Raw genomic sequence first — 288358 nt, forward strand, 5'->3', positions numbered from 1 at the left:
GACTTTCTTGTTCTATAAGTAGTAAAGTATCTTCTAATTATTTCCACAAAGGAACATGTCCATGTACCCATCCATAATCACTCAGACTTGACTTAAAATAAATTATCTCTTACCCTCTTCAAGGTGACAGCTGTCTCTGCATTCACAACACTATGACCCAAGTCAGGATGTAAGACTCCGATACAAGCCTATCTGTTGGCCATATTTGGCTGCTGCTGAAATATTCTCAGTTTCTGGTGTAGAATTCTCCAATAGAACTCTAAGGCTGAGAGGTTTCCTCCAATCTGGAAATTTGGAGTCTCCATCAATCTGAGGCTTTTTTTTTTTAAAGAACCAGAACTCTTTAAGAGTCATCTAGAATAAGGGTTTTTGATGGCCCTATGCAATATTGGTCACTGCTGAGATGTATGTGCAAGACCATCACCTTTGCTCCTGATGATGGATCCAAATCAATTGGGTCAGCACTTGGGAAGGAAAATGATATGAATTTGGCAGAATAAAGACATAATTGAATTTTACAAAGGCAAATGAGAACCTTCTGTCTTTTGTTGACTATGATGATTGACCTGCTGGAGAATACAGGCCCTCGTATATGGTCTAGAATTCACAGAAGGCAGTGGAAGGTTTACAATAGGTCCTGGAACATCTGGGGCTGGGTTTCTCACTCTTGCAAGATGAACTTACAGTGACAGGGGTGTGAACTGCTGCAGTGTCACTTGGACTGTATCAACTTTCCCAGTATGAAGATAGTCATGTCCTTCTTTCCAAAGCCCCTGTTTCTCTTATGTCTGCTATTATATAGACCCACATAGGGCAAAGAACTCTGCAGCATAGTTGTACTTCTCTTAAGTTGGCATAGAATAAAGTCATGACACATGATGGAATGCTAGTACTCAGGAGGTGGCTCTTGACTCAGGATATTGTAGGAAGAGACCAAGATATCCCAGTTTTATCTACAATAGTTTGGTCCTCATGTTTTTTGCAGTAGTTCCTTGTTTTTTAAACAAGTAAAGCATCTATTTATTACTTATTATTGGGTGTGTGTGCATGTGTCTGCATGTGCTGCTCAAGTGCACACATGCTGTGACGTCCATCTGAAGGTTAGAGGACAACTTGTGGGAGTCAGTTCTTTTCTTCCATCATGTGGATTCCAAGAATTGAATTTAGGTTAGCAGAAAGTGCCTTCATGTATTGAGCCATCTCACAGTCTTATTTCTGGTTCATATATACATGTGGAATCCCTTCTATTAAATATTCTATTGGCTAGGTTTTTGTGTATAGGGCTTTATTGGCAAGGCTGTAGTGTTACCATTTAAAAAATAAATCACATCCAAGAATGAGGTTAACATGAAAGGTCATTCTGTGACCACGGTGGATGAAGATACAAGCAATATCACTCTGCATCTCCTGTCATTACAAACATTGGCATTGGCTATTTTCTTCCATTATGATCTTTTTCTTTCCAAGACATTTCTGAAACTAGTTCTATAGATTAACCTGGCCTCAGACCCAGAGAGATCCTTCTACCTCTGTCTCTGGAATGCTGGGTTAGAAGCATGTGCCATCATTCCCAACTCCTTCATCTTGTATTTTGATACAGTTTCTGACTAAATCTGGAGATCACACTGCAGCAAGAATAGCTGGCCTGTGAGCTCCAGGGATCCTTCTGTCTCAGCCTCCCCAGCATACAACACTGGGCTCAGCTCTTAAGGTGGGCTCTGCTATCTGAACTCAGGTCCCTGTACTTCCAAGGCAAGCACTTCAGTCACAGGGCCGTCTCCCCCAGCAATGTGCTTCTTGTACCTTATATGCAGTCATTTCCTTTGTTAGAGGAGGAAAAAGACAAAGGCTATGTTCTAGAAAGGCATTTATGAACTGGAAGACCCAGCCTGAGCTCAAGTTCCAGCTCTGTCATTTACATGATGAGACCCCGAGTAAGACACAGTCTCTGTGTAGCCCACACTAGCATCTCATCTGCAATGGGACTGACATGATTTTAAGTGAGTGAGACAATGCTTCCAAGGGCTAAGGATGTGACCAGTACCCGGCCTACTGCACTCTAAAAATATTATCTGCTATTAAAGCAGTGGTTGTTTTGTTTCTATTCCCCAGGAGGAAAAGACTGGAATTCAAGAAGCCATTTATGAGAAGTGTAAAAAGGATGTGTGTGTTTGTGTGTGTGTGTGTGCGTTGGGGGGTGGGGGAGTGGCTGTTCAGAGGAAAGGAAATTTTAGAATGCAGTTGAGGTCTGAACATATGGAAGTAAGCTTAGAGTAGGGTCAATCATGAGAAAGGATGACAAACCCAAGAGGTCAAGGGTCAAAGAGTCTTAGGAGGTAAGAGTCATCTGGACAAATTCCTGAGACAAAGAGCCAGGGCTTACAGAGATTCTAAAAACACATTCCTCTCTGTGAAGAAGTAGGGTGGGACAAGAGTGGTGTATGCTGGACTTATTAAAAGGGACTCACCTCAGATGAATCAGTCAGAGTTCACAGTCGTCAAACCTTCTTTACAGTACAGGAGCCACTGTGGTAGTTTGAATAGAAATGGTCCCCATAGGCCCATAGGGAGTGGCACTATTAGAAGGTGTGGCTTTCTTGGAGTAGGTGTAGATTTGTGGGAGGAGGTGTACTTCTATGGGATGGGCTTTGACGCCTTAGGTGCTCAGGCCACGCCAGTCACACGACAGTGTGACAGTCTTCCTTCTGCTGCCTGTGTATCAAGAGGAAGTTCAAACTGGACAAAAATTCCAGCCCAGAGAAGGGAAAGTGGGCATAAATTCCCACCCCTAACAAGAAGCTATCTACAGTTGGTACTTGTTGGTAGAAGAAAATCAGTTTTCTCCAATGTAACAACACTGGGTATATCAGCCATATCCCAGGGCAGGCCAAATGCCCATGTGTGGTTAGCCAACACAAAATGGACTCCATATTTTTGTGTGATTTATGTTTGTTTGTTTGTTTGGTTTGGTTTGGTCTAATGTTTTTGTCTTGGTTTTGTTTTTTGTTTGTTTTTGTTTTTGAAAAAAACAAAACATGACATTTTTGTTTGCTTTTGAAAAAAATAAAACGTGGAGATTGGATGATTGGGGGAGTTGGGAGAGAAAAAAGAACATGATCAAAATATGATTTATGAAAAAAATGTAATCAGAGAGTGAGCAAGAGAGAGAGTGCACACTGTCAGTACTAAGGAAGAAAAGGCAGCATGCTTTAAAGATCTATAGTTCGGGTTTGAAGGAATTTATGTAATCTGAAGAACTGTGGAAAGTAGTCCTGCCTTCCTGAAACTGAGTTGAGGATGAAAGTACCAGAATGAGGAATGGAAGCAAGGAAGAACATTCCAGAAGAAAAGAAGAACATGGGCAGAGATCTTCAGGCAGACTCCTGACTTATTTGCAGAGCAGAATATTTGGAAAATCAGTAAGGCTTGGGAGGAAAAAACAGCAGGCAGAGTGGTGGGGTGTAAGGCTGGAGACAGAGTCACAGGACATGGAGCCATACTGGAAAGAGCAGATCCCGAAGCTGGAGCAGAGCAAGGAGCACTGCGCAGGCGCGCGCGCATTGGGGTTGGGGTAGGAGGTGCTGTACCCATTGAATCCTATTAGCTCCTAGAATGTGCTCTAGGGGTTAGAAATGAGGCCTTAAGTCAGGCATATCTCCTGACTTTGGATTTTTCTGTTGTTCAGTCTGGGTGTAAACTAAGACCTTAAGACTCAGCACTGCACAGCACTGTCCTGTTGTAACACAAAACTGTCTTACACGAGAGAGATGAGTTCAAGGGGCAAGCTGACAACTATGGTAGGTGAGAGGAGGGAGGCCACCAGTCACTCCCGCCAGATTCACCTTCCTTGGGATCCTGATTGAAATACTTTGCCTCTCTGGGGCTTGGGGAAGTTTATGTTTTCTGCACTATTGGAGAGAGAACATTTGGTTTGGTAGCAATTTGTGGCCTGCCTCTGCTTTTCTTGGCAGCCACCCTCACTTTCCCTGGCAGGGCTCTGCCCGGATGTGCAGTTGAGGCCTGGCATTTTAAGAAGACTGTCTCAATGGCTGTGTTTTTAAGAGCTCACTTCACGTTTGTAACCCAATTCACTCAGTGTTTATCCAGAGGCTTGGTCTAGGCTTTGGAGAGAGGTTGTTGTTAACCAAGTAAACAAAACAAGGACATCGAGTTGGGGAACAATATTCTCAGATGAAGAAAAAAAAAATTCCAGATTGAATTCTTTGAGGAAAATAAAAAACACAGCTGGTTATGTCCTTGTACTTATGGCTTCTAGGAATGTAATTTAACACAAGAGGGAAGAAGGCAAGCAAGCTACTAATTGGACTCAGGAAGTTTATTTGAAGTTGAAGGGGACACAGTGTCAGAAACAAAACAGTGTCCAGGTGTGAATGACAGACCTTTGAAGCAGACTGAGGTGAGCAAGTTCCAGCTCACTCGAGTACGCCAAGGCACAATGTAGGTCTTTAGCCTTCAGTTCATGGTATCTTTAGCCTGCAAACATGATATCTGAGTCTAGGATCTTGCTCTCTCTTACTAGTGGAGGTCATCTTTGAAGAAAAAAATGTTTCGGGAGTTTGCTACATAGCTTCTGTCATAATTAAGGAATTTTGTAAGAAGTAAATAGAGCAAAAAGAATATCTTTGGGTGTTCTGGAGGCATCAGCACCAGGTCTAGGTTCTTGGTCCATTCCTTTTCCTGGTTCACACAGCATTTAGCCACAAGGAATTGGTGTTAAGCAAGTCACCCAGAAGACAATACAGTTCTCTTTTCTCCGTTTACTATTTGGGAGGACATCATTGTGGAAGATTATACCTTTGCTAAGAATGGAGAGAAACTGGGTGTAGAAATTCAAATACCACCACTCGCTTTCCAAACGTCTCCCCATTTCATATAACATCAGCCTATCAAGAGACAGACACTCAAACTCAAAGAACTGTGATTTTTATGGTTCTCATAAATGAATCTGAGCTAACCTTGACCCTGGGCCCCAAGGGATCTTGTACTAGAGATGCTGATTTGGGAATGACAGCCAGAGACCTCACAGTTCATCATTTGCATTATCTTCTCTCCCACATCCTCTATCTAGGCAAGAATGAATTCACTGTTTCTATTAGAATTCATTAGGCAATAAGTGTAGCTGTGGAATGTTGCAACCTTCTGGGTATTTAATGAGAGGGTTTATGCCTGTAGAGATTATATTTAGACCAAGCTTTCAGTCTGAATTGAAGCTACGCTGAAGTAACATCTCTTTTCTCATTAGCTTGGAGAATGAGACGAAAATAGAATGTCTTCATTTGTCGTTTGCTAATGTGTGCTCACAAGGAAAAGAAAAATGAATGAACTCAAACTGTATCTTGAAGCTCCACACACTCACGGCAGAATAACCTCCTTTCTTTACTGCTCAGTGGCTGCAGTGGAAAGACAAGGTTGCTGGATGGCTCACTGTTCGTGTGGCTGGATTCAAAGCTCTACAATCGACTTTCTGAATGAAGAACCAGTGACATCCGGGACATGGCATAATAGAGGTGATAATTGTTACTGCCATGTGCCTGAGACTGTGCCAAGAGCTTTGTGTGACAGATCCAATTCAGTACTACTCTCATGGATGACCATAGGACTCAGTGACTTATCCCTGGTCATTCAAAATAGAAAGAGAAGATGATTAAAGCAGCTTGAGGCTCAGGGCTCCAAACATGCTCAGGAGGGATGGCTCCTGGGCTACTTTAATTCTAAAGATCGCATTACAGCGCCAGGGCTCATTCTTTCCAATCTCCATCTTGGAGTGAGCAGGTGCTGTGAGTGGAACTCCCCCTCTTGCTTTTTACCACATTAGACACCCTTCTCTAAGACCTTTAGTTTTTAGGAATTTCTAGTTCCTATTTTGACTGTTCTGGGTTTCTGAGCCAATGTTGTAGAGAACAGTTTAACATATCCGTCCTCAAAAATAGAAATCCTACACTGATCTTTATTACTTCTATTCATTTATGAAAGGAACTTATGTTTTATTAATTTCTAGAAAACTTCAAATGTCTAGACTTACAGATGTAGTTACTGTTTGGCAGTTCTGTTTTTATTTTTTAGTCCATTGAAATAAGGATTTCATTACATGACACAGGGTGGCAATCCTCCCGCCTCAGCCTTCTGAATGTTGAGGTTACAGGGGTGTGCCTCCCTGCTCAGCTTTCGTCAAAGTCTTAAGGAAAACACTGACACAGCTAATAATTCCTCAAGTATATATGGAGGTCAGAGCACAGACATTTAGACATTTAATGGGTTCATTGTGTGTGTGTGTGTGTGTGTGTGTGTGTGTGTGTGTGTGAGAGAGAGAGAGAGAGAGAGAGAGAGAGAGAGAGAGCTGTTTTATAAGTATAATTTTAGAGTTACAAGAATAACTTCTATTTTACAAAGGCCAGAGCTTAGAATCAAAGGAGTCGGGTGATACATTCAGTGCCATGCTTGGTGTTACATGTGGAGGTGTTGGGATTCAAGCACAGGATGGTTTGCCTCCACACACAGTCTTGCTTTCTAACAACACCTGCCTAGACACTTGAGAAAGAATCGATTTATTCTTTGGGTAGTCCTGACTTTGCAAAGAACTGAAAACTCTGTTGTTTTATCTAATGAGCTGCTGGTGGGCGGTTTTCTAGTTGCTAAGTTTTGGAGAGCATAAATCATCAGCAAGGACAGGACAGATGAAACAGTAATTGCATTAGGGGGGAGAATTGAATGCATATTTCTCACACATTACAAAGGACAGTCCCACTGAGAGGGTGTGTCAGTTATATTTCTCATGTAGCTGAATACCTAACAGAAGCTATGTAGGAAAAGGAGAGTTTATCTGAACTGTTCGTTCATGATAGTAGAGTTCATTGCAGGGGCAATACCTTGAGAAGCTCTGTCCATGGTAGAAAGAGGGTGCTACTTCATATTACAAGGTGGCACTGCCCGAAAGCAGAAAGAGCAATAACCCTGAAAGCCAACCCTTAGTGACCAGCTTCCTCCAGTTCTGCCTCCCTCCCTAAAAAGGTTCTACAACTTCCCTAGAGACCAAGTGTGCAAATACGTAAGTCTACCGGAGAGCAGACTACCTTCTTTCTATAATGAGTAATCTTAGGGTCACTTGGCATTTACTTCTCTCTTTAGGTTGTTTTATTTTGATAAGCTTTGAGGTTTAAAACATTTCTCCTCTGCTGTGACCATGAGGGAGAAATGGTGTAATTCACCAGTCTTTTATGGGAAAGCCACACAGGATGTTCTTCTTTCCTGTATTAGGAGATCCAACCTATCTGGTCTCCATATGGAGATGCAAGAACTAGCCTTCAAACACGTAGGAAGAAAAGCAAGATAGAAATAGAATCTTCAAAAGATACAATGGGAAGAAGATGAGTCTTTGTCTCTTCTTGGTTCAACTAAGCTCCCAAAGTCATTGGAGAAGACCTTAGAGAATTGTGGAATTTAGGACCAGATCCTCTGGGGCCATTGGTGACTCCTCCAATGATACAAATGTGCTTTTTTCTGATCTCCAGCAAAGGATGTGACAAAATCAGTTTCTCTGCCAGAAATGTAGGATGCCCTTGCATGTTAGAGGAGCAACCTGTGCCAATGTGAATGGTTTTGTTGCCACAATAAGTATTCCACAATATCAAGGCTCTACAAGAAGATAGCTTGTGCTCCAACTTCAGCCTCTTTTGCTGCCCCAGAGATCTCTCTGTCTGTGCTCTTTTTCTCTTGTTTTCTGGGAGGAGGAAATACAGGATGTTTCATGAGCTGTTGCTGGGCCTCACCCACCAATTTCCAGCCACTGAGAAGCCCTGTGGGGAGAAAAGGATGGAAAGAAACGAAATGGGGTAGAAGTGTTCAGCTGTATGTCTCTCCTTATGAACTGCGATAGTCCCTAGGCCTCAGACCCTCTCAGGTGGCATTTTCCACACTGGATGTTCTTTTGGGTTCTATAACTAGTAAGTAATGTCCTTTCCAGCTCTGCATAGATAAGTGTGTCACATTGTTATTAGCACAGACCTGTCCTAGCTCTAAGAGTTTCTCCAACACTCTCCCTGTACTCTTCAAAACAGTCTCTTAATGAAACTCAACATCATTTGTTTAATTTGAATCTCCTAGCTAGGATTCAGACTGAGACAACTAACAATTGTATAACCTTTTTTTTTAATTTAACAATACTTTTTATTTAGCCCAATTATTCAAATTGCTATCATTTCAACATTAACCAGTAAAAATTATAAGATTTCTCTCCCTTTCTTTTCTCTCTTTCTTTCTTTCTTTCTTTCTTTCTTTCTTTCTTTCTTTCTTTCTTTCTTTCTTTCTTTCTTTCTTTCTTTCTTTCTTTCTTTCTTTCCCCCCTCTCTCTCTCCCTCCCTCCCTCCCTCCCTCCCTCCCTCCCTCCCTCCCTTCCTTCCTTCCTCAGATTGTGGAAACAGAAACTAAACAGGGACACAGTGAAAATAACAGAAGTGATGAAACAAATGGATCTAACAGATATCTACAGAACATTTTATCCTAAAACAAAGGGATATACCTTCTTCTCAGCACCTCATGGTATCTTCTCCAAAATTGACCATATAATTGTATAATCTTAAGAACTCCATTAATCTTTTGGGCCTCAATTTTCTCCTCTGTGGATTAGGGACAATTTTAATGTCTTCTGTAGAAGGTCATCTTGAGACTAAAACACAGCTTTGAATATGAGGGTCGTCTCATACATTGTAAGTCCTTGATAAATGTTACAGTAATGCTCCGACTAGCAGGAAGATGTTCAAACACTACCTTAATGCAACTCTAAGTCTCTTCTTACAACTTGGGTTAGGTTTTAAGTCACAAGTCAATGAAACAAGAAGAAAAAAATCTCTTTACTTAAAAAAAATTCCTCTAAGTTACCGTTCAGAGGGCATATAGTTGATTTTTTATTCAGTTCTGAGAATAGTTTTTACACCGATATTGGAGAATACATGAGCATGACTTAAGAAGATAAGTCAGTGTGCAAATGTCAGAGCATTCTACCACCTGGGCAGTGTGGAATCCCAAGGAGACAGACACTAAAAAATGACCCCAGTACCTGCAAGAGTGGCCTTGTTCTCAGAATCAAGGATCCACCCACTTAATTCTTGGGATTGCCATTTGAGTTAAAGGAGACAGCGGTCATAAATTGGGATGGGGAGACTGGATTCACAAGTGAGCTAAATAGTAAAGACAATTCATTGTGTGTACCTGTGTGCACGTGTCTGAGAGACCTCTGGCTGTGTAAGGCTGAGATCATCCTACATGTTGTCCTCAGGACAATCTGAGACGGCCATTGTTGCTGCTTAATTCTAGAGTGTTTGTCATAAGCTTGTTTTGTCAGTACAGAGTCCCTCACTTTGGAGACTATGGGGCACTCACACGGTAGAGCCTGTCTGGTAAAAGTGGGCTGAAGAGAGGTTATCACCACTTTTAGGTTCACATATATATTCTAGAAGCTGTATAGGAAAGAAATCATGCAATGTTGGTCTTTCTGAGTCTGGCTTATGTTGCTTAATGTGATGATCCCCAGTTACATCATTTTCCTGACAGCTATGTGACTTCATTCTTTTTCATGGCTGAATAAAATTTCATTGTGAATATATGCCACATTTCCATTACCCATTCATCTGTTGATTGACATCTTTGTTGTTTTTATATCTTGGCTATTTTGAGTAGTGCATCAATACACATGTGTATGTATGTATGTATGTATGTATGTATGTATGTATGTATGTATATATGTATGTATGTGTGTATATATATGTGTGCATGCATGAGTATATATGTATGTATGTGTGTGTATGTATGTATGTATATATATATATATATATATATATATATGTATATGTGTGTGTATGTGTGTGTATATGTATGTATATGTTTCCAGAACTGATACAGTGGAATTGTATGGCTGTTCTATTTTTACATTTTTGAGGAGCCTCCATGCCAGTCTCTATAGTGATTACACTAATCTGCATTCATTGTAATAGTGCATAAATGTTTCTCTCCTCCCATATCCCCAACAGCATTGATATTCATTTGTTTTCTTCACAAAAGCCATTTGAAGTAGTTTTGACCTCTCCAAATGGCTCAGACATCAACTATCTTTTCACATACTTGTTGGCTATGTGAGCTTCTTTAGAAAACTACCCAATTCATTTGTCCATTTGTTCATTGCATGACTTTTTAGTGTTTTAAGTTTTTAGTCCTTTATGGTGTTTTAAGTTCTTTATAGATTCTAGACATTCCCCTGCCAGATGTGTTGCTGGCAAAAAGTTTCTTCCGCTATGTCAGCTTTTCTTCCCTATGTGAAGCTTTTTAACTTCATGCAATCTTATCTGCCAGGTCTTCTTGCTACTTCCTGAGATGTTGGGGTCTTTCAGAAGCACATACATATGCCAAGATGTTGAAGTGTTTTCCCACTGGCAGTTTCCCATTTTCATCTTCTGCACTAAATGTCTTTGGTCCATTTTGAGTGAATTTGATGAGGTAGGAGATAGAGATATGGCTTATTCTTTTATATGTGAACATTCAGTTTTTACCTGGGGAAGGTGGGGGCGGAGATACCAAACAGATCTTCTAGACTGAGAATCAAATCTCAAGAAAGCAACCTGAATATTCTAGTTTAAACCAAACCAAACCAAATTAAATCTTTACCAAAATATCGTAGTTCACACTCAGTGCTGGAATCATGCTGAATGTTCACAGGCCCGTGGGGTGGGCTGGGAGGTCAACGGAGAACCAGTTTCTTCTGCGCCAGAACCATCTGTGGCATAGTCCACATGATTAATAGACACGATTTCCCAGACAACCGAATGCAAATGTTTCTCTAACACAGCAGGTGGTGTCAGGACACCCAGATACAACCATTTACATGGAAGGTTGCAAGGCAGAATGACTATACCTATCTAATCCCAAGTATTTAATGAGTCAATCACCTGAATCCTCCAAGGTTCTCACCATGGAAAACATAATTAAGAATAATTTTCAATGCAATGAGTTTGTTTTTAATAGAAACCCTTTTATTGCCTTCCTTCCCCCATCCTTTAACTTGTTTTGCATTGGGGCATAAGGATCCTGCTGCTAGCTGGTGAATGGCGCAGCTGAGCCCTCTGGGGCTCTGTGGATGCTGAGGGGTTGCTATTATATAGCAGTTCATTTAGGCTCTGCGTAAAGGAGATGCTGGCAACAGAGGAGCTCCTGGGGTTCTTAGTACCCAGCCTATGAGAGAGTCTTGTGGCTTTGTTCTCCAGCTGCCACTTCCCAAGAAAAGCAAGGAAAACCCCTAAATAGTCAGTGACAATCTTAGGTACAAAGTCACAATCTACAGGGTTGTGATGTCAAGGCCACTACCAAATTTCAAAACACCAGTTTTATTCACACACATTTTTTTCTTTTCTTTTAGGGAAAGTTAAAAGCCCAAGCATGAAGGGATAATTAAAGATTTTATTTCTGATTTATCAAAACCCTTTTTAATTTTAATTTTTGTATTTCGTGTCTGTGCACTGGGAGCAATGCACATGCAGGAACCTGTGGAGGTCAGAAGAAGGTGTCAGATAGCCTGGAAAGGGGGTGGCAGAGACAGGTATGAGCTGCCAAGTGGGTGCTAAGAATCTAACCAAGAGCCTCTTCAAGGGCCATCTCTCCAAATCAGAGTCAGGTTCCTTAAGCTGAAGGGAACACAGAGCTGGTCAACGTAATTGGCAGACAAGAACAAACAAACAAACAAACAAACAGACAAACAAAAAACAAAAAACACAAAAATCTCCAAAACAAAAATAAAAACAAAAAACAAAACAAGCAAACAAAAACAGGACAGGAGAGCTAACCTTGGCTAACCCCACCCCACATTCTTCTCCTCGTTTCTTTCATGTGCCTAGTCTTCCTTTGCCCAGGAAACAACCCTCCAAAGATCCCCTAAAGTTAACGGAACTTTCTTTTTCTTCTTTTGGTTTCTGAAGCATGAGCTTACTCTGTAGCCCACACCTGTCTCAAACATGAGAACATCCTACCCCAGCCTGCTAGGCACCGGCATTCCAAGCATACAGCACCACAGCTGGTTTAACAGAACAGGTTTTGAATGCAGTTCATTCAGTTACTTATTGAGAACGAAGGTGACCCCTCCAGTTTGCCACGCATGCAAAGAAGCGAAGATGTGGAGCATGGATGAGAAAGCCTCTGGGCTAGAATCCTGGAGGGGAAAAGAAGGAGAAAAGAAACTAGAATGCTGGAGTTCTGAGATGCTGCTCAGAGGAGCCTAGCAGGTCCCAAGTGACCTGCTCACACCTTTTGACATCTTTGTTTACACTTTTAAACCTCTCAGTAGAGTCTGTTTAATTCTTATCTGGGCCCTGCAGAGGTGATAGGTTTGAGTCCCAATGTCCAGCAGAGGAAAAGAAGGTTTTGCCTTTTAGGTGGCCACGGGGTCAGCAGGTGGAGGACCTGTAGGTGTCTGGTGTGTCCCAGTCCTCGAGATAATAAAAGCTGAGCAGAACTTGTCATTATTATGCAAAGCTGGGCAGGAGGCTTGGACTCTCCCTCGCAGAAGGCAGAAGCCCATCTGTCTTTGCACGCCTCCCCCCACGCTCAGAGGCCTGCTGAGAACTGAGCCCTGGGTGGGTGAAGGAGATGCGTCTCCAGCCCTTGGCCCTGGCGTGTGTGTGTGTGTGTGTGTGTGTGTGTGTGTGTGTGTGTGTGTGTGAGAGAGAGAGAGAGAGAGAGAGAGAGAGAGAGAGAGAGAGAGAGAGAGGGAGAGAGAGAGAGAGAAATTATGGCATCCCTCACACCCTGCTCGCCCTCGGGGAACCACATTAATATTAATCTAGACGAATGATTGAATGTCCGGGATTTATTCGGGCCCGGGTAAAGAAGGACCCGCAGCTGGGTCGCGTTTCCTTCCGGTCACCTGAGTGTTTCTGCAGCTCAGATTCAGTGGGACTTCTACTCTCAGAAGTGGTAGGATGTGGGTGGGTGTGCCGGCCTGTGTGATGTGAGCCCGAGCAGATGTCCAGGGAGTGATGGGGAGTGCCAAGGCTTCTCCAAGGATTGGGGACGGAGGGGCATCCCGGGTCTCAGCGCTTGGCCCAGCACAGGGTGACCCAGGGCCACTCAGACTCGAGAGGAAACAATAGCGACTCCTTAGACCCTGGGATCCTGCCACTGGCTTTCCAAAGCCTTCCCGGACTACCGGCGGTGCCTTTTTTTTTTTTTTTTTTTTTTTCTAATTTATGACTGGAGGCTGGTGGGGGAGGGACAACAGAAAAGGGACAACGTCTAAAGATGGGGGGCAGGGGCGACAGTTAAAGAAGTCGCCCCAGGCTGCGGCGCGGGTGATGTCAGCTCTGGACAAAAATAGAGAGGGATCGCCTGCAAATCCCCAGCTCCGGCTGGGCTAAACCTTGCAATCCCTCTTCGGCCGGCGCCGAGCCAGGGCGCAGCGGCCTCTACCGCCTCCCCCGGCGCGCACACACCAGCACACGCGCACGCACGCACACACTCCCCCGCACTCGCACTCCCGGTCTTCCCCATCCCGCTCGGTGCCGGCCACTCCTGGTACCGGTCTGCCCCGCGGCGAAGCACACAGACACGCACACACACAGGTGGCTGCTGGGAAGCGGGGAGTGTGTTCCTGCAGCCCTGCGGCCAGCGCGACCTCGCAGCAGCCGGTGCAGGATCCCCGCAGCGCCCCTCGGAGCGCTGGCCGCGAGCCGCTCACGGGACCGCGCGCGGTGGAAAGCCGGGACGTGGATTAGCGCCCGCAGCAGCCTCCCGCGCGCGCCGAGGCGCTAAAGGGCTTACCCAGGAGGGGGGTGCGAGGGCGGAGAGAGGCTGCCCGTTAAATACCGCTCTCCGCCGCACTCCGGGCTCACCCAGCTCGCCGCCACCGTCTCCAGACCGTGCCCGGGAGGAGGGGGCGTTCCCCACGCCATGGCATCAACAGAGGGGTGAGAGCTTTTCTGGGTGCCCATGGGGAAGAGGGAGCCGCGCGCGGGGTGGTGCTGCCCTATCCCAGATGGGGACAGAGAACTGTGACCCTGGACCCCTGAAACCCTAGCAGAGCGCTGGAGGTGGTGGGAAAGGGGTCTGGTTTCTTTGGTAGACTAGCTGTCTTTTGAGGACCGGGAGGATTTAACGGAAAGGGGTGAAAAAGTGTGAAAAGAAACCGTGGAGGTTACTTCAGAGATTTAAAGACAATAAAGAATTGTCCACGGAGCCTGCAGGAAACACTGCCTGGGCTGCAAGGAGGGGACCAGTTGGAATGAATGAGCCAGGATCAGAGCCGGGGCGGGGCGAAGAGAAGCGCACAGCCTTGAATGCTAGCTTTGGGCGCGCACGGGTGTGTGTGTGTGTGTGTGTGTGTGTGTGTGTGTGTGTGTGTGTGGGGTGATGATGGCAAGACCCCAGCCCAAGAGGTCTTTGCCTTTGGATATTAGAATTTCCCTGGCGAGCTGCAAGGAAGAGTGGAAGAGATTTGGGTGCTTCCCGAGAGGAGGGAAGGAAACCTGTAGCTTGGAGCAAGAGTTTCCAAACTATCTGGACTATCACTGGCATTTTTATTTTGCCTGTGGCCTTGGAGGCGCCCCTCGCCTCTTGAGGCTGCAGTTGGCATGATGATCATTTCTGTGGTAGGACAACTGTATTTAGCAAGGGGAGAGTATGGGGGATGCACAAGTCCCTTGAATACTCATTCCAAGGTATCCTGGTCCTGTCTCCCAAATGCACTTCTCAGGCTTCCCGGAGCCTAGAACAGAATAAAAATAATAACTAGGGACCCCAGCTTTTGGGCTACTTCACAAATGGCACTAGCTGCTTTGGAGAGATCGGTGAACCTACATGTGACCTCAAAAGCAAGTATGAGGGTCTTCTCGGGACTGTATACTCGAGTCCTTGGTTCTGGCATTTTCTGGGGGCATGTTTAATAGAAATCAAACTCCGCCAACTTTCGGTGAGGTGGTGGGTGGTGAGTGGAAAGATGGTGTTTAAAGCCAGACATCGAGATTCCAACCTCAGACAAAGAAAATACGTCTAAATCTGCCCATCTTCATCCAAGAGAAAGAACCTATTCATCTATTTCTCTCATCCCACGAATCTTTCCAAACATGCCTCGCATCTTGTCTGACATAAAATTTCTTCACATTGCTTATTTACCAGTGTGGACCTTTGGAGTGGTTACTTATCAGAAAAGGTGCTCTACTTTGGTGCTTGTGTGCAAGGAAGGCAGTATCATGTGCTCAAACATATCTCTAGAATTACATATTAGGAGCCCACATGACTTAACATCAGCACACTTCTGTGTTTGGTTTTAAAGGCTTTCATCTTAGAATGGGTATAAAGGTATTTCAGGCTATCTACAGGACCCTTCCTGAATTATTTCTGCCTTTAGAGTCTCAGTTGGAAAACATCTTTGAAAAATATTGTCTTCCAAATGCTGCAACCAACTTATTGTCGATTCTGGTGGCCAGAGGGGAAAAGAGAGGACAACAAACACCCCCAAACTCCATCCATGGCTGCCAAATGGTTTGACATTCAGAGTAAAGCAGGTGCGATTTTCAGGACTGAAACCATTACTAGTCCAGCTAGTGCCACCTTTGTGCATTGTGCAAGGTTAGGAAATGATTGTCAAAGGAACTTGTATTTAAGAGATGAAAGAATTGGAAAAAAAAATCTAAAAACCGGAAACAAATGTAGAAAAATATATTATTTAGGGGCAGTCATCAGTCAGCTGGAAACATTCTGGAAACCCTTCTTTTCTCCCAGAAGCCTTTGCAGAGTCTCTGTTCAGTAGAATGGACCTGCTGGGCTCTCTGGTCGAGATAAAGAGGCAGAAATAGCCTTGGAGAGGGCTTTCTGAAGGCTGTCTCAGTGGAGACTTTTAGTACTAAATTGTTCTCCTGAGTTGGTGAGATCTGTTGGCCCCTTCTGATATCTTTGGGTAATGCACCTTGTAACAGAAACCCAGGAAGCATCTCCAGGATGGTCTCTTTTGTCAGCCTTTGTCTTCTAACAATATTAAAGCTGTTTTTTTTTTTCTGAAATATACATTGCTTATAAGGATACAGAAATAGCAATGTAATTACATGCTTTCGGTTTATAGACATTCAGCTCAGCTCAGCTCCGGGATGCTGGGGTAATGGGGTGGTATATTAAACCAATCGATCTGGGGACTGTTCATCTGGTGTTCACGTTGCCACCAACAGCATATGCTAATTACTCCTTTTTTTGTCGAATTATTAGAGGCAACGGATACAGTTCTTTAGCACTCTTTTCAAAGCTCATTTGTATATTTTTACATTCACTTCTTTCAATAGCTGCATGAAGTAAGCGAGCCAGTGAAATAGACTTGAAAGCTCAAAACTGTGTACAACAAAATGTTATCTTTCCAGGATGATTCTGGGATTTGGCATAGCTTTGGGGTATCATCTGGAAATGTCAGTTGTCAGTAATGAAAGTGTGAGCCCTGGATGGTGCCTATTGTTGGCTTTTTTGGAAATCTTTATATATATATATCCAGCAAGTGGCCTTTTTAGAATACTTTCATAGCTTCTGCGTTTGATCTTTGCCATCTTACAGAGCATTACTGTCCGGTTATTTGAAGTTTCTGATTGTGTTTCACTGGGAACATCAGCATGGCTTTTGTAAAACTCAGCAGTGGCTCTCATAGTTTTCAGGTTCTGAGAAGTGTTTTCCTATAGAAGCAAGGTTCAATTTGACAGCTGAATGTCTTTTGTTTGTTGTTGCTGCTGCTGCTGTTGCTGCTGAGTCCTGGGTGTGACTGGAATCACTGAGATGGTGGCTTTTAGGTTCCTGACCCAAATTGGAAAGAGATTACAAGTCGCTGGTGACAGGCAGGGTTTTGTCTGTTATTGACTGGGTCACAGTAGAGTGACCAGATGCTGAAGAGACAACCATTTTAGAAATATGTTTTTAAGGGATAGGGATAGCCCGGTCTCCACATTCATCAGAGACTCCTGGCAATCTATCTTCTGATCAGCTCCCAGGAGCCAAGGGGTCAGGGCTGCTCCAATCAGGAAGGCTTGGGTTTCAGTCTGACTTAGAGAACAAGTGAAACTGAAAACTGCTGACAGCAAAAAATACCCTGCCAAGGGAGACCCCTGAATTTATGATTCCCAGTGCATAAAAATAAACACAGCACTTGCCTCCCCCCCCCCCCTGCCCAGAATGAAATTGAAGGGAGGAGGGGGATGGGCTCATAGAGTAGGCTTATTACAGGGTGAGTGGAGGGCACGGGAGATGGGGGTCTAGAAGGGCCTGCATATTGCATGCCTCAGGCTCCACTGGAGTTCATTTCCCATTCTCAAGAATAAATTGTCTTCCTTGGGTAAAATGGACATGAGTGGAGCTATATGATAAAGCCAGTCCTTGTTTACCAAGGCAATCTCTTGTGGGCAGTTGAAAGCTTAATTCTCCAGAAATAATTTCTAAATCCAAATGAGACTTGCAAAGTAGAAATGGCAGCTCATTACAAACCAAATGGTGGGTCTGAGCACCTTGTTTTCCCCTCCCATTGGAGGGTGAGGTGCCCTCTCCTTTGGCTTCGCACTTAGTGATATGTCAGACCTGGCAGAGATGAGACCCTGGCCACACAAGCAAGCAGTACTCCAGCAGTGCTCTGGGTCAGTATGCCTTAGAGCCTCCAGTTTCAGATATGCTTGGCTTCTTCACTGTTCAAGGCTCAGCACAGGCTAATTTCTTGACAATTCCCTATGCGGGTCCCCCTCCCCCAGGCTGTATCAGTGTAAAGACGTCTGAGTTTCCTCCCTTTAAAGGCAAACTAAATTGGTTTCTGGAGTGAATTGTTTCTCTCCCTGGATTGCCTCGCCTCTTGGAATGAATCGAATCGCCATTTCAATCAACTGCTATCGTTATTTTAATCGAATGAAACATAGAGAACCTGAAATCTTCTAGCCTTCGTAGGTAGGAACACAGTTCTCTCAAGATTAAAAAATCGCTTTTAGGTTTGCATTTCAAGAACTTGTCTTCATGGTCTGAACAATATGCCTGACCAATGTCAGGCAATGCCTGCCTGCTTACAGTTGTCCCTTCCCTGCCCTTAACAGCTTGTTGAAGGGGGTGGGGGTTGGTGGGGCGAGGGCAGGAGGCATGCTTCACAGAAAGGGTTTGGAATCCAGATTACAGCAAATCTCTTTATTTACCAGGGTTGTGAGATTGCTCTCCCCTCCCTCTGCCCGCCCTTTACCCTGCAGCTTTCTGAGCGCCAAGTTCTTGGAATGAATTAATTAGGGGGAGTGTTTAAAAATATCTCATGGCTCCGTCTCCACGTGCTTTGTTATTGATCGGAGGCAGATGGGCTGCATATTTGTCAGCAGAAGAGAAAAGGACTGATATCTCACTATCAACCTGTCTGGTTGGCTTCATATAACATCGGAGAAGACAACGGGCCCCAGCCAATTCGAGGGAGAGTTTAAATCTTTTAAATGATGTGTCTTTTTTTTTTTTTTACATAGTGTTTTGTTATATTTTCAAGATTATTTCTCAAAGGCATCGATGTTTTCTTATTTTCTTTCTTTCATTTGTTTACTTAATGCCTCACTTAGACAAGCAGATGCAGTGACTGTCTGCTGAACTGTCATCTGGAGTTCTCAGTGATGCCGCCAGCTGCCTTGGATTATAGACTCATTGAGCAAGGACTGGCCTTTGAAAAGAGAAGGGAATGAACTCTACTTGGGCAGCTGGACTTGATCTGTGTCAAGCCCTGTCCTCTCTAGGATGGATGGTGGCAAAGATCTTACAGGAAGTCCTCAGGGACAAAGATGTAGATATTGTCTCTGTGCATCATGTATATTAAAGGATTCATTTAAATGGCTGGCTGGACTTTCTTTTGTTCCATTGGTCAGGATGGCCATCTGTCGTTCACTGTCCCTAATCTGGCATGAGACTTTGAATCCCGAGCTCCTGTTCCTGGTCCCTGGCCTCTGCTTTCTCCCAGGATCACAGAACTGGAGCCAGAGTCAGAACCTCTGTCTGTCTTGGCTTAGCTTTATGTGTAGCCTTGAAAGTGACATGCTGGACACTACAGACCAAGTGTGTTCTTATTTCGAATCTCAGAGGATTTTGAAAATGTTCGAATTATTTGCCTCCTTGCAAAGCAATTCCCAGGGCTGAATTTTTCTTTTATTTTTCTTTTGTTTTATTTTATGTGTCTGGGTGTTTTGCCTGCAGTTATATCTGTGTGTTACAAGCACGCGTGGCACCCTTGGAGGCCAGAAGAAGGTGTCAGAAGCCCTGCAATTGTAGTTACAGGTGGTTGTGAGTGTCCATGTGGGTGCTTGGAATCGAACCTGGGTCTTCTGGAGGGGCAGCTAGCAATGGTTGAACCACTTGCAGTCCCAAATTCCTGACTTTCGCTTCCCTAGCAAATTGGATTTTAAGGCAAACTTTTCTGCCTTGATACATTTATCGTGTGATAACAAGTCAGTAGAACTAACTTTTCTGACAATTCATTTATCATGTGACTACAACCCAGTGTCTTGTGTGTGGGCACATGTAGGTATGCATCCATACATGTATGAGTGTGTACTTGTATGTGGGCACGTGTAGGTATGCATTCACACGTGTATGAGTGTGTACTTGTGTGTGGGCACGTGTAGGTATGCATTCACACGTGTATGAGTGTGTACTTGTGTGTGGGCATGTGTAGGTATGCATTCACACATGTATGAATGTGGGCATGTGTAGGTATGCATTCACACATGTATGAATGTGTACTTGTGTGTGGGCATGTGTAGGTATGCATTCACATGTGTATGAGTGTGTACTTGTGTGTGGGCATGTGTAGGTATGCATTCACACATGTATGTGTGTGGGCATGTATAGGTATGCATTCACACATGTATGAATGTGTACTTGTGTGTGGGCATGTGTAGGTATGCATTCACACATGTATGAATGTGTACTTGTGTGTGGGCATGTGTAGGTATGCATTCACATGTGTATGAGTGTGTACTTGTGTGTGGGCATGTGTAGGTATGCATTCACACATGTATGAATGTGGGCATGTGTAGGTATGCATTCACACATGTATGAATGTGTACTTGTGTGTGGGCATGTGTAGGTATGCATTCACACGTGTATGTGTGTGGGCATGTGTAGGTATGCATTCACACATGTATGTGTGTGGGCATGTGTAGGTATGCATTCACACATGTATGAGTGCGTATTTGGTGCTACAGATTTCACCCGACGGGCAGGGATTTTACCTTTGAGCTATATCTCATTCTTTTCATGTCTGCTCCACCTCACCCCACCCCGTGCCCCAGAGTTCAGACAAGATTTCTGTAAGGTGTTCAGGCTGGCCTAGAACTCGCTCTCAGCCCAGGCATGCCTTGGACTTGCTATCCCTCCTGTCTTAGCTTCTTAAGAAGCTGGGATTACAGGCCTGTGCCATTCACCAGGCCCAACAGCTTTACCAACTTTAAAAGTACTTTGCAGCCACAAAGTAACTTAATTCTTTTAGTATATGATATAGCATTGCTATTAGTCCTGTTTTTCTAGAAATAGCAACTGTGGCATAAAATAATTTAGCAACTGGCCCCAAATGTCTTAGATCTTAAATTCAGGGGTCGTGGAGCCACGCCCTTAGCTAGTGGGCCATGCTCCTTTGTCTCTGTGGCACCGGTGAGCTGGAGATGAGGACTGGCAGAACCCTGAGACAGAACATGTGCATTCATGTTGGGCACAGTTGTTGGGAGGCCATGGCACTCATAACCTATAAACACCCCCTTACCCCAACCTCTGGGGCAGCAACCGAGAGTGCAAGCTTGCTACTGCATTGTTACTATAGTCTACTGCTTAAGTGCTTCTACCGTTCGAGCTTGCAAGACTTTGTCAGCATGTTATGTAGTTCGAGAAACTTTAAATAATGTATTTATTCTTATTTAATGTATAAAATTCCTGCCTGTGTACATGTGTGTGTCACACATGTGCTTGGTGCTCACAGAAGTCAGAAGAGGTCTTTTGTCCCCCTGCAACTGGAACTGGAGATGATGTGTGTGATCATGCAAATGCAGGCTACAGAGCTCAGGTTCACTGTGAGAGCAGAAACTTCTAAGCCAGTGGTTCTCAACCCCATAGGTCACAACCCATTTGGTGAACCTTTATCTCCAAAAACATACTTACATTATGATTTAGGACAGTAGCACAAGTACAGTTATGAAGTTGCAACAAAAACAATTTTATAGTTGAGGGCCACCGTAACATAAAGGAACAGCATTAGAAAGATTGAGGACCACTGAGCCATCTCTGCAGCCCCCGTTTTTCTTTTTAACCCATAACCACTCCTTCCCCTAACCACTTCTTTTTTCCTTTAACTTTGCCCCCAGTTGCACTTAATAGGGCTCCTCCATAATTATTGATTTCTACAAAGCTAATGGCTTTGCCTCATCACTACACAGTGACTTAGAGCAGCCCTGGGAAGACCACATGGGCTGATTGCTGAGCTATGCTTCTGTGCTTCTTTGTGGCAAATGTAGCTGAGCCTTCAGCAGTCATCAGTTGTGGTGAACTCAGGGCAGTGACTTGCTATAGTGCAGACAGTGATGACCTCAGGACACCTTCTGAATTGGCGAGATCTGGATCTGTGTGCTGTAGTTTTAAGATTTGTTTCCATTTGTCTATTTTTGTGTGTGTTTGGGTATCTTCCCATGCTGAAGAGGGCTCTGGGTTCCCTGGAGATGGAGTTACAATCTGTTATAACTAGGTACTAGGATCTGAATTCTGGTCCTTGGAAAGAACAAGTGCTGTACTCACAATGCCATCCCTCTAGCCTCCTGTTTTCTGATCACCCAACAGGGAACAGTAAATGTCCATGGAAATGTAACTCCCTTAGGAAGCCCTTCCATCCTTAGGAAATCCCAGGTCACACAGCACAACACAACACAGCACAGCACAGCACAGCACAGCACAGCACAGCACAGCACAGCACAGCATCCCATTCGCTTTTAGTTAAACAGAGTTTCTCCACCACACACACACACACACACACACACACACACACACACACACACACACACAGTCTGATAGTAATGGGATAATTGTCATATACTGAAGTGTTGGAAGATGTCAACCTCACATGACTGCATGTCTATGACTTAACTTAATCTTTGGAAAGTTCATAATATTATGCTCATTTTATATATAGAGAGAGACACTGAAACTTAGAAGTTTTGATTAAATGCTGTTACTGGGTTCCTAGCCCCTGCCCCTCCTCCCCTTGTCATCTAACTGTAGAAGTTTCTATATTTTACAATTATGCTATATTTCCTTCAACTTTAATAAGCCTTCCTTCCTTTTCTTTTTTCATTTCTGTGAGTGCCCGTCCCTGGTCATTTTGATAAGAGAAAGCAAGGGCCCCTGGAGAAACAGGCTTATGACAAATGTCACAGGCTATGCCCAAGAAGGAAAGAAATTAGCTTATCTTCAAATGAGGATGCTTCAGAGAAAATGGCACTGTAAAACAACGTCAGAGGAAGTTTAGGTAATGGCAAGCTATTGTCATGTCCCAGTTTGTAGACATCAAACCGGAGGAATTTGAAACAGGAGTAGCCGTGCTGAGGGGAGATAAGGAAGAAGGACACATGAAGGAAGGGCAGCATCCCCTATTAAGTACCAGGGGAAGTCAGCCTTCTAAACCTTAGTGATCGTTTGTTTGCTTGTTTTTATCTCAGTCTTCACTTAAATGGCCAGTTGGGATTTGATGGCCAGATTATATAGAAAAGCGGGTGGGAGCCATTCTAAATGAAGTGCTTGCTTAGGGCTGAAATGGATGGGTATCAGTTGACAGCATACAGTTCAGATGGTCCATAGTGACGGACGGCTCTGGCGAAGGCTGCAGCTCTAGTTTATATTTATATGCAACATGGGTTCTAGAAAACAAATGTCAAGCATAAACATTGGACCAACTTCTAAGAATGGATTTGAGAGTGATGGAATTATAGACCGGATCTAATTCCCAGTGTTTTCTTGGAATTCAAAGTCATCCATTAGCCAACATTTTTTAAACCATTGTGGAGTCATAAAACTGAGCTAACCATCGATTTTAAGATCATGACCATAATAAGCATTTCAGATGAGGCCGGGTGTGTTCAGGGTGTTATGCTCATAGATCAAATGCAAACATTTCAAATAGAGGACTGATCACTGCTGGAGTTTACCTGAACTAAACCATAAGTTTGGATTTTTCCCCACAGGCCATGACGTGTTTGGTTAAGAACTTTGGTGCTGGTGGGGTGCGGGGAGTTTATTCTGAGCTGGAGGCAGACTTGTGTGAGGCTTATTGGAAGTCTGTGGGGTTGAAGTAAAGGAAGCGTGAATGGACAGAGGGAGTGGGGAAACTCAGCCAAGACCTCAACCCACCTCAGGATGAGCTGGGGTGAGGAAGGCACTTCCAGGTGCCCCCTGACTGAGGAAAGATAAACCTTTGTGTTTTCTATTCCTGCATTAACCAGCCATTCATCTGAGACAGGGACACAGTTCTAGATGGATAAAATGCAACGTTTCAGAAGAAGACATATCCAAGAGCTGTTAGTTTGGTTCTCCTAACATGGAAGCTAGTGAATCCTTCTTTTCTGAAGTTGAAGGCCTGGGCATCTGGATAATGAGCCTCAGTGGCCATTTTCTTCCTCATGCAAGTGTTTGAGAAACAGCCATATGACCATCACAGCTGCTTTCAGCCTGGGTATTGAGATGGACGACAGCCTCCCCAATGCTGTCCTCTGTAGCAAAAGGGTGTGCTATGCCAGTTATTGCATATAGAATTCCCAGAACTTCAGACACACAAGGTGAATACATTTAAAGGTGTGTGTGTGTGTGTGTGTGTGTGTGTGTGTGTGAGAGAGAGAGAGAGAGAGAGGGGGGGGGGGGAGAGAGAGAGAGAGAGAGAGAGAGAGAGAGCATATGTGAGTGTTTCATGGGTGTGCTGCTCCGAAGTTGATGTTGGGTGTGTTTCATGATTGCTCTCCACCTTATATATTAAAACAGGGTCTTTTCACCTGAACCCAGAACTCACATCTTTGACCAGTTGATTCCAAGGATCCCCTGGCTAAGCCCACTGAGTGTTGGGTTCACAAATAGCTGTCACACCTGATCTGCTCTCCATTTATATGTGTGCTGGGAGTCCAGACTCCTGTCCCCATGCTTGTATGGCAAGCATTTCATCTGCTATGCTCCCTTGCTCAAGTTCCCAGATCACATCACAGGGACCACAGCTAATAGCACTGTATTGTATATTTAAAAATTGCTGGGACTATAGTCTAAGTGTTGTTACTACAAAACAAGCAAGCAAAAACATGAAAGTTAATAGATGAGCTAATTAACTCTGGTTACATTTGTCTGTCTCCTGTCTGGTGTGGTGAGTTTAATGAGGTGAGCCAGAAACAATGCATCGTGAGGCCAGAGTATAACTGCTATTGATACTTGCAAGGCTTGACAGCAGCCGTTTCTCTATTCCTACTGATGTTGTCCCTTGATCCTTTATCTGGGGAAAGTGAGCAATAAACCGGATGAGCCCTCTCTGGAGCGTCTGCTGTGCTCTGGTGACCTAGGTCGGGCACTTTATCAGCATCTGCAAAGCCCCCTTGTGAATCGTTACCTCTGCTCCACTGGTGGAGAGGAAGATGTGTTCCGAGATGGAAGGACGTCCACTTTTGTACACAGTTCAAGTTCTTGAGATGACACCTCGGTGGGTGTCACTTAGTTTTCTCGTGTCCCTCAGCTCTGTTCTGAGTCCATGACACTAGTGGTCACCATGCTTGTGGTTTTAGCAGTACAGCTCAGTTCAAGGGGCTCAACTGCAGGGTAACAGAAAGTAAAGCAAGCTAGCCTTCTTTAACACCTACTATTTGTCATGGAAGACAGTATAATGCCTGTTTCCAGTATTTGGGTAAAGAGGTCATGGGTTAGATTTAATATACATGGGTTAGATTTAAATATAATTTAGTATATTTTGATTATAGAAATAAAATGTAGATCTGAAGGACTTGGTAGCCACTGTCAAACATTGTTTTTAACAAATATTTTACCATTCCCTCCCCATAAGACAAAATATGAGTATTCTTAAAAACAAACATATTTTACAGAAGGGCATAAAGGCAAAGCATACCTCCTTCTTTGATTCTGTCCCCTTGAAACCCTCTTTGTGTTTGAAATCTTAATCTTAATATGCAAATTGGGCTATTCTATAGTCTTTTGTAGTTTATTGTTTATTTACCCCAATACTTCAAGTGTCTAAGTTTGTGCTATGTATGTATATATCGGCTTACTTATGTATAATATATACTACATATAAAACATGTATTTCAATTCCTAATAATAAATCACAGTATGTTATCTAGTAATCAGTTTAGCCAGCCGTTTTTAGACATGCAGGTTATTGCCGAGTCTCTATTTATTATAATAATGTTGGTGGGATCTGAGTGAACGGAAGCATGTGGCAGGGTCACTGAGACCAGTGAGAAGACAAGAGCGATAACTTGGGTGGACACACTGAGAAGATCTCGGGAAGAATCAGGACACGAGGTGAACGGTCTAGGGTTGCTAGGAGTACTCGATGACCAAGTGTCTGTGGACGCAAACAGAGCAGAAAGGCAGCTCTCGTGTTTCTGGGTTAAGCAAACATGGGAAAGGGCAACTGCAGAGAAGAAATTCAGGGGAGGAATGACCCCTTAAAGGAAGAAGATAAAGAATTTATCTCATTGCTAGGCTAAAATGTGGGACACCAGGCAGAGATGCTCACGTGAGCATCCGAGTCTTTATGGAGTGAAACTGTAATGGTGGAGGTAACAAACTCATTCTCACTGGCCATGAAACAAGGAAAGAATGGGGCCAAGGAAGGATCCCAGGGAGTGGTCATGTCTGCAGAGGTGGCAGATGAATATAATTAAAATGGTGACATGCAGAGAAGTAAGGAAAGGGATCAGAAGGGACCGGGTGTCCCAGAGTGGCTGACAGTGTTGCCTGTTAGAGACATACTGAAATGCAAATTCTGCCAAGTGGTCATTAGATGAATCAGTCTTGAGACTACCATGGCCAGACCAGAACCACTGAAGTGATGCTGCTGGTGTTGTGAGTAGGTAGAGCAAAAATGAATGAAAGGGGTTTTTTTTCTTAGGGTTTGTTTTTATTTATGTGCATATATGTGTTCTGGGGGTATGCACAAGTGTGTTCAGGTGCCCCCAGAAGAGGTCATTGGGTCCTCTGGAGCTCAAGTTACATGTGGTTGTGCGCTGCCAGACACTGGGTGCTGGGCACTGAACTTGGGGCCTCTGCAAGTTCATCCAATGCTCTTAACCCATCCCTCCACCTTGAAGTTATTATTACTATCATTATTTTGAGCAGCAATCAGGAAGAGGTGTGAGTAGGGAATTTGATACATGAAGCACCTTAGATTCTTTGAGCTTGAGTGTGTGTGAGTTCAGCATGTTGATATGCTGAGGGAAATGCTGGGTCAGTGAAGGCATTCAGATTAACTCTCATGGAAGATTATGTTGAAGCAAAGAATTAGAACCTAAATCAGTTCTTTGCTTGCTTTGGGCTTTCTGTAGGGGAGAGAAGAGTGCCTTGCATCTTAGTCAGGGCAGCTATTGCTGTGACAAAACACCATGACCAAAACCAAGTTGGGGAGGAAAGGGTTTATTTGGCTTACACTTCCATATCACTGTTAGTCACCAAAGGAAGTTAGGATAGGAACTTAGACAAAGCAGGAACCTGGAAGCAAGAGCTGATGCAGAGGGCATGAAGGAGCCCTGCTTACTGGCTTACTCCTGGTAGCTTAGTCAGCTTGCTTTCTGATATAACCCAGGACCACCAGCCCAGGGATGTCACCACCCATATTGGGCTGGGACTTCCTCCATTCATCACTTATTAAGACAGTGACTTATTGAGTGATCTTATGGAGGCATTTTCTCAATTGAGGTTCCCTCTTTTCAGATAACTCAAGCTTGTGTCAAGTTGGCATAAGACTAGCCAGTACACATAGGAAGATGGCTCACAGTGGAGAAGAAGGGAAACACGACCTGCCTAAGTGGCCAAATTCATGTAGTCAATCAATCATCTGAAGATGGAGCCGGTTTATCCTGCCTCTGTAGCATCATTGTCAGAAGGCTGAATATGATATCCTTATTGGCCAGTGGTTGACATTTTCTTCTATCCTCTCCCTTATAAGTCTTCACATATCTCCTTAGCTGGAATTGTCCTTTTTCTCCCTTTAGACCCAGGTCATTATGTAACATCTGTGTAGAAGACGTTCTTGGACTTAGTGGTGTGTTTGTCTGTCTATGTGTGTGTGTGTGTGTGTGTGTGTGTGTGAGAGAGAGAGAGAGAGAGAGAGAGAGAGAGAGAGAGAGAGGGAGAAAGAGAGAGAGAGAGAGGGTGTGTGTGTGTGTGTGTGTGTGTGTGTGTGGTATATGCACATGTGAATACTCGCATCCATTTATGTGCATGTGGAGACCGGAGGTTAACAGCAGACATCTTCCTCTACTACTACTCTCGACTTTAGTTTTTGAGGCAGAGTCTCTCAACTGAACCCGGAACTCACCAATTAGCTAGATTGCTTGATCCGCAAGTCTCAGGATCCTCCTGTCTCTTCCCTTCTGTGCATCTGAGTGCCAGAGTACTAAGTGCTGGTTGGGTCTTTATGTGGGTGCTGGGGCTCTGTGCTCTGGTCTTCATGCTTCTATAACAAGATGTTTAACCACTGAGCTATCTCCCCACCTCCTGGCTGCAATCTATTTCTGTTGCCTTTTGGGCTCTAAATTCTCTTTGGATTCTTTCTGGAACATTTCCATATCACTGTTCCCTTGAAACCTTCTGAAGAATGACTCAGGTCTTTTTCTAACCCTAGACTAACAGATTACATGACCTTGTTGGTGTTCCTATTTGCTTAACACATAGGTACATGGGGATGAATGTACCACAGTGGAACTGTTGATATTTTTCCCTGTAGATTCACCCCTACTTCCTTTCAAGCTCCACGCTCCCCCACTCCCCACCCCCATCTCAGCCAACAGTGCTGCCATAGTACTGAAGTCAGAAATAAAGCTTTGTCCCTGAACTTTTCTCTCCTCTCAGCTCTGATCTGCCAGCTTACCAGGTAAGCCCCTCTCTCCAAATGGTTCCTTAAGCCTTGCCCATTCTCTGCATTGCCACAGGTATGGCTTTAGCCCAGGCAGCAGCTGTTGCTTTCTTGGAGACTGCATAGCTTCCAACCTTTCAGATTTTCCCAAGCCATGCCTGCATCTTGCTTACCCATTTTCCTTCTAAGACCATTTATTTCCATTGTTCTCCTACCATCGACAGCTAGTTAGTGCCTTCTAGAGCATTCTCTGATGATCAGCTTCAATGCCACTCCCTAGAAGGGGCTTTCTGGTCTCCCTTTCTCAATTCTACCCCAGTCTTCTTATTTTCTTCCTTCGTGGCAGCAATTACAGCTTTCAAATATCTTGATTATTTATTCTCTTCTTTCTATGGCTCTCACGGGTGGTAAGAATATTTGAGGACTAGTTGATTTTTGCAAAGTCCTCTGTTAGGATTAACACGGTGCACTTAACATTCACCCATAACTGAATAGATGGTCCTATCCGTGTGAGGGAAGCCGGGGTAGATTCTTAAGAGGGTGACTACTGCGATGGGCTTCTTCCTGGGGGGCTGTTCTGATGTGCTTTGTTCAGGCCTCTCTCAGCACATCATTAGATCAGATAGTGCTAAGTGTTTTCTAGTCTGCCTGCTTACTGTCTTTCAGATCTCTCCGAGGATCGGGACTAGCTTAATTTATTTTCACTTCCTCTTATTATCTCCATCCCAGGGAATGCTGGTGTAATTGAATTGTCTACTTTGGGAAAGAAACTCAGAAGGGCGTGGAGTGGGGGAGAAGAAATAGGCTTAAGCCAGTGAAAAGGCCAGGATTGGGAAAATGTGTCTTTTTGCTCCTTAGGAGGTGATCATCTTCATATGGTGCTGGTGGTCAATGATATATCCCTGCCCAGCAGTCAATAACCAGCCTTCTTATTGCTAAGAGTTAGCAGGGTTCAAGTAGGTTACAAAGCCACCCTTTGGGCAACAGCTCATCTCCTGAAGCCAAAAATAGATTTGCCATGTTCACCTGTGTCCCTGCTCTACTGCCTGGGAAAGACTACAAATTCCTCTCTCTGCACTTCTTTCAGAACACAGTGGATTCTGGTCAGATGAACATCACTGAGCCCTCGCCTTTCCTGAGACTGTCTGTCTCCCTTCAGAACTGTGTCTTTTCTTTTTCCTTGTTCTTTGCAAAGGGAAGCAAGAAGCTGGAATGAATTAGGCATTCAGATACAAAGAAGGGCTCTGAGTCAAAGTTGGTATTTAAATTGCATCAGTGAATAAAACCTGGGGCTTGACAGTTTAACTGCTTATAAAACTGATTTAGAAGAAGAACAGTTACCAGAAGCTGCCGGTTCTGTGGCTAAATTGTTGCTTTTGATTACTACAGAGCTTCTTAGAACATTTAATCATTCCCAGTGGAGTCCCCTTACTGTGACTTCCTGCAGGTAGAGAAATGACATCTTTAAGTATGTGTGTTTGCTGCTAATCCAAAGGAGAATGCTTTACACACACACACACACACACACACACACACACACACACACACATTTCCCCTCTGACATGGACTTCTTTACTTTCCTGGTGCTTGGCTGTGTTTGGGGGTATTTGTTTCGTTCTCTTGGGATAAGAGGGTGAAAACCATTCCAGGAACCGTCGGCAGGACAAACAGCCAGCATCTGAGCCTCCTAGGGAAGTCCTTAGCTGCGGCTTCCCTCATGGCTAGTAGGGTGCACGAATACTAAAAGCCTGCCAGATTCAAATCCAAGTCTGCAGGTTCTGAAATGAAAATAAAATCAAAGTATAAATTCTACATTTTGTAGTTTCCTCTGACACAGAGGCCATTGTAAGTCCCGAGAACCAGGCATGCACCCACGTACTATCTTCCTCCTTCGGGAGACTCATCATGCATTTCTAGTCAAACCACTGTCCAGGCCATCCACCAAACCACTGTCCAGGCCATCCACCATTGTTTGACAAACAGGCCCAACCATTTCTCCCAGCAGGGGGCGCTGTGGGGCTGATGACCACAGGCCGGGCAATGGGATTTTCCTGCCACTCTAAAGCAAGAGCCAGAGGGTGAATGGCTCTTTCCCAGTCCAGCACCAGCTGACCCCTGGATTTTAAAGAAGGAAAGGCCTGATACTTTGATTTTCAAACATTCCAAGTTACCCTGAGTTGTCAAATCAGCCAGAGATCCAGAGTTCTTCGGGGACTACCTTTTGCTGGGAGGAATTTGGCAGTCTTGGTTCTTGTTACCCATTTTGGCCCTAGATCCTCTCTCTCACGTTGTGCTCCTGGATTCTCCTCAGCCAAGTGCAAGAAGGAGCCTTGATTCCAGATTCAGGTACGTGTAAAATGTTTCTGTCTGGGTTATTGACAAACTGGTTTAAGGCGAAGGGGCGATTGTATGATAGATCTGGAGTTGGCTCTAAGGCTGAACGGAAAGGTACTTGAGGAAATAAAGAGAACATTTGAAAGCTTGGAGGCGCCCCAGAATAAATAGTTCAAGAATGAAGGCACAAAAACAGATATTCTTTTCAAAATGACTAACTAGGCACCCCAGAGGGCTAACTTGTGTTTCAAGCCAGTTGGCAACAAGATTAAAGTAGGCATGGAAACCCTGTTTTAGTTAAAGGATACTCTCCCTTAGGAGTCAGCGTCCATATGTCCTCTAAAGGGCTTTCCCCTCTGCCTGTGGCTAAGCTACGGAGGCAAACCAGTGAGGGGGGTGACTTGCTCACATTCTGAAAGCAGGAAAGTCACTGTTCTGCCCCCAGATGTAGTTTTAATGTCTCACTGGAGGCATTTTAAGTGAAGGCTTGGGATCCTTTTGCTACTGGCTCACAGGGTGTTTGTTGAATGGGTAAATGAGCGAGAGCCTCCGGAGAGAAAGCTTGTTAGAGGAGTCTTTATCATAAGAACTTCAGATTTCTCCATCAAGAGCATCTCAGATTACTTGGGAACAAACAGAAAGGACCAGAGAAGGAGAGCCAGCCAGCTTCACCGGCATGTGCTGTAGTGTTTGGCTGGGCCTTTGAATAACAAGTGGCTCCCAACTTGTTATTTTGCTCTGTATCCCACAGTTCATGGCTCCATTTCAGGGAGCCTTGCAGGACCAAGCTTATACGCAGTCCCCCTCATGGTGACCGTAAACAAGCTAAAAGATGAGAAGAGACCCCGAGAACGCCTGCTGCTTAACTGTATGCTAGAGTAGTCGAAGATGAAATACTTTGCATAAAAGAGCTCCTAGGAGCCAGCATTGCACACAGTTATGAGGAAGTTTGAATCCCTACTTAAACCCAAGAAAAACTTCCTGTCTCTTCACTCATTAGCTTAAGACTTCAGGAAAATTAATGAGCCTCTTTAAGGCTGGGTGTCATTTTTAGTTTTAAGTAGGAGCAATGCCACCTACTCAGCAGGGTTTGGCATAGAAGGTATATGTGAAGGACTCTAGGCCCAGTGCCCGGGAGGTGGACATCTCCCAGTAATGGTAACTGTCATTGTTCTTGGAACCATAACTCTCTGGTTACCTGTAGCCTTCTGTGCTTAGCTTGAGCCTTTCACCAGCCTCCTGACTTTCCAGGTTACTTGGTAACATGTAGTCTGCACCCACACGTATGTTTGCTAGGTCTTTTCCATAAAGCTATTGGCGATAAGATTAGAAAGCCGGCCCAGGTGTCTTTGATGGTGTGAGTGGTGTGTTTGCACCTGCGGCTGCCAGGATAGTTTCCCCCTCCGCTGTGCTTTCTACTCCTTACTTGTTAGAATTATTACACACGGTATTCCAAATCTCTGTCTCCTGTGATGGCTGCCCGGATTTTGTACCACAGTCTCGGGTAGAGACATCTACATAACATAGTCAGGTGAAGACGTGAAAAGACAAATCTTCAGGATAAACAGAGGAAAGAGGTCAGTTTGGATAGGTCAAAAGCAAGAAGTTGGGCTGAATAACTGAAGGCACTTGCTGCATTTTCCCAGGTGATTTAGGAAGTGTCTGTAGGAAGCCCGAGTCTGTTAAAGGGCGACTGTTGACTTTCTTAGGGATAAAAGGAGACTAAACTGGTCAGATGGCAGGATGAGGGGTAGGAGAAGGAGGGGAGGAAACATAAGGACACGCTAAAGGCGAATGTGGGTGGGTCTGCCCTTTCCACACGGTAGGAACAGATTGCAAGCCAAACATTTTTATTTTGGAAGCAACTTCTAGGTTGATGGAAATGCACTTGCATAAATCATGTGTCTCCAAGAACAACAAGGTGGCCCAGCTACAGGCAGATGCTGCCGGCCTAGGGAGATGCCCCTTCTAGCTATGAGGTCTCTGGGTGACTCTTCTGAAAGACCCTCTTACACTCCCAGGGCTGAGAGTTGAGTAGATAAAGCGGCTTCTGCCTCTTGCTGGGTAAGAGAATACTTTGCTTCAATGCAGCACTCCTGAGGTGAGATGGAGCTGGGGAGATGACTCAGTGGACTGTCTGCCTTGCCCAAGGACCAGCATCCTGGTCAAGAGCTGGGAGTTGTTGTGTATCCTTGTAATCCTGGAGTTAGAGAGGCAGAGACATGCAGATCTCTGCTTCAACCAGCTTAACCTATTTGATGGGTTCCAGGCCAGTGAGAGACATACCCTTTTAATAATTAAGGTGGATCGTGTCTAAGGGATGACACTGGAGGTTGTTCTCTGGCCTGCATGCACCCACGTACCCACATACATACATGCACACACAGAGGGGATTAGATGATTCACATCACATCCCAGATACAGTCAGACAGTGGGCTGATTTACTAATACAAGTTAAACTGGAGATCTCCAAACACCCATTGGAACAGCCTTGGTTAGCAGAATGTGGTGATGCTGTTGACTAAGAGGTAGGCCTTTGGAAGTGGAATGCTTGCTGTGGCTGACACTTTGAGTTTAGGTTATGCTTCCTTGGACCGGCACGTCATCTTCTAGTGTCAACCTTACCAAAGTGTTCAGTGGGTATGAAAGTAGGAAGTGGATGCGAAATTGACTTATATACTGTTAGAGATAACGCAGTGCTTCTAATGGTTGTCAACATGGTACTCAGAATGTTCCAGAACACTTGGCCTGCCTCTTTGCCAATCTGAAGTTCCAGGTCAAAAACTAATGTTTTGATCCCCAATCTCCCTGGCTGCTGGACCAAACAGCTTTCACAATATGCCTTCTGAGTTCTGAAGACTGGGGAAAAGAAAAAAATGAGGTTCTTCCATGTCTGAATTTATTTGGGCCACTTTCACAAGTTTCCATAAACTGATGGCTAATGAATAATTGAAGTTTTCTGTGCTTCTGGAGGCTGGGAAGTGCAAGGTCAAGGTGGTGGCAGAGTTAGGGTCTGATAAGGCAGATGACATTTTTTACCTGTGTCCTCAGGGAAATGAGGATGCTTTTTTTTTTTTTTTTATAATTAGGGTGCTGATCCTACTCCTGAGGGCTTCATCCTTGTGACTTCATCACTGCTCAGTGACAAGTGATAGTACCTAATACTATCTCTTTGGAGATTGGGATTTCAACATGTGGACTTTGGAAGGATGCACACACAGAATCACAGTATCGTGGCCAAAGCTTCCAGCAGTGGTTCAGAAAGGCCATAAGCCTCCCCTCTGTCCGTCTGTGTGATGGAGCAATAACTGACCACTTTCTCAGGTCCCTTACCTGGTCAGTTTGTGCTCTTGCTTCTCCTTTCTCGTGAGGGTGAAGCTGGGCCTCTCCCTAGGCTGGATGTCGGCTCCTTCTGCGCATCTTGCCCTAGTCACAGAGTGAGATGGAAGAGTTAGGTTCCCTTTGCTTCCCAGCCTCACACATACAGGTATGATGCCAATGTACAGATTCTATTAAAGACAAATAAAATAACATAATAATGGTAACTATAAACCTAGCTGGTTTCAGTGTTTAAAACAAAACAACTTGGAAGCTTTTTTTTTTATGGGCGGTCTCCTGAGAGATAACTCAATATGAGTGCCTGGCTTGAGCCCTGTCTTCGTCACAGGTCAGAGGCCTCTCCTCTGGTCTTTCCAAGAGGAGCTGCCATGACATGTGACATGATCCCAGTGTCCTAACTGCTCAGGAACAGTCCATACTTGTTCAGATCGGGTTGCTCTTGAAGTCAGGGCTAATCGCTGTGCGGGATGCAGCCAGAGGCACAGGCTGACTTTGCTCCCCGTGAGAGCGTCCCTCTCACTTGCTCTCTGGAACTGTCACTTCCCACAAGATGCCAGGTTCAGAGGGAAGTGAGTGGTCATTAGGGGCAGGGTACCCTCTAAGCCCACAAAGGGGAGGAATACTTTCCACAGACAATGTAACTTCCATCTGAGTTACTTGGGCTTCATAAAGAGTTGCCACGCCTTTGGGCAAAGCCCTTTCCTCCTTTACCAATGGCTTCTTATGTAACAAAATTGAAACACAGTATTGGGGTTCTCCAAGCCCAGGGACAAATGGCAGTGGTCACTCCTAAGAGACTGACCCAATCTCTGGCTTTCAATTTACTTGGTTTTCCATCTGCTCTTGGCCAGTGGATTGACAACCTTGCAGCATCCATGGAATCAAGGGAAGGTAAGACTATAGGATGCACTCTTCAGGGACAAGCAGGCATCTGCCCATCTGGTCAGTTATTGCTAGATCACACAGGCATTTTAAATAGGACAAAGTTCACAGTCTTCGAGCTGAAGTTAGGTTTTATTGTTGTTGTTTTCAACCAGGAGAATTCAGTTAGCTATTTGAACTTTCAGGTATTTGGTGTATTTTTAAGGTACCTCTGCACATCTGCATGTTCAAGTTCAAGCATTCCTCTCTGCATATTCACCATCCATAGGAACGAGGGTGTGGATGCTGAAAGCAAGCAGCCTGTTCCTGTGATGCCTGCACAGCACACAGAGGCTTCGGAGACCTGAATGTGACTTTGGTCACTCTATGTCAGCTGACATTACATCAGGGACAGGGTATCTATAAAATGTGTGCTGCAAATGTCCTAAGAAAGCCAGGACAATGGGGCTACCTGAGCAGGGGGAAGTAAAATAGTCTGCCTTTTGAGGAAAAAAGAAAAGGTTGATCTTGGAATGGAAGTGACTCTTTTTCAGTGGGTCAAGAAGAAGTATTGGAAAGAGAGTTAGAATGAAGCCAAGGGAGGGAACACTCACAGAAGGTTCACGGTCAAGTGAATGGGAGGGTGCTTGGTCCATTTCAAGTAACCAGATGGTCTCCGACTTAAGATGTCTTGACTTGCGAGTATTGTCTTCATGATGGTAAGAGTACACTCATGCTGATTTTGCTATTCCCTTTTAGTACAGTAGACAATAAGTTATATAAGACATTCAACACGATTTTAGAATAGGCCTTATTTCGGATGAGTTCCCCCAAGTGTAGGCCACTGTAAAAGGTCTCAGCACATTCACAATAGTCTTGTGTAAGCTGTGATGTGCATTTATCAGGCATATTGACTGAATGGTCAGATGCCAGTGTTACTTCACTGAGGGCAAACTGGGCATCAATCTCACTCTACTTCAAAGGGCATCTCCATTTCCCTTTTTGGTTTATTCCTAAATTTGGTTATTTTTCTAGGGAAGATAAAAAAATCTAGGAGCATGTATTCAGGTTGGAAGGGGAAGTGGTGGGTGACTGTTCTTTTTGTGTGTAAAATGTCCTTTCACTTGTTGTCTGGATGTCCTCTGCTCATTGCCAAAGTCCAGTCTGATTCAAGGCTTAATTATGAACTCAGGTTTGGGAGTTGGCTTCCCTTCCCTGTCTGGAACAGTGAATCTGTAGAAAGGACTGAGGAGCTGGGCTATCAGAGTCCTTTAGATGGGCTGTGCACGCTGGGGACCACATCTTCAGCCATCTGCCTTTAAAGTGATCAGGGAAGGACCCCAATTATTAATTAGCATTGGAGGGAGATCAGAAACTGCGGATGCCTTGCATGTGGGGGCTGTAAACACAGAGAACCCTCCTGGAGTGTAACATGCATCACTCAGGTGGCAATAAAATGTGGCACCCGCTATTCACTTCACAGATGCTTGCAGATCGGCTGGCCCTCTGCTAGGTGTTAGAGATGGGGCTTCTGGATGACAGTCGGCTACTCACCATCTGGCAGCCACACAGCGTCACAGCCTGTGTGCCCAGAGAATGCAGCCTGGGTTTTCTGCTCCATGACATGTTACTCTGACCTAAGCCTTAGTGTAAGACAGCTGCCGCCAATGACAAACCTCAAGATGTTCGAATACAGGGCAAGGTACTTCCTGGACACATGATTTGGCCTTATGGAAATGCAGGCTCCTCATATAAGGTTACTATACATTAGGAGTAATGGCGGCTGCCTTGGGGCATGAAATACTAGCTACCTGTCATTTTGACCTGTGCTGGAACACAAAAGTGCTTAGAAAAGGTGGCTGATTTAACTTATCGCTTATTACTGCTTAAACCCAATGATGCTTCTATTGTCCCAAAACACGCACAATTGAGCCCTCCAGAAGTAAACAGCTTTCAACCCTTGTCAATGATATATTTATTACCCTCTCCCTCCAAGCAAATATGTGTGCACCTCACTGATTCTGAATCTTCTCGAGAAGGAGGTTCTGCAGACGCCAAGGCTGTCCCGACACTGAAGGGACCAGGGGAGCCCCTCAGTAGGCTTTCCCAAGACCCTCTGCTCTCTTGGGGAAAAAGTGAGTGTGAGAACATTGGGCCCTTTCTGTGAGCCGCCAAAGGACAGGACATGGGCTTTTCAGATGTCGTATCTGGCAAGAAGAAATATGAACAACAAACTCAAGAAGGCTTTAACTGCTCCTTGGCACTGGGAACCTAGTTTGTTCCACGGGGCTGCCCACAGGGCCTGCTCTCCTGAGATGCGCAGAATCCTGCTTCTTCTGCCTGTGCCTGGGACTTCCACTGCCCTGACACCGGGGGGCGCTGCAGACTCTCTTTTGCTCAGAGCTGGCTAGCTAACCTCTGCAACTGACCCTCAACCCATCACAGTTTTACTTTTATACTAGCCTGAAGTCATGTCATGTGTCTTCCTATAGAAGTCAGTGGGAGCCTGGCAATGGACTCAACACCTCCCCCTACCCCCAGACTCTCTTCACAGAGCTCTTTCCAACCAGGAACAGAAAAATTATACAAGCAAATGACTTTTCACAATAGAAAAAAATTAAAGTAGATGTAAGCAAAAATAATCCTATTCACCCTTTGAGAACTGTGTTTAATGTGTACATGTATAGGTACACACACACACACACACACACACACACACACACAGGGTTATGAGTAATTGTTACTTGATAAGATATTGTTATCTTATCAAGTCTCTCTTTTTAAAACAGCCCAGAAAACCTTTCCCATACACTGTTTCCAAAGTCACTTTGAATAATTGAGATATCTGAGATTGAAGCCCTAAGATTTGAGGGTTGAATACAGAAACCAAGACCTCTCAAGGAAAATCCTTGATGTGACTCTGGACGGGTGTAGACATCTTCTACTTTGACCAAGGAGGGTGAAAGAGGGAGAGAATGTGCTCCAAAGGGCAGCATTTACTGGCATGCTGAGGAGAAGGCATGCTGAAGTTTTACCTGAAGTGGAAGAACAATTTACGCCCTTCAGTTCTCTGGAAGATCTGATTCTCTTTTAGGGGAATCCACACCTGTCCCCCTTTCTTTCTGGGGTAGCTGGTGCTTATGTGGGTGGTAGTTAGAGGCATGCACTTTTTTTGCACCAATATCTAGATAGGGTGAGTGAGTAGAGTTTTGGGAAAGTGTGCTTGAGGTAGAAATGGTGTCTCAGGCCTTGCTGAGACTGACTAATGTTTTATTTGTGTATGTAACCCAGTAACCGTGTGTGTCTATGTGTGTGTCTGTGTATGTACCTGAACATGTATGTGTTGAACAGATGTTCATGTATGTATTGAACACATGTTCATGTATGTATTGAAACAGACTCTGATTCTGTTTTCTGGTGACCAGATGAGTAATCTCAGATAAGTTGATTTCTGGGAACTTCATTTACATAAACAGTTGACAGGCCATATTGGACCATGGTAGGCTGATGCTGTGGATACAACTGGATCTAACCTTGCTAAGTAAAGGAATTCAGTCTCAGAAAGACAGATAGAGTATTTGTTCTCAAGTGTAGTGTCCAGATTTTATATAGAGACATCTTTGTATGCATAACATAAAAGTGGAAATAAAACTACCTCAGGGAATAAAGGAATGTAACAGGAGGTGGGGGTGAGAAGGGGGAGAGAGGTGCTATGAAGGGAATCTACCAAACAATAAAATAGACTTGCATGAAATGTCATTATGTAATCCAGTACTGTGTACACAGAATATAAAACTGACAATTAAAAACATCATTTCTTTCTCATAGATATACAGTTGGGTCACATGCATAATATTGATTTTTCTCATAACCATAGTAGTAAAGATAAAAGAAAGAAGAGATGAATTTAGTTCCGAGAGTGTATTTTGTCTACCTCAGGGCATTTTTATTTGCTTTATCTCCGGGGGACGTATATGTATGTGTACGAGTGCTTGCTTGTGTGTCGGCACATGTCTGTGCAGCTGTGTATGCCCATGTGGAGAGGCTTGAGGCTCTTCCTCTACTCCATCTTATATATCGAGGCAGGGTCTCTCTCTGAACACAGAGCTTGCTGTCTTGGACAGTCTGGCCAGCCTGAATGCCCCCCCCCCCAGGTGGTTCCTTGTCTCTCCCTCCGGAGCTGGGATTACAGAATGGCTACCACACTCTCCTGGCTTTTCTGTGGATTCTAGGGATCCACAGGCTGGTCCCCGTGCTTGCTCAGTGAGTGCTCTACCCACCATGATGGACGCCTCCCCAGCCCCTGACCTATTTTTGGTATTATTTTCAAAATCTTCTGTGTGCTTTCAACCTCTAGCATGTTTCCTCTCCTTACACAGTGTTTGAGAGCATGCTCCAGCTAGTGCGTCTCAAAGTGCAGGTCCCCAGACTGTGGAAGAGAGTGGTGCTAGGATGGATCTCCTTGCAAAAGCAAGAACAAAACAAAACCGTTAACAAACTATCAGAGTACAGTTGTTCCTCAGATTGAGGGTGAGGGAAGAGCCCTTTATTAGAGTATGTTCTTCTGATTGCTCTGTATTGTTGTAGTTATTGCTGTGGATCTTATAGTGTGCATTACTGAGAAATTAAATTTTATCAGTGATATGCTGTACAGACAGTATATCTAAACAGGCAGCATGCGCTTTTGGATGAGGGAAAAGGAAGCACCAGTGTACCCCATATGTGGAAAGGGAGGGGCTGCTTCCTTCACATCCAAGGGTACATGTACGTGTGTGTGTGTGTGTGTGTGTGTGTGTGTGTGTGTTGTGTGTGTGTGTGTGTGCTCGAGTGTGTGCTCGAGGTCACAGTAAGAAAGAGATCACATGTTTTCCTCCTGGTGGCAAAAGTGTGAAATTCCTTAAGAAGTTATTTCTGTGTTGTTTACTGAGTTTTAAGAGAGGCTCAGTTGCTCTCTCCCCCCAACCCCATACTCCAGGCTCTGCTGGGGTAGGGGCAGTGTTACCCACTGTCCAAATGAATGTGTATAACTAAACCAGTTACCGAGTGTCACAGTGGCCATTTAAAAATACAAATCAACATCTCAAGCTGTGAATGTCACTCTTGACAGAACACAAACTGACACCTGGAGTGCTGAAGGCAGCCGGAATAGCCCCTTCCTATACACTTCACTGTCCTCCTAGACACCCTAATGGAAAACTGAGTCAACCAGTGACTTAGGTTCATGAGCCTAAAGGTGTGGCCTGAAAGATTTGATCCTAGGGAACCAAGGCTGTAGAGATCCTGATTTCTGAGCATCTTGGGAGCATCACGTGCTGAGAAACATGTGGAGCGTCAGGCATGTCCTGTGCTGGGAAACACAGTCCCTATCCTGTCAGCTCACCACGAAGAAGGCATCTGTCTTCCTATGGGGGGAGGCCAGCGGGACCCAGAATGGTGCAAAGAAGAGCCTCTAATGTCATCTTGTAGTTCCATAAACAATAAGGTCAGAAATGGCTAGAACACAGGCAGTTCAGGTCCCAGCACCCCCTCAGGAGGGTCCCAGCCTCCTGCCCCAGGACTTACGATGCCTCTGGCTCCCACGGACATCGACACCCATGTGCACACACCCACACAAAGACACACACGACACACAAGCACTTATAGAACTGGAAATAAATATTAAGTAAATGAAGGAAAACATTACGCATGCTTTATATGTGATTTCTTTATATGGTTAAAGTTTCATAAAAAACATAGCTAATTTCATCCAGTAATAGGATGCATTTCTGTTACTTCCTTTTCCTTCCAGAAGGGTGCAGTGTGAAGCTGAGAAAGACACTTGCCTTCCCTGTTATAATGTCCTGCCCTTTAGTAGTTCCTAGACTACAGTTTAAAGATATATCTTCTCCATCTATCACTATCACACTCACTCACACACATGCACAGTCTCTTCAGGAACTCAACATTCATGAAAAAAAAAAAAAAGAATCCCAGATGCTCTACATAGTTGTTTTAAAGCAAGCAAACAGCTCTTCTTGCTGTTGTTACCATGGCAGCCAAACACTCTCCTGTCAATCATCCTAAAGTGAATTATTAATGAGCTTTGTCCAGCACACAGTTAATAAGCACACTTGGTGTTTTCAGGAGGAGGTAAAATGTCGTTACTGTGCTGAGCAGTGCTCCTTGCTGTTCCGTCTTATGGGGAACGGGTCTGCAGGGACCAGCCGTTCACCTTGGCTCCTCTTCGCTGGCTAAGGGCCTTGTTCCCCTGGCATTTAGGAGTTGCATAAAAGGTAGGTCTGAATCATGATTTCAGAAGTAGGTCGTTTAAACCGGCCCCCTGCATACTGCTGGCTGCTTTTCGATGTCCCTCTGACGATTTGACTCACCCCTGCTTAGATAACCCTCTCCCACAGATTAAGGCCATCATCTCCAGTAATTGGCTGACCAGGAACAAGTTCATGTTCTAATTCTGAAAGACGATAGAAGAGGAAAGCCACTGTGTTTGTGTGGCAGATTGAGTAATAAATTCCTGCCCCTCGTTTCTATTTAACAATAAAAGAGATTGAAGTTTAGTAAGGGTTTAAGTTTCCCAGACAAGAGAATTTTACTACAATTTACGTAAGCATTCCAAGCCTCAGTTTTCACATGTATAAGATGGGTTTAAGTTAAAACATTTATTAGTGGCAAGGAACTTGAAGGATCACACCCATAAGTCCCTCCGTGTGCCAGCAATCGCTATTCAGATGATTTCCCCCTCATACTCCTCTGGCATTGGGCTCATGAAATCTCTTAGGATGTATCTGTCTTTTGAGGTAAGGCTTTGACACAGAGTCTCTGTGTATCCAGGCTGGCTTGTAACTCCCTACGTAGCCCAGGCTGGCTGTGGACTCATGGCAATCCTACTTCAGGAACGTTTGTGCAGAGATTACAGGCATAAGCCCCCATTCCCAGCTTCTGTTGACATTCAAAATATAGAGTACAACTTTGGTTTCATTTCATGTGTGTGTTTGTGTGTGTGTGTGTATAGGCAGGTGTAAGTACATGGGTGTGCATGTGTATTTGGAGGGCATAGGCCCATATCAGATATCTTTCTCAACTCTTTTCTGCCCTGTTTTGTTTGTTTTTGGAAGCAGTGTCTCTCACTGAGCCTGTAGTTCACCCTTGGGGTCAGCTGTCTTTGCTCCCTCGAGTCTGTTTCTTTATATCATTTTTTTACTGTGTGCTGGGCATCACAGTCAGGTGTTCATCAGAGATACACAGAAAGTGCTTTAGATACGGACCCAGCTCCTCATCCCACAGCTTCCATTTTTAAAAATAAATATTAAATTTTCTTCTCCATTCTTGCAAAAGAGCATGCTTGAAGCCATCAACAGCTTTTGCTTGTCTTTTCATGGATAATTTCTTCAAAGTTGAATTCTGGTTTGTACTGAACTTCATTGGTAAAAATGTCTGAAGGTATCTAGAATAAATATCTAGTTTAAAAAGCAAAATCTATTATTTCACAGAATGAGTCTATGCTAATATATGCACATTTTTATCTATTTAGCTTTTTTTTTATGTGCATTGGTATTTCCCCTGCTTTTATGTCTATGTGAGAGTGTCAGATCTTGGAGTTACAAATAGTTGTGAGCTGCCACATGGGTGTTGGGATTTGAACCCGGGTCCTTTGCAAGAACAGTCAGTGCCCCCAACCACTGAGCCATCTCTCTAACCCCTAATAGAAAAGGCATGTTTTTTCTTTCCTTATTTCGGATGCAGCATGAGAGTGAAGGATGAGAGATGAGACAGCAGCCTTAGACTGAAGGCCCTCTATTGAAGAAGCAAACCTTGTTGTCAGAAAGAATTAAAAAAAGGAAAACGCTTGTGAGCTAGAGCAAATAAAATTGTTATTTTAAGGCTTAAGTGTGTTCCTTGCTTTTTATTGCTTTTTAAAAATATTATGCTAAGACCAGTTCCACATAGAGATTTAACCACAGAGCCTGCAGGCTCAAGATTTTAAAAATCCTTGAGTATGGTGGTGCAAAGCTGTGATCCCATCACTTGTGGGGTGGAGGCAGGAGGATCACAAGTTCATGGTCGTCTTCAGCCACTTAGTGAGTCTGAGGTCAGCCTGCTGTTACAGGCTTGCCCTCCCAGGGATTCAGAAGCCAAAGCAAGGAGATAGAAAATTCAAAGTCTGCTATGGCAGCAGAGTGAGTTTAGGACCAACCCAGGCCACGTGTGGACCCCATGTTGAAAGAGAAAACTATAAAAAGAGGCTTGTGGCTAATTCTTAGGAGAACATTTGTCTGCTCTGTACTGAGGAATTGCCGGGTAATCTAGGAAACTCCAGAAAAAGAAGACACAGCTTTGAAGAACAACTGTGGGGAAAAGAAAGCGGCACAGGACTTGGCTGCCCTGGCTTCCTGGGGACCTGGTATTCTGACCGTAGTGGGTCATAGACCTGCTGCTCAGGATCCTCTCTGCAGAATCGTCTGCCCAAGGGAGAGCAGGCAGCAGAGCAGTGCAGGGCACGTTTGCTTTAGAGCTGGATGCCCAGGAGCTGGGAACTTGGGCACATGGCTCAACCTCTCAACCTTTCTGAGCCTCCGTTTGGCCAATTGGAAGAGGCAAACAATGAGTTTTTTCCTTGCAGGGAGAACTCATGTGACACGAGCCTGTCGTGATAGGGAATCTGAGCACCTGCTGTCTTCATTCTGCGTTCTGGAAAAGCTGCCCATTTTCTTAACTTGGCAGGGAGACTGACTGGTATTAGAAAGACTCTCAATTTTGAAAGGAAGGAGGGGATTTGCATTTCATTTTCTCCCTCTCTCCCTGTGGGGTCCCTATGGGTCATGTTGTTCAAATGGAGTAGGAGCTTACCATGACCTTACCATGGGTGAATCATCAGCACCACCCCGCTTGGCCTTATTTTTGCATAAACTACATATTTCTGAAATCTCTACGCTAATGCCTCCAACCTAGCAGATAACTGCCGCCTGTGGTATGGGGAAAACCATTGACTGGAACTTTAAAACGGTCAACTCCTCATTCTTAAGACCACCACCATCATCACCACCAACCGCCTCCTCTTCTCTAGTCTTCTAGTGGGAGAGTGAACCTTAATTGTCTAAAATCATCTTAAGTTCCCAATGACTGTAAGTCTCTGTATAGCTAGCTGTCCAGTGGGACAAACATACAAGGGTCCAAACTTCTATGATGGAGACTTGGAAATGAGGGTGCTGATAAATGTCCCACCCTGGCATGTAGGTAGGCATCTCCAGCCAGCTGACAAGTGTTTTCAATGGCTTGATGAGCTGATATCCTTAATCTACAGGCCAGAAAGCAGAAGCCCTCTGAGACTCTTTTAGGATTCTTGGATCCAATGTGTGCTTGCTGGTTTGATTTAAGGCAATGTGTTGTGCAGATGTCCTGTAAGTGGGTCCTTTTTATCCAGGAGGGTGGAGGCACATTTACATTATCTATACATTCCTTCTCAGAGCCTCTTGGAACTCAAGGATGAGATCAGACCAGGTTGGCTATTTTCCATGTCCCCTGTGACATCCAAGCTCATCCTAAATTTGGCACATGAATGACTTTCTTCTACTTTGCAGTTCAAATATCTATAAAATTATGGTATCATCAAAAATACATTCCCAGCTCTAACTGTTAATTAGAACCCAACCACAGATGCAAATCACATTTAACAAGACAGATTCTGTTATCATTCTGTTTCATGTCCTTGAATCCCATGAGATAGCTTATGCTTAGCAATACCATACTCTTCTTTATACCCGTGAATGTTCATTCTTCAAGCAACTGAAGAGAGTATTGACTAGAAGAGAAAAGTTCAGGTCTTTGCTGAACTCTACTGTGTTGTGACAATAGAGTTTGTCAGTGGCCCCTTTCATCTGATAGACTGCCAAGGCCCCACACATATCAGTAGGACATTGTTGTCCTGGAGACCCTACTGGCAGGATCTGGCAGGAGATGGTGTACAGTGCGTATAACAAAGAATTGGTTTCATGGTCCCTGTTCTTCAGAACATAATCATTACCCTGTAGACCTGGCATCGAACCTTAGACATTGATTAGACCCCTACTGTTAGTCAAATCTGTTGGTACCTGATAGAACTTCAGAGACAAGTGATTGACTGAGCTAATTTTGAGTAGTTTGTTGCATGGTGATAGGAGTGATTTAAGCAGTATTTAAAATACATCAAATATGTTAGCTCACATGATTTTCCAGAACACCAGTGGATAGTACTGTACCATCCCTCACCTGTCCCTGACTGTGTGTGGGGGTACTGTGTTCCAAAATACCACCACCAGTGATACCTGAAATGGTGAACAGTATCAAACCCTAAATAAACTGAGTTTCTCCTAAACATGCTTACCTGTGAGAATACTTAATCTCTCAATGAGGCTTGTAAGATACTCATAATCTCTAATGATAGACCTTAACAATACATAGCAATACAGCATCCAACATCAGTACCCTGACCTTGGGTCCATTATTAAGTAGACTAAGCATTATTTGAACAACGTGTATGGGGTTACATGACTATACTCTGCTGTTGTCTGAATTGCTACTGTGTGACCAAAAGTGGGTAGCACCCACAACATACCCTCACAGGATGAAGGATGACTTTGTCCTGGTGGGCTGGGGCTGGCAGCCACAAGATGCAGTCATTATACTCAGAATGGCAGCTTAAAATGTATGAGCTGCTTATTTCTGGAATGAACAGCTAGCTCCCTGTTTTCACGCCTTGGTGGTTATGGGCAGTGAATTATGGGAAGCCCAACCACAGTAAGCAGAGACACCACACTGACATCCTAGTTTCGTGGACAGGGGAAGACGAACTCAGAGACACCATGCTCACACTCCATAGCTGGTGAGCAGAGAACCAAGCCACACCCAGCATCCACCTTCACCAGCTATGTGTGCCCTCCATCTTCAGCGTGGCCATCCCTTCTCTTCCAAGTCCTAGCATCAGTTTCATCTATTCAAGCCTTACAACACCTTGAGGCTTTTTCCTTTTGCAATGCCACTGTGAAAATAATCTTCCTAGAGTAAAACAAAAATAAATTTTAACCAAACAACCATACAAAGTAACAAACCCAAACAATATCAACCCTAATCCTTCTGCTCTCAGTTTATGGTCTTTAAGTCTGTGTGGTTGTTATTTGAATAAAGCCGTGTAACAGGGCATGGGGACTCACCCTCGTTGTCACTTCAGTACTTTGGAGGATGGCTGGGAGTTGGAGGCTGGCCTGGGTGTTGTCCCATCTTGCTTTCCTCTGGCTGTGATAAAACACTGACAAAAAGCAATATAGGGAGGAAAGAGTTTATTTGACTTAAACATCTGGGCCACGGTCTATCACCGTGGGAAGTCAAGACAGTATCTCAGAGCAGGAACCTGGAAGCAGGAACTGGAGGAGAGCCATGGAGGAGTGCTGTTCACTGGCTTGCTCACTCAGGACCACCTGCTCAGACATGTCTCTCTCCATACTGGGCTAGGCCCTCCTACATTGATCATCAATCAAGAGAATGCTCCATAGACTTGCCTATAGGCCAATCTGATGGAGACATTTGTTCAATTGCACTTTCCTATTTTTTTTAGATGACTCTGGCTTATGTTATGTTGATGAAAAAAACTAACCATCAGTACTATAATAGCAAGTTCCAAGCAAACCCGAGCCTCACAGTAAAACCCTGTGTCAAGTATATATATAAAACCTCACCCCAAACCAAACCAAACCAAACCAAACCAAACCAAACCAAACTAAACCTTGCAAAACCAAACCAAGCTTAACCAAACGAAACCAAACCAAACCTAATGAAAGCAAACCAAATCAAATAAAAATAAAACAACAAAAACGAATGCATGCTGTTTGAAGTGTGCTATTTTATTTAGGAATCTATCAGATACATTCCTCCTATATTCTTTCTTAATGTATCGTCAACGATCCAGGCAGTGTACATGTATTTTAAGTCACAGATAGCTCAAGTAACTGACTCAGTAAGTACTCTACTGTTGCACAATTCTGTAATTTCTAAGACCTCATTATCTGCTCGACACACGGATGAATCTCTTCTGTATGTGCACTCTCCTCTGTGTGTTTAACTCAGCTGGTTGTAGATTTTTAGCTTTTGTAGTGTCCTGGCAGTCAAAGCTGAGTTAGATGGAAGGCTAAGGTTCAGAGGGAATATTTAAGGACTGGGGATATAGCTGGGTGGAAGAGTGCTTGAATTCAATCCCCTGTACCAAACCTGTTAAGTTCCTCTCAGTACTGTATCACAGGAAATAGATATCTCAAATGTTTGAAACAGAATCGTAGGTGTCTATGTTTTAGGATAAATGTGAAGGCATGATTTGTACTTTCACAAATAGTAGGTACATTTTTCATGAGAAGTTGACTCTCTGTTGTGGTGAAAACTTTCAAGGTTGCTCAGGGCCACAACGAGCAGGTGAATCCATAGAAAGGTCAACCCGGTGGCTGAACACATCCTCTGTGGCACAAATGTTTTCCTTTTAAGTCTGGTTCACATCCCACTTGCTGTGCAGTCTTGGGCATGTTGGCTAATGCACTGTCTCCACCCATCAAATGGGCCCATTGTGGTGAGCATTTAACCTTAAGAGAATGTGAGTCGGTTGGAGGATGCGTGCAGGCCACTGTCATCTGTCATATTGTTCTGCTCATCATCATAGCCATCTCCCCTCCCTGAAGGGTCTGTGTGCAAAATCCCATTCTCACCCTCTGTGTGCAGCTCCTGAAGGCCACCAGGGATACATAGCTTTTCTTGGAAAGGCAGCCAATGAAATGGTGCCGTGGAGCCTGTTATTTTCTGGAAGTGCCAAAGGGAGCTTATGGTCTCCCACTTTCTGTAGGAGAGAAAGGCAATCTGGGTGCCTCTGAACCAGCACAGTGGAAATCAGTGGACAGATTTGTGGGTTACTTATTGTCTCTCTGCTTTAAAGTTTTTAAAAATTAAAACATTTAACGACAGCCCTATATCCAGATTTCTTCAAGTATTCTTGGTGCCACGCCAAAGGGAAAGAGGAAGGAGTCTTACTGGCTGATGTAACTGAGTCTCACTGAGGTGTTCAGGAATTCCAGGGATTTAGATGCAGCAGGACTGGGGGGCCAATCTGTTACTCAGTCTCTTAGCTGAGCTTGGTTCTGAGTTATCTTTGTTCCAGGCAATGATGGGTCAAGCTCAAGGCATACGGTGCCTTCATAGTTAATAATTACAGCAATGAAAACTGCCTCTTTTTTTTTTCTGACGATCCAGAAAGGCCCCCAGGGAAGATTCTAGTTGGGTGAACTCCAGTTCCATTCATTCCTGGTGTAACCAGTGAGGAAACGTTCACTCCGATTGGCTAAATATGGATTATTGTTTGTACTTTCATGGAGCGTGTAGAGATGGGTGGTTCTCCAAAGAGATGCTGAGAAGACAATAGGGAAGGGAAGCAGAAGGAAAGGAATGGAAAGAAAACAAAAGAGAGAAAGAGGAGGAATACATGTAACTACTACTCAGAAATTCCCACAGTTAGGTAACTTATACCAGAGCTATGTAATACCTCGTGGAAGCTTAATTCATGAACTTTTCTTTCCCCCACCCCCACAAGGGTGTGATTTTTCAGTGAAGTGTTGTTTTCTTGCACCTGAAGCGTCAGTATTTGCCGTGACTGCTGCTTCTTGGAGCTCAGGGTGTCATTAGTAGCATAACAGCCACGCGGTGTGGCTTAGCCTTTTCCCTATAGACAGATGCTAAAAATACCCAGAGCACTGCAAACAAGCAGGGCGTGCCCACCTGGGATGGACTCTCAGCCACTAAGCCGCCTTAGCCCTGGCTCTGCAGGGAGAGGCACTGGCTCTGCTAGGACTCTGTTGATAGAGGAGACGAGGGGGCTGCTGGTGGAGGAGAACTGTGTGGAGGAGAGGAAATGGGGGAACCTGATAACACTTTTTTGTTTGCACTGACTTTGCTGTTCTCTGTAGACTTGAACTAAGATGTGTCAAGAGATCAGAGCAGTCCCCGCAGCAGCGCAGATTAGCTGGGATTTAAACTAAAACTCCTTAACCAAGAGGTCACCTAGACTTAAGCCTCCCGAATGTGTCCATGAAGAGGCCCAAGGAGCACAGCATTCAGAGAAGGTTAGTGTGCATGCTGATCAGGGCCAAAGCTATGCCTCAAGAACCAAGGAAAATTCCAGAGCCTTTCTGTGGAACCTTTAGGTGGAGTTGAACCATACAGAGAGCCAGGGTCATCTTAATTCAAGTGTGCGCCTCTCTTCTGTGTCTGAAGAGGTCAAGAGTATTGGCATCTTATGTTGAACAGCTATAGTAGAGAGCCTGCTTGCTTGCTAACTGGGTTGTCTTATCATGCCAGTGAGCTCTTGGGGTTTTCAAAAGCTAGCCAAGGGATTACATGATATGCTTAGACAGGTTATGGAAATATGTGACTCATAGCAGATCTGACCTTTCATACACTGTTTGGAATCATCTTGTGCCTATTTAACAATATAATGAACCCTACTTAGCGAGAACATGCAGGCCACGGTGTTGGCTGATTGAGTGGGACTGACTTGATGTTTCTAGAGAGATGGTCATAGAAAGGAAAAACAGAGGCGATCAATGGCCCTTTGGTCTTAACAATTTTATTTAAACAATTCCGTGGACACCTGGACTTGTCCCAACTTTTATGTTTCCCACTGGCAACTGCCACTCGGATGATCGATTGCCCAGAAGTTGTTCTCAGAACCATCTTTCCATTGGCCTGGGATTTAAGTGAAAAAGTTAGTCCTCAAAGGATAAGTATGAATCAGTTCTTGGGACAAAATGTACTTCACATTGTTTCTTTCCATACATGTGTGTGTGTGTGTGTGTGTGTGTGTGTACCCTGGACATATGCTTCTCATTGGAAAAACTCGATCGAATGTCTGTCTCTCTGGGCTGGCTCTCACGGAGAGCCTTTGGCATCTTCTCAAGCCTCAAGTGAAGTCATCTGAGCTCCCAGATTGCTAGGTGGTCGCTCCCAGGGAGTGTGGCAGAGGCAGGGGTGCCTGGCTCTGGGAGTTTGCTTTCTTAGAGGTTTATGACTGAAAAAACAAAGAAAGAAAAGAAGCAGTATATTGTCTATTTAATCTGCATTGTCTAAATGTGGCAAAGTATTTAGAGGTTTTGAGTCAGAACAGCCTCCTAATAACAGTGATAGCAACAGCAAAAGGTCTACTCTTTACAAAGCACTTCTTGTGTGCCAGGTTACTTTTCTGTGTGGCATACATTTTAGTGAATTTAATCCACAGACAGTTGGTTTCAGATTCACTCTTCAAGTTCTCTTTCTCCCAGTTAAGTTGGCTATGTGGGCTGAGTACTCTTTCCAACTTTAACTACATCCTTATAGACTTGACTTTTCATAGAATTTAACTGAAAACAGTCATGGGCTGTATGTTCTTTCGATCTTACTGCTTTTCGGAGCCTTAACTATGAGGCCTGAGATTGAATCCATTTGAGAAATTCAGTTAAAGGTCAAAGGTCCATTCTATTCCTCTTGCCCTCGCTCCAGTGCATTAGAAACATTTTAATTTTGTGATGATTGTTCTCAGTTTCCATGAAAAAGAGGAGGACCTGGGTGCTTAGAGTTTGTTGTAAATGCAAAGGGTACACTCTTTGGGAGATGTAGATAGTAGTGAATCAAGCCCAGGTTGCTGCAGGTTTGAATCCACAGCAGCCACATCCTCTTGGCCTTTCCTCTGTCTCTGGTGGAGCAGCAGTAAGTTGTTTGAGTGAATGGCTTTCCCAGGAGGCAAGGTCCCCTGCTGTCCTGAGAGCCATCACCCAAACAACATTGCAGAGTAATGGGTCCCTAAGGGAAAGTCTTGCTGAGGCATCCAGCCACAGGCATGAGCCTGCTTTATAGGACCTGCCCTTTCCTAGACTTTTTTATGCCTTATGTTACATTTTTTAGAATTTGGAGTTCTGAAATGGGAATAGGCACTTAAGAACAGGAGGCAGTGGTGTTGGTGATCATATCTCAAACATAAAATCAACTGAAGGCTTGAATTTGAATTGATGGACACTTTCCTGGTTCTATGTGACTTTATTCTGTCTAAAACTTACAAAGGGGCCTCCACATCCTTTACGATGTTTGCTCTGTTTACCTGCCACGTATGTATGCACATCTTTCCACATTTTGCAATGGCCATTTATAGAAATGGATTGGAGATCTCTTTCCTTAAAGAAAACTCACACTTGAATGAAAACAATGGGTGTTTACATTTTTTTCAGGGCCTAAGCAGAACAAACAAACAAACAAAAAAGATCTTCTGCTTGATTAGGGCGTAAACCCTTTGAATTTAACAAATTGGATAGGGCACATTACAATGGCCAAATCCATACATCTGTGTGTCCACAAGGCCTTCCTTGGAGTGTTTTCCCTCAGGGTCTGTGTGATGATCTTTTCAGCGTGTGAGTCTGTACTTGGTGAGGAAGGCTCACAGATAGTTGTCATCAGGAGCTTGGCAGTGTTAGGTTCTGGCCTGTCACATAGCAGTGAGTGTGGTGCTGGAGGAACAGCTGGCTTTTCTGAGCCTTGGTACTTCACGCTCATCTATCCACTCCCTCTGTGATGACTGGTGCAGCAATGGATGCTGGCATCTGGCACCACTGTGTGCTCGAGGGTTTCAGCCTGTTTGACTCTCTAACCCACTTGCAGCCTTGAAGACAACTCAGAGAATGAGTGACAGAGGGATTGAGTCTAATGTTGATTGAAAGACAAACAAACACACAAACAAAATGTTAAAGAAGAAAGACCCTACTTCTGTGCTGTATCCCAGCTCTCCTGCCAACTTGTTGAGTGGTCTGACGTGTGACATGGAGTGATGAAGACTTGTGTGGCCAGATGTATGACATGGCGTGATGAAGACTTGTGTGGCCAGATGTATGACATGGCATGATGAAGACTTGTGGGGCCTGCTGCGTGACATAGAGTGGTGAAGAGTTGTTGTGGGGCCTGATGTATGACTTGGAGTGATGGAGACCTGTTGTGGGTCCTGATGTGTGACACGGGTGAAGGAGATGGTCCCTTTCTCTCAGGGCTGTGGTGAATGAGCGAATGGCAGTAGCACATCTTATGTTGGATCAGTGCAGGTGCTGATGCCACCTTTACTCCCTTAGCCTTCTGCCTCTCACCTTTCCCGGCCCCCATGAGGATTCTTACATCTCCTCTCCTACCCTTGCCCACCCCAGTGTTTATGCCACTACTGCATTTCTTGAAGCCTCTTTCTGCTTAGGAGTGACCTTTCTCATGCCATCCACCCATATGAGTTACAAAGAATTGCTAAAAATGTGAGTCAAAAAGAGGGACAGACATAGAACCATGCCATAAAGCATTGAGGGGAACCTGTCCTTCTGAGGCAGACCCAGCTCTCTCAGTCTATGCATCGCTAGCTTCTAGAAAGTACTATTTACAAACTGAAACAGACTTAAAGTTAAATCAAGATGAGTACTTATGTAAGTGGAAGCAATGCAATTTGATTATAATTCCAAAGATAAACATGATAATTCATAAACGGAAGAGTGGTGGTTTTGGTTCTATCTGTCATACCAAAGAATTGCCATTTTCTCCTAATTTGGAGTTCTCTCTCTGTCTTCTCTCTCTCTCTCTCTCTCTCTCTCTCTCTCTCTCTCTCTCTCTCTCTCTCTCTCTCTCTCTCTCTCTCTCCCTCTCTCTCTCTCTCTGTGTGTGTCTTCTCTCTGTCTGTCTTCTCTCTGTCTTCTCTCTCTCTGCCTTCTCTCTCTGTCTTCTCTCTTTTTGTCTGTTCTCTCTCTCTCCCTCTCTCTCTCTTGTGGTGTTCTCTAGTAATGATTTTAGAGCTTTGGTTTCTTGTGAAAAAAGAAAGAAAAACTAAAGAACTATAAGAATATGTTTTTGATTTAGTCCCAGCTGTGGGTTATGGGACTGCTTCAGATGGTCCACCACAGCTGATTATGATTTTCCTCGAGTTCTAGCAGGGGTGTGATTTTGCCAGCTGCAGATAGTTTTTGTGATTGTGTGACATTTGAGATTCTGGGAACTTTTTATATGGTCTATAAATGCTCATGCCCAGGAAGGCATGGGGAGTTATTTTTCGGTTGTTGGTTGTTGTTGTTCTTGGGTCTTTTTGTTTGTTTGTTTTGTTTTGTTTTGTTTTGGTTATGTACAAAGAAGATATAACAAGAAGAAATTAAATATCCTGACAGCTAAGATCAAACTTGTCCCAAGGAAATCCATGCCCCTAATCAGCAGGAAGTAGTCTAATGATAATGTCATATCCTTTCCCCTCTATCCCTTTTCCCTCTCCTGTCTACTGTGAGGGGGTTGAAAGGGTGGAAAGGGGGTAGACAAGGCTGTAAGAAAGAAGAACCCATGTAGTGCCACAGCAGCCAAAGTCCAGCTACAGTGTCTCGCCTCTTGTTTTCTTTCTCTTTTCTTTTGTGTGCATGTCTGTCATTTTTGATAAGATCTCCCACTAAACCTGAAGCTCACTGCTTAGGTTATGTCAGATTGCTTGTAGGATCCACCTATCTCTTTGCCTCTTAACCCCCTGGTGCTGGAGTTACAGACAGTTACTGCCATACCTAACTTTCACATGGGTTCTGAACTCATTTCTCTTCTCTTCTCTTCTCTTCTCTTCTCTTCTCTTCTCTTCTCTTCTCTTCTCTTCTCTTCTCTTCTCTTCTCTTCTCTTCTCTTCCCCCTCCCCCTCCCCCCTCCCCTTCCCTTCCCTTCCCCCCTCCCTCCCTCCCTCCTTTCCTTCCTTCCTTCCTTCCTTCCTTCCTTCCTTCCTTCCTTCCTTCCTTCCTTTCTTCCCCCCTCTCTTTCTTAAGATATTTTCTTTATTTACATTTCAAATGTTATCCCCTTTCCTGGTTTCCCCTCCAAAAACCCCCTATCCCATCCCCCCTTCCCTTGCTCACCAACCCACCCACTCCTGCTTCCCTGTCTTGGCATTCACCTACACTGGGGCATTGAGCCTTTACAGGATGAAGAGCCTCCCCTCCCATTGATGTTCAACAAGGTCATCCTCTGCTACATATGTGGCTGGAGCCATGAGTCCCTCCATGTATACTCTTTGGTTGGTGGTTTAGTCCCTGGGAGCCCTGGGGGTACTGACTGGTTCATATTGTTGTTCCTCCTATGGAGCTGCAAACCCGTTCAGCACTTTGGGTCCTTTCTCTAATTCATCCATTGGGGATCCCGTGCTCAGTCCAATGGTTGGCTGCGGGCATCCACCTCTGTATTTGTCAGGCACTGGGAGAGCTCTCAGGAGGATGCTATATCAGGCTCCTGTCAGCAAGCACTTTTTGGCATCCACAATGTGTAACAAGTACTTTTCCCAAACAGAGCCATCTTCCCATCCCCCTGATCCAGCTTTCTCTGATGGTATCTTCAATAGATAAAGAAATGCCTTGAGCTGGCCCTGTGGCTACCCACTGAGCAAGACTAAGAAGCAAACATTATACTAACATTTCGGATCAAGCACTTCCATCCCAGAGCAGACCTTCTGGTTGGGTTAGTGTGCCCCATCTATAGCCTGCTTGCCACATGCACCCCAGCTCTGAATGCAACACAATATAAAATGGTAATTGGACTTAAAATATGAGGCTTTTTAAAGCCATTTCTTTCTTTTTGTCAGTCAATTGCATGGCTCCCAAGTGTGAACTTTATATATAGTGGCATCATGGAATAATGTCAAAAGATTGCTCCCCAACCTCAGAAGGTCACTAGAAAGAACATGAGCAGTAGATATAGTGTTCTGTGCTATGATTTTTAAAATGTATTTGCTGCAGCTGGTAAGCCACAGTGGCACTTAATTAAAGTGGGAAAGGTATAGCTGGAACATTTAAAATAAAAGCGTGCAGCACTGCACTGTTTACATGCAGTCCAGCATGAGAGGCACAGCTCAGCTCTGATCCTCCTCCAAGTGTTCAGGAGCCACTGCCTTCTCTCACTTAGGCCCTTAATTTACAGAGCAAGCCCTACAAGCCGGGACCAAAGGCAGAGCACACTCAGCCCAACTGTGCCTGAACCTGCCCAGATAGAGGGCTTGCCTGCAGCCATGCGCCATCTTTTGTGTTGTAGTGTGACACAGTGAAGCAAGCCCAAAGAGTTAGGAAAGACAAAGGACTGGCATAAAAATGCTCAACTTAAAACGTAGGTGACAACCTTTGCTGCTCCTTAAGGGCATTGCACAGTGGACTGGGAGAAGTCAGACGATTTGGGTAGATTGCTCAAGTCGGGTTTTCATCGGTCAGCTGGTGAATGGGTATCAGGATACCTGGCATGGAACTAATGAGATGGTTCAGCGGATGAAGCACTGCTACACAAGCATAAGTATCCGAGTCTGGAGTTTCAGCACTCACAAAAAAAGCCCTAGTAAGGCACTGAACCCTTGGAATCCCGGTGCTAGTCAGGTGGAGGCAGAAGGATCCCTGAGGCTCACCAGTCAGCTAGTCTAGCAAATCAGCAAGCTTCATGTTCAGGGAGAGCCCCTGGCTCAAAAAAAATGAGGTGGAGAGTAATAGAAGACACATTGATTTCTGGCTCCCCGTAGGCATGAGTGCGTGTGTGCACATGCATGATTGGAAACACATATACAAACAAAAACATGTACTTGATGATAGTAAATAGTAATGGCAGGCATGACTGACTGAACATTATTGAACAAGGATTTTCTGAAGGCCTTCACATTGTAACCAGGGACCACCGTTCTTCCTACTTTGCAGCTGAGGGAAGCACTCAGAGAGGTTTAGTAGCTTTGCCAGTGTCACACAGGTGGAGGTAGGAGAACAGGGCAATGTTCTGCAGAGGAAGGCTGTACAGCTGGTGCTGTCGCTAACTCAGCCATACTTGCATAAGGACCCAGGGAAGTGATATTACCATCATGAGTGGGAAATGGCCCTGGTGAGTGGCAGATGATGCCAGAAGATCACAAGAAGGCTGGGTGTCCTAGTGAGGAACTTTAAAGACTTACAACATGCTGAGAACCCTTGCTTTCTGTTCCTCTTGATCTTTCTGATCATGGCAAAGATTAAATCCTGCTAACAGGCTGTCTTGTCCTTGTACTGTCCCAGTCTGTTTCAGCCTCCCCTTTTAAACAGAGAGAGCAGGTGTCAGAGACTCCAGGAAGTAATAACATCTAGCCAGTCTTTATAAAGCCATTTCATGCTATCTTTATTGTCATGCTGAGGAGATGCTGGCTTTTCATGATATAGGCCATGCAAATATTTCTCTTCAAATGCAGTTTGTGCTAACCCCTTTAGAGGAAACAAGAACAAGGTGTCACTGAGACATTTCAAAGCTAACAAAAGTTGGGGAAAGGAAGGTTGATTGCTGAGTGAATGGTGGCCTTTTGCAGGTTTTCGGTTCATATACAACCCATGGTTCACACTCAACACATGCCAAGGTCACTGGGGAGAGAAGAATGCCATTCTCGCTTCTAGTTTGTTAAGAAGTGAAGCAAGCCTTTTGTGGGCTGGATAACACTAATCTTTGCACCGAAACTATGGGTGTTAACCAAGCTTGTTCTGAGAGCTGATGGCTAAAATGGGAGGATGAGAAAGACATTCATTTCTGTCTTCATTGAACCATAAAAAGTGAGTCATGCAGGATAGGCTCTGGGGTCAGAGCGTGCATCAGAACTGTGAGGAAGCAGGGCCTTCCCCATAATGGCTATGCTCAGGGCAGCTTCTGGGTGGCTTCTTTTGCTACTTCCCACCCTACCCCCAGCATGGTGAGTCTCTTCCCATAGCAGCAACTGGACTCTGTGGCAATCCCTGAAGTATGAACTGAGTCATGGTAGAACTCAGTAACTCAAAGTTTGCAGACATTTCCCCAATGTACCACCATTAGACGGAACACCATGAATTGCAGAGAGACTCCACAAAGGGAAAGGCAGAGATGATTGTCTCCAAGCTCCAGTATGTAACATGATTGTGTGGTGCAATTTTCCCTGGAAAGAGTATCACTAGGAAGGTAAGCAGCCCAGGTCTACTGTAACAGTCAGCTAGAAACGTTCTGGAAGAGGAAGAAGTCCCGAATCAGTTCAGTCAGCTTTCACCAGGCCGTGCTTCAGGAGCAAACAGTCCTTAATTTCAGAGGCTCCCAACAACTAAAGCGTGGACTTCAGGGTTTGACTGAGTTTTCTCAGTATGAGCTCCATACCAAGAAGCAAAGGTGCATCTTATAGCAAAGGGACAAAGAGCGATGACAGGACCATGGGAAAGCTCTTCATGCTTCTGCTTGGAAGGTGACAGGTGTGACTTCTACTCTGTACTTATTCAAGTTCTCAGGGGAAGGTTCTAAGACAAGAGTCTGAGTTCATTTATATCATTTGCAGGAAATGCTAGTATCGAAGTGGAAAGTGAGCCAAGGAAGGATCAGTAGCTGGGGCAGATGGGTCATGGAGCTCCAGACCACCCCAGGCTAATGTGTTGACCCTTTTAAGCTTGTTGATCATCGCTGCTTCGTAGAGGTCAGCTCCCCAGAGCTCCAGGCTGTGTGAACACAGGCAGACTGACCTTCTCATTTCTGATGGGCTGTAGGTAAAGTCAGAGACACTAGCAGGTGGCTGCTTGCCTGATGTCACTGGAGTGATATGGCATGAGATATGAGGGCATGAGATTGTGGACATTTCATTGGCAACACATGTTTTGGGGATGTGTGCTGTCTTTCTATGAAGAAATAGAAAACATTGAAAATGAAGGCACAGTTTCTGCAGGAAGTATGAACTCTGAGGTATTAAATGCTGGGAAATCTTTAGTGGTAGAAAGTGGACATGTAGATACAGGGGTGGGGTTCATCTATGCTTTGCAGGATCCCTCCCTCACCTGCACAAAGCTACTTCTGAATCCTTCCTTCTACAATGACTAAAATGATCAGATATTGCCAATTGCCCCTAGGTGGAAAATTTACCCTCTAACAAACCAGTGCTGCACACTGCTATTTCTCAAGGAGTTGCCTGCTGAAAGATGTCATGGCTTAATAGGAGAAACAAGACAATTGATATAGGAGCTACAGTGGTAGCCACCCAGAGGTGCTCGAGTCTGTTCAGATAACTTCACAGTGAAACAGAAATTCTTTGAGAATGGGAATATCAGCTATCTTAAGGGCGGGATGTCCAGGGGAGACTCTAGAGATAATAACATCTGTAGATCTTGAAGGCGATGGGGCATTTTCCAGATGAGCATGGGCCTTTGTGTAGCTTGTGATGAGAAGGGATAAGAAAATGACAGGTGGGGGCATTTGTTCAACAGTATGCAGGTTTTCTCCCTACTTTAGCTCCAACCCTGGCTTGAAACCCTACCAAAAAAGCATGTTGGCAGCAAGTCACTTTCTTTCTGTGCATTGTAAGAAGTTCCTATAAAGCACCTTCTTTCAGGGTCAGTCTTGTCCATCATTCCCAGATGACCAGATTAGTTAGCAGCATTCCTGAGCAACCTGTATCCTAGAATTCCATCACTTGGGGGAATCCCTCATCTGTCTCCCAATCTCAAGAGTATCTCTGACAAACTATGCATATTAGAAAGTATAGCCCCCTTGATTGTGAGTGGGTCACTCTCATCAACGTGTTCCAGGTGTTTCCTGTCCACAGTCCCTTCCTTTCTCATAATCAGGCTTCTGGCTGCTGGCTGCCTGCTGCTGGCTGCCACCTACTCAAGCCTGCATGATGGGGAGCAGGGCGAGTCTGTCTTACAGGGTGGAATCTGAATTTTCTGCCTGGGCGATGCCTGACTAATCCATTAACCAGCTGTCTCCTCTGCACATTCCCAGAAGATGGCTTTCTTTCCATTCCTAGTCTACCCTACTCCCACCTCCACCATGTTCCATCCTTTCTCCTTACTCATGCCCCACCTGTACCCTTCTGTAGGGAGGCAGCACTCCTTCCCAATAAGAGATCATGTAGGACAGCTCACCATTGGCCTACTGTTCAAACTGAGGAATGTTACCCAGCCTCTCTGGACATTTTCCTTCTCTTTTTCTATGAATGGGACTATAGCAGTACCCACTTACAGGGGTGGGAAGATTTAAAGAAGTCAGATACCTGGGAAGTATTTCCGATGTGGCTAGCACATGGAAAGCCTTCCATGACAGCCAGCTAGCGTCAGTGGTCCAAAGTGATAAATGTCAGCTAAAGAGAACCTAGAGTCTGTGACTAGATGTGGATGTAGTCAAGCTACTAGGAAGCTGGGTGCAGGAAATCCAGTCCATCGTGCCTCTGCTGTGATTCCAATATCAATCTGCAGCAGCAAAATGGCCTCTGAGGGAATTAAGGGCTCAGAAAGGAATGGCAATATTCTTGCCCAAGAAGTATTTATGAAACGATCAGATAAATGCCAATGATGGTGATAATAGTCACACTGTAGCCCATGTTCTCTTCCAGGCTTTTCTGCACCTGACAACTGATTACATTTTTACCACAGTCCCATGCATTGTTATTACTGTCAGAAATTCTCCTTGTGTGAATGATGTGTTTGGGATTCAGTGTGGTTAAAACAATTTGCCTAAGGTCATGCAGGTCGTAATTGTCAGAAGGAGAACTGAATGTGTCTTGGGCTGTGCTCCGGCAGATGTCATCATGTGCACTAATTCAGATTATCCAGCTATGTCCATTTATAGCTGTGATTAGGACCAAGCTAGGTACATGTCTTTCTCAGATGCAATAATGCCTGTGAAATTTTGGATTGGGACGGAAGTGGCCCACAGTGAGGCTAGACATACTCTATGAAACAGCCACACATTAAGAGGACTAGTTGGGAGATCTAAAACTTAAGGAACTCTGCACAGTCACATCAATTCATCTGTGAAATGTTCATGGTTTCCATATTCTGGGGCAGATAGCCCCAGTTTGGGTATCCCTAGATGAAAATAGAGGCTCTGCTCTTCACACCACACAGATGATTCACACAGATGGTCACCAGGCAGATGATTCTATGTGGCAGGTGGACAGACTCCCACCACCTTCTGACAAAAGCCTTTCCATAGCTTCTACAGCATAAGACAACATCCAACTGTGTAGCTCACTGCAGTTGCTCCTCTTTGAACCTGAAACCAACACCCAGTTTGGAGTGCCTGCCACAGCTGTGTGAGCATTGCTCAGGAGCCACCCACGTGCATGATAGTGAGTATGCTCCCTGGACTCCTTAAACATAGGATGCATGCAGTGTTCACAAAAGGAAAGTAGACAGGTTCTTTGTGACCTTGGGAGTTGCTTGACTAAATGAAGTGATGTTGAATCTCTCTCTCTCTCTCTCTCTCTCTCTCTCTCTCTCTCTCTCTCTCTCTCTCTCTCTCTTTTCCCTTATTCCCTCTCTCTTACCCCCTTTCTCCATCTCTACATTCCTTCCTTCCATCTCTCTAAATCTATTGTTATGTATGAATATTGGCACTATTATGCCACAATGCCCATATGGAGGCCCTTCCTCCTTGTTTGAGGCACAGTCTCTTGTTTGCTGCTTCGTACACTGGTCCTAGAGCTTCTGGGGCCTTTACTGTCTCTACCTCCCAAATCAGCATAGGAACCCTAAGACAAGCACCACTGCACCTAGGTTTGCATGGGTGCAGGAGAGCTAACCCCAGACCCATGCACTCCTGTGACAAGCACTATACCCACAGAGCCATCACCATCCAGGTCCTTGATGAGATTCTTCACAGTGGATCTTTTCAGAACGTTTGGTCCCCAGATTCACATTGTCACCAAGAGCATCTCTGCTCATTCACGTTATCACCAAGAGCATGCATCTCTTTCCAGTCCTTGGCCCCTTTACCTTTAGAATGAGGAGTGCTTGAAGGTGTTAGTAATATTCAGAGAGACACAGCCTGGGGAAAGATGTTCCTATCAGAGGAGGCCATGAAGGTGCTTAGGTGCCAAAGCTGAGTTCCTTGGGTAGACTCCATTGAGTTAAATAAACCACAGACCATTGAGACTGTGCATGTAGAGGGAGTCTCAGATGCTGAACTAATCCTGGGTATTGATACCGAGATAAGTCCGAGGCAAACTTCAAATGAGCATGGCTTTAAGGAGTTAAGTGGTTGGTTCATGATGATGCTTGGAAGAAGAATGTTTAGAAAATGAAACCAGGGAGGAGCACGTGATGAATGGCTAGGGGCCAGGCAACTTTGCTAGGCTCAGGAGCTGGCTGCTGACCTGTGGGCTAGCTCTTGGAAATTCACTGGGTCTATGAAGAAGATAGATCTGGCTCTTGTTCACAGAGAGAAGAGGGACATCAAAGGCCCCAAATGGTCCCGATGAGGCTTCTTTCAATTCCTGTAAGTTATGCAATGTACAAACAAACACCTAGCAACCTTGGGGGTTGGAGCCAAATGACAGCCCTCAATAGGACAGCATGTGACTTCTTTGACATCAAAACACTGGATAGGTAAGCTTTAAAATACCCAACTTCATGCTGGGGATGGACAGTTGAGCTCATTCCAGAACTTGGAAGCCAGTGCACTTCTACAGCTGAGAGAATGGTCAGGTCAGACATTTGGGTTGGGGCATGATATGGGTGGGCTGTGAATGGTAATGTGTAGGGACAAAGAATTTTATACCCGGAAAAGTGAAGACATGTCAAGAAGGAGGGATGAATGGGAAGGAACACGGAAGGGAAGCAAGGTGGATGGGAGGGAGGGTAGGTTATTAAAGATGTGTGAGAACCAATGTTGGCAGTTGGCAACATCTGCCTACTATGGCTAAGCTGACCTTGCTTAAAAATGGAGAGACTCTGTGAGCAAAAGGGTGAAAAGTGGCTGTATAGTATGTGCTTAGGAAATGTCTCTGGATAGTGTGTTATATGTGGAGGTCTCTGAACCTTTGTGTACAATGAGAATCCAGGCATCTCACGGCACACTTCTCAATGTCCATGTGCCTTTTGGGTTTGAATCTCTTTTACTGATGCTCATCTTTCTACCTGAAGTTTTTTTTTTCTCCTTGAATGACTCCTAAGTCACATGTCTGTGAGATGCTCAGTGGTGTGTTGGGAAAGCTGGATCGTCAACCAAACCATCATCCATGACTTTCTCATATAACGCGTCAGCATACAGAGGGGAGGTGATGTGTGCTGAGTTGACCCACGGGTTCTATTTTGTAGAGGTTCAAAGGCGAGCATCATCAGCAATCACTGCTGAAGAACTGCTGAAGAACAGGTTCAGATGAAACTCCACACATCACAGCGCTGCTGTCTTATCTGTCTGTCATGTGACAGCTCTCACTGTACTTGCAGAGACAGGGCAGAACAAGAGATGCTACTGAAATTTTATTTTCAGTTATCCTTGCTGAAAGCACTGCAGGCCAAAGATTGATGCCCAAGTTAAGAGACTCTCTGGTCTTGGTGTGCTGGGAAAGAGCAGCTGGCTTAGTGTTGATGGTGAAAAGGTAGTTTTCTAGCATTGCAAAATCCACGAACTATCTGCTCTTATGTTATCTTTGGAACCTTGTAGAATATGCTTCTTCCCTTCTTACAACAAACACAGTGTGGGAGTTACACCAGCCCACCTCACTCCCTCAGCTAACTTCCTCTTCAAGTTACTCTTCCCTTTCCAGATGTGGAAAGAAAATGGTGGGGCAACCCCAGTTCTTCCACACACCTTTGCTAGGCTCTTGGCATAGTTTTAGGGGGACACTGTAATTAGACAACCTTCTAATACTTCATTCTTTTACATGCTGGTTCCTAGCTTCAGAAGTCCAAGAAAGTGATTTAAAAAAAATCAAACAAACAAAAAACAGAAGCTACTGGTAGCAGTGGTTCAGGAAACCAAAAAGAACCACATAGATTTTGAGCGAGGACTGTCTTGTTGCATGGAGGTAATACACATCAAAACCTCCAAGTATGTCCCCTTCCACTCATTACGTAGGAGGAAACATCTGGAACTGTCTTTTGCAGTTTTGCTCTTAAGCCTGTCTTTAAGGTTGTCTCTCTCACTTTTTGTTTTAAGGAAAATGGACTTAGACCATTTTACTGTAGAATCTTATTTAACTCACTTCTAGCCTTGGACATTGTAGATAATGACCACTCTTAGGTCGAGAGGACAAGGCACTAGATGTACTTCATACTCGAATTTTTAAACACACTGGAGTCGACGCATGGGAACGTAGATATGGAATTCTGTTTTTTCTGGTTCTTACTTCACTCTTGCTGGGCCACTTGCTTAGCCTTTTCTTGATTTAACTGGGCTGTTTCTAGTCCTCTTGATTCATAACTAGCATGGAAAAGACTTGTCTTTGTTGGTATGACATTTTATCTTCTTAGAGATAACTCCATGAACCATATTTGAAAAACATGGTTACTAGGCCCATGAATGCAATTTAAAATACTCCCTACCAATTTCCAGCAAGAGCAAGCCTGGATTGAATGGCTACCTATGGTGTCACGTGTGCTTCTCTGCATGAAGCTACACTCTCGAATGGTTTAAGTCACTCTCCTCTGATTTACTGTCATACTAGGAACCTGAAAGTAAAGTTAATTAGGTATGCTTAAGTAAACAGTTTAAGTTTGCTAAGAAAATAAGTTAAGTAATGCTTACTAGTTTTTAGTAAAAAAATACTATTTTATATATACATATATGTATACATATAAACACACACATATAAACAAACATATATGTGTAAACAAAGCTCCATAATGGGCAGTGTTTCCACTTTCTACATAAGACAGCAACTGCCCATTGTGACCTAATTTGTCCAAGGTGCAAGTTCATAGCCAGCCTCACTCTGAAATTGAGTCTCAACCCTTGCTGTTTTCAGTACAAGAAAAGACTGGCAGAGAGACATGGATGCATCTCTCCCAGGAGCTGATTGCCTGGATTGGTGTTAGTTATGGAAGAAAATAGACAAAGGAGTGTTGGGATGGCTAGAGTGGAGATGTCGGAAGAGGGAGACCAGGGCTTCACAGTGCTGCAACTCTGACAGTAAACCTGTCTTGGCTGGTGTCATCTGCAGAATTCTGGCCATAGGTCTTTTATCCTGAAGGCAAATTCTACCCTTTAGACCTTTCTACAACCGAATGGAAGAAAGTGAGCTCACACTGGCCAAGGCACCAATAGAAGGAAAATGTTCTTTGAAGAAGCCTTATTTTTGTTTGATTCTTGGAAATTTTATGTCACACTCCATCACTGATTTATATTTATTTCTACATGAGTGTCTGACACTACCAATTTCTTGGCTTCTAATGTGTAATCATTTATAAATTTCATAATAGAAATTCTTTTTAGGAAAATCAAATTCATTATAAGACATTTTCAGTTTTCAGAAATGTTTAAATGGGAGAAAGTATGTATCTTAGAATAAAACCAAAACCAAAAACATTCCTTGGAGATGTGTGGTGTTTCTAGTGGGCCCAGAGCTGTCTTCTGGCACACAGCTGTGAGCATGCTGTGGATGGCAAGTCCTCAGTAGACGGTGCACATCTGTAAATGTTATTGGGGCGTCAGTGGTGAGATAGGTAGAGTGGGGAGTGTGAGGGGTTCTGAGGCTCTCCTTATGTTTTTTAGCTCTCCTTGTTTCCACCCAGTAGGATATTTCTACTTGTCATTAATTGCCTTTGGGCCCAGATAGTCTCTGTTGTAGGACAGCTATGGTTAGCAACACTCCTGGCTGGTAACCACTATAGCATCTCTTCCTTTAGATGGGACAACCCATGCCTCCACAAAACTGCCAGTGTCAGGGCAGAAGATAGACTTCTGGAAAGGTATCTGATAAAACCCTCTTGAACTTAGGCTCTGCTCTTCATTCTAGGAGGTTTCTTTTCTAGGATGTCACCCACAAGACACAGTTATGTCACCTACTAATGGGTTTGTATCTTGGTCCCCCTCTATTTGATGTTTGCCGAGGCTTACTGAGAGAAATATCTGGTCATTTAAGGTAGGAATCAAACACTTGTTTCCTAACTTAGTGTGACAATGGGGGGAGATCTGAGTTTATCCTCATAGGAAGTACCGTCTAGCAGGGACGGTGGGAGTCTGACACACAGAGGATTAGACCCAGGCGGTTGAGTTGGGAAGGCTTCTAAGAGAAGGTAGTGCTGCACCTTGGTGAGAAGGATGAGCAGGAGCCGCCAGGAGAAGGGAGGGTGTGGAGCCTTGCTCGCCAGCATTTGTATGGATGTCTCTAGTAGTCATAGCCAAATCATCAGGATGACAGGACAGGAGAGGGTCAAGGAGGACAGCCTCACCCGCCCATCTCAGAGGTTCTTCAACAGCTGCACTTACTGTGTGCTTTATTTCTGTGCATGTAAGCTGCACTTGAAACTGAATATGTCTTTGTGTAATAGAGTCACCATTGTAGATGATTATAGTGTATGAAACTATATGCACCAACGTTTCAGAAGTGTTAAGTGTTAAACAAGCCAGAGACAGAATTCTGAGTTACTGTATACAGTGGTCCCTGGTTGTAAACCTTTTCACCTGCCTGGGTTTTCTAGCCCTTTAAGCTTCTTTCCATAAGGCATATTCAACTTTCTCTTTTTTGTCTATTGAATGCACACTTAACATACTCCCGAAGGCACTTTATCTTGTAAATTCACTAAATATTATTTGCATACCACACAACATTTAGCTTAACATTTTCTTGGGACTATTGCTAAGTAAGTTGCTGGGAGAACACAAGTTTATATTGTTATCAAAATCCTATGGCCTGGGATGTCCTCCGAATAGACCTACTCCACAGTCTCAGCAGAAACTGAAGTCCCACCAGGGACAGTAAGAGCACTCTGGCCACTCCAGGAAGTGGAGAAGGGATCAAAATGTCCCATGACCTCTCTGGAGATGGCATCGTGTAGACAGTGGAGCACCAGCTTCCAACTAGGGTCTCTAGAACAGATTCTGTTTCTGCCCCTCCCTAGGTACCTGATCATTAATATCCCACTTAATTTTCTGAGCCCCCCATGGTCTCCTCTGTGAAGTAGTACTATGATAGGAACTGTTTTAATGAGCTATTTGGACCGTGATGCCAGACTCACGTAAGTATTAACTGTCATTAATATGCTGTTGCTATTCATCTCTCAGATGAACCTGGGTCAGTGAATTGTTGTTGGTTGGATTAGACCACTGGAGAGGTCAGATACACACAAAAAGGATATAAGATGTTATCTGGACGAGAAAAAGGGACTCACAAACCCTAAGAAGAAGAGCTATTGACGGTTGATGACTTCTGGGGGCGGGGGGAGTCAGTTTTACTGAAAGTCCGGTCTCTCACACTCCAGTGGATAGCCCCACACCAATGAATATATAGGCAGTATTAGTTGGACTTGGTGGTTTATTTTTAAAAGAACATGAAATTTGGTGTGGGGGAACGAAGTGGATAGATCTGGGAAGAGTTAGGGGAAGAGTTAAAGGGTGATTACAATTAAAATACATTGCATACATGTGTGGAAATGTAAAAGAATTAATTAAATGTCATTAGAATTATTCTTTGAATTCTAAAGAAAAAAAAAAACCTATAACAAAACCCTGTTCTCAGAGGGATGGCATGTTTAAGATTAGTGTGGCTGAAATAACAGAATCTTCAATTCCTTGTACAACATTTTCTGGCTGAGAGTTGAGGGGGCTTCAGTGGCTCACGAGAAGTTTCAAGCATCTTCTAATCAGGTTTGATCAGTCATCCAGGTCTATTGGAGTCAATCATCAAAGGACTTGTTGCCTAAGCCAAGCTCTTTGAGTTGTGAAATCTTATCAGTGTGCATCTCTGCCAAGATCCCCAGGTGCTTCAGGCCCAGGTCGAGCTCAAATCAAAAGCCAGGACCTAGCGCAGGACAGCCTTGGGATTCCAACCTAGCTCTGTGATTTATTAGTCATATGACGTCGAACAAGTTTCACAACCCCAGCCTCTCTGTCTTCTCAATTAACCTGGAGTAAATTGTTTGTGTCTTTGGGGTAACTGAGAATTTATAGAAACAGAGGTTGCAAAGCACACGGCATCTCACTGCACTTGGGGCAGACAGTCAATAAAGGTGACAACGCCTGTGCCTGCCTCCCACACCTACATGATAAAGCAAGGCAGGACCAGAGAGTCTCTGAGGCTCTTCATTTGTCAAAAGCAAACTAAAGAAAGAATCAAATGCAGAGGCTGGCTCAGCCTCTAGGGACTGGGCTATGTTCTCTGCAGATTTGACCATCAGTCTCCCTCGATGAAAAACAGGACATCAGAATTTCCTGGTTCACGTCAGACAGTGGTTATGAGACATGCAGCTTTGTACTCAGCCCTTGGCATAGGCGACCCCATCCAGTGTTCTCACTTTAGGGTCAGAGATGCTGACAGCTTATTTACAGTTCTAGTCAGTGGTAGAGCTAGGATGTGTATGATAAGGACATTTCTGGTGTCCATGTTTGTAACCACCCCAAACAACCTAGACTTCTGACACTGGCTGGAAAGAAATGTAGAAAATGGATGGGAATGACTTTTTCATGCGCACAGTTCTAAAGCTTTCTGAGACCCCAAACTATCTTCTCATCTCTATGTCCTCTCCAAGCCCATAGCACTTAGACTACAGAGACATCTGGTGAAAGCAGAAACATCTAACCAGATGTCTGATGAGGATTCTGAGTAGGCACACATGTATATGTCTGTGTGTGCAAGTACATGCGTGAGCACGTGTATGAACATGCATGTGGAGACCAGAGGACAGCTGCTGTTATTGTTCCTCAAGTAATGGTCCTCAGAACTCACCAGGATGACCAGTAAATGTCTGCCTTCCTCCACAAAGCAACCTTGGCCAAGATGGGCACACTTGTGGATGTGTATTGAGATTGTGTCTTTGGCAAGCTTGGCTAATCAATCATAGAACACATTCTCAGTGACTCTGAAATCCACCTCAGAACACTTTGTTCCAGGCATCCATCCACTGTAAGTGAGCTGGATGCTGGCCCTGGGGTAAAATCTCAGTCACATCCAGTTTTGTCTCTAAAGTGATATAAACACCACTGAGATAGGTTGTGGAGACTGCTCAAGAGATTGTGTGCACTGAGTTCCTCCGTCTGGCCAGGGTTAATGAGGAAAATCCCTCAGTAGTGTCCAGAAGCTAGAGACAGCTGATCTGTGAGACACTTGCCTGCCTTAGGTCTTATGGCTCCTTTATGCTTGGCTGCTGTGGGTTTTCCTCTCAGGCATAGCTGTCTCTAAGACTCAAGTTTCGCCTGTCTTAAGATCTTTTTTTTTTTTTCTTCATGCCTTCTCTCTGTTGGAGAGCTGGATAGCTCAAACTCCCCAGTCCAGACTCTGGCACGGGATCTCTTCCACTGTCTAACCCCACTTTACCCTCACAACTCTCTCCTCAGCCTGTTTAAAGTGCATGACCTTATTCTACTTGGGGACAAGTTGCATGGTGTCAGTTAAGGGCCCTGGAGAAATCTTGTCACCACCTTTTCTCCATTTTGTCTGGTCTCATCTGGCCCATGAGTCTCATTTTCACTCACCGAGAAAGTCACTTCTATCTCCTTTATGCTTTTTGAAGGGAACACGTGCCACTAGCCATAGTTCTTATGAGTAACTGAGTCACTCGAGTCACTTGATGGTTAGGAAGTGCATCTTATAAGCCCCTTGTGACAATGAGGCAATCGGGCCCTAATGGAGCCTAGAGTCTGACCACATCTGTTATTCTCTTGGTCAAGTGCCTGCCTCTGCCACCACATCAGACCTGCTGTGGTCAGGGGATCCACACTATCAGACCTCCTCAACTCGGTGCATTTGCCCAATGTTGGCTGAAATGTGGCTTCTCCTTCTGTCTGGGCAGCTATCCATTCTATAATATGCCATTCTTAGAAAGGTTCACTTGAGGATGGAGGGTTGTCAGTAGGAACAATGCAAGGAGCTTATGTTAGGTGTGCTTTGCAATGCTGCATTCTTGGTATCAGGCGCTTGCTGGCATGGGTGCCTCAGGGGGAGAGCAGGGAGCTAAGATGTGAGAAGAACATTACATGGACTTAAGTGTCAGCCCCTCTGCTGGGAGCCTTCTATTATCTATGTCTCAGTGGTCTCTGTTGAAAAACAGGTCTTAAAACAACCCCAGCCTGATAAAATGGTTGTGAGATTTAAAGGAATAAAGGATTTTTGACTACAGAATATTGTACCTCATTGGTACAAACATTGATGATTATTTAAATTTTCCTGGCAACAGGAATGAATATTGGATTTTACTTTTACTTTCACAACTTTCTGTAGAAAAAAATGCACATTATTCATATAATTTGAAAACAATACAATGAAACATTATTTTTTGCAATAGGAACAGAGTTTCGTTGGTAAAGGGTGTATTGTTGTTAATCCTACTAGCTTCTATCTTTGCCCATTGTGGGTACTTCAGGATTTACTTAGTTTAAGGAGGAAGTCTTTACTCTCGGTCCTCTGCATCCCTCCCTCTGTCTGTCTTGCTTGCCAACCAGTGGAGGCTCCAACCCTCCTGGGTAATGTTGGGATTGGCTTAGGGGAGTAGGGAGGGAAATATGGCTGTGTGTGCAAGAACAGAAGCAAGGAAGGAACTGTTTATGGGGTGTTTTACAGTGAGACTGTAATTGGAGCTCTGGAACTTAGCAAGAGTTATAAGGTGGGATAGGCTTAACACCAAGCATCCTGAGGTAGTGTAGATGGCCCTGGCATGGAGAATAACTGTGTGTCACGGTGTGTGTGTGTGCATGTGTGTGTGTGTGTGTGTGTGTGTGTGTGTGTGTGTGTGTGTGTGTAGAAGTGGAGGGCCAGGTCCTGAAGACATGGTGGGTTTAGTAACTTGTCTGAGACTCTGTATGTGCACAGAGCAGGACATATAGGAGTCCCAGTTGTGAACTCCAGTCACACTCTAGGGACATTGTCATTCTGTTCAGAAGTGTGCCATGACTGAACATGGATGCACAGGCCAAGCCTGGGGCTAGTGTCTTCTGATACTGGAATGCCAGCATCAACAGGTGTCTCACCTCTGCTATTGAATAAGGGGCAGTGGGATTAAGGTGAGGGAAGGATTCCACAGTTTCTAAAATTTAAAGGGATTAATTTTTTCCTGAGCATACTTTTTTATAAGATATTTTCTTTATTTACATATCAAATGTTATCCCCTTTCCTGGTTTCCCCTCCGAAAACCCCCTATTGAATCACCCTTTCCCTACTCACCAAACCACCCACTCCCACTTCCTGGCCCTAGCATTCCCCTACACTGTGACATAGAGCCTTCACGGGACCAAGGGTCTCTCCCCCATTGATGATCAACAAGGCTACATATGCAGCTAGAGCCATGGGTCCCTCCATGTATACTCTTTGGTTGGTGGTTTAGTCCCTGGGAGCTCTGAGGGTACTAATTGGTTTATATTGTTGTACCTCCTATGGGGCTGCAAACCCTCTTCAACTCCTTGGGTCCTTTCTCTAGATCCCCCATTGGGGATTTGGTGCTCAGTCCAATGGGTTGCTGTGAGCATCCACCTCTGTAGTTGTCAGGCACTGGTAGAGCCTCTCAGGAGACAGCTATATCAGGCTTCTGTCAGCAAGCACTTGTTGGCATCCACAATAGTGCCTGGGTTTGGTGACTGTATATGGGATGGATCCCCAGGTGGGGCAGTCTCTGGATGGCCTTTCCTTCAATCTCTGCTCCACACTTTATCTCTGTAACTCCTTCTTCTATGGGTATTTTATTCCCCCTTCTAAGAAGGATTGAAGTATCCACACTTTGGTCTTCCTTCTTCTTGAGTTTCATGTGGTTTGTGAATTGTATCTTGGGTATTCTGAGCTTCTGGGCTAATATCCACTTATCTGTGAGTGCATATCATGTGTGTTCTTTTATGATTGGGTTACCTCACTCAGGATGGTATTTTCTAAAGGGATTCAATAAAAGGGATTAGCATGCTATGTTTCCTGCTGGAAGTGGAGAATCCAGAGATTGCATACTCTGCTGAGAGGTACCTTCTGCCAGAGAACATCCTCCATCTCTCCAAGGCAGATTGTGTGCTTTGATTCTCAAACACATAAACTCTGCAGTGCTGGGGCAGAAGGTTATCTTTTGTCAATATATGTACCACGTGAGCTGGGGAAGGGAGGAGGCCACCCATCAGCCAGGCTTTGCCAGCCTCTGCCTTTGTACAGGCAGCTTCTTAGATTCATTGTTTTAAAAGTTTAAGAGCTCTCTTCCATTAGAGGTGACCAATTCTCAATCTCTTGACAGAAGTCTTAACTCTGCAGCACAATACAGAAGCATAAAAACAAAACCCTCAGATGAGTGTTTGTGCTGAACACCTGCCATGCCAGCCCTAAGGAGGCAGAGGGGGTGGCTGCAAGCTGGAAGCCAGACAGGTCTACATAGTGAGTTCTAGGCCATGCAGTGGTACAGAGCAAGGCCCTGTCGCAAAAGTAAGCAAAGAAAAACACAATACACCTGTCCCTAAAACTCCAGAAAATGTGTAATAATTCTCTTCACCTATTCTCCCAAGACTTTCTTCCACTCTCTCCACTCTCAGAGGCAACCCATGCAAATAGGTTTTTTGTTTGTTTGTTTGTTTTTTGTTTGTTTGTTTTTACTTTGCAAAAGTTCTTCCATATATACAGTTGTTCACATGCAGGTACAGTTTTCAGTCTCCATGCAGAGTGCATCTCCATACTTTTGTATATCAGCCCACTGGTTATCTTTTAAAGAGGTTTTTAGTCTTTACTGCATCAGCAATGTAGAGAATGTATTCAACATACGTACTGTCCAACTCTAGCTTATTACACAGTTTTGGCCACAGAAGCATTTTTCAAAGAGTAGACATCTTTATGAATGAATACATTTCTCTAAAACAGTAAGGAGATATTGTGGTGTGCCAAATGCATACTTTATGTTGACGGAAAGCCTGAAAACGCTCCACCCACGGTACCTGCTTGGCCTTTCACATTAAGCATCTTGGTGTTTGCTCATAATAGAAGTTCTCATCTGTGTGCATGCACTCATGTATTTGTGCGTTGTACGAACTTGTTAGTAAAGGTGTGTGTGCACATGTGCATGTACGTGTATGCTGATGTGTGGACCCCAGATGTCTCCCTTCCGTGTCTGCCCTCTGCCTTTATTTTATTTTTTTATCTTTTGGAGGCGAGGGTCTCATACTGAACTTGAAGTTCATCCTTGGCTAGGCTGGGTGGCCGGCGAGCTTCCGGAGACTGCCTGCTCTCCCATGACAGTATTGGAGTTACAGGTACATGACGCCATGCCTAGATTTTCAGTCTGTGAATCCAAATCCGGGTCCTCATGCTTACATCACGTGCCGCTAATCTGCTGAGCTATTTCCCCAGCTCTGACATTATCGCCTCTTTTTCTTTTTCTTTTCTTTTACTTTTCCTTTGTCTCTTTGTGGTGTGTGTGTGTGTGTGTGTTATCTATGTGTGTGTGTATGGTGTGTGGATATGACTGTGTACATGCATGGTGTGTGTTTGTATGATGTGGTGTGTGTGTGTGTGTGTGTATGTGTCTGTGTGTGTGCATGGTGCGTACATATGATTGTGTGAGTATACAGGCACATGCAGACATTGCTCCCTCTATCACCCTCTTATTGCCTTGAGACAGGGTCTCTCAGGAAAGCTAGAGTTCACTGGGTTGGGCTGGATTGTCAGCAGCCTCCCTGGATCGGTCTGTCCCTGCCCTGACCAATGTGGGTGTTGCAGGCACCACAGGCAAAGGAAGCTTTGGCTATGGGTGCTAGGGATTCGAACTCGTATCCTCATGCTTACATAACAAGAACTCTCACCCACTCCTTTTCATCTTATCTCCTCATTTCCCCTTATCAGCTTTTGAAAATGTTTTGTCAGCTGAACATGCAAAGGTCGGTGCTTGTGTTTGCTTGGCCCTGAGTTGTAACGTGACAGAAGTTTCTGCATGTTGTTTGTGATACTCTGTACTGGTAGACTTTTCAATGTAATTCCAAACACTAATAGGGCAATTCCAGAAGCACCTCTCCTTCAGGGCTGATGTTTGCCACAGCATACTTTCATTTGTTGGGGTTGGTAGTTATAGACACCCACCCTGTAGATGAAATCCCACAGCCCAAGGCTTCCTCTGGCCCCCTTGTCAATTCCAAGCCTCAGTACCTCTATCCCATCCCCTGCCTCTGTGGCCTGGCTCACAGACCTCCCCTGAACAGCCATTGAAGGCCAATATAGCACTACAGAGGACTTGGAAGACCCTGCTCTAAAACAAGCCCAGCCTCCATCTAGATAGCTTGGCATCTTGATGTCCTTCATTTTCAAATTTCCCACAATCCTCTCTTCCCTCCCCATCAGGTACTCAATGCACATCTCTCCTAATAGTTCTAAGACGTTCACCGAAGCCTCTCCTCATTGGTTGCTTGAATGGCTTTCTCTTTGCTCATGCTGGCTGGTGTTCTAGGATTGTACTTATATAATTTCCTTCTGATCTTAGGTGCTACACTGTAATTCAAGAAGGCACAGATACTGAGGTGACCCTCATGTCACTTGTTATGTAAGAGTCTAGAAAGCCACTTTGGAGTCGGTAGAGTTTTTGAGGAAGTCTGTGCATTCCCTTGAACTGATTTTTATGTTGTTTCTCGGTCAGTGACTGTTCAAGGAGCATCCCCTTAATTCAGAGATGGCCATGGGGACAGAGAAGAGAAAAAATGATGGTGCTGATGGATGGCTATTGTGCAGCACACACTTACTAACTAATAGCCTACCCTCCTCAATGGACTCCCTCCACACTTAGAGTGGATAAGGAAACAAGCTCTTGGGGGTTAGAGTGATTTACTAAGAACTATATAGCTATCGAGTGGTAAAACAATCTCATAAGGTTGTGTGTGTGTGTGAAGTTGGTGTGCATGGTATATGTATGCATGTGTACAGTTGTGTATGAGGTATTTGTGTGTGGATGGTATGTGTATAGGCATGTGTGTGTGTGTGTGTGTGTTTATATGTGTTTGCATGCATACCTCCTCTGTGTGTGTGTGTGTGTGTGTGTGCGCGCGCGCACGCGTGTGCACAGGCATGTGTGTGTATGTAGGATGGGAGAGTGGTGCCCAGTTGGACCAGTCATCTGTTTCACGTCCCATTCTCTTGAAGTCCAAACTTTGTCCACTGACTTCAGCAAAGCAGATATGGACAAGGCTCAGGCCTTTCTAAGGACATCATGTACACCCAGAGGCCAGACTGAGGCCAGAACTTTGATCTCTGTGCCAAGGATGCTCTGCGTTGGACCTGCTGTGCTGTGATGATCAGAGGTGGGGTCTTGGTGGCTGGACTTTTGGACTCTCTTAGGTCATTTTTTTCTCATTTGCTGCAGCTTTGCACTGAGCTAGGATATTTTTCCCAAAGAGCAGGTCACATGTAACATGTGCCTGGCGTGAGCTGGGTCCCGTGACTCCTTCTCTCTGTTTAGGGAATGATATGTAAACAGAAAGCGTGCATCAACTATTGAGCATCCACAATAGTGGGTATCACCAAACATGAAAGGCACAAAAGGACACCTACCCAGATAATCTGAGGCAATGTATTCTGGTTATGTAACATTCTGGACCATCGAGAATGAGAGTGATGGCTAACCCCCAAAAAAGGTATGCCATTAAACATACGTGTGATAACTTCCTCTAAAATTTTAATCATAACACTGCAACATAATAAACTTAGATGGTAAAATAGTAGAAGCATGTGAAAGTGTAGGTAGTGACCGGTGAGACCCTCTCCTCACATGCAATGGCCCTGGAGTTCTCCCGGAGAGTCAACTATCATATGTTCCACTGTCCCGGAAAGAATGATTGTAATCTTTGTGGATGTACAATAAATGTACCCATTATTTATTTCTTTTGAATCCAGTCAGCCATCCATTCCTCATAAGCCTAATTCTTTGGGAGAAAAAAATAATGCAAAAAATGCTTAAATTTAATAATCTCTTGTTTGGGGCTGTGTGAGAACCAGTACACTCCGAATAGAGGGTCTTGGGTTCCTGGGTCCTTGGGTCCTGAGACCCAGGCTTCATTATAAAGTCCCTCAGCTATGGAAGAAGTAACATGGACCCCTACGCCAAAAATGTCCTTGATGGCTTTTGTTTACATAAACTACACTATTCATCTTCTGGGTCCTATCTTGTTCAAAGTAGCATATAAGAAGTTATCCTTTGTCAGTGATAGTTCCAGTTGGGTTCGAGTCCATGGAACCTGGGCTTCAGGAAGTCTTCCCTAGCTCATTCATTACCATAGAAGAATGTCAACTTATAATGTTGGTCTCCATAGGAATACAGCCTGATTGCATATGATAACTTGCTGGATAACCAAACACTCTACCAACAAGGTAATCAGTTTTGTCTGCACCAATGTTTTCCCCAGTTAAGTGGGAAGAGCAAAGGGCCAGGGCTGAAAGATATCTCACCCCATTCTTCATAATTTACTCCAAATTGCCCACAGGAGAAGCCAATAAGCTGCTGAGCATGATCCCCAAAGAATGTTCTCTAGAGAGTAATTCAGTGTTTCTGAAAGGCATTAAACAAACCTGTTGAATCTGTTCCTGATCCTATCCAGCTATTCTGGAGAGCTCTGGTCTGACCCCTTTAGTAGGTTCTAGCTTCTATACTCGCTGTGATTTTTAACAGTTAAGTCTTAATGGGGACATAATTAAATAATTATATTTCTCTCGAATGATTGTTTTACTTTAGTTGTGGCAGATGCCTAACCTTACCTGGTTTAAATGAAGGAGACTACCTTAGGTTACTAGCTGAATATTCTAGAGGTAACTTCAGGCTCCATTATGTACAGAGGCTAAATCTTATCGTCAGAACGCTTTCTCTTCCATGTCTCTCTAGCTTCAAAAAAGAGGCAGATGTCTCCCATGTGGGCTATAGATGTTCTGAATAATCTGGTTTTAATTTATAACAGTTCAGAAACCTTATCAAACAATGTTTTTATCCCCCACTACTTATATAAAAAAGTTTTAGGACTGAATCTCACAGGATCAGCCTAATTCCAGTACTCACCTCACACATCAAGTTTTATGTCAACTTGACACAAGCTAGATTCATCAGAGAGAATGGAGTCTCAGTTGAGGAAATGTCTTTATAAGCTCCATCTGTGAGGCATTTTCTTAGTTAGTGATCAATGGATGAGGGCCCAGCCCATTGCAGGTGATGCCATCCCTGGGCTGGTGGTTTGGATTTTATAAGAAAGCAGGCTGAGCAAGTCATGATGAGCAAGCCAGTAAGCAGCACTCCTCCATGGCCTCTGCATCAGCTCCTGCCTCTAGGTTCCTGTCATGCTTGAGTTTCTGCCTTCACTGTTTTCATGATGAACTATTACATGGAAATGTGGGTGAAATAAACCATTGCCTCCCCCATGTTAATTTTGGTCAGAGTGTTTCAGCAATAATATTCCTAACTGAGACACTAGCTTTTCATCCTTGTGGTTGTGGGTGGAGCATCCTGATATTCCAGGGCTGAGATGGACAGGGCCTCAGATCCTCCCAAACCACAAGAACAGGAGTGAAAGAAGGAGAATCAAGAAGCTAGAAACAAAAAAGTAGCATCAGGCTCCAGGCAGGTTCAAGCAATAGGTTTGTAATGTGAAGTCCAAGTATTTTTTTCCATAAAGGGCCAGTTAGCATTTATATTAATATTTCTGTTTAAACTACACAGTTTCTGCTCATGGGGAAAAAATCCTCGTGCAGTAGCTAAACTTTGAACTAAGATGTGTTTTCATGAAACCTTGTTTATGGGAACAATCAGTGGGCTGGGCATTGTCTGTGACTGTAGTTTATTGAGTCTGGCCTGTCAAGTGTATAAAATCTTTTTCTTCTATATAATCTAGAAAGTTCAACAAATCCTACACAATATGTAGAAAGTATTCAATGGATATTGGTTATCAACATTATACAGAAGTAAGGGTAACAACAATGATAGCATTGGTGGTAATTCCGACAGCACTAACTTAGCAACAAGATACGATAAAGTGTGAGTCATATGTCAGTAATGTATGCTAGGATGCTTTCTTTCTGCTGGTTGAGCTTCCCCTCCATGAACACATAGAACTAAGAGGCAGTGCCCAGGTAGGTTACACAAATACTGTAATTTATAGTTGAGCCCTAAAATCTGGGGAGGTGGCTCAGTGTGGTAAGAGCACTTGCTGTGCAAACATGAGATCCAAGTTCAGATTCCAAATAGCCAGCTGTCCATCTGTAATCACAGCACAGAGCACGAGGGGAGACAGAAAAATCACTAGAGATCACTAACCAGCCAGCTTGGTTGAACAAAAATGATGAAATTCAAGTTCAATGAGAAACCTTGTCTCATGAGACTCAGATGAAGAATGGTAGATCAGTATGCTCCGATTCCTCCCCTGGTCGGCACATAAGCACATACAGGCACATGCCCCCAACTTCACCCCTAAAAATAGATGAGCCCAAGGCTCAGATAAAAAAATGTCACATGCACAAGTTCACATAACAAGTTTGGGTGACTGTGGAATTTGTGTGTTTTCTCCAGCCCCCCTTGCAGTCTTGAAGAACTCTGTTTTCCAGGTATTTGGTATGCATAGTGTATCAGAACACAAATATACACAAATGGATATTCTTTAATGTCTGGATCCAAGCAGGGAAATGTGGAAGTATTGTTAAGATTCTTGCCGTGACCTTGAGCTAGTAGAAAGAACTGATTTGGGTTTGGCGGTTGTTGCATGAGTCTGGGAAACTCCTTGCTGCTAACATGACTCAGATGTTCATCTCACACAAAGCTTATGAAATGTCCCTTAGCACATTTGAAAGCAAAGAACTGATAGATGCTTGGTCACTCGCTGCATTACTGACCACCCACTTTGCTATTGTTTGAATTGGCTTAGCAGGCAGGAATTGCTTAAGCCACTAGTCCTCAGGTTGGCTGGTGTAAGGATTCCCCTCAAATTCCCCATGGCTAGAGAGAGGCCTGTGGGAACTTCTTCGTGCCCTGAAATTTACTCATCAAATTCTCTACAACTCTGGAAATCTCTCCCTGGCTTTTGGTTAAGCAGGCACTCTGCAGTGATCACAGGAAGTGGCTAACTCTCCAGCCCCTGTTTCCCACCTTTTAGGTTTATCCTTACTCTCATCACCCAGATCCACTTACAAAACCCATTACAAAAATGATTTTCATGAATCAAGAAACAAACCCTAGAACCTTTGGCCCTCGAGTGCTTTAGAGAACTAGGCAGGGTTGGGAATTTGGTTTACCATTTCTCTAAGCCAGGGGCCAGCAAACATTTCCATGATGAGCCATGGTCTGCAACTTCCACTGAGGTGATGGTAGGACCAGAGGACAGAGGAGTATTTGACTAGGCTACCCAGTTACTTGAGTATAGTAGCAAAACCTGAGCTTTTGATGTTGGAGTGACATGAGTTTCTCCTGTGGTTGTGTTGTTTGGTACATGATTTCAGGCAAGCTAAATGTTCTCAATATCTTCATTTAAATGTGAGAGTTATAATAACATGACACAGTCCTGCCCTTCTAGCCCTTAGAGCGGCTCTTAGGAGGATGAAGCAGAAAATAGTCACTGTCCCCCAAAGCTCTTAGATGTTAATGGTATCACCAGGACCACTTAACCTGCTGAGTGAGTGTATGAGTGTAGAGGTAATCTGCTAAATCTTGCCACCCACAAGAGTTCTCTGGATTAGCAAATGAAAACACACACACACACACACACACACACACACACACACACACACACACCCTTTATACTTTGATAAGCTTTAACTAGCTCAATAACTGGGCCACTCCTGAACCTTCAAGTGGCTAATGCACTCCCCTCCAATACTCCTGATAATATTTGCTAAATATATATTTCCTCTCTGCTACCCCAGACCAAAGTGGCCCCTGGGTCTGCTTCCCTGACCTTTATGTGGCTGGATGCTTTCTCTCCTGCAGCTCTTAAATCCAATCTCTCTGCTTCCCCATCATGGCAATTCTGCTCCTTCTTCTTCCCCTCATCCCTTGTCTGGGAATCCTAAAAGTCCTACTCCTGTCTCCCTGTCTAGCCATTGGCTCTTAGTGACTTTATTGACCAATCAAAAATCAATTGGGGACAGGGATCCTCAGCGTCTGGCCGTGTAGATTCCCATGTGATTATCTGTATTAAGACAAAACATTAGAACTAATCCCTAACAACTAAGAACAACTACTCAAGAGAGAAAAATAATCATGTGCAATACATTTTAAAAAGCTGTAGGATTCTTTTTAATGCTTTCCCTCCAAAAGAAACGACAAATACTTGAGGAGATATGTATGTTTAATTCAATCTATACATTTCACAGTATGTTTAGGTATTCAAGTGTCACATGGTAATTTGTATATTTTTACATGTTTATGTATCTTATGTTAAAATAGGTTTAAATAAAAGATCACGGTTTACTGACCGAATCTATCTGGGTCTCCTTCAGAGAGAGTTGTGCTGAGAGTGTCAAGAAATATTTCATCAGCATCTTCTTTGGGGAAGGGCTGAAGGGCCCAGATGCTCTTTTGCTTTGCATGGCCATAGAGTACTGGGACTAAGTTATGGAAAATTGTCATTCTTTCTCCAAAACCTAGTATCTTGACCACTCAGAGGAAAACAGTACTTTCAAACTGGTCTGAACATTACTCTTAGCCAGAGTGAATTAATGTCAAGCTTGGGATGAAGATCTTCGGAGAACCTAAGGTAAGGGGTGATGACAGGTTAGAGTGGCCTTGGTGGGCCAATCCTGGTGACTTCATCCTATTACCCCTGCTTATGCAAACACCATTGCCATCCCTAGGTCTCAAGCACATGCCCTGATGCCACCCAAGTGGCTGTCATGTTAGGAGGAAGTTGTCTTGCTTTTCATAAGTGAGTTTTGTGGGTGAATCAGCAGCTGTGAGCTTGACACGGGTGTCTTAGTAAGGCTGGAGAATGAGAAGTTTGCTTGAGAGCAGTAAGATAAAACAAAGCAATCCTTATTTACACACACGCTTGCAAGCACACACACACACACACACACACACACACACACACACACACACACACGGATAATTGAGATCAGTTCTGTGACCCATTAAGGAAACAACACATGTGGACATTATTCTCATCTTAAAGATCTAGGCTCTTCTAGTCACCATGCACAGTGAAGAGAACCGGGCTTTGATGGAGACAGACAAGAGCTGTGATTCCCAGGCCTACCCTTTCTCAGCTACTTGACAACAAGCAAGTTAGTCAACATTGTCCAAACACTGACTAAAGGCATTCCTCACAGTGTACAAAACATCTCCCGTAAAAGATGCTGTAAAGCCCTGCTGTCAAGCCAGCTCTTATAGGCTGTGAGCACAGCACACAGTCTATAGCACCTACCCCCACGGTAGACTTGTAAAGAAAAGGCTGAAGTCATAGCTGGGTGTCTGAGCACACACTGAGTCATTACTCTTGAGAGATCTACTTTTAGACCATTGATAATAAGGAGACAGCAGAGAAGAACACGAAGGCCCCTCCAGCCCCTATAACTTGCCAGTCACATGTTGGTCTTTCTTTCTGCATTGCCTCAGAAGTGAGATCAATATTGTTTTCACATTTGTCCCTAGGGAATCTACTCAGAGTTATAAATTATGTGACATCCTTGGTAAAATAAAAGAGATTCACTGTTAAACTACCCGATGCTTACGTTTGAGGATGGTTTCATCTGTACAGAGAGGGAATCCAATTTTAGAGGAGCCAGGCAAGAGAAAATTTATATTCCACTAGAAAAGCATCACAGAGTTCTTGATGAAGAATGTTAATTGATACTTGGTGTTTTTATCAGGAAGGCAATAGAGACTGGTGGAGACTGTTGTAGTGGAGTCTTGTTGAAAGTTTTTTTTTTTCTCATTTCTAACTGACAGCTACCACTCAGAGGTGAATTACTTAATGGTTATGTTTTTCATATTTTAAGAGATGTAAAATATGGATTTTGAAATGAAACCAATCTGCCTTTATGTGTGGTTAGTTCAAACATAAAAGCAACAGCCTTGAGCCAACCAGGTAAGCCACTGATTCAAGACAAAACCTTGCCAAACTTCAAATTGAAGGGTTTGTAAGTTGAGCAGGAACAAAGCTTTCTTCAGAGACTCTTGGAAAGAAAGGCCTTTAACCTGGGTACTCAGGAGTAAATGTTAATGATGCAGTGGCCAGCACGGTGCCCTTACCTCTTCCAGATAGAGAGTTATGATTTGTTAGCATCTTGGACTAAGGGAAGAACAAAAGTTCTTTAAACAAAAATGTACCACATAATTTTTCTGGGTAGGTTATGATGTAAACCTCTTCTCTTTCTCTCCATAAAGTACAGTATCTGTCTCTTACTAATGAACTGCAGAGTTGGGTCTGGTCTCAAGTAAGGTACAAAAGGCTCAGTGTACGCTGAACGTAGCCTCAGAAAAACTGGGAGATCGTGGGTGGAGGAAGAAGGCAAGACTGTGCAGGACACAAAAAGCCTGACATTTCTGTCTTCACTCAAAGCCCCTCTCTGTATGTGAGTCCAGAGGTCTTTTTCAGGAAACACTGTAGACCTCATCTAACCCCATTACTGCATTTTGTCCTAATGTTTAATTCAATCTTCCAGTTTTACTCAATACCCAATAAATGGCTGCCACTGTGCATGCCATATTATAGAGGATCCAACAAAGACAGATGTGATCTTTGTTTGCGTGTCATAATTCTGAGTTGACCATGTAAGTATTGATGCAGGAAAAACATTTGCCACGCCCCAAATTGAAGTTTTTACAAATTGAGTGTGAGTGAAACTTTTTTTCCAGTACACTTGGAATAAGAGCCTTTTAACTGAGATGCTCAGGAGTCAAGCGTTGATGATCCAGTGGCCAATATGGTGACTTTTTACCACTTCCAGGGCTGTCTGTGTGTGGATCTGTTAGAATGACTCCATGATGTTCATAAAAAGTGGTACCACGACTTCCTGCTACATGTAAAAGACCTAGATGCCTTTGGCAGCAGCATCCTTAGGTGCTACCTGGGAATCCTGTTGACTTGTAGGCCAAGAGACTTAAGACATCCTTTCTCGTGATTCCTTTATGCATCATTCTGAAGGCTTGTATATCCATAGGATAAACTACTTACTCCATGTTTGACTGCAGAAGGCTCCTTCCCTTGCTTCTATAGGTGTCTCGTAGATTCCGTAGACGTGGATCACTCTAAGACCCTCAAATCATTCCTCCCTCGCCCCTTTGTACCTTACTTGAGACCAGACCCAACTCTGCAGTCCATTAGTAAGAGACAGATACTGTACTTTATGGGGAGAAAGAGAAGAGGTTTACATCATAACCTACCCAGAAAAATTATGTGGTACATTTTCGTTTGAAGAACTTTTGTTCTTCCCTTAGTCCAAGGTGCTAACAAATCATAAACCATAAATCCCTCACCCTAACTCTGCACCTCATATGCAATACTGATTCAATATCTGTCAATTCAGCCAGTCAAAAATATGTTAAACAAACAAAGTTATGCCTGCAGTGAATATATATGGACCTCACTGGTGTCCTTGTCAATATTTCTCAACCTCAGAGATTAACAATTCACAGGACAGTCACATTACATGATTCAGGAGTTTCGTGTAAAAACTAGGCCATTTTCTCTAAGGGACTTTTTTGAGTCCTGAAATTTTGGCATCGTCAGGAGTTCCAACACCCATCCACAGATATCTGGTTCGGAATAACAAGTATGTTCTTTCCATCAAGTCTAGTGGAACCTGCACTGAGGCATGAAGCAAGACATGTGACTGGGACAAATTGTGTAATATAAGATTGGAGAGACATAAAAAGCAGATTAGGGGCTCTGGAAGGAACTACTCCAAGCACAACTTCAAAGAGTTGATGAGAACTCTGGTCTAAATAGGGACTAACTCCTAAAACTCCATGAACTGCCTATGTAGATTAAAAAGTGGGGATTGAAGCCTTCGAGACAGTTCCACAGCTAAAAGGTTCTTGCTGCCATGCCTGACAACTTGAGTTTGATCCCTGGACTCAACATGGTGGGAAGAGGGAACTGATTTCCACAAGCCACTCCTTGCACGGGTGCTGTGACGCACACATGCGCACTGACATCTCCACCCCACCCAAGCCCGAGTGTGTGTGTACACACAAACACTTTAAGAATATTAGTGGAGATGGTTGAAGAAGGAAGTTGTATTCTTCCTCATTAATATTGAGCACCATGAACCAAGCTCTCCCCACAAGCTCTGGGTATGAGAAATGACCTTTTCCTCTGTAGAAAGAAATGTCTTGGTATAACTTCATTCACTGAAACCTTACATATCAAATTAGTTGAGACTTGAACACTCAGGCAGTAAGCTGGTGGAATCAGGAGGGACTGAACTTTTAGCAACCAATCAAAAGCTGCTGCTGTAATGGCTTGTAAGAAAGAAACAAAGTAAGGAATGGTACAAATCCTGTGGGAGGAGTGAAATGCTTGCTTGGATGATGGGAGGTATTTAGAGGCAGCCTATTACCCAGCATACAGAGGAAGCTGTACTTTTAGTCTGTATTCATCCAGGTGATCAAAGGGGGAAGTAAGTTACAGATCTAAGTTTCTGCTGGCATCTCAGTAAGGGATGCTGGCACGTCACAGTTTGGCGGACACACTACCTCTGAACAGGGTTCTAGAAGTTGCAGATGAGTAGGGATTGACAGGGGACTCTCAAAGGAGAGGAATGTGTGCTGACCTGGCCTTGCCCGCTCTCTGCTGGTTTTCCGAATGCAGATGGTTCTGGCTTCTTGTAGGATAGGACTTTACTGTTTGCCATTTTCGTTCCCTCTTCTCTAATTGTGTTGTTCCATTCTCAGACTTCTGGATTAGTCTATTTCTCAAAACAGAGTATTGCACAGAACTTGTGACAAGATTATATACTTTATCTATCCATCTGTCCAACATATAGTTATCAAACATATAATTTCCACATAAATCATGCTAACTGTGGGGAGAAAATATGAGCGTCTTATTCCAGCATTTGCCTTCTGATGGGGGAAAACAAGCCATAAACTGCGAGTGAGGCCTTGAAAACAGAAGATATGGTAACCTGGGTAGGGAGGATCTAACTCTTGAACTTGAGACTCGGTGGATGCCTTTGGATGAAAGCATGCCTGAGTTTTGAAGGTGATGTAGATATCAGTTAAGAAGGCTGGGCTGGATAGAGGGATGAAAAGGGTACTTTGGGCAGAGGAGACAATTTGCCGGAAGTCACATGGCCTTTACTCATCTGGAAATGGGTCCATGTTCCCTGTGGCTCAGGACATACTGCAGGGTCTCCCTATTTTGTTGGAGCTGTGTGAGGACTTCAGATAACAGTCCCATGTACCATGAACGAGAGGTGGGTAGCAATGATGCTGGAAGTGTACCTTCAAGAACTGGGCTGGCCAGCATGCTAGTCCATGTCTAGGCCATGTGTCATCTTTATTTTTAGAAGCGACTCCCAATTTGGAATGGACAAACATTTAACCCAGCCCTACCCTGACCCTAGGAACTAACTATACCTTGGTGTGTAGGTCGTTATGGAAGTGTCAGGTGTGTGAGGTCAAGACAACCTGAAGTGTCTCTTCAGGAGGGTTTCCCTAAAATACAGAGGGGTCATGATTGTGCTGGCTAGTTTTATGTCACTTGACACAAGGTAGGATCATTTGGGAAAAAGGACTCTGAGTTGAAAAAATATATTTAGAGAATTGACCTGTATGCAAATCTGTAAGGCAGTTTCTCTTGATGGTTGATAAAGGAAGATCTAGATTACTATGGGTGGTACCACCCCCAGGCAGGTGGTCCTTTGTGGTATAGGAAAGCAGGCTGAGCATCATAGGGAGCAAGTCAGTAAGCAGTGTTCCTCACTGGTCTCTGCATCAGCTTCTGCCTCCAGGTTCCTGCCTGAGTTCCTGCCCTGACTTCTCTCAGTGGTGGAGTGTGGCCTGCAAGTGTAAATGAAATAAACCCTTTCCTTCCCGTGTTCCCTTAAGTTGAAGTTTTCACAGTAACAGAAAGCTAACTAAGACACTGAATAATGGTTCGCCTGATGTTCCATATGAGACTGTCTGGTTATTCTACCTTAAAGAGGGCCAAAGGCTGTGGGAATTTCTTGGGTCCATCTTACTTGGTTAAAGTATTGTAAGGTCACTTTGTAGCTAAGTGGGCTTACTAAGACTTAAACGTGGCTGGCTAGCCTGTCATCACAGTTGTCTCACCCCATTGGAAGCATTTGAGTGAAAGGGAAGAAATCAAATCCAGTGCCAACTGTGTATCAAATACTCTATTGGTGCCTTTGCAAATATTATCTCCCAGAAAGTCTCAGCCTCCTGACTTGGGACAGCTTAGGCCATGCTCTAGGTATCCCCTCACCATTCAGATACAAAGCCTGGAGGAGCTAGTGGAATATGTAGCAACCGTGGTCATTAGGACCTTGCCAGAAAGCATTTCTGTGGCTTAATGAATAGGCACTGGGTCTGAAAACGGATCAGATAAAGGAACCCGGGGAGACTTTGGAGTCTGTAATGATGTGTGTAGGATTTGTGAAGACATGGTGACTGTCAGAGAGAGGCTTCATGGCTTAGCCAAGCCTTACGGGATACAGCAAGCAGAGGGACTTTTTGCATGCTGTCTAAATTTCAGTCTGTCTTAGAGTGCCAAGCCCTTTACAGCAATAATGAAGGGTCTCTTGGGGGAGCTGGGGAAATCTTTGTTGAGGGATAATGTTAGCCATTCTCACCACCACGTGATGTATGTGCTCAGAAGGAGTACCACTAGCAGAAACACAAAGGGGGAAGCCAGCAATCGTAATTTTTGTTCTTAAGGGTCGGCCTCCCAGGAAGGTGATCTGGTGATATCTGTGCCCCATTGTGTTTTCCAGACCCATAGAACTGGGGCTGGACTGGGGCAATGGAGGGACAGAGAAAAAAATGTGTTGTAGACTTCACAAACTCAGGGCAAAATATGCAGGCTTCCTGGGGAATGTTCTCTTGCCACCTCACTGAGAGAGTGAGGGAGGAAAAAGAAGGATTGGTGCCACATGAGGCGACATGCAAGTGTGCCGCAGGACATCGGAACCCAGCACCACATCTAATGAGCCTGTTATTAGAGGCTCTTGGCAGAGCGAGGAGAATCGAGTGCTAATGAAAAGCAGATACGGCACAAACTTAGCATCTCTCCACCACGAGCTCTCTTTGAGTCCTGGAGCATAATTTACACAATAAGCTGGATTTGCCATTGAAACAGGACTTGCGTGCATGTTTGTGAGAGGGGGCTGGGTAACAGTTGCAACATTAGCAGCTGTTTAACTAATGCAGTGGAGAAGCTAAGGTTAAAAGAACTTGTACGTTCATGGTAAAGGTTTAGTTATCCCCCACCCCTGGGTGTCTTGTCATTACCCTTACTTTGTTGGGCAATGGAGACCAAGAGAGAGGGTCTGGCTGAGCCAGCTTCCAGTGTTAAGAATTCAGTGCCTGCTCCTTGATCCAGGATGTACCCAAGTAGGAACAGAGGTGACTAGCATTCTCTGGGGTGCAGCTTGGGAGTTGCAGTAAGAGTGGGGAAGAACACGGCGCTGTGGGGTTGCTGTACCCCAATTCCCTGCCTTGGTGTTGGAACTCCTTTTCACCCTGTTCTATGTGCACAGTGAGTGGACATTAACTAAAGGATGCACACACACACTTGAAGTGACCGTGTTGATGCAAGGGAACTCCGTAGATCAGGTTCTGCCCTTTCTGTTCATTAATCAGGATGCAAACGATTACAGTATTGAGAACTTAGGCCCTCCATCTGTCCATCTTCCTTCCTTCCAGTAGCAGGCAGGATCTGGGACAATCATCAAAACTCTGCCACATTCATGATGGCACTAGGCCCCAGCATTACTTATTTGTCAGCCATCTCAATCAGAACACATGCTAAAATCCAACATTTAGATGTAAGGGGTTATATCTGGTGGGAGTTTTTGGTTCTAGGATAGCTGAACAGGTGGCCATATCATATTTAGTTTACTGACTTGCTAAGCTAAGAACAGATTTCAGAACTCAAAGAGGCTCTGCATTTTCTCCAGGCTGATGCTCACCTATGCCCTAGTCATGAAAGCTGCCCTGACCACTTGATATAGAAGCATATACCCACACTGTCTTTACTTCTGTCCAGTGCCATCACCACTGCAGTAAGCCTATCCACTTGCTCTTTCTCCCAACTACACGAGAGCAAGAGCTTTTGTTCTGGGTTTATTTTGTTTACTGTACTGCTTTCAGTAGCTCTTAGAGAGTGGGAACTGCACTGTGATCCCAGATGAAATCCGAGGCCTGGAGGCCAAATGGTGCAGGAGTACTCAAACAGTATGTTGCCAACATCTGGAGAAAGGAGGGCATCCTGGAGAAAGCCGGGTATCTCTCAGGAATGCATTTCAATTCCCAGTTTGTGCTTATGTGGAAGGTCACAGGCTTGCTCTCTCAGGGCTCATAGACTGGTAAAGGATGCAGGGGTTTAAGCTAAGAAAGAGCTTTGAGATCCAGGTCAGGAATGTATCCCTCCAAGAGACCTTTCCTAAACACCCGCTATGCCTTCCCTAACCTGAATTAGCATAATTCTTGAGATTCCTAGTAGCAACCCATTCAGGACTTTATCACAGCCCAGATGTGAAGCAGATAATTACAGTTCACCACACTTTCTCCCCTTTTCTAAGCAGAGGCTCTTATTACAGAGTATAATGTCTGACCAGTGGAGAATAGTCAATAAATCTATACATGTTGTTCATCATTGCTGCTGTTTGTTTAGTAACCAGCACATGTGTATGTTCTAAAGTGATGTAGGCTCAGAAGCAGCTCTACACTGTGCTATGTAATCATCTTTGGTATTAATGTTTCACATTAATATTCTGGAATCTTCTCCTTAGGCTCCCCTTGTGACCCAAGAGATGCAGCAAATGGCCAGACTTATACATTTTTGCGTATAGATTGGTGAGCTCCTTGCATCCCTGGCTGAAACCGAGTCTCTGATTTAGTTTAAAATGTACTCACTGTGTTGTCAAGATGGCTCACTGGGTAAAAGAGTCGTTGTTTAAGCCCAGCAATCTGAAATTAATCCCCAAAGCCTGTGGTGGAAGACAAGAACTGACTCCTGACTGGTGTCCTCTCCTTTCCACAGGAGTACGGTGGAGCCCCCCAATAATGATAATAAATAAAGTTAGATGTTCAAGCTTACTTTTCACACGTATATTTCAGGAACTCAGAAGCCGTGAACATCTGCTTAGTTCTAAGCAAGCAAGTGGGAGACCTTCTAAGTAAGCGCTGTGGATGCAGGACATCTTGATGCTGCCACTTTGATGTGGCTGTTTTGACTCAGGGTTTCCGGGACATTTTTGACACAGCCTAAAAAGCAAATGATTAAGCAAGCTGCAATTTTGTATAGCAAAAGAAATGTGTGCAACAGGCACGCAAACCCTTCTGGGGTGCAGATGTGAGCCTAATGTCTCTGTGTTTCCACTTTACCATGACTGTTTTGATGTCTAACACTTTCATGACATCATGTGGGACTTGCCAGAATGTTTGCTGTCAATACTTGCTAGACTCAATTTAATGGCAAGAGTAGACAGGATTCTGATGTCAATGGCAGCAGGGTACAAATGAAACTGAAGGCAAGAGGGATGATGATCTGGGTGGGAGAGAGGGGAGGAGGTGCCAGAGTTTGGGGAGGGGCTGGCTAAGAAAGTATGCTCACTGTTTCAGCACATGGACTGCCTCTGTTCCTCATGGGCCATTTTCTAGTTTTGAGCTTAATTTTACTGCACAGTTCTGTCTGGAGAATTGTTTAAAGATGGAAAAAGATCCCAGTGCAAAACTAGAAATGGGATCTGTCTGTGCTCTAGAGATGGTTCTGGTCATTGCCTCCTGCTTGCTGCACGGAACACTTTGTGTGTGTTTCATTTGGCAGTGAAGGAGGTGGCCTGGGCTGCTCGCTGATCCCTGTGAACATGCAGCCACACTGCTTTCTTTTTATAGGTGGTCTGAGAGATCCTCAGTACCCGCCTGTGGCTTGAAGTCAGAAGTTGTCTGCAACGGCAATTTAGTAAGGAGAACATAGGGGACACTAAGAGCTTTTAAGTTTTGACTACTTACTTTCACCTTAGTTTCCTGGCAGACCATGAAGTACTAGTCCTAAGTTTTAGGGAATTTTGATAGTAAACACATTAAAACAGCTTGCTATGAATAAGTAAGCCATTGTGTTTAGGTCCAGAAATTTAGCTCTGAGTTAAATTCTCAATGTCTTGTTGGAATGCTGGGGCCACTAGATAGGTCCTTTAACTTATTGTCATCTCTGCAAGGACCTTGATAAGCCTGTCCTCTTCTTCCTGTTCTCTAGAGAAAGATACTGCCTGTGGCAGGCACCACACCACTGTATTTTTTTGAGCATTTTGTCTACGTGTATATGTGTGTTGTGCAGGCAGATGGGTGCACATGTGTGTGTGCAGCTGTGTGTGTACATGTCTGCATGTGCACGTGGAGGTGAAAGGTTATTCTTCAAGTGCCATCAAACTTTCTTTTCGGAAGCAAGGCCTTTCATTTAGTCTCTCACTAGTAGACTAGGCTAGCCAACAAGCCCCAGGGATCTACGTGTCTGTGCCTCCCCATTGCTGGCATTATAAATGTCTGTCACCACAACCAGATTTGTGATGTAATTTCTAAGAACCTTGCTCATGGCTCCCTGCTGGCAGGGCAAGCATCTTCCTTATTGAGCCATTTTTCGTCTCCGCCTTTACTAAATTTTCATGAAGGAGTAGCAGACCCTTCCCTTCCCCATATTGTAATCTGGGGATTATAATATAATCTGGCTCCTCCAAGATGAGATGTCTTTAGAGCCCTGTTCTATGACTCTGGCTTCCAGTTAAAAAGGAAGACACACATTAAACACTGTGTCACACAGCTAGCAAGCAAAGAGTGAGGACTTAGATGCTTGAAGCCCACACTCCTCCCATTATCATTAGTGATGCTGCCAGGCCATTGCTTTGCAGGAAGATGTTACTTCTGTGAAGGTTTGTCTAGTCTGGTCAGAATACCTGAGCAAGTGTGCCACCCTCCTTCCTTGGAAGGCACTGTCATGCTATCTATCAATGACGTGTCCCTCCAGGTGTTGCTGTCTTCCCATCTGTTTTTGTTTTTTTCATCCATCAAATGATTATATTGGTAAATAAATACTACCAAAGTATCCTCATTTTATCAAAGTGAAGATGTATAAGCTTCGTTCTAAAAACCTTACTGGCCTGGAGGTGATATGGTGGGGGAGGGGAAAACACGGTCCTCTCTTCCCCAACAGGGGTTCTACTGGGCAGACTCCCAAGACAGCTTGCACTTATTTGGGACCTGTCATCTGGAAAATGGCTGAGTGACATTCAAACATGATAGTGATCCAAAGGCTGCCTGCAGCCACACTCCTTTGATTGAGTGGCTTTTACCTGTGGGCAGTTTACCAGAGTTCTGGTTATACAAGTGACATTTTAAAACCACAATTGACTGACCTTTCTTTTAGCTGTATACAGTGGCTTTTTCAGAACAGAGGGAAAGTTTGAGTTACCAGCAGATGTGAGTGACTTTCACCTGTGTGGGATGTGGAAGATTTGAACTTGGGGGCATCCTAATTTTGGTGCAATTCAGGCCATGACTTTCCTGAAAAATATTACACACCCCAGCCCCTTGTTATTAAGAGAATGAAAGAGCGCAAAATTCGGAACTTGATATATCTAGATTTGAAACCTTAATGTCCTGTTGATTTTAAAGCCTACCCCAGTAAAATGGAATAGAGACAGTTTTCTTTCAGAGTCAGCAAGGGAATGACTCCTGGGAAGCCCGACTATTTTTAGTGGTGCTCTTTTTCTTACCGTGGGAATCAAGGGTAATGGGGGTAAATGTATGCATCTGCCCTATGGTCAACTGAAATGCAGTGTGACCTCAGCATTCCACTTTCATCTTCCTACTTTGCTTAAAGGAGACCCCGATTATCTCAGCTCAGGGAGTCGCTAACCAGGAGCTTCATTTCTGTTGCAGTGCCAACAATATGCCCAAGCAGGTAGAAGTGCGCATGCATGACAGCCACCTCAGCTCCGATGAGCCAAAGCACCGAAACCTGGGCATGCGCATGTGCGACAAGCTGGGGAAAAATCTCCTGCTCTCACTGACTGTGTTTGGTAAGTGCCCGAGGTCTCTATACTCCCTTCTCCAAGATCACGCCACCTTTTTTTCCATTGCTCTCTTGATTTGTATGGGAGCTAGCCTCTCAGAGTGGACTTCCTGAAGAAAGGAAGACAGGTGACTGCCTCAATGGCAAAAATCTACCCCTAAACCAACTCTAGCCATCTCTTCTCCTCTGCAGTCTGTGAGTTCCCTCTAATGTCCATAGACAGTTGCTGTGAGGGTGAACATGCAGCTTCCCAGCCATACTTGTGAAGACTGTGTTGAGCTGTTGGGAGACAGGCCAGGGAATCCGCAATGCAGCCAACCTTCTGAACGACCCCAGAAGCAGGCAATCAGTATACCTCATTCGGAGATATCCTTGCATCAAGATAAGGACAACAGGGCCAGAAAACCCCACTAAGAAGATTAGGCCTTTGCCAGAAGCATCGTTAACGTTGATTGATTGATCGAGTTGTGGAGGGGACCATGGAAGAGGCCCACTCTGATGCTCAGATATGTTCCAAGTCATCTTGGAGGAGTGCCCCCTGCTTCAAGCCACTCTGGGGATGTTTCCTTTGTCTGAGCTGTCATTGCAGTCTTGGTGTTGGGTTTTCTATGGGGTGTATTGAGAGCAGAGGAAATGGCAGTTTCTTGTAATGACAGCTGCACAGTTTCTCTTCCCAATTCTCTCCTTGTTCTTCAGCTCTCACTTAGACTACACAGAGAAACAGCTAAAGTTCATCTCCGTCCCCCACCCCACCCCACACACCTCCTCACCATCATCGGCACACTCTCAATCTCCCCCATACCCTGGACCACCTGTAGCATCTCAGCTGCCAGTGGACCACAATCAAAACTGAGGATTGCCTCAGTTCACTTAGAAACTGGGAACCACAGCCATGGCTGGGTTTTTAAGAATCATACACTATGTAATCAAATCTCATCCACCCTAGGACTTCAAGAAGATTGACAGTAGAGGTGGGAAAAGGATCTGCCCTTCAGCTGCAGCCTTCTCTTCATGTCCCTAAAATTAACTCCATAACCCACATGCCTAGCACCTCCTACCCCCATTTCCAGGGGGTCTATAACCTAGAATGTAGGTTATACTTTTGGGGGTTATGTTGGCCAGCCATTTTCAACAGTCTAAAGTTGTTCTGGTGGAATGTAGGAGTCTGTAAAGCAAACAGCATCCCTGCCAGTGTCTTTGCTTGACTTGACTCTTCTCAGATGATATAGAGCCTTAGAGCCCTGTCCTATATGTCTGCCTTCCACTTAAAAAGGAAAGCATACAACATACCAAATACCAGATCCCATTGGCAGATCTGGCTGAGAGAAAACAAAAAACAAAACACAAAACAAAAATGATACTGCCTCCTGGGAATTGGTTCTTCTGAGAATTTGTGATGCTATGTGCAATCAATACCTCGAAAGATTTTGGAGTCAAGTCTTCGTTTTTCCCATGAAGTGTTAAAAAATGTTCTTCTGGACTCCTCTGGTATTAGAGTAATTGGAGCTGTTACAGAAAGGTGTCTTGCTGGTTGTCAAAAATCAATGTCCCTTATGTAAGGTCTTCATTTTGAGGTATTTGTAGTCCATTAGCCAGACACATGAAAAAGATCACAACCACTGGAAGGAATCTTTAGAGCTGTTTGTTTCACTAGGGAAAAAAAAAACCCTGAATTCAGGTTGCCTCTTTCCCTTCAACAGGTGTCATCCTGGGAGCAGTGTGTGGCGGGCTGCTTCGCTTGGCATCGCCCATCCACCCTGATGTGGTCATGTTGATAGCCTTCCCGGGGGACATACTCATGAGGATGCTGAAGATGCTCATCCTCCCTCTTATCATCTCCAGTTTAATCACAGGTGAGAGCTCCTTCCCAGTGCCTGCCCACCTATGGCGAAGCCCAGTGCTGGCTTCCGGGGATCAAAGTAGACTTTCTTTATGGCTGAGTCAGTGGACTCCACTCTATATCATTGCATCTCTGATGGCTTTCCTGTCTCTGAAATAGGAATCATTGATCCTAAAAAGAAAGACAATAGATCTGTCACTCACTTTACCTTTCCTTCTAACAGTCAAGGATTCAAAGGAACAGCCATGTATTGAAAGTGATACTATCTTGCTATTTCATTTTTAATATTCTCAGCATATTGGAAGATGATAGAGATTGTAAATGAAAAAATACACTGCTTTTATTATTTACTTGGGCATTTAGGAAGATATGAATTGAAAAGAGATTAAATGCTAGACATGAAAGCTGAAGGTGTTTTAATAGAAAGATATACTTAATATGTGATAACATTCTTTCTTATATTTTTTGGCTAAAATAATTCATTGATTTGATTTTTTTTCCTATGTTTGAACTCATGCTAATAATTTTTTTCATATAAGACAATGTTATTGGAACAGGGCATGATGTATTGCTTAGTGTCCAGTTTGGAGTTGATAGTGGGGGGCTCCAAGCTGGTCATAGCTAGTTGCCAATGAGTTTGGTGGCCTTCAGAGCTATCCTCTGCACTGATAGACTTGGAGGTTCAGTGACTCCAGCTGACTCCCACACTGGGCCAATTGTCCCATCCTTACACCAGAAACACTAGCTTTCAGGTTTAAGTGTTCAGGAACCTGAATTTCTTATCATTAAGCTTTGGGGTTGAATGGATCCGTGCTTCTCTCCAGACCAGAGAAGATGTTTTCAGGCCTATTCAATATATTATATGCAAGCCAGCCTGGTAGAAAGACCCGGCTTCCTTTGCCCAGATTTAGCCTTTGGGTTCTAGAGAGAAATTGGTCATACATGGGTCACATTAATTCAGAGAAATCCACACCAACATCCTCCCTAGCATGAAAAAAAGGACAGATCCCCAGAAATGGGTTCTATCTCTCCATTTAGTAAAGGTAGGAACTGAAACCAGGAAGTAGGCACACTGAAGAAACAGCTGGAGAAAAAGCCCCAGCGGAGGCTGAGGTCTGTATGACTTGACTTGGAGTTTCCTCTGACTGCCCTCAGTACAGATGCTGCACATAGTGCTGGCAGCTGCTTCTCATATGTGCTCTCCAATAGCCACATGAGGTTAGACATGAGAACCACCATGCTTCAACACAGGGGTGTGGGAGGATCATGCTGGGTCTCCATTTCAGTCTCTTGTAGTATATTCTAAAGACATTTGACCATGACCTTGATGTCCCAGCTTTTGATTCTCCTAAATGAGGACAATGAATAGTAATAATAACATATGATCGAAATGCTATCCTTGGCTTAACCATTGCTTCAGAGAAGACCATTGAAGGTCATGAAAATGGAAAAGACATCATTATCTTAGACTTAAAAATGGAAAACTCTTCAATATTATTTTCACATATATACTAGTGATTGACATTTAGGTTGAAATCAGCGATATGTAAACTATGAGTCACCGACTCCCCAGGTTCTCAAGAATCTCAAAAATAACCCCAGAAAATAGAAATGTAAAGTGTGGAATTTGGTCACATATTTAGTCAGAGGAGTGCTAGTTAACCACTAATAGATCTGAATGATAGGAAGCCAGGGGGGTTGTAGATGTGTAGAGATGGGGACATGAATAGAAAAGAACAGAACTGATCTTTGTGGATTTCTTTTAAACCCAGGGTTGTCAGGCCTGGATGCTAAAGCCAGCGGCCGCCTAGGCACGAGAGCTATGGTGTATTACATGTCCACGACCATCATTGCCGCCGTGCTGGGGGTCATCCTGGTGTTGGCCATCCACCCAGGCAATCCCAAACTCAAGAAGCAGCTAGGGCCCGGGAAGAAGAACGACGAGGTGTCTAGCCTGGATGCCTTCCTGGATCTCATTAGAAATCTCTTCCCGGAGAACCTGGTGCAAGCCTGTTTCCAGCAGGTAACCCAAATCCCCGGGGTTATCCCTGTCCAATCTCTCACCTCATCCGTGATGATTCAGAGACCGTTTCAACTCTGATAGCAGTTTTCTAAACGTGCTCTGATCTCTGTCAGGCTTGAGTGTTTCGTGATATGCTCTGGAGTATTCTAAGGCTAGAATCAGATCACCTCATTTCTGGAATATTTGTTGCCTATAACCTTAATATCATTCTGAGATTCACCTTTTCCTTTCTTCTTTTTGCTCCTGTCTCTCAGTTGCACACAGACACTCTTTTACCGGTCTTGTTCACAACCCTCTAAATTGCCCAGTGCTTCTCAACACTATTCTAAAGCTCTGTGTCGCCCTGAAAGGAAAAAGTGCCTGACGTAATCTGTCCTACAAATTGAGAATCTGTAACTCATCCTCAAGATAAGACAGGGGAGTGAGTGTAATTTTTTAGTTGTGAAAACATCACACATCTATGATCCTAGCAGTGGGAAGGCAGACAGGAGAATTCCTGGAACAGTGAAGCTAAGTCTACAAGTTCTAAATTCACTGGGAGATGCTGTCCAAAACATAATAAGGAGAAAGACCAAGGCAGATGCTGATATCAGCCATTGATTGGCCTTCACATACACTTGCACACACATGCAAGCACAACCCCACAAGCTTATAACCTTAAAAAAAAAACCATATAATCCTGCTAAATTAAACTACCTAATTACTAGCCCAAAACACACTCACTGTTCGGTTTTCTGACTACAGAGCCAGGTAAGATTGTCACACACCTCAGATCCCATTAGCTCATGAAAAGACTAAACTGGAGCCTAAACTGGAACGAAGAGTTCTTCAGTCATTCTCAGGCAAGCACTGAAGAATGAAGTTATAAGACAGACAGCTTAGAAGAAAAATCTGATTTCCCACCCTTAAAATGCAGTGCCAAATACCACTGAGCCCACATTATATCAAGCTGGGATGGGGTTTTTTTTTCTAATTTTTAAAAGAAATTGTGAATATATAAAATGAGAAATTTGCTCATCATCTTGATTTTTTTGATCAGTGACAGTATGTTTGGAAATATCCCATATGTATGTATTCACGTATGGAAACATCCCACTATTATATACTATAAATACGTATAATTAAGTCAATGAGGACTTAGGTTAAAGAACCCCATTCCAGACTGGAAGAGTAGGAGGAGGAGTGACTAGAAGCTAGAGAAAGGAATCTTACTGAGGTCCCCTGTTCATGTGCTTGCTAGCCTCGCCTCGGAGGATGGTGTTTCTTGCTTTGGAGTGGTAGATACAAGTAGCTGCTTTTGAATTTTGAAATTTTTGAAATGTGTGCTTTGGAGCTATGGATCCTAGGAAATTTGCTAAGAGAAAAGAGGTGGGGAGGCACGAGAGCTCCCAGGAAGGACAGCTATGGATCTTCTTCCTGCACCATCACATCTGCTCAGATTCTTTCATTTCAGCCTGGGGAATAAGGCCAGAAAGCCCCAGGCACTCGGAGCCATTGCTCTGCTGTTGTTGGATGGAGCTTCTATAATGCTAGCCATATTCACACTTGGGTGGTCCCGAGGCTGATGGTGGGCTTTGCCCCATGGCAAAGCATACTGTCTGGACTCTAGGGGATAGAAAACTACATCAGGATGTGCTCCGTCCCTGCCAGGATCTTATACCTTCCTATGGCAACCTAGTTTTGTTTCCTCAGCTAGGGCTAGGGTCAAGAGCTCTTTGAGTTGGGGCAGCTTGAGGAATAGCAGTGTACTGTCCTTTACCTGACATTGTGAATGCAAGTAGATATTTACCCTGACTTTAAGGGCCTTGACCAGAGAAGACCATTCTTACAGAGTAACAAAACAGAGATAGAGAACTGGGTCACTTAGCATCCTTTCTGGATCCCCATGGCCTGGCGAGGAGTGTTTTTAAATGACCTATCTTGAGTGAAGGGAGATTCCTGACTAGAGTTAGAAACCGGGGCAAAAAGAGGAAGGATAATTGTTCCCATTAGAGGCAGTCTTCCGTGGTCTTGGCTTGCTCAAGTTAGACCCTCCATGTTTAAAACCAAAACAGCCTCCCATCTGGTTTTAGGAAGACAGAGCTCAGCTCAAGTAGTCACTAGTCAGGTCAAATTCAGGTCCTTATTCTAAGAAAGCTTGAGTTAGGGAAATAATTGGTTTTCTATTGAAAAACAACCAGTGTGACAGCTATTGATGTAAACAAAGCTACAAGTAGCTGATGGCAGGAGGCTGGTAAGAAGGAAGGCATGTAAGTCAACTAGGAGATACTTGTGAGTTTTCTGGCAAGTTGGGCTCAGGTGCCACAGCAGGTATGCAGATGGAGTGGTCCAAACCCAACGTGTTTGTATTCATGTATGGAAATATGAACTGAGACCTGGACAACTGAAACACCCCTTCAGTTGGGAAGCTAGATTTTGAAGTCTAGCATGATTCATGTTGTGTCTGGCTTCATCGACTTACTAGAAATCAGGTCTTGGGTTATTTGTAGGACATGAAAGATGTGAGACCCTTAGCAACCAGCCTCCTACCAGACCCTGCTTGTTATCCATGATGATCACTATAGAGTAGTCTACACTTTGGCTTCTTCATCCCTCTCAAGATAAGTCTCCATCTTTGTTGCCTAGAGTCTGGCAGCTACATCCAGAAGTTTCCCTTCTGGTCACTTCTGTGGTTTCTCTTCATGTTTCTATTGCCCAGAGCTTGGATCATTCTCTGCTTATGTAGCCAAGTTTGGGTCTCCTCTGACCCTGCTCAAGTGTATACAGCCAGGCTAACACGGGAGGCACCTGCCTCCTCCTAGAGAAGTTTGCCTGTCCTTCTTTTCTGTTCTTGTTATCTCAGTCCAGCATTGCTAACTGTCAAACTCAGCCACAGAAGGATCAAGTCTGTATAACTTAACATATGGTGCAGGGGGTGGAAAGAATTCAATGGTGGTCGGGCCATTTAAGTTCAAGTGTCAGTTCTGCCAATAACTATGACGTCTGAAAAGCCAGTTCTTCCTGCATCGTCTTCTGTATCTATTCAGGGTTCAGCCATCTGTCACCTCTCACGTGCCAGCACAGACATTCTAGGATTTTGAATGATTTCTATTTTAATGCCCTGGAAAGTGGTAAATTTTGAGGTTGAGATGTGAATTTTTACATGCAGGATGCCTGACACCTTTAAAATTAGACCCACTTCCACGAATGTCGAGGAATAGCATAGGAGATACTTGGGGAGTATTAGGCAAGAGTGAGTTGGCTTCATAGCCTGAAGTATATATTTCCCACCTTGCATATGAATTATATAGTCCCAGAAAGGTGGCTATTGGGTAGCTGTCACCCTGCTGTCCAGATGGAGATTCCCAGCAGAGCCTGGTATTGGAAGGACCCAGAACCTAGGACAGGCTTCTGATGATTCTGTCCAGCAGAAAGAACATTTACCTGGGCCTCACAGTTTGCAAGAGCAGCTACTAAGTTGGACTTGTGATACCATCCCCCAATCACAGAGGTGTCATCATGGGGAGGAAAAAATGGACACATATCCCCCAGCTATAGCAACTGTGCTGCTTAGGGTACTTAGGGGACAAATGAATATCATAAACTTTGTAATAATCTTGTTAGTAGGATAGCTGCACCATACTGCATATGCTACACTTGATCTTAGCCAAAAGGCCGAGAAGCAACAACATACTGCATATGCAATGAGTTAATGCTCTATTAAGAATATAATCATAAAATATTCCCCAGTTTTATTAGCCTTGTTTTGGCATTTCATAGTTGTAGTTAACATCTTGGGAAGGTTCAAGTGTATGACTGGCTGGCTGGGTTGTTGTTGACCTTTTAGACTGACCTTCACCTTTATTCTTTTTCCTTCCTGCTCCATTAGATTCAGACAGTGACAAAGAAAGTTCTGGTGGCACCTCCATCTGAGGAGGCCAATACCACCAAGGCGGTCATCTCCATGTTGAATGAAACCATGAACGAGGCCCCTGAAGAAACTAAGATCGTTATCAAGAAGGGCCTGGAGTTCAAGGACGGGATGAACGTCTTAGGTAGGCATAGTGGTTGTTGCCATCCATCACCTTTGACTTCTGGACAGTGGCCCGCCTTTCTCAACAGCCTTCTTCCCTCAGTTCTCAGTATCCCAACGTTTCTTCTCAAAAAACCCAGTAAAGTGTCCTCTAGGTGGCGCAGAAGGTTCTCTCTGGGGAACAATATGAGTGTCACTGAGACAGGGCTGAGCCATGAAGGAAGACAGGAAGATCAGCAGAAGGAGGAACCCCAAAGGGACATGGCAGCCAGAGATCAGGGGTAGAAAAAGAGAAAAGAGCTGACATTTGTCAGGCACATTATTTAACTAGCCATTTAATGAACTGGGCTATGCTTCTCTTTTATTTATTAAGTTTTGTTTTAGCTGTCTCTTTGCAGAAGCACCATGCTTGTTGTTGCATCCTAGCTTCAAGTCTATAACAAAGGCAGAGTTGCCAGTATTGGACAGTGTTAGATTAGGAAACAAAGGGCTATTACAGAATGTATATGACCTGTCTCCTTGAGCCTGATGCCTTCTCTCCATTCCGTCCAGAGTTCCTCTTTAGCTGCACAGATGTGGGTTTAGGAGGCACTCATTGGTTGTCTGCTCCTGGGCAAGTCTTTCTACTTCTCTAGCCTCCACAGTAAATTGGAAATGGGATTGGCCCAGGGTTTGTGAACCGACCGTTGTAAAAATGAACCGGAGCTGTGCCTATAAAGCACCCTAGCACATGCAGTGAGCTCTGCTCAGACAAGCTCTGGTCATTATGAAAAGTAGATGGAGAGCCAAGAAGCTCAACCAGAACACATTCCATGAAGTGCAGGGGGTGAGGTGGTTTCCTTCACAGGATCAGCTCCAAATTTGCCCAGACTTACTGATCACCCAGCCACCTTAGGGCTTTAGGGTGGGCCCATTCTCTCCCATTTCCATCATTGTTCAGTTTAATGGTGTTAGGAAAATGGGTCGTTTGCCTGCAAAATGGAAAAAAAAAGAGAAATAAGAATCTGTAAGCAAGATCTTGCAAAGAAGTTTCTAAGGACTCGGGTGAGAACTGTTTAGAGATGGGTCAGCTCAGTGGTCCTGTCCCTTTGTCATCTAAGAGATCAAATGTGCTTGTCTCCTTGGATTGTCATTAGATAAACTTGAATTTTTAGATCAATACAAATAACAATAATTTAGTCTAAGTATGTCCCACGTGCTAGTCTAAAAATAAATAAATAATAATAATATTTTTTAAAAAAGGTTCCTATGTAGGATGTGATCAGCAGCGCTGTGTGATTGCTTTGTGCACTGTGGTTGTTTTCCGAGGACATCAGTGCTGAACAGAGAAGGCGGCAGAGGAGCTGGGCAACCCAGTGCCTGCAGGGCTGAAGTAGATGCTCTTTGTCCTGGAAGAAAGCCCATTGGGTGAGAGGGAGGGAGGAGATAAGCTGAGTGGGTTGCCAGGCAACAAAGGATCAGTAAACACAGTTGATAATCAGTAACAAGCCAGAGGTAGTTGGGGGGGAGGAGGAAGTGAGAGAGTCCCGCTGAGAAGGAGGCATTTCTGATAACCCAGAAGCCGCTTTCTCCACTGCAAAGATATCTACAATCCTTTCAGGGCCTTCTCAATTCCCGGGAGGCCCTTCTGGTGGGTCATAACTTTAGATCCCATCCTCCTTGACAAAGTAACCCCTGATACTTTGGACTGAATAATTCAGAGGACTAGTCTTTCCAGAGTCTTAATGGATTCTAGAAAGTCACATGACCTGTGGCTGTGCCTGGGAGTTTCAAAATACTGGCAACCCCAACCAAGTCTAAGAGGGCTTTGTTCAAGTGAAGTACCCCTGTTCCAGTGAGCAGTTTCAATTAGGCAATGTTTACCCAGGGCAATGGCAGGCTGAATCCCGCATCCATTCAAGTACACAGCGAGGCACTGCGAAGCCAAGGGAAGTCAGATTGTTGAGAAACTTCCCTTTTGCCAATCCCAGCTGAAATAAGGTTCTTTTCATGGCCTTGGAAGGGCAGCAGCAGTGGCTCTGGTTTTTTGTTTTATTTTTCTGTATTTCTGGTCTTCGGTTTTTGGAAAGCCCCAAGGACTGAGAACTGCAATACAGGAAGGTGCAATCTTGGCTCAGCCTTCTGCTTCTCCAAGGACGTGCTCTGCTCCTAAGAAACCTGGAGAGCTAGCTTGTGGTACAGCATACCTATGATTCCAGCCCTCAGAAAACTGAGACAGGAGGATGATTAATCAAAGACCAATTTGAGCTATAAGTCAAGACTGCCCTCAAAAACCAGCCAAATAGATGAACCCCCAAACCAATTCTTGATCCCCACCTTAACTCCAATAGCTTAAATTGGTGCCAACTACTCTCTATATATATATAAAATTTAATAAATATTATGATTTGATTCCCTTAGACACAAATTCCTTCTCTCTGAACCTCTGACTTTATTTCCCCTTTGGTAAATATATATATATATATGTATATATATATATACTCATAGATACACCAGTGTCTGTTGTTTCCAAGGAGAGTCTTTATTCTAATTCTTTGGGACTCTAAGACATTGTGCTTTATTCAATAGCACCAACTAAGTAATTCTTGGGCTTCTCAGTCTTTGGTTCTCACTCCCCAAAGCCACCCTTCTTTTCTACATCAAGCATTAATCAACCTACTTAACTAGTAGTCCTCACAGATGGATTCGGTGTCACCACGCCCAACAAACTGCCCTCCACGGTCTCAGAGAAGGGTGGAGGAAGAGCTGAGACCAGATTTTCTCTGGTACTGTAACACTGGTTCATTCTGCCCTGTACCCTGTCTCCACTAAGTCCCATTCTTTTCTGGGGGTGGGGGGCAATCACTCAATTGTGATGTCACTTATCAATCCCTCTTGTCAAGAGCTGAAGAGGGGAGGTGTTAAATGGCAAACATTAGCAATCTGAGTACAAGGGATGTATTATTTTCACTAAAGAGAGATGGGATCCCACCAAGTGTAGTTAAGTAGGTTGATGAATGCTTGATGTAGAAAAGAAGGGTGGCTTTGGGGAGTGAGAACCAAAGACTAAATAAAGTCAGAGGTTCAGAGAGAAGGAATATATGTCTAAGAGAATCAAATTACAATGCTGTAATTTATCTGATAAAAGACAAAAAACCTGGATAGAGTAAGGAAAGACTGGAAAGTAGCCCTACTAAATGGAGTAGGGTAGGGTAGGGAAGAGTATGGAGAGAGAGAGAGAGAGAGAGAGAGAGAGAGACAGAGACAGAGACAGAGACAGAGACAGAGACAGAGACAGAGACAGACAGAGAGACAGAGAAATTAGAAGATGCCCAATACTTCAGGATCAGAGAACAAGCTAAATGGACAAGCAATGCCCTGTAGCTGGAAGAATAACTGTGACTTATACTCCAGTATGTAGTCAAAGTCAGGTCACCAAGATGGCGGGGGGGGGGGGTCCAGGAACACACATGATTATAACTGAAAGTCTAGACAGTTCCCAGGGAGTATTGAGAATACTGTTAGCCACATAGTGTACCCCAGTCCTGATGTGTTAGCATGAGGTACTGAGGTTGGAGGTGGTTGAGAGTGAATCTTCTGGAAAGAGAAACGAGGCTTGAGGATCTAAAGTCCAAGGGCAGATCACCAGGTCCTTAGCCACAGGTGAGAAGTCTTGAGTATTAGATTTGCCTCAGGATGTGGTCAAAAGAAGCTGCCACTGAGAGAGAGGGTAGGGAGTGAACGCCTCAGATCCTTCCTGCCTTGGATTAGGATTGGCACTGGCGGCTGATGTGCAGTTGAAGTAGGATGTCAAGAAAAGAGAGAAGATGGGTGACAGGGCAGGTATTGGCAAAAATCTAACAATGAACCCAACATTCTGGCTTTATCATCCTGAAAAGGGTTAATAAACGGAAGGAAGCATAATAAGTTGACTTCTGAAAGGGCAGTTAACTGGGGCTTCCTAGTTAACTAGGATTTCTTCTAAGTTCCGGTTCTGTCACTCTTCTTCCTCCCTCATTTGCTTTGTAGCTGGAGGGAATTCCCCAGGTGAGGTATACCTCAGAATAGTACCTAAAAGGTCTAGAAATTTCTCCAGCAAGGGCTAGTTGTTTCTGTTCTTCCAATCATGGTTCCAAAGTTTGCATGACAATCCCCAAGTCCCGACAGCCCCTTCCTTTTAATCTGTGTGGTAATAGGAGCTGTGCACACATGATTTGCCAAAGTGAGGAGGAAGAGAAGATAGCACCTTGCATTTGGGAATGAAAATGAATTCATTTTCTTCAAGGAAATCACACCTCAACTACTTAGAGTTTAGTTTGTTCAAGTGAAAAATGTCAAAAGAAGCAATAATTATAGAATGGAGGCGGGGCAGGTGTTCAGTGTGAAATGTAATGCTTTTTTTCCCTTCTAATTCCTAATTTATCCAAGGGTGACTGACATGTAGAATTGGCCCTGTACATCAATCATGCTAAAGTGTGAGGGGAAAGGAAGCCAATATTTTATCATTTGTCCTTCTGAGTAATGTTAATTGCCCATAGGTCTGATCGGATTCTTTATTGCTTTCGGCATTGCCATGGGGAAGATGGGTGAACAGGCCAAGCTGATGGTGGAGTTCTTCAACATTCTGAATGAGATCGTGATGAAGTTAGTGATCATGATCATGTGGTAAGTCTGTCCATTCATCCTGACTTCATTGTAATGGCGCTGTGGTACGGGAGAAAGCCTTGGAGTCCCCAGAGAACAGTGGAGCCCTCCCAGTATGAAGAATGGGTACAGACCAAAAAGATATGGAGAAAGGGGTGTAAAACTCTTCTCCCTTCTCCCTTCCCTCTTCTGCTTCCCTTTCATCCCACAATAGTGCTCATTGGGCCAAATCTGACATATCACCTAATCCTGTGTATCCTTCGGCTTGAAAATGGATTTTAGTGTCTCACACATCCATCCCAGCCGAAGCTGGTGAAACAAAGTGCTGAGTGCTAAATGACTTGCACACCCCAGATATTTCTCCCAGTTCAGGAGACTGCAAGTCTAAGATCAAGGTGTCTGTATAATCAATGCATAGCACATTCATCTATCTGAGTTCTGAGAGAAACAACTCAGAGTAGGAAAAGGAGGGAAACAACCTCCTGGGTTCTCTTCTAGAGCATTAGTATAGTCTATGTCCATTACCATATCAAAATACTACAAGCTAGGTAAAATTATAAATAAAGAAATTATTATTATTTTTTTAAACTATAGGTTGGGAGGCTGGGAAGTCATTAGCAGATTTACTATCTGGTGAGGGGATGGTCCTTGTAGATTACTCTTTCTGTGTGCTCCCACACAGAAAGAGTAATCTACAAGGTGGATAGAACCAACAGGCTTCAGTAAGGCTCTCCTATTGAAACGCTAATCACATTGAGGAGGGCTCACTGCCAAGTAGCCCATCTTCCAAGTCACTGGACTGAGGCTATGACTCTTCCAAAGGAATCTGAGGGGACAAAACCATTCAAACTTAGTAGACACCAGTCTCATTCATCAGGGTGTTATCTAATCACCTCCAAAGCCCCCACTGCTGCACATCCAGTAGTAGAATATAAACATTTAAATAAGGGAAGGGACATACTTTCAGTTCATCGAAATGGCGAAGGAAAGAAAAGGAAATGAAGAAAAAGAAAACCAACAGATTAATAACATCCCATAGTACAAAAATTAAAAGTTCACATTATCTCCACCAAACTGAATGTGGCGATGCATTTGTGGTTGATTCTCATCAAAACTTCAGGAATGAGAAGCTGACTGGGGGCTTTGATGCACAATAAGATAACTGAAATATTAGTGCTGGCATGTTCACCACCTCATTGAACTTTTAAAATAAGAAGGGAGAAAGGGATGCTGGTAAAAAAAAAATGCTGCATTCTCTGCTTTTATGGTTCTGGAATCTCAGTTCCTGAGCAGTGCTAATATTTAAATGTTTCTTTTGTGTGCAGACCTCAGCTAGCGTGGGAATGCCATGTCCTTTAGGTCCATCTGAGTCTCTGGGGACCTGAGGACCTGGTAGACAGTGACATACAATGCAGCACCAGCTTCTTGCTTGACCAGTACTTCATGCCCATGTTGCCTAGAGTCTCCAGCAGCCTGCACATCCCCTCTGCAGTAAATATGCAGTTCCTCTTTCTAAAGGTTTAGCACCTTGTGCCCCCATCGGTGGGGTGGGTAAAGAGGGCTGTGAGTCAGACCTGAAGAAGGAATCTTCACAGATTTCTACTACCTCATCTAGGAAGGCAGATGGGGCTTTTATGACTGAGGCCCATTTTTTTATGAGGCCCATTCCCATTGTTCTTCAGATGTCTCCCCAGCATCACCACTGGATAACTCCAAGCCCGTGGAAAGGACCTGGGTAAAATCACTAAGCACTCTTAGCTGACCCCTGGAGGCTAAAATCGCCATAGTCTTTGTGTAGTGGTAAGAGGGGTAAAAATAGCAAACCCTAGCATTGTGAAGATAAGGCAGTCTGTATTATTAGTTTCATTTTTTAAAAATTGTTTTGAGATAGGCTCTCATGTCGTCTGAGCTAGGATAGCCAAGAATGACCTAGTGGACCGTCTCTCTGAGCACTGGTATGCAACTCCATGTCTGGACTAAAAATTATGGTCACTAAAATGCAAATTAGAAAGATTTCATCTTGCCACGTGTTCAACTTCAATTACTATATTATTGAACTATCTCATCTATTAAAGAAATCATAATACTTAACTAATTTTTTTCAGTATGCTTAGTATTAACCTGGTAGCTTTCCATGTTTGCATTTATGCATTCCAATAATACCTGGCAAACTAGATGCTTTCAGCATCCCATTTTCCAGATAATAACACTGAGTACAAAGGTTAAGTTGCCCAGTGCTGCAGAGCTGCATTGTCCAGCAGTCGCTAACTCAGTTTCTTCCTGAGTTTGAAGTAGATAAAATCTAGGAAGATCTGGTGACAAGCTATGTGATCTTACACATGCTAGACACATTTGAACCCCAGTATTCTGATTAGTAAAACAAAATAACTGTAAAACCCATGTCATGGAGTTGCTCAGAGAATTAGGTGAGATGGGAACCCAGTCACTAAACCTGTTCTGTGTCCACAGAGGGACCACAGCACTTCTGTAAGTGGGCCTGTGGTTATTCCATTGCGATCATTATCACCATCAACACGATCCATATCCCCAGCAGCTCTGTGCATGGTAGTTCTTTAAGAAGTCTGAAAAAACCCATAATTTTGTTGTAAGTTTCATATCCTCATTTTTTGAAAATTCCTTAAAACTGTTTTTTTTTCAAACTGTGAAAAACTTAAAACTTCCCACAGTCTTCCTCTATCAGGAAAAGAAGTCTCTGCCCTTCCTTTGTTTCTACCCTTGACTACTGCCTCTCCACCATCCATACTGTTTAAGGAAAGAACATTCAATGATGCTTGCAAGGAAGAAATGCTTTCTGCAGGGCTGTCTCCAAGTGTATAAGGACCATAGCAACGTGACTTTACAGTGATGGAGAGGGACTAGGCTCAGACCCAGATGTCCTGGGAAGGTAGGAATTTATAACCAACGGAGTGGGGGAGTATCCAGAGTCAGAGGACTCTGTTGAGACCCTATCAGAATTCTTGTTGAAGTCAGGCCAGGGAAGCCAGATACCACTTGGGGATGGTCAACTATGAGGAACATGATCTGAAATGAAGAGCCACACACGGAAGGTGGGGATTCTTGCTAAGCTGACTCAGTGGGGTTCTCTGCTGAACTAGTATTTCTTAAAAAAGGAGGCAAACAGATCCTACAGAAGGAAGGATCTAACTGAAGTTTCATAAAAGCAAAGAACTTTTCCCCCAACCCATTTGCTCTTTCACTCAGTAAATAATCCCTTCTAAATGGACTATGATGTGCTATAATGATGAATACCACAGAGGATTTCTGCCTACATGGGCCTCCCATTCTAGTGGAAGAAGGGACAGGAAGTCAGACTAAAGGAACCAAATATGAATTCAGCTAGTAATGCAAACAACAAAAGTAGGGCTGTGGGGTAGAGAGTAAGGGAAGTAGACCCAAGTGACCAGGATGGGCTGTGTGGGAATGAGACATGGTAAAGACCCTGCAGAAAGGGAGAAGTCCGAGGAAAGGAAGCAGGAAGTGAAAGGCTATTGAGGGTCACAACAAAGATCTGGAGCCAGTACAGTGAGGAAGGTTAAAAATGGTGGAAGGAGTGGGGGTGGAAAGGCAGGTGGGGGTCAGAGCCCCCAGGGCTCTCTGGGTCCCTGAGGGATTAGATTTCATTGAATTGTGGTAGGAATCCTCTGAGGGGGCAGCAGACCTGGAGGCTGTGTGAAGTGCTTGTCACTTCTCCCTATTCGTTGTAATTCTCAACAGTAGCTGAAATAACAGTTGCATTTCTAGAGCTTGGACAGTGAGAGTGGCTCTAGAAACATGTGAGACCAAGCCAGTGTGACTACAGGACAGCCCTGTGAGAAGGTCTCTGCTTAGCTACACTTCACACATCTGTCTAACCATCTGTACCAAGCCTGAAAGCGCCAAGTTAGAGCCTTGGGATTTCATTGGTCTGACATAAATGAGAGCCGAGGGGAATGGTTTCCAAAGACTAACCAAGGAATATCTGCATTTCATCACTTGCAAATGAGAATTTTGCTCATGAAATATCAACTCTCTGTTGAATCAGAATTATCTGGGGGAATGCATTTAAAACATAGAAGTCCTAGTACTAGTCTTTGGTGGAAGACCAGGGCACACACCCTGATATCAGGCAGTTGAGGGCATGGTGATGCAGATGGGTATGGGTACCAGGACCTTGACTGGGTTCTGGATAGCTTAAATGCTGTGGGTGAGGTTGTATGCGTGAAGTGGAAAGCATCCCTGCAAAGGTCACCTTGGTGGAACCCTTCCACAAAGGAGGGCCAAGATTCACAGAGGGTGGAGGCTGGAATGACACATGCACTGTATGTGAATAGTGGCCTTGTAAACAGGGCCCAAAGCAGAGAATACAGCCCACCTGTGGGTAACATGGAGATATTCCCTACTTCTATCCCAATGAAGATGTCTTTCTGAATTGGAAAGGGACCCAATAATTATTGAATGTCATGTGGTTTTAGAACTCTTGGCTGGAGCCTTAAGCCTCTATCTCTACTAACCTGTGGTCTTTTTTTTGTTTCATCTCAAAAGTTTTGAGTGGTAACTTTGACTTTGGGCATTTTCCCCATTCTTTTCCATAGAGTCTCATCTCCAGTGAGCTCATTTATTGGTACAGAAGCCCAGGAATAGAGCTCAAGTCAGGTGTAGGGAAGTAATGGCCCAAAGTCAAAGGGCAAAGGCTCTTTTATGCCCCATTAACACTCATCCTATTAGGGATGGACCGTACATTATTATTTAATTTTATTTTAGATGTTTGAGTGCTACTAGGAGTAGCATTCCATATTCCCTAGCTCTTATGCCTCACCTTGTGGCCTTGGCTAATACTATCTACAGTGGGAGCTGATGCCCACCCCCACTGCCCAAACCCTGCTCACTGGGTGCTCCCTAAGGTAGGCCCTTGCTGTTGCCTTAGTCCATCTGGCTCTGGCTCCAATGTGCTCCCCCTGGGGGACTTTAGAGCTGATCTTCCTTGGCAAAGTACCTTGAAAACATGTTTTGTTCATTCTATAAATTTACCTGACTTGGAAAGAGGAGGAGGGGAAATGAAAGAAAATTGAATAGCATCCTAAACAGCTCATAACTGTTTCTGCAGACAGCCTGGAAGGCTGACTGGTGCTGGGGAAAGAATTGATCTCTTGGTTTATGAAGATGAGTCCTTCAGGGCTTTATAGGAAGGTGCATTCTCTTCAGTTATTTTACAGTTCAAAGACAAAGTGCTGGCCTCTGGAACTCCATAGCTGATTTATGAGATGTTGTGACTATGGGCATACCAGAAGAATATCAAACAGCCAGAAGGAGGGTTTGATGTCATGACAGAAAGCTTGTTTCACAGTCTTATTAATGTCTAGAGAAGCAGTTTTCAAGCCTGGCCAGCTTGCACCCCAGGAGAGAGACAAGCAAGGGTCAGGCTGGAAGGTCCACAAGAAAGAGCAGAGCCACACTAAAGTTCTGCTTTGTCGCTGTCAGTCACGAGTCAGCTCTTTCTGAAGGGGGTTTGCTCACAAAGCCATCTGCCATTGGGTAGCCAGTGAGAGGTTTTAGAGAGTCTCACTAACTCAGGCTTGGATAAGAAAGCATGGACCAGGAGAGGACTTGAGCCCAGGTACGTGCAAACAGACACTCCTGAAGAGTAAGGACTACAGCTGAGAAGGATGGGAGGGAGACTCAGCAGGGTACACAGATGCATATGCAAAAGGTTGAGCCTTGCAGTTGCCTGGTGATGTTGGACTCAGCTTCTTTCAGCCTTGATGCACATCTGAAAAACGAAAATATGTTACCAAATGAGGTCCCATAGCCAGGGAAAGGCTGGGCAAAGTCTGTCTTTTCTGCATTTATAAGGACTCTTGTCTGTTCTCTGTAGCCTTTGTTTAACTTGGGAAAGGCCTGGTGCTAGGGGCTGATTGCCAAAAGAAAGAAGGGAAGGAAGGAAAGAAGGAAGGAAGGGGAGGAGGAAGGGAGGGAGGGAGGGATGGGAAATGAAGGGAGAAGGAAGGAGGGAGGGAGGAAGAAACAAAGAGAGAAAGGGTCTGCTTAGATGGACCTTTCTTTCCTAACCCCACTGTTGGGGGCCATGTCTGGGGACTTTATTTCCTCCTTAGTTATTCTCAAAAATACATCTATAATTGTTAATGAGGTGTTAGTCTTCCTACAAATATCTTATTTCAGTCAGAAACCATAACAGTGTGAGTAAATTCATGCTTAGCAACACCTCCACTAGCTGCAGCTGCTGATGGTGATGGCGATGGTGGTGGTGGTGGTGGTGGTGGTGGTGGTGGTGGTGATATAATTATAATAAAGAATGACCCCAGACAAGGAAAAATAAAGTTGGGATGAGAGAGTTTTCCCACCAGTGGGAACAGGACAGTTTCCAAGCCCCTCTATAAGATAACACCAGCATACAAATGTCAGTATTGGATAACCTGCTGTATGGTGATTGTCTGCTTGCGATAAAGGGAAGAAGTTTGGCTTGGGAAGGAAAACCCCCAACTTTCGGGCTTTCACAAAATGCCATGGTTCTCCTTCTGGCTCCGTGGGCTTGGGCTAGTGACTGAACTTTACCAAGTGATGGCTTCCTTAATTACTGAGTAATAACCCTGATGTTCAGCTTGAAGGACTACAGGAAGGCTAAGTGAGGCTCTGAGTGCCTGGAATACAATGAACAGGAGCCAGTGTTCCTGCTGTTACGGCAGGAGAAAGACTCAGGTTCACAAAACCACATTTCTCTAAATGTACTCCCGGGCACAGATGCTTTAATGCTGGCAGCCACCTCTCTCTTATTCCTTCCCTCTCTTTTACCCGATCCCTCCATCATTTTAAATACACTCCTCAACCTCCAGGATTAAAAACAATGAACATTTACAAGTCTCAGTTATTTCCCAAATTCTAGGAAGGAGTTAAAGAACAAGGGCATCAAACCAGATTCCAGAAACACAATCTGTATCTCTTGGCCTTTAACTCAGTGTTTGCAGAAAGATAAACTAAAGGATGTCAAGGCATGCCCCCTTTATTCCTAAAACTCACCTTAGCAATAAAGTTTGCCTTTGGACTTAATCGCCAGAACATGCGTCAGTAGATCCATAAAACAGTTAAAGTCGGTCAATTCAAAGTATTGGATCTTGTGTTCTTTCTCAGCAAAACAGAGTGTGTGTGTGTGTGTGTGTGTGTGTGTGTGTGTGTGTGTGTGTGTGTGTGTGTGTATAGAAATAAATGAATAAATAAAAAGAGGAAGGGTTTTCTCCAGGTGCAGGTTCCCAGGTAGGGTTTAGGTCCCTAACCTCTTAAGGATATCTTCAAAGCTCCTGTTGTCTTTGTGTTTTTCAGGTACTCCCCTCTGGGTATCGCCTGCTTGATTTGTGGGAAGATCATCGCCATCAAGGACTTAGAAGTGGTTGCTAGGCAGCTGGGGATGTACATGATCACCGTGATCGTGGGCCTCATCATTCACGGGGGCATCTTTCTCCCCTTGATTTACTTTGTAGTGACCAGAAAAAATCCATTCTCCTTTTTTGCTGGCATATTCCAAGCCTGGATCACTGCTCTGGGAACTGCTTCCAGGTAGAGGACAGGAGAAAATACCTTTCTCCACGTTTGGTGCTTTTTGTTCCATTTGCTGCTTCCTGTTTCTCTCCCAAATCTCTAAATTTACACCTTTTCACAACATATGGGAATATTTTCTACAAGGTGAACATGTTGGACCTTTGGCTTCTCCTGCACACTGCTGAAGCTCCTGGTTAGCTTGTGGGTGGTCTGCTATCGGCCTAGAAACACAACCTCATATTAAGTGTTTAGATGTTGCATGCTATGAATTCACATGTCCAACATTACACGTTACATGAAGCACTAAGGTAGCATAGGCATAAATATTATCCAGAGGATGTAGCATGATGTTGTTCACTTAACAACTCACCTACGATTTAGAATTCTTTTTTTCTTTTCTTAAAGAAAAAACCTTTTGAGGTTTTAGCTAATAATTTTTCAAAAGTAAGACAACTTATGTTTTAAAAGATATGTCTATTTTTGTATTGTGTGTGAGAGGGAGTGACTGCACATGTATGGGCTCTGTGTGCATGGCTGGTGTCCCCAAAAAGCCAGAAGAGGGAGTTATAAGCAAGTGTGTACTGTGTGATCTGGGTGCTGAGAACTGAACCCACGTCTTCCGTGTAGCTGCTGAGTTCTCATCAACGCCAGGAGAACCAACTTTCATGGGGTAAATGGTGATTCCCCACCCCACCCCAACAATTAGAAACCGGCCAATTCTTTGACGTTAACAAACCCCATTAAGAACAATTCTACTCTAATCCTGCCCATCCTGCCCGCCTCAGATCCAGTTTAAATGACTTGACCCTGATAGACCCTTCCTGCTTCTTTATATATTTTCAGGGCCTAGGGAATCAATAAGGTCCTCAAATATAGGAATCAAAAATAATCTTTAATATAATCTTGGGCAAATATTCGGCAAAACACAACAAAACGGAGGGAAAAGTGCATCTGGAATCTTAGAATTTCAAAGACTGAGGAGTTTTACCCTTGCAGACTGAAGTCGGTGTTTTACTTCTGAATATGTGTCTTAGTGTCATGAAACTGAGCTGTGAGCATAAAACACTAGGCAACTCAGAGCCCAGCAAATGCTGAAACCCACAGTGGGAGAGCACCAGGTTCAGCTGCTGAGCCTGCGACTGCTTCCTGCTGGTGACATCTCCACTCAGTGGCACAGCATGACTGGACCTTCCAAGGCCCTGTGCAGGCTGTCAGAGTCTTCTCAGTGATCTGAAAGCCAAGTGGGAAGCCAAATTGTATTTGCATATTGCAAGCGAGTAAGAATTCAATATGACTAGAATGTGAGCTTTGGGCAAAAGGCTGAAATGTGTTCAGTGCTGGCGACCAGATTTAGTATCCTGTTTCCAGAGGTTAGGGGAAACACTTCAAAATTTCCCTCTTACTTCCTGATGTTTTAAATTCTCTGTAGATAAATGCCCATATCCTTGAAAATGCTTTTCTGAAGAGAAGCAGTTAACCATCCCCCTACAAATAAAAGCCAAACTTATTTTGTTATCTGATCGTAAATGTGCTATGTCACAATAGTGACAAGGTTCAGACAATGAATGAAATTTTGAGGAAGACCGTGAACCTCACCAGATGAGTATTTCTCTGGCTAATATCAGTAGGCCTTGTAGTTAATCTTCATATTTATAAATCTTCCATTTCTTACTGTGCTACTCTAGAAACTTCTATTTGTTTTCCTGGCTCAAGAGACCATGAAAATCATATCCATTAATACAGATCTTTGCTACTACTTTGTGAACTTCATTATAATATACAGGACATGAAAGTCTGGAGAAATGGCTTAGCAGTTAAGAGCACTTGCTGCTCTTGCAAAGGACTTGAGTTCGGTTCCCAGTACTTGAATGGCAGCTCACAACCACCTGTACCTCCAACCCACGAAGATCCAACACCCTCTTTTGGCTTCCATGGGTATCAGGCATACACATACATACATGTAGACCAAACATTCAAACATGTAAATAAAATGAAATAATAATTATGCTGTACATGCCCAGAGGTGTAAATCTAAAACATGTTGGTTAAACAGGACTCTCACAAATATCTCTGCCAGGGTCTCTGATGATCACCTCAGGATGCATTCTAGACCTGGACTTTCTGAGTCAAGAAGTGCTCACTGGCTCTTTTGACGTGCACTGCCGATTAACACTTCAGCAAGTCCAGAATGTAATTTTCCCACCAACTGTGTTTGAGTGTCCTTCCCCATCCACTCACCAGAGCTGGGTATTCCACATCTGTGTTGCTTTGATGCATTCCAATCTTATTGGTGGGAAAACTACTCAGCAAATTTGCATGTATTTGATTACAGATGGGGGAAAACATCTTTTTATTTCTTACTGCCTTTTCCTCCCCATTCCTTGCCTCTTGAGTCATGTGTGAGCTAGCTCGATTTTCTTTGTGGGTACTCATCCTTTCCTGGGTGGTTTTCAAGCTCACATTATGCATATGAATTATTAACTCTTACATCACATGCTACAGATAAGAAACCTCCCTCCTAGACATCTGCCTTGGAAATAAATACTAACTTTTGGCACTGAAAGTATTTTATTTGTATTATATTAAAAGCTGTGAATACTTTTTTTTTAAATTTAGAAACTCAGTTCTGCTCAAATATTTTTTCTATCCACAATTATAACATAATGCTTTCATGAATTTGTCCTTAAATTATTTCAAAAATTATTATTGTTTTTCTTTTGAATAGCCAGTTATCCTGGTAATTTTAAAAGACAAGACAACTTCCTCTCTACTCTTCCTGTGGAGAGAAAGAGAGAAAACATGAACAAGTCTTTCCACAGCAGTGGGAGCTCATGATCTTTGCTTCTCATGGTGACAATCAAGGAGCAGAGGTGGGACTAGAAACAGAGTCAAGGCTTAAGAGCCCCAAGGATGGCCAAATAGCCGGTATCCACTTAAACTTTACATCACAAAGGTTCCAAACAGGGCCGTCATAACAATAGCAACACTGAGGGTGACTGACTGGCTCTTTGATGAATATGGAGACAGGCATCAGAGAGGAGTGTGTTCCAAATTTCTGGCTTCAGAGCATGCTGGGGGGTGTATCATGTCATAGGAAGAATCTCAATATTGGACATTATTATTAGCAACATCATTGGGCCTCTCAGATGGGAGCCAAAAAGCAATGCCAGAGTGTCATCCTGTCAGCACAGGAAAGCCCTAATGTGCTCAAGGACTAGTCTGGGCCAGTTGAGTCTATGTGGATTTGGAGGACATAACCATAAAACCCGCTCAGTAGAAGAATGGGGACTGTCTCCATGCTTCACAAATCATTTCTCCAGTCTCTGTGGCCAAAGACCCTTTGATGATATTTTGGAAAAGTAGACGCAACAAGAAAAATTAATACATTTTAGTGATCCAGGGAGTAAGCGTTGAACAATATGCTTGAGGATCCCAGCCACCAACATTGACTAGGTAACCATCTTAGATCAGTTGTGGTATCTAGGAAACCCTCTGAAACAGTCCCAGGAAGTGGGGAGAGGAATTGAGGGGAACACAAGGACACCGGTTTCTAATAGAAACAGCGGAGGCAGCAAGCCAGAACCACGGTATCTCCTGCATGCAAATGAGAACAAATCCTCACTTTTTACTTGGGTTAATAAGGCTTTTGTAAACAACCCCCCCCCCAACCCAACACACATACCACCTATTCAATTGACTTCTCCTACCATAAGACCAACAGTAGGTATTACAGAGCCCTGACTGTAATCACAAAAGATGTTCTTTCTGTCTGGTAAGTTGACTCCTTGGTCAGTTTAAGATGTGGACTTGGGTGTCTCTTATTTTTTAGCTTCCAGATTTATTGGTCCTGAGTAGGCCTTGGAATCAGCACAGTTCTAAGCTCATCTTTTTCTCCCACTCTGAGAAACTGAGACCCTTCAGAATGTGACCAGTCTTGTTGACACCCCATGTATAACTAGTGTGAGGGAGTAACTATGACCAGGGCTTGAAAATACCTCCAAATGCTGTCTGAACTGGATAAAAATAATGAAAGCAAGACAAACTATAAAGCAACCAGTGCTGTTTGGTTCCTTTGCTTGATTTAAACATTCTTTAAACTCTAATCTCTTCTGCACTATTGTCTAAAAGGATGCAATGGTCTGGACATGAGGAAGCCTTGTTCTCTTAGGTGTCCTATTTTAGATGTAGGAACATGTCAAATGTTCCAGCCTCTAAGGGCGGGCCATGTGGGTGGATCACCATCTGATGCCTGGGACGCCTGAGAGTGAAGTCACTCCACACCACCTTTAGCTACAGATCACATGATTTCCTGCCCTGTCATGGCAGAGACTTGGGGGTTGGCTGGTGGCCATGTGTCTGGGAGTTTGACTGTATGTCAGGCTCCCCAGTGGACTGTTCAAAGCTTGTGTTCATGCTAAAGAGTGTCCAACATGTTTGTCCAGCATTCTCCCAGTTAGTGAGCCCAACTCAAGATGAGTCCCAGGGGCTGGATGCGGTCCATGCAGTCATTTTGTTGGAATAGCATTTCTGGCATGGAACTATGGGTCATTCAAAAGTTCCTCATTATGTTTTGCTGTTGACAGCTGACATAATTTTTTCTCAGCCCAATTCATGTGCACAATCAGAAGTGCTTCAAGATTTACCCTAAGATGGAAACAGGGACTGAAGGACAGAGGACTTGGCAGGCACTGAGTAGCTCTGAGAATCCTGAACCAACTAAATATTGTGTTGCCTATCAGCAGCTAAATTAGAATTGTTCCTAGTTACTGCTAATTTTTTTTTTGCTGTGTCATTCTGGTTAGTTCTTTGTCCTGCCTCTAAAACTAACTCTCTCTCTCTCTCTCTCTCTCTCTCTCTCTCTCTCTCTCTCTCTCCTCTTCTCTCGCCCCTAGTGCTGGAACTTTGCCTGTTACCTTCCGTTGCTTGGAAGATAATCTAGGGATTGACAAGCGTGTGACCAGATTCGTCCTCCCAGTCGGAGCAACCATTAACATGGATGGCACAGCCCTTTACGAGGCTGTGGCAGCCATCTTCATAGCCCAAATGAATGGGGTCATCTTGGATGGAGGTCAGATTGTGACTGTAAGGTGAGTGACGTGCATGCAGAGGACACAGAGACATCCGGCTCCCCCAGTCCCACTCCATACCACCCTCACTTGACAGAAGCTCCTTGAGTTTCAGCTCTAGTGAGAACACAGTGAAGGAATTACTGACAGACTTCAAAGGGAGGAGGTTGTAGCAGGAAGGAAAGGGAGTCTGTCCCATCTGTATGTATTGCACATGCCCACTGGCGCCCAGATCCCGTTTGACTGTTAACAGTCCTATAAATTTGGCCGTACAGTTATTTCTATGCTTATCCAACACACAAGGTTGGAAGTATTGTGGTTTATCCAAGGCTACTCATGAGCTGGCATGGCATGGCTGTAGCTGTGGTGACTTTTACTTATTCTGGGCCCAATTAGTCTGTTATTAAAATATTGTAGGTGAGAGAGTTCAGTGGATGAAAGGTGCTTGCCACCAGACGTTAACCCTGAGGCCCTACATAATGGAAAAAGACAACTACCTCTTAAGTTGTCCTCTGGTCCCTATACATGTACTGTATAAACACCTAGACATGCCAAATTAATATTTAAAACATGCTGCTTTCACTATTCCAAGGTACATGGTGAACTACAAAGATTCCTCAGTACAGCATAGATTAGTTGAGTGAATACTTTTTTGTAAATAAGTGGTACACGGCTCTGCTTTCACTGAAGCTTTTATTTACTCTCTGGCTTTATTTTTTTTTTTAATTGAGAACATTGTCCGGAGAGCTCATCTAAAACGAGCTGTTTCACCACAGACTCAGATCTTATTTGTAGTCATTGAACGCTTCAGTCTCCAAACCGCTCAGTGTTGCACTGACACTGTACCATAAGGTCATTTTAGTATCGCCATATCTACTCCAATTAGGAGCTTCTGGTAAATCAGAAGACAGTTTCTGCCTCTAATTAAAGTAGAAGAAAAACAAAGCAAAACAAACAAACAAACAAACAAAACAGTTAACTACCTCCTGGTCCCACTTACATCTCACCCCCACTCCCAGAGTATCAAAGTCCTCATCTACAAATGAGGAAGGTCTTTAGCACTGGGGACTGTGAAGTGGCAGTTGGTGGGGCTGAAGCAAGCCAGAGCCTTACTGTTTGCTCTGTAATATGCTGTAAAATCATTAGAACGTTAATGTCTTCTAAGACAGGTGTTCTCCATTTACTGACTACCCCTGCTCCTTATCACCCAGACTTAGCCTGGTCACCTACTATCAACTGCCTGTCGCTTTAAAACATAAAGTTATAGCTTTGGGATGCTGTGAACTACGTTTCCTTTCTCTCTCACATTCTATGAGATCAGTAAATACAAAGGATAGGTGGATCACAGTCTGTGTAATCAATGTACTTGCTGGCAAAAGAAAATTCCAAAGAACTATAATAATCCCGGCCCCACTGATTTACTCAGAGAACAGATTAGGTTGACAGGGAAATAACTTTCAGTTTCTCAAATGAGAACAGTTCCAGTCCTCTGGCGCCCCTGAGCTGGCATTCTTCATGGCTCCCTTCAGACATTCCCAGCAGTCTGAAAAGGAAGGATGGCCATTGTCCTCATTTCAAGGAACACTAATACAAGCCTACGGGTGTTTGTGTGCAAGACCTAGTTTTCAGGGTTGTCGATGCCATAGACCGGAGTCACATGATGATTCCTTAGGCAACATCTTTCCATTTTGTACTCTTTCCTTCCTGACTTTAACTCAACGGAAGCTCTTAGAATAACAGCTTTATTGGTCTTATCTGCATTGTACATGAGGAAGAGGCCATGTGTCCAGATTCATATAGAGGCCTTTTCCTCCCATCAAACCCTGAACAGCACGGTCCTCCTCTGCTTTAGACATTCTGCTGACAGCCGGTGTGTGTCTGTCTGGCCCACAACTGATGTACCAGTTCATTCTCAGGGAGGTCTTTAGTGATCTTAGGGTCACCTTAGGTGCTGCTCATAAGAGATGCCGTTCATTTCTTTCTGATTTCTCTACATGTTGAGGTTATTGGCACTGGGAACTGAAATTCTCAGTGTTTTATGAGTTAATACCCTAGAGCATCTGCCCTGTCAGAGCTGTGCCTCCTTTATCTATCTGGGAGCCTTTTAGCCAGCTTGGAGCTATTTTTGCTGGGTTACCAGTTCCTTCCTGATAGCCATTCCAGAAGATTTTTAATGAGCATTCCATACACATCAGAGCTTGGCCGTACAACTAAGTAAGAAAACAAAGAAAATGAAACCTCGCCAGATTTAACACATGATCTGGAAATACAAATAATGCCCTGTGAAGCCACCTCACCTGGCAAATGAGGACACCAAGACTCAGAGAGTCCAGCCATTTAGAAGCTGGCTAAAATTCAGGTCCCCGAATTCTGATATATTCTTCTGCTTACTGAGGATCTTAATGTGTGGCCTTTGGGGTGTCTTTAGAAAAATGGGTACTGTGTTCTGTCTATCTTAGCTGGTGATAAAAAAATAAAACCATAAAGGAAGAAAAAGCTTGCCCAAGATCATGTCTATTAGTGGTGCAGTAGGATTCAAACCCAGGCTACCTAAATGTGGGCCACACTGCCTCTGGTATAATGCGATTGGGCTGCCTTTGTATGTTGATTGATCTGACCTTCACAAACACCTCGTATTGTATATGCTAGAGTAGAACCTCCATCTCCTCATGTGTACCATGGCAACAGCAATCACAGAATTGGGGTGGTTAGGAGCATCATACATGACACATATCACATATCAGTAGATGGGAGCTATTGGAATTGTTCCTACCCAGTGACGTTCAGTAAAATATAACCGTGGTCCTGTAATACGAAATGAGAAAGCAGCTGTGACACAGGGAGTGCCACAAGTTACTCAGGATGGAAAACTTGCTTCAGATTCCAGTATGAAGCATGAATCTTGTCCAAACACATATCACATGAGACTTCCAACTTCCCACTCATCAAAACTCTTGACTTAATGAAGCTGTTGGCAAAGTAATGATAGCTTTATGTCCTTTCATTCTTGGCCCTGACAGCAATCAGGCTTACCCTCCAGTGCACAATGGGATTAGAATCAGAGCAGTGACTGCAAGACCGGTATTTCACTGATATTACAGAATTCCATTTACTTGTAATTTATTTCATATTAACAATGCTACTGTTGTGAAATTTCATGAGCAAAGGATAAGGTTGACTACATATGTTTAAGTCTTTGCTTCTGAATAAACTTAGCCAAAATCTCCTTAATTTTTAGAAATATGAAAGTTTGGCTTACATAGGCACCTGCATGGCATATGCACAGTTCTCTGCCTGCAATGTATTTGGGGAAAAATAGCCAAGTCTAGCTTTATGCTGTGCTATTGTGTGAATCCTAATTCTCTCTTCTCCCTCATGTAGGAGTACAATGACCAAGAACTTTCTGTATATTTATTAAGTTATAGAGCTTCCAGGGTCATCAAGAGCCAGCATGTAGCAGAAGCAAACAGAGGGGTGTTCAAATCCCAGAAGACCACATTGAATTTGTGTGACCCTAAGTTACCTGATCCATGGAATCGCTGGTTGTCTCATGGTGAAAGAAGCTGTTTATGTGCCTTGCGTGGTTACTGTGAGGTTCTGCTTTGATGTTGTGTACACAGAGCTTGGCACAACCTCCAGCAACCAGCCTCGAGAGAAGCCAGCCAGGGGAGTGGACTCCCAGACAAAGCAGAATGGGTCAAGGGACCAGGAGAAGGCTGAGAATTTTCTAGATAATACTGTCCATAAGGGGGGGGGGGTTACTAATATTTGACTCCTAACAAGATTTTTCACAGTGCTTGTAAGAGTGACTCATGACCAGAGCAACCCAGATTGTAAACAAAACAGCCAAGGCTAAGGATGACTGGAACCTGGGAATCCCCACTTCCTTTCTGTCCTGTCAATACTGGGGACGGGCTGAAGAGTCTTTGCTGTCTGGGACTTTAGGGAAGTTTCACTCCCACAGCTGTCTCACCTTGTCCTCAAGTGCCCGATAAGAATGATAGATTACTTGGCTTGAGGGTTGTAATGTGCCCTACCTCTCTTAAGTGCCCATGTACTTATTGGTTCCTAAATGCCGCCGGCCACTACATGAAAGAGAAACCCTCATTTATCCTTTCAACCGGTGAGGAAGTCAGGATACAGTTGCCCAAATTTTGTATGTTGTTGACAAGTGGTAGAGCTAGGATTTGAATTTAGATTGTTTAAGTTCAAAAAGCTGCTACACACTGTATCTGCTGTCTCATATGGAGTTCTATGAAATATACCAGCTCCATACTGGTGTGACAGGCACAGACATGATCACTGGTGTGACAGGAAAGGGCACAGACATGTTCTGTATTGTATGTATGTAGACATGCAATAAACCCGAAAGGGGTAGCAAAATACACCAAACATCCCAGTCCCTTGGAGCTCCAGGGACCTCCAAATTGTTCTCAGTTACAAGTCTTGGGATTCTAGGCTGGGCCACACTGATGGCCTGACTTGGCCAAACCCTCCCATGAGCCTGGAGTGCTTGCTCTAGAAATATTTTAATGTTTTAACTACAAAGCAGGCAACCCTCATTGTTTCAGCACATACAAAGTCACATGAGAGACCTATTTTCAGAAGACTGTTCTATTCAGAAGCGACAGCTCTGGATATCAGGATATGGCTTACTTGTCAATCACAAGCTAGATTCCAAAACCCACATAAAAATACTAGGTATGGAAACAAGTGTGTTTAGTGCTAACATGGAGAGTGAAGAAACAGGCAGATGCCTAGCAGACAGCTGCCAGCTGGTGAGCTCTAACCCAATGAGAAATTCTGCCTCAAAGAGGGTGGATTGTATCTAAAGGTAGCATCAGAGATTGTCCTCTGACCTCTACAGCATATATACTCATATGTTCATGTGCACCCCAACATACATACTCACAAACAGTTAACAAATAAAAAGAAGAAATGATTGCTTCTGTAAAATAACCTACGAAGATGAGAAAAGTCACTGCCAGTTGGTGATCCTCAGAAACCCTTTGGTATGTAGACAGGACACCTGAACCCAAGATTAAACTTTAAACTCTGGGGAAAGAGTTCAAAATGGTCCCAGGTATGCTCCTAATATTGCTTGAAAAGTTGATGAAAAGAAAAGTTGAGAAATTTTTCTTTATTCCATTACCATTTTATGGCACCCTCTTTCTGAATAATGCATTTTCCAGCCTTGGGAGAAATGGCCAGGCAAGTGAAACCGAATGTATCTTGGAATATGTTGTTTGCCTCCCCTGGTGAGTTGGTTCTGGATATTTTCTATTCCAAGTTCCCATGCTAAGCATTGGCAATGACCTACTCAGACTCCGGCCACATAGTCTGAAGAACTGTGTGGTACCCACAGACTCATGGAGGCATAACCAGAATTGAATGCAGTTGTGTTCCCATAGGAGGGGTGAGGTTGATTTATTTCTTCATTTTTAATACTTCCGTATCTGCTTTTAGAACTTTACCTGCTTTAGTCCTGTGTACATTAGACTAACTAGGTATCATGCCAAGGATATGACTCCAATCTGTGAATTTATAAGTGCCCCTCATTGTTGAACTCAGTTCCTGGGTATTAGTATTTCATATTTCTTCATTCCCTGGAGAAAAAAAGGAAGGGATTTTTAATGTCTGGAGGAAAATTGGAAGGTGTTGTTGTTGCTGCTGTTTTTTAAAATATCTCTAAGATTGCCAAGACTCTTTCTCTTCCTGTAACCTGGGCTTCTCTGTCTTTGCAGCCTTACAGCCACCCTGGCGAGCATTGGTGCAGCCAGTATTCCCAGCGCCGGGCTGGTCACCATGCTCCTCATTCTCACAGCTGTGGGCCTGCCAACGGAGGATATCAGTCTGCTGGTGGCGGTGGACTGGCTGCTGTAAGTGCCCGTGGGTTGGGTTCTTCTAGGGATTGTGAGTAGGGATCCCCAATATTGGGGATTCCGGGGTGTACAGTTGACAAGATTGCAATAAGACAGCCAATTCTCCACGTTCCCCTCCTCTCCCTTCTACAAAGGTTACTATGTCTACCCAGGAAAGAACTCAAAAGTAATTTGAGGACCTTGTAGGCTAGTGGAGGAATCAGACAAATCACAATACAACAATAAAATGCAGCAAAGAGAAGGGGCTTGGGATACAGCTCAGTTGGTAGAGTGTTTGCATAGCACTGTGTAAACCAGGCAGCATGATTCACGTGTGTATTCCCAGCACTGGGGAGGTGTAGTGAAGAATCAAGATCATCCTTGGCCTCACAGTGAGTTCTGAGGCTACCCTGGGCTATGTGAGGCCCTGTCTCAAAAAAAAAAAAAAAAGTAGCTGTAATGATCCAACTAATGGTACATGCAAAGAATCTCAAAACATCCTCCTGAGTGAATGGAGCCAGGCACAAAAGAATGTGAATGTAAGTAACTGTGTCTGCATGAAGCTCTAGGGGAAAACACTATAGCCACAGCAGTAGAAAGTGATCAGGGGTGCCTGGCATCGTGGTACAAGGAACACTGAAGAATGGTGGAAATGTCCCACATTCACAAGTGTTTATATTTGTTAAAACTTGTTACACTGTGTTTAAATAAATGGGCACATTTTAACATCCATAAATTTCAATTAAGTAAAGTGTATTTTAAGGCAACATACAGTTAGGAGCACAGGGATGGAGAGAGTTATCTATGCTAGTCTAAGATGGAAGGGTAAACAGACTATCAGAAAACAGTAAAAGTGGTTGCTGAATTAGAGTGCACAGTGTGTGACCGCTCCTATAACAAGCTATACTAGTCTGAAAGTCTGAAAATCCCCGTATCGTAGGTCAGGACATTGAGCTTTGACTCAGGAATGGGCAGAGATTTGACCCTAGGTCAACTTGGTTCTGGATTCCATCACATTCTTGTTCATGGTCAGATTCAACTTTCAGAAGGGAACAAGAACTGTGCTCAGACATAAGTGATGAGAAGCCCAGAGCCACTGAGGTGGAAGAGAAACAGTGCTTCCCTGTCAAGCCAGCTGTGCCAAGGCCCTGGGACAGCAAACACTGTGGTGTCTCTTAAGTAAAGGAAGGTGAGGTTAGATGGACAATACCTTTGGAGGCCATGTCAGGGAGCTTGAATCTGACTGCATGCATTTAGTCTGACTGCATTTCCCAGTGAAGAACATTTTGTAGTGTAGAAGATTCATAGCCCGTTCACAACTGTGGGAAAGCCTGCCCAGATCATCCCCAAGCAACGAGACTAAAATAGAGCTCCTCTAAGGGCCCCTGTGAGGACACTGCTGTGCCTTGAGACTCGTGCCAATGGGTCATGCCCACTCTTGGAGTTAAGTGACAGAGTGCTGGACAGTGTCATGGATCTTAACATCAGAGGTACACTGTGACAAGTGTGGACAGAGATAGAATCTCTGTCCACAATGCCTGCACTTCCTTTACAAAGAGCCAGTGTTTTGATTAGCATAAATTCTAGGAGGAAGAAGCCACATTTTATGGATTTATAGTTTTAACTCCTCCATACCCCTACTCTTCCAAAAAAAAAATGCAACTGAAGGGACATAGGACATGAGGAATGGCTAGAAGGAAGCCTGGCCTCTTTATCTTCTGTGCCTGGTGTTGGTGCACGCAGTGGGGACCAGGTTTGGAGCAAAAAGAGGCTCTGTGGACACCATGTGTTCAATCCCCCAGGGCATCTGGAAAGCTAGGGCACTTCCTGGCTTCCTTGTTCATCATCTGAGCTGTGTTGTGGAGATGACTTGATTGATCATGTTGTCTCTGCCAGCCTCTCACATCCTGGTGGAAGGTCCTTCTCTGATAACTTGCGGTTTTGTTTTGTTTTGCTTTGTTTTTCTGTGCCCTGAGTTGGTACCAAAAGACCATGCCATCTGCTCAGATGAGGCAGCTATGAGTTAGTGGTGCAGGTGGGAAGGACAAGGAGGGAGCAAAATAAAGAAAACAAAGGTGTGGCTAAAGATGAATGTGAAAAGGGATCAAGGAGAAAGAAAAGCATCACCAGTGTCTAGGGACAAAGGATGTAGAGCCAGTCTGCTGACCGACCTTAACCTCAGAAGAAAGGTGACAAAGGAAGTTGTTTAAGTTCACCCCCTTCCCCTATTACTTGTTGCTTCCATTCTCTCCCAGTTCTGTGTCTCTTAAACCTCCTCAGGTCCTGCTGTAAATCTACTGCCTCATCTCTTCTTGGACTTGTTTCTGAAGCTTGCAATCCACCATTAGACCTCATCTTTTCAGGGCTGGGTGGGGGCGGGGCGGGAGGATAGCTCACTTAGTAATTGCCTTGCAAGCCTAAGGACCTGAGTTCAGTCTCCAAAAAATAGCAGGAGTGGGCCAGCAAGAGGGCTTAGTGAGAGAACCCCCTTCACAAGGTTGTCCTCTGACTTCAGCATATGTGTGGTGGCACCCACATTCACACAGACTACACCCACACACACACCTGCACACACAGGAACATATACACTTGTGCTTGTATGTGTGCACACAAATGCACACATGAGAAATTTAATCTATTAAATGTGCACTGGTGTAGCATTCCTCTCATTATAATCCCAGCATTTCTGAGTGGCAAGAATGCAGTCACTTGATCCAGAACTAGGGAAAGACATGGATATTTGGTAGGCACTGCAGCATCTTAGCGTCTGCTTTTCATTTACCCCTGAAGAGCTCTGTGGTATGTGGGTTAGATGAGGAAACTGTTAATCAGAAAAGTCAGTATCTTGCATGGCGTGGTGGTGCCCACCTTTAATTCCAGCACTTGGGAGGCAGAGGCAGGTAATCTCTGTGAGTTCAAGGTCAGCCTGGTCTACAGATGGAGGTCCAGGATAGCCAGGGCTACATAGAGAAACTCTATCTCAATAAAACAAACAAACAAACAAACAAAGCAACCAAACCAAACAAAAAGAATAGCCCGTGTGTTGCTTTCATTTTAACAGAATTAACAGAGGTAGGACTTTAAGAACTGCTTGCTCCAGGAAGAGTGGTGCTAGTGCCGTCACACCTACCCCCTTTCCTCTTGCTTTGTCCTGTTACCTTCTGCCCTATGATGGCACAGATTGGCCACCCCAGGTTCTGGTGCTTTTCACCTATGACTTCTCAGCCTCTATAAATCTAAGACAATCAATTTCTGTTCTTTATACATTCCAGTCTCGAGTATTTTGTTACAGTACCTCAAATGGACAAAGACATCCCTGATTCTATGTAATAATAACCAGAGACCCTTTTATTTGTGCTTAGTTTATTTTTTTTTCCTCTAAGATTAAAATATAACCAGTAACCTAAATAGGGAACAATGAAGTAGGATCAAAGCCTTAGGGACTCTTAAAATTCAAGTTCTCTAGCCCCAGCAAGTCTGCCACTGCAGCCCTGGATTTCTTGGCAGTCTCCTGCTCTCAAGCCTGTTGGAAGAGGATTGCTTCATGAAATATTGAAGACCTTGCCTACATCTGACCTAAATGTTAGCAAATGAAAAAGGAGGGTTGAGTCCTCTCAGATCACACCATGCAGATGCTCGCCTGCTCACAGTTGTGTAGAGAATGGTGTCCTTTAAGTCTGTAGTGTGCCAGCAGGAAGGAGCAGGGTGAGCACCACTGATCACTCCCCCCCACCCCAATGATCCATCAGAATTAATTTCCCTAACAAAACCACACAAGGAAACAAACCAAAACAACAAAAACAAACAAACAAACAACCAGTCCTGAGCTGGAATGGGAAAGAAGAGGACCAATGAAAAGCTTTTTCTAATTCTAAGACTTAGAGGGGCTGAGGCCATGTGATCAAGAAGGGAAGGAGGGCTGGGTGTTGGTGGCGCACTCCTTTAATCCCAGCACTCAGGAGGCAGAGGCAGGCAGATTTCTGAGTTTGAGCCCAGCCTGGTCTACAGAGTGAGTTCCAGGACAGAGAAACCCTGTTTCGAAAACAACCAAAAAAAAAAAAAAAAAAAAAAAAGAAGGGAGGAAGCATGGGGGATCTTGGGTAGATGGACATCGGGTGTGGATTAGGTCTGCTTTGAATCAGTACCGATCCCACCTTCTTCCATACCAGTGAGAGTTCTAGAAACAAGCGCTTGAGCTTGCTAAACTCCATGGCTTTGATGTCCACTGGTGTGTAAGTGGGAATGGGGCTAGGTTGAGATATGAGTGAAAGACAAGGCTGGCTGTTCTTCAGAAAAGTAGTTGATGACAGAAGAGTAGAAAGAAAGAGAGTAGGGTAAGTTTTTTCCTCTTTAGGCAAAGTCTGTAAGCTTTTCATAACACTAGCAATTTTTCCATTTAAAACCAAACAGAGGCCACAGTGACATTTAGTGTGTCACAATGTTTGCCAACTGCTAGAGTCTAGTCTTATTACAGCCCACTCAGCCCTAGATTCCTTGTCTGTAAATGTCATGGTGAAAAACCTAGATTCTAGAGCATTTCACATGCCCAAGTCCTGAAGTATGGGAAAGGCAGCCATGGTTAATACTTAGCCCGGCTCCTGAAACCCTTTGTATCAAAACTCAGATCTTTATAAGAAACTGTAGGAAGATAATGAGGGGAGTCCAAAGGAAAACTGAAATAAAACTGATGCCAGAGACAGATAATGAATCCCTGGGCCCATCAAGATCCAAAAAGGAAAAGCCACACACAGTGATAGCATCGTGGATGTGTGGTCCACTTCTCATATGACACTCTTAGGGAGATCTTTCCTGGACTCGTGTTTGCCAAGTAAGGGTAGGTATAACTGTGTTAGTGCTCCTCTCTGGAGGGAGCACAGCTCTGATCCTCAAACTGAGTCTGCAGTCATTCTGATGTGGACCCAGGAGGTCTACAGAACAGACATTTGTACCAGGTTCCCAGGTGGTGCTGGTGGTAGAGTCCAGGAATCTTAATTCTGGGAGACTGAGCTGGATGGAGTATGGAAGGAGTGTCTGGTCAGCCCGAATCTGGTGATCTAAGCATCTGTATTGAGTGACTATTGCCAGTTTATACAGCCATTCAATGAAATTGCATTGTAAGGGAGTTGAGTGCTAGATATTATTCTGATCACTTAGCACTGATTCATTTAAAAGTTACAGCAAATTATAAGAAATCTAATAGTACATGCCCTATGTAGTTGTAACGGAGAGGTGTGATTTATCATTTTTAATAACTATTAAATGAGCAATATATAATTCAAATAGTAACAACTTGGATATTTCTTAAGTATTGTAGGAGTGAGAAGATAGGTTCTCTGATCCTTATTTAATCCATGTGCAAATGTCTTAAATACACCCACATAAATACATGTGCTCACGCATACTCGCACACCACACCACTGCCGCCTCCACACTACATCCAAAACTTACTTAGCTTCCACTCTATTCCTGATGGAAAAGGAAACCAACTCCCACATCCACTGTCTCTCTGAAGACTCTAGAAGCTTTGTGTTTATGTCATTCTTTGGATTTTATTCTTAATGCATACAGATTTCTCCTTTTTATCTTATCTCCGATGTATATCAGTCACTGTGGAATGCGATCCACACTTCACCAAGCCTTCCCCTTCCAACCCGTGGGCCTCTGGCCCAAGGCAAGGCAATCATAGATCCAGAGGGTAGGTGGATGCCTCAGTCTGACCAGCAACGCTATCTTTAATCTGTCACAAAAAGCTAAAGGGAGTCAGAGAATGAAATGGAAAGTCTCTTACCTGCAGTTGAGTCTTAGTGTTCTCTGAACCCTAAATTTATAGTTAGGATATATCAGCATAGAAATTTTTTTTTTAAAAAGCACTTTTGTTTTATTTTTATTTATGTCCATGGGTCTCTGTGTAGGGATGTGCATGTGAGTGTGGTTTCCTGGTCCAGAAGAGGGTTTTAGTTGTGAGCTACCTCCTGTGGATGCTGAGAATCAAACTCAGGTCCTTTGCAAAGAACAATACAGGCCTGTAACTGCGGAGCCTGCCCCAGCAATGGAAACTGTAATCCTGGGGATCTCTTCCTCTAAAACTCAACTTTGTAATGTTTGAAGATCACCTCTTAAAACCTTCCCTCCCTCAACTTGACCATTTCGAGTCTTTTTGTCTTGCCAAGTCCTCTTGCTCTTCTTGTTGAGTCTCTTCCCAGATCTTGGTTCACCTCTTTCAGTCTGGATTCTATGACTCTCTCCTCTTGGAGATGATGCTTGCATCTTTGCTTTTCACTGTGCAAAGCCTGCCATATGTTTTGCTAAACAAACAACCCTTTCTTTCTCTTTAGTTTATCTGCTTCTAATCCAAATGAAGGATCCATTCTGTTCTTGCTCCTGCTCCTATCTATCTCCCAAGTCTTCCAGCCTGCTCCAGGCTGCACCGAATGCTCACAACTCTCTCTGGTTTCTGTGTTCTCAGACTTAACCAAGTGTGATAGAAACCATCTTTTAATAATGCATCTGATCCATTCATGTACAGATACTTTTGTCTTATGAGTCTACCCAAAACAATACAGCACAGGTGCTTACATAGTGTCCCCACTGTAATGGGGACTGAGAGTGATCTAGAGGCGATTTAAGAGATGCCTGAAGGGTAGAAGCAAATGTTAGGACATTTGGTGCATGGGGCTTGAGCATCTGTGGCTTTGGATATCTGTGGGAGGTCCTGAAGCCAATCTTCCATAGAAACTATAAAACATGATTTCTGTATTCAAAGAGCATGCACAGGAGTAAAGAACTTTCAAAACAACAACCAGATGTTGTGTGCTCAAGAAATCCCAGCAGTGCTAGTTGAAAAGTGAGGAGTGTGCATCTGGTGAGGGAAATGAAGAAGTGAACTCCCCACTTGGCTAATAATAGCAATCCCTTGAGCAGTTAAAGAAATGGAGCTTGTTTTGTGCCTCACCAGCCTTTCATATGCAAAGGGTTTTGTGTGGAGCCTCTGGGCAGTTATTATCTTCCCCTCAGGTGAGTGTTGTTCTGATTCTGACAAATGAGAACTCTGCGTAGGAAGAGCTAACTAACCTGCCTGTTAAAGCCATGAGCGTATCCCAGGCTGGAATCCAATCTCATCATAACCAACAGTCAGGTGATTTTAGCACTCCAATGCCAGCCGTCCCCAGGGTAGGAACCCTAGGTGACCAGTTGCTGCCACACAGGGCTCGTAAAGAGAGTACCTCACTCTGGCACCCTGTCCTCTGAGAATGTGCATTATGCTTTGACTCTACTTGGTTAAGTTCTGACACTCGGAGCATTTGGTTCTTTTACATCTGCAACAATGATCATCATTAGGATTTAGCACATGACAAAGACCCAGATGAACTGTGAGTGACCCAGACTTTCTGTGAGAACTCAGACCTACAGACAGTCTCTCACCTCCCTGCCAGAGGACTCAGACCAAGAGAAGAAAAGAGCCAGACTACCTTGGCAGTTCGTTCTTCAAGGAAGCCAGACCCAGTGACTGGTGTGAAGGGTTGTTCAGCTCCCTCTTGGTTTTGGTTCCTGCCAGCCCAGAAAGAAGAGCTGAGCCATTTATAGTGGATTCATTAGATGCAAGCTTCTGCTTCCAACTCCTTGACTTTCCTGCCATCCTGGCAGACAGAATCCCAGAGGCAGCATCAACAAATCTATTCCTTTTTCTTTTTATCATTTCTTCTTTCACTCTCTTTCCTTCCTTCTCTTCTCCTCCTCTTTTTCTTCCTTTTCGTCTCAATCTCCCCCACCCCTGCAACCCCCTGTTTCTCTCTCTACTACTGAGGTCATCATGAAAGTTAGACTTTCCCCAGAGATCTGGAGTAACAATGATAGAAAGTGAAAGTTATTTGCTTATGGAAAAGTTTCCACATATGAAATAGAAATTCTCATATTCTTCTTGGGGTCAAAGTTGTACTTTCCTCGAGCCAGTAAGACGTTTCCCTGGTAGTTTAGAAGTTTCTTGTCTTTGCAGTATTTTCGGGGGGGGGGGGGATATAACTAGAATATCCATGATTGATCTTCTGACTGGACAACTTGGGAATTTTCCCAGGATGCATAATGACAGAGGAGGGTGGCAGGATGGGGCTTGATCTCAGTTGGATTCTTGCTGTTTGACATACATGTCATCTTTTGATGTATGCCAACTCCTGAGGAACCCTCTTCCATAAACTTTCCCTCTGCCCCTTCTCTTCTATAGTGATAAAATTGAGTCCCCTGCCAAATTATGACTGTCACTGCACTTCAGATGCCATCCTCTCAAATCTGTCCAGGAGGCATTGCCAGAGATCATCATTGTTTCTCTGACCCTTTAGTCCTGTCTTTTCAATGGGCTTCCTTTCATATTTAGTCACCGTCACAAATTTCAAAATAAACACAGCACAGAAATCCCTTTCCATATTCTCTGCCTCTGTCGTCAGCTGTTCTTTCCTTTCCTTTCCTTTCCTTTCCTTTCCTTTCCTTTCCTTTCCTTTCCTTTCCTTTCCTTTCCTTTCCTTTCCTTTCCTTCTTGGAAGAGGTGATTTATATAGACATCCATAGTGTTTCTATGACTCCTCACAACTGTTACCCAACTTGCAAGAGCCAGGTTCTGTCCTTACAAACTGCTCTCTGTGGATCAACAACAGTCTCTTTGTTACTAAAACTTACGCATACTTCTATTTTTTTCTAAGGACTCAAGGGGATAATTGGTATTGTCTGCCACACTCTGCCTATTATAGCAGTTGGAGTGAAAATAGGGTTAATGTTTTCAGAGGGAGACAGTAGCTGAACTAGTCATGTTTGGATGTGTTGCCTAGAAACTGCCAAAATACATTTGAATTGGCTGGATAAAACTTATAGTAATACTATATGTACCTCATAATCAGTGTAAATAGCTTTCTTAAGTGGGTTTTAGCAAGTGCTTGAAACTGTGGTAAGCATTTTGTTTATATTGTTTTCCTGCCATAACAACCCTGTGCGCTGGCCATGTTTGTTGTTTCATTTTTGAGAAGGTCCCTTGTCTGCTCAGACCTTCTAGCAGGTAAGGGACAAAACTCAAACTTGCATCTGAGCCAGGCAGCCTCGGGAGTCCATCCCTTGACTCTTTCCCACTGTGGTGCTATGGGTAAAACCCGAGTCCTTGCACATACTAGATAACTCCTTTTTCTCTGAGCTACATCCCAACCATTTATTTCTGCTGATATACATAAAATTATGTGTATAATTTTATGTTTTAAAACACAAAACTCACAATTATATATATTAGAGGTACCCCATAATATCTTGATGCGTGTGTAGTGCTTTAATTGTGTTAAATATGTATGTCTTCTCAGGAGCAATTTCTATACGATGAAAACTCCCCACATTCTTCTTTTATCTTTGAGGTGTACAGAACATTTCTGGTGTCCTTGTGACCGTGATGTGCACTAGCACCCTGGGCTTTCTTACTCCCATCTGAGTGTGTAACACCTTGTCTTAATGCCTGCCCTTTTTGTACACTTATGCTGGGGGTGGGGTGGGGGGTTCTTAACCATCAGCTCCAAGTGATATAGATGTCCTCAGGCCTAATTCTTCATTCAGGTGAAGACTCCACCACCCCTCACCTCAGCCAGATTCTCGAGTGCAGAAGAGGGACTCAGTGCATTCAAAGGCAGAGGCACACCCAAGAGTTCAAGTTCAGCTCTGATCACTTGACACCCACCCCACCACCAGCACCATGGGCATACTTGCCTGGTTGAAATCAGGACCTCTGGACTTATAAGGGAGCCACACCAAGCTCCTCCTAGTGCAGCTTCATTATTCCCACTTCCTAATGACAGGTAGATTTCATCACAACAACTAGGCTTTATTTTAGGTCATTGTCTTAATTTTAAAATCAACATTTCCACTCTGTGACTTAATCTTAGTCATAGAATTTGAATGAAAGGGGAGTGTCCTCACTAATGCTCTCCTAGTAATAGCATTACCCCATCTCCTGTCTCTTCTCTGCACATTTACTTACTTGTTTACTGACTTACCTCTCTAGTGGCTTTCCAGCTCATTTATGGGTAGAACTTTGGAGGTGTAGGAAATGTCATCAGAGGCTCCTTCAACAAACCAGCTTATGCTCCCCAATGGGAAAGCGCAGCTACCTTTAAGAATGTAGTGAGCTTTCCTGGTGATGATTTTCTAAGATGAGTTTTTGTTTTGTTTTGTTTTGTTTTGTATTGTATTTTATTAACAACCACTTTTTTTTTCCAATACAGAATTTGTAACCTAAGTCACGAGGAGGAGGGAAAATACTCTGGATACTTGCTGGTTCTAGCAGCACTCTGAAATATTCTTCTTAGGTTCATAGAAAGGGCAATTTCTAACGCAACCTTTGTTTTTCATCTTTAGGGATAGAATGAGAACTTCAGTCAATGTGGTGGGCGATTCTTTTGGGGCTGGGATTGTCTATCACCTTTCCAAGTCTGAGCTGGACACCATTGACTCCCAACACCGAATGCAGGAAGACATCGAAATGACCAAGACGCAGTCCATTTACGACGACAAGAACCACAGGGAAAGCAACTCTAATCAGTGTGTCTATGCCGCACACAACTCTGTCGTAATAGATGAGTGCAAGGTACCTTTCCCATTCCTGGATATCGAGACCTGCATATGAATAGTGCATGCTGGACTCCTTAAAAAAAAATCACAACCCCTTGCATCCATTCTTACCATGCTTTGTAAGGAATCATGTCACCCAAGCTCCTGTGGGGCCCAGACCATCTCACTCTGCATCCAGCATGGTGGGACATCAGCAAGTCTGACACCAAAAGGACCAATCAGTTGCTTACTTCAACAGATTCCCACATCCACCTCACCCCTCTAATTTGGTCAATATTCTTCACTCTTTGGGCCAAGAATTGGTGGTTGTCAGAACTTTAATGGCCTTCAGATATTCTCTTCCTCAAAGGAAGGGTCAGAAAAATGTAGACCAAATATTATTGACTTTATATAGCATGAGTATTCCTCCCTACTCTGTATTACAAATTGCTTTTTTAAAAGCTCATATAAAAGTTTAATTGGCTGTCTTCCTTTTATTTTTTATTTTTAAATTATAATTATTTATTTTTTTCTTAGGAGGATAAGTTGTAGTTCAGCTTTTATTTTGCATCCCAAATGGGTATGCAGTTTCAAGAATAATTGTCCTCCAAAACAGTTATCCAGAAAGTTTTTTTTTTTTTTTTTTTTTTTTAATGCTAAGTATCACACACTCCAGTTCTCCTGCAGTGTGGGTGTTCTGGGTTTTCCTTCAAGCTGTTGGGTGCCAAGTCTTCAAGGTTGATCGGCTCTAGCTGGCCTTCACTGTAACTAACTTGACATTGACAAAGACAGTGTCATGACCAGAGTGATGCAAACTTGGAGAAACCCTGGCAGATGGGAGAAGGGTTAGCTTGCTAAATGACTGAGTGTATTAGCTGAGGCCAGTTTGAATCTGTAGCAATCCCGTCTACCTTTTTTTATGGCTGAGGATACAATCACATTTAATCTTTCTTCCTTAAGTCTTGAGTCCAAGTAGCACCGTTGTTTCTGCCAGAGAGTTACAGCTAACTGTCCCATCTTCTTGACTGTATACCATAGGTCCAGAGTACTAATGGACCAGAGAGTCTTGCTTGCGCTCACTATATCAAGTACATGTGCAGGAGAGCCAGAGCTTGGCTACAAACTGGGGCATTAGACTATTTTTAATTAATTAATTGGCAAGACAAAAATGATTTCCTTTTAAAAAATTTCAGATATGCGTTTGGGGCTATTGTCCATCTTCTAGAAACATTACTGCTTTTCACATTCAAGTAAATGGGTTAAGTTCCTTTCCACAGAAATGTTAGTTTGGATTAATAAGGGTCACCATTCTCATGGAATGACTTTTATCTTATATTTATCAAGTATTTATTGTGTGCCTTGTATGATTTACTGGTGTGTCCTCACCCTTCCCCGTGGCATCCGTGTTTTGATCATTCTCCAGGTATTTAGTGCTTATAGCTATAGAACCCTGACTTATATACTGGAGTTATACAAACAAGAATATGCAGCATAATACAAGAAAGAAGGTCCTACCTCAGATCGTTGTCATGTAAGGAAGCATAGGATGTGACAAAGTAGAGTCACCATAATTATTTTTTTTGTTGTTTCACAGTTATGTGTAAAAAGAATCCTAATCAATGCTGGGAGCTTCTTGGGGCAGGGGGAGCTTCTCAAATGGCTTCTTAAGACTTTGGAGAGAGTTTTTAAAAAGTACAGTATAGAGGGAAGGAGATGGTTTTGGACTTCAGACTTACTACTTTTCATTTCTTAAGGATTGCAAGAGTATTTACTATGTGTTTAAAGCAAAATTTTGCAAGCTATAGATGGAGAAATGTAGGCTCTGTCAGTATAAATCAAGCCAGTCAACAGTGCTCTTGGTCTTGGCTCATCATCATGTCCAACTCCTCAAACAGTGTCTAGGCTGTTGTAGGCACTCAATAAATATTTGTTGAATAAAACCCACTAGCATTGTGATTCCATGCCGTGCTTATATAGCCTTCTTTTGATTGGACTATAGAGCTAGTAGTTCAGTTTCTCCATACAACTGACTACCCAATCAACCTCCTGCATCCTTGTAGAGTAATTAGCACTTAGATGGTCAATATTCAATCTGAGCATGCTGTTAGGATAACGGATCTGGGTATACTGGTTCTATAAATATCTTAGAGGTTTGTGTTGTTAGTTAGGTGATTGCCTTTAGCTCTTTGAAGGGGACCCTAGCCCCAGGCTTCTCACTCTTGAGTCAGCTACCTGTGTGGTCACTGATGTAGAAGGCAGGGAGAGCTATGTGCTTAAATGACCCTTTTCCTAAGTATCTGGCTCACATGTGTTCATTTCTTTGGACTTCTTTCTAGTTAACTCTCACCACCACCACTTTTTCGGTCCAGTTTTTAGAGCCCAGCAAGAAGAGCATCAATGCTCCTTGCCAAGGCCCTACCCTTGACTGAACAAGACAGGGATAGAATGGGTTAGAAGGTGGCTTCCAGCTTTTTTGGTTCAGCAAAGGTTCAACTACCTTTGAAATATAGGTCCCAATATTTACAAACAAAAAGCAAACATCTCCCACATGCTGTCTGGTTCTTCCAGGATACCACATTATGATTGATAGCTGTGCACTGCCATTGATGAGATTAATCATTAAGAGCCAAATAGGCACATTCAAGGCCACAAGGAATAGGCAGATTTCTCCAGTCCGTCCCTGGTAGTTTTTCTTGACATTTTATTGAAGGGGAAACCAGTTTGCTGCAGCTCTGGTCAAAACTACTTTCAAGCATTGTTATGTCATGCTGGTGTCTTCATAACCGTAGTTTGGAGTTTTGCAATAGCCTTTTAATTCTCCTTTAAGTAACAGCATGTGAGCCATCACTGCTAATTGCATGGACTTTCTAAGTGTTTGGGCAGGGTGAGGAGCATGTACTAATGTGAATTGGATGAATGAATAGTGTTTTTATTTTCATTGCATGGTTCGTGAAGGGCACCTGGTTCTCTGTTCCCAGCATGCTGCATGCTCTTGATGCATGCATTTCATTCCCACTTGGGTAAAAAGGAGGTCCGATTTCTTTCAAACTTTGCTGCATTTGTCATGTCTCCATATCCTAATGCTTCCATAAATCCAGTCTCTTCATTATGTGGAATATCAGTCGTGGGTTTAAGTTTGCACATGACCTTGAGGACAGACAGACAGAAGGTAAGCTAGGAAACCTGCTTAGAAGTGGATGGGAGAACTTCCCTCCTGCATAAAGGTTCAGTTTGCTCTGGGCCAGAGAAACAGAATGTAATTATAGGTTCCCAAATATCTACATCAAAATGATGTGGAATGCATTGCTACTGATCCCTCCACTTCCAAACATTTCCCGTTTTAATTTCTAAAGCCAAGAAGACTTATTCAGTAAAGCCAAAACATCATAAAGTCAGTAATCAAGACTGAACATGTATGAAATTCCCCTAGCCTCACTGTGACTGAACCTTTTACATGCATGAGTAGAAGTAGCTGCCTAATTCTGGATTGCTTTCTGTATGGTTGTATGGAGTAGCACATGGCACTCACTGTATTTTAAGGACTACAGTGGTATGTGATGGGTCTTTGGGTAGTGATATATTCTACAATCCTAAAAATGTTGTTGAAGATGTCCCTAAACTGCTGAGAATCCGTGATCTTTCAGGCAAATATGGATAATTCAACTCTCCATTCAGTAATGAAAATCAAGATGGGTTCAAAACTAATTTTGAAGGAATACCATTTAAAACTATGGTTTCCCCATACACTGTAAGCTTGGATCTGGTGCTTCTCCACATGACCCATGGGAGGTGTTTCTTGTGGTTCGTGGCCTGTAAGTTGGATGTTGATGGTAATTGTTTTCAGGTAACTCTGGCGGCCAATGGAAAGTCAGCTGACTGCAGTGTTGAGGAAGAACCTTGGAAACGTGAAAAATAATGACCCGATTCTCAGCCAATTCTTGAATAAACTCCCCAGCGTATCTTATGGTAAAAGATGCTCTCTAAACAGGCTTCCTTTACAAAAGGAAAAGATGCATATGTTTCTATGTTTACTTAATCTGTTAGCTGAGGCATAGAGGAGCTGTGTACACCCGTGATGATAGGCACCGTGCTGTGTCTTTGCCAAATAATGCTTTATAACTGTCTAATTTTCTTACTTGTGTTATTGTTTGAATGGACGCTGCTGGAGAAACTACTTTGAATGGAAGACGTGTTCTTGCCAGCTTCCTTTTGTCTCAGTGCAACACTGTGGATGCTATTTTTTTTCCAAGGGGACAGGATGAAAGCAGTGTGGTACCCTCCAGGGACTTAAGACAACGAGCACACATGTGCTGTCTTCCTTAAAGTGTTCATGGCTCACCTTGTTCTACACAAAAGATTCTGCTTGAAGCTTCTAGAATTACCTCCCCTCCAGCCTGTAGAGAGTTGGCACCTACATTGATTGAAAGCATCTGCCTGGGGGAACTCTGACAACTTACCTTTTTGTGCACTGTCTAAGTAGAATGTTTCAGAGTTTCATGGGTGCCCATACTCTGAAATGCAGGTGACCATAAAGGCCACAGCTCTGCCTTTCTGTGTGTGTGTGTGTGTGTGTGTGTGTGTGTGTGTGTGTGTGTGAGAGAGAGAGAGAGAGAGAGAGAGAGAGAGAGAGAGAGAGAGATGTGTGTGTGTGAAAAATGTGAAATTTCAAATTTGAAAATGATCTAGGAATCATTTGCATATTACCACTGTATACCTTGAGGAAAGTGAAGGAGCATAGTCAACTTGAATTTTAGTCAGAATTAAATATTCCAATTCTCTTGTTTGACTTGCATTCGTAGAGCATATTGAACTCAAGTGTGATGATCTGATCTGGTTTTTTGTTCCACCCATAGATTCTCACTTGAGTTCCTCACCGAAAGATATTTCTAACACCCAAGTCACTTCCATCACATCCTTGTCTGCTTATATGGCTGAGCACTTCAGCTTCCTCACATTAAGAGACACACGTTGGCTATGACTCTTTTCCTATCATCCTGGTATATATCTAATATGTAGAAAGTGTTTGTTATATTAAAGCACATGAAAAATATCACAAAACACAAAAGTTCTTTGGTGAGAAGGGAACAGAAACCACACATGTATATAAAATCCTATAAAGGTTCCTATGACAGAGGCCAGGCAGCCTCAAACCATCAGATGGGGACCAAGAACGGCTCTACACAACTTTCCAGATAGAATCCTTTCCGGGGACTGTGAAAGTCTGAAGGAATAAATAATATAATTGGCACAGCATGAGGGTTTGCCTGTGGTAGGCAGCCAACGAATCCTTAATGATGGGTTGTGCAAGCTAAAATTGTGGATGTCTCTATTATTATCTTCTGTTGAAGAATGCACAGTATTTTCCTAAGATCCTGGGTTTAACGGTTAGCGGGGAACTGGAACCACTGAAAAACAAAACAAATTCAACTTGAAGGAGTGTCGGAACCCAAGCCATCAGTCAGGGCATGTGTGTCCTCTGAAGCAGGCAGAGCTGAGGAGACGTTCATAAGCAGTAATAGGACCCATTGCCTCTGAAGAAGGGCACGGGGCCATCGTTTCTCCTCTTAGCCCCTCTTGTGACTTCTCTCCTTCAAATCAGACAGCTCAGACACATACAAAAGACAAGAGATTCCTGTTGCTTTATCTCATGAACCCTAACTGTTTTTAAACAAGGATCACTATTGAGCAGTATTAAATGAATTAGTTTGTTCTGTTTCAGGTTTTGACTTTTGAAACAAGGTCTTTTTATGTAGCCCAGAATGGCTTCAAACTCTCACACCTACTGCTCAGCCTCGGTTCTAAGATCACAGGTGGGCACCACTGCATCGGCTGGCAGAACTCTTGTTTATACTTTTCTGAGAGACAGTGAACAGGGTAGCAGTGACCAGCTGTGAAACCCTGAAGGAAGACAAGAAGGGCCAAAGGGATTCTGCTCAGCTGTGGAACTATTCTAGATAGCCTGTAAGTGGTACCCCAGGGCTCTCCTATGCTGAGTAGATGTATCTAGGCAAGGCATCAGGAGCATGCTGGGTTTTGCTGTGTTGGGGAGGGAAAGGCCATTCCATACAATGAGTCTCCCCATACAAGAAGAAACAAGGCCACGTGGGTACTTGAACATTGCTCTTTTCTTAAAAGCACTCACAGGATGACAGTGTTTGTCATCTCAGATTCTGCCTGAAAATCTTTCTAATTTGTTTTATCTTCACCACCCCCCCCCCAGCAGTCCTGTTAGCTTATGTAAAGAAGACAGAGCTTTCAGGAGAACAAAGGCACATTATTTCTCAAGTCAGGTTTTGCTGACTACATATGCTGTCTCAAGAGAATATGCTAGGGAAATCACATTTACTGAAAATTTAATAATTTTTATTTAAAATAAATAATTTATCAAATTGGAGACTTCCCTAAGAAATCTAGAATGTGATGGAATTGACATAGTACTGTGTCTTGCTTTTGTAAGCCTTGTTAACCCTTTCCATGCCCATTGGAGATTCCCTTGCCTAGAAAAGGTGCAGGAAGCTGAAGAAAAAAAAAACAGATACAGAGTGTGTTCTAGTAGCCTTAGTCTAAATAGGGTACCTGTCACCGTGTGTGTATTAATAGAGCCATCGTAGATCTGAATGTCCATAATGATGATTAATCTTTTATGTGTAGTTCTCTCTCTGCCTCTGTCTCTGTCTCTCCCTTTCATATGCACACACACACACACACACACACACACACACACACACACACACACACACAGAACATGTGTGTCACATACACTAACTCCAGGAACCAGGGAGGTTTGTGTATTGGGGCTTTGGCAGTGCTATTCCTGTAACGGATTCAGTTAATACTTACAAAGAATCAAAATCATTTCAGAAAAAACAAACAAGTGAGCAGACGTTCATCTTCCCTGTCTCGTCCTTTCCCTATAAGAAGTAAGACAAATCATCATTTTATTAACTGCTGAGTAAAACTCAACAAAGTCAATTCAGCCAGTGAACAGCATGGTTGTTTCGAAGGTAAAATTTCACTGTGGGCTTCTGAGGGTGGCGGGACACCAGAGAATCCAGGCAGCCATCAGGACCTAAGCACACAAAACCTCAGTAAAGGCCTGTAGGTGATTTTAGGACCATGAGATCACTACTGATTTGGTTTTTGAGCTTTTTTTTGGGGGGGGGGTGGTAATAAAAGCCTGTGTGGCCTCATTGCCTGTGGAAAGTTTTATGTTCTATAAAAGACAGCTAGCCTTTTCTCCTCACTAGTCACTAGTTAGTTCGGACATTTACAGAGCAAAGGAAGGACTCCAGAATGTCTCCAGATGAAAACGAAGAAAGCACGGAACTGTGTATGAGGAATTCAGTTTATGGATCAGTCCCTGCTGGGGGATGCTGGGATCTCAGTGGTTCGCTGATTAGGGTCAACTATGGCTAGAAAATCATGGCACATAGAAGTGCACGTAGTCAGACACCCTTCAGAGAGTTGAAAGGCCTCAGAAGAAAACCCAACCCTGCCTTGCTGCTGTGAGTAATCTTCCCTTTGTTCTCCGAAGTAAAATCTTATTATAATGTTCACTTTTGTCAGGGTCTAGGCTCTTGCCTATGCATTATTTTCCTCATGCAACAAAGCAATAAACCCAAGTAGGTATTCGCATGCTCAGGCTCCGATAAACAAGCCGGAGCAGCTCAGGCCTCCTTTGATGACTAAAATGGCAGTGGTTACAACCCCGGGGCAACCTGCCCGGTTTGCTGCTCTCTTTAAGGACCAATCTGTCTGCCCTGCTTTTTTTTTTTTTTCTTTTCTGCTTATTCTGCAGCTGAACTCATGATCTATCAGGCAGGACGAAGGACCAGATGGGATTTTCTAGTACTGGGATACTTTCAGGGCTTCAGGGTCCAAGGGTCTTAAGGAGATAAGGTTAGCGTCTGAAGCAAGGGTTTCCTAAACCAAGTTGTCACTTGAAGATTCATGGTCACCGCATCTACAGTAGTCTCTGGTTAAACCCAAAAGAAGGATTACTGAGTGCCAACCCAGCCAGGTGGCAACTGTGACAGCTAATTTTCCGTGGGTGGAGTGAGATAAAGTCTCATCAAGAACACCAACCAGCTTAGGATTTTCCCTAAAACTCTCTTCCCAGTTCACTGCCCTCGCCCTTCCCTTTCCTTTCGTTTCATTGCTTAAGAGACTGCTTAGTAAGTGGCCAAATAGTTAAGAGGGGGTTGGCTTGGAAGCAGATAACAGGAGATCTTAACTATCAGTAATAGCCAGTCTCACCGCCTCACACCATAATCAGGCAATGACACAGAGATGTTTAAAAACAACGTGGCTTGGGAGAGGAAACATTTGATTAAGACACTCCCCATCTGTAGCTGTAAGGCTCACACAGCCACTGTGTGCCCAGGTTTCTTGCACTTCCTTCTGAAATGAGAAGGAACTGGACCAACTGCAGTTTTCTAATCTCCTTCCATCTTACTGTTCTCAAACATGACTTATTTATATTGTAAGTTTGAAAGACACACAAAATGAATATTCAATTTAGGTGTTTCCTTGTCCATGATGAGAAAACTCCAACTCAAGCTTCCATTCATTCCATACTTTACAAGCTTGGAGAGTGGCCACAGTAACCCAGTTTCCAGCATTCAGACATCAGTAAATATCCTTTGGTTAAAATCCCTATTCCCCAAACTCACTGTTCTCACGGAAGTGGTGATTTTGCTCAGGGAAATGTTCTGCAACATCACCGTGAGGGACCAGACACCTGGAGTCTGAATTTTGAGATCTTGCATCATACCTGCTGTAGCAACAGAGCCCACTCCAAATTCTCAGCCCACATCATTTTCCCCAAACAGTCCTAATTGCCAACCCTGTGTGGGAATTTGGGAGCCTCTGGCAAACAAGCTTGAACACTCCTGACATTTGGTGCAAGATTTACACAACAGCAACTGTCTCCACACACCTTTCCCGCCAAGTACATGCAGACGTATACATCCATTCTGCGCCTTCCCCCACCCCCGCCCCCACCCCCGCCCCCTGGAGAGAGGATTTGATTGATTTCATTAGAAAGTTCTCCTCTTGATTTACATGCATAACAGACAGCACATCATTGGGAGAGATGCTGTCACTTATAAGAACGGAGTTTTCCCATTTGCCCCATGTCCGTCCATGTTCACAGAGTGTCTAAGTCATTACAGCAGAGAGGGTGGCTGCACCTAACCTTCCCTGGTTCTGTATAAAAGGTCATAGCTTGCATTTTTTGCTCTCTGACCAAATTTCAACCAGAGTTAAATGGATGTATTTAGTGTGGTGAACATCTTCATTGCCAGAAAAGATTTCAGCTCTTCAAATTTGAGGGAGTATAGCCAGTTGGGAAAGGGCTAATTATTGTTAGTGGTGATGGTGGTTGGGTTTTTTTCTCCTCTCAAGGTGACAGAAGATCTATGGTGAGAGCAGAAAGATGTTTCTTAATTGACCTACTTAAGGTCACTGCAGAAAAGGGGGAGAAGTCCAGAAGGTCCTGGGAGATTGGGTTCACACTAACACTCTGAATCATTTCTGATCAGTTTTTTTTTTTTTTTCTATGCTGAATCTTGTCTTATCCTATGATCCAGTTACCAGTTTTGGTATTTTTAAGTCTTTCTCATTGTATTTTGGGGAATTTTTAGGCTGAGAATAAAATCTACTATTGGAACAGACCTGTGCTCTGCAGAGGCATCACGTGACCCAGACAACGGGTGGCAGAATATCTGGGTTCCCCTGGAGACACCCCCAACCCCTGGGTGAGCTTTAGAACCTAACAACAGACTGTTATCCTTATCACCATCCTCTGGGACATGGGGGATGATGCAGTCAGAGCCTTGCTACTTCTGGGCTTTGTTTCTCTCTATGGCAACCATTTTATCCTGCCTGGAAATGGCTTCCTGCCCTACGTGGAGAGCAGGCACACTTACAGCCAAGGAAGTGGTCAAACAGATCCCTAAGTTCTCTCCATGCTACAACAAATTCCCTAATACACACAACCAGAAACTCAGCTCCTGGGTGGCTTAGTACCCACAAGGTCACTTTCCTGTTCTAAGAGCCTTCGGTATCCAGATTCTTCTACAAACCACCTCAACTCTTTCCTCTTTCTTCCCTCCTCCATAAAATCTCAGCATCCCACCCCCACATTGCACAACAGTGATCAGATCAGCTGGTCACTATAGAGATTTGTATATATTAAAACAAACCTACTTTTTGGAGAATTTTTTGTATATTCTTTTCTATTTGTTTTCTACAAATTGAGGACAGAGCTGGCAAACTGTGAATCTAATTTTATCTTGATGCCAGCAGATATATTTTAGCTTCCTGGTATGAATCTATGTTACTAGGGACACCATATCACCCTCTGATCAGTATTGCACCTCCAATCTACAAAGTTAGTTTGGCCCAATCTTACATTCTCTCTTCCACAAATCCCCAAATTTCTTTGCTATTATTTATACAGAGAATATTTATAGTCCTGGATATTACAAGTTTTAATGTTAATTTAACTTTTAATAACATTACACATTTGTATCTACTCTTCAAAAATCATAAAGACTCAGAGTAGGCTGATATAGTCTCTTTGGTATCTGTAATTTTTTCAGACAGATATTTTCTTATGATATTTTCTATAAAACCACATAGATAGAAGTATAGCTAATTAGAGCACACATTTCTATAGCAATTTGGGGTATCAACTGTTTCCTGAGCATACAGACACATTTGAGAAATTTTGGAACTCAGTCCTTAATGATGCAATGAATAACTTGACCAAACTCAGAACGAAGAATTGCTTAAGCCCCTTAGGTAGTTAGCATATACAACTGAACAGTTAATCCTTCAGCATCAAGGAATGGTGCTGACTGCTGTTTCCCGACACCAGTTCTTGTTTGCCCAATGGACCTTTCTAATTTTATTTTTCTATAAGAAGAATAAAGGCCGGTGCTAATAGCGGGACCGCTTCTCTATCAGAATCTCCCATGCATTTCTAGATGTTTATGTGAAAATTGGCCCTAATGAAACAGAGTAGCAAAGACTGAGGATGGTTAGGAAGAAAAGAATTCAGGACAGGTTTGGTGCAGTTTTAAGTCTTGCCAAGCAAAATGATAGCAAAACCTCACATTGTTATATGAATTGAACATATATTTTTAAGAAGAAATGAAAGACAACATATTTTTAGTACCCATTCAGAATCCATGCTGTATCCCTGGGGGCGGGGCAGAGCTGGGAGTTAGAGGCATACTGAGATTATTTAGCATAAACTCAAATACTTTATCCTCAGGTAGGCAACAAACTTATGTAACCTTCCCACAAGGTAAACCAGTAGCCACGGAAAACACAAGGTGTCTTTTCTCCACCGAACACACACTCTGCAATGGTGGGAGGACTGGTATTTTACTGTGTTTGAAAGAATAGCCTGTTACATAGATGACATAGTAGGATGTATTCAAACCCGCTCCTCATTAAGCGAACAGATTAGCTGTGCCCTCAACTGGCTACGATTGTATCTGTTTTCACCGCTAGCTATCAGAGCATGAGTTTCTTGTGTGTACACGCTGATACTTGGTTCACGCATGAAGACAGTGCCTATGCACTTTGTGTAGCTATCATGTAGGTATTTGTGTGTAATTTCAGTGAAACAATGTATAGACGTAATTTAATGTAACTGTTTTTCTTGGCTGTTTATCTAAATGCAGTAGATATGTCGGTTGCCGTTTGGAAACCTTCCTTTGCAGTCTTAGGTGTCGTCTAAGAGTTATTTCTCGTTCTCAATGTGACCTGAGTGAAGAACTTAACCTATGAAACCCCTGTACTCATGATTGTTTGCAAATCTCTGAGTCCAGCACCTTTGTAAATACAGCCCCGAGGAGGAATGGGGGTGAATGTGTTTCCTGTTACTCAGTGAAATATCAGCCTACGCCTGCATCATTCCCACTCAGTGCACCAGTGGAACTTGTGGTTACCAAGTCTGAGGGAGGTTTAGAATGAAGACACTCGTCTCTCCTCCCTCACTGGTGGACTGGGCTTAAAGAGACAGAAAAAAAAATCAAAAAGTCCATCTCCTCTTCATACTCAAATCATGTCTTCTGGGGGAAGGGTCAACCTCTCTGGTTGTCAGATCTTCACTTGATGGTGACCTTCATCATGGCCTAAACATCATGGCCTGAAGAACCTTGTTACCTTTGACTTCCCGAGTTGGAGTACAAGAATGTTTTTATTGATTAGTAGTCATGCAGGTGAGCCTGAGCCTCCCCCGAAAGCACAGTTCTGGCAGCAAATTGCACACCTGTGAGAGAACAACAGAGTACTAGAAGCACACGAAGGCTCAGGGCCAGCAACAGCCAGGGGCCAGCAATGGTTGAGGACCAGCAAAGGCCAGTGGTCAACCTTGGCATTGGCAGAGGACCAACCTTTGATGGACTGATCTTGAGTATGTGACAGGAGGCTGATCTCCTCTACTCAGCCTGCTCTGCTTGCCTGTGTGGAGTAGGTGGAGATGAGATTAACAATGGCAATTAGATGTGATTTTGCGAACTGCATTCTCACTAAATACCATACTTTGTAGTTCCTGTAACCCCTCTCTTCCCCACAAAGACAGAAGAAACAGCAATGTGCTCGAGAGTACCCCTCCCTTTCCTCACAGATCATTGAGAGGTGAAGCAAGCACACTCATTTTCAGGGGCTTCCCCAGATGTGTGGAGTGAGGGGATATGGTGACTGTGCCCTTCAAATTATGGATGAAAAAAAAAAAAGTACAGAAGGGAAGGAGACTTTAGGCAGGATTATTTTTGAATGAAAGATCAGATTAATGTTTTCCCTTCCGCTCACAGTCCCCGTTGGTCTGGTGTCATGTAGCATAGTGCGTCTATAGCACATGGTATTTAAAGACTAATGAATGCAAAGAGACTAATTTGGGGGCTGTTTCTTATATATGGTACTAGGAAATGCCTTGTTGGCAAAGCACACCTTGGGTAGTTGAGATCTCCTGTGTTCGTCTTTAGCTTTCCTTGTGATGTAGACTCATGACTGTAACATTTCATGTGTAAAATAACTGGATATTCTTCATATGATGGAAATAACCTGTGAATTCAATCTTTCACTAAGTGTTTTAACTACTGTGTATATATATCTCTCTCATCAATAAATGTAGATTGCAATTTCTCTTTGTAGTCGCCTATTCACTTTCATTGAAGTTTATTAGTTACAGAGTGTTAGTTATATCTTTAGTGGTATTTGTGGAAGAAGTTATGGACGGAAGTCTATGATACTTCAAATAAACACTTTCTGGAAAACCTCAGTACAGTATGCAGTAAAGTCACAGCTAATGAAGCAAATCTAACAGGATGTGTGTTATGATGGTTCATCTGTGAACCAGCCATGCTAAGGAGGCTTCCAAAACCCCTGTTCATTTCTTATCTAGGTGGCATATTAATCCCCATTTAGCTAGAAACACTATTCCTTTCTACCCTCATCCGGGGAATGTCTTACTTAATCCACACTGGGGGGCATCTCTCAAACCCCTGAGAGGAACACTGTGAGAAAGTGAGGTATAGCCGGGCATGGTGGCGCACGCCTTTAATCCCAGCACTCGGGAGGCAGAGGCAGGTGGATTTCTGAGTTTGAGGCCAGCCTGGTCTACAAAGTGAGTTCCAGGACAGCCAGGGCTATACAGAGAAACCCTGTCTCGAAAAAAAAAAAAAGTGAGGTATATTTGGGGCCATTTTCTAGGAGGTTGAAATGTCTGAGTTCAGGCGGCCATGGTCAGCATGTGCCTCGTGATGTCGTAGCAGGTAGGTAACATCACATGGAAGAAATCATACAAGAGTGGCCAGTGTGGTGGTTAGAAGAAGATAAACACAAGGCTGAGCAATTACAACCCATTTCCAAAGTCAAGTTATGAGACCTTACCCACTCCCGCGAAGCAGATGCTAATCTCTTTGGAGTAAGAGAGCCTGAGTGACCTAGTCATCTCTCACTATATCCAACCTCTGAAAGGACCTAAACTTATCAACATTTGCACACTTAGGACCAAGCTTTTAGCACATTAACCTTTGTGGGTAGGAGAGATCTACATACAAACCACAAGAGAAAGTATGGTGGAGACTGTCTCTATGTTTATCAATGCAGGTTAAAAGAAACACAGCAGAATCTGTACTCAGCCTCAGCAATCCCTCCCGAATGCTAGCTACCTCGAGTCTGCTTATGGTTCAATGGCCAAAGCATTGCTCTGTCTGTGGGGCAAGGAAGTACAACCTCATCAAGTGTATGGTAAGAAAAGGGAAATGAAATTTTCCCTTGAATTTCTTAAACAGTTCATAAAAGACAGTCAAACCATTTCTTAGTATTCTAGCACAGCAATTTTTTAGCCTTTTAAGAGAATTAGAACAATTATACCTGAGGAATAGCATGGCAGACATTAAAAGGTCATGTTAGAGAAATTAAATTCACAGCCTTCAATGGGATGATCACCACAGACATGGTGAGAGGCTTAAGCAATTTAAGTCCACCCAGATGTGACAGGCTCACATTTCACAGTGCAGGGCACCCACTGATCGATGGGATGCATTAGTTCCTTTCCATTCTGGAGAGAGGAAAGAAGTGCATATCTGATACTGAATGAGCAACATCCATAGATGCGACACAGCATGTCTCTTGTCACGAATGACAACAATTTGCTTAGATTGTTGGTGAAAATGAACACTTCATTTGATACTTTCGTCCCTTGGAGTTAAGTCTGCATCTCATCCACAGTAAAAATGGCACCAAAATCTCAATTTCAGAAAACATGCTACATGCTACTCAGTTGCCATTTTTTCTTTTAAGATGGCAAGCAGCCAAAATCAGAGTCCAAGTGAATGTTTCACACTTAGAATAGACATAAGTAAGCCAGTGTCAGCCAGTTCTCCAAAGGATGGCACAGACTAGGAGAGACTAGAGTGAAGCCAAGAATCCATCACTCCTGGATCATAGGTGAGAATCTATCAATTTGTGTGAGCCAAGTGTTGCTTTGTTAATGACGAAGAAGCAAGGAAAGAAGAAGAAAGTCTAATCTGGAGTGAATATAGAAGGACCAACTGTAGACCGGAAGTTAGGACTCTGAAGATTTCTGTAAACACGACTGTTAGTTTCCGTTACAGGAGGAAATGCCCTCTAGAAATCTACTTACAAAGAGAAGAGGTTTCTTTGGCTCGGGTTTGGAGGCCAAGGCTTATTGGTGCTTTTGCTTTGCGGCCTGTGCCAGTGAAGCACAACAGGGTAGGAAGCACCTGATGGAGCTTAAAGCTCCAGACTTTACGACTAGGTTGAGAAAGAGAGAACGGGGAAGAGGCAGGCTGCCACATTCACCTTCAGGGCATACCAAGTGCCAGAAGGGCTCTTAGCAGATCCGTGCCTCAAAGTTTCCACTGGTTCCCATTATTTCCAAGCCTTGAACACATGGGCCTTTAGGGGGACATTCCAAACCAACTTCAATAGGTCAACTCTTTGGCACACTTGAAACACCTGGTTTAAATTAGAAACTCTCCCAGCTTTTAACATTGAAATTTAAAGGCTTTCATCTAGGTAAACGAAGGTAAACTAAAGTGTGTGTGTGTGTGTATGTGTGTGCGCTCGCGCATGTACGAATACTCACAAGCACATATGCATGGTGTATAGCTTCACATTACAATAAGATAAATGTCCCCTAAATCTGAGCCATAATGCTACATGGAATGCAAACCTATATGACTCTTTTTTTACCCTGTATCCTCCTGACCCATACTCTGCTTCTTAATCAATAGTTTGCGTTTAGAGAGACGGTTCAGTAGGTAAAATACTTGCATACAAGCATGAGGCCCTGAGCTTGGATCCCCAGCAGCTTCATAGAGAACAAAGCTTAATGTCATATACCTGGAATTCCACTTCTGCAGCTGTAGAGACAGGAAGACTCCTGGCACTCATTTGCAAGTCAGTCTAACTGACAAGTAGTGAGCTCCAGGTTCAACGAGAAACCCTGTCTTGAACAATAAGGAAGAGAAACATAAAACATGACACTTGATATTGATCTCTGGCCATGTACACATGAGAGGCGGGAGGGAGGAAAGGTGGGAAGAGAGGAGGAAGAGTAGGGAGAGGGGAGAGGAGAGGAGAGAGGAGAGAGAGAGAAGAGAAAGAGAGAGAGAGAGAGAGAGAGAGAGAACTTCATGACTGGGATGAGAAGAGGAAGAGGCAGGCTCTCTCACAATCTCCCTTAAAAGCACGCCCCAGTGACCAAACCTAAACTCCTAAAGTAGCTTTGGAAGCTTATAAAAAAAAAAAAAGAAAGAACTGAGAACACATGTAGTCACATGCACTCCTTTTCCCCCTCTGCTCGGCACAGTGTTTCTCAGTCCATCCATAGCTGGCACTTGTAATATGATAAAATGGTAATATGAGGACATGTGAATATGCTGCATTTTGCTACTTGACTTCACTTGCCACATTTCTAGGTGTTTCTTCAAATAAAATGAAGCTGATGTGAACATCTGTCTGTATTTCCTGTGTGTATCCCCAGGACAGAGTGGATGCACTCTGAGACTTACCAATAACAGTGGTGATGATGATGATGATGCATATGTATGTGTAGCTGACGAGCTCTTGTTCAGACTCTCCATAACCTCCTCAGTGTGGGCCACCCTTAATGAACCTAGCAATCTAAACACTGTTGCCTGCTTTAGGGAGTCAGAGTCTCAGCAGAGACACCAAGGCGTGCAAAGACATTAACAGGAGGGGACTTAAGTTTAAAAGCAGAGACTCTCTTTCCTCGGACTGCACAGAACACAGATGATATTCATGAAGAATTGTGTGAGCCTGGCTCTCCTCTTCATTCTCATCTATTCATAAACTATCTCTCTCTCTCTCTCTCTCTCTCTCTCTCTCTCTCTCTCTCTCTCTCTCTCTCTCTCTCTCTCTCTCTCCTCTCTCCTCTCTCTCTCTCTCTCTCTCTCTCTCTCTCTCTCTCTCTCTCTCTCTCTCTCTCTCTCTCGATAATAGCTAGCTAGACAGGCCCTTCTTGATCCTTGATGTCTTTACTGAGTTAAATGCATAAAGCCTCATGGCTCTGCTGTTCACTGTCTTATGAAATGCCATTCCAGACAAAGTCACAAAAGATTCTGCCCAAGAACCGCCCATAGCTCCTTCAGCTACATTCCAACAAAGTACTACAAACTAGGCATTTAGAAACTACAGAAAATTGCTTCTTATCTTTCTAGAGGCTGGACATCTGATCCCAGGGGACAACATGGGTTCTGGGAAGGACACCTGTCGGGCTTGAAAGCTGTTGTCCTCTTTTGTGTCTTTATATGGAAGACAGAGGGCAAGAGACATCCCTGGAGTCCCTTTAACAAGGGACTGATCTCATTTGAGGGTTCTGACCTCTTGACCACTTTCCAAAGGCCCCACTTGCTGATGCCATCAGTGTGTCTGTTGGGATTTTTCCAAAGCACAACCACTAGGCTTATTGTAGTCTTACTGCCTGAGGATAGAGGATGGTATGTCATAAAGGACAGTGGCCTTGAAGAGGAAGCACTGTGGAGTGGCTGCCCCTGAAGCATGAACCTGTAGCTATCTCCTAAGCACAATGATTGTGAAGAGGAAGTGAGGCTCTGCGCACTGAAGAGCAGAGCCATCTAAGACAATGCTCAGCTATCTCTGGGGAGCTTCAGCAAGGTTTCATCAAATTTCTCAGCCCAGGCAAGAAGGCCAGGAGGCTGTGCGGCCCACAGAGTTGACGTGTGTCATTCAAGAATAGAAGACTGGGGAGTCCCTGGCAAAAATGAAAGTTCTTCTAGCTTTATCATTTCTTCCTGGTAGCTTAAAAAATAACTTATTTTACATGAATCAGTGTTTTGCCAGTATGCATATCTGAGTGAGGGTGTTACAGACAATTATGAGCTACCACGTGGGTGCTGGGAATTGAACCCAGGTCCTCTGGAAGAGAAGAAAGTGCTCTTATCTGCTGAGCCATCTCTCCAGCTCTCTTCCTCACAGTTTTGAAAGTTTGGTTAATCCATTCTCTCACTGAGGCAGTGAGGGGTCATAGCTCCGCAGTCCCTGTAAGGCAAACAGCCTAAGTGAGGATCAATGTCCGTGAAACTTGTCCACATGATATGAAAATGATATGACATTCACGCTTGGACACACGCACATTTGAAAGCAGAATGATGTAGTTGGCAAAGTAGACAAAGAAAATGTCTTCCACTGCTATTCCCTCCCTCCTCACCATTCTTCCGTTATTTAGGGTAACAAAATTGTAGTTTTCCACCTATTGTCTGGCCGGGGGTGGGGGTGGGGGAGAATCTAGTAGCTTTCAGTTAAGGGGGAATGCAAATGTATAGTTGCCCTCATTGGCTGCAAAACCAAGCTTTGCTGAGCTTCTCCAGGGCACCAGGATGCAGGTGGAGCATCCATGGTTTCTCACTGGCCTCCAGCTAAACTATTTATATTTTTTGGAACATAGGATTCCTTCCTCACCTGATACCAGGCCTCCTTCTCATCTCAGAGAGGAAGACGGAGGTCATACCCCACTGTGAGGTGATAAAGGACCTGGAGGGAGATGGAATATCTCAAGGCTACCTTGTGTCTTTTTGCAGACGAGGATACCAGCATCTTCATTTAAGTGAGCTAGTAGTAAGAGGAGTATTAGTCAAGGTTAAGTCCCGTGTCTTTTCACTGCTGTGGGGTCATCGAGTATTTATTTAGCCTTGCTTAATTCCTCCAGTTTGGTCTTTTCCCATCTACATCACCCAGGCATTACTGTATAGTCTTCACCTCAACTGCCCTCCTCCAAACCTGAGTTTTGCTGCCACACTTTGACCTCTACTGAACTAGTCAGGTATAATACGTCCTTTTCTCTAGAGAAGTTTCATGACCAATCTGAGGTCACATTGTCTGTTACTCAGGATGCCCTCCACTGCATGGCAAGGCTCTGTGCTCAGCAAAGAGGGAAGGCATAGGGTTTCTTCAAGGAAAAGCAGCAAGTCTCAGCCTGGCCAAAAAGGCTCTCAGTGGGATGGGATGGTGAAATTCCCACCCTCCAAATGAAATAGGGATTTTGAGAAATGAAGCAATTTTTTCTTTCCTGGAGAGTCCCTTGGGGAGTTCCCAACTCAAAGTGCTCATGTCCTCATAGAGACAAATGTCATGAGAAAAAACATTTCTGTGGAATGTGCCCAACCCAGAAGAACCATTCAGAACACTTTGGCTGGGTCTTTTTCCAGTAGCCGCCTTTCTCTCATTCTTTTCTCCTCTGCATCATGCTCACACTCAGATGATGTTCACACCTCTCTCCTGATAGCTCCAAAGAGCAAAACTTGTAAGAAACTTGAGAGAGCACCTTGGTCTTGGAGTTTATCAGTTGCTCCATAATAAATAAATAATAATAAAGTAATAGTGAATATATTATTTTTAGTGATTTTCATTTGTATTGCTATTTTTATTTAAATGTGTGTATGTGTGAAAGTATGTCATGTGTGGTATGTCTCCAGAGGCCAGAACAAGGCATGGGTGACTTCTCTAATTGAGATCCATGGTTTCTGTGGCATTTCTTCTTTTGGAAAAGGAGTAGTGTGTGTGTGTGTGTGTGTGTGTGTGTGTGTGTGTGTGTACTCAGCGGTGTATGGGGATGTAAATGTGTGTATGTGCATGTATGAACAGATATCTGTGTATGTCTATGTGGAGGGAAGGCATTGTCTACCTTATGGAGGCAAGAGCTCTCACTAGGACCTGGGACTCTCCAGTTTACCTAGGCTGGCTCCAATAATCCCTGCTTCCCCAGTGCTTAGGTTGTAAGTGCACATCAGCACACCCAGCTTCTTATGTAGGTGCTATGGGTCAAACTCAGGCTCTCACAAAGCACTATGCCGACTGAGCCATCTCTGGGATTAGAGATTTATTTATTTATTTTTATTTTATGTGTATGAGTGCTGTCAGAATATATGTGTGTGCAATGCCTTTGGAGGCCAGAAAAGGGCATGTAACTGGAGTTACAGCCAATCGTGAGCCACCATGTGGTCCTCTAGAAAAGCAACATGTGTCCTTAACCACTGTGCCCTATTAATATATTTGAATGAAATGCCCTCATATGCTAGCAGCTACAACCACAGGCCTAAAAAAAAAAAATGTCTCTTCCTATAGCTGGATGATGAGCAGAGTGAAAGAGACACCCCCCCCCCCCGAAGCACTCAGTTCTAAATGGGATGCCTTCATCCAAGCCAACCCTGAAAGGATCATGGATCAATTGAGTAGAGGAAGCAAAAAGAGTATACGGACCCAGGGCAGTGGCTGACTCAGACACAACAGGACAGACACACATAGAAACACACAGGCACGGTGGCAACACATAGGACCAGCAGAGTTCAAGTCAGATGGGATCCCGGCACTTAGACAGAGTAGTGGGCATGTGGGGGCGGGGGGGTCCACTCGGAACCAAGCAGACATTTGCAAAAGATGTCTGTTGGCAAATGGGAAATCAGGTTCGTTTTGTTTTGTTTTCTGTCGCTGGGTATATAAAACAGACTATATGGCAGCAGCCCTGCTCAGCAGGAGGTGGCCAACACAAAGGGAACTCAGTGATTTCTTTTTTCTCTGGGTTTTTTGTTGAGGATTTTTTTTTCCTTATTGGTTTTGTTTGTTTGTTGCTTGTTTGTTTTTGAGAGTGAGAGAGATTGAGACCAGAAGAGAGACCACACAGGAAGAACGGAGGAGAACAGCTGGGTGTGTGCTACATAGGGAGGTGGGGGAGGACTTGAGAGGAGTTAGGGGAGGGGAAAACTTGAGCAAAATATATTGTATAAAGAACAGTTTTTGTTTCAGCTTAGATATTTTTTTCTGCAGTCAGTTCATTATAAAACAACGTAAGAGGCTTCTTAGGCACTAGTCACAAATGATGTCTAAGAAGATAATATGTTGGATAGACATGAAGACTTCCTTGCAAGACAGACCCAGGAGAAGGTAGGAGAGATGGCCTCTGCTAAGATGATGAGATCTGCCAAGGTTTACCAAAGCTGGCAGAAACTTCAGAATCACATAGACAAAAATATTTTTACTGTATCAATTTCAAATTAAAATTAAGATTATTTTTAAGCTAATCTGGGTGTGTTGTTGTGTACTTTAATCCCAGCACCCAGGAGGTAGAAGCAAATGGATCTATCTCTGCCAATTCTAAACTAGCCTGGTCTACATAATGAGTTCCAAGTCAGACAATGCTACACAGTGAGACCATGTCTCAAAACATCAACAAATAAACATCAGAATTCACGAACAATAGTAACAACCCCTTCCAAAATGCAACAAAACAAAACAATTAAAAATCAGCCATTTTATAGAAAACTAAAGTGACAGATGGGTTGACTTCCATAATTACCACAATCTAATGATACATTTTCATGTTTTACTCCTTGGGATGACCATTCTTTGAAGAGATAAATATTTTCTCTAGCTGGGATCTTACTTTAGGAAAATGTCACGTAGAACAGACAGAGCATACTCTTGTCCAGCATTTGCTGTCCATGTTTTTATACAGTAGTCTACGTATAGACATAAATATAGAGATACTTGAATTATTGGTGGTAGGTAGATACGTAGGCAGATAATAGATGGAAATAGATGAGATAGATACAAATAGATAAGATAGATACAAATAGATGATAGATAGAGATGATAGAAATATATGGTAGATAAGAGAGGATAGAAGATAGATAGATAGATAGATAGATAGATAGATAGATAGATAGATAGATGATAGATAGATAGATAGATAGATAGATAGATAGATAGATAGATAGACAGACAGACAGATGTCCATTAATTTAATTTTTAAACACTCAATGCCTAGGGACCTTCCTAGCTCCTGTTGACAAGTTGAAAAAAACCCTTGGGCAGAAAACATTAAGTAAGATGTCCTCATGTTCAGTGTCGCCTAAGTAAGGTGATGATTAGAGGTCTTCTGAGAAACGTGGACTCTGAGAGGCAGATTAACTTCGAAGGATGCAGCCACCACAGCATCCATCTACCAGGTCTGCTACTGGATGCAGCCTCGATGTGGCTTCAGTGATGACTTTCCTACCTACTCTTTGCTTTTGTTAAAGACACTAAGTCCCAAGAAGAGGATAACTTCTATTCCTTACTCACTCTACATCCCATTATCTCTGTGTCCTTGGTGCCTCCGGCCCAGAAGCACCTGCAGTTTCCACTGAGAGACTAGGCAGTCCTTTAAAAGCAAATTCCCCAGAATGGTTTGTTCATCTTCTGTTGCAGGTGTACATGTATGTGCCTGCATAAGTCTAAGTGACCACATACATGCAATGCCCCACAGAAGTGAGAAAAGGATGTTGGAGCCTCTGCACTGGAGTTACAGGTGGTTGTGAGCTGTCTGAAGTGGGTCCTGGGAACTGAACCCAGGTCCTCTGGAAGAGCAGTAAGTGTTCCAACCGCTGAGCCATCTCTCCAACCCCAAAGTTGTCTTAGAGGCCCTCACTCAGCCCACACTTTAAGTTGTAGCTTCCCACACTGACTTCAGACAGCTTCTTTGCCTGTGCAATCCCTACCATCCAAGTCTGCTCAGATCTTCCTCTCAGGTCTCTTTTGCCAATGTCTTTGCATTTGTGTGACTGCATTCTTTTGACACATTGCCATGACTGGAGTTTCCTTTGGGAAAATACATAAATGAGTGTAGTTTAACTACAGATAGGGGACTGGGAAGGCAGTTTAGTTGGTATAGTATTTGTCTAGCATGAAGAAAGCCTGGTTTCAGTGGATCCTCAGCACCACATAAAACTGGTTGTGGTGGCAAATATTGTAATCCTAGCACTTGGAAAGTGGAGGTAGGAGGATCAGAGGTTCAAGCTTGTCTTTGGTTACATAGCCAGTCTAGGCTACACGAAACCTTGGATTAATATAGTGGAATAGAGTAGAATAGAATAGAATAGAATAGAATAGAATAGAATAGAATAGAGTAGAGTAGAGTAGAGTAGAGTAGAGTAGAGTAGAGTAGAGTAGAGTAGAGTAGAGTAGAGTAGAATAGGGAAGACAAAAAGAGGCAAGGAAAAGGGAAGAAAGTGAAGGGGGAGGAAAAGGAAAGGGAAAGATACAAGAAGAAAAAAGTCATCTCAGCTCAACCACTCACTTCCTCTGTAATGGGAGCAGCAGCTCATTCTCGTTCATATTGTCTCTAGGCCAGGGTGAGCTGCCTCTTCCTTAGAAGAAGCACACGCATGTCATCACTCCACTAGCTAGGTCCACCTTGACATCTCAGTGACACCATGATAACTAACCTGCAGAACATATTCTACTTTAGTCGTAGGTTATGACTTAGTTTGGAAGCAACCAGACATTCGGGGAGCCTGGAGGAGCCCTAAAGCACAGCCAGTGAATTGGTTTCTCTTTTCCTGCTATCTAGAGTGTTTCCGGCTGTCATTCATTTGTGTACTTATCCAATCTAACTGAGCATCAATGTGACAGGCAGTTCTAGGTACTGGATCATGACAAAGAATGTGAACCTAACTGTAAGAGTGGAATACTCACCTACTAGTTGATTGAAAGCTTTATGTAATTCTTGTAAAGGTGTGGGCAAGGAAGGAGATCCAGTTCTTTACCCCAAAGTCAGAAAGCTTGTGTATATCCACGTATTCACATATGCGTTTGACATGTAGTGTGTCTTGGTGTATGTCTGAGTGCTTATGCTATGTGTGTGCTTCTACTGGTGTGGGCAGAGTGGGGAGCTAGAGGTGTTCCTCATCTCTTCTTAACTACTTGCCTTATCTCTCTTCCTTTAACTCTAACTACTACCCTCATAGCCTCCCTGGTCCCTGGGCCATCCCTAATCCCCATGCAAACAGTGAAACTACTGCCTATTACAGCTCTTCAGCTTCCCAACCCTCCATCCTTGAGTGCCAATCACATTTATCCTCCTTGGGCCATGATCACTCCCCATGGAGAAGGGTAGGATCGGTAGATCCTGCAGCCTCTGGGTTTTTCAGGGTGAAGTTCATCTCTGGTCACTGAGGAAAGGAGCTTCCACCTGGCTTGTGGCTGGATTTCCCCAGGATTACTGCAAACTCAACCAGTCTTACTATCTTAACATTAATTTCTCCTGGAAAGCCCCTATTCTGACCCGGATAACAAGTACAATTGCACCACTTCATATTGATATTCATCCTAGCAAAACTAACACCTAACTTATCATGCAAAATAAAAATAACTATCCCTATCTTGCCTCTGTGTTAATTTATCAGACATTACTATACACCAAGGAATACATTTAAGACACATTTCTCTAGATGCTGGAGATGGGTGGGATATCTCAGCCTATTCAGCCACAATGACATTATTTGAAGTACAACCCACTATTGGACTTGCTAAAATATTTAGAATTTATTTGTGGCACAGAAAACACTTTGAGCATGATTTGAGCTTAAATCCCCAATGATGCCACAGTAACATTATCCTAGCCTCTGGTCACATGGTCTGAAGGATCTACTCCTATTTAAATCTCAGTTATGATGTACACCACAGGCATCCGGACACTGCATTACTATTCAGATCCCTGAAACAATTTGAAGGAGCCAGGGAGCTAGGTTTCTCTTCTCCTTCTATCTAATGTTTCTTGTTATTGATCATTTGTGCATAAATGGACATAAAAAATTTTCCAGAAGGTAGATATTAGTTATTTATCTTACTCTGTAAATAAAGTCAACCAATACTTTTTGACCTTTAATGTTAACTTTTTAAGAGCCTACTAAAATAAAAATAAGCTATATCTTATATCTTTATTGACTGATTCTATATTTTGTTCTAGCAAATTCAACTTTCCACAAGGATAATTGTAAGTGAAAACATAGAGCCTAATCTAGCAGAGTGTTGATCAGATCCTCAAATACAACTTAACATGTTATCTGTACTACACTGTGAATGCTAGCCTTAACTATCAACTTGACACAACCTGGAATCACTGGGAATAAAGTCTCAATGAAGGATTCTCCACATTGGGTGAGCCTCTGGGACTATATATGGAGGATTAACTTAATTAAGTCAATTGATGTGAAAAGATCTAGTTCACTATGGGAGGCATCATTCCCTAGGCAGGGGATCCTAAACTGTATGACAGTAGCAAACCCAAGTAAATTAGCAAGAATATATGCATCAATTTATCTCTGTCTTGACTGTAGATGCATTTTTTCTAGATGTTTGAGTTTCTTCCCTGACTTTTCTTACAACAATGGACTGTAATCTAGATTTGTAAACCAAAGTAAACCCTTTCTTTCCTAAGTTGTTTTTTTTTTCACCAAGGTATTTTATCCCAGCAACAGGAGTGAAATCAGACCACCCACTTATAATTCACCTGTTTGTCTAATGAGCAAATCTTGTTTTAGAGTCATTTTTATCTATTTTGATCACCTTGAAATTTGTTTAATGGTTTATTAGAGTTGACACCAACTTTCTTTGGGAAGTACAATGAAAATACTTCTGTTGAGAGGGCTGGTTTGTTAGTTAAAGGGATGGGGAGAGAATTCAATTGGTCAAGATGCTTGCTGCTGTGCAAGCACGAGGGCCTGAGTCTCATCCCCAGAACTCAGTAAAAACTATAAAAGGTCGAGCATGGTGGATCACTGGGGTTTGTTAGCTAGCCAGCCTAGCTGAATCACTGAGCTCCAAGCCAGTAAGACACCGTGCGTCAAAACAAAATGAAACAACATACAAACCAACAACATTAACAAAACCCCCAAATGGATGGTGTCCCGAAGAACAACACCTAAGGCTAACTTCTAGACTCTACATGTACCCCCTACACAACTGCACCCTCACACCAACCCTCACAAAGAGGATTTGATGTGTTCAAATAAAAACAAAGTGATGTAGGAGTTCAAAGAATGTTTTCTGTCCCAGGCTGTTCATGCAGAGCTCAGCCCTGCCCCTTTCTAGTGGAGTGGCCATGCTTGCTGTGCCTGGCTCTTCCTATCTGTAGGATGAGGATAAATGGAGCTTTATCTCAGGTGCTCAGTGTCTTGCTTTACTTTTCTCACTTTAATGTGTGTGCTTACAGAGTGCTCCTTGCTAGACAATATTCTGAGACCTTTAAGACATCAATGTGTTTTGTCCTCATAACTCTGTAAACCACATTCTATTGTCTGTATCTACTGAAAGAAACTCAAGTTTGGTATGCACTATGTCTAAGACAGTGCCTGAAAGATAACCAGTGCCCAGGGTCATCAGTCACAGGTCAAAATCTTTCTTTGTATCTTCCTCAGAAAAGTCACTTGACTACTCTTCTTTGTACTCCTCGGATAAGGATGTCTCCAAATAGACCAGAAAATGTCTAGAAATTAGCAGATAGGGGGCAAATGATGGTCATGCTGGAGCTTACTGTCTCCTTTCCCCCATGATCTGTGAATCCTTTTCAAATACAAGATGCTGACTAAACCAGAAGATGGAACACTATCTGAATGCTTGAGCCCAGACTACCCAGAAACACTGCTTCTCCACACAAGCCTTTAGTGAAAGGATCCCCACGTTCACCTTCCTTCTTCTTTCTAGATTTGCCTTGAGGATTCAGGATTGAAATCAAATAGCATTCAACTTCCACAAAGATCAAAGAGAGGTTTCTGGGATTTCCACTAGAGGGCACATTATCAACAGGCCAGAAATAGCCAACAAGTTGGCCTAAAGCCACAAAGAAATGACAGTTTCTAGGAGGTACATGAACCCAGGTATCAGGGATTTTTTTTCTGATTCAGAGAAGCTCCAGCACTGAGAGAGACTCCAGCATCACTAGTGGCTTTGCAACTCGGGCTTTGTATTTCTGAGCTTCAGTGGTTTCCCAAACCTTGGCTTCAAACAGTTAGAAGAGAAGCCAAGAGCAGCTAGTCTAGAAATTTGTTTTTTAAAACCCACTGCTTTACAGCTACTGTGATTTATGTGGCTACTGTGTTCACAGATGAGACTTAATAAACAACCGTTATCTGAGTGCTCCTGGATAACTGTTTTGATCCCTTTCTTCTTTTCACCCTTCTCCTTTTATCTTTCTGACATCTTTTTCTGGATATTCTCTATTTCTTGAGGAGACTTCAAGTGATAGGAGGGAGAAAGTAAAAAAGCAAAGCTCTCAAGAACTCCACTGACTTCATCAGAAATCTGAATTTCCTTCAGGTCTCCAACTGCTCAAAACCTGCCTCCCCACTTCTAAGCAGATAAATTCCAAATTGTCTGCCTAGATTCTGAGGAGGCTGGGCCCTGGAATGGGTAGCCGTTCTCTCCTCTCTACATCTAGAGGACACCAAGTTCTGGCAAGGCCTTTGTGAAATAAAATAAAATAAAATAAAATAAAATAAAATAAAATAAAATAAAATAAAATAAAAAGCAGTAACATACCTGCCTACTTCCACACTCCCCAGAAAACAAGAGAGGTCCCTGTTTCCTCTCTAATAGCTATTTGAGTATCTGGGTGAGAAGACTAGGGTGTCAGCACTTCTGGTGTGAGGAATGAGAAACAGAAAAGCCATATGCTCCTATCAAATTTTGTCTTTTTGTCTCATTCAATTTCCCAGATATCTTTCTGATAGAAATGACTATTCCCATCTTACAGATGAGAAAATGAAGACACATCATTGCTAAATTACTTAAGATACACATCAGTAAACAAAGTATGGCAAAGTTGGGTTTGAACCCAGGGTCTGACTTTAAAGACGGTCATGCTAAAACTAGATGTTAGCTGCTTTTCCTGGAGTTTTTGCCATTTCTCCTCCGGGGGTGAGGATGGAGGAAGTGGTTTGGATGAAGCTGCTGGAAAACAGCAGTCACCACGTGATGAGGTCAGCAGTCTGGAAGCCTGAGGAGGGTGGGATGGAAGGGGCGGGAGATGGGGAGCCCTAACAAGCAAACAAACTACTGGTGTTGAAGACTAGATGTCAGCAGAGGCAAGAAGTGGGGCCCGAGGCCAGGGTGCTGGATCAGACTTCCTAACTCTATGACCCTTTGCGTGGGCCACCATGGCACAACTCCCCACACTTCCACATGACCTGATCCTCCTTCTTCCAATAAATACAGCATCTAGGAGGTGTTTATAGGTTTCTAAATAAACTCCTTCGTCAATATAGCCTACATGGTACATATCTTCACTTATGCTTCAGGAAGACTCTTTGACTCCCACAGAGAGCTCTGGAGTGTTGGCCTGGCTTATAAGGTTTGAAAATGATCTCTTAATATCAACAAATTCAAGTTAACAAACTTATGACAATAGGCAATGAGACAGGGGAAGTCAGAACTCCAGCATAACTCTACCACTTTCTACTTGGGTGGTTTGGAGACTACAATATACTTCTCTGTGTTCCTAGCTGACTCATCCATTAAAAATGGGATAAGGATTTCTTCATCACTAGTTGAATGTATAAACACAGACATTCATAAGTGATCAGTACTAGATAGTAACTTTGGAGGCCATAATTGAGCTGGGATGTTTGTTCCCGTTTGGAGGTACAAACACAAAGCCTGTTCTCAATAAGTTTGCCAAAGTGGAAGAGAGAGGACAATGGGGAAACTGATAAGATTGAACTATGTTAGTGACAGGTGGACACGGTCAAGGCGGTACTAGGAAGGGGGAGTGCGCTCAATCTGAGTAAAGGTGGGGTAAGACACTTCCTGAGGATGACATCAAAAGCCACAGCTTGGTGCCCAATTTTGGTTAATGTGTAGCCACATCTTGGATAGGCTGATATTTCATCAAGGATACCAGATGTTTGCTTTGGTGACTCCTTGCTCTTAGGTCTTGCTTTGAAAACAAAAGCTCTTCTGTGAAAATCAATGAGCTTGCCTCACAAGGTGCCTTAGATCTTTAAATAATATGGATATAGTCACCCTAAGTTAATAACCACACAATTAGGGTCAGAGTTCAGGAAACAAGAAGGGATGGGGAAGGAAGAAACTAAAGACCTACTGTATAAATGTTGACATGGCAGGTAGGAATTCATGTGTGTATGTTTGTTTGTGTGTCTGTGTCAGTAGGTGTTGTGTACTCATGCATGTGTGTGCATATGTGTGTGTGTGTCTATATGTCTGCGTGTTTGTATTGTATGAATGTGTTCCTATGGCTGTATGCACCTATGGGAAGACCAGAGATTGATTTCAAAGGTTCTTGACATCTCTGATTGTTCTCCACCTTGATTTTGAAACAGGGTCGTTTACTGAACATGGAAGTCCTTTAAGCCAGGCCGTCTAACCAGTGAGCCCCAGAGATCTGCCTATACTGGGGGTCCCAGAGGTTGGGGTACCTCCACATGTGGCTTTTTACTTGGATGTTGGAGATGTGGACTCAGGTAGGCCCTCGTGCCTGGACAGCAGATGGTTTATTGAATGAACCATCTCCTCAGCCTTGAAATTAACATTTTGAGAGCCTATAACACACCAGATAACACTAAGAACCTTACCTAATACCCTAGCCGTGGACACTTTTCCTGCCCACTCTTTATTTCGGGTGATAAACTACAACTCCAGTTATTTAAGAAATGTAAGCAGGATCCGACTGCTAAGTAGGTGAAAGAACCAATATTAAAAAACCCAGCTTTTAGTCCTGACACCAGTGCTCGTGATCTTTATAATGCTCTGGATACTCCCAAACATACATACTTGCGTGTGTCTGCTCCTTCTTCTCCAATAGAATGGCATTTATGAATTTGTTCATGGTTTTCCATGCTATGTTACTGCTATGGCCTAAATGGTGTTTCTGAAACAAAAACATGAACATAAACATAAACATAAATATCAGAGGTAGCCTTAAGCCATGAAAATCTTTCAACACACCCACTATAAACTGTTTGTACTAAAAGGCCTTGTAATTGGTCTCCTCCTGTCTCATTCTTTGGAAGGTATCTTTATAGCTCTTCCCACTGGAAGACAGAATCAATCAATCTCTCTGTGTGTCTCTGTCTCTCTGTTTCTCTCTGTCTCTCAGTCTCTGTCTCTGTCTCTCTCTCTCCTTTAAATCTAAGTTGCACTTGGGTTTGGGCTTGGCCAAAACAATATGGTGGAATCATACAAAGTTAGTTTTGGGCTTTGACCACTAGGAGCTATGTAAGCATTCATTTTCTTTCTAGGTCCCTGCCAGGCCTATACAAGCCAGCTGGTAGCATGTGAGATACATATGGAAACAATCTTGGCATCCGAGATGAAACCATCCTAGACTGGCAGTGTTTCTCCAAGCAGTTTATCAACAACATAAACATGAATGAGTCAACTGAGCCAGCCCAGATCAGCAGAGAGACTGAATCAACCCTCAGACTTGGGAGAAATACGTTAATGTTTGTTATTTTAAGCATCTAATTTTAGAGCTCATCTTACTGCATCGGCAGTTAGCTGATACAAGCAAAATGTGAATCCCTTTTTAATTAGGAGTCAACAGAGGCAAACCATGTATTTGTTCTATTTTTAGTCTGTTCTCTAATTTGGACTGATTTCCCCCTAGATTGGATGGACCATCATCCCCTGGGATCTCCTTCCGCCATTTAAAGAATCCTCTTTATTTCTTCACCCTCACATCTTTCTTTTCTTGATAGCATTTAATTTTAGGTAGAATGCATTCTTTGGGGGTTGCCTGAGAATGACTGAATGGGCTTGGATACTGTGCATATCTGAAATTCTCCTCTTATCCATACTTTGTATCATAGCTCAGTCAAGAGTCTAGCCTGGAAATATTTCCCTCCACATTTTCTTTAAGTATAGTTAAATGAGTTTAATTTAACACAGGCTAAACAAAACACTTTCATGATGTTCATTTAGTTCAAGGTAAAACTTCCAGTGGTGTATTCTTGAAGGCCTACTATTTACTGTTAGAGTTCTAGGGGCCCTTGGTTTTGGAAGGGTTCTACAGGTGCACAGATTTTACTACTCAGCCAGGGTTAGTGTAGTCTGTGGGTTACAAGTTATTTTTCTTGGAAATACCCAAGTCTCTGGGAAGCTCTTTTGAGGGTACACTCCATTTGGCAAGCTTCCTCTAGGCTGGAAACTTTCATTCTCCCGTGTCTGTTGGCCTTCTCTCTTCAAAGATGACAAGTGAGAAGTCTGATTCTTTTGTGATTTTTTTTTTTTGCTTGGTTTTATTTTTGAGATAGTGTCTTTCTTTGTAGCCAAGGCTGGCCTATCAGACTTATGATTGTCCTAGCTGTTTTGAATCTTGCGAGCTGGGATAATAAGTACATAATATCTTATCCAGCTCTACATTTTTTTTTTTTGTGCAGGCCCTAGTTTGACGCTTGGTTCTATAAATAATGCTTTTTCTTTCTAGAAAATACAGGATCATCTTTTGCCCCAGGATGTTAAAAAAGTTAAAGACAATAGGACTTGATGTGGTTTTGTCTTTTATTAACACATACCTGGTCCTTAGTCAAATATTCATATTCATAAACTCTAAGGCATTTTGTGTTTTGTCTCTTACATAATCTCCCCTCTCTACCACCATAGTTTTCTCTTTCTGTGTTTTCTTGCGATTTGCATGTGAGATTTCCTACCAGAGCTCAGTCTTGGTGATGCCCATCTCTCTGTTTCCATTTGTCTGTCACTACCTTTGTAATAACATTTCTTCATCTTTATCTTACAAACCTCCTCCTGGGCTTATCTTTAAAATCTGTCCTTTCACATTTGAGTGTGAGAAAGGTCCATCTTGAGACAGTGAGTGTCCTTTCGTCCCTGAGTGTTCTGTCCTTGTTTCGTGCTTTGCCTGTTTTCTAACGGAGGTTGCTAATGATGGTTTTTGTTTATTTGTTTTATTCCTTCTCCAAGAATTGTTTCTGTCTCTTCCAAGTGGCTTTATCGTATTTGCTTTAGTCCTTGTATTTTGATGCTAGGTGCTTTCTGCAAGGGCTTAGTACCTCTGTCTCTTGTTAATGTAGAAAGTGAGGCATAGAGAGCGGGTGCCTGATGGGGTCTGAGAGGTGATTCTTACTGAACAATCCCTGACAGTTTCCCTGGGGGCTATCATATGAATCTCTTCAGACATTTTTCCAGGCTTATAAAATTCCCTAGAAAGGCTGAACTTCTTGAAGGAAGCAGGACTCTCTGCCAGTGTTCTGAGAGCCAAGGAAAGAGAGAAGAGAAGGCCAGGGGATTTGAGCATTTCCATATGTACAGCTTCTCTCTCTCTCTCTCTCTCTCTCTCTCTCTCTCTCTGTGTGTGTGTGTGTGTGTGTGTGTGTGTGTGTGAGAGAGAGAGAGAGAGAGAGAGAGAGAGAGAGAGAGAGAGAGAGAGAGAGATTTATTTATACTGTTCACTGTTGCCCTTAACTACTTCACCTTCTCCAGATGATAGGTAGAATTCTGCTTCTCTGTGGGGAATGTGAAAACACCATAAACTAGGCTGCATTGAGCAGGGGCAGGGGCTGGGGTTCCAACTGCCCCTTACAAAGACTCTAAGCTCCTCCACTCCCTCATCTTTTGCAGGATAGCTGATTCCAGAGCCTCTGTGGCACTCAACTGGTAATTTTGGTTATTTTTCAACTCCCCCACAACAGACTCAGGATTGAACACTTGCAAATTTTTCAACCAGTTACCATTTAACCATGATGCTTCAGCTTCAAAGCCACTGCTGTTGTTTTGTTTCTTCTCCCAAGCTCCCTTTGAGAATAGCTCTCTATTTCTGTAGTGCCTTTCTGTTTAAGAGGGAGTCTGGTGTATCCTAGCTGGACCTATTTCACAATGTGTCTGAGAATGACCTTAAACTTCTGAGCCCCGCTCCTACCTTCCAAAAGCCGGGATTGGCATGCACAACCAAGCCAATCTGTGTAGTGCTGGGAATGGGTCCTAGGCCCTTGTGTATTCCAGACACACTCTCTCTGTAAGCTCCAGCCCTAGTGTCTCTTCATAGGGGTTAAGAAGCATTCCTCATGGAATGAAGGTATGTTTCCTGCTCTCTTAAACTGAGGGACCTAAGGCAGCTCAGGAAGTCACACTTTACAGCATCTAACTCATTTTAGATGGCTCTGAACCACAGATCTCCTGTGGGAAAGTCAAACTCCCTCAACACTGGCCTCAAGTATGGAAGCTTGTGCAGATGTTTGTTTGTTGTTTTGTTTCTTAAGGGGGAAAAAAGATGCAACTCTGGTGGTGATACACACCTGTATTCCCAGCCCTTGGGAGGTAGAAGCAGGGTGATGAGGGTCTAGGGCTGGGGCAGTGAGTCAGTGCTTAAAATGCAAGTGTTCTGAGTGGAGAACAGGCTCCCAGAACCCATGTAAAATGTTGGGTGAGCTTGGTGATTCACCTGAAACCTCAGAGCAAGCTGGTTAGCAAGAGCAGCCATATTGAAGAGCCTTAAGTTTGATTTAAAGACCCGGTCTCAAAGAATAAGGCAAAAAAAAGCCATCAAGGATGACTTCTGATAGCAACCTCAGGCTTCAACATGCATGTCCACTCCTATATGTTTTTTATATGCATGCAAACATGCACTCACACATATGTACCGCATACACACACACACACACACATACACACACACACACACACACACACACACAAATGGCAAGGTCATTTTCGGCTACATATTGAATTTATTACCAGTCTGAGCTCTATGAGATCCTGTTTCAAAAATCAAACAAACAAAACAAAAACACCAAAGAAAAATAGGAGGGGGGGGCTATAAAAGAACAAAACAAAACAAAACAAAACAAAGGATGCCAGCTGCCTCTGACTTCTTCCATATTATTCAGACATCCAGACAATCACTTTCTGCCCCTCTCCACTTCCCAGACCCTTCACACCAGAGACCCTAGGTTCCATTTTTTACAACCTTTTAATATTTTCCAATACACACTTTCAATCGGGTAATGTACACATCAGGTTTTCCTCATTATTATTAGTCAATCAATAAATATACAAAAACTGGAAAAAGAAAGGGGGGGTCTCTGAAAAATCAAAGGAACAATAGAAAAACTCATTGTACATACCTAAGCAATTGGCTATATTTGAAAAGTCAACACATAGGACTTACACAAAGACACAGTACATCATTATCATCATAGTGGGCAATCCCTGTTCTTATGAACATTTTACTTTTCCAAAGAAGATGGCTGTTTCTTCTACTTTGCTGTGACAGTCTTGGGTCGATTTTAGCTAAAAAGACAGTTTTTGGTGTTATGGATGTCAATATAAAGATTTTTAAAGGCTTTTCTGAAACATCCATTTTATCTAGCTAGAACATACAAAATATGGACATGAAGGTATCTTTCACCTCATTTGATTTTTACCCAAGGCAAAGAGAAGGAAAGCCTCCAGGATATATGAGAAATTTATAGTTGATGGCAAAAGAACACTTTAAGGGCTCCTAATACTTTACAAAATCATGGAGTAACTCAAAGTCAGATTGTGCTACCAGAATCATCACCACTATGGCAAGCAATGTCCTACCACAACCCAACTAGTGGACTTTTTTAGAATGGGTAGAGAATTATCTTTAGCTCTGAGTCTTGTATGACTCTTCTTGTGCCCTCAAAGGGCATCAAGGGGTCATGGAGAGCTTGACAGAGCCCTTTTATGACCAATCCCAGAGTGGCTTGCTGCATATAGGTTAAAGAGCCCCAGGGAGCCTGTTGTGGGTGTGGTAGGCCAGGATAGCTCTAAGGACAGGGGACATTCTAATACCAGTGGAGAATAGCCAAGAATCATCTAGTGTCTATTTGAACAAGAAAACCAGGTGTCTAAATATGGAACTGGCTTATAGTATTCACAGAGAAAGAGAAAGTCCATGAAAGCCATGGCTCTGGGGGAGAGATGGGCAGGGAAGGAGGGAGGCTAGAATATGAGTAAGGAGAGCTGAGGCTCAAAATTGTGCCAGAAAGTCCGTGTATCTCCTTTAAGGAACATCTTCACATCCACTTTTGATATAAACTCAAACCTGACTCAGGTGAAAATTTTTTCTCCTTTTTTTTTTTTTGTTTGTTTTTATTGGAAAAAAAAACCTACTAAACATATAAATTTAGTCAACAGTAAAAGTGGGACCCTTAGAAAGGAAGTTCCATTTTAGAGACAGCCTTATTTTATAGAGTTAATATATTCTACAAGATACCTAGGAAGATCCAGGAGCAATGGGACATCCTGGCAGATGAATGAACACTTGCCCAATATGTGAAAACTATGAGGGTAACAGCATTCTCCTTTTGCTAAACCATAAACCTGCTTATCTGATGATAAGATCCCAGTGGTGGGCAGTCCTGTGGCTTTTTGAGGGGTTCCCCAGGGAACTGATTCTAAGTACCAACTCGCTTGTGAAAGCACCAACAAACACAGCCATGGCTAGAGTGAGATGGGGGTTGTACATCACACCTCCTCCTCGTGGCAAGCTACTGCTGGATGTTTACACTTTCATTTCTGTTGGCTTCTCCTTTTATGAGAAGGCGCCACAAGTCCCCACCACAATGTTTTGTGAAATCACTAATAAGATCATTCTCTATGACACAGGACCACAAACGTTGTAAGATATAAAAACTTAATGTGTTCTTTAAGAAATAGAAAAGGGTGGTCACCAAAGCACAAAAGGGACTGAAGCTTGCCTACTCTCACTTCAGATTCTTGAACAGGAGAGAAACCCCTTTGAGAGCCTGGAATGAAAACAGTGCTCCTGTCCCTGATCTTCAATGAGATTGAGCTGGGTGAACCCAGCAGGCTCAGATGCTCTAGCATGAGCTTAGGAGGACCATACTAAGGCCACACTGATGTGCTACAAAGACTCAGACTTTGCTTGTTTAGAAACTGAAGGATCACAGCACAACGGGTCAAGATGGAAGATGGACCGGTACTTATTATGAATCAATTTATACCCTGTTATGCTTCTGATAAAGTAACCTAAAAAAACAAAACAAAACAAAACAAAATAAAACAAAATAAAAAAAAAAGTCATACTGAACAAAGGACCTCCAGGGTTTGATATTTCAAAAACAAAGATAAATAGCTTACTAAAGATAAATAGCATCACCCTTTGGGGATCTCTCAGAAGCATCTGAAAATTTTCCAGCAGAAGGGAGTCTATAAAGAGAGTATGTAACCAGTACACCTGATCTCCCACCCCGCTGGAAAGCAATGCCTAAGGATTGGACTGCTGGAGAGGCAATATGGACCCATTCAAATTTCCTCCCAGAGACCAATCTAGGTTCTGGGGAAAATCCTTAGCTGGTGGATGTTCCCTGGGACTTTGGGTAGGGATAAGGTTCAATAGGGACCAAGAATGTGCATTTGGTAGAAGCCTATGGTAGCATACCCTGGTAATGCAAGGCCCCTAGGAAGGAACTGGAAAAGTCAAATTCTTAATGGAGTATTATTTGGGCCCTCATTTCAGAAAGCAATGCTATTTTCATAAATTGGAACAGACTCTAAAAAAATGACATAAAATAAAAAAGGAATAGAAAATTTTATGCTAAACATAATCCCCAATAATAATAGTCAGTAGCACATTGCATCTGTGGAGGGTCCCAGCTCCCAGGAATGACGTCTCCAATCGTGCTGTCTTTTCAAGTTAATGGCGTAGGCACTACACCCCAATCTTCATGTCCACACTCTGCAGATTCCGGGTCTCGTCAGCTGTCATACACTGGTCCGGGGTCTCTGATGGTTCCTTGTTCACCAAATGCACCATTTCCTGAGACTTGCTGGCCTCCCCGTTGAGCTCACTGGGTTTCCTGTCTTCCACCGTCCCATTGCCACCGTTGATCACCAGCTTTTTCTTCTGCCCACACCTGATAAGTTTTAAAAACATCATATGAGAAAGGGTGCAGAAGTCAATCAACCAACCAACAATCGTTATCATGACCAGTACTGCTGGGGATAGCATCATGATCATCACCATAGTTTAGTGTGGTCTTCCTATGTGTCCAGAACTGAGCATGGTGCTTTCTCAACTTCATCTTCCTGACTCCAGAACTTCTTAAAGTGAGATTCTTTAGTTTAGCATCAAAAGGGAACTTCTCAGATGTGAAAATTATCTATCTAATCTATTGAAGAAGAAATCAGGAATATCAAGAGCTGGGCTCCATAATCTGAAGTTTAACAGTCTATATTTGCAGCTACTCTGGGGGCTGAGACAGGAAAATCACAAGTTCAAGGCCTTCCTGGACTACAACAATTAAGTACAGACCAGCCTGGATAACACAATGAAACCCAGTCTCAAAGAAGGCAAAGAAGACTGAGGATATAGCTCAGTGGTAGAGTACTTGCCTAGTATGGATAATGCTCTAGGTCAGTGGTTCCCAATCTTCTTAATGCTGCAACCCTTTAATAAAAGCCTACCATGTCAAGGTGACCTCAACTATTAAATTATTTTCATTGCTACTTCATAACTGTAATTTTGTTACTGTTATGAATTGTAATGTAAATATCGTATATGTTGGATATCTGACATGTGACCCATGTGAGTCATTCAACCCCCCTCCCAAAGGAGTCAAGACTCACATATAGAGAACCGCTGCTCTAAAGTCAGTCTCTGGTTTCTTAAAAAATAAAACAACCAAACAATAAACCACCATACTGCAGAGGTGTCTGCTCCAGCCTTTGAGAATCAGAAGTGTAGAAACCCAAAGCTATTACTACACCCTAGCCCCTTTAGAGTTGAAGAAACTCCCAGGGGCATGAAAATCCAACAGTCTTTCTAAGTCAACACACAATGAAAGAGGAAGGATTCAGACACTGATTCATCTGACTCTGGAGCCCCGGCTCTCCTTCCCTGTGCAGTGCAAATGTTTGTTTCTGGAGCATTATAACTCTGCAGCCTCAGATAAACCATGAGGACTGTGATTGTAAATCATTTTGATCTGTGTACTCAAGAAAGTTCCGCTACTTCCTCTTTCAGTCAACACTGTGTTGCTTTGTCAGTATTATTGCAGCTTGTGTGGGGAATAAGAGAGCATCAGTGCTCCAGAAGGGTGAGGCCATATTGACTCTCCTCACGGTCGGTTAACTTCCACAAAGTCCTGCAATAAGACATTTGATACCAACAGAAGATAAACCATTCGTGCCACTTTAAGGTTTCTTAGCAATGTGATTCAAGATTTTAAGGCAGGAGAAGGGCTTCTATGGTAAAGCGTGACTCTGACCTTGTCCTTGTGATTCTAATGACACTGCCTGGCCCCTCCCAGCCTGATTCAAAGCTTCCTCTTTGTTGTAACCTGATTGTTGTTGTGCCTGTAGCAGTTAGGTTAGGCTAATGGAAGCCAAGTCTTACAGCTTCACAGCTATGATGAGGGGAAATGGATGAACATTTATTAAATGCATGGTTAGCTCTAGGCAAAGCACAAGAAGTTGCTATCACCCCTCATTAAAGTGACAATCACTTCCATTTTACAGCACTGAGAAATGAGGGTCAGGGCACTTTTAAGGCTTGCTTGAGGTGACAAAAGTAAGAATGACTGAGACCACCATACTCAGCCCTCAAGTTTCAAGATTAGGTGGCTGTGCTCTGCCTGGTTCTGTCCATGCTGGAGGTTTGGAAACAGTATGAAACTGGAACGGTTCTCTTTGCTGCAGGGTATTTTGAACTCTAGAGACAAATTGTCTATTATTTGTGATCATAGGCTCTTCCCTGTAAGACTGCCAAGGCCATAAACTTTAATCTCTTGTTTGGGGAATATATATATATATATATATATATACACTGCCTCAACAGGAAGTAGATCCTGTATCATTTAGCATAGGTGTGAGTGGGGAAGGGTAGAAGGGAAGATACTTCAACCGTGGATGAGGGCTGGGAACACCACCAACAAGGTCCATACAGACAGCAGGGTGTGTGGCAAAGAGCTTTCAAATGCTTAATGCAGCTGTGTAGCCTGAAGCAATGCACTTGACTTCTCTGAGCCTCAGCTTACGTGCTTGTGAAATCAGGCTGTTAGGACTGTCAGCCTCACAGGATGGTGGGAATTCAATAGACAGTCTACTGTTGCTATTTATTGCTTTTATGAATATTGTAGGTTGAACAAACTAAGGCCTTAGATAATCAGAAGAGAACCTAGGATATAGCAAGCATTCAAGCGCAGGCTGTAGTTAATAGAATGGAAGCCATGTGACATGAACTCGAATGGTTTCTTTGGCTGCTGTCACTGTAACTGTCCTCACAGGAATGATGGCATCCTATAGAGAACTTTATTCCCCTCCTTTGGGCTATCAGACCATTGTAATAAGGGACACCAAGAAATTAGAATTTCCTAATATCATACTTGGGAAAAGCAAAGCTGAATCTTGGTGCAAGCCAGAGGGGACCTTGTCTTTGGGAGAAAGATTTCACATCTTTCCCACAGCTTTAACAACTGCTGTGCCAGACAGCCTGGAGCCCACACGATACTGGGTCAATGATAGGTGGGGTCTTGCCATCACTGAAATTGCTTAGCTGCCAAACATCTTATCCTCTATTTATATTTCATGTCTGGACTCTGGAGCTGGATTTGGGGAAAGGATTGTCAAGGTATATCTTTCTTTGTTCCTCTTCCCAATGGTCATATTGTCTACCTTTTCTTTCTCTGCTCTGAATCGACTTACCTGTTTAACTGGCCTACTGAGAATGAGTGGCAAAGCCTGCTTGTTAAAGCTGCCAGAGATCAGGCTAACAACCCCAGCACTCCACCTGCCTTCCTCTATGCATTGGCAAGATAACTCAAAAGCTGGAGGCGAACACTGCCTGTATTATTCCAAACTCTCAGGTGACCTAGCCTGTGTTCTTAGAGGAAACTTGCCTCGCCTAACTAAGTCCCATTTGCTTATCAACCAGATTGCTGAGAGGTAGGATGAAAAACAGCAAAGTGCTTGTCAGTACAAAAATACGTCAATTCACGCAGGCAGGACCAGATTGACGCTATTCCTCTAAGTCAGTTGTTCTCAACCTTCCTAAGACTATAATACCCTTTAATACAGTTCCCCCATGTTGTAGTGACCTCCAACCATAAAGTTATTTCTGTTACTACTTCATTTCTTCATAATGTAATTTTGCTACTATTATGAATCGCCATATCTAACATGCAGGATGGTCTTAGGCAACCCCTGTGAAAGGGTCATTCGACCTCTGAAGGGGGTCACAACCCAGGTTGAGAACCATTTTTCCAAATGAAGGAACTGATTTGGAAGTGTGTCACAGCAGACAGGTAGACATGTTCACTGTGTTGACCCACTGACCTCTAGATTTCTGTCCCTATTATCAGTCTATGTTCTTTCAGGAAGGTTGCTTAAGATTATTCTAAGAAACAGTGGAATATCAAGTGCTCTGGGCATTAATAAGCACTTTTAAGACCATGTTTAAGACTAATCCGACATTTTTCCTTTTCCTTAGTTGTGGTTTTCAGCACAGAAGACGGATGCTGAAGAGGTGTTTGTAAACCAGAGGTTGAATCCAAGAGTGGTGTCTGATGCCACACTACACACTACATCTGTTATCTTTACAGCTGCGTCTAAGCGACCAGATGTCCTTACAAAAACTCATCTCATCTTTGTCTTTTCCTCCCTTGAACTGCAAGCTCCACAGAACACACAGCAAACACAGGAAAGGAAATGAGCCAGCCCTGGACTTATCCTTGAAGGGGAGGGCAGACAAGGTGGGCACTGGATTCAGATAACATACTTTTAGAGCATCCTGGAGTTGATCTCTACTTAGACAATAACTTGGCAATTGATTTTATGGCTTTTCTATCCCCAAACCCCTTCAGATGTTTATGCAGATACTAGAGATGTGCTATCCAATATAGTAGCCACCAGCCACATGTGGCTATTTGTTTCTTTGTTTGTTGGACCTATTTACTTTGAGACAGGGTTTTGCTATACACCTAACCTGGTTTCACACCCATGATTCTCCAGATTTAGCTTGCTAGGATTACAGGTGTGTGCTGCCATGCCCAGTCTTATGTGCAGTTAAGTTTAAACAAAGAACAATTTAAAATCCACTTCTTAGAATTTGCTTTAACAAACGCATCCTTGTGATTAACACTCTAGCTACCTCCAAGCGCCCAAAAGAACGATTTGCTATGCTGCTCTTTTCTCTATGGATGTGCAGCCTGGACATCTCCAAACCTGTGCTATTACATGCCCGCCCTTCAGCTCATATTATTTCTAAATAAAAATTTTTCCTGAGGGGGAAACATCTTACTTCTGTGATAGAATGAGTCTAAAGTCACTATGATGGTAGCTTAGAGAGTAGACATGGACCATGATTATCCCTGGAGGAAGTCTCATGGATGGCACTCTTCTAGGATGCAGACCCAGTTCAAGTGAGCACCCATCAGACTAAGCCTGACTACTACACAACAGAAGGAAAAGCTTACCAAATCATGGAGATTTATGACTAGGCAAAGGTTCCTTAAAAATATCATCATTCTCATGAAAGGGAAGGCTGACGGGGCGTGCTCTGCACAGCTAGCATAGAATCTTTTGAGACCAGACCTGAGTTTGGAAGCTTTCTTTGGCAAGGCCCTGGAGGCTTTTCTCCTTTCCAGACACATCAGATAAATTCTTCAAGGGGAAGGTGCCTAAGGGCTGCTACTGTTGTGCCTCATCCAATATCTCCCGACACAACTGGCTCCTGATGCAACTTGCTCTTCTGGGGAGCACACAGAGCTCTAATTCAGGCTCCTGGTTTCATGAAGGCAGCAGGCAAAGCTGGTGTGATCATGCCAAGGGTGGGAAAAGTTGAGGAAACCATGGAGCACTCCCACCATCAATGATTGCTTATTTTTATTTTATATGCATGGGTGCTTTGCCTGCATGCATGCATGTATACCATATGTTTTCCAGGTGTCTTCAAAGCCCAGAGGCGGGTAGCAGATCCATGGATCTAGGGTTATGAAGCCACCATGTGGGTGCTGGGAACTAGACATGGGTCCTCCTCTAGCTAAGCCATCTCTCAGATGCCCATCCCATCAGGACCATTCAGATGCTGTGACTCTTGGAGAACTTTGCAATACAAATGCTGGGAGTTAGTATCTCTGCCTAATGCCACCTCTGGTTCAATGAGCACAAAGGGTGTCCTCAATGATAGCTCTGTGTGTTTGTGTGTGTGTGCGTGTGCGTGCGTGTGTGTGTGTGTGTGTGTGTGTGTGTGTGTGTGTGTGTGTGTGTATGTACACTCGTTCATGCATTTAGGTTTATTGGCTCCTGGGCATATGTGAGCATGGAGGCCACAGGTCAATGTTGGGTGTCTTTCTGAGTCACTCTCCACCTACTTTATTGAGACAGGTTTTTCCTCACTGAACCTGGTGCTCACCAATTTCACTAGACTGGCTAGCAGGCTCCAGGGAAAGACTCTTGTCTCTGACTCCCCAGTGCTGGGATTATGAGGTCACACCATCATGACCAGCCTTTTACATGGGTCCTGGGGGCATGAATCAGGCCCTCCTTTGTGCACAGCAATACGTTACTAACATAACCATCTTCCCAGCTGTCAGCCTGTCTTAGAACTCCATATATCTAAACCTCAAAACTGTTTTAGAGAAGAACGTGCTCTCCATATTCTCTCCTTCCTCATTAAAGCTAACAGCCGGAGATGCCTGCAAAAGATGCTTGTTGAATAAATGAATCCCCTCTGGACCAAACTTTCTTTGATGAAAATAGAGTTCCATATCTTTCATAAATGGAGTACTCAAAGCAGAAAGGCTCCTGCCTTCTAGCGGGATTAGAGATGGGCTATTAGCCTTAGGAACGCAGCACACATTAAGAGGCCCATGGGCTATTAGTTTTAGGAACACAACACACATTAAGGGGCCCATGCGGTCCTTAACCACTTTTCAGCAGTGTGGCAAATCTGTTTTCAATTATCAAATCAGGACACAATAATTTATGAAGTCCACGAAGCTGCTTTCCCGGTGAGAGGCTGGCTCAGCCAGCTTCTGCCTGCCCTGTTTGTGGGTTGCTAGGGTGATGGCTGGCCTGGGGACAAGGGGAGAGGAGGCCATGAGGTCCTTTCTCTGCTGCTGAGGAGACAGGGAGCCATGAGGGCTAAGATGCTACAATGTGCAAGATTCCAACTGCTCTCCAGGACAGCTGAGATGCTGAAGGAGGGGCCTCCATGCCAAGAGCATCTGGGACATCTCCATGGTGACATCTGCAAAGCTTATGGACTGTACATGTGACACATTCTAGGGCCTGAAATCAAAGGCTGATTCCAAAAAAAAGGAAGTTCATATTTAATTGAGCAAAAATAATCCAAGAGAAAACAGGGACGCCAAGAGGAAGAACAAAAGCGCTTCGAAGCACTTCTGCAGCTCCCAGATTTGTTTTCATGTAATCGTGGGAGCCCATAGGAGGTCTCTCATATTTTCCCCAGCCTTTGCTCCATGGGTGGGCAGCACTCATGACTAATAGTTTTCTTATTCCCTCAAAGGTATAGTTAGCAGCACCATGATTTGAGTGAGCACTGTCACGAGTTCTAAGCAGTGTAGAGCAGTGCTATCTGGTTTCTGTAGATGATGCGAAGCCCTCCAGAGACTGTGCGGGCCACTGGAAACAGTTTCTTATTCTTTCTGAACAGTAAGAACAAAGTGTTTATTTCTCTTCTGACTTCTCAGAATCTGAATCATTTGGGGACTGCGAGGTGATTTAGAGGCGCAGCAAAGGCAGCCCAGTTAAGCAGGAAGACTCCAACCTTCCAAGGGGCAATCCCAAGGGATATTTACAAACAGCTTCATGTCTGCAGCAGACATTTAGGAAAAAACAATGAATCTTTAAAACGTCTGGGTAGGAATTTAGACTTTTATTTTTAAGTGCCCTGGCTTAAAGTTCCCATCTCCTGGTGCTAGAGTTACTATTGTCCTGCATTTCACCTTGGGTAGCACTCTACTGAGAGGTTGCTTATAAATTAATTAAATATGCATAGTATATAAATGACTTTCAGAATACAGAGCCTTTGTTACTGTGGGAGAGAGGGGTTTCAAGGATGTGAAGACAACCATCTGCCCTTTCTGTGGCACTGGACCGACGATTCTCTAGTCTAGAGGATCATCAGTGCTTCATATACCTCACTGTGAGAAGAATTTCCCTAGGCAATGCCCCGAATCTCTTCAACTGAATCTTTCATAAAACACAAAATAATATCCTTAAAGAGAAACAAGCAGCAAAACGTGGCCCATGCCAATTTTGGGCAAAGATTCCAGAAGGTTCCATACGCTTCCAATGGTCAAAGGAAGATGACCAACTCTTGATTTGTTATACAACATTTTAAGCATTGGAAAAGCTTAGTTAATATTTGTTAAATGAGCCAGTGGTTGAGTATATACTTTAAGTGTCTTTCCAGTGAACTATTTAATAGCTTCTATCTGATAGTCAGCATATGGTTTAACCATGAAAAGTTTAGAAACAGTAAAACTCAAGCACTGGTTAAAGGAGGGGTTCCAAGTCATCATAGATGTCTTACTTTTCTAAAGAATCGGGCAGAGAAGGGCTTCTTAAACTGTGTTATGGGCAGGATTCCCTGGGATCTAGTGCAGGAAATCTGGTGTCAGGCAAGAAACCCTACATGTCTAACAAGCTCCAGGGTACCAAGGCTGACAGTCACAAGGGCTATAGTCTGAGCAACATGGATATAAAACCCAAGTTCCACGATGCCCTTTGAAGTGGAAAGCTGCCAGGGGCACTCTCTCTTACCTTCTCCTACTATTGACCGCGATGCAGACGGCAAGAATCAGAGCCAGTGCCAGGAGAGATGCCAAGATGATGAGCCATTCTGTGGTGAGGAAAAGGACATATGTGAGCTTCACAAGCATGCTTTATGAAATTTTAAAAATGCAATTTAAAACTTGATCCGCTCCAAATAAAACCCCCAGTCAGCTCCGCAGAGTGGTCTGACTAACAGCTCAGCTAAAACACCCTAAGACAGACTCTGCTGTAGATGTTCGTCCAACAGACTTCTCTTATTAACCTTTCATCAATAGTTCTTCCAGAATAAAAGTGTTTCAAAAAGAAAAAAAAAAAAGATATCAAGCAACCTGTTGAAGTCTGTACATGTTTTTGGTGAACTTCTAAGTAGATTAAAGGAAATTTATATTTCTCTTGACAGAAACAGCCCATGTCTGTGTAAGAGCATCTGCCTTGCATTTTGCTCAAAACAAAGGTGGAGTTCATAATCTAGTGGGCAAAGAATGTTCCTACGGTAAAGGTTAAAAAAGAGAGAGAGAGACATCTTCTACTTCTTTCAATCATTCGGTTCCACTGATGACAGACTCTAAATTACTCAAGCTTTTTTGATTTAGCAGTTACACTTCTAAAATGCTAGAGGATCTCAAAGTTATCTTTAAAGATGTTATGATGTTTATACCAATAAAAGTTGAAGCCAACTTAATGTCCAATGGTGAGGGATTAAATAAATAGATCAGGAGTTACACATTTTGTTATGTGCTACATAATTCAAGAGAAAGGTGCTTAATGACATGGAAAGTGGAACTGACAGGCAGAAAATATTAGTCAAATAGCACATGTGGCAGTTTTGAAATAAATTAATTTGAAAAAATATTAGGAAGAACATTAATTAAGACTGTAGCTTTAACACTTGTGGGTATTGAGATACAGTAAGAGATTGATATTTCCATCTATTTTCTAAGCTATAGTTTCTAAAATTTACTGGATAATTATGTACCACTTGTGGATTGATGTAATATTATGCATTTGTTTTAAACTCAGGCTTCAAAAGGATTGACAAGTTGAATCGATTCAGTTGCAGATGTGTGTGGTAAATGAAGGCTTGAGAAAGAAGAAAGACAGGGATTTGTTAGCCACAGTTTTCCTTGGAAGTCTTGATTTCCTCTTACTTCAGACTGTGCATCCCCTTTGGTTTACTTTAAGGAAGCAAGGACACTTTCAGGAAGATGTCACTTCTGTTCCTCCTTCTTCTATGCTGCCTGGCCTTCAGCACTGAGGAGTCCATATTCCTTCTCAATAGATTGGGATGAATCCTCGTGCTTGAATCCAGCCTCCTCTCCCCTGCCCACTCCTCCCTGAACGTCCCCTCTATCTTTGTGTCCAGGTGGCCAATGAGTTGAGATAAAGGAGCAAGGTCCACAAGGGAAGCTGTTTTGGAGCCCTCTAAAGAAAGGGTTAAAAGAGCATTAAGGGAAACTTCCTTTGTGGAATCTCCCCCTTTGCACATGCTCATTTTCAACCCCAAGGTAAAAGAAGAAACTGCATCAAATTTTAAATCTTGTAGCATGGGACGGCCAGATGTCAAAGCTCCCTCCCTGTGTGTATGAGACTTTATGAAAAGTTCCTTCTGGCTGCATTAGCAGACTGTCCCTCAAGGAAAAGTAGTTTGAGGACCAGAGGAATGGTTTTCACTCCAGCCAACACAGATGATTTGGTGTCTTCTCCCTGCCTGCCAACGCAAGAGAATAACACTCTTCATCTCAGTCCCAGAAATATAGGGGAAACTGCGTTGAGCTAGGAAGAACTTGGGTGATCCATCATCATTCCTGAGGGGAGAGTGCCTTAGTAACTGATGCATCAGTTCTTTGAGGTAGGCCTCAATGTGAGCTCATCCATAGATACCTAGAGGGGGAAACAGAGGCCTACAAGGAGGCTGTAGCATTTTTATTTATACTTAATCTTACAGAGGGAAGCCAGATGTGCATTTGATGAAGTCTCATCTAGGATATTCAGAGAATCTTGCTGTAATTATCTGATGTTTGCTTCATGATGGAAAACTCACCTGGAATCTGAGGTCTCCTCATAGGACCAGAAGTTGTGGTCACTCCACTGTCCTGGTTCGCACTTGAGTGTCCTAAGGGGAGAAGCAACAAGCTCTTTCAGCCCATGTTTGGAAAATATACTCAGGAGTTCCTTCCACAGCATGGTGCCGGGCTACCCTCCAGCGGCTGCCTTACTAGAAATTATAAATAGATTCAAGATGTGGAGGGTTATAAAATATTAGGCGAAAGATATAATCTCTCCTCGCCTCCCAAGAAAGTTCAGTGTGACTAAGCTAAAGCTTACAAATGTTATTTCTGTGGCAAGGAACAGTGATGGGCAGTGTTTGAACTGGAGCTCCAGAGCTAGTCAACCCTGGGCTTAGGGCCTAACTCTGCCTCTTATTAGCAACGTGTGCTTGGCCAAGTCCTTATCTTTAACTCTCTATTTTCTCACTTTGAAAGTGAGGATCATAACAGAAACCACTTCATTGTTAACTCACAGAATCCTAAAGAACTATATGATGGTAGTAGTTGAATGTATTTATTAGTTCTACAACACAGTGGTACCATCGGCCAAGAGGACCCCCTTGTTAGGGAGTTGGCTAGGAATTCAAAAATCTCAAGCAACACTCGAAACCTCCAGAAACAATGTCTTCATTTTATTAATATCCCTAGTATATTTATATGCTTTGGAAAGTCCAAAGTCTAAAACAATCACATGCAAATTGTGCTGGTCAGTTTTTATCAACTTGATACATGCAAGCCCAAGTCATCTGTGGAGAAGGAATTTCAAATGAGGAAATGCCTCCATCCGATAAGTAAATCTGTGGGGGAACTTTCTTGAATATTGATATGGGAGAGCCCAGCTCACCAGGGTAGTGCCGCCCCAGACAAGTGGTCCTGGGTAGTATAAGAATTCAAGTTGAGCAGTCCATGGAGAGCAAGCTATAAGTAACATTCCTACATGGCTTCTGCTTCAGTGTCTGCCTCCAGCTGCCTGCCCTGACTGTCTTCAGTATACCATGACTCAGGATAGGCAATTCAAATAGACCTCCCCCACCCCAAGTTACTTTGGTGAAGGCCTTTATCACAGCAATGGAAAGCAAACTAGGATGAACATTGATTGTAGGTACTGGTGTGAACGCCAATTTTATTTTTGCCATGGTGTGTAAGTGTGTGTGTGTGTGTGTGTGTGTGTGTGTGTGTGTGTGTGTGTGTGTGTGGGAGTGGCACTTTTTCTGTTTATAAATAAGTGGTTCGTAGAGTCTATGCTAATACAGTGAAACATAATAGAAAGATGAATGCTTTCTACTGTCAAACGACAAAATAAGGAAAGAAACAAAACTCCCTACTTGTAAAGAAGCATTGTGAGAAGACAATCACTGAGTCAGAGCCCAGGTGCCTTTTCCAAACAAGGAAAATGATATCTTTTCCACATCTAAAAAGAAACATCTTGGTTTTCTGTTTCTTTTCTTCCTTTACTCCTTGCCACTAAACAGCAACCTGTTCTGGAATCGTAAAGGCCACCAAGGAGAGAGAAGCCAAGACAAGACTGTTTGGTTAGCCCACTGGCCAGGATAGCTGAGAGGGTCAAACTTTAGACTCTGCAGAGTAAATGGTAAAATCTAACTACATAGGATAACTTGGTTTATATAGTTTGTGCATTTCCTAAAGAGCAAACAAAACAGAGCCAAGTAACTTCTGTGTTGTTTCGACAGACCTCATCCTGTTCCGAGAGTGGCCTGTCTTTCACAAATCTCAAAAGAGGCCAAGGCAATTTTTCTACCCACCTGTCAGTGTCCTGAGCAACTGGCAGGGTTTGCATGCACAAGTCATGGCATATCAGCCCTCCAAACTGGAGAACTTTGGCCTTGAAAACCACTGTAAAGGTACAGTCACTCCCACTGGTCTCTCTGGTCTGACTCATAGCAGCCTTTGATATTTGAAAAGGAGGCCATTAATAGATTATAATCTATTTATTTTCCTTTTCCAAAGAAGTGCTCCCAGCAAGGAAAGATCTAGGTGTGTGCACAAGATGAAACCTCCTGTCTGAACAATAGACACCTGCACAGGAGCCAAAGGAAAAAGACTAGTTCCCGCCCACCCGATTCTCACTTCAAGCCACAGACAGACCAAAAGATCCATAGATCTAACCAGGGTAGGACAGGCCTGGAGAACAAGTTCTGCAAAGCAGGGCACTGGACACACCAGTTTGGAAACGTGGCCCAACCCCAGACATGGGCACGGAGATCATTCCGTTGGCGTCAACTGTGAGAAAGGCAGAGAGAGTGGAGCACACAAATCAGCGGAAGGGGAGGGGCTTGGATGACTGAGACCCTCACCCAGTGTGTATCTACCTGGATGGGACAAAATTAGGCGCTTCCAGCAAGCTTCTGTATGCAATCTCTGCTGCTCCACAGGCTACACTCAAAGTTGTAGGGATCGCTTGGCTTTGGAAACTGTGCCTTCAAACAATAATCTCTTACTTTCTCAATACCTTGACTTTTACACAAAATCTCTATTACTGAAGTAGGTGACCGGAGGTTTACTTTTACTAACAAGGAAACTAAAGCTGGGGAATGCCAAGTGTGCTAAAGACCCTGGTGAGCTTGAACCATTACTTTCTTTTTAGGATAATTTCCAAAGAGCCCTACACCCCAGAGCTCCTACATTTAAGGGCTGTCACCAAAGCCACCATGTAAATATCCATCCATCCCCAGATTCATTAGAACACTAGAGGCGGCACTTGCATCAAACTCATGCAGCAGAGGCTGCTAATTTTTATGGATTTTCTGGATCTTATGGACCACATAGATTTGTAATAATTAGGAGCTCATAGAGGAAGTGGTAAGAGACATCTCTGTAATCCCAGCATTAGGGATTAGAAGTAGGTTTGCCTCCTGTCAGACTTTGCTGCCTGGAGTAATGTTTCTAGGGGTTCATCTGAGTCATGGCCAACAGCAGTCTATTTAATAATGCATGTCTGGCAGTAATTATGGTCATTATGGAATTTTCTTCCAGACTGGGCTTAGGCAAGGCAATATGAGACCCAGGCTTGAAACCTGGCTCCACCACTCTCTGGTCATATCAACTTGGCAAGTTGCTTCCCTCCTCTTACCTTTCTTACCTCTTACCTCAGTCTCCTCATCCGTAATAAGGTGATGATAACAGTGTTTTCATATATTATAGGGTTTGCAAGGTAATTAGATATGTTAACAGTAAATGAGCTCTAAATTCCCTGGTATTGGGATCACTTGCCCTATGGAAATATCAGTTTCATGTAGTTCAATGTAGAAATGAAATGCTTTGCTTAATCTTTCTGGCACACAGTAAATTCTGAAATGCTGGCTACATTATGAGATTTATGCTAAACATTTTCTAGGTATTTATTCTGTCATTTGGTTGTAAAGAGTGCCCTGTGACAATATCTCCAGATTATCAGCTAGAACATTGAATCTCAGACCCTGTCATCATCTTTCTCAATTTAGAGGTAAATGAATGATGATCAAAGCCAAGCTATTTCATGCCTAAAGAGTTCTCTTTTTGACTCCATAATGGGGCAGTGTAAAATGGGGTTGTCCTTGTTAGGGTCACATAGTGTGATGAACACCATGACCAAAAGCCACTTGGGGATGAAAGGGTTTATTTGGCTTATGTGTTACAGTCCATTGAGGGAAGTCAAGGCAGGAGGAACTCAAACATGGCTGGAGGCAGGGTGATGCAGAGGCCATGGGGGAAAGTACTGCTCACTAGCTTGCCCTTGGTGACTCATTTTGCTTCCTTATAGAATAAAGGAGCACCAACCGAGCAGTGGTCTCACCTACAACAGAGTTGGGCCACCCCATGTCAATCATTAACTATAAAAATGTCCTACAAGTTTGCCTACAGCCCAGTTATATGGAGGCATTTTCTCAATTGAGGCTCCCTTCTCTGAGATGACTCTAGCTTGTTTGTGCCATAAAACTAGCCAGCAGAGAAGTATTGCTTGAATCCTTCCAGACCCTTTCACATGGACGCTCTTTTGCCACAGTGTCAGTTGTCTAAGTAGAGTGCCCATCCCAGTAGAATCAGGATGACTGGGAATTTATTAAGAATACAAGTGTTTGGGCTCCACCCCAGACTTACTGAATCAGAAACTTTGGGGTGGGGTCCAGCAAAGTGACTTAATAAGCCTTCCCTGAGACTGAAAATATATGTTTTAAAAAAAAGTGTGAAATAATTCTCTAGGGACAGTGATGCATGTTTCATTAGCAATCATCGGGTTCGGAGATTATAACAGTGACTAAACATTTTAAACTCACCAGCTAATTCGGATCCATGAGTCACAGTGCGGGAACTCCCCCTGGAGTCCTTGGATGAGTCTCGATCTCCTAGAGTAATAAAGCAATAAAAACCAGTCAGCACTGTATCTCCATTCACACTGTCATCTCCCTTTCTGTTGGTTGCGTTTTCGGAAAGCCATCATCTGCTAACAACAAGGAAGAAGGCACTGCTCATCCTTTGAGACATTGTTGAACAGGCTGGATCCTTAATCAACATGAAGGAAACTCAGGCAGCACAGGTCATCCCAGATGAGCACTAAAAATACCGTGCGGGTAGAAATCCAAGAACAGAGCTAAAGGCTATTCTGAGAAAAATATGATGATGCTTTCACAGGGCTGAGTTTTGAATGAGATACTTCATAGCTTGGATAAGGATTGTGATACTGGAATGTGATCACTTAAATGGGTGCAATGTGGCTCAGACCATCCAGCATAAAAAGAGATTTCTCTGAATCTGAAACAAAAGAATCTTAGGAATGAACGAGGCAAAAGCTCAAAGGGAAAATCAAACTATTTATCCAGAGAGGAGAAAGGTCAACCCTAAGTGTATTAAGAACCAGTGAAATGGTGTGAGTGACAGGCAGCTGGGCATCAGAAGTCTCAGTTCATATTTAAAAAAAAAAAAAGGTTAAGCCCACATGATCAGCAACCATTGATAATTCAGGTCACATAGTAACTTGGTGTCCTATTGTCAAACTTTCAGTTTCCACTAAGGCCCAATAGCAGACCAAGAGCTGTTTTTCAAAGGGAGAATAGCTGTCTGCAGATGATGGTAGCTTCGCCCCATTGGCTCCTCAGCCAAGGACATACAAATGTCTGAACCTGCGGTTCCTCTCATACTGAGCAGGATTACCATGGCAACAACACATCATCAGTAGGGTAAAACTAACCTGTCTCACAATGGTCTAACCTTCTCAAATACCCATCACCAGAAAGCTCTAGGTAGAGACAAACTCAAGTGACTAATTTTAAATCCAAATTATACGATCAAATCATATGGGAAACAATATACACAGACAACAGGGGTTCCAAAAGTTGGTACAGATCATTACAAGGGTGCCTAGAAAAAGAATACAGTGAAATGCACGGTATGTGATTCCCTGCTTAGGAGAGGCAAACTTGCTTGTAGTTGCACATAACTATTGCAGAGAGACCGCTTTGTTCCTTGGAGAAAAGACCACCGCATTTGATGAAATGCCACACCAACAGTCCCACCACCAAAATCACCATTTTCAAAGCCAGCGCCTTTACCAGGCCCATCACCACAACTGCCATCGCATGTTTCAGTGTTTTACATTCAGTGTACAGAAATACTTATGAACAGAAAAATACACTCCGTGGTTCTTCTGAATTAAAACAGGGAATGGGAATCAGACCATTTACTGATCACTGAATTCACAAAGAACTGAAGGACACCCCTCAGCACCATTGCCTTTCTTACATTAATCAGAAGGGATCAGCACATGGGAGTACTAATTTGGTAGAAAGAGTTTTACTTGATAGCAATTAGACTCTGAAAACCACCTAAGAAACTATATCCAAGATTGTCATTTTAAATACAAATCCATTAAGTGGCATGATGGGGCCATTCTAGCATTGAGAACATTTGTTTCTCCTTTGATTCATGCTGCATGAATCTAACAACATTTGAAGTTTTTAATGAGGAAAAGAAGATTATTAATAAGGACAATAACCAAAAGCCTTCAGAGTGTAAGGGGGTTTGATCTTGCCATTACTGCTGAAGTTGCTATTTTTAAAGCACCTAGAGTGGGAAGCCAGAGGGAATGTGCTAAGCATGTAACACCTTGGATTTTCCCTCCCTCCATCAATCAGAATGTCACCACTGCCATTTGCTTTGCATATGGGATTTCCATGAGATCATTTTCTTATCTTTGTCTTTTGGGAGAGTGGAGGAGTTAGGGTCTTTCTACAAATTAGGTATATGTGCATGTATGTATATATTTATACTTAAAGTTACTCATCTTTACTGTGTCAGTGATTGAATGGTAAGAGGTACCCAGATTACAGGTACTAGTGGGAGGAGGTGTCTAGTTTCTTAGCCACAGAAATCCCTTTCCAATTTCCCTTTCTATAGTGTTAGTTTCTTAACACGAACAAAGAAATAAAGAAGAGAAGTAGAGAGGATTGCTTCCTTGAGATAAAAGTTTCGTTCTAGGTCCATGTTAGACTCAATTGAGTAAGTCATATATTTACCATTACAATAAAAATGAGGGTCTTAGTTTATTAGTAGTAAATCATAGACTTTGAAGCATACCACAAATAGAAAATGTTTATATACCAACTCATCACCAAAAATAAAACCAATCAGTCCACCACCAAGTAAAGGTAATTTCAGAGCAAAGATACCAGCATATGAAAATAATTTGAATGTCTAGTAAAGTGTTGTTAAATAGGCAGAATATATTATCTGAATCAAGTGAAATTGCTAATATTTAACTATTTCCATCCATCAAAATATTAATTTCACATGATAAGTTAATATATCACAGAATGAAGAAAATACAAAGCAAGAAATTCTACCATATGAACCATTACACATGAAAAAAGGATGCTACATCAGGAAATGGAGGCATTGTTTTACCTCAAATTCAAGTTTGCTGACACTATAATTGATGACCAATGATGAAAACCATCCCCCTGGCACAAAGTAATCTAATCACAGCCTGCACAGAAAATATCCCTTACAATAGGAAAATATATGTTGTTTCTCCAGAGAAGCAAGCTAGATGACAAATGGTTAAATTACCTGGTAAGGAGCCATCAACATTAACGTTGGAGTCAGTAGCAAGAGTCACTTCAGTTTCTCCAAAGACCTCAGTTTTAGCAGGGGTCACTGGGAAGAGAGTCCCATTTTCCATTGTGTCTGGGTATTGAAAGGTGTAGCCTTCTACAGAAGTAGTTGTATCTGTGGGAAGACTTCCACCTCTTCTTGCATCTTTAGCGCCGCTCTTAGCTGCATGGAGGTGGAGTCAATGATAAGCCCACAGCTGTAAGGTCACCACCCACCATGTGCTTGTCTTCAGAAGGTAAAGTAGCTGAGACATCTTTCTATTTGTTCTCCAAGACCAAAAGCAAGTGGTACTGAGTGAAAACTATGTTTTGCAAGACACCAGCCAGATAGCACTCAACTGAAGAGATTTTGGTGACTACTTCCTACACAGAAGAGGTACTTGCTACCAGATTGTCTGAGTCATCAAGAGTATGTGGTGATCTCATTGTGACTTTGAAGTCACCTCAGGTACTACAGGATTTTTATCTTTTTTGTGGATCTACCTCTGAGGAAGGGGTAAAAACAAACCATTGGATAGAAAGATGAAACCATTCTGCCTGCAACTGGAATTATATCTTCAAGATCAAAAAAAAAATAAATAAATAAAACAAAACAAAACAACAACAACAACAAAAAAAAAACCCTGAGTCTATTGACATAAATTTTCTTTTCTGTGCTAGGAGGGCATTCTTCATAGTCAACAATACCACAGAGCTATGGTCCAGAAGACAAATCAGAAATAATATTAGTTCAATGGATATCAAAGAAATCTTACAGAAACAATCATTATTAAACCAAGTTACTAAAGCAATACCTTTAAAATTCAGCAGAAAAGTTTGTACCTAGTGTACAATGGCTTCTAAAAGATCTATAAAGCAGAAAAATCAGCAACCACCACCAGACACACCTGTTGATCAAAAAAAATAATCTATAATAGGCAACAGATATACCACCACCAAACATACCACAAAAGTACCACCACAAAAGAATCTACAAAGCACCACTAACAAAGATACCACAAAGCACCACCACCAAAGATGCTACAAAGGTACCACCACCAAAGATACCACAAAGTACCCATAACGTCTTGATTTCTGCTTAAAAGCCAGTTGGACTTTATGATCCTTACTGCTAGATGGCAGAATAGAAGTTGTTGGATGGTTTTCGTCTTCTTCCGGCTCTCCATGTAATGTAGAGAAGTTCTGAGAATGACTCTGTGCTGTTTCAACGAGGAATGAAGCCATTGTTAATTAGAAACCATAACACATGGACTTACATGGACAGACTAGTTATAGAATATCAGATGGACAGATACAATGGGAGAATGATATTTGTGCCTTTCATCGTCTGCTTGCTGATGCAAAGTTACAGATATTTTGTCCCTAGTTTGCTTCTTTGTCTCTCAGTGAAGCTCCGATCTGAAGCTAAAGCCAAAACACTGCCCTCCCTGGACCACCTTGACCCAGCAGCAGCAAGGATTCCAGAAACAAAGATCACAGAGACATGGAAAGTGGAGCTGTAATTTCAGTTTTCCCTCAACCATAAAGATTGCCTAGATGTTAGACTATAAGGAAAATATTGCTGTGTAGTATCTGTGAACACAAAAGAAAAGGCTCATCTTTATCAATGAACTCAGAGTAACTTTATACAGAATACACAATTCCTTTATAGAGAGCATTGCATTTGAGTTACAACTTTTTTAGTAGGGCTGTGGTCTCCCCTGTAGCCAGGGTTTCTCTTCACTGCACCGAGGAAATGCTTGCCTGGTCAAACACAGGGTCTCCAGTGATATGTATCAAATTGAGATTGAATCATTGCCCATATCTGAAACCACTTTGACTGTTTTGAGTTCTCTTCTTTTGTGTTCTTCCAAGAAAGGCACTGACCTCTGAGGTGCAGGTGCAAAAGCCCCATAAAACACACCCATCAGCCATGTCCACCACCAAACAAATATAACCAGGAGAGAGACATTCACTAAATCCCAGAGCTAACATCAGAAAAAAAAACCCAACAGTAACATAAAATGGAAATAGAAGCTGTGCACTGGCAAGGGCCACGTATAGGCTTCCTTATGTTTCCTTTGATGCCTAACACCATGCTATCTACATTGATGACAATCAACACATGCCTGCTGGCTTTTTTCTTATGTCTAAAGGGCTCCTATGAAGGGCTCAGCTCATTATGTGTAGCAAGCAGTGAAATCCCTTCTTAATTTGGGATTTCTTTCATATTCTGCCAAGAATTTATGAATGGCATTAGGCTGATCCTTGGGCTATCCTTATCGATGTATTGAAAATTAAGGGAACTAAAATTTTCATATTTCTTCCTAGTAGATATTTAGTGATAGAAAAAGATGTTAGCAAATGGTTCTTTTTGATTCCAGGGACTCTGCCACCTTAGTCAATTATCAACTTGGTCCTTGCCTTGGTCCTCCTCTGAAAGCTAAATGTGATTCCCCTATTTACTATAATGATCTGGCCCTCATATGTCTTTACACAATCATGAAAACAGTATTTCTTCTGCCTGGCCTGGAAGAAGGGTGGGAATCAAAAAGAGTCCGTTAAAACATGAAGACACCACTCTACAATTGATGGTCTTCAGTGTCACATGACTAGTTAGAGCTGGAAAATAGAGATGAATGACATTTCCATATCTTTGTTAATAAAAAAGTCATTGACACTGGAGTAGACCTTGGATGAATATCAATTTGGATTAGAAGATCCTCTACAAGAAAGGCCGACAATGAAAACAGATTCAGACCCTGGCTGAGCTAAGTCACCTAGCAAAGACTGCCACCATTCCACCACCAAATGCAACATCTTGACCAGATGGGAAGTAGATAGATAGGTCAACAAAGGGGCTGTGTATCATTATCCTTACGAGTTGTCACTGAAAGTGGTCCTGTCCTGTTCAAGTCTTCCACCAAATGGGTATTTGGAGCTGCAGTAGGCTGAAGGGTTGTACTATGACTGGAGTCTGTATCTGAAGGAATCAAATTGATGTTATTGCAGTATTCCTAATGCTAGGAAATGACCTGAGGGTCATTTATGTCATATAGCCAACTAATGTTTATATTCAGCCCAGTGAGAAGAAAGAATTGGTACACATGTCCAGAATTGGGATAAATTATTCTTTATAGAATAATCACAGATATACATGGTTGTCATTTCAGGGCAGAGTTAGATGATAGCTATCACATTTATTTGTTGGTTTGTTTTGCTTAGTCTGAAAGGAAGTTACAGGAGCACACAATGGGGCTTATGGTCTTTACAAAGGGGCAGAGACACAATCCATGTGTGACTTGCTTCATTCTAAAATAGACAAGTACTGTCAGACACGTGGAGACAAATAACACACACGAGCATCATTTTGTCATCTGCTCACCAGGCCAAACAAAACAAAACAATAGTAATAAAATTTTTCAAACGGACAGTGGTTTCCTTTCTTGTCTCTTTGTTTTTGTTTCACAAAATAAGCATAGAAAATAGATAACATATTACCCAATATACCTAGGTGGAGAAAACAGAGAGTGCCTGTGGACAAATAAGAATTATTCTCCCCATAAATAAAAGCAAGAAGCATCCTGGGAATCCTGATTATAGTGTCGAGTGGTGTGAGAATCTCCCTGGAGTAATTAAAAAGACTGCTTTTACCGATGGTTATCACAGATTTCTTGGACTGAAATAACAAGTTCAGAGTGAAATAGGGACCAAGAACCCCATAAAGAGCATCAATACAGCTAACTCTACAATTTACTCAATCCACCCACACCACCACCTCTGGCTGACTGACTCCAGTGGAAAGAAATCACTGGGATACGGGCACCCACCTTGGGTGGTGCCCAGCAGTCTTTACTTGCTAAAAGCAAAGACATGCAAGATCTCTGTTAGAGAAAAATGTGTGGCTGATTCTGTTACCCAGATTTCAAAGAACAAAGACCAATTACCCACAATCAAAATTTTAAATGGATGCCCAGCAAGAAAAAGACCTTGTCTACAGAGGGTCTGCAGTCACTCTTGTTCATTTTTCCTTTTATAAGTAAAATTCTTAGAGAACTATCATGCATGGTGGAAGCACAGTAAAGAATCTGCTGATGTGACAGATCCATGATATGGTTAAGATTTGTTTTGTAGCAGAGAGGGAGGGAGAGAGAGAGAGAGAGAGAGAGAGAGAGAGAGAGAGAGAGAGAGAGAGAGAGAGAGAGAGAGAGAGAGAGAGAGAGAGGAGAGAGAGAGCATCCAGAGGCATCTGGAAGAGTCCAGAGCATGGCCATCAAATTGGGTATGATCAAGTCTAGGAAAGAGGGAGAGTGGGAAAGAATGGTGGAGATAGTGAGGTAGCAAGAGATACAGAATGGAACAGAAGTGCCAGAGTAAGTAAGTATGGGAACAGTAGAGAATAGCATAGAATTAGGAAGGTGAGTAGCTGGAGGAGGGAAGGGCCATGGAACTGAGATGTGGGCTTTGAAATGTTGTAAGAGGTACTTGGAGGCCATCATGGGCTTTGACATGTAGTCACAGGTATATGTCAGTGGGGAGCCATATGTCCCTTCTGCCAGGACTCAAAAGTTCCCAAGGAACACTAGCCTTCATTTAACTGCCAGAAAAGCTCTGTCATCCAGCTTGAGCTCATTTCTGCAGATCTGGAGACCTGGAGACCTAACATCTTTTTCTTTTTGATATATTTACTCATGGAGTGCAATCATGTTGGAAACTTACTAATGACTCTGGAGTTCTTTTACTTTCTTTTTGTTTATTTGTTTGTTTAACCAGGGGTCTCTTTGGAGCCCCAACCCTGGAAGCTAAGCACTTAGAACTGTGAGCTCAGTGTGCCTGTGGCGCTTTAGTAACCTAACAGAATAGTCCCAGCCTGGCCAGTGAAACACTTTTGTCCCTTTTAGGCCACATTTGTCCAGGCATAGTGATGTTTGTGCATCCCTTGGCTTTTCTTTCTCTATGGATCAGCTCACGGGAGTCTCCATTTCAAAAAGTTCTCCACCTTACTTCCTTTTACTGACTACCCAGGTTTTTGCCTCCTCCCCCAAAAAATCATTAAATCCTTTGTTCTTTAATAGTCTCCAGGAAGTATGGGGGTCTTCTAAGTGTTTTTAGTGTTCATTTCACTATTGACACTATGAATTTTTCTGTTTATTAATGACTCATGGTGTCAGATGTATTGTGCTATTAAATGTTTTCTGTTGTCAGCTAACTTTTAAGTGTTTCTCAAGTGTAAATGAAGACAACACATCCTTGTGTCTCCATGATGCCTTATAAATTGAATTGTCTGTCTCCATACATGGTTGTTCACAGTGTCTGTTCACTAATATTGAGACAAGATAGTATTCGTAAAAAAGAAAACTATGCAAGTTTTTGCTTTACTTTGGATATCTCCAAAGTAGTTTTGTAGTTATCCAATGTGGAGATATATAGTCACTGAACTTTTAGGATGTATTTCAGTTCAAATATATGTAGAGCATATATTTGAGCATATACTTCTCTGAAAAAATTTACCCCTCTATTGGTTATTTTTTAAATGTTACATTTCTGTGATAAGGATATTTTGTCATGGGTGTAGGAGAAACAGAGTCTTCCATTTGTTGAATACTGAGAGGGCAGAGCCTATCAATTCTTGATATTTCTGTCAAACAGGCTACTGCTGTTACAATAAATGAAATTTGCTCTTAAATATAAAAAATAGTTAAATAATTTACAATCTTTCTTTCTTGCAAAACTAGAACTCATATTTTTTTCTCTTTTTAAATTGCTTAATTGTGCTTGTCTTGTGTGTGAATTCTCTATTCACAATTCATAGCTATTCTAGAAGAGCCATGAATGATCTAAATCCTAAATCCTCCAATACCACATTTTCTCTGAATGAGGCAAGAAGAAATAGCTTTAAAGTTTCCTGAGTCATTAAGTTCTTTATTCACATTAACTACTCACCAACTTTCTTAACCACTTGGATTTCTCTACCAAAACCAAAATTTATCTTTGAATCTATAATGGAGACTGTCACTAAATCCATTATTTGTTGTTTACTTTGAAATCTTTGGATTTCAAAGACATGATAGTATACGCAATCCCAGCCAGCACGCGGGAGATTGAGGCAGGAGGTTCATCAAGAATTGAAGACCAGCTTGGTCTATGTAGTAAGACCATCTTAAAGGGAGAAATGACCCACTTCTCCCTTAGCAGAAATAACTTCTACTCTTGTCAGTCTACGATTGACTGTCTTTTAATCTCCCTGCCAAATTCTTCACTCTCCAAATAAAACTTTGCATGTAGATGGATGTACATATCCACTCCTTACCAACTTGTATCAACAAACTTATTGTTGAAGACACATGAGGATGCTTACGAAAGTAGACTGAACTAAAAATCAATGGCACATTTCAAACGGAAAAGGCACTTAGTTGATTATAAGAAACACAATACATTAAAAAGTCTCAGAGGCTATTACCCTTGCTTTCTGTTTGATGACCTTGTCCCATTGGATGTGAGATTGGGTCGAAGAAATCTGTCCAGGAAACATCCTCTTGACTCTGTGTTGTTATTCTTTGACTTGGATGGTTGTTGTGGGCCGAAGCTGTTGTGACCATGCAGTTCAAACAATTATCAAAATGTTATTTGACATTTGGTCAGGGATATATAAACTGACTTTTTAAAAAAAGACTTTGTTCTCTAAAGATGGTAATGGGAACAGCTTGCTAATTCTGAGGACCAGGAGCTGCATCAGTTTAGGATGGTTCCCAGGTTTCACTTCATTTGTGCTTGTTTTCTTGGTCACAACATAGCATAGCATTAACAAGTGCTGTGATGGATAGAGGATAAGTTATAGGCATCAAGGGAAGATGAAGTAATTCTCGACACATGCTGCCACAGTCTCCTAAAGAAGGAGGTGTAAGAACTCAAGTGCATGATGTCACTCCGAGACAAGCACATCCCACAGCGAAAGGCACAATGAGCGGGCGGTGATATACAGACGACTTAAGGTAATAGCTTCCCCAGTGATGAGCATGAAAGTGGTACTCATCACAAAAGCACAGATGGAATCCATTAGAAGCATTGTCTTCTAACAATGACAAATGGCATGTGGGCACATGGTTTATGCCTTTGTTCCATTCTGTGCCACTGTAGAAGTATAGAAAGAAAGATTACAATAGAATCCCTTAGAATTAAACACACCAGGGAGCTAGTCACCACACCCGCTGTTCTACTAGTGATTCATTTATAAGTTGCCATGCACTGCAAAGAAATTATGCATCAGATTCTATATTGCAGATGGAAACACGGAGACATTTCCCACTGATACCAAGTGATAACATGGAATTCACACGCTTTGCAGAGCAGGGTGAATCCCAATGCTTAATCATGCAGACAAAGGAATCATGTACTGGAGCTTGCAGAGACATGTTATCATCCAGCATCCTTCAGAGATGATAGATTTAAGCCTGATTCCTACTACCCCACAGTTGCAGAATAGAGAAGATGGCTTATTTGTAAATGTGATTAAACAGTAGTATATTTGAGGAGATATGTAAGAGACAGGTAGGAACAAAAGATTTGATGACATCACATAGGTGTCTTTTTTATTGTAATGTATGGATCTAGTCCCCCAACTATAGGTTTTTTATAACATTTTTATAAACCTATCGTTTCACATAAATATAAGGGAAAGGCATAGTCTTGTTATTTAGTGAATGGGTTTTACAAAGCAGAAAGAGGATTTTAATTGGATAGGAGCTCTGTCATTATCTCACTGATACCTCAAATGAAATATGAAAGACACTCTTAATAGACTATTTCCTTTGTGTGCTTCTATCTATGCCTGGCTAGGTAGCTTTTTAGGAGCATTTAGATTCTGGATCTGTGTTTACTTCAACATGATGTATTAAGAAATAGACTACCTCCTTCAGTGTTTTTTTGTGTGTGTGTGCAATATCTTCAATGTCTAGCACTGAACTCAGAAGGTAGTTTCCACCCACATTGTGAAACCCTCCATTACCAGTTGTCCCTTCTGTCACATGGGAGTCTTCACTTGGGGTAGGGGGGTTCTTCCCCTGCCATCCGTTCTGAAACCACGTCTCCTGCTGGGTAGCTGCTGCTTCTGCTGTACTATTAGGAGCTGCCCAGGCGAGAGGAGAATGGTGATGATGAGCCGTGCTATCCAGTTTCTTAACAAACCCTCTGATATGTCTTTCTACATTACAGGTAGAAATCAAAAGATAGATGGTAGATAGATAGATAGATAGATAGATAGACAGATACATACATACATATGTACATGATACTACAAATAAACATACATAGATGATAGATACAGAATACATAGATATAGATAAAAGATAGGTAGATAGATAGATGCATACATACATAGATGATGATGGAGGACAGATAGATACATACATACATACATAGATGATAATAAATTGTTGATAGATATATACTCACATAGATGATTGATTGATAGATATATAAATATATACATACATAGATGGTAGATGAATGGGCAATACATACATACCTACACACATACATTCACAGATATATAGATAGATAGAGAGAGAAAGATAATAGTAACCAGTTACTAATATTCTGAAAGGTAGATTCTAGAACTACAACATGCAACCTGTTAATTTTTCAGATGGGAAAACAAGTTTTATTTTCTGAAAATCATGTACTCAGAGTAGCACAAAGTCATGACTAGATGTTAACCTGTGAATTATGAACTCTCAGTATTATTCCTGATTTAATATTGTCTATGGCTTTATATATTCTGACAAAGAGAGCTTCTGTTGGAAGAATAATCTTTGTGTTTGGGTAATTTTGCAGGAGAAAACACGTTATATAACAACTCACAACACTATTGTAATAGACTTTTGCAAATAGACTGCATAACCTATAACACTCAGCAGAAATGGCTGGCACGCACGCTGTCGGGATGCCTGGGATGTTACTACACTGATCTACTATGTGATTGTCTAGGGACATTTTTAATTGCTAAACTCTCTTCTTAACAAAGCTAATTAAGTGGAAGAAAAACCGATTCTAGCCAGTTGGGGAATTATATAAATAATAACAGTATCAGACAGGCTTAACCTTTCAAGCATTGTTTTTAAAAGTCGAGATGACTGGGATCAAATCCCATCAGGGTGCTTCCTGGAAAAGTCAGAAATCCACTGACATTTTTATTTATAACAGCTCATGGCCAACTTCTGATTCATCATGCAAACTAAAGCCTATAAATTGCCAAACCAAATGAACTTTGTGTCTTAACAAAATTCACTCTACATCATTATCTTAGAAAATGATGTGTGTGACTTTGTAATAGCAATATGGTTTTAAAATGGGATTCATGCTAATTTTGCTTTTATATTTTCCAATCCATTTTGGGGATTAACTGATTGTCCAAAGGGAGAAAGATACAAAATCTTAAGTTATTTTCTATTATTTTAAGTCATTAAGCACACATGTGTGCTCACAAGCTTATACATATGTCTATATTCACATTATCATCTCTCATATAAATACAACGATCCTTCAAGTGCCCAACCATGCCCTGTCAATTTCAGAAAAAGCAGGAATGTGTTAGTAAAACAGAGTACTTCCACTGTATACCATAAGCGCTGACTCTTTTCTAGAAGTTGTAATGTCCCCTCAATGAAATCATGTGGATTTTTTGCAAACACTGATGATAACTTCTTTTTGTTAACTGTATCTGGATTCTCAAATTTTCTTAGTAAGGATGTCCCTTGACCGTCATATTTTGACATTAGATATATTAATTCCAAATTTCTCAATTAGCATTCTTCTAAAAGAGCAAATGTTTTATAGTAATTGACAAGATTTCTGAAAGACCCCAGAGGAGACTGGAATGGGTCTGATTCCTAAGAGACATCTGTTTCCTCTTTATTCTTTGTTCTCAACAGTCTACTTCTTGGTTAAGTCAACCCTTAAGATTTATGCATATATCAACTTTACTGGGATAAAGAATAGATGTCTGTCAGACATTCAGTACAATGCCCAGGACTTATTACCTCACATCTCAACTGTTTCCTTGACTCTCTGTCAACACATCCATCAAACCAGGAAATCCTAAGCTTCTTTGGTTTCTAAGTAGCTGTTTCTTACATTCCCCTTTAAGGATTTTTAAGTGTATAAAAATAGTGTCTGAGTCATAACTTTAAAAGTGCTATAAGATGCCATCTCAAGGATTAGTTATATTCCAAATTATTAGGCATTTCTCTGAGATACAGATGAAAGATGAGTACTTTTCCCTCTTTTCTTTGTTTTCTTGTCTTAGGTTCACAGTCCATTGGTGAAACATGAGATTGTTTTTTGAAAAACTTGGTATATTTGTCTATAAGTAGAAAGGACAGTAGGAGCATCAGAACCTTTCCCAACTTGCCCTGGGTGTTTTAAACAAAAGAATGGTAGCTTGTAATTAAAAAAGAGAACATAGGAGCCACTGCCTTCTCACCAAGGACAGAAGGGGTTCAGTTCTACCACAGAGTAAGGAAAAGAGTGTGATAAAAGAACGTGTATCACAGAGCTTCATGGAAGATGAAGACTCTGAAGAACTGGCCACTCAATGAAGCTTTCTTCCCAGATCCCACACTAAATATCTGAAGTGCACACTCGCATCACACATTTCCAAAAACACAGCAGCTACCAAAAACAGAACCCTTAGGAACCATTAACACAAAACCAGTGTCTCACATCTACTTTGCAGGCATTCTTGTCTGTTGGAAAATCTGACAACTTGCATCTTTCTTCCTTATTTTTAAAAATGTCCTCTTTCAGGCTCTGCAGATAAATTTACTGTGCAGACACAAAAGGTGTAGCTAACAGCTACACAACATCTCTGATAAGTTGGGTACCACAACTTCAGTGCATCATCCTTCTTACTTGTGCTTGTAGCATGTGGGGTCTCCTCTTCATCCTGATACTCATGGTTATTGAAAGGAGGCTGTGGTTCCGGGGTCCAATTTTCTCCATGAGCACTGGTGCTGATTCTGTCTATATCTGTTGCAATGATGGTTAAGTACACTGTGACGTCTAATCAAATAGTCTTTAATAATCCTCTTCTTCCACTAAAGTACATGTTATCTATCTACTGGTTCTATGCCTAAGCATTATCTCTGAGTACTTACTCTCAATAAATCTGAGTGATTTCACTAGTCTGTCCCAAGAGAAAATGAACAGGTACAAATTTCTTTGATATTACTTATTATTCCCACATAGCCACTTTATCAGAGAGAGTACCATAAACCATTAAGATATATTCATTTTTACAACAAAATGACATAAAATACCTTATGTCCAAGAAGTATGATTGATAAATGACTCCTGTGTGGAAAGTTCACTAAGAATTTGTGATGAGACGTTAATTAATTTTCCCATCGGATACAAAGGTTTGACCTTCACAGCATCATAAGCTTTGAGAGAAAGTATCATTACATGATATGTGCATAGCTCATTACCAGCCATCCTGGTGGTTGTCTGGAGTAGTACTTCTGGGTTTGAATGGTTTGGCTTCCACTGGGTCCAGTCCTGGTTGTCTTCTGTGCGGGCAGAAACCCGTGGAGTACTTGCAACTGTCATAATGATGATTGAGGCAATTAGGAAAATGTTATTTCTTGAGCCTTCACTGCTTCCTTTGTACATTTGTCTCTTCTGTAGACTACGCAGCAGCTCATCTATACAGGGCTGTATAGATGGTTGAGTGGAAATGACGGAGAAGGAGAGAGTCTTAGCTTCATCCACCATGGTGCTTTGTATCTCAGTGTCCTTTGAATTCTAGCATAGAATGTCTTTGGATTTAGAACATGAGATCTTCTGAATATAATAGTGAAGGATGTTGTAGGAGTAGGAAGAACAGTGTTGAAAGCACTAACCCTCCACCAATTATGACCAAAGCTGGGAAGAGTTTTGCCCATCCATGCACATTGCAGGAACCCTCTGCACCTGAAAGTCCAAGTCATTCATTGGTATCACTGGCAGATGTGCTAACTGTAGCTCCTTGAGCTGAAGAAGCTGATAGCTGAGTTATAACATAGGAATCACTATTGTGTTAGTGGCTTTACTGGGGACAGAAATAACCACAAGAGCCAAAGCTTTCCTGTAGGTGGTTTTTGGAAGGAATGTCTGCTTCATAGAGCCATTTAGCTCAGCTACTTTTTTTCTGAATATAGACTGAACATGGTTATCCATGAGAGTCCCATTGAATACAGAACATGATATAAGCAAGCCATTCACAGCTAATGAAAGAGGATCAATATGCATACATTTATAGAAAAGAGCCACAAGTAACCATCCACCATCAGCACAACACATTGGAAAAGAAAGACATGTCAGTTCACCAATGCCGCAATAATAGCATGCAAAATAGGAAGCCTGGAAAACAAGATGCAAAAAGATCCATTTTGACAAAATCTGAAACAATATATTTTGTGAAAAGGCTATTTGCAAGTTCAACTTCCTTCAAATTCTATCTTGATACCCAAATAACACAAAATCATTTCACAAGTTAAGAAAATAATTTAGAGTCATTAACCACATTTCTAATAATTTTGAAAGAAGTTTTAGTTAGCTCAAGTCTTCCAAAGAAAAAGGGCATCCTGTTGAATTAAAGGACTTATGTGTTACGTAGAAAATTGAACTGAAATTGATTACACTCTCTAAAGGTGGGGGAGGGGAACATGGGAACTTTACCTCCCAGAGCCTGACCATATTTGCAAGGAAGCTACATCCTGAACCTAGAAGACACTGTCACAGTAATGCTCAATGTGTGGAGTTCCTTGGGTTCTTTTTTTAAGTTCTAAGCTCTGAAGAGGCATCCAGCTCAATAAATACATAACTCAAGTCTACATATAGAAAACCTGGTTTCTCCCTAGTATTTGCTGTATCATTGCCACACACTCAGAGGCCTTCAAACCACAAGCTAACTTTTAGATCCTGCCCTCTGTAGGTACTATTCACTTGTGAATGAAATCCTCCAATTTTAATAGAATAGATAGAACTCTTATTGCCTAAGGTAGCTGATACAGCACTCAAAACCCTGTATTCAAAGGTTAATTGTGTCCACTTTATGATTTTCATCTCTTTCCAGCAAAATCTTTGCCTAGGACAGGTATAGAGGAATCCATTATCTAGCAGGATGGGATGTTTTCTCTACAATCTCCACCTCAGTGTCCATAGGAAGTTATATAGAGCTCACAGGTTTGGGCTTGTTTACACAGTGGTGTCACTCTTTGCTTTTAGTAGTTAACACTACAAGGTTTTAAGGTTGTGGTAGCATCTATTCTTCCTTCCAGTGCCGTTCTGTTACATTGGTGTCCAGCAAGTTTGTTGAAGTATTTTGAGTTTTTTTCCCTTTAATCATAACCATTTTTTGATTAATAAGGTAGTTCTTGAGCTTGGGCTTCTAGGTTTTAAGCCATTCTTGTGCCTCCCAAGCTTTCAGTTTGGGTCATGTGAAACTTTAAATGACCATCCTCCTAATCACATGAGCATCTGTCCCAGCAGTCCATGAGCCTCTTGTAGGCAAACATTCTGGCCTTTCCATCCCTTTGTTCCTATCTCTGGCACAGCATGGACACAATGTGAATATTAGTTGTGGTGCTTTGATATGCCACCCCCCAGCCACACTTGATAATGTCGATAGTTCTATAAGAGCAAACATTAATGAACAGAACAGAAAGGACACAGGGTGTCTGAAACTTCATGAGCTATTTTTCCCAACAATATATTTTGGTTCCCATTCATGAAATTTTATTTCATCCTCCAAAAGTCTCATCAGAATGGAATTAAGGTAAAAATCACAGGTTTAGCCACTGTTCACATCATATGTTTCCCAAGAGAGATACTATATCATTTAGGTCCCTCAGCAAGCCTTGCATAAATGGTTCTACTGTAATTGAGTATTCTTACTGGTACTGGAGATAAAATCTTCATCATCATCAATGCCTGATCCAGAAAAACTGGGGTATTTGTCTGTTTCATCTTCATTTTCCTCATTTGGCTCCCAGCCTGTTGGGTTGGTATTTGACTCCGTACCTGTTGTGGTGACTTACATTAGTAGTTGAGCTGGCTGTCAAGCAACCCATTTCACCAAGGAAGAAAGTCAGGCATGGGAGATATCATGGAGTTCCCAAGATTTTAAGAAGAAAATGAGAGAGTAGGTTTGTATATCTGTAAACCCTCATCACTGAAGCTAATGTGTGAACCTTAAAATGACTGGTTATAATCTTTACAACATAACATTCTCTTTAGGGAGGCTAAAGAATAACCAGCAGTAGAGCCAGCCAAAGGAGTTAGAGCAGAACACAACGAAGCACAGGCCCATGCAAATCCCCCTTGCTTTCAGATATCCTTCTTATTACATCATTAGCATTTTATATTGAAGCTAGGATGTCAGGACAAGAATAGGAAGGTTTCACATCTCCTTATTTGCTGTTTCAAGACATAATAACACCCCACTGTGACATTTCTAAAATCTTATAGGTGCATTCATATCTTAAAAATTCATTTGTTTTCTTTTATTCTTACTTTTTATCGGTGTTCATTGTATGAAGTAAGGGGTTTCACTCACTAGAAGCAAGGGTTTCCATTCTGACATTTCTAAAAGGGCTCATGGACTTTATCCATCTTTAGCGTCAGACCCTGAGTCTCTAATGTGAGGAAAGCAAGGAGCTCTTAAGACTTTGCCCGATCTCAGTAAAATTTACCACAAGAGAGAAAAAGATAAATTAACAGAAATGTTTTTGCCATTTATTAACCATCCAAAAATGTTCAAAAAAAGTTGAAATGTTCTGTTATCACCAAAGAATTGCCCCCACTTCATAGTTTCCTAAGACCCCTATAAAGTATAGAGAAGAAAATCATGTATTAGTAATATTAAATCAAACATAGAGAACGCAGAGTTCAAGATCCTTCCTAGATTTGTGAGACAGCATGGTGTTTAGACTTTAACCACATCCCATAGGTTAATGAGGATTATTAAAGGCTGTCAAGCAGACATATGTTATATGGTATCTATAACTCATTACCAGGCATCTTCGTTGTTGTATGAAGATGACTCTTGGACTCTGATGGTTGAAATAACCATGAAAACCAGTTCTGGGCTTCTTGCCTCTTGGGTGGTGTTTCAGGGGTGGTCATCAAGGCTGTTGTAACCATGATTGAATTGATTGTTGAAATGTTAATTATCAGTTCCTAAGTAATAGCACCGTAAATTTTTTCACTCTCTCCCTACATAGAAAATCACCTCTTCTTGACATCAGTGGTAGAAAGCGGAAAAAAGGAAATTAAAAGAAAAGTTCTGTTTCTTTCAGGAGCCCAAACTGTAGTTCACAAAATGTCAGAGGTGGAGGAACCTTAAATAACAAGTGGTCCGTTCTTTCATCTTAAGATGAAAAACCTGTGCTGGACACTTGTGTGAAGTCCAATTGGCAGAAGAGATGTCTCAAAGATTGCATGAGAACTATCTGAAGTTCCAGTCTATAAGCTAGAACAAAGATTCTTTATTTGTCTCCTTTCCCATGAGGCCAAATTAAGACCCATGGTGAGAACTTCAGAAATAGAATGTTCTTCTAAAAACTAGAATTAAAGTATCAGATGATTAGAAAAGTTGGTTGAAGTAAATCATTTAAGATCCTCTCCAAATCTAACCATTTGTGACTTTAATGGCCAGCTCTTAGGAACTCAAGCTCTGTGATATTCTTCACAATTGAAGGTGACCAACCAATATCATTCCCTAGGAGTTCAGAGTATGATATCTTTGCCAGAAGTCATGTCACCACAGGCATGTGACCCCATGAATCTCAAATGCAAGCAAGAATGGGACAGGAAGAGAGACATAGAAGAGGTCTTTCCACCTCTCTCCAAAGAGGACCCATATATCATAGAGACATGCCCCATAATCATTTTCATGTCAAATTGTTCTTTGCAAGGAAGAGCAGTCCATTTTAAAAAATAGTATAGTAAACCAAGAATATCAAGAAGAAATGAAGAAATCCAATGACTCCACCAAGACCAAAGCAACAGACTTGATTTGAATACTCTAAAGATTGCCAATTATGTCGTCATAATGCACACAGGAATATGAAATAATAGGAACCCAAAATACCAGGATAAGTTAAAGCAGAGAAAGCTGAAGCCACCAATAAAATTCCAAATGCAATGATCAATGAGATTCGTTTTGCCCGTTATCAAAAAAGCCCAGTAACAATTCAAGAAGAAACACAGTTACAAAGCCCCTTTCTTTCCCATGACTTGTCCTACAAAGTGCACAGATACAATCAGCATTTTTCTTATACTGACATTACTCCCCCGCAGCCACCCACCTCAGCATGATATTAATCATTGTGATGGAGCAACCAGAAGAACATCAGCAGGGTTTCCTTAGCTGATTACAAGGACGCACACACACACACATACATACACACACACAGACACACACACACACACACACACACACACACACACACACACACACATCTATTTCCCCATTTCTGCAGAGACAATGCCTATTAAGAAATATGGTCCTAATATCTGTCAATATAGGTTAATAAGTGAAGAATTCCCTATTACCTCCTATTATTAGAAACCAGTGGTTATCAATCTTCCTAATTACAACTCTTTAATACAGTTCCTCATGTTGTGGTGTTCCCTAACCATAAAATTATTTTCACTGTTACTACTTTACAACTGTAATTTTGCTACTGTTATGAACCATAATGTGAATATCTGTGCTTTCTGGAGGTTTTAGGTGAACCTTGTGAAAGGGTCTTATCTCCAAATAAGTTTCAATTCACAGGTTAAGAACTGATGTTATAGGCTGATTGCCTTTCCCAACCCCCTAGGGCAAAGCTACCAGGTCAAAATACTTGAGAGCTAATGACCACATATCCCCAGAGCCTATTTGTAGCTCCTAGACACTGATATAAAGCAACAGGTTATGCCATTTCTTGGTGTTTTCAGAAAAGGTTTTCAGTGTCAAAATATTTTTTTAAAGTCTATGTTTTTTATTCATTAACCATTACTTGTTTCTTTTATTGGTATGATCATTTGGTCAGTAGATGCTTTTATGAGGTCATCTCTTCAATGACTTTCCTAAACATAGGAAAACTAATTTGAAGTTAAAGTTAGGCATGTAGGAGACACTTGGTCTTTTTCACAGGCCTCTGTGGCCACTGAAGATATCAGAACCTGATGTCAGCCAGGATGCTGTCTATAAGAACATCTATCCTCCTTAACACCTCACTGAAGACAGATAATCAGCAAAAAATTATGAGAGTTTACCTGTAGTTGCACTCGTTGTGGGCTCCTGAGTCTGAGTTGTGGACTGTGAATTACCAAACCAAGACCATATCCAATTATTTTGTTTCTGAGCTGCTGCATGGCTTTTTGAGTGCACAGTTGAGGCAACTAGATTAATTATGAAAATAGTGTTTAGTGAGATTCACCTATATGAAACCTGTGTTCTCTGTCCTAATAGAATATCTCTATTTATTATAGAATGAGGGTTTCAAAAGGGAAGTTGAGGCCACTTTTATATTTCCAGACTCCTACTATCTAGCAGAATCTCAGGACAGCATCAACAAGGCAGATTAGGGCATGAAGTCAGTGCTTCTTGGTCTTCTACTCAACCCCTCTCAATCATGTCCAGAGCCAACTCAAGCAGCAAAGTAACTCTGATGGAGAGAGACTTCCTTTTCTCTTGATGGCGTCATTCAGCCACAACCCGGAGGTCTTCAGTGCAGCAGAGCTGACAGTGGCTTCCGTTAATTTATCTTCAGACATTCTTTGAGGATGCTTGTATCTTTCCTGTCTGTTCAGCATTACACCCAGGTAGTCTGTGACAGCTGGCATTTCAAGGCTCCACCCACACTCATAAGCACAACTTTAAACTTTATAGTTGGACAAGAATTTTGTAGAGGGTGTGTACCTAAAATGCTGTCGGTAGATAAAACTTTCTCCAGGGTCTATCACTTCCCCATATCGAGATGACAAAAGCAAAGAACTGTTGAACTCTATTCAAGTTAGAGAGAAGATAATAAGAACATTTTGTAATTAAAAAAAATATTTCATTTGACTTTTAAGTTGGATTGGTTTCCAGAATGTTCCCCCATAGTAACAAAATAGCAAATGCTATTGGGATCATTGTCTGAATCAGCTGGGGTTTTAAGAAAGAAAATGTTTTAGTTCAAACGCTTCCCTGAAAATCTAGGTTATGGTCTTCACATACTGCAGGTGATTCTTGCATACCATGAAGAACCTACTGGGTTCCATGCGAACTCCAGTTTAGAATGGGAGCATCACATATAACAAATGTCAAAGGTCACGTTAGTGAAAGCAGAGAGAGAAGGCAATTACAAGGCTCCCAGGAAGGCACCCACAAGAGGCTACAGACTGCCTCCTGTGGAAAACTGCACTGAAGATGCATAGTTTCTGACCCCTACCTGGAAGTACCCCAGAGAATGAGCTAAGAAAAAACGGACATACAGAAGACAAAATGAGCATGATATCACCTTCCTAAGTGGAGCTGTGTGAGAGGAGACAGTGAAAGAAGTGTCAGCCTAGGTGTGAGTTTTCAACTTGCCCCACCCATGTAAGGTCATGTAAGATGGAAAACAAATTATTCACTTTACACCCAGAAGACAGGAAGTAGTGCTGTCCAAGGCAGGAGCCTAGTTCCTAAATTAGTTTAGGCTTCTTGATTCCAGAGAATTCCAGATGACCAATAAGAAGGAACTGATGACACACCTCCAGGCAGATCCTTCCAAAAATAACATTTATAATAAGCAGCCAGTGGGATAACCCAAGCCTACAGAGCCTGTTGTTCTTGCTAGTTTTCCCAGTTGCCACCCACTGAGCACCCTAAAGGGAAGAATGAGCTGGCTAAGCCAGGCACAGCTTCTTCCATGTCCTCAGCCAGCCCAGCTCTTGACCTCTGCTCCCCTGCATGCTAATCTCCATCCACTCCCTCTCACTGTGTCTCAGCCCTCCACCCAACAGTGATAAGTAAGCCCTTGGGAAGCTCCTCATGGGACTTAAAAGGTAGGATTCTATTCAGAAGCTTAGATAGCATAGCTCTCTTGCTACCTGCTACATTCAAGTAAACTTAAACTGGTGGGCAAACTGGCCTCTCCTCCACACCCATTAAAAAGAACTAAGCCACATGCTCTCTAAAAAAGGGAAGGCAAAAGCTCCTTTTCCCTCGAATCCTGAGCTGCGTTTTAGGTACGCTTCGGTCACTCCCTTTCTTTGATTTCTGGGCTAGGATGCTGTACCCGTGAAGGGCGATCTGCCTCTGACCCTCATAAACCTCAGCAGTGTCTGGAGCAGAGAAGACACATGATATGGAGTGAATGGATGAAAACCTCACTGACCCTGGTTTCTTTTTTTGATATTCATAGAGGAAATGACCTGGGAGAGCACCGAAGCTTGAACTGATGTACCTTGTGGACGGATGGAGTCTGTGTACTTGTGCATGTGTGGAGGCTACAGGTTGACATTAAATTCCTCGATTGCTGTCCACCTTATTTTTGAGCTAGGATCTCTCACTGCACCTGAATTTGGCTAAATTGGTTAGGCAGCAAGCTGCAGGATACCTCCAGTCTCCATTACCCTTGTTACTAGGATACAGATGCGTGCTGCCATGCTCAACCCTGAGACTCTGAGTATTAGAATGGATCTGGTACAAAATTAGCACCTTAAGATGGATTCACTGACTGGCCAGATTGGATGGGGAAGGAGCAGTGCTTAGGGAATGGGTTAAGGATGCTAATATATTTGGCCAATTACCCCTCTTCAAGTACATGTGAAACTCCCACCCCACACAGGTTGGGACTCCAGCTGTATTCAATCTCCACATGACAGATTTTGTTCGAGGATGTTCTTTTGGGGTGGGAAATAGGACTTTAGGTTAGACCTGTTCTGCTTCCTTATCAGACCACTAATTACTGTATTTGCCAACATCTGTCAAAACTGCACATTCCAATGAGAAGCACGTCAGACACGGTTGCATCAAAAGGACAGGGGACCCAAGTAGGTGCACATAGCTCGCAATGTCACCTGCCTGCTCTGCAGAGGTCTCTGTGGAGAGGTATTTCCCAGGACACTACAGACAACAAGGTGACAAACCATCAGAGAGGAAGTGACCTGGGAGGGCGTGAGAAGCTTGTGAGCGTTGCCTCATGTGGATAGATGGAGTCCGTGTACTTAGGCATGTGCAGAGGCCAGGGGTTGACATCAAGATGTTATCCTGCTTGCTGTCCACCTTAGTTTTTGAGCTAGGAACCCTCACTGAAGCTAGAGCTCACTGACTTGCCCGGGCTGGCTAGCCAGTGAGCTCCAGGTTTTCCCCGTCTCTGTCTAGTATTAGGAGTGCAGATGCACACTGTCATGCTCAACTTTTTATGTAGATGCTGAAGATCAAAAAACTCTGGTCCTCATGTGCTTGCCTGGCAAGCACTTTACCCATTGAGCTATCCCCGAACCCCCGGAATCTGATGGGGGATTCTTTTTTATTTTTTGGAAAGGCTTCAAACAATTTCCTGAGAATGACTGGAATCCTGCACCCGTTCATATCAGCCTTCCCCCTCACTCAGCAACCTGATAACAGAAATCTAAAACACTGTTAAGTGAGTTCAGCTTGCTTCAGAGTGCTATGGAGGCTTCCTGGCTTCTGGGTGACAAGGGCCCTATCTTGTATATTCCCAAGCCAGTACGTTCCTGCCAAACGGTGAAAAAGCCAGAGTTCCACCCCTCTGAGTTTCAGCCAGGAAATGTGAAAATCCACACCATACTAGGAGGCTCAGTGAAGGCTTAGCTGCCCTTTTTGGGTGTGAATAATTCTCCACAGAAGGAGCCCGGCCATCTAAAACCTCATTCTAAAACAAACCATAGAGGAAGTGCAGAGAGGGAAGTGGAGGAGATAAAAATCTCTGAGCACCTTCCTAACAGAGCTCATCTGCACAAACCTGCAGCCACTCAATGCTGCATGGGCTGCCTCCCCTGCCATTGCCCACAGATACCTAATGCTCTTGCATTAGGGTCTTCCCCCACAAACTGCAATCCAGAACTCTACAGCAACAGAAGGTGATCAGAAAACCCCTCACTCTTGCTTCCTTTGGCGGGGGGGGGGGGGGGAGCATGGTTTGAAAATTAGGGTTAAGAATATGGATATTACACAATCAGAATCCTAAGAATGGATCCTTTAAGGCACTGATGGAGCATACACTCTACAGTCCTGACTTTAAGAGAACAGTTTTCTCTTAAAGAAAATGGCAAATGACAAGAATAAAACAAGCAACACCACAAATTATTTCTGTAACAGGTCGGAGGCACTGTTAAATCCTTAGGAGCAAGAGAAAATCGGCACCTTCCTGAGGAAACCCTGCCAATATGGCATTCCTTATCCCAAGGTAAGAGGTTCAGAGGTGAAGATGGTGGGGATCTGAAGGGGAGTAGAAGCCATGGCACAATGACCAGGAACACTGACAGGAACAAGAGCTGGACTCCCTAAATGATCTCACCCACAGCTAGATGTCTAGAGATGGCAGAAAACAGACCCTGGGGTGTGCGTTACTCAGGAAGGCCGTTGGCATTCTGTCAAAGAACTGCTAGAGGAAAACCCAGGATGCCATTCTCCTTACTGGTGGCCAAGGTGCTCCGGATAAAGAAGGAGTCATCCTGATCTCCAGTAGGCTGTTCAGTAGGAAGGTAGGTGTGCAAAATGTAGCTTTCTGGGGTGCTCTTCTCGATGGTGGAGCCGCTGCTGACATCGTCATCTATAATGTTTGAAGCATCGATGTCTTCTTGGTGTGTTCTATACTCGCCCTTCTTGCTGTAGCGAGTACCATCACGGTTGACAATAGCTGAAGGAGATACAGACACACCTTTAGAAATTCATAGCTGATATATCTTGAGTATAGGAAAGATAATGGATTGTCCTATAACATGACATTAAAGCTACTTTCTTTTTGCTTTAAAAAGAAATCTGTCTGTCTAATGCTCATATAGAGTGTGTGAGATGTTGAAATAGTCCACCCCCTTCACCCACATACTCTAGAAATGAGGAGAAAGTTGAAGTACTGGGAAGTCCCCACATTTAAATCTGAGTTTCGAATAGCTTTAGACAAGGTAAGCCTGTGAGCTTCAGTTTCTTCCTTAGTAAAGGAATGGTCCAGCCTTCTGGATGGGGTTGTCATGCGCTGCACATGATTCACTGTCATTAGCACTCAACATAGTAAGTGGTCAAAATAAGAAGAGGCTCAATAAGTGATGCTTCTCCCACCCTATATCGTCCCTGAAATATGTGTACATTTTGTTACTCTTGATTCCATCCCAACCCAGGAAGGATTTGAAATAGTAGTCACATAGCCTCCACAAAAAAAGGCATATATTTGCAATCCTTTAGAAAGATTCTTTTTAAAAGGTAACTTTTGTCAGTTTAATCAAACCCCAATTTCTGGCTAGAAAACTGGTTTGTCTAAATATTGACAGAGCTTCAACCATCCTCAGGGGAATTCAACCTTAAAATTAGCAAATATATATATATATATATATATATATATATAGTTTAATAAGAATCTTTAGTTTAATAAGAAAGTGACCAGAATGAACCAGAGGAGAAAAAGTAAAAATGAAATCAAATTCATTATCCATCCTTAAAACACATTTTCTGCCTTGATCCTCAGCCATTTGCTGCACACAGCTACTTATGTGTACTTTGCTGGAAACTGTTTCCTGCTGAATTGCATGTGTGGTACCAAGGATCCTTTGTTTCACTTACCTAGCTTAAATGAAACTTTCAGTTGGAAAAATGTCAACGTCTCAGTTACTCTGAACATCTAGCCAAGGCAATTTAAATTGTCTTATCATTTAAAGAATATTTACTTAATGTTTGTGAGTATATTCTATATGAATTTATATGTACCATGTGTGTGTAGGAGCCCACAGAGGCTGGAAGAGTGTGTTAGATTTTCTTGAACTGGAGTTATAGGCAGTTGTGGGCATCTGTGTTGGTGCTGGGAACTGAACCCAGGCTGTATGCAAACACAACTAATACTTTTAAAACTAAGACATCTTTCCAACCCCCAGATAATTTATAAAGAATGGAGGTTTGTTTAGATTATGGCCCTGGAGTCTAGGCTGAGACGCCAAGAACAGTGTCTGATAGGGACCTGCTGTGGGTCCCACTCGCTGCATCCTGTGGCCAAGGGCATCACATGGAGACACAGCAAGTGAGCCAGCTCAGGCCTCTCTTCCTTGCCCTATAAACCTACTGATATCATCAGGCTTCATCCTCTTTACTCCATCCAGTCCTAACTACTTCTCAAGGACCTCAATTCCATTTACTCTTAATGTGTGACATTGGGAGTTAAGTTTCTGTCACATGAATTCTTGGTGGGTGCAAGGCGGAGGGGTGGAAGTGACATATATTCAAACCATGTTATCGATAAAACTTCCGTAAATCTGGACTTTGGAGGAAATTTTTAGAAACCATGGAAACTGAGCATTCCTTAAGCATCTGATATGGGCCAGGCATGCATGAGACACATTAGAGTTGTATGATCATTCTTACATGTTGTATCATTATACATAAGAGAAGAGTGAAGCTTAGGGAAAGTTGATGCTCTAATATCACATGGTAGTTGTTGGGATGTGAAGCATTCTGTGGCTGCCACAGGCACAGGCCAAGTGAAAGGCTGGATTTACACAGTCTGGGAAGGCATCCCACTACTGCTGCGCCTATGTCCACACCCTCTGTTGGGGGCTGGCTCCAAGGAAGCAGAAGCGGAAATCAGCTTTTTCTAACATTGTTCTTCTTCCCAACAAGAGGGGGCACAGAAGCAAAAATCTCTAAGGTTTTATAAGGTTACCTGCTGGAAAGCTCTGAGGAAGGTTTCCCATCTTCTAAGCACATGTAATTTTCTACAGATGATCAGAGGTGGGTGTGGCACAAATGTTATTGAAACACACATCAGGAAGCCTGTGTCTTTCATAGCATGTACATCAGTTATACATGCAGGGAATTCCCAAGTGGAATTCTCTACCTATTAGACTGCTTTACTCTCTCTTAGACAGAGCACAGCTCAGGTCTTCTACAGCTATAGATTGAAAATATTATTTACTTTTTCTTGCCCTTTAAATTGATTTTTAAGGTTGCCCTCAATTTATTACAAGTGATGTTGGTTGTCCATTTGTAATCTCTTTTGAAAAACAAATGTATTTTAAGTAGGAGAGAGGAAACCACAAGAAAAAAATCAAGTAAATGATAGTGCTGTGGAATACACGGATGGGTTTGCAAAATATGGATGTGGGTTTCAAATGACTGATGTTTTAGGAATGGGGTATAGGGTAAATCAGAGTACAGTTTCAAGCCAGAATTGAAAAGGGAAATGGGATGTGTAATCACAGCTGTTCTTCCCTTAAGGATACAACTTAATAGCCTATGCAAATATTAGTAATAGAGAACAAGTCAGATGCCTTCTTCAGGAACAAGACAGATCACCAGAAACAAGAGGAGGTACATACTTATGGTAACCGGTCCATCGAAGGAATTGGGTAGGTCTGTGACTGATGTACAGTCTTCTTCAGGAGGGGCTGTGAGGAAGGAAAACAAAGATATGAAATAAAAATAAATAATTTTTTAAAAACTTCACAGATTATGTCCTATTAAGTCAGTTAAACTAACATTTACTCTAATTGTCCTAAATAACTTTTTTCCCTGAAATTTGGTAAATCCAAAAGGGACACACCTTTGTAATGTGCTTTTACAATCTTATTTAACTTCAAAAGTTTCAATAATCTTACTATTCCCACCCCAGCAACTTCATTCATTAAGAAAAGCATGCATTCTAGGTCAGGTGTGTTGACACTTGCAATCCCGGAGCTGGCAAAACACACTGGGCTATCCCAGGACTGTGGGAGGCAGGCATTCTGTGCCTGCACTGTAGCAAGTCTGATGTTTCATGTTTAATTAGAAATAATAAAGACATAGGCCATTCTCTAATTAAGTATACCATTAGAGAGAATTCTAAAACTCTTTTCAATTAAAAAAGACACGTATAATCATTGTGAAAATAAGTTAAAATGAAGGCATGTATAGACGATCAAGAAAAATAATTTATAATCCCAGATATAAACTTGGGTGATGAGAAGCTGGTGAACACATAGAATTGACATGAACATTGAAAGACTCTGAAGATTAAAACATTACCAATGGATTTACCTGGTAATCAAAATCTTTAGTAAGTAACAAATTCCTAGTTTTATATTAAAAGATTAATAGCTTCATTAGTTTGGCTAATATTTATGAGTGCCTTCTCAATGTGCAGGGCTTCTCAGTTGTCCAGCTAGGGCTGGCCACCTTTGACATGGCTACTCATGCTGTCTTAACATATATCATTTGGCTCCTTTTTTCTTGTCTTCTATTTATCTTCTACCCCGATTCTTTCGCTATGATTTGGGCTAGCTGGTCACCCACAGGTGTTTTTTGTAGACTTATGGCCAGTACTGCCTGATACCATCAGAAGCCAGGACCTGTGTACTACCTTTCATGTTATTTCCTAAATCCTAAGATCAGACAATGTGACTTAACTACAACCTCAGTCATGCCCTGATGCTTGGTGCCCATCAGTGACTACAGAGCTTTCAAACCCAGAGAGCTACAAGGTGTTTTTGTTTTAATGTGAGGGTTGGTTCCATTTGTGTGCTATAGGGATCCCCCCTTGTTTGTTTTTTACACAGGCTGCCCTTACTCTTATAGTTATCCTGCCTCAGCCTCTTGAGGGCTGGGGTTACAAAAGTGTTGCCATCAGACTCAACTGCATAACAACTTTTAGGGTGTGCATTTCCACTAAAACTTTGAATGAGAATTTGTTAGGTTGGTTTCTTCTAGAGTTGCTTTATGACAAGGATGAAAGAAGAAAGAAATTAATTGGTGGGTGGATACATACAGACATGCATGGAGGTTTGGAGGGACAGAGGCAGGCAACTGGCAGACAACTGTCACAAGGAAGGCAGGTCACAAGCATTTTTAAGTTCCCTGTCATACACTGTTGCACACTCAGAACTCAGGCAGAAACAAGTAGTTGGGCAAATAAGTAGTGGTTGCTTATCACTAGCAGCTAAATATAAAGAAACAGTTTTTTTTTTTTAAATCAAGTCAGTTCTTTGAAAACCAAGGATGTGCCAGGTGTAGGCATCCAATAGTAGAAGAGTGGGCTTTAGGAAAAGCACTCTTGCAAAAGTTGCTATGTGAAAATTCATTAAGAGAACCTGTAAATGAACAAGTCACCACCAGCAAGGTGAGAAGTCCATCCCTTCCAGACCAGTACATACCAGCTTTGCATTTCTTCTTCATGTACACCATGATCTTCTCTTGCCCATTTTACTTTGTGGTAATTCATATGATTCTCCTACCCCCCACCTCCTGCTTGCCAGCCCACCACAAAGATGTGTGGACTCTACAAAATGAGTACTAAGTTCATCCGCTTGGGCCAAAATATTGTGAGAGATTCTTCTCATTGTCAAATGAGAAGAAAAGAGAGGAAAGATCTCAATTCTCCAAGAAAGCACATCTAACATGGTAACTCCTAAAACAGTCCACAAATATCAACAGAGGCCTGTGGATAAGCCTGGAAAGAGATGCTCTGAGTAGTGACTAGAAGATCCAAGTTCATCCCCTCTTTCTAAAGGCCACTCAACACATACAGGCCAGGTCATAGAAGAAAAAGGGCAGCCAAAAGATGAACCTGCTCCTATCCCTGATTCTAAGGAATTCACAAGGTCTTAGAAAATAATACTTCTCTAACTCTTTATTCCCTCTTCAAACCCCCTTATTAAAGAGTAAGGACAACGTAAGCTACTGGAGAGATTTGGAGGTATTATTCTTTTTCTTGGGGCTGAGCCAATCTGTGCGATGTTTCTAGTATCCGAATGAGGAGCATCTCCAGAAATGGGCCTGTGAAATTTGCTGGAACAAAGTTGCGGTGGATGCGGCACGTCAACAACACTGAGGCTGGTCTGTCAATGATAAGTGCTCACACAGAGCCCCCTCATGCTCCATTTCACCTATAATTTCATACACTAGTTAAATCTGGCCAGGATGCCAAGATGCACAGTGACCCAAATATGTAGTTACCATATTCATTCATGCTCGTGTCCACTCAAATGACCTCATTAGATGGAGCTTCAGTCTCTTAAGCAAGGCATGGCTGTGAGTATCCCTGAATACAGGGGTTTGTTGAATAAATACTAAACTTGGCTTCCCTGGGGCTGTATTCTCAGAATGGTTGGCTCCTCTGGCTTCAAAGGGCTAAGATAATAACTATTCAGTTTAGGTGCCAAGCTCTGGGTGCCAGCTAGAAAGGGGCTTCCTCCAGGGTTGATACACTGTAGGTGTTCCGTGAATACATTTTCCAACAATCCTCAAATAAATGAGTGAATGCACAAGTCACAAATATAAAGTCTGCTCCTTAATTCCTACCGTAAGAAGAGAATGTGACATCTTAATGAAAGCAAGCTTTAAAACATGATCATGAATTTGTCAGTCATTTGTGTCAATTCACCAGAAGTCACCATGCTCATTCATGTCAAGCCTTAGATACTGAGAGATGAGGCAGGAAAAAACCACAGAGCCTTTTCTTCAAGCTGCCATATTTTTCATTGGGAAGCCATGGAAATACGAGCAGGGTTTTAGCATGTCGAAGTTATCTGCTATGGTATGCATTGCTGCTTCCTCTCCCTGCTGCAGGTTTATGGGTATGCCTTTCCCTGAGATCTTGTGTTTGCAGTCCTTGGGTTAGGTCAAAACTAAGACTCTTTTCAAGACATTCTTGGCAGGGAGCTAGACACTGTCAGCATCTTTAGCTCACTTCATGCTCTGGCATCCAGGATATACAATATGCTTATCCCTAGCCATATTTATCCTCCTCTCTCCTTTCTGTATTTTCTATATTATAGCTTCAAGAAGATTGTTAATTCCTTTAAGACAAGAAACATAGTTTCTGGTTCTTTCTTACCCCCAATAAAATTAGCCCAGTAGTGTGAAGATACTATTGATAAATATCGTCTTTGAACTTAAAGGGAAATTATAAAAGCTTATCAATATGTGGGAAATAGAAAAAAAGGGAAAATGATACATTTTTAAATGTTACTACTTTTAACAGTCATTTGGGTGTGAGGCAGATCTCGAGTACTTCTCTTAGTTTTCAACTGAACTAACACCCGCCTCCCTAAGGAGAAGAGCATTCATCAAGGACCCCTGTGCTAGGGACCGACCTAAACTCACAGGCAACAGGAAGGACAGGAAGAATAGCTGCAGTGGCTGTTTGCTTGGATCACTTCAACTCTTGGCCATAAAACAGTATGTGCTTTTGCCTGCTTCAATTACATTTCTCAGAACCTTAGCTCAAAGTGACACCAACTTGTAAAACTCCCGAGAGTGTGTGGGAACACAGCAGTGCCATTTATTGCATACGTTCACTGGACAAGAGTCAGCAGGAGAAGCAAAACAAGAACCCAAGACTGTGAGCAGCAGGAAGGATTACATCAAGATAAGCCTTTGCCACCTGTCCAATCCCTTCTTTCCTAAACCTTTGCACCAAGATGGAAGAAGTTAGACCCAGGTTACTCTTTGCCTACTTCCTGTTTACCCATTTGAGCTTTGGGTCATGTTACTGAGTATGGAAAGTGTCCTGTATAATTTCGGGTGTACGTTCCCCATTTTGATCAAACTCCATGTGGTTTTTGTTCATATGATAGGGATGGGTAAACTTTCTGTGATATTTTCCCTTGTTTTATGTTTGTGTCTCTCCAATCCCCATACATCCTCGAAATAAATCACTGGGTTCATGTGCTATATTTCAACAACTCAGCCTCAATGCATATATCCTCTTCCCGAAAACTCTTGATTTCACCTCTGAATTCCCACTCTGATCCTCAGTGCTTGTGAAATGATGAGTGGGTGACACTGACACAGCCTGAAGACACTGATGTAATCTCTCCCAGTGCCCTTGATGTCCCATGTTACCTTAAAAGCCCACACAGTTTTTATATCCTACCACCATATTATACTATCTATGGTTTCATGGAGATAAAGTCTTAAGCCAGTTTCCAATCTATTTAACATCTTCCTTCCATTTTTAAGGAAAAATTTCAGTCCTGGAGGATGTGACAAGTTCATCTCAAAGCTTTTCCATTCTAGCCACATAGTTTCAACCCTTCAGGGGAACAGAAGATACAGTTTGCAAACTAAGACGTTTGATTGTTGGCATTTAAAACTTTGACATTTATGGTTTTAATTATTTTCAGATGACTGGAAATTTACAGTTCATAGAATTCTTCGATTGTGTGTGTGTGTGTGTGTGTGTGTGTGTGTGTGTGTGTGTGTGTGTGTGTGTTGGCTTGAATTAGACTTGTAGGCACAACTTCTAAGCTCATGGCTGGAAATGGTTTTGTAGGCAAAGGAGGGAGCCCAGCATGTCTATCTCCCTTTAGCTTTCTTATTCCTAGTGATCTCAGCTGTTGGGTAGGAGGCCTTCAAGAAGGTCAAGAGTCTATCATATCCTTCTTGCCATTTCCCTAACTCCATTTATAAGAATACTCTTAGCTGTTTGGCTTGTACCCTCAAATTATCAATAGATGAGTACTACGTTCCTTTTAAAAAAAATGCTTCGATTTCCCAACACAACAAAGGCTCTAGCTACTCTTCCCTTATACCTCTCTAACTTCATTGCCTGAAACCCTGTCCTCTGACCACTAGGCTTTTGCTCTGTTGAATGTCCTGGTGTTTGTAGGGTAGAATTAAGAAGCCCCTTATGCTGGTTTCACAGGCCTTCCCATCTGCCATTAGCTAACTCCTTTACTCTGATCATGGCTCTCCTAAATAACTCCTCAGATGTACCCTCCCTGTTCACCTCTCAAATAAAAAGCATCCCTAAAGCTTGTGCCTTCCTGTGCACTCTCCATCCTCATGTAAAATAGTTGATATTTAATTATTTATCATCTGCTCTATATGCCTGGCACATTAGTACCATGAACACAGGCTGTTCATGGCTGTTCCTTCTATTGTAGAAACCTTCAGGACTCATTTTGAGTAGGAGCTTCAGAAAGCTCCACCCATGCTTCAACAGAACTGTTGTCAGCCAATGCTCCCACAGGCAACCCCAAAACCATGCACTTGGAACCAACCTGAGGCATTGAAGCAATATGTGTCATAGTGGGAGGTGTTGGACGTGACGAGGATATATACTCCTGTGTGGTTGGCTGCACAGATAGCGTTGGGATGAATCCTCGGAATTACCACATTTCCTTCTATGAACCCATACCTGCCAAGGAAAAACAAGAAGCAATAGACATGAACGTCTGGGATGCCACTTCATAAAACCCCATCAAATGACATTTAATATGGCATAACACTTCTCTGGAAATGTTAGGGGTTCCAACAACTGAATTATGTAATATCCAATAACAACAGCATTGGAGGATGAGAGAGATGAAGACGGACAGAGGCAAAACTAGTTTCTTTAAAGGCTGGAGATTTTTGTTGTTTTTAGATAATTCTTTTAAAGGTCCACAAATACAAAACAATAGTCCCATATAAAATGTAAGGTCAGCAATGTTCTTAAAGGCATCAAGAAGCCTAAGTTACAGAAGAAAAAAGTTACACTGTAAGACTTGACACCAAATTAGCTTTATATTTTTCAAAAATGACATAAAATGACCCAATCTCCCAAGATAACAAGTGAATTGGCCTTCCGTTCAGTCTAAGACTCCAGACCTGTCTTATTGCCCATTCTCCTCTTCTTTCCTGTTCTTGCCTTCTCCCTCGAGACTCATTTTTTACCCCACTATCGCCAGCATGAAGCCTTGCTCCTGTGCTGAGCACATGGCGTGTCTGGCTTTGTGACCATCCAAGACCCATGGAGATAAATTTGCTATCCTTGAGCTGAGAGCAACAGCAATTACAGAAGTGGATGGCAGTGGCTCACTTAACAAAGCTCTCAAGAGAGTAACACACTATCCACTCCCACACCCATCTAGGTGATTCTGAGAGCCATTTAGGTCTGGGGGCCTTTTCAGATACAATGCATATTACCACCACCCTCAGAAGCACCCTAGTGGCCATATAACAGAAATATAAAATGTCTCAAGACATGGATATGGACTGAGAAAATGTTACTTGAATGGAAAAGGGTGTATGACATCAAGAGAGCAAAGAGGGAGATGCTAAATTAGCAGGGTTTGAGACATGTTGTGCAAGCTCAAACGCAGCATCTTTTCCTTCTTTTACCCTCTTCTGCAGGGACAACAGAACAGACCCCAGCACCCTGCAAGACCCGTGACAATGAGCATGACTTGGAAGCTCCTAAGCATAAAGTCTCTCATTATGTGGGTGTTGCAATGGAAGCTGAATGACTAATTCCCCGTCCAAACGGACAGACTGATTTCCCAGAGTCTCTTTAGCTCAGTGGTGGGAGGGCACACAATTAAACGTTAATAAGTTCTCATGGACCTGAGAGTTGCCACTAAACAGGGTGGGGCAGACAAGACAGAAGTCGTTGCTGAGGCTTTGGCTGAACCTGTGAGACGATCCCTTCTGGTTTTTGGCAGATATCAGATTCCTTAGCTACCTCAGGGAAATTATGAAAGTGAGTTTTGAAACACTTAATACCAGTTATGGGTGCGATGACAGATTTCTGCAGCAGAGGTTTTTTTCTGCTTATTTTCTAAATAATACTCAACAGTGAAATTACTCTTTACCTTGCCCCTCCACATCATGTTGGAAAATTGTGTATATATATATATATATATATATATATATATATATGCATATATATATATACACATATATATATGTGTGTGTGTGTGTGTGTATTATTGTGATTTTTTTCACTATATCATTCTACCTGTCACTTATATGTGCATGTTCTATACATGAGTTGGGGACATTAAAATTCCTATAAGTATATATGGCCTTAGTGAGTGACTGTCAACAGGAGGAAAGACAAGTCCTTGCATCCTCTCCCTTTATCCTCTGTCCCTTGGGAGGACTTAGTCATTATGTTCAGACTGATCACAGCAGACTGTGACTCGTCTAAGTATAAGCAGTGTATCCATGACAAGCTGTGGGGCTCGGCTGCTTCCTCTACAAAATGTCTTAGAAATAAACAGGGCAGTTTAAGGATTAAGGTAAAGGATGCCTTTGGCATTATCCTGGCAGCTTAATATTCTGTATTTTTTCCCTCTAGCTCTCAACAGGTAAAACAAACAAACAAACCAAAAACAAAACAAAACAAAACAAAACAAAAAAACCCTCTATTTCAAAAGTATGTCTTAACTGCATTTCACAACCATAGACCAGCTTCCTAAAAACACTTTCTTAACACAGCGACCTAGTCAGACCACATTGTAAAGCATAGCCTTAGGAGTAGGTTTTGTTAACTGGCCATCCTTCATGAAGCTAATGAGTCACAACCTATAGCTGCAGAGCCATCACACCTTCATTAACATCCCTCAGACTTAGCTCTGGACAGTTACAGACAGATGCCTAGCTAGCGCTACTCAAGAGAACACTCTTAAACAATGGAAATAGTCTCTACCCTAAGCCATGCCGTTTGATACGGCAGCTACCAGGCAATTGAAACTCAGCTAGTGCCATCAAAGAACTCATTTTCATATAACCTACTTTTAATTAACTTAAATATAATGCACCATGTGTGGCTCATGGTTACTATATTAGGCAGAGCAAGAGTCTCAGTTGCCATTCAAGTGGTGGGTGCCTGAGTCTGTAACTAAGGGCTGGGGACAGATGCAATTAACTTGCGTTTAATAGCTTGCACGAAGAGGTCTGCACTAGACTTTCTAAAAGCATTGTTCGCATGTGTGTGGGAACACATGTGGGCTTAGCCGCAGGAAGGGAGCTACAGTGCCTAAGCTATGGGCTGGGGTGGGCATTCAGAGCCCTTATGAAAACTATCTAATTCTTCTGGGGAACTCAAACCACACTAATTACTCAATTGAAGTTGTCACTAAGCCCCTCTTCATGCATACCACTGACCACAAAAAAGTACACACACACACACACACACACACATACACACTAACACAGTAGTGACAGGAAACAAAATATGTATATGTATAACATATAATATGTATTACTTTATATATTATATGTATTTATATTATATATAGTCTATATAATATATTGGCATAATATATAGTATTATATATACTATTCATTATAATAATAAATAATATAAATTATATATATATACATATATATAAAATGTTCTCTGCCTCTATCAATTATCCTGGAACAAAATGATTTGAGGAAGGTCCTCTGGGAACCTGTGTACCTTGTAAAAGACTTCTCAAGGCTTCTGATAATAACTTTAATGTAATACAGCTTTAAAACTTCCACATCGTTTTACTTAATTTGTCAAACCATAGCAGCATAGAAGCTCAACATAAAAGCTCAGAGAGAGGTGGGGGAGAGAGAGAGAGAGGTTTGAAGAACGTGCTTTGTGTCAAGTCTGCACAGTCAAGACTCTGCCAGCTACCTATTTATCTTAAACACTGTTATTTGGCTTGCATTTTCTTGTGGTTCCTACAGTGATACTGAATGCCTCTTCAAAGCCAGGAGAGTGCTACAGGAGCACATTAGGCCAGAGGGTTGCAACTGATATGACCCTAATGGCTTCCTCTGGCCTCCCTCCCTATGATTCACAAAGGTGTCTTTAGCCGACTTTAAATTCCAGTTGTCATACCGGTTTCAGTTTGACTTGGCCAAATTAATAGGTAGGGCTGCCTCTTTAGGCAAGAACTTATTCAACTGTCAGGGAGGAGCCTTCCAGCCATAAGCGCCGCCCCAACCAGTGGGCTTTTCCCAGTGAAGGTGCTGCTCTCTTACCTGCATGTTTCAAAACCCTTGCTCAGGGCCAACTTCATTTGGTCCATGGTGGGTAAGGTACTGTTGAAAGCCTGGCAGAGGTCAGCTGCCTCAGTCCGGGAGATACTGTAGCGGCCATTTTTCTCCACATGGAATACACCTGCGTAGCGGCAGGTTACATTCAAATCTGTGGGAGGAAACGGAGATGTTAGAGGCTTTTGCATTAATAATTTGCATGAAACTAGATCAATGGTAAGAAGTGCTTGTAAGTGAAGACTTAAAAAAAAAAAAAAAAAAAACCACGCCAGATGGGGCATTGGGAGAAGCCAAACATGCAGCTGGGGTGATGGCTCAGCCAGTGAAGTGCTTGCCTTGTGAGCATGGGAACCTGAGTTTAATCCCTCAAAATCCACCTATAAAAACCTGGGTATGCCCGGAGCTCTTGACTCTAGCTGCATATGTATCAAAAGATGGCCTAGTCGGCCACCACTGGAAAGAGAGGCCCATTGGACTTGCAAACTTTATATGCTCCAGTACAGGGGAACGCCAGGGCCAAAAAGTAGGAGTGGGTGGGTAGGGGAGGGGGGGTATGGGGGACTTTTGGGATAGCATTGGAAATGTAAATGAGGAAAATACCTAATTAAAAAAATAAATAAATAAAAATTAAAAACAAAAAAACAAAAAACCTGGGTATGGTGGCCAGCACTTGCAATATTAGGGTTGGATTAACAGGTAGATCCCATGGGCTCGCAGCCCAACCAGCTTAGCCTTCTTGGTGCGTTCCAGCCCAATAAGTGGCCTTGTGTCTAAAAACAAGGTAGATGACACCTGAGGAATGAAAGCCAATGTTTTTCTCTTGCCTGAACATGCTTGTATGAACAGGCACACAAATGAGAACCTACACACACATGCACACACATGAAAACCAAGTAACAGCACATAGTATCTCACAGTTGAAATCCCACACTTGGGAGGCTGAGGCAGGAGGATCACCTGAGTTCAAGACCAGCCTGGGCTACATGGTGAATCGGGGTCAACTACAGTGTAAGACCTTGTCTCAGAACAACAAAAATCCAAATAAACAACACTACTGACATGGCCTTCAAAATTCACTTTGGCTTTCCAAAGATACATCAAGCTTAAATCTGAGATGTGACATTATAAGGGACCCTCAGATCTGACGTATGATATCATAATGGACCCCATCCTTAAAGTATCTTCGTTAATAATGACTTTTTTAGGCCCATTCTTCAAATTAATATAAAGTCATAGGAAACAGACAAAATAATATCCAAAAGAGTAATAAAGAAACACAAGCCAACTTCTAAGAAAGCTACACACAGAGACACACACACAGACACAGACACACAGAGATACACACACATGCATACCCACACTCTGTTTCCCACCTATTCTTGTATTATGAGCACATTTCCACAATCAACTGGAAATGTGCTCATAATACACATTTCCACAATCAACTGGTGTTACCCCTTGCCTTATCACTTCTAGCACTATACATTCAGCTGCACCCAGAATAAACTTCCTTCTGGTCAAGAACAATGTGATCTGGCTATAGTCTCTCTCCCTCTCTAGCCCGGGAGTTGCTGGCTCTCTTCCAACTACAATTTTCCCTCAATGCCATCAGCCATTCTGAACACCTCAGGCCTGAGAACACAGCCCTGAATTCTCTTCTACATGAAATGCTCTGTCCTCATAGTGGCAGGGATGGTTCAATTATATTCTGAATTGTCACCTCACGACATTTTCTCTCAGCAGTGACGGAGAATGTGCCTGACTCTGGGTCTTGAGACAGAAAGAAGTGGCTTTAACCCAGACTCTGGACCCTCCAAAGCTCAGCATTTACCAACAAGAGAATACAAGGTAAAGAAAGGAGTTGCTGAAGGAAGTGACCATTTCTATCTAGAGCCACATGCTCCACCTGGACCCTGCTTTGTTCTACATTTCATTTCAGAGTGGATCATAGTGGGAGAGGAGGGTTTTTTCCCTAAATTGTTCCTTGATGTCCTGAACTCTTGGGATTCTGTCATCTGTACTCTTAAAAAAAAAAAAAGCTTTGTATATATATTTAAATGTCAAGAAACAGAAGCTGGGGGAAAATAAAGCAACGTGCACAATTCCCCAGCTTTTAGATGGCTGAGGTGGGAACTCCTCTCAGTGTTTTCAATCACCCCACAGTGTTTTGAACCAGCTTCCCATGTGCTGAGAAGATCCTTCACGCTTAGAACAGGGGAGAGCCACACCCAAACAACTGTTTCATGATGACAAAAGTGGGCCCATTATTCTGAAACTGTGCAGGTGACAGCTGCTCGCTTCTAAAGCAGGAAGCAGATTCCGAACAGCGTCAGACAGATGCAAAACCAAGAAAGAAGGCACCCTTAAGAAGGCATGTAAGCCAATATCAGTTGGCTTCTTTTCTTTGGTTTCTGTTTTCAGCAAGCAGGTACCATAAAAACAAACAAACAAAACAAAAAAAAACCAAAAACCACCACCACCAACAACAAAAAAATCATGAAACACTGGAAGCAGACAAATGAAGAAAGGAGGTTTTGTGCAGTTAATTCCTTATCTCTGGGGCCCAGTGTGCTCTCTGCAGGCACTCGTGCAGTTCTTGGCGGGTGAAGCAACAGCACACAGAGGAAGGAAATGCACAAAGTCCCTTTGAAATACTACTTATTTTTACTGACATTTGCAGCTTAGGTTTCAGTTGACCAGTTTCACAAAGGGAAGCTGTCACTCAGAGAGACAGCCCTTCCAGGGCCTCTCCCTGCTCCAGCATACATAAGAAAAGAAAGAAAGAAAGAAAGAAAGAAAGAAAGAAAGAAAGAAAGAAAGAAAGAAAGAAAGAAAGGAAGGAAGGAAGGAAAGAAGGAAGAAAGAAAGAAAGAAAGAAAGAAAGAAAGAAAGAAAGAAAGAAAGAAAGGAAGAAAGAAAGAGAGAGAGGGAGGGAGGAAAGAAAAAAGAGAGAGAGAAAGAAAGAAAGAAAGAAAGAAAGAAAGAAAGAAAGAAAGAAAGAAAGGAAGGAAGGAAGGAAGGAAGGAGGAAAGAAAGAAAGAAAGAAAGAAAGAAAGAAAGAGAGAGAGGGAGGGAGGGAGGAAAGAAAGGAAGAAAGAGAGAGAGAAAGAGAAAGAAAGAAAGAGAGAGAGAAAGAGAAAAAGAGAGAAAGAAAGAGAAAAAAAGAGAAATGTTTGAATCAGCTTCTTGTAGGTAGAGCTGCTAAGGTGACTTCAGTCAGATGCCACCTGCCGGTTCCTGACCCAGGTGGTTGCTGTCAACTCCTGGTTTAAAAATAAAGGCAGAGGCTTGGACAATGGTTGGGAGATGAGAGGCAGTTTCTTTCTTATGAAAATCAATTCTAGCTGGCCACCTGGCAGATTGGATATGCAAATGCAAGAGAACCCAATGCAAGCTGTGACTTTTGAGTAAAGCCCCTCATGTTCCATGTGCAACAACCAATGTGACTTTTAGGATAGTGTGTGGACATGTGGTGGTTATTTGCTAAGTGTCCCTGTAATTGACTCTGTGTGTGCGTGAACCATCAAGGGCAGAAGAAGACAGACAAACTCAGTCTTCACCTTGCTACCTTAGCCAGGGGCCTGACACACTGCCAGCATCTGAAAATGGCTGCTGGGTCAATAAGAAATTCTCAGAAAATATTAAGTACACGCTTGTGCTTATTTTAATCTCGTGAGACAGAATCCAGATCCTAACCCTCATGGCATTTGGACACTTAGGAATTGCAATGATGGTGCCCCAGACATCAAGATCAACTATCATGCTGATAAGCCATCCATCCTCTCTGGGTCACTCTTGCATTAAAATGGGCCAAACCTTGAACTCTGTGTGTCATTTAAGTCCTGGCAATTTATGAAGGCATTCAGACTCTCCAAGAACGATAGCAGAAGTGAGTGCTTGTGTAGATGTCAGGCACTCTTACAAGCATTTTACAAGTGCTAACTAATCTGCTCCTTAAAACACCTTTAAGAGGCAGGTAATATTAATTACCACTTTCCAGATAGAGAAAGTGAGGCACAGAGAGGAGAGACTATAGAAACATGCCCGAGATCACTGAGCTGTGATGGTGAAGCAGACATTCAAACCCACCTGGACTGGCCTCCTGGAACCCGCAAGCTTCACCACTACTTTCTTCTCCTAACCCCAGGATAGGTAACGCTCCTGCTTCCTTATCCCACCCGTGCATAGCCAACATTGTTCCCATCATGAAGGGAAGGGTGAGAGGGGAGCAGCATGAACCAAAGATCATCTCCAGCAGGGCACAAGTATCCATGGCAGCGATGGACCAAGCTTCGAGTATGGAGGATGAGCTTCTGTCTGTCTACAGTTGTTTCCTCAGAAACAACGCCTCTGCCATCTAGGAGTCCTATGACTTGGGTGACAAATACTAAGGCTAGGAAAGATAACTCAGCCCATAAAAAGCTTGCTGAAAAAGCACTAGGTCCTATAAGAAAGCTGGTTTGGTGGTACACTCTTAGAATCCAGTGCTGGGGAAACAGGCAGACTGATATCCAGGACTTACAGGACGGCTACTAGCCTTAGTTTTCATGGTGATCTCCAGGACAGTGAGAGACACTGTATTGAAGAAAAAAATAAACAGCTTCTAAGGAGTGAGAGATATGCTGTCCTCTGACCTCTGTATGTGTGCAAACACCTAAACACCCACACATGTGCACCCATATACAGGCATGTACATGTGTGGGTATACCACACACACACACACACACACACACACACACACACACACACACAAGTAGGCTTATATTAAATGGCAATTGTATCTCTTAAACAAGCCTTTCCATATGAAGATACTTCAAGAATGTTTTCTTCGGAACCCTCTGGTCTCCAATAAATCTCCTTTATCTTACAATGAATTGAACTGTTCGAAGCCCCTCCCTTAGAGAGACAGAATGGGCTCAATGAAAGATGTAGACTGGAGCTACTTTCTGATTGAGAGAGAAGCCTCCAGGGACATGCCGCTCCCTTAGAGTGCGTATTATGACAGGCTATGAGCAGGGCAGGGTCATCTCTAGGTTCATCATCCAAGATTCCCCAAGATCAAGGGGAAGGAGACACCTGAGTGTGTCCATAATACCTGAGAAGGAAATAGCTTAACTGAGTTCAGATCCTCCCAGACTCTGCCACTCCCAAGAGATGGCACAGCCAGGGAGCTGCTTAACATCTCTGGTGCTCAGCCTTGCTAAAGGGACCATGCTACCAACCTGCTAGAGTCTGTGGGACTCACTAAATGAAACTGGTAAAAATGGAGCTTATAGTAATTGAGGCTGTGAGTATTGGAGATTTGCCAACTGCCTTATGAACTTCATCTAACTTAATTCTCATCTGAGTCTTATGAGGTCAGCACATTGGCAAAGTCATTTTTCTAAAAATATTAGTTTTGAAATTAAAGTATAATTGCCTAATTTTCCCCTTCCTCTCTCCAAACTCTCCCATACCATCCTTGCTCCCTCTCAAGACCACTTGAGAGAGAGAGAGAGAGAGGGAGAGAGAGAGAGAGAGAGAGAGAGAGTTTCAATGTTCAATTCCTGTAATGTTACTTTTAGGTATATGACTTCAGGTCTGCCCACTTAATGTTAGATAACCAATTAAAGCAATCATTCTTGGGGAAGAGTATGGAAAGCCCATTTTAGAGACGAAGAATCTGAGGCACTAAGTCATGACCAAACTCATCCAAATGGAAGGGTCAGATTTCTAACCTGTTGTGGGCTATGGTTAAAACTCACTCTCAGAAAAGGCATAACTATTTTATGGCACCATCCACCTTATCTCTGATCAAGAAAAATATGATTTCACTAGGGAAATCACCCACTTCAACACTTTGCTTACATTGTGAAGTCAGAGAGAAATGGATTCTTCATACACCCAGTCATTTCCCAACTGGAAGAAAATCATAACATCATCAAAGAAGGAGCCACTATGTAATTTCCACTCAGGTTTCCATTATCTGCATTTTCCCAAAGTTGCTCGAGAGGTGAGTGAGAGTAGAGCCTGCTCTAGAAGAAGGAAGATAGACTTCTGGCCACAAATAGATCGGCTTTCCTGTGCTCTCCTGATATCTACCAAGAGTCACCAATCAGGCTTCTTTAAGGATTCTCTATTGGCCACTAAAAATGTCTGAGCCTGAAGCTGTTTCTGAACACTTGCTATTTTCCATAAAAGAAAATGTTCCTGAAGACCGCTTGTGTTTTTGTAACTGGCTTTTGAAGACATCATCTCTGTAATGGATACAACACATTTGCACAAGTTTGGCGATCATTTATGAAGTTAGACCTCCTGAAAATAGACAGCAATATATCACACATGCAGACCACCAGGAGACACTTATGAACACACTGTGCCCAAGAGAGGTGGATAGCTCTCCAACTCTCCCTTCTTTAGATGACCCCAAAAGAATTGATGCTTGCTAGCATGAACTAGCCATATGCTTGGTCTTTTCTGCTCTCTCCCCAAGAGTTATGAGGCAGAATTAAGTATTTTTCTGTTGATTTGGCTCACAGTAGACTGTAGTGGAGAAAAGTCGCCGTCTTAGAGATAGTAGACATAGAAGCCAGACCAGTTTCCTGTGTTCCGTGACTTGCCTAATTACCACAGTTTACTTATCATGGGTTGTAGGAACACCAGCAAGCAAAGACAGCGCCTTTTCTGGGTGATGTTACAGTTTTCAATAGTTTTGCACCTAATAATTCATTTTATTCTCACGACAATCCTATGGAGCATGTTCTTTTATTAACCACACCTCACATGCATTGATTAATTCATTGAGAAGTCTTAAGGAAGTGGTAGAGCCAGGTACAGACTGAACAGTCAGGCTGTTTGAGTCACAGGGTTAAGTGGTAGCTTAGACATGGAACAGATCTGAACACTATCAGAATCCCATTTGTTACCCAATTTCCTTTACTCTGCCTGAAGGGGGAAGGTCTTCACCCAACAGGTCTGAGTTGCTACAGTGGAAAAATCACCATACTATTGGATCTGTTATCCTCTCTCAGGGAAGAGTTCCTGAACTGCAACTTGTTCACTGGCTTTATCCAACCGAGATTCTCTCTGATCTTATCCTGTTCTCTTCTCAAGACATTTTTGAGAATTGGAATGGTTCAGTCCTGGCTGCAGTTTCAGCCTTCTGTCCTTTATATCCCAAGTGCTCCAGCCATGCTCAGGCAGAGCTAATGAGAAGAGCTGGCATTCTGCTTTGATCCACAGCTGGGTTCACTTGTGACTTTCCGAAATGTCTATTGGCAATCCCAAAGGTCTAGACTTACCAAGTAGATGTGCTAGGCTGATGGAGCTGGAACCTGACACCCTTGCTTGATGGTCCTTAACAGAATCTAGCCCCCTATGAGACTGCCACACTAATTGCGTGGGCAGTGAGTGGCAACCAGTGCACATGTGGGTTTTACTTTCACAGTGTTTGGCATTTAAATCCAAGGCTCTTTTACTGCCCTCTGACTTGCAGAGCTTACATCTTACACAGAAGATGACACAATTCATGAGCCTAGCTCTGCTGATTCTGATTAGAAGCAAGTAGGGAACGTGCCATTTTTCTTTAAAAAAAAACAACAAAAAACAAAAACATATTGGTAATTAGATCATCCATGATTAAAGGTAGGACAATAAAGGGCCTTAAACAAATTAGCTGTGAGAAACAAGAAAATAAAATTGAGAGCTTGGTCCCCTAGACCATTATGAAGAAAGCACAATCTCAGGGGACTTTAATTGCAGCATCCTGACTCCTGGTACAATGCTTCTAACAAAGTATATTTTATAAGATGTTTGAGCATGCTGTTCCCAATAAATCTACAACTCATGGCCAGGGAGCATCATTCCGAAGTACATCATGGGCAAGTCACTCTTTTTCCACTTGTGCGATGTCTTTGCAGCTCAGAAGTTTCCATCTGGGAACCATTCAAGCTGTATAGCCCCTGCTTCCACCAAACCTGCCAGTACAGAAGAAGGCTGGCAGCTTTCCCATTGCCCCTACACCACTTGTGCCATCGTCTGACTCCCATGTGACGGGTGCCTAATGAAAGAGTATATTGTTCAGCATCTACTTTTGAATGAGGCCAAAATCATTCTTGGTGCTAGATAGCCTTTGGCTGCCCACTGCAGACCATGAGTAACTAGTGACTCAGTCTCTCCCGGAATCATCCCCAAGGCGGGTGAAGTTTTAATGAGCAGAGAAGACAGTCATGCACAATCATATGGAGGGAATTTCCTTCAGAATTTGTCATGGGGTGCTTTTAGTTGAGCTATTCATCTCTTGGCACTCAAAGGGGAAAGGCACCCCAATATCTGGGGGCCTGGCTGGACACCCTGACCTCTCAGTCTCTAGTTTAAGGAACAAGGAGTCCATCATGAGCCAACAGGACTCTATGAAAGAGCAACCCCCTTAGAAGCTGTCACCCGGGCCATTCTGCCAAGTCCTCCAAATAGCCAACCCATTGCATAGTCTAGAGATGCCTTGAGTTGTTTTTAGAACGTGAGAAGAAGCCTTCTTCCTGCCTTTTGCTTCTGTGTTGGGTACATGGGCAGTAAGACCCTGCTGAAGATTTCCCCCCTTCTTCTGGATCTATCAAGGTGCTTGCTTGCCCCTAGTTTTATCTCACTAAATAGGAGTTCTGTAAGTCCAAGTCCTCCATGGGGAACAAGCCTCCAGGAAGACAGATGAAACAAGAAACCACAGTGTGTACCCTTGTGTGTTGCCATGGCAACCAGGAAATCCACTGGCCTTAACACCTTTGGTTTTTTGTTTTGTTTTGTTTTTTTTCCACTTTTGGATCTTATTGATTTAGCAGATTGACTAGCACAAACTCAGGATGTGGTTAAGTGGACTGACAAAGCAGCAGAAGGCCACATACGGTTTTTCCCGCTGCAGTTCGGAGAGGCAAGAACGACAGCTCCACTTTGTCTTGCAGTTATTTTTTTTTCTGGGCAGCTGTAATTACTTTGACATCATCTAATTAGAGTACACCTTCTGCACAAGTCTAGAGGCAGCACTTTGAAAGACTGGCAGATCAAGAGAGGGACCTCGTGAGAGACAAAGCAGAATAAGAAGCGGTTACTTGTTATTATCTGCACTTGAGAAGCGATCAGTGAGTCCTGGCATGCTGGTGAGCCAGTCTCCATCTAGAAGGAGGATGCACGGGTCACACCCAAATCCTATTCACTATAAGCTACGTGACCTTGAACTACTTGCAGTAGGATCTGTGACACATCTAGCCTTTCTCTCTCCTTCAGTAAAATGAGAATATGCTCAAAAGGCTTTGTATGGTTTTTTTTTTTTTATGGAAATAGCCTTATGCAATCACACACATGTCACCTGGAAAATCATTTTTAAGAGAATAGAAATCATAATACTAACTAAATAGTATAATCACTAGTCATGGGTAATCTCAAATCTAAATAAAACTAATTGATAGCATCAAAGCTAGGACATCTTCAGGACTTGTGAGATAAAAGGGCTCAGAGTATGGGTTTGCATACCTGAGGCACATTCAAATATCAGAAAGGGCCATAAAATTCCCACAGGAATAAAGACATGTGTTGGTGTCACTCTCTGTAGAACAGAATGCATCGTGTACTTTAGACCTGGATCACCTTGTTAATAGGACTTTATCTCATGAGATACGCAACACAAGCATACCAAAACAGTCCTTTGAAGCCTTAAGGGTCGGTACTATGCACCCACTTTACAGATGGAGAATTTAAGGAACAAGAGATGCAGGGAGAGTTTGATGAACATAGATGTTGCCTCAGATCTTCTGAGTCTACCTAGATCTTCTTGGGTTGATGCCAGGATAAGGAGGGGCAACAGCAGCATTTATAGAGCAGAGTAGTGCTCTATCTTTCTTTTGCTACCATGATGCACTGGAAAGATTCAGGATGGCTAAGACCAGTAAGTATCGTTATCTGAGGTGGAGCCAGAATGAGGGCTTTGAGATAGACCTAGAGCCTGAATCCACCTTGTTTAGTCTCACCTCAGTACCTAGCCTACCCCTCCAGTTACCCTGGCCCTCTCAAACTCCCCTATGGGAATATCTAAACCAGTCTGGAAAACTCTGAGGTAGAGGCCAGTCATTACATGATACTCATCATTTGGTCAGTCTTAACTTGAAAGTGCCAGGAAAATGGGTCACCCCACTGATGTCTATGGAAACAGACAAGGAGCAATTAGCACAGGGCCCTGAAGCTCTAAGAGTGTCACATATAAGATACATCATGCAAAAATGCTTTAGAACTCATTTGCCTAGTATAACCTTCGTATTTCTCTCCTTGTTTCAAACATAAAAGTACCTTGCAAAAGAGACCTCCTTGAAGATCTATTATCTGACCTTGCAGAGAGGAAAATAGAAAAGTTCGGACTTTTTGTACATTCTGCCATGGCTGGGTACATTTCTGTGACTGATACATTACTGTGACTGCTGGATAAACAGTGGACCTGATGAAATATCAAGACTCAGTCACTGAAGTACGGCTTATTGCCCTTCAAGATGGGGTCACTCAGAGGAGGAATTCGAAAGGCCACCTCCAGTTCCTACAAAGCTCATCTACCACCTAAAGTCCAAGGTAGGACCTATTGTTTTTCCTTTCCTTCTATCTGTCTCTTTTAGCCTCTTTTTGAGTGGAAGTGAAAAGATTGCAGTGTGTCCAGAGCTGCTACTCTGTGTGGGATGGCAGCCCAAGTGTCCTGAAGATTCTGCATCCTGGGACTCTCTGCACAGCATCCAGAGGTTGAATAAGTGACCTTCCTCATCTGAGAGGAAGCCCATTGAGCCCAGCTCTTATCATGAAAGTGGCAAAAGATAGAGGCAGAGGTAGTAAGCAGAGACTCAGCTCATGAAAGCCATGGCTGCCTGCTTGGGATACTTAACATGTAAGCCAATTGTGGGGCATAGCAGGCTGGGAAACACTGGCTCTGATTATTTCAGCCTCTGAGCCCTTGTCTGGGCTTCTGAGCTGGGTTAACACAAAGGGGCACATGGTTTGCATCTGCTAGTCCCTGCACAGCGATTTCCTCATCTAACAACAGTCATCTGAGATAAGTGTGGTAACCATCACAAGCCTTTATGCAGAGAGCAGATGGCAACACTGAGACTGAGAAGTTTAACAACCTACCCAAGGGTTAGATGTCAAGCAAAGGCCTTCCTGTTTTCTCATGGAAGCACAAGTGGCAGCCTCTTAACTTGGCTTCCAGAAATTCCACAAGAGAAGGGAAGTCAGGCCTCTTCCTAGACAGTTTCAAGGCAAGGGACTCAATATTCTAATTCCATGCAAATTGAGTTGGAATTAGAATATCGATGGGAGATGATTATTTCTTTCTCTCTTTAGGGTGGAGAATTTTATACAGAAATCTGCACTGCACTGGGACTTAAGAGCTCTGTGTCTAACAGGGTGGACCGTTTGGGGACCTAGATGAAAAGAAAAATCCTAACGAACAGATTGGATTTCTGCTTGGCTAGAGTAGTAGGCAGGACAAGACCTCTGCTCTGCCATGACAAACAAAATCTAGTTCAAATACTATTTAGATTGATCTTTGTAGCCCCTCCCTCCATGTTATCACTTCAGTTCCTGGGTCGAATGGTGACACTCATAGTCTAGTAGCACTAGATAGTTTTCTACCCCCAGTGGCCTCTTCCTTGCATTACTCAAAAAGCCTTATCCGGATAGCTATGAGTTTAGTAATAAATTAAGTTGCCCATAAGACTTAACACTTATCTGTAGCTCACCTTGTAGACAATACTGACTTAAGGTGGATTAGGATGGAACAATTCCAGAGGCTAAGTTGGTGTCTTAATCAGGGTTACTATTGTTGTGATAAAACATCATGACCCAAAGCAACTTGTGGAGAAAAGGGTTTATTTGGCTTATATATACTGAGCCAGGATCCACTGATGGGTACCAAGGCAGGAACCCAAATCCTATGGGTACCTGGAGGCATAAGTAGATTTAAAGGCCCTAGAGGTCTGCTGCTCACTGTTTTGTTTGCTCTGTATGGCTTACTCAGCCTACTTTCTTATAGAACACAGGACCACCAGTCCACGGGTGGCACCACCCACACTGGGTTGGGTCTTCCCCCATCAATCACTAATTAAGAAAGTGCTCTACAGTCATTTCTACATTCTGGTATTATGGAGGCTTTTTCTTGATTGGAGTTCACTCCTCTCAAATAACTCTAGCTTGTGTCAAATTGACATGAAACTATCCAGCATAGATAGGAATTATCATGAGCTCTGGGTCATCTTGGGCTACATAAAAAAATACCCTTGTCTCAAAAAAACAAAAAAGCCAAACTAGAGTCATGCCTTTAGATTACTTCCTCACCATCTTCCAGTTTATCAGAACATAGTGAGGTGACATAGCTGTATTTGCAATGACAAAGCATTGCAACTAGACCGAGTTCTAGGTTCCCACCACTTCCCAAATCGGAGGCACCAAAACCATCAGGCCTCATTGCAACATTGCCATCTCTTGTTTCTCATTTTCTCTTTTCATGTTGTGTGCTAAAGTGAGTAGGTAGGGATGCCACGAAGGTGCCTGTCTCCTCCGTGAGCCTGACTCTTGTTCGTTCTGCAGACACTTTGAACATACGAACAGGGTAAAACAGATCCATCAGAGGCTGGGCTGTGTGGGTGGGGATTTTAAAAATCTGGGCCAAAGGATGTCCAGGGTTAGGACTTTTCCAATCACCTAGTGATTGTGATCCATCCCTCTTTGTGCTTTCAACCTGTGCAACTACATCTGTAACAGTGATGCCGGTCTCAAATGCCAAGCTCCCAGAACTCATTTTTAACAAGCTCTTACATCTAAGTAAAGCCACAGGGTTTGGACAAGAGTCTTAGCATGTGTTACATTCTCACATGGAGTGGGCCAAACATAACTTCCCGTTATTAGGGAAGACAGCTTATTTGAAAACCCAGAAGTCTGGAAATACAGGAAGATACAAATGACCCCTCTATCAAGATGCCAAAAGAAAATAAGATGTTAATTTCCCTTAAAATAAATGGCCATTCAAAATGACAAGGGAGCAGACCTGCCAAAGGGCTCTTCTTTTGCTACAGAGACCTCTAGAAAATTTTGGGTGAGAACAATGGCCAGGTGGGATAAAATCTGACACACACACACACACACACACACACACACACACACACACACACACACACACACACACACACACCGTGTTCATGCCAAACAATCACCAGCCTAGAATAAGGACACGGTGAAAGGTCTTGACTCACAGGGTCATCCATAAAATATGGAAGTGTATGCCAGCTGTGACCCTGGGTACAAGTGATAAGGACAAATCCCTGCCATCAAAGAGTGTATGAAGAAACAAAGAGCACACAGGGAAGCCACTAACCTATGAATGAGGCAGTGTCTGAGACCAACAATGCTAGACAGAAAACAAAACAAGGCATTGTCTGTCACCATAGCTGGAGCTGCACTGGCAGGGGACCAGTGTGCTCTTAAGCTCACTCTCCTAAGAAAGGGTGCCCTTCTTTTATTTGTTTGTTTGTTTACTGGGCTTGGGTAGGATCTGACTCTTGGTGTGGTGACTCACTGCCCGTTGTCAACTTGACTGGATTTGGAATGGCCTGGGGGACACACTCCTTGGTATGCCTAGGAGTGATTTTTTTTTTCAGAGAAGCTTTCCAGAGGAAGGAAGGCCAGCCCTAGGTCTAGCTGGCACCATCCCTTGGGCTGGGGTTCTGGACTAAATATAAATGGGGTGAAGGGAATGCCAGAATCCCTGTCCCCTGCCTCCTGGTGTGATATGCTCCAGCTACCATGAACTCTGTCATGCTTTTCCCACCACAGTGACTGTACTCTCTTTAACCATAAGCCCAAAGAAACCCTCTTTCCTTCACCCCCTTTCTGCCAGGTATTTGCTCACAGGCATGAAAAATATAAGCAATACACTGGACAAAATGGAATTTCTCCTCTACCCATCTCCAGATTAAAATAAATTTAGGATTCATATTCATCTTCCAGGGATCAAAATATCTCCTTTTGATGTCCTCTAGATGCCTCTAGCATTTGGACTCGGTAAGATAGGCAAGAGAGAACTGGAAGGTAAGCGCATGGCTACTGAATGTCCTGGCTTTGAGGACAAGGGCTCCATTCGGATCACAAGCTGGTTTCAGTATTGGGGATAGTAGAGCTGTATCTATCCCTTCCAGATCTTAGCCATGAACTCAAGGCAATCCAGGGTTTCAGAGTAGCCTAACTGTGACTCTGATCATCCGTGCTAGTATTACTTTATTCCATTACTTGGAAATGTTAGGGCTTTAACCTCACAAGATCATCTGGATCATTGTCCACACGTGGGGCCCTACTCTCAGTGAGGCTATGTGGGGCTTGTCATTTTTAACTTTTGAGCCTCAGGTTCTTCACTGGTGAAGCAAAGGTCATGCTTTCTTCATGGAGTGCTTTTAAGGATGAAATGAAGGACTGCAGATAAGGCACTGGGCAAAGTGCCTGAGTCTTAGCAAAGTGCTTAGTACTTGGTAGCTATTGGCCAGTAGGTGTCTTCAAAGAAGCCTATAGGTAAAGCACCTCTTGTGATAACTTAATTAATGATCAGTTATTATATCCTTAATTAATGCCAAAGACCTCCAGCCCTCAAGATGTTTAGGGATCAGCCCTGACTACCCAGTTATGTGGCTTCTTACAACTCATATTGTGAGTAAGAGATTATGGGTGATGAATAGAAAAATACATAGATAGAGGGTAGAGATAGATGATAGATAGGTAGATGGATAGATAGATAGATAGATAGATAGATAGATAGATAGATGATAGGACTAAATTGATCTGGCACATTAGACAGATCCATTTTTTTTTATAAAGAACACTATATATATTAGAAATCTGCCCCATCCAACCAGTAAGGGTCCCATTAGACCCAACCTTATTCGTCTTTTTATCCATGGTGTCAGAGAGTGTGACACAAAATATCTCTGATGTAGTAATGAAAGCACTTATTTGACATGGATCTCTGTGCTCATCTCCTTACTAGTAAGTTATGAGTACTTAAAGAATCACTTCAGCTCTCTGGATCCCAGCATTCTCATCAAAGAAGTGGAATTTGAGAATCTCTAGTTCCCAACCCAGCCCTCTGCAGCTAGAAGAGGTCTGTGAGAAAGCTGATTAACTTTCCCAGTGATCCAGGGACTGGGTAGTGGCATTTTGCTCTGTTATCTGGACAGCTAGGATGTAATGAATATTTCAAGCAGAGTGGACTGGCCAGCAGAGTGAAAGAGCAGACAAAACAAAAAGTGTGGATAGCATCCTGTTCTCAAATTGCAGCGAGTCCACCCATCAATGGAGCTCTAGGCAAAGAATGGTTTCAATTAAGTAAAACACAACAGAGTTGCTAATTTCCTTAGAGAGAATCTTCCTAAATTACCACAAACATCCCCAGTGTGCCCTGCAGTGAATTTCGGTATTTGGGACCAATTCAAACCATTCTACAGTCCTGGGATGGTCCTTGCCTGAGAAGCTGCTCAGTGGGGACAGTGGAGAACTGCCCCCTAGCTGGATCCCTGGCCACTGGTGGTCTTTAAGGGCCCATTGTCCCTGAGAAAAGAGGAAAACTCTCACCCTCCCCTTTCCTGCTTATCAGCCTTTCTGAGTTATTACAACTGAGTCTTTTTACTCAATGATCCAGAAAAAAAAAAAAAAAAGATTTATTTAATCTAAATTCCACAAAGACACGAAAGAGACCTTGACTTTTCTAGGTCTGAGTCCAGAGAGCAGAAGACTAGAATTAACCAGACAAAGGTGAACTGGTGGGATCATGGGAGGGAGGGGAGGTGACTCTGAGTTAAATGCTATCCCAGCACATAGGATCTGAGGCATCTTAAATGATTCCAATTCATGAGCTTCCATTTCTCAGACTCCTGTGACGCTGAAGAAGTGTCGCTCGTTTATTCAATACATATTTACTCGGAAGAATAGACGAGTGTAAGACAGTAAATGCATGCAAATTGCCATCAAGGAAGTAGACCATAGTACATGCTCAGTAAATGCTCTTCTCCATAGGCAACTGGCCTTGACTCCCCCTGATACCAAGGATTCCTTTGAGTTTTGAATCTATTATGTCTTTATGCAATGAAAAGTCATCCTTGTTTTGATAATCTGCAGTTTCGTTCCAAACAACATTAAGCCAAACTCTCATGAAATGGAAGATGGAAAGCTGACTCAGATGCAAATACTCCTTTTAAAAGGTGTAAAAAGCCTTGCTCATTGTGGGGGTGTGGCTGGGAGTGGCTTTTGGAGGACAGCAGAACTAAGCAGTTAAAGGCAATTACAGGTATTTTTGGAGGTGAAAGAATTGAACATCCCAATGACAGGCAGGGAGGCATTTACTTTATGCACTCAGAAACTGGCCCCCAAGCTGGGACTTGTGGGAAGGGTGTGGGCCCTGAGAAACTCCAGCAGAGAGAAGCTATTGCATTGAACTAACCCCCTAAAGGCTCCTCTGTGCTCCGAGGCCACAGAACAACACTGTAAAGAAGTGTTGCTACAGCTTGGGGTGGGGGGGTGGGGGGGCGTGGCTCAGTAGGCAATATGGTTGCCACACAAACATGAGAAACTGAGATCAGACTTCTAGCCTCTATCTATAATGTCAGGGGGGCTGTGCCTATAACCCCAATGTTGGGGAAGGAGAAATGGGGGAGTCTCTGGAAATCACTGGCCAGCTAATCTCACTGAACAGGTAAGATCCAGGTTTAGGAAGAACCCTTGTCTCCAAACAATGAGGTAGAGAAAGATAAAAACATCCAGGCATCATCTGGCCTTATCATGCACACCTGTATGCAGTCATGCTCACAGTCCATGCTTACACCTCATGTACACACACACACACACACACACACACACACACACACACACACACACACAGGCAAAAGCCACTCCTCCCCTTGCCCCCAGTAACTGGAAGAACGGGAGGCAGGAAAGGCTGATCCTGCTGACACAGGCAGCCTGAGAGATTGACTGTAATTGTGCAAGTAAAGACAGGCCCCAAAGCGTGCTTCCCAGTTTGCTTTCACCAGCTACAGCCAAGGTTCCCGGAACTTCACAGCCTGCTTCATCTGCTCCGAAAGCGTTCCAGTAAGCCTGTGCGGGAGTCACAATTTTAGGATGCTGACCCCGCCAAATGAAATGAGAATTCATCAGCTGACTATGCTCAGAAATGAAATGAAGACTTTCCCAAGGCAGTTGGAAGCGTTCCTCAAATGTACCAGGAGCATAGTTAGGACTGAATGGGGAAGAGAGAGGCCTTGGAGCCTTAGGATTGTAACAATGATCATAATTATTACTCTTGAATGCTTGTTCCATGCCAGACTTTCTATCAAGGGCTTCATGTACAGCATCCCAGCAGTGCTTAAGCCGTGGGAATTAAGCCTCCGTTTCAGAGAAGAGACAAATGAGACATGGAGAGGCTAAGTGCATCACTTAAGGCAGTGTAACTGGCAAGTGGCAGGACTAGAATCCAGCTGTGATGCCAGGACCCACATTACATCTTGAGCATACAGGACACAGACGACTCTGACAGTTAGGACTTAACTATGTAGTCTGGAGTAAACATTTTTTATTCCAGACTTTAGAAAAAGATAAACTGCCTGGCTCTAGGAGACATTGTTTCTTGGTCGCCTGTTTGAAACTGGGGCCTGTTTCTGAATGCCTTCCCGGGGGTTGGGGGTTGGGGGTGTCTGGGAAACTTGTTTGGAGAAGAAACCAGATGAGTTTTCCAAGGTTTTTAACAATGCAAACAATGCGGAATCCAGAAGTGGCTGATGACTGTAACACTCCAAAAACAGAAACAGGAAGCTCACACACTTAATAAAGGGGCATTTTTCCCCCTATGAAGAGGCAGCAGCTAAAGGAAGCCTGGAGTTTACCTAATGGTGCTTGTTTAAAATAAGAGAGAATTCTTTCAAACACATCTCTGAAGAACTTTGGGAACTTCACTTTGTGCTCCATCAAAAAGGGCCTGGAGTATCCACAGCTTGCTTCCACGAACCTGACCCCCACAGTGCTGGGTTTAGAAGAACACTTCTTCTGTCCTTCACATGTATCTGAGTGGTCAGATGCTGCACACGTTCAGCTTCTGTGTGGCAGCATTTAAGAAAAACACAGAAGAGAATCTCGTGGATGATGTCACTTGTGGAGAGACTGAGGACAGCGCAATGATAGGTACCAGACAAAGGAAGGATGGAAGGAGATGAAGCCTGCTTGATGAGAGATCTTTCATGTGTGCTTGTGTGTGTGTGTGTGTGTGTGTGTGTGTGTGTGTGTGTGTGCAAGAGAGAATATGAAAATAGTTTAAAGAGATAGTATAAATTGATAAATGATAGGCTTAGAAGCTAAATGTAAATAATGCAAGTACATATATGGCAGATAGATAGATGATAGACAGACAGACAGACAGACAGACAGACAGACAGACAGGTAGATAGATAGATAGATAGATAGATAGATAGATAGATAGATAGAGTGTTAGATTCATTGCCAGATAGACAATAGAGAGACATTGTTTTGTTTTGTTTTTTTCAAAAAATTCAATTTCAAACTTAGTCTAAACTCACCATGTCTAACCATAATCTCACCTAAACCTTTCTAATCCTAAAGTAGATCACAAGCCTTCAGAGAAAAGAATTCCAGTTCCAACCTCATTTATTCAATGAGGATTCTTCCAATGATTCTATGTGCAGGGTACTATGCTTCTGGGGTCAGGACATTAAATAAGGCTCACGGGGTCACTATTCCAATAAAAGTTATGGCCCAGTGGAGAAGCCAGACATTAGACAAGTCAACTATACAGAACAGTGAGTCATGGTAGGAGCACAAGGTGTGGTGGGACCCAAGAGCTCGTTCTAGCAGCAAGCTTTTGCTCTGCAAGGTCCCAGCTGGGAACTGAAGGATGAGTTAGGAACTGATTCAACAAGCTGAAGTCCAGCAAGGTGCACCGCCATGAAATTTATCTCAAAATACAGTGATGTTGGCTCAAGAGAATCTGTTTCCTCTAGCTCCTTCATCATTAGGTAGAGAAAAACCTGGCTTCCTTCTTCTCTACTAAATAATCACATCTGTGAGACCCGTCTTTAAACATCCTTGGATAGTGTCAAAAATCCTTAAACTGTATTTAGGCAACCAAAGAGGAATGGAAAATCACCACAAGAAGGAAAGAATGTAAGAGCTGGGGGATGGGGATCTGTGCTCCAAAAAGACATCCTGGACATGACGTGACTGCAACACTCATTAACTCTCCGTGGCTGTGGTAACCTGCACAAGATTGGACCTGCCAACGTTTCATCGTGAATAGAGGAGACGATAATGAGGCCTCACCGCTCCCTAAGAAACTAGCAGCAGTCAGTGGTTGCTGGGAGACAGGGAGTCACTTTCTTCAGTGGTGTAGCCACTGATAAGGGGCTGGTGTCCCAGGAAATAGCTTCCCCACCATGCTCATGGGAGCAACTATAACTAAAGCCAGTCACTCACACACAAAAACAGACTTGAGGGCAAGAAGCGGACCCATGGGGAAGAAGAAAGGCTTTGGCTAAAGACCAAATTAAAGAAGAGACTAGGGGGTGGGGAGGAGTGACTCAAAATCTTAATATGCATGTATGAAATGGCCAATGATTTTTTGTAAATCCTGAAGGCCTCTCCCTCTCTCAGGATGTTAGACTGCTGAGCTAAATGCACTGGGGCAGGGGATTAGACCACAAAACAAAACAAAACCCCCATCTTGTCCTCAGATTTATCAAAAGGTTAATATATTGAACACTTGAACTTTGAACTCAAAGGAACTAGAAGGAAGGGCTCTTCCCACCTGTGACAGACAATATTAGTATACGATTCAGTAGTCAATTCCAGACTCCCTAAAGCTAAATCAGCCCCCAAGGAGCTAATATGGTATGAAGGTACACACATGGGTTCTGAAGCTATCATCTAGGAGTCAAATCCTCAGAGTACACTAATTAGCTCTGACCTTGACTTGAAGTGAACTTGGGAGAAAAAAAAATCATTAAAACTTCACTACGGTTAGGGAAAAAAGAGTATAATAATGCTAACCACGAAGTTAATGTGAATACTGGATTAGATAATGGAGCTGAAAACACTTCATACACATTAAAACACTCCAGTGGAAAAATGTAATAGAAAGGGGAAGCTGGCCATCTCCCTTGGGGGTCATCATCTCAGAACTTACAGGAAGAGATGCTCATCCAAGGTCAGGGTAATTCTTTTTTAATGGATCACTGCAGAGAAGTGGTCCTCATGTATGGGGAAGCTCCAGCTGTGTGGAGATGGGCTGCAAGTCATGAGTTTCCAGTAATAAAGTGCTCAAGCAAGCGAAAGAGGAGTCCAGGAGCTATCTCGTATAAATTAATACAAGTTTAAGGTTGTGTCTCAATGTTTTATTCCCTTTTCTGGAAGAAATGAAAAGATATGTTTATAGCTATTGGAACTGAGAAAAGACATAGATAGACCAAGGAGGTTCAAATTGTAATGAGTCTCAAAAAGCCTGGCCATGAAGGGCAGCTTCTCAGAAAAAGCTGGAGGGTGTGGCTCAGAGAAATTGGAAGTTTTGGCTTTGCCACATACTGAGTCTTAAACTGTAGTTCTACCATATCGATTGATACTTTCTGTGACCTTATACATCATAGCAGACGTTGTGACCATGGCAATATAGATCTAACTGAACTTAAATTTGCACAGAAATCTAGAACCTGTTCTGGAGAGGAGAGGACCACACTTCCATCTCCAATGGGTAGATCATGCTTGGCTTAAATCCAAACTGTGGTCTGAGTTCTCCTTGCCAGTCATGTGGTCCTATTGGTCCCATGAAAGAAAAGAGAAATCAATCAAAGACCCCAAGAAAGCCTCCTCTCCATTTTAAAAGAGGTGCTTATGAATAAAGCATCCCTTCTGCTGATTGGTACTGACAGAGTTTTCATGCATGGAGCTGTGGATGCCAGATGGCCAACATGAGGAAGACTTGTTGGGAGATAATGAGAATAGCAGGGTGCAAAGTTAGAAAAAGAGAGCCATGTGTCTTGGCAATATCACTGAGATACTAAAACTACGCTACCCTCACATTTCTTACTGTGGGAGGAGTTATTTCGACGGAGTTGATTGCTCTATTGCTTAGAGATACTCAGCTGGATGACATGACAAGTGTGAGCCCAGATGCAGGTGATGGATAGCAAGCTTGTGGTTTGCTGCCTCAAAGGGTTGTATCTTCTGGTGGGATGTAATATTTGTATCTCCATCCCTATCTCACCTACCCAAGGAAGTACAAGAAGATGAGAAGGATGCTATCACCATGATGGAGCAGACACCCTTCACTTTTCTCTCTTGTATCAGACACGGTTGCCGACAATAGATCATGTGGGGCAGTCTCTGCCTATACCATTTGGTAAACATTTTTTTCTATCATCTCCTGCATTTGACTTTGAATGTTTGTTTTCTCACCACATCCGTAGCACTAGTCTGAAAGAATCTACTTTCATCATCTTCAGAGTCAGCAATTATCTTAAAGATAAAGCAGTGAAGTCCCTGAAGCCAAATAGATTGACATTCATATCCCAGAGTGCATAGCTGCTCATCTTGTCTGAGCCCAAAGGATGTACCTGCATGACCACAGGAAGTCAGTCCACAAGCTACTTCAAACATAGATGCTATCAAACCCTAGGTCCAAGCTGAAAGTTTTAATCCTACACAGAGGCTTAATATCACAACCTGAGAATACACTATAAATTTTCCCCAGTGCTGCTCCGTGTGGCATCTTCTGTTTCTCCAGAATTTGCCTTCTTTTGCCACTCCAACAATGTTCCACAAAGCTCTAGTAACTTCATAGATTCCCATGAGTCTCATCTACCACTATCAACTACGAAGCAGATATGACTGTCAACTAACTTCAATATTTGGAGAACTTACATTACTTCCTCTTTTATAGAACCCAAGAGTGAGGTAGTCAAAGGGGGCCTAGATTTGCTTAATATTTCTATGGGTATGGGGCCATAGCCACTAGACTGTATTTTTCACATAGAGCTGATGGGGTTCTGAGAAATCCAACAAAAAAAGGACCTCAAAGAACAGGGGATGCTACACATACAGGTGATGCTGGTCACCTTATGGGGCTCAAGAGGCTTAGAACAGATGGGAATCCCCTTACTCTGTGCCTTCATAAGATTGTGGGTGTCTCTTTCATAACACAGGACATGTGTATTCAAATAAGGGATCGCTTTTTGTTTAGTGTCTATCTCCCAGACACGCTGTTGATGCCAGGAAGCACCAATGAGACTGTGCTTCACATCGCAAGTTACATCATCAGTGTCTAGCAGACACGATTTATCATGTACACATCTTGTTGACTCAATCCATGAAGCACATGACCATTGACGCCACTCAGAATCCCAAAGGCCAGTCTAGGTTGCTCTGGACCTTTTGTTCCGGTTGCCCCATAAGGCAAAAATGATCCAAAGAACACCAAATAAGACATGCAAGAAAATGAACAGCTCTAGTGCAGCAATGGCCCTTAAAGAATGTAATTACCTATACATTCTGCATTGTGCCACTAATGCACTGCTCCTTTAGTTCCATCCCTTTTTATATTCAAGGCCTTCTTAGAGTGGTAATTCAGTGCTTAGTGATTTATCCTCTACTATTTCAAAGAAGGAAAATGGAAAAAGGCTTGTCTAGGAGTCAGAAAACCTGGGTATATAGCCAGTAAGTTGTGTGACCTTGGGCAGTCACTTGAAGCCTTGAAGTTTCAATAGGATGTCCAATAAGGACAAGTGTGCTATATACTTTCCAAGTCTTCTTTCTGACTTGGTAGCCTCTTTGGATTGTAGTGCCAAGGCCATTGTAACTTCTCTCTTAGGCTCTTTCTTTTCTTTCTTCATTTCTCCATTTTATGAGCCATATTATGGTGCTGCTGTGGGTATCCAGTTCAGCTTGCATGTTTCAAGCTTTCAGCACTAGATAGCCTTCCTACCTGTCTCCAGTGTTGTGATTGAGCTATCCCACCAAAAGTATCGAGACCCACCTGTGCAGAACACCTCAGTCCCCTGTCAGCCCGAACATATTCACACGCTTCAGGAAATGGCACAACCAAAAAGAAGCCTGGGCCAATATGAAGCCCTCCTAGATAAGAAGGGGTTTGGAAGCTCTGAGAAGATTGGTGAGCATTCCAAAGAATATGGTTTCAATGATTGGGGTCAACCAGCAATAGGAGACACAGATAAAGGTGAAAGTTAGCTCAGGTAATAATAGCACCTTGTAGTTTTATTCATGTGCTTCAGCCTGACCAGGGAAGGGGTGGGGGGTGACAAAACAAACTCACTTTCACACCAGCAAGCCAAGGTGCAGAGGTCAAGAGGAGGCAGAGGGATTATTATCCTAGGTGGTTCACACAGTATATCGAAGCATTAGATAGATAAAGCCAATAGCCCAAGGTCACACAATTAGGCTTTCACTGGTTGGGAATTAGAGCAGAATGTCCTAATCTTACCCAGGGGCTATTTCTAGTAGACTCTCCATGGAGCCTTTTGTTTATACTTCAGCTCTATCTTATCTTGCCTTCCTAGGTAGTGAGCCTACTTTTTCCCTTGGGGACAAGTAGGGAAATTTGAGTGGTTCAGAGTGCCTGGCTAGCTTGAGCTTAGAATTCAGCTTTCTGGACTTGGATGCTCTGAGCCGAGCCAGTCTGTGGAATGTTGTTGCTGTTTTACATTTGAGAAGCCTAGAAGAGAGCCCAGTGGCAGCTGAGAATGCAAAGGCTCTAGGGGCTGATAAAACTTGTAATTAACATGCAAGTACAACCCTTTCATCTTCAAAGGCTTTCTTCCCATTAGCTAGTTCTTTCTCCTATCACCCTCGTGGGTGAGGCTTCCCTTCTTCTTCTTCTTCTTCTTCTTCTTCTTCTTCTTCTTCTTCTTCTTCTTCTTCTTCTTCTTCTTCTTCTTCTTTTTCTTTTTCTTTTCTTTTCTTTTTTTTTTGTCTTCTCAGTTTGCAGATGAAGCGATGAGAAGAAGGGTCCCTTTACCAGTATGTCTGGCCTTGGTTCAAACAGGAGATTCCTGGCTCCAAGAAACTAACTTGACATGGGGTGATGGGAAAACAGAACAAGCATGAATCAGAAGAGGAGGCACGCGTGACTGAACCTGTCCTCTGGGTAAAAGACTATTTTTATACTGTGCTGGATGCCGGGTGGGGTGGAGAGGATGGCTCCTTATCTAGATGCAAGGATGGCTAAACTTCCAGAGGATTCTACAGATGACTTTCAGAAACATAACATAGAGAAGTTTGGTGCTCCGGTATGGTGTCATTGGTGTGACAGGAGGGAGCCAAATGCTCAAAAATATTTTGTCCATGGCAGACATCACGAATGGATCACAGCAGTCTTTGCATAAGATTAAGCTTTTTAACACAGCACCCCAAAAAGCCTCTGTTGATCAGCAATAAATGCCACAGGAGCAGGATGTCACAGGACTTGTTTGGGAGTCACCTGAATTGTCACTCTCCAAACAAGGTAAAAGTTTTAAAGTTCTCACCGCCGCATTGGCGCTCACATTGTTCCAGATTCTGTTAGCACTACCTGACAGGATTGGGGGCTTCCTCTGAGCCTCTGAGGGAGAATTGGACCCTATAGACAATGTCATTTTTATTCTGTCACCTGGAATCTGTTGCAACCATCTCTTCAACATGAACTGTCTTATGTAGATAACCTTTAAGTTCAATGATGTCATACTTTTATCCACTCCTTTAAACATTTTGCTCATGACGTACCCTCTTTGTTCCCCTTCTCCTGTGTTCTTTTTTTTCCCCTCACTCAGTATAATCGTCTAACTAGATTAGAAGTTAGAGATCTTCCTACATACCAGCAGCTCAGGTCAGTATAATCGTCTAACTAGATTAGAAGTTAGAGATCTTCCTACATACCAGCAGCTCAGGAGCATGTTCTGCTTTTTCTCATCTCCACTCAGTTACACCCTGTCTTCTACGTGGTAGCTTGATAGCTTCTACTTAGAAGCTTGGTGACTTCTACTAAGTTAGTAGCTTCTAGCTACCAACCTATCACATACCCGAGAATAGCTCACAGGCATCCCTCACTTCCTTCCACCTGTCAATCACACAATTCAGTATAATAAACTGGTCAGCTTGTCACCAATTTATATCTGAGGAAACAGGAGCAATGATAAAAGAGGGACCATGTCCACAGCCAATCTGTGACCAAGACAAAGGGCTGTTTGCTGGCACTGTGGGGGCTCTCACTTTTCTCAGAGTAACACGATGTCTGTATAACTGGTTGGAAATACAGACAGCAGAACCATACTCAACAACTAAGGGCACAATTACGACACAATAGGTGAAACTATCTGGAATTTTATTTCCATCAAAGGTTGGTGGATTCCAGGTGACTATGACGTGGGGACAAGCAGAAAGGATTACAACCTGACCGAAGACCTTCAGTCACTGACTGAGGGCTGGAAGTAGACAGGGTATTCAGCCCCTGACCCCCCCTTTCAAAACCTCCTGAGTATCACAGCATTTATGATTTCTTTTTTTCTCCCACTGAGAAAGAATTTCTCTGGATTTATAGGAGAAAATTTAACAAGGATCTAGAAGTCTCTTGGTAGAAGGAGTAAACTCATCTCACTGGCCTTTAGTACAGTACCCTACTAAAGTTTTATATGTATATAACATGTTTTATATTCATGCATAATATATATCATATGTGCATATGTATTATTATCATTTTTTATGTGCATGAGTGCTTTGCCTGAATGTCCATGGCCCATGCCTGAGTTTGGTATGCTCAGAGGCCAGAAAAGAGTGTCAGGTCCTTCAGAAGTGAAACTACAGACACTTGTAAGCTAGCATACAAGTGCTGGGCATAGAACCTGAGTCCTCTGGAAGAGCAGCCAGTGCTCTTAACCAGTGAGCCGTTGCTGCAGCCAAGGTGTACATATATTATAGTGGGTGGTTTGGTTGAATACATGGATCATTTTGTAGTAACACGCTGTAAAGGCTCCTTGAAGGAGGTTGAGAAATCCAGTATGCTCATGAAACTTTAAGAATGAAAGACATAGTTTCTTCTCACAAAAGCTGTATTTTCAGACCTCCTGGGACAATACTGTTTGAATTATCATTGAAACAAGCAGTGTTTCATTTGGATTCAGCCCATGATTCCAGGCCTAGCTCCCTGCAGTGGAAGCTGTGTGGCTGAGACACATTGTTAGCTTCTCTGTCAGGACTGGGGTACACCTATCCCCTTCCAAGAAGGAGGGAGAATTTGATAGTGTACGAGGAGGGAAAGTCCTTGTCCCTAGAAATCACTTTTGCCTGCTGCTGTTTATGGAGTATAACTGGGTCTTTGTGCTTGTTTCTGGCATTAATAGCTCACTGATGACATTAAATCCACACTGAACATCACATTTTTGGTACTGTTCTATTACGATATTATAGTAGTGTTATTTTCTCCACTAAGTTTTATGAAGCATGGTTATTAGTGAACTCAGAGTGGTGAATTTATAGAACAGGAGGCCTGGACAGGACCATAGAGATCACCTAGGGTCTTGCTCTCTCCTTTTACACAGGGAGAAAATAGAGGACAGTGGTGTGGGGAGGAACTGTATAGTGAATTAGTGACAGAGAGAAACAAAACAGAGGATCATTTCTATACTGAGAGCACTTCTGTATGCTGCGGAACTTTAGAAAGCTTGAGCTGAATCTTGGTCTAGCATAAATGTCTGAGCTCACCCTGCTCATGGGTGACAGAGAGAGTAAACTAGAATCTTTCATGTTTTACAACCATGGAGTCTTCAGCACCACCCTCCCCTAAGCTCCCCCTCCCCCCTGCACCAACTGTCTTTTTACATGGAGCAGCTCCTAGATCTGCAAACCACTGATGGGACGAAATGACACTCCCTCTCTCCACCTCATCACACATTTTTAAACATAGGGACCAAAAAGCCAACACTGTGTCTCAGAATGTTGCTGAGAACAGGATTTTGATGATGGCGGGGGGGGGGGGTGTCACTATATTCAAGGTCAGCTTTTAAGATAACTGAGTCATACACATAGCCAGACCTAAAGGAAATCAAGAGGCCTACTCTATTGGACAAAATCTAATGGGCTTTTTCACCTCCTTGCCTTGCCTGACCTGTCAAACCTTAACAAAGATCCACTTAAGCTGAAGAGGGTGCCCAGAAAAAGAAACTTCAAGGAGTTTGAGATTTGCTTCAAGGAGCACGAGGGAAGAAAATGTTTTCTAGAGACCAAAAAGAAAGACAAGACAACCAGAACTTACCCAAAATATCTCGAATAGTTACTGATGGTGATTTCTTCTAAGATTAAGTCCAGAAATTTAATTCGGTTAACCATCTAAATATTTAATGAGAGCTTACTATAGTTAGGGAAATGTGCCAGTAGCTGGAGCTATGGTGTATGCAAAAATGTTCATAATGCATGGGTTTTCCACTGGGGGAGGCAGGATCTTTCATTGGCCTAGAACTTGTCAAATAGCTTGGCTGGCTGCACAGTCTTCCTATCTCCACCTCCCTGGAGTTGGGACTTACAAGTGCACACTGTCATTCCTGGGTTTTTACATGGGTGCTGAGGAGCAAATTTAGAGCCTCGTGTTTCAAGGCAAGCACTTTACCAACTGAGGCATCACCCTAAGTGAAGTTCTCACGAATGGTCAGGCAATGCAACAATAGCATGAACAACTAACTAGTGAACAGTAGAGGAGAGGAATTGGATTTAGGAATAAATAAGTGAACGTAATCTCTAAGTGAACATAACCTCTAAGGTATCATGAAAAACAGAGGATCCAACACAAGACAAGCTGCCAGAGGATTTCCTCTCCAAACCTCACCCATGCATGCATGGCCTCTGCTCTTTGGGCTTCCCTCAGTCCATGTCCTCCCTTTGCCAGTGTGGAGCCCCTACAGCTCTCTGGTAGCTACAGAAAAGAAGCAAGTAGTTCTCTTGAGGCTTCAAGTTGGAACTCATCTCTGTTAGACTCGGCTTTTTAGGCAGGGTACAGTCATCACTGGCAGCGTTTGTGCCTGACATACTTATTTGGTGCTTCTGGAACCTGCAGAGACGGGGTCAGGATTATAGTGAAATGACTGTCAAGGGCAAAGGCAAGGGCCAGGTGTGTGCACCCACTCTTTTCTCCCTCGCGTCTTAGTTCCAATGGTGGTGAATCCTTGCAAAGAGGTTTCACTAGTATCCTTTTAAAAAATGAAATAAGAAACAGTGCTGCCTCATTCATGGTTGGTGCGTGATACTTTTGGAAGGCACTGCAGACTCACTTAATAGTAAAGATATGCATGACATTGAATCAGATGGGAAATCCTGAATGAGTTCCTGCCTCCAGACTAAAGGTCTGCAGCCCTTTTACAGACTGAGTCACATGTGCCCAAGTGCTTCACCTCCTCTCTTCCTGAATAACTTGTTTCTCAGCCAGGGATGCCCAAAGAAAAGGATCTTATTGCCCAAGTGACATTTGTCTGCTGTACACCAAGCCAATTCCAGGTCACCTGGTTTGCCATAGAGCTGAGAAGAAGAGCTACCCCGGACCAAGTCCTCTTTGCCCTGGATGTAAAAGCCAACTCCTGTCTCAGTTTCCCTTTCTTCCCATCAATTCCTGTTTATAGCATGAAGACCCTGGATTCAGGGGTTTGTCAACAAATCGGAAGTACTTGGTTACTGTTTATTTGTCCCATGCCTCCTTCTGCTTTCTTTAATTACAAGTCACAGTCTTAGATGACAGAAAAACATCAGTCATTAAAGTCCACCTTTACCAAGGAGAGAAATAAAAAATGAAGCAACCATGAACAAAAACACATATCATCCCCCATTAACTTAACTCCCAAACCTCACCACAAAGTAGGAGCTAGACTCCTGATCATGTGATAAAAGAGCAGCTTCGAGGACATGATCTTTGCCCTTTTTATTTGCAAGTTCTGTACTCTCCTCTGATGCCAGGTTTTAAAATGAAAGGCAAGGAGCTAGAGAGATAGATAGCTTAGTGGCTAAGAGTGCTTGCTGTTCTTGCAGAGGCTCAGAGTTCAGTTCCCAGCACCATACGAGGTGGCTCACAGTTGCCTGTAACCCCAGATCCAGGGTATCCAACACGTACTTCTGGACCCTTTCAGGACCTGCACTCACATGAGGACCTGGTTTTAAATCTCAGTCCCCTCATTTTGCAACTATGTGGCCCTGGCCCATTTCCTTAAATTCTGTGCCTTGGTTCCCTCATATGTGGAAAGAGGGTATTAAAAGCACTGTTTTTATAAGATTGGTGCATAGTTTGGACAAGTTAGTTTATAGAAAACAAGGAGAGGGTCTGTTCTGTTTGTTATGATTATTAACATTGGTAATGGTAGCTCAGAAACCTACAGTTCGGTACTAAAAAGCAAATACAAACGGTGTAAGAGCTCTCAAAGTGCCTTAACTTCCAGCCATTGCTGAAGGTACAGATGCTCAGAATCACTGCTCATATGACCTTTTCCTTCCACCCTGGCGTTTTGCAATTAACCTTTACTTTCAAAAGCTGAAGACTTGAGGAAGGTTCTTGGGACCTGAGTTTTGCAAATCATATCCTTGGTGACTCAAGCCCTCCCCACCCACTGTGAGTCTGTCTGCCCACACTTGCACAAAGGAGGGACACTTGCACCAGGCGGGCACACCCAGGCAGCTGGGGCACCCCAACCTCATGGAGTTCTGGCTCTGTGAGTCTAGCCCCCATAACAGTATCCCCAAATCCTGTGTTTGGCAGTCTCTGAGCACTGGTAGACAAGCGATTCTAAGGAATGCAGGACCTACTCCAGGCTTGAGCAACTTCGTGCTGGGCAAGCTCATTGCAGAGGAAGCCACTGGGTGCCCTGTTAGCTGCCAGGCTTCCTGCAGATTAGGCACTAGTGGGATACAGTAGTGTCATTTTGATAGTGAGCCATAGAAGATATAAGAGTGTTCTGGGAAGTGTTCCTGCATCACTCCCTGCTGATTCCACCTGCCAGAACCAAGTGTGATTCAGAGGGTCTGTGAGTCTCTGATTCAAGGACTCCTAGTGTCAGACCAGCAGCTCTCAGAGCAAACTGCTGCTGGACAGTGATTCATTTTGAGGTTTAAGTGTGAGTTTGGTGTCATCAACCCATTCCCAGCCATCCACTAACCCTCTCCTTAGACCCACCCCGTAGCCAGCAGCCACCAAAAGCACAGAGAGACAACCTCTCTGCTTGGGAAGAGGACATAGAAGCCCCTGTATAAGCAGTTGGCCAGCCAAACCTTCTCCACACACTGTGGAGAATGTCAACACTCTCAGCGTGCTGTCATACACAAGCATATTTGCACACTTAGTGTGTCAGCTAGCCTGCCTTTATACATGAAAATTCTTATTTCTCTATTTCAGACACTCTTTTCAGTCCAACATTTCTGGTCGTCATTGTGGATCTGCACTGGGATCTGGGACCATAAAAGTGAGTGAGATCTAATCCTTGATTAGATGGAATCCCTCAGGATATCCCACGAGGCTGCAGAAGGCAGGTAGCAGAAACATCTTTTCCATTTCTCACTATCGGTCCTGGCTCCCCAAATCCTTACTGGCCAGTTTGGAGCTAGGATGGGCTTTTTGGTTTTGTTTGGTTTGATTTTGGTTTTTGTTCTTCTTGTGGTTGTTTGCTTTTAGGTTTTGGTTTACTTGTTTGTTTCCCCAGTGACGGAGGTTGAAGCCAGGACTTCATGCATGCTAGGTAAACACTCTGTCACTGAGTTTCAGTGAAGTATATGTTTAACAAAAATGTGAGACCACTAAGTGAATGAAAATCTGGGCTCAAATGTAAGGCCCTCCTCAAAAAACCGCTTGTGTCCTCGTTCAAGCAGAGGCACAAAGTAAACCGAGTCATCAGCTTCTGGTACAAACCCCAAGAATCGCTCTCTGAAGGAGAGAAGAGTCCCTTTAAAAACTCTGCGGGGCCAAGACACAGCTGCCACCTGCTTCAGCTCACACTTTCACAAGAGTCATTTCCCACGAACGCTCTGGTTAGAGTTGCTCAAATGGAGGTCCTCATGAAACACTAATGTAACTCATACCTTGTCGGCAAGCAACCCCAGGGCAGGCTGTTGGGGAAGCCATCCCCCAGCCCTGCCACACACACATGCCTCCTGTTTTTTTAGTGGAACTGAGTCTATCTGGTTGGGTAGCCACTTGCTTCTAGAGGTTCTCAGTGGATTTTGGTTCAAGAGCTGTAACTTCTCTAGAAAGCCCTGTCAACCCACTGCCTGGGATTTCAAGACTTCCCCTCAAATGGGGTGAGTATATTTAACCATCTAAAGAGTATATAACAGCAGTTCTCTATGGGTCACTGCATCCAAAATGCCTCCGAGAGCAGCACAGGAGTGTCTGTGGGACCTTTCTTAATTTGCAGGCAAGGGGTATTGCCCTGACTTGTCTCTTAGGTAAGGAGCAGCCTCTCCCTTTTTGCCAAGCCTAGAAATGAGAGCATGTCTAAAAGGGCAGCTGGACTCTGATAAGGAAATGGACTTATTTTAGCAATAAATATCTAGGTTGGCATCTCTAACAGCTGTGGCTGAGTCCTGGGAAAGATGGGACAGAGGAGGGCAAGGCAGGGCAGCCAGGAGCCTACAGCCTTCTGGAGGGAGGCAAGAGAGAGAGGCTATTCGTGATCACTCTGCTGAGTACAGCAGGCAGGAACAGTGAGAGACCACCGGCTACTTCCAGAATCCTCCAAAGGTAGTGATGGGGTGATGGTAGATGATGGGGCACCTCAACTCTACTCCTGTGTCCTTGGATCCTTGATTTCATTATCGAGAAAACGGTGCTAGGAGAATCTCAATGTGTGAGACCACTGCAAAGCCATGCAACAAAAAACAAACAACTACTGTTGACTGAATTTGAGCAGTGAGTGGCACTTCTTACGGGTTTTGGATACTGGGTGGCATTAGCAATATGCTAGGATTTTAAAATTATGGTCCTTCTGGGATAGGGACTCCAAAAAAAGACCAACAGAGTCAGCTAACCTGTACCCCTGGAGGCTCCCAGAGACTGAACCACCAACCAGAAAATATGGGCTGGATTTCCACATATGTAGCAGATGTGTACATGTGTGTTCAAAAACAACTGGAGCAGGGGCAATCCCTGAATCTGCTGTCTGCCTGTGGATCCCATTCCCCTAACTGGGCAGCCTTATCTGGCCTCAGTGGGAAAGGATGTACCTAGTACTGCAGTAACTTGATGTGCTAGGGTGAGTTCGTACCCAGGGGGACCTTCCCCTTCTCAGAGAAGGAGGAAGGGGTATGGGGGAGGAAGTATGTGAGGGGAGACTGGGAGGAGAAAGGATGCTGCAATCGGGATATAAAGTGAATAAATTAATGAATGAATATAAATAAACAAATAGATAAATAAATGAAAAATAGGGTACTTCTAATTTTTCAGTAATGCTCAAGAGTCATATGAAACAAGAAAGGTTTGTCTTGGGTACCATTTTTCTTTAGGGTAAGATATGGTGATCATAATTCTTAAACTCAAACTGAATATATTGAGCCATAAAATACAAAACTGTGATGAGTGTGTAGGTAGCACTGAAAGTGTTAAAAATGTTATACCACGTGCTCGCTTCGGCAACACATATACTAAAATTGGAAAGATACAGAGAAGATTAGCATGGCCACTGCGCAAGGATGACACGCAAATTCGTGAAGCGTTCCATATTTTTCACAGAAGTTGATGCTCACAGTCAGCTATTGGATGGATCGCAGGGCTCCCAATGGAGGAGCTAGAGAAAGTACCCAAGGAGCTAAAGGGATCTGCAACCCTATAGGTGGAACAACATTATGAACTAACCAGTACTCTGAAGCTCTTGACTCTAGCTGCATATGTATCAAAAGATGGCCTAGTCGGCCATCACTGGAAAGAGAGGCCCATTGGACTTGCAAATTTTATATGCCCCAGTACAGGGGAACGCCAGGGCCAAAGAGTGGGAGTGGGTGGGGAGGGGAGTTGGAGGGGGGAGGGTATGGGGAACTTTTGGGATAGCATTGGAAATGTAAATGAGGAAAATACCTAATAAAAATATTTTTTAAAAATGTTATGCCACACCCCAGATTGACCGCACCTTCCTCCTCACCACTTCAGGTGAAACACTGGGGCTCCCACAGTACTCCAGAGACTTCAGTATTTCAAAGATGTCCTCACACCCTAACGGAACAGGCAACTCACCAATCCCTGTCTCCCATGGTCTGCTTCCTCTGGGGGAAAAGAAGGGTTGGTTTTTTTTCCTTAGTGATCTTTAAAGTTCCCATTTTTGAGTCTGTGACAGTGAATCAGGAAACTTTTAGGGAATGAATGGAAGGAGATCTGTCATAGACTAGGAATTTTGTGTGGTCCAGCATCCCCTCCTGCGTAAGGGGAAGTTGGCAGAAAATAGAATTTTTTTTTTTCTCCTCAGCTGCCAGAGTCTCCCAACACATTAACTCCTCACTGTATTTTAGAAGGAAATAGATGTTCTGTGTGTACCCGGGAGTAACTGAGTGAATGGAGATACTTCAGCAAGGACAGGGCTTGCTTCCTTACTTCTTCACCTGGGAAGGCCTAGCCTACACTCTAACTGCCAATGCTCAGAGGAAGCAGAACGGTGCCTGCTGTCCCCAAGTCCCAAGACTCCCAGATGAACCCCATCTTCCTCAACAATAGAGGTACAGTTTCCTAACCACGATCTTTGGAAAGGGAGAGGAGAGATGCAAGTGGACACTTGTCCCCTCTGCCTTTGGTCTAGGGCCACTTTCTTCCCTTGGGGGAGAAGTTGCTTTAGGCCTCCACCACTTCTCTACCGTTTGACTGCCAGCACAGTGATGGATGCTTCCTCCTCTTACGCCACCCCTCCCCAACGCCCCTCCACCTCCATTCCCCACCCTCCCCACCCTCAGCCCCACCACCAGCAACTTTGCTGGTCTCAGTGCTTCCTCATCATCTTCCCAAACCAGTCACTCCCAGAATGGGGCAACCATGATGCCTCTCTTCTCCCTCCCCTTTCTCTTTCACACACATCCTGTGCTAAGTCACATCTCATTTCAGAGTCTCAGTTCCTTCATCGGCTTTACAAGGGCGTGAAAGCCAGGGTCCATGGAGCTGCTGCTACTGGCACCAGCTCTACTTGTCCTGGAGCCACACTGTACAACAAGAAGGTAGAAACCCCAAGGCAGAAGAGAGCCTGCTGGCCTCAGAACCTGACTCCAGGGGGGGTTGGAAGGGCAACAGGTATCTGGGAGTAGACCTTTTAGAATAGCCGGGAGACAGGCCAGGAAAATGTGGGAGTTCGGCTCCTCAGCCCCAACAAAGGTGGGAGCAGTGTGCCAACCTTCCTCCTGTCCTCTGAGGTCAGGTCCAGGCTCTCTCTGTCCTTCCCTCATCCATCCTGAATGTTTCTGCCTTCCAATGGATCCTAGGAGCTCTGGCTCCCTATGGGAGCCTCCACTGCAGCCTCTGCTGGCTAGACTGTTACTGTCCCTGAAGGTCTTTTCAACTTTGTCTAGCACTTGCTTTTAGATATCCCATGGCAGTCTAAGCTAGGGAACTTAATGAACCCAAGTTCACACCCAGCCCCACTCCTTGCTGTGTGACTAGGGGAAGTCACCTAACCTCTCTGAGCCTCTGTTTCCCTACTGGTAAGGTGTTGGGGGGAGCATTTGTCACCAAATCACCATGAGGATAAAATGAGATAGCTTATGTGAATTACCTAACATAGCACAGCAAAGAACACACACACAAATGGCCAATAGTGTCCTACTGCAATTATTATTTGCATTACTTCTGCATCAGCATTCAAAATTTAACATTCAACAATGGAGGTGCGATTTTCTAATCCCAACGTACCATGTCTAAAAAGAAAAAAAAACCCAGTTTGGCACCCCTTACCCCCAGAACTGGATTTAGTAATTCTTGTTGAGAGGAACTCACTGAAGTCTGAGCTGACTTAATGACCTAGCTGGCACTTCTTCAAAGAAAATTTAACTATGCTGATGATAACCAAAGCCTTCGTGGAATTATCTGTTCATATATAGATAAAGGAGGGGGGACGCTTGAAAATGAGCCATACTGGATATTTGGCCCAAGCTCCTCCTCTCCACAGCCACCAAAGTCACCAACCACATTTAGATGGGATATTAGGGACTGCGCTAAAGTTCACAGGTTACCCTGATACAGGTCCCCTCCTGCTCTGAGGCTGCCAGGCAGCAAATATGAACCCTGTTGCTGTTTGACTTTGCCTAGACTGCAAGCACTGCGCGGCTGGTCGAATTATTGCTCCGGTTATGTGTCCTCCTTGGTCCATGTTGGAACCTTTAGGCCACTCAGAGCCTCACACAAACCAGTTCAAACTCCCACAAGCTAAAATAAAGCCGTTGGTGACCAAAGCTGACTTTAAGAGCCCCGAAAACTAGTCAAAGCTGGGACCCACTGTCTTCAGCTTTTCAAGGCTCCTTTCTGAAAAGCTCATTGCCCAATCTCTGGCCTGTAGCTATGTGCACACCTTGGGGAGTGCTCTACAGGTCTGTTCCAGTGTCTGCCTCTACCTGCCTAGCCACAGTTAGCCAGGCTTGGGGAGCCCTTGAGCACCAGAGCCTGTTAGTCGGGACAGAGGCTGCGGGCATCCAAGAGTACAGTTACTTTTGAGCCATGTGCTCCAGCAAGCATGGGGACCTCGCCCAAAATCTGCGGGCAACTTGCCCAGCAAACTTTCTTCTCCCTTTCTCTTTTCCTTTCACCAAAGCAGCACTTCCCAGGCGTAAACTCTTTCCAATAGCATAGCCCCAAATCCCAGCTTTGCTTTGCTAGCCCAATTCACTACAGTCCCTCCCCAGGGCGATTCAACCCAGAGGCATCCAGCTGGAGTCCTCAGGCGCGGTGGCGGGCCACTCACCGATCTGCTGATGTGGATGTGCCAGGCTCAACTGCAAGAGGCAAAGTCCCCAAGCTGTGTGCCACCAAAACTTGTCCATGGCGTGCTGGATGAAACGGAGGGATCTAGTCGCCTCTGGAAAAGGGTCGTGGGGAGAAGGGCAACGAGGGTGAATGGAACCTGTCACTGGCTGGGGGCTGCTGGGCAATGAGACCGCTTCGGAAGTTGGCTGTGGTTTTTATTCCAGGCTTTGAAAGAGTGAGTGACCTAAGAGGGAGGGAGCGCGCGAAGGACACACCCAAAGCGAGGGGGCTGTGACTAAGCAGCCAACGGAAGTTTAAAGACACACCAGCCTGCTTTCGCTACTGCCCCTGCACTCCTGCCCTGCTCTCTTGGACAGAAGAGAATGGCCGCCCCCCTCCCCCCCCCAGCCCCCGTGCGCCCACGTTCTCCAGGGCCACTCCACAGGCTTCCTACCCTGGCCCAGCCTACCAGCCTATGAGAAGCGCTGCCTGGGACAAGGAGAATGACTGAGTTCTAAGACCTCGCCCCTCTCAGTTAAATCTTCCAGTTTCTCCTTTGCCACTAAACTTGGGAACCTGGCTAGGGAAAGACTGGTTTTCCCAGGAAGCTGAGGAAGCTGGACTTATCTTAGGGAGGAACTGAAGAAAGAAAGAGGCTGAAGGGAGAGAGAGAGAGAGAGAGAGAGAGAGAGAGAGAGAGGGAGAGGGAGAGATCCATCCTAGTGGAGAGTGCTTTCCTGGCCAGGGTGGGGACTGAAAAGTGGGGAACTTGTGGGAGTGTTCTTTCCTCTTTCCCTCTGAGAGAAGTCCAAACCGCTCATCTGATCTTTGATCCGGGGAAAACCCAAGGGTGCTCAACACATTTCATTCATGCTCTCAAAATATCTACCAATTTCTTAAATCCTTCTCGGACTCACAATCCACCCATCCATTCCTCTGTCCACCCATCTTCCTTCTGCAAATGCACTAATCTAGCCATACTACACCTGCCCACCAATTCTTGTATTCGCCCACCTGCACAACTTTTCAATCCTTTTCACACCCCTCCTCAGCTCATATCTGTTCATCATATTTCCTATCCATCCCGACGCACATACATGGTTCCCGTCTCTCATTCTACCCATCCCCATATCCACTCACACATTTAACTGTTCTTTCTTGTTTACATTTTATATTCTCTTTGCTGCAAACTTTAATACATTCAAATTCCCCTTTACATCTTGATACATTTCAAAGAGGGATGCACATTTGCCATAGTCTTCAAGGGAGAAATCTCAAGGCTGAAAATCGGGGAAAATCGTATGTAAAATTGCAATTCCCTATCTTCTCTAATACCCTGCAAGTTGCAATTTGGATATCAAAAGCTCTGTTTATTTTTAATGTGAACTAAATCTGAGTGGACTTCTTGCTGAATGAGAAACACAGAAGGCATGGCCAGGGCAGGACCCGGAATGAATCATGCCAGAATTTCTGAAGGAAAATGATATTTTGGGATTTACTGAAAGAAACTGAGAAAGTGAGAGAAATGTACACAGCCACCTGTCCATCCATTTATTCATCAAGCACGTAATGAGTGCCAGAGGGTTTCAAGAGAAGCAATCCTGGTTTGGTCTAGGCACTAGCTCCCACACAAGCCAGTGGCTGCTGCAGTATAAAATATACTGCAAACTACAGCTAGGACTGGGAAGATGGCACAGTGATAAAGTGCTTGCTGCCAAGCATGGGACAAGTTAGATCCTTGGAACCCACATGGTGCCTTAGGCAAGTTGTCCTCTACCTGTCACAGGCCTGCCACATACACACAATTAATAACTGTTAAAATGATTAAAAATAATCATTTTATTTTTCAGCCAGCTTTTTCTGTGTATAGACTAAAAGTATTCGTAAGAATTGCATTTGTTCCGAGTATCTACAAGCTTTTTGCTTTTGACTATTTTGTGAACCACACAACTTAACTGCTATGTATCACATATATAATACACGACATTCCACTTTGTTAGGTACTACAAATATGCAGCAGCGATTAGAAGAATATGTGTGGGTTATATGTAAATACTGAGCCATTTTACATAAGGGAATTCATCTTCTGAAGGTTGCATATGAAGCTTGGGTTTTCTGAAAGTGATCTGCTGAGAAGGATCTCTGTCTGTCTCTGTCTGTCTCTGTCTGTCTCTGTCTGTCTCTGTCTGTCTCTGTCTGTCTGTCTCTGTCTGTCTCTGTGTCTGTCTGTCTCTCTGTCTGTCTCTGTCTGTCTCTGTCTGTCTCTGTCTGTCTCTGTCTGTCTGTCTCTGTCTGTCTCTGTCTGTCTCTGTCTGTCTCTGTCTGTCTGTCTCTGTCTGTCTGTCTCTGTCTGTCTCTGTCTGTCTGTCTCTGTCTGTCTCTATCTCTGTCTGTCTCTGTCTGTCTCTGTCTCTGTCTGTCTCTGTCTCTTTCTGTGTGTGTGTGTGTATGTGTGTGTATGTGTGTGTGTGTGTGTGTGTGTTTAGGATGCCACCAGTCCTGCAGTCCGAGGAAAGAAGTCACAATATTTTCTTGGAAACACTAATGTGACATCTCAAGAAAGATGATACTTTGGGCCAAGGTGTGGAAAGAAAATGAATCCTTGAGACATTGCTGGGACAGGTCCCCCGCAGGGAGTTCTCTTGTTGAGGAGTAACAGGCATTCAAAACTAGAGTACCTATCTCTCAGTCCTGTTCTGGCTGCTTACTACTTTATGGCCTCAAGATAGGCAAAGAGCTTTTATATGCCTCCATTTCCCTGAATACAAAAACGGGTTCAATAGTAGTGTTCACTTCATAGGACTGACAATGAAGGAACAGCTTTGAAAGCCTTGCATCTCTTAAACACTGGATGTGTCTATGCATGTATGTTTGTACACATGTGTATTTTGTATGATATATATACATACATATATGTATATATATACACATATATATACACACACACATATATATGTATATATATATATATATATACATATATATATATATATATACATATATATATATGGCTTGAATATTATATCAGATGAAGAGTCTGAATGTATGCAGCAAGAACAATGACTAGAGAACTCTGAAGGGGCCAGGTTGTAAACTTCAAGGAACTTTGCACTTAGTCTTATAGAAAGCCGAGAGCCATTTAATGTTTTGAAAATGATTTTTGTGTGAAACACACTTAAGTTTACTGTCTTATATACATGCAAGTGCAGAAAAGTGGCATTTAGTTAATTCACAGTGCTATGCCCCTTCACAACTTCATTGTGGGTTTTTCAATAAGGGAGAGCCTTATGGTAGTATGTTTAAAGACATCGATAGCAGTGATCGGGCTACAAAAATCACTGGACCACTATCTAGCCAGTCTGTGCCTGGCAGGGCAGTGTGACTCAACGGTCTGCCTTTCTGAGACGGAGAAGACACCTCTCAGCCTCATCTGAACAGAAGCACTTTAGAATTTGTCAGTAGGTGGAAAGAGCTGGCCTTTCTGTTGTTTGAGACCTAGAGACCATTTATTTCAAATTATAAAGGCCTCCACCTCTTGGGTTAAACATCCTAGTGAGTGTGGGGAATTATGAATGAAGAGTAATTTTTGTCATACTTGCTTTGGAGGAAAGAAGGGAAATAGGTAGTTACTAGGAAGGATGTTTTGTGGAACCCCGGGGTTCCTTTGGGAGCCCTTCAGAAAAGGACAGAGGCCAAACTGAAGATTCACAGTGAGCTATGTTCTTCCCTTGTCCCTCAGCCTGCATGACATGGTGTGTCAGTTTTTTATATCAGAATACCATGAGAGAGTTCATTTTGACAAAAGATTCTGAAAAACAAACAAACAAAACAGAAAGAAAGAAAGAAAGAAAGAAAGAAAGAAAGAAAGAAAGAAAGAAAGAAAGAAAGAAAGAAAGAAAGGAAGAAAGGAAGAAAAGAAGAAAGAAAGAAAGAAAGAAAGAGAGAGAGAGAGAGAAAGAAAGAAAGAAAGAAAGAAAGAAAGAAAGAAAGAAAGAAAGAAAGAAAAACAACCTCAGACCTGCTTTGTTGGTGTGCTTTGCACTTGTTCAGTAAACAATACTGCCCAAAGGTGTGTGGAAGAAGATAAGGGGGAGCTGACTGAAAGTGCGCTGCAAGCTGCAGAGAGACATGCAAATTCTGTAGAAATTATTATTAGGATTTTTCTCCCATAGGGGAAGGGCTGGCTGTCTCTTCCCGATAGTTCAGTGAGGGGTTGAGACAGCTTGCCCTGGTGCCACAAATGACTCATTTTCAATAATAGACTAAGTCAGGCTAGTCCTTGGGAATTCCTGGATTATCTCTGGGTCTCTTGTTATCCCCTTTTTAAACACCTCACTCACACCATAGGCCACCGGGTCTTATCCATCTTCTTTCTCCTTTGCACCTCTATAAAAGCAATAATCCTTAAAATAATTTACTTCAGGTGTTTGCTATCAGTTGTGCATTGCATCGGTCATCTTTTATATGCCAAAACATGGATGTGGGAAACTGTAACTAAGAGCTTGAATTGGTGGGGCTTGTCATGAGATCACAGGATTTGGAAAGAAGCCAGAATGCAGTCATCAGCCTTGGGCTGAGAAAGCCCCAAGTCTGAACATCAGTGACTTTACCTCTGGGAAATTTGGGTTCAAAATGAGGGTGAGGAGACCATTTTCATAGCTTAGGAATACTAAGAAAAATAAGATATAAGGACCCGCCTCTGGGGTCTTGCTTGGTGGAGAGAGCAATCACTTACCATCCTATGAACTGCCTGTGTTCAGGGACATGATTATACATCAATTGCAGTAGCTGACGTATTCCAGACTCTGGCTTTATCTATCATGATCCATAAATAAGCACTGTATAAATGCATGAGCAATTGCTGCCTTCTTTTTTCCCATCACAGCTTATGGGGTGTTTCAGAAGCCACATGAGCTCATAGGTAGATCCATTTAGGCAACTTGAGGATTGCTGAACTCATTCAGACAGCACTCTCTGTAAAGTGGCCAGTTTAGCAGCCTGCAGAGGAGCCTGGTCACATGAGCAGATTAGATGTTCTTATAGAAACACGAGGGCCTGATGGCTTCTGATGAATGATAATATATCTCCTCTTCTTAAGCAAAGAAAAATAAAAAATCAGACCAAATGTGAAAGTATGAAGGGCAAGGCTAGGAGAACCAGAGATGGATTGTGGAATGGTACAAACATTGAACACTGTCTCAGAGACAAGAATTGGTGAGTCAAGGTAAAGGTAAATGTACCATTCCAGTTAATGTTGAACTCTTAATGCAATCCAGTCTTAGTTCACAGTCACAGGGTGAATTCTTTGCACGCAAATGAGCAATAATGAGAAACTCTCATGAAATAATCATTAGTAGAGTCTAACAAACCGGTAACTGGGGGGTGAATCTTTATTATAAATAAATAACTTTGAATGGCTATTATTCAGCTAGAAGAGATCACAGAGTTGGGCCTTTAGGATTAATAAAGCTTTCAAATTATGACAAACTAAGTAGTTGCTGTGACTGCAGTACTCTGGGAATGCCATGGGAACAGAGGAGCCTAGATTCTAAATTGGCCATGTCAGTCACAAAGTGGCTTTCATGTAAACCATTTGGGGCTAAGAAAAGAGCACCCGACCCCAGAGTTGTTTGGTAACCAACTTAGAAATGTGAATATTTGAGTATAGGATTTAAATTGTTTGTCATCTTCATTCATGCATGCATGCATGTGTGCATTATACAACTACTAAACCGTGGGCACATTATACACATTCTTGGTTTTTAAGTAATTAGCCATAACAATTCCACCATCACCACTACAATTGCCATTGCCACCACCACCACCATTCTATCATCAGCTTCACTACTATCATGACCATCATTAAGTCATTCCCATTGTCCTGCTTTTGTCTCTGTGGCTGTGATAAAGTAACTTGACAAAAAAAACAACTAGGGGAGGAAGGGATTCATTTCCACTTACATTTCTAAGTCATAGTCCATCGTCGTGGAGAAGGCAGAGACTTCAAACAGCTAGTCACAGCATATCCACAGTCAAGAGCAGAGGGAAACGAATGTGGACATGTTCATTTGCCTTCTTGCTTGCATGCTCTTGCTTAGCTTGATTTCTCCACTCTTACGAAGTTCAGTTCTCCCTGACTAGGGAGTGGTGTCACTCACAGTGGGCTGGGTCTTCTCATATCAACTAGCTTATGAAGACAATCCTCTATAGGCATGCCATAGACATAGTGTGGACAACTCCTATTTGAGACTCTTCACGGGTGGTTCTAGGTTGTGTCAGTTTGACAAAGCTACCATCATACCACCATATACATTGTCATTACTGTCATTGACAACATCACTGTCAATATCACCACTACCATTAGCACCATTTTCTGTTATCACAAACACCTTTATTGTCAGGCTTGTGAAAGTTAGTCTTACCACAGTCAGCCCAAAGTTAGCAAATTGTTACAGAAACCCTATTGACAGTTGCTTGTCACTTTACAGATTTAAACAAACAAATAAACAAACATCCCTGAACCTTGAAAGGTCATATAACTGTTTCAAAAATCACACCTTTATCTTACTTAACAAAATATCCTGTCATTAAGAAATATAAAGACAGAAATCTTCTGTTCCCTCCTAATTATTGATCTGGCAAAACCACTAAACCAATGGTGTCCAGATTAGTATTTACTTTACTTTTATTCTACTCAGTTTCATTTACGAAAGATAAAAGTTAGTTCTCTTTAATAGAGTCACACTAGATGTATTAACCACACTGAAAAGTAGGCACCATGCCCAGCAGTCGATGGCCAACAAAAAACTAGCTCAATGGTGTTGCTGTATAATTTTGTCTCATATTGCTCTGTGACCTCTCCCTCTCCCTCTTTTTCTTCCTTGCTATCATTTGTTTGTTGTTTTTGTTAGCCTGTTTGTTTTCTAAAGAGTGATAGAAAGAGAAATAAAGGCATGGAGTTGGGTCAGTGGGGATGTGGGATAGAGTTGGGGAGGAGAATCATGATTTTAAAATATCACATGGGGAAATGGACTGGTTTTAGTTACATGGAGGGCAAAACATGCTGATTCTCACAGCTTTCATAAAACGTGGAAGGCTTATTTAATAGCAGAGACTCAGATGTTGACTGCTCATTAGCCAATCTGAAGTTGTGGAGTGCTATCTCTTTTCCCCTATAGAATCATCACCAGATAGCTGTGTGGCCAAATTAGACATGAACACCCTCTTGCAGGACAATTTTTGGGTTTTTTCTTTTTGTTTCTGTTGTTACTGTTGTTCAATCAGTAAGACACAGTTCCTTCTCCTGACTCTGTAACTTTATGATGTGACTCCCCATTTTCCATGAGCATGGCCGAATGATTCCAGTGGCACAGCCTGATCCAAGTCTAGCCATGTTAGAGCTCTTCATGAAAATTGGAAGCACAGTGTAGCTGATCATACATAACACAAGCTTAAAGGCTACAGGACAGCTATATACCCCCAACCATGTTTATGGAGAAGCAGGAGAAAAAGTAAGGCAGAGAGTCAGAGACAAGCAGAAAATATTCCCTCAGTTCTGACACCTTGCAGATTTCTTGGCTGCTGTGGGACACCCAGACCGTTCTCACTAATTTCCTTCATTCTGCCTCTGTTAGCCCACACTAGTTTCTGTTACCTACAACCAGAAAGACTTAATGGATATGAGACTATAACTCCACCTACTGAATGGTAAAAAGGCTCAAGTTCATCATAGAGACTCCCATTGCTGGGTCTAAATGTCAGGATTGGACTGTATGGCATAGGTCTTCTCTTGCTCCTTTTGTGACTTGGCTCCCTCTCAGCTCTCCTAACTTTGTCACATTCTACCCAAAGAACTTCATTGTCTCTCCTGTACTGTGACAGAAACTAGATTCCAAAGAGATTTGCCTACAGTTGCAAGCTGATCCAAATGAGTAGCAGATCTTCTGTCTTCCAAAGCCTTTGTCAGAGAGCCCCTTTCTGCCTGGACATGCCTAATAATCTATTTCAAAGGCAAAACCTTCCACCTGGCAGACAGTAACAGCTTCTCTTCGAAACACCCAAAGGGTAGAACTTCTGGGCTCCGATGCAGAGGCGTGAGCCTCCAGCCAAGTCCTGATGGGGTTTAACATCAATACTTATGGAAAAGGAAGGGTTTATAGGACTAGGAGAAGCCATGCCAAAGCCTGTATCATTGCTGGATACCATTCCTTGACCTCAGAAGCCTGAATCTAGATGCTGCTACATGGCTGACAAAGAGATTTGTTGAACTAAACTCAATCAAGAAAGGATGTGGGCAGGGAGGGGGGAGGAGAAAGGAAGAAAGATAACTAGGTTGAATGTGGTGGTGATTGTATAAGAAGGTAGGGGATAAAAGGCAGGGATAAAACCACCAAGATCTGAAGGAACATAAAGCTTTTCAATCATCAAATAGGAATGTGACAGATCTCGTCAGCAACTGGAGTGCATCAGTGTGCAGTGCACAGACTAAGCACTGAGAAACAAAGATGAAGGAAGCCTGCTTTCTCTCCTCCAAGAAAGTGGCTGAGATCCATGCTAACATGCCGGGATTTTCATTAGGTCAAGAGTATTTCATAATCACCTCTATATTCTAGGCCGTACTCTCGATACTAGTGCTCCAACAGCTCAAAGACAGGCTAGTTTCTCTTTATCGTTGAGGAAATGGTCCCAGGATATAATAGTCTGGGGAAGGTTGTTTCTGAAGGGGTGATGCTTGAGTCACATTTGCACAAAGATGAGAGAGAATTTTGTCAAAGTTCACTGCAAATGCAAAGGTTTCTGTGAGGGTTCTAGTTGGTTTGGAGGCAGACACAGCTCATGTGACTGGAGCAGAGAGAAGAAACAAACATTAGCTAGCTTTGCAGGCCATGGGGGGGGGGGGGTTGGATTCAATGATGGTTGCAATGGAAAGACTTTTAAATAGGTGAAACCTAAATGCTCATGGTGACTTCTTAGGTCACAGTTACAAGAAGGGCATTGAGACTTTATCATACAATGGGTAAAAGTTCCTTGGTGGATTAATAATGTACATTAGGTTTACAGGATGCAAAAACGGTAACACAGGTGCTAGGTGGGTAGCTCAGTGGTATAGCCACTGCCTGTCATGCACGATGACATGAGCTAAAAATCCCGAGCACAGTGAATAATCTGATCATGAGAGAGTATTAAATTGTATTAGGTGGAATAGTCTTAGCAGGGGAGTGGTGGCACACACCTTAATCCCAGCACTTAGGAGGCAGAGGCAGGCCAGCCTGGTCTACAGAGTGAGTCCCAGGACAGCCAGGGCTACAACAGAGAAACTGTGTCTCGAAAAAGAGAAAAAGAGAGAAAGAAAGAAAGAAAGAAAGAAAGAAAGGAGGAGAGGAGAGGAGAGGAGAGGAGAGGAGAGGAGAGGAGAGGAGAGGAGAGGAAAGGAAAGGAAAGGAAAGGAAAGGAAAGGAAAGGAAAGGAAAGGAAAGGAAAGGAAAGGAAAGGAAAGGAAAGGAAAGGAAAGGAAAGGAAGGTCTGGTTAATGCCTCAATAACAACAATAAAATTTCAGTGATTTCAGTGATTAACACCAAGGATGATTCCCGCCATGCTATGGTAATTGTGACTTATGTGTTGACTTGGAAATCATAAGCATTTCATTAGCCTAAAGTAGTCAAGAACCTAAAGCAAGCAAGCGACAAAACCATAGCACATTAGGAAAGTCCAACAATATTTCAAGGCAGTTTGCAATGTACTGGATGAGAAGCTGGGTGACTCAGTGGGAAAGGGCACTTGTCACCAAGTCTAACAGCCTGAGTTCAATCTCCAGGACCCTAACGGTGGAAGGAGAGGACAGTCTCCTTCAAGTTGTTCTCTGAAACTCCCCAGAGTTACTGTGTTATGTGTAACATATACAAACACACATATATACAGACATACACAAGCACACCAACATGTACACACACACACACACACACACACGTATACATTTATACAAACACCTCATACACACAAATAAACACATACATATCACACACATATATATCACACACATGCACATGAATATACTTACACACCACATACACATACACATCATACTTACACATACCACATACACATATATCACACATTCATTCCACACACCACACTCAGACACCTCATACACACACCCCATACGCACACATATACACCACACACACACACATGTACATACCTATACCTCTCTCTGTATCTCTGTCTCTATCTATTCTCTCTCTCTCTTTCTCTCTCTCTCCCTCTCTCTCCCCCCTCTCTCTAGAAGAAGTGGGAGAGGGAAGAAGAAGAAGAAGAAGAAGAAGAAGAAGAAGAAGAAGAAGAAGAAGAAGAAGAAGAAGAAGAAGAAGAAGAAGAAGAAGAAGAAGAAGAAGAAGAAGAAAAAGAAAAAGAAGAAGAAGAGGAGGAGGAGGGGGGAGGAGGAAGAGGAAGAGGAAGAGGAGGAGGGGGAGGAGGGGGAGGAGGGGGAGGAGGGGGAGGAGGAAGAGGAAGAGGAAGAAGAGGAAGAAGTGAAAGAAGAGGAAAAGGAAGAGGAAGAGATAATAGATCTTAGCACTGTAGGTCAGAAAGGTGCTTTAGCACTCGGGCACTGGATCCAGATCCTGATGGCCAAATAGTTTGACTAGTCATCCTTTATCTCCCTCTTTCTTTTCCCCCTTCCTCCTTTCCTGGCCTAAGTCCATCCTCATGCAGTAACTCCTAACTGTCTCTTAAGACTCATTATTCTCAACATGTCAACTAACTCCAAACATCACTTACTTAGTGACCTTGGCTGTTTACTCTCTGCATTCAAGCTTAAGTTCCATATGTAAGGCTTTTTATGCCCATTGTGAGAGTCAAAGTGCACAATGTAACAATGTGTGTATTCTAGCTACTACAACAGGGTACAAAAAATAGTGGGTATTTCTGATGCATTCTTTCTCCAAATTTGATCTTTTTGTGACTTCCTAGGTACTTCCCTGCCCCACCTCTCATCTCACTTCCAGGTGGATTTCTCTTTTGTGCAGTGGATCTAATTTTGGTATTAATGAAGTCTGATCCAAAAATTTACAATGGCTTTAGCAAGTGGGTATTTTAGGTTGGGCTCACCTTATGCTCGTCACCACGTCTGAATTATTTTGAAATGCTTCGCAAACATCCCATCTTTTAATCTGTAAATATTTCAGGATGGGTCTCTATGAGATACAGGCTACATGTGCCTGTTTGGGGGGGGGGGGGGGCTTGAAACTCGCCCTTTCTTCTGCACCTTAGTTCTTGTTGCACAGCTTGCTACCTCATCAGTCCGGGTTTGTCCCTTTCTCTTCCCCCACCCACAGAGTGTCAGCTCCTGGTGGCCTCACTTAGGCCCCAGATGTGTCTCTACTCTCACTACACACAATCTGGTGACTGGGTGAGTGGCTCTGGTGCAGGTTCAGGACAGCCCCTTCACACCACTCCCTTGGGGAAAATAAGCAAGCTTCTCTTGGTCCTTGCTGATCAGGAAGACATAATGACAGGGTTAAGACAAAATTCTGGTAATGCCTTGAATTCTGGGACAGGTTACACTATGAGTGGTTTTGGGCCCCAAGAAATACGGAACATGGAATTCATTATTGATGTTATCAACCAGACACCCAGAGAAGAGCTCTCACAGGATATCTCAATTAATTCTGTGCTGGAGGATGGCTAGTGCCACTTAAAGAATCAGAGGATCAGAAAAAATTTACTCAATTGTCCATACATATGTAGACAGAAAGGTATAGAATGTGATCTCAGCTGAAAGCCTCAGTCACGACACTGTGATGCTAGCCCCTATGGATGGAGGACAGGAGAAGACAAAGTAGCTGTGACACCTTCTTTATCATCTGAGAACTTTTCCCCTTCTCACACCTTGATGTTTGCTTCTCTTCCTGTACTTTACTCAATTGTACTTCACTTCCTCTAGAGAGCTGTTTGTGGTGTGTGTCTATGCCTCTTCTTTATCCTGTCTCATGCATGTCTCTGCCTGCACCTCGGGGATGCTGACAATAGCCCAGTCAAGCTACAGAAACCCTTCTGGAAACTCCAGGAACTAAGTGATCCAGAGTCAGGGTCAAGATTTCCCTTCCTTTGATGCTATGGGAACCTGTACTCAGGGCTACACTATCTGATTCAAGTTGAAACGTGAGCTGGTCCAAGAGAGGAAAGTGGAGGAGAGATGAGGAGAAGGTGGCTAGAGTTCAGACTTCTTGAAAATCAGGCTAACATCTGCAAGTCTGACGAGGCTGAGCTGTGTCCAAATCCTAACAATCCTCCCTCACATACACAGTTACCCTTCTGCTACCACTGAGCTAACTGGTATACACACAGGTATGCATGCATGCAGACGCACACACACATAAACATACATGCACATATATGCATACACATGCCATTTGCAGTCATACAGCTGGTTGCTAGAGAAAATAGAATAAAATTCAAACCATTTGGCCAGTGCTTCATTGACCAGATTTCAAAATAATTGCCAAAATGATTGAGCATATAATCTGCCATAGCATTTTACCAACTAGCTCTTCAACCTTTAAAAGTCACTCTATGAAAGAGATAGTACTCTTTTTGTTGAAGCTGAGGGACGAGACGCGTGAACGGTAAGACAGCTGCCATGTCATACAGTTGGTAAGTGGCAGAGGTAGGGGCTCACACTGTAGTGGGCATGGTCCAAAAACATTCATTCTTTCCCAGAGGCCATAATTAATGTATGCCAAGCCCACAGGATCTGTGTCATTTGTCTCATCCCTGAAATATTAAATTTCTGTTTGGGAGACCAAGTCAACATTTTGCATGTGTTGTTGAGAATGAACCGTTAAGTACATAGATGCCTGGGAACTGACAGAGCAGCAAGGCTGCTGGGATTATTTATGTGCGTTATCTGTGTGCTGCTGCAGTGGGAGATGCTCCATTCCCGAGCAACTGGGAAGTGGGGATTCAAGGAGCTTGTTCACGAGAGCAAGCTCAGGGTCTGACAGTCCTGAGTGCTTGCTGTAGTCCTGCAGTTCCTCCAGTGGAGGATTTTGAACAAGTAGCTCCGCCTACTTAAGCTTCAGTTCCCTTATCTGTGACACCAGGCTGATTCGATTCCAGCCCACCTTTCTGAGCTCTTTCCAGTAGACCAAGTCAGGATCTGGCTCATTGTCTAGTGTAGCTTCAGTGCTGGTGGCCTGGTAGCCTGGTGGCTTTATTGCTCTTGCTGTTGCTGTTATCATCGCTGTTTGCACAGCAGAAAGTAAGAGGCCAGCCATTCAGCTCTGGGACAGACATGGGTTGCTCATGCTTCTGGCATCCCTCCCTCCATAAAGCCTCCTGCAGCAGCTGCCTTAGCCTCCAAGTTTCACCATGGGCTGTTCGAAGCACCTTGACCATAGCCTGCTGCTGACTCTGAACCAAAGGAGAAAGGAAAAAGGGAGGCAGGGAAGAAAGTGTTCCCCAGGCCTTTCTCAGAGCCTGAACCAGCCTCCCCCCATCCTCACTCCTACACCCCATCTCTTGCCCTAGGCACCAGTTAGTCATGTGCTCTCCATCTGAGGCTGAAACCGGCAGCTGTTGGCCACTGGTCCTGACTATTAATACCGTGACTGAGAAGTAGAAGGCCAGTGAGCTCAGGGCTCGCACTGAAACAACCACCTCTCTCTCCGAGTTAGGGGGACAGGAAGCTGGAAACAGCTTAGCCATCTGCAGAGCCACAGCTCTCTCAGGGTGCTGACTGCCCAGGTGGTGTTCAAATTTCCACATCAAGATACACCATCGTTCACCTGACCCCAGCTGGAACCAGAGACTCCCCTCGGCAGTCAGGGAGGGCTCTTACCTGCTCCTAGAATCTGCCTGTGAGTCTACAGGTGCTTAGTCATGGAACATGGAGCTGGCAAAGACATTAATCAAAACATTCCGTTTCACAGGTAAAGAAACTGAGGCCCGGAGGGATGGGGTGACTAGTTAAGGATAGTCCATGAATCAGAAAGGGCTGGGTAGGAACATCTTATTGTACACAATTAGCCTGGGGCTATTGTATATGGCAAAACCAGAGCCCACCCCAAAAGTCTTCCTAGTGTGGGAATACTCCATGATCCACTTGAAGCCTGAGAGCCTAGTACACAGCAGAGATTTTCCAGTGCTGTTCCCCCTTGACAGAGGACCTGTCAGCAATCAGATGGTCAAAAGGGTGGCCAAGAAAAATGTGTGCTGATGTAGAGAGATGCACGCCCAACTGTGAAAGGAGAAGTCAATGCCTTAGACAGAAGTCATCCTGTAGCCCCCACTTGGATAAGGACTATGCCCATGCATAGGACAAAGAGATTGGGAGGAGTAGCAGTTGTTACTAGAAGTCAGGATTATGAGAAGTCTTCCCCTCACCCTTTCTTACATGTATTTTCCACTTTGAGCTCACTTGATTGGAAACAATTTTAAAAGAATACATAATAAGGAGGCAAGTGCCCCCACTGTCATCCTCTTAGCCACTAAGACGGGCTTGGCTTGCTGCAGCTTGCATGACCCAGTGCCCATTGCAGGGCATGGGAGTGTTTTCCTATCCAGTGCAGTGGGAACAAGCTCCGACCTGAGCTCAGGAAGCCACATTGATTCTGCCAAAGCCTCGGAGCTGTGGTTCTAGTTCTGGGCACTCCTGGGTCTATAGTGTCCTCTAGGGCAGGAAAAGGCTGCATCCCAGGCCCCGGTGTCAACATCTGCTCATCTGAGAGTGTGTGAGTTAGAAGCAAGAGCCAAGGCAGAGAGAGTTCTGAGAGGCTGGAGGTGGGAGGAAGGAGAAAAGCCTCTCCAAGTCCCCAGCTGTGCCATCTAGGAAATGTCATGGCCAAATGTGACCATTCACACACACACACACACACACACACACACACACACACACACACACACACACACCTTATTCATATTTCCTTGCCACTGGCCCAATACAATGCCAAGACCCTCAAGACTGGCCCTTTCTTCCTATCCCAAGGAGGTTACTCCTCTGTGGGAGCCTTTCACTCCTTCCTGACCAAAGATGAGGTGCTAGAGTTTGGGTCTTAAATGTTACTTAAAGTTCCATGTGTTAAAGGTCCAGTCTCAGGTTGGCACTATGAAGAGGTGGTGAGAACATTAAGAGGAGGTCTTGGAGGAGGTCTTCAACTTGCTGAGGGCATAGCCTTGATGGGGTAATGAGACCACTGCTTGTTTTCTTTGCTGTCTCTCTATATGTGCCCTGGACATGAACAGAACAGTTTTGTTTCACAATGTACTTTCTTGATGATGTATTCGGCCACCTGTGCCCCAAAAGCCTAAAAGCAGTAATAAACCCAGAACCAATCATCAAGCAGAATCTCCAAAACCATAATCCAAAATAAACCTTTCCTCTCCTTGAGTTGATTTCCCTGGGTTTGCGTGACTGTAATGGAAAGCTGAAGAACATACTGAGGAATGGTGGATCTTGCCAAATTGCCATGGAGACTGGAAGTTTGTTTAGACAGGACTATCTCCCCAAGCCACAGACCAAGTCTTTCCTGCGGTGATGCCTGCCTCCAGCTCCATCTGGGATCTATTATTTCCTGGAGCTAGGAGTCCAGGGCAAGTGATGTTGCTCCCTATAGACCTGTACATGGAAACAACCAAGGTCACAACAGAATGGGGCATGTCCATTAGAGCAGCTTGCCTTATCCCACCGAGCTTCTTGTGAGAGGACAGCTGCAGAGAGAACTAGTGCAGCTAGATCTGAGAGCATCATGGGGCAGGTAGGCAGAGGACCTAAATCATAGCTCCCATTCTCAGTAGGCTGTGTTTTCAGGCCAGTGAGAACACTTGTACCTCCATATCCTTGCATGTAAAATGAGTTTTAAGGATTCTGACAGAAAGTCGATGAATTTAAGCCTCTACAATAGGATCAGTGACCTGAAACCCCCTTGCTGCTTTTTTGTAGAGTCCTCAAGCTATGCTGTGTGTGTGTGTGTGGTAGGGGGTGAGATAGGGTTTTAGGGATCAAGCCCAGGGCCTCATGTATGTTAGGTGTTTAGACACTATGCCACATCCTCATTCTTAGATTTTACATTTTCAAATGGCTGGAAAAAAATAAGACAAGAGCAATAGTTTGCAATATAGGAAGTATAGTCTTGTGTTATTGAAATTTCAGAGTCCACAATAAAGTTATATTGAATGTAGCAGTGACCATTTGATTGCTTATTGCCTATGGCTGCTTTAATGCTAGCACAGCTGAATGGTTGCTGTGTCCTACAGAGTTCGAGATATTTACTGTGTGACCCTTTACCCAAAAGAGATGCTGAGTCCCGACCTATTATGGGTCACAACAAAAGTGTTAACGGTTTCTTCCTCTTTTCCTACAACTCTGATCATCTTTTCTCAAGTTCTGCCCACTGGATGCCTTTTAATCTTGCCTAATGCACAGCGTAGTGACTAAGATTATCCTTGCTGTGGGGAGCAGGGAGGAGTGTGTGTGCCCAGGAGCAACCATTATCCTTTGAAGTGGGATTAAGTTGTAGAGCTGGTCCTGTGGCCTGGGGAGAACTGCCTCTCTAAGTCTCAGTGTTCCTCACCTCTAAGATGGGATTGTGATTATAGCTATTGTTTATGTGCCACATGTTGAAGCTAGACAGTGTTCCAGTCACACCTGTAACCCACTTAAGCTCTGCAGTCCTGTGAGGAAACTATTCCATCACTCTGCTTCCGACAAGACACCAGAAGCCAAGGCCCAGGCTAGCCTCAAACACATGTTCCTCTCGCATTAACCTACTGAGTGCTGGGATTATAGTGTGCACCACCATACCCAGCTTCAATTATGTTTTGATATATGTATACTTTATACAGTGGCTAAATTAAGCTATTTACCATATGCATTACCTAATGTGGGTTTTTTTTTTTGAGGTAAGAATACTTAAGTTATCTTTAGCAGCAATTTTCAATTATATAAAAATTTTATTATTGATAGCCATGATATTGTAAAATAGCTGTCTTAATGTTGTTCTTCTTGACAGAAATTTGTATCATTTCACCAACGTTGGCCCAGACCTTTGACTTCTCATTTCTGGCAAAGATCAATTGAGTTTGTTTCTATGAGTATGTTTCCAATTTGTCACAGTTGTTATGGGAGAAAGTACATCGAGAATTAGCCAGAATCAGTTTGTGTAATCTAAGCTTACTAAAAATTGTCCAAAGAATCATAACTAGGAGCTGAGAGAACATGTGGTTTCTTATCTCTACTGGGTGACTTGGCTTTTCAGGATAAGTGAGATCACATAGTATTTACTTTTCCAGGGCCTAGATTATTGGTTTATTTTGCTCATCATAACATATCTTTTGATATAACCAGGTCATTGTCTGTTTCAAGGCTAAGTTATACCTTTCCCCCCTCCATGCATGTGTGTGTGTGTGTGTGTGTGTGTGTGTGTGTGTGTGTGTGTGTGTGTGTTATTTTCTCTTTTCATTTGACTCATTGACACAGCTTGATTCTAGAATTTGGCTATTGTGATTAACATGGCAGTGACCATAGACTGTAGATATTTCTTTCGACATACTCACTTCATGTGATTTAGGTATACACCCAACAGCAAGGTTGCTGGTTCACATGATAGTTTTACTATTTCATTTTAAGGAAAATCTCCATTCCATATTTCAGACTTGAAATGTCAAAACAGTGTTGAAATCACCTTTTTTTTTGGACCCCTATTCAATTTGATACTCCATGTAAGTTCATTGTGAGGAAGAGGGAGGTATAAGGCATCTGAGTCTTTTGGGATAATGCTCTTACAGCAGCAGCAGGACCTAAGTGGGGAGACGACACTCACAGGGTAACATCCAGCCTTACCTGGATTATTTCCACTTCCCTGTTTTCTTCCGTAAAGAAGAAATCTCTGTCTATTGACAAAGCCACAGGAACCCTCTTATGTCCTCTTCTCAGTGGCCTTTTTATTATCTCTCTCCCCACTGATTGAAAGCTAATGGCTGCCTTCTCTCCTGTAGACTCTCCTTTCACTGTTTCCTGCTCTCTCCTGGAGAGATGGCTAAAGAATAGCTCCTTCTCTTCCACTCTATGGTGTCAGCTCTGTGCCTCGTACCTTAATTAGGACCAAATTCTTCTGGTAGTTTCCTTTCTAAATTGTCCTGAAATGGTAGTTAAGTCCAGCCAGGACACTCTAGACATCCTAGAAGAAACTTGACAAAAGTTGTCCACTCTATCCCTTCCCTTTCCACTGACTAACCTTCACACCATTTGCAGGTCCTGGTCCTGCATCTCTCAGGCTAGACAAGACCCAATTTCCCTGGTAAGTCCTTTCTGTACCTGCATCAGGCTCAGCACTTTTTCCCAGCTTCTCATTCCCATGCTCACACTTGGAAGATAATTGAATGTTAAGGGTTGGGGCAGGCACCGTCTTGCCCTTTTGTCTAATTGATCCACAAGGCAGTACTGTGTCTATGCTATGAGCTCCTAAGTGGATGGGAAAGCTGGGAGATGTGTGACATTTGATTACTAGCTTGCCTTCTGAAATAACTGCAGGACCTTGAGAAAATGAGTTGAGCCTTCTCATCCTCTGGAGAGAGCATGTTTTTCTATGCAGTTCTGAGAATCCAGAGAGATAGTATACAAAGAACCTATAACAGTGCCTGGCCCATGTTTAAACATAATATATGTCTAACACAGACAAGCTGTTATTACTTCTATACCTTTGAACGAGTATCTCCTCTTAGAGGGTTTCAAGAATGTGGCAGAGCTTTCTCCACAGCTTTATCTAATGTCCTACACCAGGATAAGTAATGTGCTGGTACCATGCCTTCCTCTGTCACAACTCCCTCACCCTGGAACTGTGAGCCAAATAAACTCATCCTTCTGTAAGTTGTTCTTGACACATATTTTGTGGCAACAATGACGAAAGCAATTAATACAGAAGAAAATCAGTAACTCACTTTGCCCAACATGAACCAAGGGGCTTAAGTTCAGATACTGTGAGTGTGCAAGGACCTCACAGACAGGAGAGAGGAGAAAAGTATATCAGAAGGTGTGGAGCCCAGAGCCAGGGATTGAGTGCTTGGGAACCTGTGCATCACAGGAGGGAACCCTCCATCCCTAGGAGACTGGGGGGAGATAGAAAGCAGAGATAAGCCTGCACGGAGACCTCAATCTTCTTTAGGGCTTTTTGGTCAAGCCAGAACATAAAGGGCATGGTAAACCACAGAACAGAATATCTGTATAGTCATTGTTCATCATGAAGTCCGAAATTAACACTACTTAATGAGCTCATGCCCTGGCACTATGGATGGGTGAAGCATGCAAATTTGTTTAGCACTGAACATTAAGGATAATGGTTGCACAGAACAGGGAAGAAAGGAAGCTAGGTAAATGTTAGTAAGGAATGCATGGGGAAGGAAAAGAACTAGATGACTGGGCAGGGCATAGGGCCTATCTGAAATAGGGCAGATCAGAGTCTGCCAAAAATGCCCCCACCCCTCTCCCATGTAAAGCCCTGTGTGAATGAAGAGCAAAAAGGGTCTGGCATATAACCAACCTTTCCAATACCTGTGTGGAGAAAGAACAGTAGTCAAGACTAGCCTGGAGAAGAAATAGTAGCATTTCTAGCCCAGAAGCTCAGAATCCTTAGAAGGGGGAACAAAATAACCATGGAAGGAGTTACAGAGACAAAGTTTGGAGTAGAGACTGAAGGAACAACCATTCAGAGACTGCCCCACTTGGGGATCCATCTCATAAACAACCACCACACCCAGACACTATGGCAGATGCCAACAAGAGCCTACTGACAGGAGCCTGATATAGCTGTCTCCTGAGGGGCTCTGCCAGTGCCTGGCAAATACAGAAGTGGATGCTCACAATCATCCACTGGACAGAGCACAGGGTCCCCCAGTGAGGAAGCTAGAGAAAGTACCCAAGGAGCTGAAGGGGTTTAAAGTCTCACAGAAGGAACATCAATATGAACTAATCAGTACCTCCAGAGCTCCTTGGAACTAAACCACCAATAAAACAACAACAACAACAACAACAACAACAACAAACATGGTGGGACTTGTGGCTCTAGCTGCATATGTAGCAGAGGATGGCCTAGTCGGTCATCAATGGGAGGAGAGGCCCTAGGACCTGTGAAGGATCTATGTCCCAGTATAGGGAAATGCCAAGACCAGGAATGGGAGTGGGAGCATTGGGGAGCAGGGGGAGGGGAAACCAGGAAAGGGGATAACATTTGAAATGTAAATAAAGAAAATATCTTTAAAAAAAAAAAAGAGTAGCACTCCAAGGGAGTGTTGTAGGGTAAACAGTTTCCTCCTCATCTCTGATTGTAGGAAAGAGCCACGATTTCCTCCTTCAGCACACACCCAGGACCATAAGCACTCAGACAGACCTGGGAGGCAAAGCTAATGATGGCTATTATGGAGATTACAGCACTGGATTTTCAACCCAGTTCTTCCCAATGCTGTGGCTCTGCTTCCTCTTTGGAGAGCACCTGGAGCTGAAAACCAAGGAGAAAGCACCGAGCCTTAGGAAGAGAAGGCAAGGGGTCCTCAATGACTTTTGTTCTATGACTAGCAACATGAATTAGACATGTTTCACTCTCTCCAGGTCTCCATATCCCTGTCTGTACAATGGAACCTCAAACCTGCTCTCCCTAATCGATGCCTCAGAGGAGAAGCTATGATGTGGGCAGGGCGGCACTCGTGGCTCCCCCACTAAATCTGAGTTGTCTGGGCTGAGGACTCTTCGGTCTAGTTCACCATCGCATGTCAGCATCTAAAACGCATCCTTAGGAAGTTTGCAGATGGTTTGCCTAAAACTGTGGAGTGAGAGTAAAGCAGATAGAAAGGGAAAGTTCTGGAAGGAAGGAAACGAAGACCTTACAGCCCAGAGTGGGCTTGACCAGCAGATGAGACCCAAGAATTCTAACACAGGATTGGAGAGACAGCTTAGCATTTAAGAGTACAGATTGCTCTTCCAGAGGACTGGAGTTAGATTCCCACCCACATGGCAGCTCATTGTAGCTCCAGTTCCAGGAGACCTGATTCCTTCTCCTGTCCTCTGCTGGCAAGAGGCATGCATGTGGCTCACCGACATTCATTCAGGCAAACCACCCACACACGCAAAATAAGATTAATAAAATAATAATTCTGACACCTGCTGCAAAAACAATAACACAAAGGCAATATTTTTTTAGAAATATTTTTAGAAAGGCATTTCAAATAAAAAGGTTTTAACAGAAACTTAAGCTATCCTTAAGACCTAAGTACAGTTTTTCTTCTTTCCCTTCCTAGTTGCAAGCCTGCAGTTTTCCTAGGACCTTACCAGACACCACATTGACAGTGAAAGACATGTCCTAAGTGGGGGTGAAGACTAAGGTAGAATCTGTTATATGTAGATAGGCACAACAATAAACAACAGCCCCTTCCCTGCAAAGGCTTCCTTATCTTCATCTTGGGTCCATGCTCACGAAAAAGCTTGGCACTCTACACCGTAAAAGCCAATCACCCATACATATTCCCACCCAGCTGAAAGCTGAGTGAGTCTACAGCAATTATACATCCTGTGTGATTCCCATTGCATCCTCAGAGGCAGCACTCTTTCTGGTAAACACTGGCTCCTCTCACTGCTTTTCTTGAAACCACCAATAAAAGACTCCGCACTCTGATTTTAGGGACCATCATTTGGCGATTTTTGAAACGACTGTTAATACAGGAAAAGACCAACATCTAAAGAGAGTCGCCTAAGACACATGAAACTTGGGGTGCACAAGCTTTGCTGATCTCCCACAGAACGATACAGTCAATTATTCCCTCCAACTTGCTACTGGCAAGATGCAGGCAAACACTTGGCAGATTCCGATGCCAGGTGCACTGAGGTATGGCACATCCCACACAGGGAGACTTCAGTTGATCATGCATAAGTGCATAAATGAGCATTCGTGTCCATATTTGTCTGGTCATTTCCCTATCTTAATCAGACTTATAAATTACTTCCTCTATCATAGCTTCTGGATGGTTCCAAAAACCTCCTCTTCTTTCTTCCTTTTGGGGACTTTTCCCTCAAAACGTGTAGTCTTTAGACTATCCAAGAATCATTTTCCAGTGTAACTTCATTTATATTCATTTTAAAAATCATGGGGACTCAACACGTTACTAACAAGAATGCCCAGGCTGTGAATAACACAAACTCAGAGTTCGTCTGTCAAGGTTGACAGACATTTGGGGGAAATCACAAATGGTATGCTAGGGACCCCCGATGAAGTCTCACATTCTCTTTCTTTGGGGTTCAGATTAGAACTACACTCCTAGCTTTTCCTAGTGTTAGGTGAACCCATGTGGGGTCAAATCTTTGCTGTCTTCTCATCTACCAGATGCACAAGGAAGATGTCCAGCATATAGAGGAAGGGACTTGGATCTTCAGAGTGGCTGCATGAAGTAGTGGTCTGTGGCTGTACTGAGCTGTTACTGGAGCCAGAATTAACTTTAGGGTTTTAATTCCCAGTGTTTTGGAAGTTTGTGACATCACGTAGCATTACTGACAGGTCACTCCTTATTTGTTCACATTCTGTTCTGGAATGTTGCAACAATTTGCTTCCTACTACAGCTACTGAATTCCATGACTATTGAGTATGTTTACTTTGGTGAGTGTCAACCCCCCACTGCACAATAGAGAGCATCTGGGAGCCATGAGAAACTCGAAATCCTTGAACTTTGTTCTTGGAGCATCTGGTTCAGTTGGGTGATGAGGAAACTACATCTTGGCTAATTAAAAGGAAATGCTAGAGGCTGGAGAGATGGGTCAGAACTTAAGAACATCCGTTGCTCTTTCAGAGGACGTAGGTTCAGTAGTTCTTCTGGCCATTGTGAGCTCAAGGCATGTGTGTGCTACAAAGACATACTTTGAGGCAAAACATCTTTATGCATCATCATAATCATCATCATCATCAACAACATCATCATAATAAAACATTAAAAAAAACTGGACTCCACAGCTGATTTCTGCAGTGGACTGCCAAGGTTAAGGGCCATTTGTCTCAAGCAGGGCTCATTGAACTCAGAGCACATGAGAGCATTTGAGGGGCTCATTGTGCCAGCCTTTTGGTCTTGTCCCTACATGCTCTGTGCAGCTATAACACGCCTTAAGAATTTCTTCATTCCCACTTAAGTGCCATGCTGTTGATTCGGGAGCCAAAATTTTCTAAATCTTTGTATCCATTACAATGACAAAAAACCAATTACAGCATAAGTCACAATAATTCAGTGGATAACTGGGCTAAAGATAAATATATAAAGGGATATATACCGAATAAGGTACAAATTCAATTCCAGTTTACTTAGCTGGGCTGTCTAGCCAAGACATTCTAGAAGAACAGGAAGAAGGGACAATAGGCAAGAAAAAATGTATTACTTTGAGCTGACATGTGGAAGTAAATATTTACTGAGCAATTTGTATAGACATAGCACCATACAGCCAGTCTCTGTTTTTACTTCCAGCTAAGGGGAAGTTCCCAAAGAAAATGAGAATTGCAGATGCCTGATACTCTGACCAGTAAAACTTAGTGACATGGAAATGATGGGAAAGTTTTAGAAAAAATAATAAATAAGCTAGCACACACACACACACACACACACACACACACACACACAGAGAGAGAGAGAGAGAGAGAGAGAGAGAGAGAGAGAGAGAGAGAGAGAGAGAGAGATATTTATAAAGAAACTAGAGTTGAGTTTGGCACCTCAAGAAAACATGGGTTCATGTTAGATGGAGGATCAGAGCAGCTATAAACACTTTTGTAGCCATCTGATCAACTGGACCATCTCTATCTCCCAAGCAGAATACAGCTCCAATTGGAGCTCTGAGTAAACCTTGGCATGTAACTTTCACTTTCCATAGCATATAGCCTCCCCATCCCCCAAACAGACAGGCTCTGTACCCGAGAGGGAGAGACGGGGAGGGATTCCCTTGGCAATAAATCCATTCAAATTTAGTACTTTATACTTAGCATTGTTTATGTGACTTTATTTCTTTCATTGATTCCACTTCTAAATTCACCAATTAATTTGATACTGCACACTCAGAAAGCACTTTCCCCTATTTATTAGATGCTTTAAAAATACAGAGACAGACTCTTGCTATTATAGCAGAAAACATGAGAAAGGTTTTCTCTTGAAAGACATCGAATCTCTTACAAAACTGCAAGGGTGGCTGAACTCAGATTGGAATCTACACAGCCAAGGATGACACCCAAAATCATACCTTGATATTTCCAATGCCAAGATAAGCATTTTCCTGGGTGTGGAATATTACTGCTGTAACTGTGACTTGGTAACTTTAGATGTAAATGAACGTGTCCCCAGCTGCCACTCTTTTGCTACCAGAATTCTTGAGTTTGCTTCCCTACTCTCATGGTCAGTCTCTGGGATATGATATCTGATTGGCAGAGTCCAGATCACATGTGAATGACTTTGTTGCAAGGGAGCCTGGGTAGTAGTCTTTCCTTCATTTAGAGTCATAGGTGGGGTCTGGGGATATGGGCCAGTGATAAACACTTGCCGAACATGCACAAGGCTCTGGATTTACTCCTCAGAATCTCAAAAATAAGTGCTATCAAATGGGAAGTACAGAAGAAAGAAGTCTTGATTCCAAGAAGCCAATTATCAAGAAAGCTGCCCATTCCATTAATTGTAAACATAGTCTAGATTTGAGTGCACGTGTACTTTTTTTTCACAGACATGCTCATTATCTGTTAACGTTTAGGCACCAGACTAAACAGAAAGATCCAAGAGTTGACAGAGAAGCTGTTTACAAAGATGTCCATCTCCTTAATGTAAATAAGCAAGAAATAGCAAGGTGCTATGTGGCCAATAAGAACAGAAGCCTGTGCTGTGGGTCAAATGGGAAAAGCAGTCCGGGGACTCCTGTGTCTATGAGTAAGAAGATGCTTCTGAAGCCCGTCTGGTTACTCCTATGCATCCTATGGACCCATGGCCCATCTGACCTTAAGATAATACCAATGGATGGGTCCTTGCACTTTTCCTTTGTCTTGTATCAAGGACCCAGGGAGACAATTCACAATGCCTCTCAACCCTGTTGCTTCAGGCTTTCTCTAAAGCTGTAGAAAGACATGTTAGAGGTATAGCAGAAAAATGAATTGAGTTGGTTTCCCCCAAAAATAGACTCACTGGATTATGGATAAGAAGATCATGGATAAATGCACCATTTTTTTTTAGACTCTGTCAAACTGTTCTGGGGTACAACTAAACTTTCCTCAGAGAGTCCCCAAGGTGGTTACACCCCAGGTGAACATGAACGCAAACAGGACTGTCAATAGACCTTCTATTGGTTTTTCTCTCCTCCTGCTTCATGGAGTCAGTTTCCAAATTAGCTCCCCAGCTTCAATATTTTTTTTCTCAGAAACTGCCTTCCAAAGAAGCCACACTTAGTCACAGATGCCAGCCTTTGACAGAAAAACAGTAACTTCTAATATCTCTTGACATGGAAAGAATGAGGAGACTAAACAACTCTATCTTTACCACCTGAAGTCTTGCCAGGTCTGCTTGGATACCCATTTCAAGGGGCCAGTAAATATCAGAGCATAGAGGTAGGGGAAGGGCAGGGGGTGATGGGCATGAGCAAGTGGCAGAGTCGCATTCCTGTCTGCCCTTTTTACCTCTTTGCCTTGTGGCAGTCTCTTCGATACTGTGTCAGGGAGGGGGCTTATACTCTCACTTGAAATAGTATGTAGCCACAACATGTGCTCTTCTTAGAAAGCAGTGGGAGAAAAACAGCCCAAGATACAACTATCCTAAATTACAGCCTCTGCAAACCCTAATTCTCTACCTAGTCCTTTGACCTAAAATGATAACTATTGTTACCTTCTGTTACCCAATTCTGTGTCTCCCTTTGGCAATATCTTCCTCCATTTGGAGACCGACCACATGATCAGGACACCAAGACAAAGAGTATTCTTTGGTCAGGGCCCCATCCTAGTCACTGTTGTATTTCTCTGACACAATACTTAATGAAAGCAACTTAATGGAGAAAGGTTCACTTTGCTCAGTTTCAGAGGTGTCAGTTCATCTGGGTAGGGAGGACAAGGCAGAACAGAGCAGCTCATGGCATGATGCGCCATCAAGGGAAGTGGTTACTCACCACCAGCTTTCTCCTTCCCCCCTTTTATCTATCTGAGCCTTTATCTCATAGGATGTTGCTTCCACATTCAGGATAAGTCACTCCTAGTCAATCCTCACTGAAAATGCCCCATAGACACAGCCATAAGGATGCCTCACCAAACTCATACATTACTCAAAATTCCAGTCAAGTTGACAATTAACCTGAACCACCACTGTTCTGATCTTCCACCCTTGCCTTGAAATCGCCTCAGTGTCAAACACAGATCTTCTTGCTTCCATTGTATGGTGGGTATTCCCATTGTACCTTAGAAAATCAATGACCCGTTCCTTTTTCTCTTTTGTGTTTATCCCCATAGCTGTGATAACTAGGGGAGTCATTCCATCCTTGGGTATTAGAACCTCCAAACCTGCTGATCTTGAGAATACAAGGAAGAGAGGCACAATCTCCAAATCAGGTTGTTTCTTGACTAGTGAGGTGTATGTATGTGGGTACTCTTACCTCTACTAACTTTTTTAGAACTATTCCTTCTCTGCATGGTGGACACAGTACTTCTAGCCATATTCTGCATACTCCAGAATAGCATTCTGCCCTCACAGGCTGCTGCCTTCTGGATAGAAGTGTAGCAAACCTGATGCTTCAGTAGATCATCTTACTGTTGTTTCTAGAGTTATAATAGCTCCTAATGACCCTGCTTCCAGACATTCTTGGTTCTGTGTATTCTTTCCCCTTGAATATGTGCTAGACCTAGTGACTTGCTGTTAATGAATAGCACATGGCACAATGAGCTGATGTCTCTGTCTGAGTCTGGGCTAAAGAAAAGTTGTGTCTTGTTTGTTTTCTTTCACTCTTTTGTTTGCTAGCTCTCATGGAATCCTACTGCTTTGTTGTGAGTTGCTCTCAGGGGAGATCTGCATGGCAAAAAGCTGTCATCTTCTGCCAATAGCCATATGAGTGGGAGTAGTTATTCCTGGGAGACAAGTCTTGAGATGTTTGTAGCCTTGGCCAATGTCTAGCTAGAGGCCTTGTGGAAGATCCTAAGTAAAAGTTCTCAGTGGAGCCATGTTCAGGCACCTGGCTCACAGAAACCTGCAGATCCTGTCTATTGTGTTAAGATTCTAAGTTTGGGGGGTATTGGTTATACAGCAGTGCTTCTAGACAGCTCCTTCTGAATGAGAGCACACTAGAAAATTCTTTAGCCTTGAGCCCTGTACCATGCTTCTGTTGTTGTTACAAAATGACAAATTACTGCCAGTGAGGCATAAAACAGCAGGAGACTAGGTAATATTGTTCATATAGCCCCAAATGATAGTATTGATTGGAGCAGTATAAGAAAAGAGATTCAATGAACAAAATAGGCATGTTTCCCTATGAAGACAAACCTTTCCTTTTCCATAACAGGAAAGGACCATTGTAAGCATACTGCCATCAGATAGTTGATGATCTGTTAAGGAATAATCCTCCACTAGAGGTTTGTATTGGCTATTTTTCCAGGACAGTCTTGGTAATGATGATAACCAGTTCAGCCTTGGTGCGGGGGTGCCTTTTTCTCTCAAACAGAAGTACAAACTTTATCCTTGTTTCTGGAACCATACATAGATCAAGTAAAAAGACTTGTCTAGTGTTCTCACTACAGTAGCATATGTACTAAAAGAGAGACCAATATCACTCAGATAAGCCTGCCCATCTGACTGGCACTTTATCTGTAGCAAGTGCCCTTGTTATCAAACTTGGGGGGAGGGGTATCACAGACTGTGTCCCAAGTAAATTCTGGCCACCTGGCTTCCATAGCTACTTGAAAGGGCCAAATTTAAAATAAAATGTAGCCAGACTTTTGGCTACTTCATTGGGTTCTTTGTCTTACCTCCCTGCACCACCTGTATCCTTCCCAACCCCTCAATGCTACAGAGGAGAGAAAGAAGGTTAGAGGTGAATGGGGGTGGTATCTCATTAGACTACTTCCTCCTGATTAAGGGAGCTGAGTTCCTTGGGAAAGTTTGAACTACATTGTCAGGATATCTCCACCCATTAAACAACAAACAACAAACAATAAGCAGCTACCACCAGCAGCAGCAGCAGCAGCAGCAGCACCAGTAGCACCAGTAGCACCAGCAACAGCAACAGGGGTGGCAGCAGCAATCACCACCTCTCCCAGGACTCTGACAGATATATACCATCTGAAGAGTCTCTAGAATTCCAAATGTAAGCTATTTTCAGCTGGCAAAACCATGCCCTTACCAGAGCATGAGGCAAATCATAGTCTGCTGCTGTGGACAATCTGAAGTGGCCCCATATCCCATATCGGAGATTAAAACCAAAACACATTCATATAACATTTCTGTATTTTTAAGGAAACCAAAATTCTCACTACAATGGAAAATAGAAAAAAGGAGATTCCCAATGTGGCCACATTGGGAAGATAGACAAAAAGGACATCCAAAGTTCATCTTCAGGGTCCTGAACTAATATCCAAGTTGAAATAGAGGGCCTAAGATATGAATACTTTAGAAGTCCAAGTCAATATGAGGTCTGGGCTTCAGTCTTATCCTATAAGGTGGTATAACAAGCTGTCAGAAGTGTATGAAGTCTCTTCCTGTAGATTCCCCCTCTCCAAATATGAGACTTCTATGGAAATTACCAGTTTTGGGTGGTCTGTTGTTTCAATGGTCTGATATATCAGATTGAGAGACACAAGTGTCTTTTAGAATATCTGTGTTTGTGTCAGGCCAATTACAGATTCAGAGATAAATATCATCTCCTCAATATCTTCAGACTCAATGCCTAGGTCCAGAACTATGTCCCTGGATTTCTCCCCAGACTCCCTTGTCAGGGGCTTTTCAGTGATTCTTATCCAAATCTCTTCACTTCATAAAGCTCTACTTATTTGGAGGACTGGCCATTCAACTAACTGTTTAGGGTCACTACGGAGCAGATCTACAGGTAACGGTCAGCATTCCCATTTGATCCCAGAATATTCTGTAGACCAATCTGTAAACTGATCTATAATGTCATTTTTTTAAAAAACTAACTATCATATACTCCATCGAAGGAAGTCTTCAGGGAGGAGGGACAAGTGACCTTAAGCCACTCTCTTACCCAGGATCTGTCTTGCAGAGCTCAGAGGCTTTCTGATTTGTGATCTTGATTGGACATTTAACACTTCCATTTGCTCTTTGTGCTGTGTGTATTCATTATGGTAGGTAGCTAGGTCATTACAGCTCTGTCACTGGTTCACCATCATTATCACTAGAGTGACTTGAAAGCCAAGGCCACTGACTACAAAGTCTGTACTCTTTGTGTGCATCCCATTCCATCCCTTGCCATAATTAGTGATTTACACAATCTCGAGGCCATTATAAACCATAACAACCAGTGCTGCTCACATGATCACCCCATGTGAATTAAGTAAACATGTGAAGAGCCCAGGCAAAAAGTCCCACATTTAGGCTGCTTTCTCAGTTTCAGGTACCATTTGGTGTTTGAGTAATGAAGACAAATGATACATTGACATGAAGAATTGAAGGGAACCTAAAGAGTCACATGTACAAAAATGGAACTGGAATAGTAAAACACTCTGGGGTTGGTAGCTGAGTAAGCCATAACCATGCTAACCCTAAGGGAATAAGAGAGTGGAGGTGCTCCAAGAACCCAGAACACCTTCAGCTGGAGAACACAACCTGCCTTTGTCAGGGAGAATAGAGACTGCCAAGCTGAGGCCTGGCAGGGAGGACACGGGGAAATAAACATTCTGACCTTACATTCGTGATATCCTCCAACTCATTTCCTTATCTACCATCAGCCAAACCCAACCAGAAGTTAGAAGGTAAGAGAGGCATGCAATTATCTGGCATCAGTGAGAGAGGAGGCCCTTGGTCCTGTGAAGGCTCGATGCCCCAGCATAGGGGAATGCTAGGATGGTGAGGTGGGAGTGGGTGGGTAGGTGGGGAAGCATCCTCGTAGAAGTAGCAAGGAGGGGTATGGGATAGGGAGCTTGCAGAGGGGAAACTGGTATGGGGGAATAACATTTGAAATGTAAATAAATAAAATAACCATTTTTTTTAAGAGGCAGGCAGAGATAGCAGTTTTGTAGCTTTGCAGCTTTGAGGGGCGTGGCTTAAATGCAGGAAGATGAAAGGTAGAGCAGGAGGGGCAAATAAAGACCACACAGTGCATTTTTCTCTTCACTGAAGAGAAGCTCATCTTCCCAAAAAAGTGTGTGTGATCTATATTTAAAGGCTCCATTTCTAAAGCTTCCTTTACTAAAGTGTCAAGTTCTTCATCTGTTCAGGAAGAAGCCAGGTAGGATCCTGAGTTTGCTACCTGTCTTACTAGGAATGTCAGCACGGGTGGAATAGATAAAAGATAGATACAGACCATGACTTTCACCTTAACATTATAAAGGTGAACTTGCAATAGCTGTATCTCTTAGTAAAAAATACTTATTCAAAACATTATGAAATAGAATAGGATGTTTGTTCTATTTGCTTTCTATTGTGATAAACACCATGACCAAAAACAATATGTAAGGAAAGGTTGATTTCAGCTTACAGTCTATAGTCCAGTTTGAAGGGTAGAAACTGAGGCAGAGGCTGCAGAGGAGTGCTACTTGCTGAATTGCTCCTCATGGCTTGCTCAGTCTGCTTTCATATAAAACCCAGGATCACCTGTCCAGCGGTGGCACTGCACACAGTGAGCTGGGCCTTCCTGCATCAGGCAGTAATAAAGAAGCCCTCCACAGGTTCCTATGACTCAGTCTCACATATGCAGTCCTTTGGTTTGTGTTAAGTTGAAACCAGCACACTATTCTACAATTTACTGAAGTGAAAAATTATGGAGATATAGTGTAAGTATTGAATCCATTTCCATTTCTATTCCTAGTAAGACAGATAGCAAACCCAAGGTCCAACCTGGTTTCTCCCTGAACCGATGAAGAGATTGACATTCTAATAAAGGAAGCTTTAGAAATGGAACCTTCCGCCCTTTAGACACACTTCACCCATACTTGGAAGTGTGACACTCAGATCTGCCAAGGTGGCTGCAAGGGCTCCCCCATGATATCTGGACTTTATAGATTAAAACATCTGCACTTTAAGGTCTATTCCCTGAGAGCCTAGATTTATTCTTTTGAAATAGCCCCTCTCCCCGAAGAGAGGTCTAACTTTAAAACTCTCTCAAAATTTTGTCTGAGTTCATGACAATTTAGAATTCTTCATAAATATCTAAAAGGAAGGCAGCATTGCCCTTGATTGACATCCTAGCAATCATTTTCTCCCTGAAGGGCTGTAAGTCTCACTGAGGGCCATGGCCTGGGCCAGATAGTTGGCAGAGTGAAACACAAGAAGGTACTGGCAGTCAGGAGTGTCAGCACACAGAAAAAAAATTAACATAATGAGAGTTAGAGGCAGAAGCAGAGAGACGAGCTTGGCAGTGGATCATGGAACTGTTGTAAAAGTCAGGAGGTGGAGGGATTTATTTTATGATGAATGCTAAGCTTTTTGTTGCTTCTGTTGAGCAAAAGGAAATAGGCCTGGTCCATCTGGTCTACCTTTATTTATTGGCTTTATGTCAGGCTAATAAAACCACCCAGATCAAGACAGATGAGTCCCTCAACTTGGAGGCATTTACATTCCAGTCAGGGAAAAAAAATGTTAAAAGCAAACAGAGTGGGAAGTAATTTGGTTTAACAGTTAAAGTACTGGCATGCAATGTGAATAAATGACGCTATGTGATACAGGGGTTAAAAATCTTTTCCTGCGTAAGCCAGATGATGACTTATAGACTTTGTAGTCTCTGTTCCTATGCATCATATATAATACTCAGCCTGCCCGTGCAGTACAAAAGAATCTATAGACAATAGATTTCACCCATGAGCCATAATAGAATTCAGTAGATGAAAGTGGGGAGAATAGCACACAAGGCATCCCGAGGACATACATGATTGAGAAAGGAACAATCAGAGGTTGCCGTGGTGATGGGCACTCCTGGTAGGACAAAAAAGGGAAAAACCTTGAGTTACTGAGGCTCAGTCTATTCCAGAGACAGAAAGAAGAGCATATTAAGTAAGTGTAAGGTTATGTCACAAGAGTAGGATGCCACTGCATCTTGAAATTTCTACAAAATATGACAGGAAGTTGCTGGAAGGTTCTGAAATAAAGTGATGGTCAGAGCGATCCATTGCTTGCTAGATATGGGGAGAAAACAACACATTTTTTAAATATAAATAGTTATTTTCTTCCTTCTAGTCCTTGACACAGCAGTAGTGAATGCCTTCTTGTGTACTGGATGACAAAGTGCTTCCAAAAGGA

The 288358-nt window shown here is 43.1% G+C and overlaps 2 protein-coding genes, 2 long non-coding RNA genes and 1 other non-coding gene across 23 annotated transcripts; 3 read left to right on the plus strand and 2 right to left on the minus strand.

The window, feature by feature from the left end:
* Positions 1-12898: 12898 nt before the first annotated feature.
* Slc1a2 (solute carrier family 1 (glial high affinity glutamate transporter), member 2) lies at positions 12899-145444 on the plus strand. 8 transcript variants are annotated; one of them, XM_011239398.3, is made up of 12 exons: positions 13220-13961; positions 40781-40929; positions 90604-90743; positions 92437-92589; positions 94349-94599; positions 98468-98633; positions 103129-103255; positions 110567-110800; positions 115675-115869; positions 121593-121727; positions 132087-132315; positions 136123-145439. In XM_011239398.3, the coding sequence occupies exons 3-12, from the start codon at positions 90614-90616 to the stop codon at positions 136192-136194; spliced, it is 1692 nt and encodes a 563-aa protein (XP_011237700.1). In that variant the 5' UTR covers positions 13220-13961; positions 40781-40929; positions 90604-90613; the 3' UTR covers positions 136195-145439. The 8 variants fall into 8 exon arrangements, with proteins under 8 accessions (XP_030104754.1, XP_011237700.1, XP_006499110.1 ...); XM_030248894.1 differs by lacking the exons at positions 13220-13961; positions 40781-40929 and adding an exon at positions 12899-12972; XM_006499047.3 differs by lacking the exons at positions 40781-40929; positions 136123-145439 and adding an exon at positions 135377-136119.
* LOC115489466 lies at positions 13968-37266 on the plus strand. The gene is made up of 2 exons (XR_003953884.1): positions 13968-17952; positions 18594-37266. It is a non-coding gene; the product is annotated as an uncharacterized LOC115489466 (long non-coding RNA).
* Positions 98311-101420, minus strand: Gm13872 (predicted gene 13872). 2 transcript variants are annotated; one of them, NR_153852.1, is made up of 3 exons: positions 101271-101420; positions 100475-100696; positions 98311-99582 (listed from the first exon to the last, which is right to left on the minus strand). It is a non-coding gene; the product is annotated as a predicted gene 13872 (long non-coding RNA). The 2 variants fall into 2 exon arrangements; NR_153853.1 differs by lacking the exon at positions 100475-100696.
* A 20356-nt stretch (positions 145445-165800) lies between the features above and the next one.
* On the minus strand, positions 165801-256329 carry Cd44 (CD44 antigen). Of its 11 annotated transcripts, NM_009851.2 has the most exons (19): positions 255928-256325; positions 219941-220106; positions 216220-216356; positions 210559-210627; positions 207675-207896; positions 203317-203442; positions 201063-201179; positions 199945-200070; positions 197496-197609; positions 196921-197037; positions 194018-194137; positions 192473-192598; positions 188894-188995; positions 187143-187232; positions 185990-186196; positions 183202-183270; positions 178921-178992; positions 176868-176946; positions 165801-168997 (listed from the first exon to the last, which is right to left on the minus strand). In NM_009851.2, the coding sequence occupies exons 1-19, from the start codon at positions 256004-256006 to the stop codon at positions 168793-168795; spliced, it is 2343 nt and encodes a 780-aa protein (NP_033981.2). In that variant the 5' UTR covers positions 256007-256325; the 3' UTR covers positions 165801-168792. The 11 variants fall into 11 exon arrangements, with proteins under 11 accessions (NP_033981.2, XP_006498708.1, XP_006498709.1 ...); XM_006498645.2 differs by lacking the exon at positions 203317-203442 and having other exon boundaries at positions 255928-256329; XM_006498646.2 differs by lacking the exon at positions 199945-200070 and having other exon boundaries at positions 255928-256329.
* Positions 252620-252726, plus strand: Gm23731. Its single transcript, XR_003954262.1, has one exon. It is a non-coding gene; the product is annotated as a U6 spliceosomal RNA (small nuclear RNA).
* Positions 256330-288358: the final 32029 nt, after the last annotated feature.

The sequence above is a fragment of the Mus musculus genome, chromosome 2 (assembly GCF_000001635.26).
Source record: "Mus musculus strain C57BL/6J chromosome 2, GRCm38.p6 C57BL/6J".
NCBI classification, from domain to species: domain Eukaryota; kingdom Metazoa; phylum Chordata; class Mammalia; order Rodentia; family Muridae; genus Mus; species Mus musculus.

Excerpts from the sequence above, each read along its gene's own strand:
- Slc1a2 (NM_001077514.4), top strand. Across the intron at positions 90,744-92,436 it reads GCTCTCACTGACTGTGTTTG|GTGTCATCCTGGGAGCAGTG; the intron begins GTAAGTGCCCGA and ends TCCCTTCAACAG. Across the intron at positions 121,728-132,086 it reads GTGGCGGTGGACTGGCTGCT|GGATAGAATGAGAACTTCAG; the intron begins GTAAGTGCCCGT and ends TTTCATCTTTAG.
- Cd44 (NM_009851.2), bottom strand. The coding sequence starts at position 256,006 with ATGGACAAGTTTTGGTGGCACACAGCTTGGGGACTTTGCCTCTTGCAG. Across the intron at positions 197,610-199,944 it reads AGATTTTATCTCCAGTACCA|TTGCAAGTACTCCACGGGTT; the intron begins GTAAGAATACTC and ends TCATTATGACAG. Across the intron at positions 194,138-196,920 it reads CCCACATGCTACAAGCACAA|CTCCTAATAGTACAGCAGAA; the intron begins GTAAGAAGGATG and ends TCGCCTGGGCAG.